This window comes from Corvus cornix, chromosome 3 (genome assembly GCF_000738735.6).
Source record: "Corvus cornix cornix isolate S_Up_H32 chromosome 3, ASM73873v5, whole genome shotgun sequence".
NCBI classification, from domain to species: Eukaryota; Metazoa; Chordata; class Aves; order Passeriformes; family Corvidae; genus Corvus; species Corvus cornix.
Genome location: NC_047056.1, coordinates 105,507,988 through 105,796,345, shown reverse-complemented (window position 1 = coordinate 105,796,345; position 288,358 = coordinate 105,507,988). Strand labels below are relative to the sequence as shown.

The following is a 288,358-nucleotide window of genomic DNA, read 5'->3' as shown; positions in this document are numbered from 1 at the left end:
TTTGTTATGTCTACCTAGCATGAGAGAGCAGAAGTTAACAGGCTACAAGAAACTTCAGAGTTACACACTAGGCAGTATGGGATTTGAAAAATATGAAAGTTAAAACCTAAGGCATCAGGGACAATGGTCTATTCCAGCTGGAGGGCCCAAGCAGAAGGCCCAGGAAAGTTTATGTTGCCTTAGCTACAGCAGCAACTAGATGTCAAAGGCCACTGGAGTAAATGATCTTCTGATCTTTCCCTTACTGTGGGTTGGGTTATTTCTTCCTCTCCTTTTCTTCCTTGATTGCTTCACTGTGTATTGCTGAGCAACATTCAGAGTCTTATGCTTGGACATTGCACAACAACATACACGTGGCACAGGGTTGTCATTGACCTGTTGGGATTCTATATTCAGGCAAAGGGATTTCTGGGGAGTAGCAATACATATCACATCAGTAGTTATATATTCATCAAACTTCACAAGCTAGCCTGGGGTGTTTCTGGGACAGAAATGAGCATTTCCGATTTCAATGGGTGTATGTTTGCTTCGGTCTTTTTTCACTGAGAGCACTGGAATAACTTTCGTAGTCTATCTTACTTTTTTTAGTTTGGCCTAAGGTAAAACATTGAATTTCTGGCCTTTTGTTGTTCATTACTATCCAAAATTCAGATGAAAACGTTAAAATCTTGCAATTTAGAATCCAAGATATCTAAAAACATTTCTATGGTTTCAGAGCATTTCATTTAATCACTGAGCGCTGAATTCATCTCTCAGAGCATTAGATGCCTACAGCAAGATATCAATATCTGAGCCAAATTCCCTGCTCTCATTTTGCAATACACAAATAGGTGTTTTCATGTCATGGTTCATCAAGTTTATTCCAGAACCCCATTTTTGAGCAGTCTACCTAAAGTTCTCCACTGTCTGTAAGAGGATTCTGGGCAACTGGGGCTAGACTCAGCCACCTCCTCGCCATAGTGCAGCATCCTTGCAGATTCCTTAATGTATCCTTCATAGTTTCTAGCTTCTTCTCCAAAAGGGTCTTCTGTAGGTCTTGTGTCATGTCTGGCCAGTCCTGTCTGGGTATCTCAGACTGCCCAGAACTCCTCAAAAGGCATGAGGATCCCAGGTCTCGACTGTGGTTGCTCAGATCACACATTGGCCAGTTGAGTCTGATCACAGCATCCTGATAATCCCTTAAATAAATGCCTAAGAATTTATTGCAGATGGTGGCACAGCTGTCACCTCCCAGCAATGATCTGCTTTGAGTCAGATCATCATTAAACTTCATTTCCCCTTGGTTGCACAGTGCTTTATGGGTGTTACTGTTTATGAGACTGCACTTGAATTTGTCTGGCTTCAGTTTCCAGCCACTGTTTCTTGTCATGTCCTTCTCCATTAGATTTAAAAATCTGTTTAACATTGTAACCTTTTTATTGACTGTAACTTGAGTTGTCACTAAATCTTGTCCATTATAAATCAAACTGATCACTTTAAATCTTTTAACATATTTTTCCAGGTCTACAAAGTTCTTTTTTTATTTCTTCTGAATAGTAGCTCCATTTTGTTAACTCTCTCTAGAAATGCATGTGCTAGGATGCAGATTTCTTTCTACCAGCCACCTCAGAGGTAAGTGTGAGTGCATCATTCCAAGCAGTTTTCAGACAGTGGGGTGAGACTGTCCTCTCTGGAGGGCAACACTTCTGGTTTGAACCTTTGGTTTTGAATTAAGTGAACCACCATCTGTACGAGGCTGCATCAGTCACAAAGCACAGCGAGCCTGAGAGCACAGGGACGCAGATGGGAAAAACACGGCAAGAAAAGTCTGCCAGGAAAGTGCCTCTGCATGCAGATCCCTCCATCAGTCAGACCCCCACCAGGGAAATAACAGGAAACTCCAGTGGAGGTTGGACCCCAATTTTCAGACATGGACAGGGTAAACTGAGAGAGCTTTGACTGAGATGTGAGTCAGTGTCTCTAAGACTGACAAAGGACAGTAAACCTGGTTTGGGGAGTGTTAGTATGGACCAAAACGTGTGATGGAGACATGTTCTTTGCAAATTTTTGCAAAAAAAAAAAAAAAATTTGCACAATATTTACAAGAATGTAAAATGCCAACAAGGCCCAAATGCATTTTGGCAGCATTTCCTCACCCAAAGTTTGTTAATGTTTAACTTCAGCTGCCCATCTAAATCTGCTTTGGGCCCTCTGGTTAACGAGATCCTGTGCTCAGAGGTACATCAGCTGTGCACTTGCTGATGCTGCCAGTCAGGAAACCAACCCAATATTTCAGGAGGACAGGAGTGAATGGTGGGGGAGTCAGGCAGTGAGCAGGAGGAGTCTGACCAACAGGTAATTTGTAGTGCTTTGAGCCCAAGTTCCATGAACAGAAGCAAACAGGAGCTGTGCCACTGCAGGCAGCACGTGTGGTGCAGAATAACAAGAGATCCTAGGGAGTGGTTGGAGAGGCCCACCTCCCTTCTCTTCCCCAGCTCTTCCTTTGTGGGACCAGTACCAGCAAGGAGAGCGATGCCAGCCCTCGGGGGCCATCCTGCTGACAGTGCCTGTGTTCAGAGCCCAGACCCCACGGTGACAAGGTGCACACAGCATTAGCACTTTAGGGACTGAACATTAAAATATGTGGCTGATGCTGGTGTACAATGAGAGGATGATATTTTTGTTTTATGCCTGTTTTAGGTACAGACTCTCTGTTTGCTATCACGGAGGCAAACACCAATTACCCCCTGCAGGGAGGATAAATTACTCGATGCTGCATCAGCCACTACCACTGCTAGCAGGATAACACAAACTCATTTCCCAGAGGTCTCCAAACAGCTGTCAGAGAATAATGACTTTCAGTCTTACTAGCCCACACCAACTCTGAAGTGGTGACCTAGAGGCAAAAAGACTGAGTCACATTACAAATCCCTTCAGCTTTCAGATGTGCCTCAATTTGTTCTCTAACACCAAAAGATTTAATTAATATGGATTATCATTTTTCATGGCACTTCTCATTTGTGCAAAAATTGGTCTGAAGACCAATTTTCAAGAACTCCCTGTCTTTAGGAATTTTGCCTCTGATACATATGAGCACTCTTCCTATCAATATTTTTTATTGTTTTAAAGATTCAGGAATAAAATCTAACCACTCAAAACAAGCTTCCTTAATTGAAAAACAGTATTTTTACATAGAAGAGAAATAGATAAAATTACTTAATAATGTATTATCAAAGAACAAGACTTCATACTAAAAAGCAGGAGTTGTAATGACATGCCAGGATTTCTAGATTCCCCTCAGATTCTCACATCCCATTTCTCCTAGTTTTATGAGGCAGTTGAACTGAGACATCAATCCTTTGGGTTTGAGATTTCTTTTTCATTTCTGTCTGTCCTCAGTGTCTGGGGTCAGACTTGTTTCTCATTTATGCTGCTGTATGTAGAAGTCTCTCTGAAACTGCTGAGACAAAGCAAAAAAATGTGAAGAATCAGGTGTCCCAGCTGCATGAAATTAACTCAGGTATTATGTCCCCAGCAGACAGATTCTGATCCTGGCCATGCTATACTTAGACCACTAAAACTGTGGTCAGAGTCTGATAGATTTAGCATACATAGTACATACTCACAGCAATATATCATAGTGACAGTGATATTTCTGTCTTGCAGACACAAGAGAGGGCTACTGAAAGATGAAAAATGAGAAATTTTGTATCAAAATAATGAAACAGTTTACAAACAAGCAGTTTTTACTGGCCAAAAAGTAAACACAAAACAGTGTACTTCACTATGAAATCTAGATGAAAAAAAGGATTAGATTTTTCCGTTATATTGACAATTAATATTCCAACCAGACTGAGAATTTACGAAAGGATGCCGGTGCTTTGGTGGGTGCAGCTGGCAACTGGCTCTGGTATGGATGAGAAGAGTCATGTGCTGACATCAAAGGAGCAGCAAAAGTTCATTCAGGAAGCCCTCTGGGTTTAGCATTGCTTGATCTTGCAATTCTGTCCCCAATGATTTTCATAATCACCAAATAGCAAGTGAACAGCTTAATCCTTCCAGCAGCACAAATCCACTAGAGGGAAATCAATTTAGAGAAATCTCTATGGAGGTAAATGAGCCATCCTCTTCCTGCATGGTTTGTGAAAAGAGCTGGAGGCACTGACAAAAAATACCTTTATGCTTCAGGAAGGATAAGAGGAAAGGTCAGAGTGGCCAAATATTAACCAGAAACTGTAGTACTGTTGCAGAAGAAACACCAACAGCATCCAAGCAGTGACCAAATCATTCACAATTACAGGCAGTGAAGGCAGCAGAGGAGGATCTGAACCCCCACAAGACATTTGGTAGAATTCACTTCTACTCTTCAGCATGTCTACAACATAAAATTCTCTTCCTGGGCCAGCTACTACAGCTTCCTCCTGTGGCCATCCACAGTGCTTCTACACTCGGCCAGCTGCTTGCCCTCAGCATTATTTCAACCTGGACCACCCAGTGCTCTCCCGAAGGCCTGGTGGGCTCGGGGCAGGGCAGTAGCAGCCACTTGGGGGCTACCTCACTACTTCTGAGGGCAAGAGCTTTTTGTGCCATTCTTTGCCCCTCATCTTCAGTGCCAAGGAATGATCCCTGGCATTTTAGTTTTCTAGTGCAGACATAGCCTGGACACCTGCATCAGTGCCAGTCATTTCAAGTTCCCTTTACAGCCAGGAGAAAGAATCAGGCACTTTTGGGGCGTGATATCAGAGGTGTTGCAGACATTAGGATTGGGGAAAATGCATCCTGAAGTGCCTGTATTTCTCCATTGACTATAAAAACACTCCAGACTCTTAGCTCATAGGCAGAAATTTACAGTGTGAACATCTGGAGTTGGTTGGGCAAATCCCACCTTTCCTGTCAAACATTCAAAAACATTTCCATAAAGACACCAGGACTGAGGACTGCACCTCTAGCACACTTGCAGACACTTTCCCTTATCTGTTTACCAAATATTTCAAGTAGAAATTTATTTCTCTACTCTAATGAATAAAATAAGGACTTATGAAAGTGCATAGTTAAATACAATGCTTAATTTAGAGCTAATGCAAAGCTAGTCAAATAAATGGAAATGGTTTTTTGGTTAGCATAATGTGCTACAGAAAATGGTTGTTAATGTTACTTGCTATGAAATAGAGCAAGTTCAAAAACTGTATTTGTAGGGCAGTCTGTCTGACAGACAGGTGACCTACTGCATCTTTTCCATCTGACATGAAGCTGGCATGACACAATAAAAACTGTCTGATCCAATATGAAACCTTCCTGTAAAAAGGTAACTTATTAAAATGATATGAGCATGATTGAATCAGTCCACTGACATTTTAGCAGATCAGCATTTTGCATGTCTGACTGCAGCGATTCTGGAGACACATACATACTGTTTTTCTGTGTTCCCTTGGATGCTCCCATTGAAACTCTCAATGGTTCAATGAGGGGGAAATTAGACCCAAAAAATTTTCAAAGTGCCTTCCTTAATCCCATTTAAAATATAAAAAATGACATGAAATTTAGCCTGAAGTACAAATGTAAAACTTGAGTGCTGTAGATAACTGGGTTTAAATAGGTGTAGCTAAGCTAATGCTGCCCTACATTTTATCACCTTCACACCTTTCTTCATCACAGTCAGCAGTTTAAGCATTCCTGTGACTAAAGCCTGCTTTATGTGCTGAGTATGGACATGATTCAGTGTTGATTCAGTGAATTACAGTGTTTTGTAATGAGTCCTTTAGTGAGGTGAGCAGAGAGTACCACTCTATGCAGCTCGTGAACCAGTGTGGGGATAAACTTGATTGCCTTGACAACAGTCTGCCTCTGTGAGGAATGGATCTGCCAAAGGAGGCTCCCCTCACTTCCAGCGGCCAGGAAGAGCAGGATGTTGGTGACCCTGAACCTCCTCCTCCACTGGCACAACCTGGCCGCAGCCGGGCTTTGTGCTGGGACAACCTGCCCTGTTTTGTGGGCCTACTCCAGCATAGCAGATCCATCAGCGAGAGAGCCCTCAGCTCATGTTTTCCTGAGCATGAGGCATCAGTGGTGGAAGGAAAAATGTCTGGGCTCCCGGATGGCCTCATCGAGGTCCCCATTAGATGGTGTTGGGTTCCCCTCTGGCACCAGCAGCAACTGTGTGTCTTGTTTTCTTTCCAGAGGCAGGAAATCTCCCACCTCGGGATTCTCTTGGACAGGATGGGTGATTCACTTTGTGCTCTGCTGCCTCTTCCTCAGGCTACAGCTGGGGAGTTTAAATAGAAAATTGTCTCAGACAGATTGAACACTGGAGAAACCCTTTTATGACCCAGAATATGCTCTCCACACAGTATTTGTTTCATTGCCAGGGGCCCAGACTTCCTGAGCTCCATCCCCTTTTCCCGGCTGGCCTCTGGCTGCCTGACATCAACAGTGTTTCCTTGCATGCCTGGGATGCTTGAAATCGTTGGGGCTTAACCGGGAAACAGACAGGATTCAGGGAAACAAGGGTGAGATTCAGTTTTCTTTCTGATAGGAGGAATTTGCTGCGGACACCACTTTGTTAGGCACGAGCTGTGTTTATTCCCCATTTTGCCAGAGCTCACTTGACCACTCTGGCTGCCGCACCCACTGAAGCAGATGTTTCCTGCCCAGATCCTGCTCTGCAAGAGCTGATGAGATAGAAGATATCCAGTTAAAAATGTGATTGCTTAATTTTGAGCTGTGTCTGGTAGCAAGAGACCACAGAGATAGCAGCACAAATGCTGCCCAGTGGGTGTGAACACCACTGGTGTTGGCACAGACCTGGGCAGGGAATGCAGCCTGTTGTGTTCCCTCCAGCCCCAAGAGCCTCCAGGCTTTTTGTCAAGCCTCGGGTAGGATCTGCTACACTCCCAGAGTGAGGGTCTGTCTTCTACAGTGCATTAGACTGATACTTTCCCTACATAGCTTACTGAAGCTAGGTAATTTGGGTCATGTCTGATTTAGCAAATAAATAGGACCAGGGCACAGGCCTGGAGGCTTCCATATCAATAGAATATTAGCTCCATAGCCAGCATGGTTTTTGTCCTCAGACCATCAAACACTCTCACAAGCAACTGCTGCACAGGGTATGAAATATGGACTACTCCCACCAGGCAGTTTTCTCTGTGTCTACCCTACCTGAGGTGGCCTCATGATGTCCCATGTCCCATGTCTCTGCATGATGGAGGGGAGAGCATGATGGAGGGGAGAGCACCCCTGGCTGGAGAGAGGATCAGGGCTCATGAACCTGCATAGGGAGCAGTCACAGCATGAACCTGGGGAGGTGCTGGTGACAACTGACATGTCAAAAATGATCAACAACAGTGCTTTAGAAATGACAGAAGCGGGTTGGAATTGGCACCTAGTTGGCTGCCATGTCCTGGAAGCAACTTGTCTGTCCAGCAGTGGCTAGGCAGAACACAGCCAGACAAGAGGTATCAATTGCTCTTGTATTAGGAATATCTTCCATAAATGCAGATTTCTAACATAATAACACGCAGATGAAAACCAGTGTCTGGGGAGAAACAGCCTGGCCTGGCTCTAACTCTGCATCCTCTGCAGCTTTAATGACTCCTATAACTACAACAATGAAAGCCCAGTTTTGGTGCTGGCAGCAATGCTGCTGGGGAAAGATCGAAGGACAAATACGTATGTAAAAAGCAGGCACTGATCCAAACCAGCAAATGCTGCAATGATACTTCCATAAGAAGGTTTCTCAGAGCTAACGGGGCAGACCGATGACTGGGGAGACTCAGACAGAGGTCTAGCAAAGGCTCTGTCACTGGAGAGGGGTTTCTTGGAGCCTACTGGGCCTCAGTCCCAGAGAAACACACTTAGAGTGTGTAAAATGAGCTGCTATTCTCCTTTTCCAGCCAGGTTTGTAAAGAGAGGTCCAATCTCTTTAGATTAATTGAGCAAAATCCTCTACCTGTCACAGGCACAGCAGTGCTCTTGCTCCCACACCGGTACCATTGACCCCTACCTGCACACCTCAGAGGACAGTGAAACCAGCCTAAACTGCTTCTAGCAGTCTGAGAGACTTCCTCCCCTTACAGTTCCTGCCTTGCTCACAGCACCTGGCAGAAACACAGCAACAACTGCTTGGTCAAACCTGCCCAAACCTACGTGTTTACTGTCTTGCTGGCCTTACTTCACCTCTAGGAAGGATGCCCTGAACCCCCAGTCCCCTGCCTCTATCTTGTCACTCTCCCAAGAAAGGAAGAGCAAGCAGCAGGTTGAGTCTAATAGCGAGGAAGAGAAACTGCCTGGTTCTCTCATACTGTCACCAGTAACAAAAAGAGAGGTGTGGGAAGCCTGCAGCACTTCTGTTAAGTAAGCAGGACAAAGCAGAGCAGATTTCTGTGTGGGAGCCACTTTTCTTTGTTTTGGAAATGTTTTTTTAATGTGTCCTGCCTGATCCATGCCCTGATTTTCCTCCTATTGCCTTTCTCCTTCCTCTATCTCCCTTTTCCACTTTCTTCCTCCACCACTGGTGAAAGTATAGTGGAATAGGCCGATATGTGTGGATCTCTCATGGTTTGTTTTGTCTGAAGTGTCATCCTCCTTTTATCAGTCCATCACAGACATGTCGGCTCTGACTCAGCGCAGGCCCATCAGTCAGCAACAGTGCCTTGGGGACTCACACTCAGGTACTGCCAAGGAAGAATGAGCGTTTGCTTGGTTAATCAGAATTTTGAAACAAACCATTGGGCAAGAGATGATCGAGAAAATATTTTCCATGCAAGCAATGTTTTCCACCATCGTTTTCTCAGATAAAAAGCAGGAATTGCTTTCAAACAGATTGTAGGGCACAGGTCAACAAAAATGAGCTGTTTATAATTTCTGCTGTCAAAACAACAGTGTATCTACGTAGATTTCAAACAGCCTTGAAATCCATGGTTATCTTTTCCGTGTTTGTTTTCCAGCTGAGACCTTAAATAACTTCTTAGATCATACCACTGTGCAGTGCACGTGTTCCGGGTCCTGAGTGCTCCGTTTGGTGACTAAACCTATGTCACTCCATGCCACCAGTCCTCACCAGCCACTGTATTACACACTGGGGTGTTTACAGGCCCAGGGAAGAAAGTCTTGCCCATGGCAATATTCAGTAGCATCTGCCTTCAAAGCATCAGCGGTGATACTGGTACCAAGCCAAAGATACCTGTAGTAGGTCTGATGGGTCCCTTATATCTATTTGTAAAATACATCCATGTTTTGGAAAGGTCATTTTACAGGGATAGTTGGCACAGCTCAAATTTCATTTGTACCAATGAGACCAGGGTGTTGTCCTGGGAGAGGTGGCCATACAAGTAGGACACTAACAGGGATCTTGGGAGACCAGTCTGTAACTGTTCCATCTGCTGCAGACTGCCACAGGCATGTCACTTAATCTCCTTTCCTGAACCTTCCCAGCTCATAAATAAGCATAATAATAATGTTATCTCCCACTTTCTACTTACCTTGTCTGTGTAGACTGCAGGCAGACTAAAGTTATGGATTTCCTCATGGCAAACACAAAAGGAGTGAGGCATTTGTGCCCTAGCAGAGGCTATAATGGAAGCAAATATAAATAACCTTGTGACCTGGGAAACTTGAGATATGCAGGTTTAGGCAGTCAGGGAGGAGATAGCAGTAACCCAGCCTGCAACAGCACTCCCCTTCTTAAAATGAAGCTCTCCTCCACACCCCCAGGTGCCCATGCTGATTCCTGTTTGACCTCATATGGTTAATTTTCCATTCATCATTTCTTTTCTTGATTGAGACTTCATTTTAGAAAGCAAACTTGATACAACTGTGAAATATATGAGGGCAACTTCTTTGATGGAATATACTGACTCTGCTGAATTGAAGCAGACCATACCTACATACACCAGACAAATCAATGGCCCCTAACTAACATCAACATGTATTAATTTCTCTACCAGGAATGCTAACAGCAAGTTTCGATGTGGTGAAAAGCAAATATTGATCTGTTTGCTTGAAAGTCAGATTAGACTATGTCCATAGGCAAATATTCCTGCTCAGAAGTAGAGGAAAGGTTGTTTCCCCTTCCCCCTTCTCAGAGGCAGCCAAATTAAAGAAAAAATCTGTTTGATAAACAGTGAGTTTTTAATTAAGGAGTTACCAAAGCTGAGAGAAATAGACCCCTGGGGAGCTGTCAAATGACTTTGGTAGTTTTTGTTGCAGGGAGCCACAAAGGTTCATAAGGGCAGCCACCCATTAGTGCCTCTGCTCCTTCTGAGTGGGGAGAAAGTGCTCCTGAGGGAAAAAAAGATCAAACCTCTTCATGAGCAGGGGCAAAGGTACTCAAAAAAAATCTGTCTGAGAACAAGCATTTCACATTTTAGTCTTCAGTTTGCACTTCAGCTCTGCTGCTTCAAGGAGAGCACTCCCAGCACCAACATGTCCTCCCCATCTCCCTGTCATGTCTCACGTGGAATCAAGACTCATAGCCAGAGGAGAAGGAGCCCTTCACTCAGCATCACCAGCATTTCTGTCTGTGTGGCAGTCTCCTGCCAGCACCCAGAAACCCACACCAACTCCACACAAAATCTGTCACAAGATGGGTTGCAGGGGCCTCAAGCTGCACCAGAGGAGGCTTAGATTTGTTATTAGGAAAAATTTCTTCACATAAAGGGTAGTCAAGCATTGAAACAGGCAGTCCAGGGAAGTGGTGGAGTCACCATCCCTGAAGGAATTTAAAAACCATGTAGATGTGGCACTGAGGGACATGGTTTAGTGGGGGACTTGTCAGTGCTGGTTAATGGTTGGACTTGGTGGTCCTAGAGGTCTTTTCCAACCTGCATGGTTCCATGATTCTATGGTTGCTGCAGGGTTGAGGGAGAGCCACTGGATGGCACAGGCAGGCCCCCAGCACATCTCTGTGACTAATCCCTCGTGTCTGCACAGGGCAAGATGAGCTCCATAAGAAGCTGACAAGCTCTTGGAGTGTTCCAAGGGTTACTGAAGGGAAAGGTTGCTCAGGAACTTGCCAAACATTAAAACTGACCATTTCTTGTGCTTTGTGCTGATTTTGCACTGCTGCTCGTTTCCAGCCCAGTATAAGGTCTCTTCACTCCTGATGCCTCATACCCTTAATTTTCACCTCCACTGGACTGGGGAGATACAGCCTCTTGCCCTCCTGAGGCGGTGGTTCCCAGTTCCCGTGGCTTCAGGAAACCTCTCCATCATGCTCACAGGCCACAGGGAACACTCTCTCTCCACCTCTGTCCCTCATTGCAGCAGCCACGTGGTGGATGGGCAGGCACACATCAAAACCTGCTCAGGCAGGAGGGGGTTACCCATCAGGGGTGATTTCATCCCACTTGACAGGGATGAAAAGCTGAATTAGGATCTAAAAATGAAGTTCCAGGGAATGCAATTAGTTCAAACAGGCTGCTAAATATCTCAGCAGCCTTCAGCTAGCAACAGCAAGTAGCAGGCCACTCTTTTGAACATCTTCCATGCAATTAAAACAAACCTCTTGCTTTTGTTCTGCTTATTTTCCTTTGCAATATGAAGGAAACCTACCAAAACTGGATGCAAATTCACAGCCTCAGTTTAGTTATGCAGAGAGAAAAAATTCAGCATTAGGTCATCTTCTCACTCTAGAACCAAGACACAAGTGTAGTCAGAGGTTTGCTATTCAGAGCCATCCCAAGGCTGCTCTACAGCCACCTGGGCTGGTTCCAGAGGGACTGGTTCCCAAGATTAAAAGCTAGTTAAAATGCAAGCAATTATATTTCAATTATTGAGAAAGCAGCAGAAGGATGTTTCATCTTCTCATCTCTGAGCAAGGACTGGTGGTACCTATCAGTGTTCTAGTGAGGATCAGGTTTTGCTTTGTGCAGCACCCAGCACACAGATCTCACCTGAGACAGAAACAATTGGGCATAACCTGAATAAGCTCCATCTTTAATCATGTGCTTCCTCTGGTTGCTCCATCTATGCCTGTAGAGAGAGGCACTTGATACAGGGGTAGACTGGACAAGCAAAGGGTTATTTATTTCATCATTACATCAGGAAAAATGACGATTTCTCCTGTGGAGGCTGGCTCAATGAGTACTCTTTTTCTCCTCATCTCCCAGACCACATTTAATTTTACAAGTTCACTTTAAAAAAGGTTAATGGGAGTAGCAAGCACTGACCATCATTTCCACTCCCCTGGAATGATTCACTGCATTGCTGTAATTCAATTCAGTGTAAAGCTCCATATAACAGTAATACCTGCACAAACTAACTGCTTTCAAAATCTTTTATTTTCTTTTTCATTTTGAGCAAAACTTCTTTTTTTGTTGTTTTTGACTCTTCCTTGGTTGAACTTCGACTTGAATAAGCAGTAACATCTGGAATTCAACAAAACACACCATAAAGGGAATAATATGTCCACAGCAGTTTTGCTGGAAAGGACAAATCCATTTATTACTCAAATGAAAAGTTATGATTGCTAAATGCCAGATGAAATTAGGAAAAAAAATTGAATGCTCTGTGTGTGTCCTTTGTGTCCTTGCCAGCTCGGTGTGTGTGGAAAGCTGTCCCTCTGTTATCACTGGTCTGTCTTTCTGCTTTTTTCTGTTGCTGAAAGCCTGTGAGGACTTTCCTTCTGCAGACACACTGGGTCTGTCTTTTACCTTTACACCAGGGCAGAGCTGCAGCTTTTTCCACTCAAATATGGAAAATACATCAGAGTCTCTGTGATCAGACCATGCTCTAATCAAGTTACATTCTCATGACCCCTTAATGAGCCACTCCAGGAAGCCCCCAGGGACGCTGGGTACAGCTGAGGATGTGCAGCCAGTGGGGTTATGGGCACCTCGGGAAGGGAATGGCAAGTGTCATCTCCCTCTCTCTCTCCCCTCCCAGCTGAGCAGCCACAGCTGCTCTGTGATGGTGACGGCACGGGGCACCTGAGCCCCAGGCACAATGCACTGTTACTGACCGGATCCTTCTCTCTTTGCTTTGTTTTCCAGTGGGTAGCTCCTTGCTTCTGGTGCAAGCTCACTTTCTTCAGAGCACATGTTGAGGTCATGAAGTCACAGCTCCCATAAATCAGCAGAAGACAAACACATTAATCCAGGAACAGAAGGAGGTATTCAGCTAGTTGGGCAATTTTTAGCTTAGAAGACTGGTCCAAGGGTTGAAACACTGCCAGCCTTGAGAATAAACATCACTCTCTGTTCCTTTTCATTTTGTACCAGGAGGTGTTTAGGGCCTTTGCAGCACAAAATCAAAATTAGGAAGATGAGAGAGAGCTTGGATTTATTTGCAAAAGTTTGGAGTGGGCCCTGCTTCCACCCCTGCTTCTTCCAAACATCTCATATGTGATCTCAGATGTATTTCTGATAGACCCAACAAGAGGCAAGACCCCTTAGCCTTAGTGACACTGTTGTGCCTGGGGTCAGACAGGTAACTTTTAAGCATGTGACTTATGCCACTTAGTTCAAAGCTGGGTATCCCTGTCTCCATTTCAGCCAGATTTTGCATGCCATTTAACCAGGGGGGACATGGTTTTTGGCCCAGACTACACTGCAAGTAGTTCTGCCCTACTTGAAAGCACCATGTCTGCACCTATAGCGCAGGTCTGAGCTATTGTGGCTTCTGCTGCCTTTTGCATGTCCTTTCACAGCAGTGGTGATGTGCAGAGTCTCTTATCGCTTGTGAAATCAAAAGCTAAACAGATTACAGCCAAGGTGATGTGTTAGTAGGCAGGATTTGGGGTAAGCAGCATAATAGTTTATGTAAATAAGTGAGAGGTTTTTCCTGTTTATTCTCCTTCCCCATAAAGAAAATCCATACTAGCAAACTCATCCTGAAGGTCCAGGTTTGCAGGTTTAGGGCCTGAAACTTAATCACAGGTGCTGCTAAATTGGCAGCACTGACACAGCTCAATTTAGGCCTGGGCCACCAGCATGGCCCTTGCAATCCTTGGGAACAGTTTAGGATTTAACCAGAGGCTGTTCCCAGATGGCTGTTTGGATGTGGGCAGCCTGACTGGAGATGTGGAGATGGCATTAATGGGCACAGCCCCTGAGTAAGGCTGGGGAACATCTCCTGGCTGTTTAAATTCCCCCGTGAGGATATACCCTAAAAGTGTGTGTGTCTGTTGGGATAACTGTGACTTAAGAGCAGCTCTGCAGGGCAGAAGTGACAAATTCACATAGGCCTGGATTAGACTAGAAAAAAAGCAACACCTTAGACTGTAGGTAAGTAAAATGACATTAAGTATAATGTAACCCTCACTGTGAGCAGGAACTGCTTAATAGGGTGAGTTACACATCGGTTAACCACAACAATCCCGTCTCCATGGAGCATGGAATATTGTTTTAGCTACCACAATTACCCACGGCTGTACTTGTTTAAGATATCACTTCCTGCTACTGGCACGTGTTCAGTCTCAGCAGAGGGTGCGAGGGACCCTCCCTTCCCTGGCAGGGGGGGCCGATCCCGGGGCCATCCCCACCTGCCACCGGCTCCTGGGAATGAGTGCCTGGGAAAACAACTTGGTTTCCTATGGCATATTATGGCTCTCATCCCTCCAGCTGCACAGGACAAGTAGCCAAAACGGCAGCATGTGCTGTCTGTCGGCTGCCTGCCTGCTCAGGGGAGGGCTCTGAGCAGGGCAGTGCCTCCGTCCTGGGCGGCTCTCACTGAGCCACTCTTGCCCCTCATGTCCCAGAGCACATTAGGACTTTCTCCTGCCCATTCCCCTTCCCATGTGTGTCCTTCTCACCAGCAGCACTCACTCACAGTTCCACCACCCATGTGTGACTTCTCTGTCAGCAGCAGCTCTCCCCCATCACTGCATCCCTGCCACCAATGGGGAAAACCAGGGCACTGGGACCTGAGCTTCAGCCTGGGCTCCCTGGCTGCTGGGGAAGCACACCCAACCAGCCTCCATTTCTCACTTCTGCTTTGACAGATTTCCAGGACTATTCCTGTTGCAGACCGGGGATGCTCCTGGATTTTTGGCAGCTTTTCAGTCGGGGGAGTTGTTTCGCACCCGGCTTGAATGATGGGATAAATGTGCAGTACCAGGAAAATGTAAATTTTTTATAAAATCCCTACATATGAAGACAAGGTTTTACAACAAGAAGCATGGAAATGAGGTGGCTGGCTGCTGCTTGCTCCCATTCTCTAATTTCAGGAATCCTCTTCCTTCCTAAGGAGAAGGAACACATATTTTAGATCTTACTTTAAACTAAAATAGACCCAGGATATAAGTGGGAGCATGGATTGCTCTCAGTGTCCTTCAGAAAACAAATCCATGAGATTCCAGTAAGAAGTGATGAGGCAGTCCTTCAATTTCTAATAATAAATGTACAGTCCATGTAAACATATGGTGCTATTGAGACAGAGATGCAGCACATATAAATCTTGAGTGACTGCTCCACTTCATGTTTGGTATGTGCCTTACATCCACTGACACATCACATCCGGCCGAGGGCACCATAAATTTCATGAGTTTCACATTCTCTTAATCCTTTTTCTTACAAGAACCTGGAGGAATGCAGCATTTTCCCTAGTACATAGAGTGTTGATATTTATAACTCTGGAGCTATCATGATGAGTTTTGATTTTTTTTTTCCCCTTGGAATCTTAGAATAGTTCAGCTGAATGAAAAACAAATCATCTTTCATTTCTTTATTTACTGTGTTTAAGTACCAGTGCTGAGAATGTGGAAACTATCCTAATAATGTAGTCTCAGATCATCCTGGATTCTCATAGATGATTTATCTATGACCAGAAGGACAGCAATTCAGTATCCACTGTATGATCCACAGGGAGCCATAAAGAGTCTTGCCTTACAGAAATGAATGCCTGTGTTCGATCACTCTGCATAAATAACAGACCAGACCTGTCAATGCCCTAAATTTGCAGAAATTCACCCATCTGCAGTCACTAATCTAATCTGCAGAAAGGCACGTGTGCTCTGAGACCAGCAGTGCCTCTGTGCCCACAGTGATGCTGGGCAAAGGCAAGTGTCTATAATTACCCTGTCCTTCCACACCCCCACATTTCCATATCATTCACCTGTTACCACTGTCACTAAACCAGAGAGTGGGCTCTTTGCAGAAGGAACCTTTGCTTTATTCCTGGCTTGTGGAGAGCTTGGCACTGGAGGAGCCCATCTCTCCAAGGACGGGCATTGCAATGAGAATAACAGCTGTGGTTTGAGTCCTGGCCTCCCTTCTGCTTGCTTACGTATCCATGCACGTACACACACATACCCAGACTCCCCAGGGCCCATTAGCAGCCCCTCAGGAGGCTGGATTCTGACCTAACTTACAACAATTTTATAATGACTAACAAAATTTACCTTGGTAGAAATTACTGCTGATTTATACATGTGCCAGAAACAGGCTCTGCACAGACATTTCTGGACTTAGTTGTGTGTGTTTATCCTTTCCAGGAGATGAACAGAAACAGGAACCTCAAATGCAGGCGTGAGAGGCACCAGAGGCAGGCACTTCCAGTGGCACATTGGGGGAGATCCCTGTGCCAGCCTGCCTAGCTTTTCCCATACAGTGTTGGATCCTGGTCACACTCCTGCTTCTGCTGGTCCTGCGAGGAGGCCAGGGTGTGCACAGACCTGCCACCCTCCATTGCCATTTATTTCACTTCCAAGGCAGAAGGTTTTTTCCACATCAGGGTTATTTTTGCAGCCATAGGGATATTTTTTACCCCACACTGTGATTTGCTCATGCCCAGAGGAAGTAAGGACCGGGTTTGCCACTGGTTTCCCTGGGGCAGAAGGGTGTAAACCAGCTGAGAAATGACTTAAGGAAAATAAGGGAAAAGACTACATCTCAGCAGCACATACCAGGCCAGCAAGATGAGACCCTCAGGCTCTGTCTGCCTGGTTTTCAGAAAAGGTGAAGGCCCTGGAAATTTAAATTGGGCTAGCTGAATGCAGGAGATAGAGCCTCTGGCCATAGCCTTGAGGTATCCTGTGGAGGAAGAGCAAAGATTTCCTACAGCCTGATCCTTTACCCCAGGCTCTTCCCAGCAAGGAGATCACACACCTTGCTCCATTAGGGCAGAGGGAAAGGCTCCAGTCATGCCAAGATGCCATGGGTGGTTTCACTTGCTGTGAAGCGTCACAAGGTCTCATGGAGAGTTTCACACCGCAACTACTCCCCCCTTCCCCCCCACCAGACACAGACTCCACTGCAGCCATACACTTAAGAGAGCAAGGTGAGGAGCACCAGTGAGCCCAGGCTCCCCCAGCACCTCTCCAGCTCCTCACCCCAGAGGAGAACACTGCTAGAAAACTCCCAGCTCAATGCATGAAAACCAAGCAGCCACAGCCTGAGGGTCTCCTCTTGCTGGCCTTGTTATGTGACACCAAGGAGCAGCTCCCCATTCACCCCAGCACATCTCCGGAGAAATTCTACCATTACTGACTAATTAGGAGCAGATGGGATTTACTCCAACTACACTGAGGAATCCCAGCAGACAAGTTCCCAGTATTGTAAGAGTAGGTCAGCTATACAGTGGGATATGCAAAATTTCTGGTTGGGAAAGGAAGGTTGTGCAGAAATAAGATCACTTACTGCTGCATCAGAGCATAAGATGGGATCTTTCTTCTTCCTTTCTCTTGTGTGTGAACAGTTTTAGATGGTGCATTTATCTGTAGGGATATAATTCTGCTTGAACGCCTTCTGCTTTGTCTATTTCCCAATCTAGGTGGAACAGATTAATTTTAGAATTCCACAAAGAACCTTTATCAGCTATAATACCCTTGGCGTTCTGAGATAAGGATTTATTCCAGCAGTTTCAAAACTGTATTGCTGCCTCTCCCCAGCATGGGGGTTTCTGGACTCTAAGATTTGGTCATAAATTGTGCAAATGTTCCCAGCATTTTTAATTAATGTAAAATTTGCATTTTAATGAAGGGGGTGATGGAGCCTTCCAGCAACAGAAACAATTATATATCGACCTGATGAAATAGCAGCAGGATTGCTGCAGTGAGCACGCTTAGCTTGATGGATTCAGCTGTGGTGTCCCAGCCCTGCCCACACTGAATGAGCAGAGGTGCAATACCCTGGAGCGAATACGAGGAGAAAGCCCCTGGGAGTCCTGCTGATCTGGGCAGGTGACACCAGGTGTCAGCAGATTCACCCACCTCTTGGTGGGGTTTGCTCAAGGAGCAGAGAGTGAAATGAGAAAGGAACAGAGGTGTCTTTCCTTCTTTGTTCCCAGCACTGGGTCCTGGATGCTCTCAGGGAGGATCCAGGGGTGACCCTTCCCTAACACTGGGAGTATGAGAGAAGATATTCTGCATTATTTTGTGCTTTTCCAGATTTTCTGCCCCAAGCAGAGTCAAATGGCAATTTGGCTGAGTTTCTTGGTTCAAATCAGCATGAGATACAGAAAGTTATTTTCACCACTTTTGCAAACCCTCCATCCTGTAAAGCAATTTTCCCTTTTTCCAAGTGATTATGATCTGCCTAGCTGCATTTCAATATGCAGGTCCTGCTTGAAAATCTCCATTGCTTGGCAGTGCATCAAGAGAACAATTGTTGGAGTGTTTTGTGTCTCAGGGAGCTTGTCTCAGCATGCATTCCTCAGTGCAGGGCCAAGGCACTAGAAAATGTTTTGCATCCAGGAATTATTTATAAAGCAAAGAGGAAGTTTAAGATGACAGGAAACATTAAGACTTTCCAGCCTGTTGAACGCAGGGGAACATAATACGGTTTCCTAGCAGGTCTTGCTGGTTCACAAGGTATTTTATACATTTCCTCTCTCCGGATGCTATACAGTAAGTAACAAATGAATGGCCTGGAAGTGTCTTATTTTGCTGGATTTTTTTCATTTAGACAGGGACAAATAAAATCTCAGTTGAGCTGAGAATTCATTTCAGATCATCTCAATGCAAATTCAGCTTATTTGTCTGACCACTGTTCTCCCCAACACATTGACCCCAGTAAGAGCATAAGCTCTTCTTATGCCCAAGCCCTGAGGAACAACAGAGCAGATGTGGTGTCACAAGTGGTTCCGTATCAATATACCTGACTGCCTCTATCTTGTTATGAAGTTAAACACTAGGAATTGGATCTCCTCAAGTACTGATTCATCTCCAGACCATTGACTACCAGAAAAAAAAGGGGACAGAACCAGCAAGGGCAGCAAGAAGCAGGACATTTTATCTGCACATCACAACAGAAAAGCTTTTTTGTATATTTCCTAAAATGATACCAGAGTGAGGTTTATACTGTAACATCTGGAAGTGAGTGAGTCAGGCAGATTTAGCCAACCACAGTAATGGAGTTTTCCTAGAACAACCTTTGAGAAGACCTTTAACTCCTGGCTGTACTGCATTTGCTAAAAACTCAGCACCTCTTAGCCTAAATAGCAGCTCTCCTCTTCCCACCCTCATTTCTGTGGTCTTGACCTTGTGTGCAGCCTGTGTGGTTATGCTGGTATTATCTGATTCATTCCTCTGTGCTTTCAGTGCCTTGTCTGCTCACTCACCCCGTGTTTTTCCACTGCAGGGATAGAGGTGCATTACTTTTTGTTGTTACTGTGCTGTCAAATGCCATCTTCAGCAAACCTGCCTGCCACATATAATCTGTACCTCGCAAATCCTTCCTAAATGGGGATTTGCACAGCCACTTGTGAGTAAGAGTATGCAAGGAAGGCAGCATGGGCACATGCACAAAGAAGAGCACCCCTGAACTCCAGCCAGGTCATTACTGAAAAGTAGGCAGCTCTCTTGGGGGTTTATATTATGCTTAAGTCTTGCATTAGGTGCTCGAGTGTGCATTCTTTATTCTGGGATCTGTATCTAGAGCATCCTTGGTCTATACTTGGTGCTCACTTTTTCCATTCTTCTTGTTCTATTCATATGGGTGAAGAACATTTTGTTACTTTGTATCTGTCAGGTCTAACTCATCTCTCCACTCAGCAGTTCTCATTTTATATCTCCTGTTCCCTACCTCTGACACAGCTATATCTATTTGTCATCTTTTATTCTCTTTTTTTCTATTAAACCTCATTAGTTGCCTGCTTACCCTAGCATTGCCATTCCCTGTGTATTTTCTTCTTTGGAATACCATTTCTGGATAGCTTTATTAGCTGTGCCTTCAAGAAATCTTTTCCACTCTTCAGGCTCTGGGCTCCTCAGGCCAGGTGACTTTGTTAGTTCCCTTAATTCTTCAAAATCCACCCCTTTGAATACTGACAGCCCTAGCAAAGGATATACTTCTGTTTATTCTTCATGTAGCATAAATTAGACCCACTCACAGTCACGCAAGCTGAGGCCATTTCCTAAAGCCAGTTTTTTCTCAGCCACAGCATGACCAACATTAGATACTGAAAATCATAAGAGTCAGTGTCTTCAGTCTGGTCATTAGTCAGTTAAATCCAAAACAGACACCAAGAAATAGTGCAGCTTCTTAAGTCCTAACATAGTCCCAGTAATAGAAATTTAAAAAACAAAAAAAAACAAAGGAGAAGGAAGAAGGGAAAAATTCATGCCTGCCTTCCTGAGAAGCAGCAGATGCTCTGAAGCATGAAAGCAAATTCTTCAGTCTAACTTGCAGATTTCTAAATTTCAGTGAGTTTATTATATTATTCACTACTTGACCCTGTTACCCTACATTGGCCTCAAATGCCAGGTGCCTCTAAAGTGGAGGAATTCTAATATCAAAGCTAGTTATGCAATGGGCCCCTTGAACTTCTTCTGTCCTTATGGGCTACAGAAAAAAACACAAGACAATTTATTACTGCACATTTCTTGGTATTAGGGGGTTCTTTGAAACCTTGTAGAGATTTTTCAGTTTGGCATCTCAATGTGTAGGGGTACTTATTTCTTACAATAGACAGTAAATGAATGTGAAAATAACTGATTTCTGCAAAGATCTGGTCATTGTTTTTGAGCTTTGTGCTTGAGGATTTGAAGAAACATTTAAGGTGATGGACATTCACAAAATGATAATTACAGACTCTCTAAGAAAAACATTTATAAAGTATAATTTTAAAATTATCTGCTTTCCTGGAAAGTCAAGGGACAGCAGTTTTTGTGAAATGTTATGAATATGTGTGCCTCTCATATATAAAATCCAACCTTGAAAGAGACAGCTCATAATTGCCTCTACTGTGAAAGATAATATGATCCACTTATCATGAACATAACATGTTTGTTTGGCTTACAAAAAAATGTGCTGCATTTAGAGGACCGACTCTCCTTGGGGGCTAAAAGTTGTCTTTCAATCTGTGAACTCCCACCTGCAATAAGGCTTCTTAGGGATAAACTCTTCTCTAATTTAATGTTGTATCACTCTAGACACACAGACTTAGAATTCACCATTAACCCTTATGAGAAGAATGGCTATTTTTAATCCAAAGTAAGGGAAAGTCATCATCCAGTCTTGATACCTGATGAAAAGGGGAAGACATTTTGTGAAACAGTAGATTTGCCCCTTAATATGAAGTTTCAGTCATTTCAGTGCATTCATCATAAGATACATAACATTGATCTGCTTGAATTTTATCCCTTTTTTTCAGTTGTACTTTTATTTATCTTGCTGTCATATGTACAAATCCTTTTCCTTCCTGGTGGGACATAATGCTACAGAGAAATGCCCAGGTGCAAAACTGATGACATTTCTGTGGGACTCTTACTACTTCCTCCCAAAAACTCATTAATGCAGAGCATACAGCTCAGCTTCTTCTCAGTAAATAACCCCTGGCTGGAAAGGACTGTCTTTCCCACTTACATACAGGACAGCCCAGCACTCCGTGCAACCTCTCTGGACAACCTGCTCCCAGACTCCACTGTCCTTAGGGTGGAAACCTCTTCTCCGTGTGTTTGAACCTCTCAGGAACATTTTGTGACCACTGTCTCTCTTCTTGCTGCTGCACACGCCCAAAAAGAGGATAGCTCTGCCTCCTCCAGCAGACACTGGCAGGTTGCCATCAGGCTTCCCAAAAGTTTTTTTTACAGACTAAAAAACCCCACACCCCTTAGTGTCTCACAGGACAAGTTCTCTGGCCACGGTCCCTCACTGATGGCACTGAGGACACTTAGATGCACAATGCTCCATGGCCATACTCCTAAAGAATCTTCCAGAAAGCTCCAAATCCCAAATTTTCTAAAATGAAGAATTGTTTAAATGCAGGACCCTGAAATATTTATTTCTTGTGACTAAATCATACAATATTCAGGTTATGTGGCAGCGTATGTGAGCTATTTTTGTGGGTAGGTGTCAATAATGGTTAAGAAGAGAAGCTGACGTATCTCACTGCAAAATATATTCAAGTAGGAAAAATTAGGTTTTCCAGGCTTATATGTATTTCTGAAAAACAAAAATTGTTTGCTTTAAAATTAAAAACTGGAATTAAAAAGAATTTCAAACAAATATTGTAACTCAAATTTGCAACTGCAGAAAGCAAGTCAGTTTTTGGTTATCATTAATGTAGGAGCTTTTTCCCTCCACCCATAGGCAAACAACTTCCTTTGAGAAAAAAAAAAATTCTAATGCACTTTTGTGAATAATATTCATGGCAAAAAGGTGGGGGTTTTCTCTAGCTAGCTTGTACAGAAGACATGATCACTCCCACTGCATGTCATAAATTTGCACAGTGGAGCGCTCTTGGCAGTCTTCTGATGGGACCATTTTTTAAACTATAATAAGTAGATCTCCTCAGCCTCTCCTCCAGTCCTATCATAAATCTATCACACCAGCCCCTGGCTTTCCATTTCAGCCCACACACACCTGCCTCATCCCCTTGTACTTTCTCTAAAATACTTTATTTGTGCATAGCAGCTTCTCTCTTGAGGATCTCACAGCTTGGGTGTGCAGCACCATCCCTGCCTGCCTCTCAGTATTGCCTTTCAGCTCAGCTTCCCATGCAGCAGGGTAAGCGCCAGTGAGGTTGTACTGGCCAGAAGTTGTGAGAAACAACAGAGATTGTATGAAAAGCTCTTCTTCAGGTGAGGTCCCCATGGCAAGGATGTTGTCCGGAAAGAAGGAGCAGAAGCTGTTAAAGCAGCTGGTGTTCCTCAACCTTGCCCAAGACAGGAATGCAAGACCAAGATTACAACCTTGTACAGATCTGGCAAGAGTTTCAGCACTTTTTTTCCACATTTGAACTGGAGTAAAGGCTGGAGCCCTTTCACTGCTGTGCTCCCTTTGGATCGAAGTAGACCCCAGCCCCCAGTCCCAAATTCATCTTCCAAACTTCTTACCACACTTATCTGATCTTTCTGAGTCTGGACACACCGTGCTATAGGTACAATAAATCATGTAGCTCTCACCCTGAGATGCCCAAACTGAGCTGACAACCCTCAGAGTAGAATCATAGCCTTGCACCTAATTTTAATCACCATGCCTTCTCTGGGGCATGGCCAAAACTCCCGCCATCAGAAGTCACATTCAGAAATGTTTCACTTTCTGAGAGTCCCTCTCACACCTCCAGCACAGCTGACACCACAGCCCATGTAAACTCCTGCCTCCCCAGCCCCTCCTTGTCACATCCCAGCCTTCCTGGGTCCCACAGCCACAGCCTTTGTGCTGCTCTATTGCAGAGCCCAGCCATGCCACAACTGCACCCCCAGCTCCCACAAGTTTTCTGCAGTAGATTCAAGATGTGGAGAGCTGTAGTACCTACTGCCTCACCTTCCCATGCCCCAGCTTAGCCATTTCTCTGCAGTGCCACATCTGCTGGGCCCCAGGAGCTGCAGCAGTGCAGAGTCTCCAAACCATGTCCCAGGCAAGGCCAAGCCCCACAGGAAGAGCCTTGAGGGCAGTTCTGTGGGGCTGTGATCTCTCTGTGCTCACAATCCACGTGCCAAGTCCAGCCCTTTGGTACAACCGAGCATCCACCATTCACCTGGCCCTAGAAACCAAAGGAACTTTGCAGGAAACTCATCCTCTCCCTGGGAACCATGCAGTGGAGGCTTCAGGGCTTCAGGGTCAGAGTGAACAGTGTGCAGCAGGCTCCTGCCTCTTGCTATTGCCTTTGCCCAGGCACATCATCCAGCATCCTCAAGACTCTTCGTGAAGGATACCAGAGAGGGCACCTCAGCTGGTCATGAACCCAGTGTACTGACCCTGTGGCAGAAAATGAACAGGAAACTAAATTCTTGACAAGCCCATGAGTTCTGAGCCCTTTGTGGTGGTCATGCCTCTAGACTGCAGCAGTAGCATCTCCTCTGCCCTGACTCAGGCTCCCACAGCATCACAGATGAATCACATCCGCAAACAGCTTCTCTCTGTTCACGGTACTGGGAGTCCCAGACAGCTGGCTCCAACACAGGCAACAACTGCAGATGTCCACGCTCAGACGTTTGGTTTCCCTGCTCTGGGCCAGCTGCTGGTGAGAAGCAGATCCCTATCCCTTCCCACTCCTTCAGCATTTCTAGAGCTGCCTGAAGGAGAACACTGAAGGTTTTCTCCAGAAAAGGGGGATCCAGGACTGGGCTCCAGCTCTGCGCTAAGTCCTCCACAGCTGCTTTTCCCTCACTTCTTCTGCTTCTGCACCACAGTGGGACAAGCAGAAGTCACAATGCTCTGAATGGGAGCCTTCTTTCAGAGGTAGAGTCAACCCTGTTCAGAAAAGTCAAAAGGCCTTCTAAATTACCAAGTGCTTTTTTAGCACTCTGTAGCCTTGGGACTGGGAGAGATGAGGAAGATACTTTTGAGCCACTCTCCTCACATTTTCCAGTTCTCTAGGTTGTTCATGACACCCAGCTGAATCTTAACCTTCAGATTTTCACCAGGAAATATTAGGATATTTTTAGTACAAGCATTTTCCATGCAACTTGTTAAATACTTTACTTTGAAAATCAAGTTCGGGTCACCTGCTGTATCACTTTGATTGCTGTATGGTACCTTGTTGACAGCCATGCTGCTGGTCTCCCCTAATCCCTTCACATGCCACCCTCTTTGAATCCATGTCCTCTAGGAATGTGTTTCTCATATTGCAGTGCCTTGGCCTCTGAGTGTTTATTTGAACAGACAGCTACAGCTGGGGATTTTTGTCTCTGCACAGACTTTGAACAGCTGCTTGTGGTTCCACCCAGCCCAGCTCCCACCCTCTGGTGGGAAGCACGTCAGCCTGGGAGGAACAAAATAGCAGCAATCCTCCGGGTGTCACGGAGCTGCAGTGGGAGTGGGACACGGCCGAGCCAGACGAGGCGAGTTCAGCAGAGAACGAGCTGATGAATTGTACAGGCCAAATGTGGAGCTCCCTGAATGTCATCGGTGAAAAATGGGAGCTTTTCATAACACAAACAGAAGATGACCCTGGCTGGGGAGGGGCTGATGACATGGGAAGCAGTTCTGCACACCATGGCTGCTCCTCTTCTCCGTGTATGTCCGACACAGGGGAGCACCAGTGAGGTGGATGTGCTCTTATTACCCAGATATGTTCATGGCATTTGTAGATGGGCATTGAGCACAGATGATGGCATCAGTATAAGAAATTTTTACCACTTGGAACTAAAGAGTCCCAGGAGACTCTGCAAATATGAACTGTGCTCTTGTTCATGTGGCTTACTCCTGGCTTAACTCCAGTGGTTGAGCTGCCAATAAACAGTCCTGTTCTTCCACTGTCCCATCCCTGCAGTCTTCTTCTTCCTCCTCATCAGTTTGCTGAGTGACACTGGAAGTTTTGGGGAATGGCTTTTCTGATCTGGCTGGAAATTAGGTTTAGTTCAGGTTTTAGGGCTTTTTGTCTGGGCTGATTTTCAAGCCTGATCACTGACCTGACCTGAGCAGGCACAAGGACACTGAGCTGACCCAAGGAATGGAGTTTGGAACACATGAAAAGACAACATGTCTGTGCAAACAAGGTCAAGAAGCAGACAAGATCTCATGGTTACAACCTGGCACAGCTGCATTTTCCATGCAGAGCCTCAGTTTGTCAGTGTGCTGATGGTACTGCTGCAGCAGAGGTTCACGACTGCAGAAGACTTTCTCTCAGAGAACCATCTTGCAGGCAAGCCTGAGCCTGGACTTTGTTCTTTCTCTGGAGAAATGTAAAATCTGAATTGCTCTGAAGGAGGTGCGAAGATCACCTGGATTTCTTGCAAACATGATCCCAGACACACCAAGATTTTTTCCCTCTGTCCAAAAACCAGTAGAAGAAATTCAAAACATCTCTGTGGTAACGCAGAAGGCTGCACTTACACATCTTCAGAGTGAGTTGTTGTTCAGATGTTGTCCTTATCATGGAAAAAAATCAACAATGGTTTTCTCTTCTCTCCCACCTGCCCAACAGGTCTTCAAGGAGACACACACCCAGGACCAAAACTTTGTGTTGCAAAGAGCATGGTGATTTGAATCATCCTGATGTTTCATGTCTTCACAAAAGTAATGTTCTCTCAAAACTACTGTTTTGCTAAGATGTAATTTTTAAATTTTAAACTGTGATATCCAACACTGCAGTGAAAAACAAATCAAAAAACCCACTTCAAAAAAATAATAAAAAGATGTTTTATTCTGAAATTATGTTGAAGCCAGACACATCTACATAATGTGAATCTTCTCTTTTGAAGTAAAATTTCAGGCTAAATCAAGATGGCTTTACAGTGTGTTTTCATAGCAAGTGACTCTTCACTAATGCAAAATAATTTCTCAGCAAATTACACACCAAAATCAGGAATGTGGGAAATCCAGATCAGGAGCAAACAGAGAGTGTGCCTACTTGGGTTCTTTGTTAATTAAGATGGATTAAGTCTTTGCTGTGGACTGGAGATTTCTCAAACGTGGGGCAGCAAGGTGTTGTCTCTGGTGAGATTAGGAAATCTCTATTTTAGTTTCCACTGCTAATACCCCAGACAATATGAATTTGCAGAATGTGATCTAGTAAAAGCTTTCAGTCTCAGCTGAGGCTTTGCATTCCAGCTGTCAGGTTTTCACTTGTTTACCTTGGAGCCTGGCTTCAAGGGATATGATAGAAGAGATAATTGGAGTGGAATGGCTACCAGCAAGAGAAAAAAAAGTTTCAATAAAATGTATTTTATTCTGCTATGGATACTTATATGAACAAATGGCACCCTTGGGTGCAAACCAGAAATAATCCTAAGCATTTCTCTCCCTCTCTTTCTCCCCACACCTCCCCTGCAGCAGGTTTCATACCACACACAGCATCGCTGCACACAGATTTCTATCGCTGTTTCACCGCAAGGGCCCAGGAGCTTTCAGAGCCAGGATTGCTGTGCTGTTCCAAAGGCACTGTGGAACAGGGAGTTCAGGAGGTGAAACTGAGCAGGGACTGGGGGTGTCCCTCTCACGGGCACCTGCCTCCCCTCCTCGTTTTCCCTGGACATTGCCTTTGCATCCTTGACCCAGGGAAAGGCTGAGCCCTAGAGCTGCCCCATCTTGTTGATGTACCTGACACCAGCCCCCAGCTCTTGCCCACCTCCTGGATCTGGAGGGTTTGCTTCTGTGATTTGTCCAGTGCAGAGATAAGAATAGACCCTGAAACTCTAACAGGACCTCACACTGTGCACTCTCCTTCCCCCACTGTAGCAACCCAAATCTGGCTTTCACAAGAGACAAAAGGTTTTCAGGTTGTCCAGGCCCAACCTTTGAAAATATGTTCAAAATCAAGTAACCTTCTTATTTATTAATAGCACCTCTCTAAACAAAACCTTTTGGAGGAAGCACTGTGTTTACGTGCTGAGCCTGTTGTCAGAAAGTCAGGAAACCAAACTCTCACTGCAAGAGCAGTCAGAAACTCACAGGGAAAATATGTCAAAGCTATGTATGGCTCATACTGAATTTTGCTGCTCAGCCCTGCCTCCCTGTGCCCCCTTGGCAGCTAAGTCTGTAAACTGGATAAACTATTTCAACTGGCCCTTCAAATTCACTAACTAGCTCTCTAGCAAGTCATTAAATTAGCATGGCACATGAGAAATCCCTGGCACCAGACAATTTCATTATCACCTCCTGCAGGAACTTGAACTCCAGTGAAGATGTGGCCAGTTAAACCAGCAACTGAAACCCCATGTAAGCATCTCACATATCACAGCCATGATGGGAACTGGGATGCTGAGAGTGGTGAGCAGCACCCCCCAAGCCAGTTTTGTCATCTCTAGCTGGGAGCTGCTGCCTCTGTGCCAGACAAGCTGCTGTGGCTCCATGCCCAGTCCTGGACTACAGGATGAAGGATGTCCCTGGGGCTAAAGCTGTGCACATGGTAGGACCAGCTTCTGACTTGGGAAGTGACACTGCATGAACTTCCCACACCCCTAGAGCATCTTGGAGCTGGTAACGGCTCTCCTGCAGCTGCAGGGGGTGATGGGTCAGTCAACTGTGGCCAAAAAGGTGATTAGTTTTCAGTCTGCTCAGCTCCCTCACCTCATGCTCTGCAGGAGCACCTAGGCCAGCACAGGCAGCCCTGGTTTAGAAGGTTTAAGATGCTGTGGCCTTTGCCATCATGATAGCCATGGTGTAATTTGAACATGTGATCTGTCTTGCATGGGCCAGAAAGTCTGCCCTTGATGGCTTCTTGGGAAGCCAGAACCCACCACTTCTGCCTGAATCCTCATCTTGGTTTGTCTGCTTTCTTGTTCTGAAGCACTGCATTTAACTTTGCAAAGGCAATATTAAACCCTTCAGGTTTATCATTTGAACATGACTCTGCACGTCAGTGTCTTCACTAGTAAATGAATGTATGAATTTCCACTTCTTTTACACATATCCTTCTTACCTTGTCCTAACAGGTGAAGTGATTATTGACACCAATATGTTCATGCCCTTCTTAAGTGATAAATGACTTTTACATCAAGTATGCAAAGATCTTGGGAATGCTCAGGCCAGTGTCCTACTGCACATTGCAAAACAATGACAAAAATGAACTAAGGGTCCTCTTTTTCACCGACTATCCAAGTCAACAAAGTTTCCTTAATTAGACAGTTTGGTTTGATATTTGTTTCTTAGCAGGAGGAAGTTAAAAAAATTAAGCCCCTGAACACCAATGGTGAGTATAAATTTTGTTTTTCTTAATGTTGCTGTTATTTTCCAGCCATATTTTTTACTTCTGAACACTTCCTGTGCAGGATTTCCACCAGACTTCTTACATGTACTTGCCCCAGTGTGCAGCTATGTTCATCCTTCACTGAAGACAGATACTCACAGAGACAATCTGGTTTTTTAAATGCATATGGTACTGTAGCAAAAGTGCATCTAGATGATCTTGAGGGAGCTATTCATCAAAGGCCTAAATATTTCAGAAATATTGTGAATTCCTTTTTATTTTTTATTTTAATATCCAGTAGGCAGGGTCTGCTACCAGTGACTTGTATAAATGCTGAATTGACCTCTCAGTGCTGCTTTGATTTCACTGATTCACTGGAACATGGTCTTTGTGTACACAATGGAAAAGAGTGTCAAAGCACTTTGATTTATGCCAGATTTATACTGCTCTCATTAATTCCATGCTGTGGCTTACCCTCTGAAATGACTGGGAGCTGACGGTGCTATGGGCTCCTTTGGAAGGATCTTAATGTCTCTCCATGGGTTCTCCCAGGCGTGGGAAGGGGCAGTTGGCTTTCTTAGATCCCAGCCCAAACTGTAAGAATTACCACAGAGTCTCCTCTTTGCTCTTTTTTGGCCATATTTTGGGGTATGAAGCTTGGAAACATGCAATGTTGCTCAAAATTCTTTCAAAGTCAAGCCCAGTGTGAGGCACTCCCAGAAAGCATTTCAAATAAGAAAAGCATGAGCTTTAAGTGTGTCAAAATAGCCTTTCTCCAGGAACTGCAACAAAAAAATAACTCCACAGCTGGCAGGCCCCAAGAAGACTCAGCAGGAAAGGCACAAAAATGCAGAGTCTCTGGTGACACCTGAAGGGACTTGCCAGGGTGCTGCCTGCACCAGACTGGTTCCTGAGGTACAAAGAGCCTGTCAGCTCACTGCTACTCAGAAACCCAAAACAGGAAACCCCAAACAAGCATGAAGCAGCAAAGCAGTGAAGAAGAAAGCTCATTCCTGCTGTATCCAAACAGAACCAGTTGTTGGTGGGCCCAAAGGGACAACAGAAATGCCACTGAGGTTGGGATCTCAGTTTGTCAGCTCAGATTATCTGTGTGTAAATCTGATGAAGCAGAGGGCATTCCTGCATGGTGTTGGGGGGCTGCTTGGTCTGCTCAGCTACCAAAGTGCCTGCCAGTGTTTTTAAACACACTTTCCTTCGGCAAAATGTCTTTGCACATCCCAAGGCTGAGCCCCAAGCCTGGCATATGGTGCTGTGCCGGTCAGGCTCCCTGACCCCTCGTGGGGGTGGTAACAAAAGCCACCCCCACTCTTAGAGGAGAAAGATGAAACCACAAGTTCAGAAGGATGTAGGGGCTTGAGTAAGGAGGGTCAAGCCTTTTTACGTGATCAGATTAGACAGAAGCAGTGTTTATGAAAGGCCCGATACTGGTAGATTTAAAGCCACTGTGTAAAGATTTACCGATTTGAATGGGTGCAAGGGAGAACCCTGCAACAGCAGGGTTTGAGGGACACGCCGGGCTTAGACCCTGATGCTTAAGGCTTTCAGTTCTTCTTTAGGCAAGGATGGGAGGCTGGTCCACTTGCTCTCCAATGGTCCTTTCCAATCTGAATTTTTCCCTGAGTCCATGAACATGTTCTAAATGCACCGAACTTCCTAAAGTTTCTAAAGTTTCTTGGGAAACTGATGGGATAAGAAACACATATTTACTGTGTCTTCTGGTGAGTGTCCCCTGCTGAGACTGAAAGTATCTCAGTTCATTTCCTGGCACTGCCTCAGACTTTCTGGGCGATCCTGAAAATAAGAACAGAAATGTCCCAAGAACACAGCATCCTTTCTTTGGAAGGAGCCAAAACAGGTGCTGAGTAAACTGCTGAACCACTAATCCCTGTGCTGCACTTTTAGTGCCCACACATTCAGAGATGAGAGCAACCCTTTCTTCCTTCTGCTCTTTGCCTGTCTCCAGAGCAGAGCCCTGTTTTCTCTCTGTGTTTTTAAGTGATCCAGCACAAGAAGTCACAAGTCTCACCAAGCCCTTCTTGCACTCAGCTGCAAACTCCTCTCTCCTCTGATTGCCCACAGGCATAGCACCATGAAAACATTGCCTTCTGTCATTTAATCTGTCACTGAAGAGCAAACCCTGGGGGATAAATTCAAATAGTGCTTGCTCTTTTTTTTTTTTTTTTTAATGCAATTCAGAAATGCATTTCCACTTCTCTTTGGTTTTGAAGATGGTTTTACAAAGAGAGCTAGCACACAAGTCAGACAGCAATTTCCTCTTTGCAGGTGCATGCCAATCATACCCTCCTGCCTGGCCTACCGATGGTGTAAGATGCACTGAGGATGGGAAAAGGATGGGACATGAGATAATAAACCCTCTGGCACAACTCAACTGCCTTCACTCAGTGCTGAGTGCCTGTGCCAGGCAAAGCGCAAAACTCTTCTTTCACCAGATCCTGCAGAGACAGGGTTTAGTTTGTTGTGATTTAGAGAATCCAGAGGTTTGTGCCAAACCCTAAACCCAACACTTGTGTTATCACTGATACCATTGCAAGAGGGTGCCAGAGGCATCAAGCAGTAGATTCAAGAGAATTAAAACCATCTGCTGCCCAGGACTGCCAGCCCACATCTCCCTGTAGAGTCTTTTGAGGCAAGCAGTTACAATATCCAAGTTAAATTTCCTTGAAAGCCACCTGAACCCAGCCAGCAATGCTGCCCCTTTTGCACACAGCAGGAGGGAAAAGCCAAGCGGAACAACAATTTTACTGGAAAATCTAAATCTTTCTAGGACACTTCTAGAAAGGCTGGAGTTGGAAGGGACTTTAAAGATCATCTAGCTCCAAATCCCTTGCCATGAGCAGGGATACCACCTGCCAGATCAGGGTGCACAGGGCCCCATCCAACCTGGCCCTCTAGATCTTTGTAGAGAGCAGTCAGATGTATGTTCATGATAAGTGAATGCATACAGAGGTATATACACACATCTTTTGGCTGGATCTGGGTTCCCACATCGCTTGAACACCTGTCCTAAGGAGTCTCCCATGTAAACAGGCATCCATGTGAGCCTAATTATCACGGCTCTGTGAATAATGGTCTGGATTCAGCATCTGGGATTCCAAAAATGGACAAATTGTGACCAGAGACAATGATAACACAGTTCCTTACAAAGGGATGGGAAAGAGGTATGATTTATTATTTATAATCTTGAGGAAAACACCATCAAGGGCAATAAGATAATTTTTCACTGTACTGCATAAGGCTGAAAGAAGTGTCCTCTCAGTCTCTTGCGAGCTGAAAGTGCTCCCATCTCAGCAGCAGTCTTCTCCAGAAGCCAGCTAGTGCTCTCAGTGCCTTTTGCCAGGAGCAGCTATAATTACATTAAAAGGATGATTTGCAGAAGCAGAAGGAGGAGAACACGTGCAGAGCAATGTTACACAACATTGTAAGGAGTTTGCACACTTCTGTCATTCCAGCAAACCACTTACAATGACACTCACATACTCCTATTTTCCTCTCTGTATTTTGGAGATAAGGCAATTTTGAATTCTTCTGTGGGATTATCTGATAGATGCAGAACTTTAACTCATTGCAGCCATTAGAGGGGAGCTGGATGACCCCAAAACAATTCTTTGCTATGAATGGCCATTGTGATCCCATAAAAACAATGGCACAGGATGTCACACATCCTTTCCCGAGCTTCAGAGAGGGATGCTCAAATACAAGAACTTAAAAATAAAACAGCATCGTTTCTATGAAGTGGAAGTGACTGCAGTATGTGCCGCCACTTCTCTTGGTGTTCATGTAAGTACCTTTTACCTCCAAATGCCATCCTTTCTCCCCAAGCCTGATCTGTAATTAGAATACTACCTTTAAATCTGAGTGCAATTTGTAGGCTTAATAGGACATCCAGCAGCAATAATGGCAGTAATTACAAATGTGTTCGGTGTTCAGAACTAAAGAAAAATACGCTAAAGATGAAAAATGAGATCACTCAAGAATTGTTTTGAAACAACACAGGCAGAAATGGGCAAGTTTGCATGGCCATAAATATCACCAGCACAGAGGTTACATTCTTTAGGGTACGTGTGTGATGAATGCTCTTCTGAAAGACTCTGGGCAGTGATAAAGCTTGAGAGCACAAGCGACCTGGGGAATATCAAAATATTATAATCTGCTTTGGAGACACTGCTTTTCTTTATGGCTTGCAAAAATATCCCCGAGATTCTGGCTGCACTCCACTGCAAGAGCGCCTGTTTATGGCAGACGGAGAGTGCACGAGGAGTATTGCTAAAGAAGTTGGCAATGGATCAGCAGGAGCAACCTGGTAGCAAGTTACTTTAATGGCATTGTATATCCTGTCCTGAGAGTCATGGTGAAACTTCTCAGGGAACAGTTTGTAACAGCCACCTTCCAGTCATCCCACATGTATCATCAGGATCCAAAACACATGCAGCATGGACATAAGACAAACTGGTAGGGATCTTGGTTGTCCCAAATAGTTCCTTGGGTCCTTAAGAGAAATTCTGCTGAAATTTGGCAATGTCTTGAACACAAACTGTTCGCAATAAGCCATCAGGAGATCTGAAGTACTCTGTTTTGTTCATCCGCCCTCCGAAGAGCAGGAGAACAAACTGAATATGTCTAAACAACAAAGTACTGTAACTCATCTCCTTATTTTATTATTTTTAATTTATCCATGAGCCATTCTCTCAGTAGCTCCTCTCAGACACTACTAAATTTGTCCCATAATAAAACTGGGAGGTTTCCCTTTCTTTCAACCTGGGTAATGAAGTACGACAAGGTAGAACTTCTCTGATGTTTTTATTTAACCCCAAGCTGCTCCTTTCTCCAGTTATCATGCCATGTAAGTCCAAGCTGTGCCGAGAGGTGTCTGACTCCAGGCACTTGGTCTCAGCACATGCAGTACCACAAGGAACAAGCCATGTTGTGGGACTTCTGCAGTTCTTTCCATCTGGGATTTCCCACTTATTCTCCCTCCTTCATTCTCTCAGGAGGAAGAGGTGGTGCACTGTTTCTGGTGTCAGCTGTGCCACCACCACCAAGCTCTCTTGTGTCTGCTGGCTGGGGAAACAAGGTCCTAAGCTGAAAACGTGACAGATGGTGTTGGTGGTTGATGAAATTAAGACACAACCTTATTCTGCAGAACCAGGCAGAAATCTGATGTGTCTCCGTACCTTGGACAAGTCAAAATTAAATGTTTTCAACCTCAAACTGCATGCTGGTGCTTCTCCAATGCTGTTATCAGCTTAGGCATTGAGGTTGGAGGTAAGAGAAGCTTCTTGTGACACACAACCATTTCGCACAGTTGAGAGTGGGAACACAAAGTGCCACTGAAACAGCAGTCATCTTGTGACCCTGCTCTGAGCACTGGTGCTGCAAGAGCTCTGTCCAAGCTAACAGGGCAGCTGCTGCAGAGCCAAGGCTCTAGGTATGGGTTAGATGGAAAAGATGTGGGACCCACCCAAATTATCCTCTGCAGTCCCCTAAAGGCTGCTTGGAAGGTTGGATCAGCTGTCTCCACAGGCAGCACACCTGGAGGAAAGTCCCCTGCTTGAACACACCAGGTGGGTTAGCTCTTCCCAGCCCACAGGAGGGTCTCACACCATCCCTGGGGTCCCTGAGAAGTTTGGATGCCAGTGGGCTGGGAAGCCTGTGTGTGAAGAAGTAGCCCTAGAGCTTGATGGTGTCCCAGCTGCTCTCCTTACAAGTGGCTTTAGGCTCAATTTAGTTGCCTAACCAGCAGTGCCCAGTGCTATTTAAGACACCCTTTGGCCTTTGCTTCCTTACTGCTGCAAGCTCTGTGGTGCCCATCTCGTAACCATGGCAGACATTTTGGCTCATTAAGGGCATGCCACATGGCATGGAGTGTCTGTGTTTCAGCTCGGAAACCAGGCCCACAATCCTCAAATCCTCACTTTTAAAAAAATACTGGCATCCACAACACAAGCTCAGACTTACGAGGTGCCTGGCACTTTGTGTTTCTGTATGCAGGATCCAGTGCATGTGGATGAAGATATAAATATGTGCCCAAACTTACGCAAACTTTCGACCAGGAGAGCAGCAGCTCTCGCCAGAGGTTTCTGAATCTCATTTTCTAAATATACCTTGCCCAATTCACGTGAGGAACACGGTTTGGCACCTCCCGAGGGGAAACACAGATGTTTGGCTCCCAATTCCTGGAATTTCTTGAACTTCTGTGGACAAAAGGGGAAAGGCCAGAGGCTGGGGAGCACTATTTATTTTGACTCATTTTCTACCAATTGTTCAAAACCACACACAGATAGGGCATTTCAAGGCCCACGGGGTCTGCCTGCACGGCATGGCAAATTCCAGTCATTCCTCCAGGATGATGGGGGCTATTCAAGCCCCACTGAAGTAAAGTGGATCCACCAGCCCTCAGCCTGCTGAGGAAGGACCTGATCCAGACAGACCACTCTTTCCGCAGACAGACCATCCCATCCCCAAGGCACCAGTCCTAGGCTCAGTGGGGAAGAGGTCCCAGGCCTCAGGAGGTGTCTCACCTGCTAGGAAGCTGGGTACCCCACAGAGGCAGCCCCAGGGAGGATGTCCAAAAGATTTTTTCTTTTCAAACAGGATCATGAGAGAGGGAAAGAGGAGACACTTGCTGGACTTCAAATATTCTTTTTTTCATGCACCTAGACTTCAATTTACTTAAATTAAAGGGGGTGGTGAGGGCACTGGAAAAGGCTGCCCAGGGAAGCTGTGAATGTGCCATCTCTGGAAGTGTTCAAATTAAGGTTGGATGTGGCCCAGAGCAACCTGATGTGGTGGAAGGCGTCCCTGCCCATGGCAGGGGGATTGGAACTAGATCATCTTAAAAGTCCCTTCCAACCCAAACCGTCCTGTGATTCTGTAAATTTCAGAACAAAAAGTCTGCAGCACATCCACAAAGTAAAAGGGGTTTTAGTTTTTAGAACTAGGCCCTCAGGATTCAGACATTAAAAAATGTGCAACCCTAAAAAAAGAGCTGGGATCAGCACAGTCCCTTCTTGTGTCACTCTCCTAAGAGCAGGTGGCTGCTCCCACAGGGACAGGGACTGTCCCATGGCTATTCTCCCCAGCCCAAGCAGTCACACACATGGCTATCAGAGAGCATCCCAGGCCTGGGTGCTCACTGGGATGGGCACCCAAAAGCTGCTGTGCTCTGAATTGCCCCAACCCACATGGAAGAGCAGCCTCCAGCTACACCAAGTGCTTTCTGTGCCACCAGAGGACCTACACTCACCGTGGGTGGTGAGCATGGGGAGGTTTCATCACAAAAATAAAAAAATTTAAAAAGCCTAGAATGTGCTCCAGCTGCTTTTTCTGTAAATATGTTCTGTACTAAAAACTAAACACTGCAGGAACAACTGCAATGGTTCCCTCAACAGCAGGTCAGGGTGGCATAACTGCTGTCCTGACATTATTGCTGCTCAAATAATGGGAAAACACATCACAAATGCTGGCTCATCTGTCCATCCTGCTCCCATGTCACCTGCAAGGGCCACACTTGACCAGTACTTTTCACGTGAAAATGTCCACAGCTGGGAGGAAGCTCCTGCCACAGAGGTGGCACACATTCTGCACTACTTTCAGGTATTTCTGTGGTGAGAAGAGAGAGAGATCTGAGACACTTCCATCCTCCAATCTGTCCTGCTCACCCAAAGCCTTTTGGGACCAGAGGGGCTCATGCATCAGCTGCAACCTCCCCATATGCTGGCTCTGAATCACCATCTGGCACTGGGTGGTTTCCAGCACCTGGGAAACATGAATATGGATCAGTGCTGTCTTTCCTCCTCTCCTTCCCCCTGTCCCTGCCTTGGGCATGCTCTGTGCTTACATCTGCAGCTTCAAGGGCTGCAAATACCAATAAAGTTCTAAGCAAATGAAAGCTTCAGCTTGCATTCTCATTTAATTCAAACAATATGTTTTTAGAAACAGCCCTATTTCATTCACTTATATGTTCTCTGCTGATTTAGCCTCTCAGAGAAGTTTTTTTTTATTTGAGATAAAGTGGTAACATTCCATTCTGGTATCTCCTCCCTTTCTTTTCTCCCCAGACCCCAAGATGGTCTCAAATGCACTCTCATCCCCCCTCCTACTAAAACAGGTAGAAAATCTGTTTAGAAGTAGCAGCAAGACCGCAAGCACCTCTTTGGTCATTCCTGCCATGCCTGCTCCAGATCAGCACCATTGGGGCTGGTTAATCCACCTAACCTGGGCTCCTACAGCAAGTACTGAAGTGATCTCAGGACACGCTACAATCCAAGCAGGTTTCCATGTGAGAGTTAAAGCAGTGCTGTGTCTTAACCACTGAGTTAACATTTTGAAATTTAGATGGACCCAGGTCTCTATTTTTTTCTGTATTTCTACAGTACCTAGCACAGAAGCACTCTGATTCAGCCTTGATGTTCCCAGGCATGGTCCCAAAACAAGCAAGAAGTTGCACATCAGCAATCTGAATCACCCACTAAAATGAAGAGGAGTGTGGCTTTGTTTCCATTGGAGCAGGAGAACTCTCTATATCATTTCCAGATCAAGAAGCAGACTCCAGGAGGTCCAAATTCTTTGGCCTGGCTACCAGACCTCAACTGGCTGATTTTAGGGGCACAGTACAGCTGGGTTAATACTTCACCATTCCTGTAAAGGAGTTTGGTCACACAGTGCTGTTAGTGACCCCCTCCCACAATAGCAGCAGCCCTGTGAGGGTGTAGCTGGCACAACTTAGTCAGCAGGACCCTGCACCAGACAGTGCCGGTGAGACTCCCTGCAGACAGCAGGGAAAAGCTGTGAATAGTCCTTTGAGGTCATGTTGCCCATGAGACCCCTGTCTGGAAATAAATAACCAACCATTTGCACCTCCAGTTTGTCTTCAGTTAAACTGTACATCCCTCCCTACCTACCACTGTTCAAATTAATTAGGACCCTGACTCAACGAAGCATTCAAACGTGTGCTCCTGTTCAACCAGTGGTCCTGGTGGAGCACAGAGATGGGGTGATGGCAGGACAGATGCCAAGTTCGTCTCTGTGTATTTGCCTGTGGATAGTAACCACTTTTGCAGGAGGATGGTGTCCCCTGCTCTGTTTATCCCCAGAGGAGAAGCTGTGCAGTCTCTGCTCTCCTGTGTCCTCAATGCATCTTCCTTGTCCCTGCTACCTGTCTTGGCAATGCTGGCAGACTTGTGGACTAGGCTAGATCTGCCCCAAAGTGCTGGTGGGGTCTTGCCATGGTTTAACCCCAGCTGGCAGCTCAGCCCCACACAGCCACTTGCTCACTCGCCCTGCCCAGTGTGATGGGGGAGAGAACCAGGAGGGTAAAAGTGGGATAAAGATGGTTTGATAAGGAAAGCAAAAGCTGCACACACAAGCAAAGCAAAACAAAGAATTGTTTTACCCCTTCCCATGGGCAGGCTGCTGTTCAGCCATCACCAGGAGAGCAGGGCCCCATCATACATCCTCCTGTTCACCCCGCTTTACATCCTGAGCATGCTATGGAATACCCCTGGGACAGCTGTCCTGGTTGTGTCCCCTCCCATCTCATTGTGCATCCCTCACTGGTGGGGTGGGGAACAGAAAAATCCTTGATGCTGTGTAAACCCTACTCAGCAGTAACAAAAACATCCCTGAGTTATCAACACTGTTTCCAGCACAAATCCGAAGCACAGACGCATGCCAGCTACTGTAGAAGAAAACCAACTCTACCCCAGCCCAAACCAGCACAGGTCTCTATCCAGAGCTCTTTGCCACTACTCCTTCATGCCCACAGCACTGTGCAAAGGCAGTGGATGGGGGAGGCTGTAGCCCAAATCTGGGGAGGCTGTCTCCTTTGTGAGTCTGGTTAGAGGTAGTGTCACAAATCCAACAGGTCCCCAAATGCCACCAGCAAAAGAGCAATAACAGGTTTTTCTGGCCCGCTCCCAAGTAAAAAGGGAAGGCAGGGGCATGAAACAAAGAGACAAAAGGCCTCAGTAGAAACTGAGGACGCTTCATCCCTTGGAACAGCTTTCCACCTCCAAATAGATGAAGTCCCAGTGCAAATATGGTCCTGCCTGATCAGGGACAGATGATAAGGATTGATGCGATAAGCAAAGCAACAAGATCTTAAATCTCTTGATACAAGTGTGGCAAGCCACTAAGAGGAGCTAGAAATCATAAAAAATGATGAGGGCTATGAACTCAGGAGCTTAGCTCTGGTCTGCTGGGGTTGCTGTCATAACTCCAATCTTAGCACATCATCTGTTTAAGGAGATGGGAAGGGGGAAGAAGTGCAGGGGTGCTGTTATGTATCAAGTGTACATACCACTGCCAGCAACCTGTCACTGGACGATGAAGAGCATGGTGATGGAGCCACAGAGTCAGTGCATGTGGGATGTGGAATGAAAGGGAAAGCAGTGAGGGCTCTCCTCTGGACCACCAGGCCTGGGGAACAGGAGAGCAAAATGTCTGGACCGACTCTCAAACTGCCAGAAAAGATGCAAGGGAGAAGCTGTGATCCCGGACAGGGGCTGAGGGTGGCTGCTGGCAGTCAGACATCTCTGTGTTTATATTTCAGCTGCCTCTGGTGGAAAGTGCACAGAGTCTGGCACTTCAGAGCAAATGTAAAACAGCAGGGACTTTGATACACAACTGGGATTTATCTAGGTACTGCCTGTAGTCTTTGTGGTAAGGCACAGATTTTACAGTTCACTGCCCCAGGTTGTAATTCATGGTGAGAGAGGCCGTTAAAAAGAGATTTACAGAAGATACAAGAGAACTGTCCAAATTATCCACAAAGACTAAGCAGAGTCACTTCTCTCCATCCAGAATTAGACACGTTATCCTGGTCAGTCCATTTTTCTTGCAGAAGAAAGATGCACAGAGGAGCATTGTGTAGCCAGATCATTCCTTTACCAGTAATGTGAGCAGGGAGAGGTCTGGGCCTTGGCCCTGGTGCTTCACACACCCCTGGACCATCCTGCAGGACTCTTAGCACAGACTCCAGAATAGTTTAACCCAGAGAAGAGTCTCCCCAAAGAGCAGTCTCCTCATTTGGAAAGGAAGAAACATCAGCCTCATGGAAGTAAGCTGGGCCATGATGTACACATCACAATAAGCAAACAGGGGGCTTGCTGGTTTATTTACTCATTAGTACAGGTGCAACATCAGACACTGGAGATCTGGTTTAGGTTCTTCTAGATTCACATCCTCCATCACTATGGAGGGTGCAAACGACATGATGTGGAGAAATAGGGCTCACTTTGTCTCTGCTGCTGAAGGAGTTCTAGTCTTACAAAAACAGTACACATTTATTGAAGCAGACACTGGACACCTCATCCACCAACCCTTAGACTCGTAATACCTTGTACATTATAGCTATTCCTGGCTCAAAGAAGAATAAATTGTTTCATATAAAGTGAAAGATCCACAAACCACAGCATTTAGAAAGCCCCACCGCAGCATCAGTCTGATACCTAGGATGCTCTTGAGGGCTGCCTGAGAGACCTGCCTCTATCTCCTTCATCCCCAGACAATGACCCTATCCCTAATCCAATAGGCACGTGTCATCATCAGGCACTGCCTTACTCTGGCAGGATTGGCCTCACACTTCACCCATGCCCAGGAGACCTCGTTCTCCTTAGACCAGCCTCAGTGTCACCCAGGTTGAGGCAGACAGCTATCTTCATGCCATGCATATCCCAAAGAAGTCCAAAAAAGCTGTAGCAGCATTAGTGTCCCATTACATCATTGCACAGGGACACAGGATCGTTTTCATATGATATGCTACTAGCTAAAATAGTAATATGAACTCCTTGCTTCATGTACTGAGGAATTCAGTCCAGACAGAATGAAGCTGTGAGACTGAACTGCATGTCATCTCTGACTGGGCCATGACTGAAGGACTCAAGTATGTGCTCCTGAGGCAGACATATGGCTCTCTTGGTTGGGAGGTTGTTGGGGGTTTTTTGTTTGTTTTTTGTTTGTTTGTTTGTTTTTTTACAGTAATATAACTTTCAGCCCAGATAAAGATGCACAGATTGTGTGGATCACATGAAAATGAGGAGGCTTGAGGAGTCACAAAGAGTAGACAACACTTAGATAATCCTAACTGCTGTAAACACATCAGGAAAGGGAGAGGGAGGGAGAGGCTGTGCCTGTGGAAGGGGGTACAGCTGAAAATACTCCCAGGGCCCGTGTCTTGACCTTTACATGAGCTGAATCTTTAATCTCAACAGAGGACTCTCACAAGCTTTGCAAGCCCAGCCAAACACCAGCTCACGGACGTGCACAAAGCTGTGCCTTCTGCCTCCCTCATTCCCACAGGGGAATAGCCCTGCAAGGTACCTCTTCACAGCTCCTCACCTAAGGGTCAATTCTTAAAGTTTATATGTTGACTTGAGTGCTTTCTAATGTGGCATATATAGATGATTTATTATTAGCAATTTCCATTAATAACACAATAAATGGTCATTCATTTATATTCTTATAAACGTGGGTTCAGCAGCACAAAGACGGCTGACCTCTCAACAGCCAGGGAGGGATGCCAGCCACCCTCCTTAGGTGACAAGGACACACAGTTCCCTTCCCCTCCTATTCAGGCAGAGCTCACTCTGCCCCCAGGCTGTGCTGTTAGACTGGACAAGAACCCCAGTTTTCACATCCCTCAGTTTTCCAAAATAGGATTTTGTTTCAAATCTACCTCCAAATAAGTCTTGTTTTTCAGACAAGAACTGGGACATCTAGAAATTAAGACCTGATTAGGCAATCAGTTTGAGGAGTCTAAATACTCCATCATCCTCTCTTGGCAAGTGTTTCCATCCCAGATTCTTGTCTTACTTTTTAGTTTGTTTTCTCAAGAGTTGCATTTCACTTGGGATTAATATGTGTTGGCATTGTACTTACACCAATCCTACCTAACCTGCAAGCTTTCTCTTCCACATCTTAAAAAGTAACCTATTTGCCTTCACAGAATCACAGAATCACAGAATCTGCTGAGTTGGAAGGGACCCACAAGGATCATCAAGTCCAGCTCCTGGTCCTGCACAGGACAGCTCCAAGAGTCACACCATGCGCCCAAGAGTATTTCCCTCCTGCCTATCCTACCAGATAAGTAACTGCAATGTCTTGCACATATTCCAGGGAAGGGTAAGACTGCACTGGGAAATAACAAATGTCAAAGGGGAAAATGCAAGCTTTGTTTAATTTCTGTGTCATTATAAGCACTGTGTCCTGGGTCTGAGAAACATGAACTAAACCTGAGTCAATTTTATTGTGAGTAATTGATAATCCAGATGACTTGCCAGGAAGCACGGCCCTGAGGCTGTGCAGTACACAGCTTCCAGGAATAAAGGGCCATATTTGTAAACAGAAAGCAACACCACTGATTGTTATGAGAGGCAATTCCCTATCTGAGAAGTGATGGAGCAAAGCCACCAAACCCTCTTTATAAGGAGCAAGTCTACCAAACAGGAAGGTCTAGGGCATGACAATGTCTGGATAAAAGGATAAAAAGCACATATGTACTTCCTGCCATTTTGCTGGAAAAAAAACCTAGTGAATATTTCATGCCTGTGGAAAGTCTGACATTGTGCAAGCACTTTTGCTCTGCAAAATGTGGAACCAGGCCAGCAGGGACCTGCTTAATTCCACTCCACAGGGAGGGTTTGCCCCTCAGCTGCCCTGTGCTTGCTGGCACAGCAGTGAAGGTGTCCACCCAGCATGAAGGGCTTCAAGCCAAGCAGAATCATTGTGTCTCATGGGTATCAGCACTCACTGGTCATCTCGCTTAACAAAAGGGAGCACAGACCCTTCATGTGCCTCAGAAGTCCACAGCAGAGCCAGAGGGGCAGATGTAAAATGGTAAAATGCTGTCTCCTGCCAAATCCAGGGCCAAACTCCCTCTGGGTTCAATGGAATCAGTTATTTATCCTTAGATTTCAAGGCTGAGGCAGACTACTGAACATCTTGTCTAAAACTCCCATGAGCAACCACAGTTCAACTCATCACCCCCAAATCTGCTCATGAACCACAGCAGTGGTCCCCAGCTCCCTGGGTCCCTGGGCCACACAACAGCGAGTGGGAAGAACAAGAGTCCTCACTCCCCATAGCCTCAGGCCTACATTTTTATTTACAAGTACATAAGCAGTGATGTGTTTTGTGTGACAAGACATTGTGCTCATCATGGATGGAAGGTTACTAGTCTCAGAGACATCCCTTAGGAAGCTGTTTAGTCCTGCTTTGAATGTTTCAGGTAGCAAAGAGCCCATACACGCCCTCAGAAGTTCATTCAGCAGTTAATTGTCCTCATCCACGTGCATTCATGGGATCTGTAGCTTTTTCCTTCCCCCGGCTGCTCTTGGGAGCATGTGGTTTGGGTACTAATGCTGCATGCTGGCACCAAGCTGCATTTCACAGGGAAAAATATGCAGCCCTCCATAAGCAGATTAGGAAACACAAACACTGAGAAATGGAGAACAGAGTGGAAAAAGAGCTCTTATCCAACCAGCACCCAGGGCAAGCACCAAGGCCTCCACTTGGTGAGAAAACTAGGGAAAACATTGGATTTAGAAATGAAACTGTTAGGAGACTCTGTTACTTTGCACCATTAAAGTGATAGTGTTCCCTCACTCCTGACAGGCCCATCATGTTTATAGCCAAGCTCAGTTCTGTATGAACATCAAAAGATGTCTCTTGCCCAAGTCTGCAAGCTGCACAGTGCACACAGTAACATCTGGGAATTCAAAGACATCTGGATTGTTCAATGTTTTCATGGTCTTGTGGGTCGTCTTGTACATGAGCAAGGTGCCTGGAGCCCACCAATGTACTGGGCACCACAACAAAAAGAAACCATTGCAGCCTGAGGTGTGGTGGAAGCTGCAGGAGAGCTCATCTTCAACTGCAGCTGGTCCCCACAGCTGCCACACTCTCCAGTGCTCCCCCACATCTGCAGATGTTACAACCTTTGCACAGTGGGCCTGCACAGTGATCTTGCTAAGCTACCTCAGACCCCTGGGTGCACTCTGTCCAAAGCGTCCTCAACTCACACTCTGCATCTGGATCTTTTTCCTGGGTTAGTAAGTGTGAGTGAACCCCACACACTGTTCCTACCTCCTCCAAATCTCCACTTCCTCTCTCTTCCCCTTTCTGCTTTTCTCTCGAGCTTGTCCCTTGGGCGTTATTCCATTTTCATTACTCTGCACTGTTTAAATATCCCTAGCAAAACCTGAGCACTACAAAAAATAAACCCAAAGGCAAAAAGAAGGCAGAAATATTTAATACATAAACAGCTGGTTTGTAGGAATCCTGATGTCATTACTTGATGAGAATAAAGGAGGAGTATAAATTTTAATTCAAGTCTCCCACTCAGTTGTAAAACATGCTGCTGTATTTACACTAAAATAATCATCAGACAAAAAGTTATGTGTTTTTTTCCCAGAAAACTCTATCCTGGATTTGTTCTTAGAGAGGATGTTGTTCATAGCCTCTTACACCCCCCATCTTTGATGCCTGCTATTTTAGGATTGTTCCACTCCTTTTTTGCCTCTCTCCCCATAAAACTGGAATTAGTTTAGCCAACACAGTTACTTCATAAAGTCTCCTTCTCAGCATATGAATCCAATTTTAGATTTTCAGGCTTAAAAATAAATATCTGACAAAAACCCCCAAGCAAACAAAAAAGTTGTTTTAAAGAGGGGGGAGAGAAAGAAAGCTCCAACATCCATTGTTTCATCCTTAGCTATCTCCAGCATATTCAGCAGAGTCACATCCATTTTACTGTGAGGGATGTGTAATCGCTGGATGGATCTGCTTAGTAAAGATTTAGTATTGAATGGGTGATGCCTGAAAGAATAGGAGTGTGACTGTAGTGTGTTGCCCAGGGATGGCTGCTCATTAAGCTGCTCAGAATAAACAGTGTATGCATGCAAATTAGAAAACTCTTGGGGAAAGACGCCACTTACATAGAAATGGCCAAGCTCTCAGAAAATCTGTTCTGTAAAATTAGCTGTTTGTGGAAGACTGCACTTTGCTTTTATACTTTCTATTAAGTGTGTAAAAATATACTAATGATTTTTTGCAAGTTATATTTGAGCAACATTTGCAGTAGATGTGGTCTCTCAGTAGCTGTATTAGATGTACGGACATTGTTTTAACACAGGCAGTTAGCTGGAACAAGGGGCCAGAACAAGCCTTCTGGAGCAAGCAATCTGAAATACATTTGAGGCTGTCTTCCACATGAGAAATTGCTTCAGCCATTCCCTAATACCATCTTCCCTCTCCAGACCAAGATTCTTGAAAGAGGAGGGGGTTTGTATGCAAGATAGGTGTCCAAATTTCAAAAAGAAGAGAAAATACGCCTCAAAGACAGAGCAAATATCCCTTCCAAAACTTTCCCTCCAATGCCCTGTAGGACTTGGCAGCTTTGTTTCTGGTTTTGTGTTTTTCTGCCACTGGGTTACCAGTTCAGCATTTTCTACTTGGTTTGCCTCTGCCTTGGGCAAAGCCTGGAAAACATAAACTGCGTCTTAAAAAGGGACAAACGCAGCCCCAGTATTTACACCTACACTCCTACTCTGCTCTTTCTTTGTCTCACAGATAGGAAAAATGAGACATTTCATAGCAGGCCTAAGTCTGATGGTTTGGCTGAAATCAAACACCAGTTTTCAAAAGGTTTCTGGGTCCAGAGAGAAATGCCCACAGAGCTGCAAAATACATTTGGTTTGACTGACAGCTAATTTTTCTCCTACGTTTCTGTCTGGTTGTGCAATCAAGAAATCAACTATTCCAGACAAATTTTCAATACAGTACCTCTTTACCATCCTTCTGGATATGATGTCACTAGAGTACATCCAGAGGGATTCCAAAAAAACTGGGATTCCTGCCTGATGGAACGATAACAGTGGTAGAAGTTTTAAGACTCACAATAAATACCAGGAGAGCAGGGACAAACTTAAAATGATTGGCATCAAAATCAGAAATCACATCTCCTGGCTTTCTCCTGGCTTACATCCATCACATAGTGTTTTATGTTCCTGGCAAATCATTTATGGCAAGGTTTTTGGAAATGAGTGCTTTTGGAAATGATGTCTTCTAAGTGAAAATGTAAGCACTGCAATAAATGACTTATCTTCAAATGTATTCAACAGCCTATGGCTCTTTCAGAAGTCAGAGCTGTGGAGTGCTCAGTGCTTTAAAAATGAGTCTCATTTTCTCTTGTGCTCAACTTTGGATAAAAGACTTATTTTAATGTTCAGAAAAGGAGGATTTGCTCATACTGCATAAGCAATCTGTAATCCTTAGAGCTTCTAAATGTGAAGTGCTGCTGTTAATTCCCTTATTCTAGTGTGGGATTGAAGGTGTTCAGTGGAATAAATTGGAAATGCAACTTGGAACATTTTTTATATGCTTTGAGGAAACAAGATCCAGATGACAATTGATGTGATATACTTGTCACCTGCAGCGGAAAACCACCACCAAGAGGGAAGCCATAAGGCTTCTTCCCGTGCCCACAGCATCCTACGCAATTTGTGGTACAACAAAAAAGTCTTTGCAGCCATGTATTTATTTGTCTTGCTTGGTGCCCTTTGTGCTACTCCCACACATTGGACTTTAAAGCTTTCTTTGAAAGTTTTATTATCTTTCATATTTCACAGCCCTCAGAGGCATTGATGTTGCAGCCTCTTCTGGGGAACGGGTGGCAAAGAGCTCTTTGTTTCTGTTGAGGGAAGACCCCAAAAGCCACTAAAGCTGCTCAGCAATGTTTCCTTTTAAGGATGAGCCAAGGGAGGCATCCTGCTTTCATCCTTAAATCTTACCAGATGAGAGGGAAGCTGTGCTGAGGACCAGGCAATGATGACCTGTGCTGAGTTCCCACAGTTAGGGGAGATGCAGCCAGTGGACAGGCATTGCCAGGGCACTGAGAGCCGGGGGCTGTGCTCTGCCCTGCAGCTCTCCGTGGCTCTTCCTCATCATCTCCTCTGTAGAGCAGAGCTGATCATCTCACTGGATCTGCTGGCAGGCAGTCCAGCCAGCCCAGCCATCACTGGGGACAAATCAAATACTGCTGACAGTGTCTCAGATCCACATGCATGAGAAAGCAAAGCTTTTCCCAATGCCTCTTGCCATAGCCCTTTCCCTACTGGGCTCACTGCCATGTCTTATTTAGAAATTCCCTCTTTCTAAGCAGGATAGATTTGAAACTGCTTTTGGAAGAGGGTGTATTTAAATGCTTATCCCCTTCTTGCTGGAAAATTTTTTGGTGACTTTGTGTTGTAGGAAAGTTCTTTTCACAGGCATAAATGCTGAGCAAGGAAATACTTCCGAATACAAAAAGATGGACAAACTATCTCAAAAGCACATGGCTTGAGTGCAGGACTATTCAATGCTGAAAATTAATCATGCTGACATGAACCTCCACTGTAAAAGCAAATTGTGTCACATTATCATTTTCAGCCCAAGAAATAAGTATATATGCTGCAACACTGAAAATGAATCAGAATCTAGCAATAAACAGCCATCACATTTCCTGTAGGGGGTGAAAAAAAACAACCAAACAAAACCACAGGGAGCTGTATGGGAGAGAAAAGGGCTAAAGAGAGAGATGGAGAGAGTTTTTATGAGGATATGTGGTGACAAGAGAAAAGGCAACAGTTTTAAGTCGAAAGAGGGTAGATTTAGATTGGATATAGGGAAGAAATTTTTTACTGTGAGGGTGGTGAGGCACAGGAATAGGTTGTGCAGAGAAGCTGTGGATGCCTCATCCCTGGAAGTGTTCAAGACCAGGTTGGATGGAGCCCTGAAAACCTAGTCCAGTGGAAGATGTCCCTGCCCATGGCAGGGGGGTTGGAACTGGATGATCTTCAGAGATCCCTTCTAACCCAAACCATCCTGTGATTCTAGAAGGCTATTATGGCAAGTGGTATCAGTGCAAAATACTGTTCTATGTGGGCCATCATCCCTCAGTCCATGTAGACTCTTGCTCACCAGAGTCTCTAAAACAGCACACCAAATTTATATGAATTTAAGGATGGTCGCTAGAAGCAGCAGCCTGATGATGTCTGGTGGTCTCTCTTCTCCAGAGGGTCATCTGGAGCCTCTCTAGCACTGGCACTCCCCAGATATGTAAGCAGAGCTCAGCTCTCCCCCATGGGCTTCACTCCTTTCACAGCTCCCAAGTTCACACCCAGCTTCTCTGTTTTTGCCTGCCTGGGCCCAAACACTTGCACTCCTATTGATATGAAACCAAGATCCAGCAGGAGAGTGGGACTCTGGGAACATCAGGGTGAGGGTAAAGGTATTTCAGCTCTGCCTCCATGATGAGGTATCTGATTCTCAGCTGCCTCCTTCTTCACCACTCTCCATGCATGGCTGCTCTCTGATGCCTCCTCCTCCCTCTGTTTCTCTTTTCCCTTTTCTAGCTCAGTCAGTACATGCTTCAAGTCTGATTCAGCTGCTTCCCCTGCCTCAATGATCACCAGCTCCTTCTCTGGTAATTTTTCTTCCTGTGGATCAATTGTCTAATTCAACATACACCTCAAAATATTCAGCTGTCTATCATCCCCTCCATAGCCTCCTCAAAGCCTTGTCTTGGCTCCAGGATCTTCTTCAGCTTTGTCTCCCATCTGTGTCTTGTCTCCCACGGGTTCCTCAGATCCCACCTAAAGAGTTTCCATTACAAATATTACCTAGGATTATCTGCCTCCCACAGCCAGGCATCTTTGGTCTCTCTGCCTTTAAATTACTTTCGCTGCACTCAAAATTGCCTTTATCTCCTTCCTCAGGTCTGCTAAAACATCATATCAAGCTTCCGCTACAAACTCTAGACAAAATCACAACCCTCTTCCCCAGTCAAGGCCTCTAGCAATCATTCTGTGTTTGGATTTTTAAGAGTTTTGCCTGCAACAATCTTGTTTTGAAATAGTAAAGATAACAGCTTGCAAAGTACATACATTTACATACCTCACTTCATTCAAATTAAGTGGGAAAGACAAGAATCTCCAGCAAACTAATTCTGCTAATGTTCTAAACTGTGAATTTCAATCAAGGCTGAAAACCAAACCAACTCAGCTAAATGGCTGGCTCTTGTTACACTTCAGGTGATCTAAAAGCATGCATCAATAAGCAAAGCAACTTCACTTTGTACAGCTGAGCTCCAGACTGATTTGCTGCTTTCCAGAATTGTCTGATAAAAAAAGCCACAGTCAGCTCCAGCTAATAAGAGAAAATCAATCCAGAGCCAAAGAGCAATAAAAATGTTGTAGCGAGTTCAGAACATTTTGTCACAGCTAAAATTGGTTTCCTATGAACCATCTGAAATCATATGGACTGCAAAGCCTTGCAGTTCAGAACTGTTAAAATAGCAAATGCTCTAATGGTTCCAGAAGCAAGCAAGAAAATCCACTTTTTGTCCCAGGATGAGGGACAGTGATGAAGTGAAGAGTAAGAGATGTTACACAAAGGGTTTGGAAATTAATTTACTACTCAGTACTCTGGGTCCCTTGAAACCCAGCAGTTTAGCTGGAGAGCCTTTGTAGCGTTCAGACCATCTTGGACAATTTGGATAATTTAAAATTGGACTGCAGCTTTTGAGACAAACCGAGACTTATAGATCAGAGATAAAAGTGATGTGGAAAACTAAGAGAAAATACAAGTGAAAGGTCTGAAAACAACTGGGATGCTTTGTTCCCACTGTTCCCACACTGCCACAGTGGCCGGGTACCCCACAGGCTCTTATTTGGATTTCTAAATATAATTTACCCTGGTGCAACTAAATCCCAGAAGTGCATGGGGAGAGACAAGGGCAGTGTTTACAGACATAGAGATGCAAGATTCCTGTGGGGGTTGTGGATTCACTGTGGATATCCCTACCTTGCCAGCGGCCAGGGCAATTCCCATCGGATGGGTCTTGGAACACAGGGCAGAAGGTAGAGGGGATAACACAAAGGGCTGCAAGCAAATAAACCAGCTACACAAGGAGTAGACCTGCCTGTGACAGTATTTTTTGTGTCCTGGGGGACTGGGGCTGATGATGGCGAGGGATGAAGGGGTGCCCATACATCAGGGCCATCTGACACAGCCACAGCCTGGCTGCTGCTCTCCAGAGAACAAGGCTACCTCCTCAGCCTCCAGTCTGCCCTTGGAACCAACAAGGACTTGATCTTGCTTCTTCAACCGAGAGACTAAAATGTTTCCTACAAAGCAAAGCAGTCCCTGACCTTTTTTTTTTAAGAACCTCTTGTGTTTCCACTGCTGGCGGAAGCCAGAACCCTGTGTTTGGCCACAAACAGGCTTCCCACGAGCAGATGTGCTCAGAGCATCCACCCACACAGCTCCAAGAGGAAGGGCCTTGGGAGGGAGCCTGTTCTCCACCAACTCTTTTCACACAGATCAATGAACAGTCATTGAACAGAGCTGTCTTTTCATCCTCAGCAGTCGAGGCCATGCTCTGGCCTGTGACCCGTCCCCTCCCAGTCAGACTTGAGGAGAACCCAGGATTCATGATAAAAGACTGCTTTCCCCTCTGTGCTTCTCCCTGTGGCACCACACAGCTTGAGCAATATAGCAGTTTCAAATTGTTTTAAAGCAGGTCCCTGCTTCTATTTTTGCAGCAACATCTGAGCCCTGTGAATGTTGGTGTCCGCTGCATATGGTGTGAATCGTCCTCCGCAGGCAGCACGGGGAATTAAGAAAACAATCCCCAGCTCCAGGAAACATGATAAATATCTCCATACGATCGACACGGAAATGGTTTTCAGTGGATAAAGCAGCTCTGGTTCCACGCCATCACACTGATGAGTGCATCTTCCACGCACAGTGTGGTGCAGCTCCGAATGTGCTCTGTGCCACCCTGACAGGGCGTCCATCTGCTGTGGTGCGCCTCATTCCTGTGGGAAGATCGTACACTTTATAGATTGTTCACTTAATTGATTGTACTATGCACATTTCATTCCTTGCTGATCATACAAGCTGATAACTACCTTGATAGGACTATTAATTCAAAGTGTTTTAATCTTTTCCTTGGCATCTGCTAAGGAGAAATCAAGTGCTATCCTCTCTGAATGCTGTAACACTTCCTTCCCCTGAGCTTCAGAAATAACTTCCTAGCACTGTCAGACCTATATGTCACTTATTTTCTCCACAAGATATTTTTTCTCAGTGTGAAATGATCACACTTCCTTTACCCTCTTGTTCATTCAGACAGCTCACCCTTGGTGGAAGAATCTATATTTTGTAATGGTTTTACAAAATGGTTGCTCTGCTTTTGCTTGAGACCCCTCTGTGCTACTGTGATAAAATTCCAGAAGATAAGTAGTGAGAGAGGAAGCTGCAGGGAGCAGTCTGATGACTTTTACACACACAGGCACCACTTTTGTATGAATTATAATGCAATTTAACAGTTGCAAGATCACACAGAATTTTTAAAGTGATATTAAATAGGCAGTGATTTTATACCAAAGCACAGGCAAGAAATTGAGCCCACAGGTAGAGCTAAAAAAATGGCATATCAGAAGAGGCTGGACTTGTGCCTAGGCTATTTGGTCTCTCCATAGCTATTCAGTCAAGCTATTCAGGCAGACCAAGCTTTATCTTCGTGGAAAGTTTCTGAGTAGACACTCAAACAATGACAAAAGGAACAAATATACCATCAGCAGTGAGTTTGTTCTAAGAAGAAAAACAGGCGTGACTGTGGGGAAAGCAGACTGTGAAACACCATAGACACAACCAGGAGGGGCCACTGCAGTAAAAGAACCCAAGAAAATTTAAAATATAATGCTGATTGTGTGCATCATGATAACTACATTCAACCCCACCCCTGCTGTGAAACGACAGGAGGCACAGAGCTGACAGAGAGGAAACAACAGGGAGGCAATAGGGGAAGAGCAACTTCCCGAGACTCACAACTCCCTGCATGACTCAGTCTTTCACGAAGCCCTAAATCCATCATTTCTGGGGAGAAATGAAGATGGTTAACGTTGCTACATCACTCACTCCGAGGCACTGCCTGCTGCCCTGCTCATCATGGCGTGCATGGACATCAGGAGCACAGCCATGGCCAGCTCTGCCCATGGGTGCAGCGTGGGGTCATGCCTGTGTCTGTGCCTGCTATTGCAACATGCAGCTCTTCTGCCAGCCAGCACCCCACAGCATATGCACAACAGGGAGCAGTTATGCTTACTGGTGGCATGGTTTCCTCCCCAAAATTAGATTCTTACTGATTATGATAACTATAGCAGCCTTAGAAGGAAAGTACTTTGGCATTTGGGCTCTTTTGGCACTATTATTTGTCAGAAAATTAATGGCATCCTTGGCTTTGCTTTCCAGATGGACAATGTAAGTGTCTTCAGGCTCCCCCCTGAATTTCCCTTCTGCTGCTGTCTGTTCACAGCTGTGTTGAGCAGAGTCCTGGCAGGCTGGAGCTCAGCAGACAACCGGAACAGGGAGACAAAAGTTTCTGAGTTTCAACTTGTGTCAAAATGTTTACTCACTTCATACAGAGCTGATGCTCTTTCATAATATATAAACATGCTGTTGCTAAAACTTTAATGGGCGTAATTACAGCTCTTTGAAAATTCTAATTATATGGATTATTAGGAAATAACTTAAGAGCTTGGATAAGATCAGGGGATTTGGATGGGCTGTCAGTGAGGCAACTTCTGCACCTATAACTCCCTGTAAATGAATCATTTTCCATGGTTTATGTATACATTCCATTTCTCCACTTAATATGGCACTGCAGGCAATATGTTTCACCAGGCGTGTTTCACATCCTGCCTTGCTCAGTCACTCCAGCTCTGGCTGTGTGCCTGCTCAGGATTGTCACTGTCTCTCAGCAAAGACCCCCTTGTTGCGCCCCTTACAGAGCAGACCATGCCATGGTCCCAGCCAGGCCCCCAGCCCTCAAATACTTGTTCAGGCTGCTAATTTGGGGGGTTTCTGCTTATTCGTCTCATACAAGTAAGGTGTCATTTCTCTTTTAAAATATCCACCTTGAGGACTTTTCTGAGAGATGATTTACAGGTTTGTGTTTTCCTGTGTTCAGATTTTATATATTTTGTAATCAGCTCTGGGTGATAGCAAGAGCCAGAGCTGCAGAGGAGTGAAGCTACAAATCCAGCACAAATCCAGTCTTGCTCATTGACATTTGCCTTGAATGGGTTATTACTCTTCCTCTTGGACATTATGGGATGAAACCAGGAATTGAATTGTTGAATGTTGTGAGAAATCAGCTTGCCAATTTATAGACTTATTATAATACTTGGTCTGAAATGTTAATCTGCTACTAATAAAATTGCTGACTCCTTGTATTAGCAGTCGTTCTCAGGCTGGGGCAGCATAAACCAAATTTCACCTAAGAATTTGGTGGCCTCTTTGCACCATGAATTTGTCTCACAAATAGACCCAGCCCTATGACTGGGAGGTTTTTTTCTTTTGGATTGGTCAAAATGTGTTACAAATGGAGAAGATGCAGCTTTCAGGCACAGTGGTCTGACTGCAGACTGCCTTTTCTTTTTCTCCATGTAAAAATGCAGTTAATGTTTATTCTGTATGGACTCCATGTGGAGCTGAGTGAGAAAGCAGACTCTGAGTGGTGTGCAGAATTGCTGCTGCTGCCAGACCTCACCACCTGTGTCAAGCTGTCCCTACAAACTCACTGACCCTCTCACTCTGCAGATGAGGGTATGGGGAGGTGAGAAACATGCCGTATTGCCTCATGCCTCAGGAGAGGGGAAATAGTTCCATAGGCCCCATTAGGTGCTGCTGGTTTGGCAGCTGACTGCACCCACTGCTCGTGGACATCAAGATCTGCTTGAGCAAAATCTCTCTCCAGCCTCTGGAGATGCTCAGGACAGGTGGCTGGGATGAGAGGTCTGTGCCAGATCACCCTCCATCCCTGCTGTCCCTGCCTGGACAGCCAGCTGAGTGGCAATTCATGTTTGGAAACCCATCTTTGACCTTCCCACTCTGCCGAAGCCCCCTGAGGTTTGTTAGCTCTGACCTACCAACCAGAGCAGTCCCAGCTGATGGGATTCTTTATGCAGACACAAGCTACAGTGTTATGTGACCATTAGAAAGGCTCTCTCTGACTTTTTTGGGAGTTATAAGTTAACTACCAAAGTTTAATTTAATTAAATTTCTGTAAAGACATGGGAAATTTCAGCCCATGAGACATTCTCAGTATAAAAAGCCATCAGCTTTTATTGTGCATGGAAGATTACTTATATAGGTATTTTATTAAGAGGTAAGAAACCTGTGTGTTTAAGAAACCCATTCAGGACAGTCCTGGAAAAGAAGCAAGGAGGAAAGATGTCAGAGGAGCTATTGCAATTTCCCAAGCACAGCACGAGAGGTTCCAGGTGGCCAGGAAGTAAAAGTTGATGTCTGGGCCACTTGCCAGGACCATCACTTTTTTTGCAAAGGAAAAAACCCATGAAAGGTCATCAATGCAGAGGAGAGGCTGAGTGAGGCTGGGAGAGAGCTGTGCACACAACAGAGCATCCACCACGAGAACGTGGGATCAATAACCCTGTCTGTTATGATACCAAATCAGGTCAATGAGGCTGCCTCTCATCCCACACAGAGAGCAGCCCCTGCCACTGCAGCCCTTCCATGGTACGCTTTTAAGTGATTGCAAGCACTGCAAAGATTTTCATTTTCAGAAGTATTACGTAAATAGTCCTGGGATTTGAAATGTTCTTTGAAACTTCAAGGTGAAAAACTGAAAAATCCCTCCCTTTCAGGGATTGTCCATTGTTTGTCAAAATACATCAAGCAAAGAACATTTGGGGCAAAGTCAGGAAGGTTTTTAAACTGACTATTTTTGATTTAAACCTTTGTTAGGAGTATCAGTGATCAAATACATCACATCAGTATGGATAAACCAAAGTAAATGTCCAAGTTCAGCCTTCAAGTAGCCTGAGCCCGCTGTTTCTTTCTACTCATGATGATAAATTTGGTTAGAAGTTTTTTAACATTGAAGTCCTAGTGACAGAACTGGATGAGTAATTCATAGGGAATGATTTACTCATTAATTCGGCCATTTTTCTGCTCTCTTATTTTTCATGAGGAGATTGTAATATTCTCACATTCATTCCCTCCTTGAATGTCTTCATCAAATAAGCTCATCACTTTATTAACTGCTTGTAGCCCTGCCTGGATCCCACTCGAGCAAGACACAGGATGTGTTCAAGGGTACACAGCAATTGCCAGAGAAAAAAAGACTTAAAGATGGGGAGCCCTTATCTCAGCAAAAGCGTGATTAGAAGACAAGTGGTTGAACCAAACAAAATAATGCAAGGTTAAAATGCTGAAAGGGGCAGTTATTTTTCCTCTCATAACACAAGAAAGAGAGTGTATTCAATGAAATTTCAAGCCAGAAACTATGCAATGTAAAAAAAAAACCCCAAAAAAAAACCCTCAAAAAAATTACAGCACTGGAATCTACTTCACGAGACAGTGCCAGTGCCAAGAGCTTAGCACAAGTCAAAGGAGGATTAGACATTTATATGGATAATGGGAATAACGGGTCTGAGAAAACGATTTAAAAAGCAATATAAACGCTTCTGTCTCAAGACATTGCCAAGCCTTGCAAGGTCAATTCCTCACAAGAGTTTGCATTTGAAATTCAAAGTATGAGCATCTTGTTCTCTCGTGGTCTAAGGACACAGCTTGCACGGGGTATTTCTGTTTCTTGCTGGGATAGGTGGAAACTCAAACTGGTTGCACAGTTTATACACACAGCCTTGTCAATTTATTTTTTACAGCACTATCTTCAGCAACATCACTTACCCCAGGGGTGAGGAAGGCAGCCAGGTCAGGATCTGAATCGCAGGCTCTATTTCAACAGGACATTTCTGGAGGCCTGTTTCAGAAGCTAACTGTGCTCTGTGGCATCAGTTGTGGCTGCAGGGGAAGATGCAGCCAATTCCCATTTGCAAAAGACCAGGGAAGGAGGAGGGCTCTCAGCTGGAAATGCTCTGTTACTTTGCTAGGAGTAAGTGGCAGCACTTGGAAAGACATGGAGAGATCAGGGAACACCACCACCTTTCAGCCTTAGTCTTCTCAAAGCATTTAGAGTTTGTATCAGATAATGAAGGAGGGACAACTCAAAAAGGTGCTAAGAGGTCCCCTTCCCATTTCAACACCTAAATGTTCTGGATGTCAATGCATTCAATAACATATTTCCTCATTTTTGATACCCAGGGTTTTGCAGCACCAAGAAAATTGAAGCTTTTTTAAAAGGTGGGGGAGCTGAAGATCTTTTCCAGATCCTGTTTTGTATAGATTTCAAACCTTTAGAACTCAACTATCAGATTTTGTACTTTAGATTCACCACCTTTATGAAATTTCCCCTCTCTTCTTCATAGCGCCCTGAGGCCCTTTATGAGATGTGATTTGTAGGAAGGTAGGCATTTAATCAGCTTAGGCATTAAATAGGCCCTGACACAAAAGCCTGGACAATGCTTGCACAGTTCCAGTTCCTTCCAGACCTGCTGTGAAAAATAATCTTGTGTTCTGTAATGAGAACAGTAAATTACAGGAAAGCATGCAAAGTAAAATGGCCATGAATCTTCCATGCTCCCCAATGAGATTCCCACTAATTAGAAATGTGAGAGAGGCTTTTCCTGGAGCAGAGCCAGAACTGTGCCTGTGTCACCATTTCACAAAGTTACTTAGTGGTTCATGTCACTGGGTTTCCATTTCTCCAGGGTATTTCAGTCCTCCTGTAGAGGCTGGATCTGTTCTGCTGATGCTCATTAAGTGATGTCAGCCAAGGCCATGGCTCAGGATTCCTCAAAGGAATTTTTCCTGTTCTGGGTTCACTATAAATAAGTGAATGACACTGTAGATGCAAGAGTCCTAACCATCTGGACTCCAAGCACAGTTTTGACTATTCTGTTTCTTTCTCAATTATTTTGTCTAATATATCCTGTCCTGTGCCTCTGTGTAACCACACATGCATTTGGAGGCCCAGGTGCATTGTGCCCCATCCTGAGAACAAATGGCATAGCCTGGCCTCCACCATATTATTAAACTCTCCTCACCTCCAAAACCATGTGGCTACTTCCAGGCAAGCCCATGGGAGTGGCCTCTGACCCAAGCCTGAAGTCACTGAGATGCTGCCAAGGAACATTTGCCCAGCACTGGTTACTATGAGGCAGATTCCCGGGAAAAAAAATAAGGACTGTAAGGGCTACTGCCTGGCTCCAACAGGCAACTGAATGCCATATGGGAGGAAAAAGTCTCACTTTAAAAGTTCACATTTTCTCTGGGGCAAGAAGCACAGTTTGTTCTGGTTTGTTACTAAAAAAAAAAAAAGCAGAACTGACAAAATGATTTAGGAGGCTGTGATTTCCCAGTCTGTCCGTCACACCCTGTCCTGGCTGGCCCATCCTGTGTGAGGCTGTCTAACACTTTGTATTGTTGCATCTCAAATGACATCCACCTGTGGGAACTGAAAAGAAACCCCATAATATTAACCCAGCCTTTGACCAACACAGAGCATCAAGTCACTGGCAGGGAGTAAATATCCTTCATGTTAGTCAGAGATAACATTCATTTTCTCCATCAGCCTCTTGATGCACAAACACTGTCTGTCACCAGGAACTGATCTTAGAAATCTCTCACAAAGAACATCCTAGACAGTAATGAAGTTTCAGGAATATCCAAAAAAAATATCACCTCTATAATTTTCAGTCAGCTCAGTTATGTTTAAATAGTACTGTCCACACACAGAATTAAAATCAGAAATTTGCCAGCTATCCCTTTCTTCTTCCTCTTTTTTTTTTTTCTGTTAAAGAGGAGCTGCTACGCCAGGTTTCCTTTTCTTTCCCTTTTTAATGTCTCTGCACTTCGTGGAGCACACCCCCTGGTAGATCACCCAGCTGGGTCTCAGAGCCAAACCACCCAGAGACCAGGGACATTACCAGGAAGATGGCTAAAGCCTCTCACTAAAATAGTCCAACTAGTGATGCCAAAAGCACAGGCTCCACAGCAGGCACAGAGAGCAACATGGCACTCTCATACCGATACTACATCATCAGCTCATGGTCCAGCCTTGCACCAAGAGTAGAAGGGGCCATCACAGTTCCTTCTGTTGACTACCAAGTCCGTAATCTACTTGCAGTGGGGAGAGAGGGGAAAAGGTCATTTTAAGGTATCACTACTGCCTGCATAGAGAGCTGGCAGTCACATCATGGGATTACAGCTCACACCACCACGAAAGCCCATGAAGCTCCTCTGCTCCCTCTCAGTGACTCAGGACAGATACTCACCAGTATCCTACAACAATCCTCATGCCTCCTTGCCCTGTAGCCTGTTATCAAGGTGCCCACAGCAGTGACAAATCTTAAGAGTTCAGGCTGGGACAAATCAATCAGTCTGGTTTGGCACCCTTGGTGTCCTACTGGAAAGTAAGGGCCAAGATAAAAGAAAAGACTTGTGTCTTGTAACAGATATACTGCTCGCAGCCCATGCACTTCATATATGCAAATAAATATACTGTCTTTAGTAATCATGGCTACTTTGGCAGGCACATTCTCTGAAGCTCTTGAAATGTGTGTGCTAGGAGCCAAACGTGCATCCTGATTTATAAAACTCGGGGTGTGCTTTGGAAAGGTTGCTAGTCCCACTCAACACACTTGTTTGATGTACATTCAAAATAGACCACATTCTTTTTAAAGGATGTGATAGACCCAGTGTGAACACGTGGAGATATGAGGTGCATCATTAGAGTAAATTAAAAATGCCAGGGCACCAGACTGAGCATGGGAATTTAATTTTCTGTTGGCAGAATTTTCTTTCAATTTTCTTTTGTCTGAATGTGCTACTGCTCTCCCACACAGTGCTCAGGAGATAGCAACAAGCAGGAATAATTCCCAAAAGCAATCTGATTAGAGCCACACAGCTCTGAAGGTGAGGAGAGGTCCATAGCTTGGATCAGGGCAGCCAAGCCAACCTGACTCAGGGCAGAGGCCAGGCTCTAGTGGGGCTTGATTCACTAGTGTTAATGTGGCCAAAGTCCCCTGGATACCAGGATTTGGTTTCTCTTGGGCTTACTTTTAGAAATATGAGGCTGAGAAGGGAAATGTTTTTCTCTGTCACTTCACTATCCAGCCTCTCTATTCACTGCCAATGCCATCTGCAACAGCCCAATGGTCTGCACTGCTGTAATATTTGAGTTTTCCTGCAGACAAATCATGCCCTCCTTGAACATTCAAAACACCTTGCAGACACCTCCAGTAGGTTATTGACACTGCTGGCACAACCATAATGCAGTGCCTGCAGGGATTAAAGGGAGGGCAGCAGCAAGGGACCTTAGATGCATCTACAGTCACAATCTCTCCCTTTCCCTTTGCTGTGAGCAGAGAAGTGCCGAGATCCTCAAAGGTTTGAAAAACATGCTTACATGCCTTGGAGCAACTGGGTTTCAATTGCTGTCTTCATCTGAATTCCTTCCATTTGCCTGACTAGCTGCTCTCATCAGAGAGAAAAGAGATGCAGTCAGATATCGTCCTGTCCCCTGCGCCTCCCCAGGCGCGGACTTACGGTAGACAATGGGAGCGTCTCTGCTCGTCACAGCTGACACCTGAGCTAGAAAAAAGGATGGTGGGGAGAATGAAAGAGCTGATCACACAAACATGTGTGTGCACAGACACAAGAACAGCAGACCATAAGAAGTGACCTTTGGGGAAAAGCACAGAGGAGCTTTGTTGTTCTTGCATTTGGTATCAGAACTCAACATGTAAAACAAGAGGTTTTTAACTTTCATTTTCATTCATGAGTGTCTGCTATACAGAGCCTAATTAAAGCCCCTCTGTTTCCAGATCAGTGAAAATATGCAACCTGTATATAAATGCTTTCTCTACTAGATGAAAAGCCAAAATTATGTTATTCAATTCTACTTAAGAAACAAGCAAATTTTAAACCTGGAGCAGTCTCAGATGTAACTTCCAACTGTAAAACAAAGCAACATGGAAACACAGCTTTGAGAAAACATGGTCCTGCTTCTCATTTAAACAGACATATTTATTGATGGTAAGACATAATGCATTTCAATCTCAGCTGAATAACTCACCTCAAAGATTTTGAAAGAAAAACAAATCTATTTTGAAAATACATTTCCTTCTGTAAGTATAAAAGATGTCCAATTTACATTTTTCAAGTATGTCACCTTTTCTGAACAGAAAAGCACATTAAAAGGTGAAGGCAGAAGTCTGCAAACTTGCAACATTCTTTCCCAATATGTATTTTGCTTGTACCCCAACAAACATAAATAAAGCAAGGCAGCATCTAATAAAATTAAGAGCTAGGCAGAAATGTAGAGGAAGGTCGGACAGCAACCGAACACAATATTAAGAATTCTTTATGTCTAAAAGTTAGTTTTGGGAGAGTTTAGTGCTTTGCAATGTAATGTCCTTAAGCAATCAGTCCAAAGAGGAGAGAGAAATTTGGGCTTCTGGATTCTTTTACCAGGAAGAGAAATCTTCATGTTTTTTGATATCAGAAAAAATATATAACTGACATCAAGGCATCACCCTGACAGAGGACCCAGCTTATGGATTCTGCTCTAGGCAACTTTAGCCTCCCATGATACCACAGTTTTTACTGCCTTTCCCTGCAGTAATGTGTAGCCCCAAGAAAAACAGAGATACTCTTCACCATCTGATAACAGCTGAGATGCATTTTCACTTCCTTGTGATATTTAGTCATCTTTCCCTGTCTGACTTTCACATATCTTACATGCAGCAAGGACTGAATTTCAAAGCAAGTGGTGGCCTCCCAGGGCAGGGAGGGGGTTTCCTGGGCAGAGGGTTTCCACAGGGCTGGGCAGACCCCAGCCCACGCCAGCAGCTCGCAAGGGTAAGGCTGAAGCAGGTTTCCTCCTGCAGGATTCACCTGCTCACGGATGGCTTTAGGCTAGGATTTTACCATGCACATATGGCATTACAACTTTGTAGCTGATATCTGATGATCAGCTCCTGGGAACAGCACCAGCACCTCCCCAGCCATTTCCTGGGGGAGGATGTGACAAACGTGGCACTGTGGCAGCTTCCACAGCAGTGTGGGCACAGCTCTGTTACACAACACATCCCATCACTTCTGATGGGAATGGGAGGTGGGGTGCCCATGGCATCCTTAGCCTCCTCTGCTAAACCCATCTCTGCATTTACTTATTACTAATGCCCAGCAGTCCCCTGTAATACTAGAGGTGAGATTTTGGAAAGGAACATGTGAGAGGATGAGATGCTGGCACAAAACCTGGGAAATACTTCCTCCTGCATTGCACAGGCAAATCCGAACCCCCCATGCTCCTGTGTCTGCTGATGCAAATGCACCAGGCAGGACAGGCAGGAGCTGTGGCTTACCCATCTCTCAGCTCTCTCAGTGACACCCATGGGCCATTTTATCCCCAAACTAGTTTTGCTGTTTGCTGAGATTTGTGGAGGAGCACAGTAAACAGGAAGCCTAACAACTAGGCCACATTCAATTCCTCACAGCAAATATTCTCAAGTATTTGACACCTTGAATGTGAAGAAAAAATAACTTTTTGAAAGCAAATATGTTGAATAAGAGCCCTGAAACACAGCTATAAGCACTGAGGTGCCCACAGACATGTCCCCATTCCTCCATCCCTCTGTCCTTCCATCCCTCCTTCCTTTTATCCCTCCTCTCACTGTTTCCCTGAGGATGAATTGCACCTCCCATGCACCATGGCCTCTTTTTTCAGCAGATCCCATCCTTTGGCACTTCTTCCATGCAGCCATTCAGGAGCCATGAGTTTGCTGGCTCTGCACTGGCATCCAGCAAGTACAGCATCTGAGAGCAAAGCCTGCACACTTTTTGTAAATTTAGGTTCTAATCATGCTGTGGCTTGATTCCCTGTTTGCAAAATGAGCATACTAATCCTTCCTTTATCCCACTGTTTATCAGCCTTGACTCACAAGATTGTAAATTCTCTCTGGCAGGGTAGTCTATTAGAAATGTGCGCTTGGTTCAACAGAGCCTTGAAACCCCTAGGAGTTTCTAAATGCTGCTGTTCATGTATTATCATATTATTCATCCTGATTAATTTCTGGGTTGTGTCTTTAAGCAAAGACTGCTGTTTCCCAAACCTCAACTTCAGAGTCCACAAGCCAGATTTATCCCTGCTGTCGTGCCATTAAGTTACATTACTGTTAATAATTCCTTGCTCTGAACACACTGGCTTGTACTTCCCCATTTTGTGCTTCTTCTACAAGTGATAAAGGTTAACTTTGAGGAATTTTCATTGCAAAAGAAATCAATTCTCAGCTCACAGAGGAAGATAGCAAGGGCCATATAAGGTGATCTCACACCACCACCACTCCCTTTAACAAGACTGTAATTTTTTTGCAAGCTGTACATCTGGATGCCAGCTTTCCAAGCACTGGGGTTGATATATCAAGCACTGCAAAACAATCTATCTTTAAAATGAATGATGATGCAAATTGTTCTCAGAAAAGAAATCTATCAAAAAAAAGAGGAATATAAATTAAAGACTGGACATGTTGGCAGAGGAGGAACGCTATGTGTTTTACATCGTTAGTCCACTGTCAAAACTTTCTCTGATTTATATGCTAAAATGGCAACCCTAGAATAAAGGTAAAACGGGCACATTGCCAACACAGAGCTTGTTTCTGCAGAGGCTCTGCACATGCCTAACTCCCTGTGTGCTCCTGGGCTGCCTGGGGGAAGAGCTTCTTGCTCCACCACCACCCTGGAGGTGCTGATGTACCTCCCAGCAGCCAGAGAAGCAAAAGCTGCTCAGCTGCATGCCTGGGAGCTATGAGGAGGAGTTTAGTGAGTGATGGCATCTCCTCCACAGCTGGCAGGCCTGGACCCAAGCTCAGCCTTGCTCCCAGCCACTGGTGGCTTTTGCAGGCAGGGAGGGCTGTCCTGGAGGCCCCCTTGGTCCCAGCAGCTCTGCCACAGCATTGGTGAGTCTCAGCTGAGGGGCTCGGCCCCAGCCCCGGTGCAGTGGCTGTGGTCCTGCTCACATCACTGTGGGATCCCAGACTTGATCCAGGGCAGTGTGCTTATTATCAGCAGTGAAATCATTAACAGCTACCAACTTGTCCCTGCTGTGACTCTTTCAGCCAGCCATCAGACTCTCCCCTCTGCAAAGGGGCTCAGAACCAGCCATGCAAGGCCCTGCACCAGAGGCTCCTGCAGTGAGCAGCTCCACCCCAGAGAGGACAAGGAACCCTGTGGATGGCTGTGGAGGGTGGATGTTCAACGGGACCCAGCCAACCTTTGGCCCTTGGGATAGGAACATAGCGAAGACTGTAGTTACTGACAATATGCAGTGCACAGATGAGACCCCTTCCTCTTTCAGAGGTGGAGGGGGCTTGGGGGATATTTCATACTGTCCAATACACACAAATATTCGATTGCATGAACACTGAAACTGCAGCATCAGGCACTCATGAGTTGAGAAGTGCCAGAAATAAGATTGCTAATCTTGTTCTTTATTTAGTCTACTTTTGCATATGTACTTGATAAGGTCTTTAATTACACAATCTCATGTTTGCAGTTGTATTATAAAACAAACACAAGGAAGCCCAAATCAAGCTGTACAATAACTCAAACATGGGTTTTGCTAATTTCCCAGTTCTTAGTGTGAGTGAGAGCAGCATTTTTGGCCATCAAATGCTCATTTGCCAAACCTGTTGTGTTTCTCCTACAGTTCTGCTCTGCAGCCCCTTTGTTGATATAATGCTAACCAAAGCTATTAGGAGTGCTGGGAAGAGCCATCAGAAGCCACATGTGAATTTGTCAGCCCCTATTACAGGCTGAGCAAGGTCCCAGCTAATTGATGAGACAAAGCAATTTCTGTGATTGAAAGTCTATACTAGAGATAAAGCACTGCATTATTATCAGGTGCAGCTTTGATTTTTTGTTAATTACTATACTAACTTTGGAAGAAGGGGGGGAAGTATTCATCCCACATAAGGCAAAGAAAACCAAACAGTATATTGGCAGAGACACACTGTATTTGTCTGGGATGAAAAACAGGACATATCTGCTGGTAGACAGCTATCCAGGGAGGTATTTTTCCCCTGCTGCACTGTTTCTCTTGGCAGCACAATGTGCTAACTTTAGAACTGTCTGAATGCCTTTGCTAAACTATTAGCGCAAAATAAGCTCTTTTGTGTTTCACCCATTCATGCCTCTTAATTTATGTTCTGGCATCACTTTTCCGTGTATTGTGCAAGTCAAGAGTCTGCACATGGGGCCAAAATGTGTTTGTGCACAGGCAGCGACCAGGATAAGTGCTCTTGAAGTCAATACAACTGCACCAGAAAGCCAGACCCCACTGTGCGTCTTATTTACAATCCAATTCAGCCATACCTACCTTGAAATCTTGCTCAGAAAGTAACAGTGTACCTTCCTCTGCCTTGGGGTTGATGGCAGGCTAACCAAAACCAGGAATGAGCAGTGGTGCATGGGGGCCAGAGCTGTGCTCCCCACTGTCTGCAGGTCTGGGCTCCCTGTTTGCCCCATGCTGACAGAGCCAGAGGCCACCATGAAGTCCATTAGCAGAGCCAAAACATGCCTAAAGTGAAGTGATCCTTCTTCTTTTGATTAGTGTCTATGTTACAGCAATGTGTTTTATTGTCTGGGAAAGAGACAATAAAAGAAATCTGCAGCAATAAATAATGTGAAACAGGATATTCAAGAACAATAATCCAAAGCACTGCATGAAGCGACAGCCTTTCCCTTAAAACACTGCACACTGCAAGTTCCCTGGGGCAACAAAAACCCATTCTTTCATGTTCTTTATGGAACTAAGGGAATTGCTGGTGCTTGACCTATCAAGAAAATATATCTTTTATAAAGGGTAATACCAAGCCAAGAAGTCTAATGCTCTGAAGCTTGACTGACTCACACAGTTTGCAGAAACAGCTGCAGCCCAGGAAGTTTAAAACTTCACTTTTCCAAACCTAGAGTAATTCACTGCCTTCCCAGTGAAAAGGACAGGGAAGCAGAAGTGCTTTGGGTGCATTTACTTCTGGAGAAGACTTGTGCTATTCAACTCCCCTGAAGGCAGCTCCTAAAGCTGTCCTGTCCCTAAAGCTGCTGAGCACTGGGATGGGAGCTTGCCTGAAAATCTGGACTGCTGGAAAAAGCATGACCAAACCTCAGGTAAACAGGCTGCTGATGCCTGTCTGAGACCCTTTTTACAGATGGGGAGCAAATTAAATGGAAAAGCCCTTTTAACAGGAGCCTCCAGCCTCCTTTGCTCAACCCACCCTTGCCCAAACTAAGGTGCAGCTCTACCAGATTGAAGGCCAGAGTTGAGCATGGGGGCTTAGAGTTGTGGCTGCCTGATCCTGCTGCCCCCACACCTTCAGGGACAGCAAGGGGGGACTGATGTCTCTGAAGCCACCAGAGTACCTGAGTCTTGACATCCCCAGAGAGCTGAGCTCTGACACTGACTTTTCCTCTAACACATGTGTCCCGAAGCTGCACAGCTGCCAAAAACTGAATGCTGGAAACACACTCCTCCATCCTGACTCCTTGAGGGCTTTTTCTCAGATTTCAAGCCCTAGAAATAGGTACTTTTCATCCTTAACTCTGCCTTTGTTCTACCCTCTTCACATGAGGATGCTCCTGCAACATCTGTGAAAAGCTGCAGCTCCAAAGCAAAGCTCAGCTCACACAGGCAGCTCAGACCACAGATGACTGGGAAAGAGGGAAAGAAGGATGGAAAGGAAGAGGAAAAACAAGCACCAGTGCACCCAGCCTTGTTTCAGTCTTCCAACACAGGCCAACACAAAGACAGGATGACTGCAAAGCTGGCAGGTAAAAGTTAAATAGAGGTACCTGCCAACTGGAGGGTGAACGTGATGCTAAGAAAACACAGCTAAGTGCAGCATATGAAGCCGTCCAATGGAAAACAAAATAAGCATCTACATTATCTCTTTTTGAACTGTTCATAGCTGGGTCTAATCACAGTCCTATTAAGGTCAATGGACAGATTCCGGGTAGCCAGGGCCGAAGTTGGGTTTGGCTCCATAGCTTTGGCTCCATAGCTTTGTTCGGGGATGTTAACAAATATGTTTCATGGTGTATAATGGGTAGAAGCACCACTGCTGCCTCTTGGCTGCACAGTTCAGAACAAGGAACTGGCTCAACAGCCCTGGGGCAGAAAGGCAGCTCTGTCTGCTGCAGGAACACATCACTTGATTCAGATGCAAACTCTGTAATTTATGCAGACAGACATACTTGTACACAGACAAACACCCGGGTTTTCATCCCAGTGTATGGATGAGTGGGCTAATGAAAAGAGATGACATCTTTCTCTTACACACACGCAGTCACCTACACAAAACCATGCTAAAAATATTTTGTAAAGGCAGCAGTCAAATACACTGAATAGGGAATAGCAGAATTAAGACTGCCTATTCATTTTGATACAGTTCTAAGAATTAAAGTTAAGCAATAATAGTATTGTCCTCCGTGTTACATTAACAATTCCTGTTCTATTTGTCCTGAAAGTGCATGCCTTGTTTTAAAAATATCTTTTTCTTTTCCCATCTAAAGTCTTGGGGGAAAAAACAGGAAACAGAATCCAAGTCTTTATTTATAAAAGTTTCTGGAGAGTTTCTCAGGAAAAGCAAAAGCAAAAACAGAGATTAGGAAATGTCAGAGTTAGGGCTGCCCAAACATGGAGACACTTTTGATTTACTCACATGTCCATCCCCAAATAAAGTGAACCAAAACTGCACAGCCAGCCCTGTTTTTTGCGTGACTAACTCTGCAACCTCAGTGGCAGTCTTTTAACGAAATACATCTATGCATTTAAATTCCGGGGGAAGATTTCCCTATTTATTTTTCTAAAAGGAAGATGAACCCTGTGCCAGGGTGGTTCCCCCACCACTGGCACTACCTGAGTCACTGGCAGTGGTTCAGGCTGCCACCCCCATCTAAGAGCAGCCTGAAGGAGGAGACACTTCAGCCACTTGTTCGGTGACGAAGCTCTTACGTCCTCTCCTTCACATCCACTCCACACTTGAGCTGTTCTGTCCTTTCCCCTCCAACTGTCCCAGTTCCAGGCCTGTCACATGATTTCTCCACTCACTGAAGTCCCAGTATCCCCATCCTGCCAGCCATATCCCTATTTCTCCCCTTCCCACTAATCTCATTGCTCAGCCATTTTCACTTCCCCATGTCCAGTTTCTTTGCTATGCATTTCCAGTTCTCCCTTATTTTCCACCCTTTCTATCCCTCATGTCTCACCACCCCATTCATCTCCCTCTTTTTCTCTTTCAATTGAGACCAGCCAGCAACATCCCTCCTGCCTGGGTTCAGCGGGATTCAGGGACACAGTGAGGCCCAGCCCTGTGGTCTCAGACCTGGCAGGCATTGCCATTGCCAGGATAGTCCTGAATCTCCCTGCACTGGATTGTGCTCTGTGCAGGTACACCATTTGGAGTGGAAATTCAAAAGTTCAAGTGAGTCTCTGCTGAGCATATGAAAATCAGAATTTTTCCTAAACTTGCCACCAAGGCAGATTTTAGAATATGAGGGAAGGAGTAAAAACACATGCTGGACATGGGATCAACCTGTCCCCTCTCCATTCAAAAGCAGTGAGCCTCCCATCTTTGGTACACAGACAAACAAATAATTTAGAATATTGGTTGTTTCAGGAATGATTCAATGGTAAGAGTTTTTTACATCTCTGTAGCATATCTTAACCAAGGCTTTTCGACATGGCTTGTAAGCCTCAGACAACTCTATTCTCCCAAAGGGCAGGAGAAGGATGGATAAACAGATGGAAAATTATGAACAAACCGTCTGTGCACCCACAACAACTCACCAGCTCCCCAGGTGTCCTGCAAGGACCCTCTGGGCAGCTCCCCAAGGGTGGGATATTTCTAGATTACATCTTAACAGTCACCACATCTAATAAATGGTGGGAAATAGAAGGTGTGTTCCATGCTTACTACACAATTAATTATTTTACCTAAGGACAACACAAAAGCACATGCAGCTTATTGCAATGCTGAGACACCCATCTCCTCCTTCAGAATAGAATAGCCATTTATTTTTTTGCAGGAATAAACACAAATGTTTGTCTTCCCTGACATAATTCCTTCCTTAGCTAAGCCAGGATCACTCACAGAACTTCTCCCCAGAAAAACCTGGCCCTCACTTTCTGCATTCACGGATTCTGCTCAAAGAGGCTCTCACACAGCTCTATATGAGCTGGCTTCTGGTTAATATCTGTACTGTTCGATGCCTACTTTTCTTGCTGAAAGATGAGGAAAAAAATGGCTTTTTTTTTTAATGGTCTCCTGGACATATACATCATCACTTGAACATATTCATCATCACTAAATATTCAATTGGAACTTGCAGACATGAACCATAATGGCACAATCTCAGTCTTTGTCTGGAAGGGACAGAGTGGGTATTTTATCAGAAAACAGGTGGGAAAAAGGTGCCTTTATGCTTTCCAGTGCCTAGGCAGTATCCAGAATTCCACTTCAAATCATATCTGAAAGGTAAAAGTCATAAGGACTTGAAATACAGCACTAAGTCTTCCCAGACTACATTCCTACGCTAATTTTACCACTTGGACCTGAAGAGCCTGAACAACATGTTTTGGTTATTACAGAGAACTTCACCAAAACAGGCAGGTGCTGGCATGATTTTAGGGCTGCAGGTGAAGTTCTCAGAGGAAAAGTTGTGCTCCATTTTCCAGCCTGTCTCTCCAGTTTATTTGTGCAGCCATAACTAAGGAAGTTTACATAAAGACCACGAAATGCTGCCAGGAAATGCAGTAACCTACATTGGTGCTCAGTGAATGCCAAGACAGAAGGTGGGTGGAAAGGGACTTCTGTTGATGTGTGATGAATTTTGGGTGCTGGTAAACCACAGAATTAGGATCTCAACCAAGGATTTTCTGAATTTTTATAATTGTAAAACTGAATCCCAGAGTCCTACAAAGTGTTTGTACTGTTTTTATTCAGGTCCTCAATGGAGTATAGAGAAACAATTCTTTTTCTATTCACACATCACTTGGCTCATGTTGTGCAGCAACAACTTAAGTTTGTGATTCCTCCTGCCATCCCTTAAGTATGGGTTGAAACATTCACATCCGAGATTTCTCAAGATAAAATATATGTCCACATGTCCAGGAAGTCTGCAGCTACCGTGGTGGGAACGCCAACCTGCTCCCTCCAGCTGGCCTGAACAAAATTCATGATGACTCTACACATCAAAGAGCTACAGGCACATCATCCAGAGCTCCCCAGAACTGCAAGTTTACTGTACCTGCAGTGTACATCCAATTCCCAGATGCGCGGTAAATCCACTAAGCACAGTGGGAGTGAGACCTATGGCTCAGGCCCGCTGGAACAGGGCTGTGCTGGCACAGTAAGTGCAATGCTTTCCAAAACCATCAGACTTGTGCACACGCAGGAAGGTTTCTGGACACATGGCAGCCCAGACAGATCTATTGCCTTTTAACTCCAAGGTGGTCACTTCCATCTGGAAACCCTGGACAAATACAGAAAATACTCAATAACTTCTAGGTAAGACTTTGGTCAAAAAAAGAGATTATGCCAGTGGAAGTGAACAAAACATCATGGCTAAATTGCAATTTGACACCAAGATCCACTGGTATGTTCTGCCTGCATCACAGGCTGATGCATGTAAACCACAGGCAAATGACTGACTGCATAGTTTATTAATACTTTTATTATTCTTTGTGAAAGCAAACATTTGAATGCATATTGTCAGTGAAGCAGAATTACTTGCAGTCAAGTTTTTGAGTGTCACCTATGACAGATTACAGAAAAACATCCTTTTAACTAAACATGTGACTGTTGGGCATATTTGATGACAATATATTTCAAAATGATCAAAGTCAGCTGTCAGAGAAATTAGATTAGTCATTATTAGTCTTCAGTAGTTCCCATGAGAACCTTAAACAGTTGGTGGCTCTTCTTAAAAGATTAGGGTAAGCCTTGTAATGTGTTGTGATGAAAGAGGTAGAGATTTGGAATAAAGGGCAGAGAGCTGTCTATATTTCTGAAAGTAGATGATTTCTAATTGAGACTGTTAATTGTACTGAATTTTATCAGTCTGTTATACAGAAAACATTGGAAAAGGGCCTATATATTCCCATGAACTGCTGGAAATGGCATTTTAAATTCATTCCTCTGACATAATCTGGTTCCTAGCAGCCAGTGTCAATGCCAGCAGATATTCTTATTTCCATACCATTTCTCCTTGTTCTCTTACTAAGGCCAAGATGAGAAATGATGCTGTTATGTGTTCACAGGACTAATTATTACACACTGGATCCTGCAGTCTATCGGTGAAGTTGAAACAAAATTGGCAATATAATATCCATGACCTAAAGGTGAAGTTGGGGAATTTCAAAGCAAAATGAGATGAGGCTTTAGCCATCATGACTGCTGGTGTGCAATACAATAAAAAAAATTATTTATTGACTGTTTTATTCCTCCCACAACTGGAAACTTCTATGATGTGAAACACTGTGTGTCAAAATGGAAATCCTATAAATTCAAATAATAAAGGATATCACTTAAGTAATATTTAATCCAAAGAGATAGTCAGATAATCTAGAATATCTGAGAACATGATTTCTTCAAAGCATTAGAAAAGATTTCTCTTTGAAATGGCTTGTTTGAAGCCTTTTTGCACAACCATAAAACAAAAGACTCTCTGTTTAAAGGATTACATTTAAGGAGTCCTTTTTTCCTGCATTTATTTGTTGAAAAATGCTGATGGGGGAGACCCCTAAACTGCACTGAAGAGTATTATGACTGTCATTTCAAAGGAGACTGATAACTTCTTTAGATCTTTCTCCAACAATGAGGTAATCATGCATCCTTGTCCTTTCATTACGATTTCTTAGCCCAAAATTTATCAAAGAGCAAAATTTTATAATGCTCTTTTTTTAAGAGCATTTTGATGTTCTTTACTGTCAATGCTTTCTTTTCAATTTTTTCTCTTTATCCATCCCTGAAGCACATACCTCAGATAACACAAAAGGACTTAAACCCTTAAAAGTATATAATAGCACGGGGCTTATAAAAAACACGGTACCTGATGACCAAGTTTTCAAACTTCTTACTTGTGTGAGTGTCTACATGTGGTTTAGGCCATTTTTTCATTAGATGTGAAAAATCATAATATTAACACTGCACAGTTCTTTCTGTGCTGAGTGGCTTTGGATTATGTGGGGTCCTCATGAAAGCAGCCTTTTTTCCTCATGAACCCAGCCAATGCAGCCCCTCCAAAATCATCACAGCAACAACAGCAGTAACATGTTAATCCCTATAGCCATGGGGTTTTAAGGAGAGAAGGGATACCTGGGGGAATTTTCCTGGCTCTTGGTGGCACAAAGGTCATGGAAACGTAGCCCAGGGTTCCCATGGCCAGCCCCTGGCTGAACCAAAGTCATGGTTGGAATCTTACCCAGCCTGCAAACAGTTGTTGGTTTTCTCTGTAGTGAATTTAAGTGTCCAGGCTTTTCCCAGTTGCTTTTCCCAGCTGTCCTCCACAAACCCCACTAGAAGCAGCCATAGTGTCCTTGGCTGTACCAGTACCAGTGAGGTAGTGAGAACTGGGATCCCAGCTCCAACGCTGCCCGGAATCACTCACACCACTTGACTTTTAGCACTAAGTTTTGGCCCTGACCAGCCCTTCCAAATAATGCTGAGGTACTGTCTGAGAGACAGTCAGGCCAGAGAACATTCCCAGGTGGTGATTATGGACAAGGCTTTCCTGTTTTGGGAGGGAAAGGGGATGGAGTCCAGCCAGATGCATGCGAATCAGGCCATGTGTTTCTTGCCCTCATGGCCAACAGTCCCTGTGGTTCAGGGATTTCCTGAGTCAGACCTGGAGTCTTTTTGGGAGCTTGACTGTTCTCAATTACTTTATATTCCATTAATTTGTCCAAATGCATGTGAGATCCATGGAAAGCTTTAGCATCCCTCACATCCTTTGGCAAGCAGTTCCACAGCTCATTTCACGGTTATTAATATCATACTTAAATGTAAGTGATAATAAATCTATCATGCCTTGGCAAAATCTTCCAGGGGGTAATAGTTGTAATAACTGTTAAGAAGGTTTCCTGTGCTTTCTGTCTGAGTATGCCTAGCTTCAAATTTCAGCTACTTGGTTCCTGTTAATGCCTTGTCCATTAGCTGGTAAAAAAGAAATATATTACCAGATACTTTCTCTGAGTAAACTGTGATGAAACCACTCCTTAACCTTCTCCTTTATATAATAAATCAGCTGAGATCCCAAAATCTCTCCTAAAGAGGCATGCTTTCAAAACTCAAATGATTGCATTAAATACATTGAGATGTGATTTTCCTTTCAAAAAGGAGCCCTTTTTAGCTGCATAAAACACACCTCGATGGGAATAAATAACATGCACTCTCTGTTTAGTTTTTGACATTATGAAGATGCTACAGAGAAACCTTTGGCCTGTCTCCAGGCCAAATAAACAATTTCACAATTAGCATCCTGGAATATCCCCTTATGAGCAAACTGTGCTCCAAAATAAAAGTGGATTTCAGTCCAAAAATGTTAGTCTGAGTTCAAAGCATGCTAAGGAATATAAACAGCTTATTCAGCACTATATGCTTTGGGAAATTTTTCCATGGAGACAAACTCTTTCTGAACACAAGAATGGCACTAATTTGTTCATATGCATATAATTAATTTCATTCCACTGATTTTCTTGGAGATTTGTTAGAAGATGAGGAGTGTTCTTTATACTTCACACCATAAAATGTGAAACCGCAGATCTTCTTACAAGATATATATTGCCAAAGGAGGAAAAAATGCGTCAATACAGTTCTATTGATTTGGCAGTAGAAATATTTAGTGCTTCATGTTAGATCTGATTTTCAGGTGTATTTTTTCTCACATCCCCATATTGTTCTCTTGTATAAGACTGATGTTGAAACATGATCTTCTGGTTGAATGAAATGATGAAAACTGAAAAATAGGCATGCAATAAATTTGCTTCATAGTGATTATACAGTGATGATTGCTACTGAAAACATTAACCACTCTTTCAATCTTGATTTTCAAGTTCATACCACTCCGTAGACTTCCAGGCATATACTGTAAGAAGGAATACATCTTCCCAAATGCTAATCTTTCATTTTACACATCCACCTTGCCAAATCTTATGACTGAATTTACTCTGCAGGGATTTCATTTTCTGTAGTGCTGACACTCGAAGCACTCCCAGCACAGAGATGTAAATAACATTCCCATACACACTGTATTTCCAGAATCCTCACTGAGGCAGGAATGAGGAACCTTTTCAGCAAAAGCTGGTGAGAGGACTTTTCAAAACAGACAACTTGGAGCAATATTACCACAGAGAATTATTACTCCGTAAGTAATAAGTATGTTTTCAAACTCTCCAGTGTGCTTCCACTGATTCAGACAAGGTGCAAGTAGAATGGGTGGTATCTGAAGCTCAGAGGGAACTGTTCATAGCAGAAGAAGATCCAAATGCACATGAGAAATCTCTGTAGGATTCCCTGTTGAGAACTGAGATCTTCAAAGAAACACAACCCCTACAGTGGTGCACTGCACAAGGTTTCACCAAAGCCCTGCTGGAAACCAGTGCTTTCACCTTGTGAAAATACTGAGTTTCAATCTTTATGGTTGGAACCTGAACCCTGAATATGAGCAAGATGATTGTCTTTCTTCCTCAGAGGCACACCAGATTTCACATATTACACATTTGAGAAGACAATCACTTGATTCAGAGGATTGATTAACTAAATTCCTACCACAGTGGGATGTAACAAATCAGGCTGAAGACTACCATTTTGCTAATTCTCTCTTCCTTTATTAAAATTAAACTATAACATATGATTAAAATCCATTTTGACATTTATAGCAAAAGAAACAAGACCGTGCCTATTGCACTGGTACAATGGCTACAAAAAATATTCAGGTACCTCAGGATTGTGTGAACAGCATTATTGTGGGAATTTTCTAGGTTGCTAACACTTTAATATCACTAATCTTGCTTTGCAACTAACATCCAAACAGACACTTGTGTATTTCAAATCTTCTTTTGAAATTTAATTCATTACCATAAGGTTGACCCTTGCCTTGCAGGCCCTCTCCCTCATGATGACATGCTTTAATCTCAGGGGAAAGGGCTCTAAGCTCTCAAACATGTCAGGCTGGAGTGTGATTCCACTTACCTCTGCTGTATTTTTTTTTCACACCAACTTTTCTCATCATCAGTTTCAGCTTCCATTTAAAATAGATTTTCTATTTAATTTTGCTTCGTGTCTCCAGCACTGCAATTTAATGTCACCCTCTTTAACTTAAAAGAACATTGTTTTACAGAAGAAAGAAAGCAAGAAAGCGAGGAAGAAAGAAAGAAAGCCTTTCAATCTTTCCTACTCTTTTCTCTGGAGGGCAAATTTCTTTTAATCACTTTCTTGAGCATAATTTAGCGCATGTAATTATACCTCAAAACAAAAGGAAATGAATTAATGCATTACTTTGATTTTAGTAAATACTAAATATAGTCAGTCTAAGAATTTCTTACTACCCTTTTGATACAGTTGTCACTGCCAAGGACCAAAGTGCTTCTGAGCAGAGAGTAAATAAGATGATGTAGCACTTGTTACAGAACAGCCTTTCTGAAATGCAGGATTGGTGTCTGGAGGTATTATGGTTCAAGTCTAACCTGTCAGCCTGATGCAAAATAACACACACTTAGATTCTGGCACATTGCTGCAGTCCTGCTTTACAGAAAAATGGTTTTTTTGTCTGCTTTGTTAATTACCACAGTCATCCTAGATCCTACTTGTATCCTAAACACCAGACCATCCTAAACCCATGCAAATGTTATGCAGAACAGAAAGGATGTTCCCTGAAAGACAAGGGATTCTGTCTCCACCGTGTGATCCCCTGAGCAGCAGAGTAGCAGCCTGCAGGTCACCATACCTATCTCTAAGGGCTTCCTCCCTCTCTGGCCGTGGTTTTACAATACCTTGGTGCCCCCTCAATGTCACACATCTTCGCTACACCCTTTGTGGCTGATGAGAAGCTGGTTTGCCGTGCTGTTCCTCACAAGGGTCACTCTCCAGCCGTGCAGGCATTTCCCTCCCACTGGTGACCCATCATGCTGACTTTGAAATGCCCTTATTTATTTACAATGTTTATTAATTTATCAACTCTCACTTCCCAAGGTATTGTGCAGCACACTCTGGTAAAACAAAGGAAAATACTAATCAGAATTAATAGCACTGTTATAACCCAATGAATTCAGTAGAATTGCAATGGCTAAGGGGGGACATTGAATTGCAGATGAAGAACATATGCAGGAAACACAAGAAGCTGGAAACCAGCAACTTTTTTTCAAGAGTTATTCTCAACCAAGCAGCTGCAATAGATCCTCCATGCACCCTTCACTGTACCTGCAAGCAAGGGCAAAATGAACTGAATTTTGTGTTTTGCCATCATTTGAGGATGCCAGAAAGATGAAGGGGTTTTCTACCAGGTTCTCCATTTTCAACATCTTGCATCATATGTGGTGGGAGCTGACACTGCCAGTAGTTCTGGTGAAGAGCCAGGTAGCATTAAGCACTTTTGGTGCCTAAATCCAAGAAGACACAGGCACCTGGGATAGGACCCACAAGAGGTGTAGGCTCCACAGCACTGAGGTGCACAGCAGTCGGTTCCCAGGCACTCGCTGTTTCCAACAGCAGGGCTGAGCGAGGCATTTGGGTGCTCTAAACAGAGTTTCCTGAAAACAGGAGCCACAAACCAGCCTAGCAGGCAAGGAGCCACGTAAGCCAGTCACAAAGAAATCTTGAGGTGGTGTCAAGCCTTACCCCACCCAAGGGTGCTGTACTTGGACGGTGTTCACAGCCCCGTGGGGTGGAGAGCCCCATTCCCACCCCCCCATTCGAGTGCCTTTTTCCCATAATACACAACCCCAGGATGCAGGAAACACAAGTTCACATCATTCCCTGGCCTAAGGAAATGACTGCACATCAGAGAGCTGGTTTCACGGTTGTATTTTTTCCTTCAGGCTGAAAGAGCATCTACACTGCAAAACCTACCACTGGGAAAAGCTTTTCCAGTTCTGGTTTTGCTTTTTTTTTTTTTTTTTCAACAAAGAAGACAACAAAAGGGAAAAAGAACATCAAGTTTTGGCCTGAATAAAAATCTATTCTGAGTGAAAAGGAACTTTTCCCTTCCTCTGTCCCACGAAAACTACACACTGACCCTTGCTGTTCAAGTTTACACACTTCTAAAGCCACTCTGCCTCGGGTAAAATGCTAGGGATGTATTAGAAACAACCAGCAATACCTTACCAACCCTCTGCTAAAAGCAGTGGTGATGAAACAACCACCAAAACTGGTCTGTGGTGAAAACAGGAGCTATTGAAGGGCCTGGCCCAGCACTGCTGTGTGCTGCAGCCCTGTGCCAAGGAGCACAGCAGAGAGGCTGAGGAATTTCCCACTGGGAAAGGTGCTTTGGCAGCCTGTGGTCATGCAGGTGAAGCCTGGTCCTCCCACCAGTCTCCCCTGGACCCACCATCTTGATGCTCACTCCCAGCAATGTTCTATGACAAGAAAAAGGACAATAAAGGCAATTCTGAGTGACAACCTTCCATGAATGTATCCACACACCGGTGTCTCCACTGCCTGCAGCTGGGAACACCGGCCCCCAGACACAGCCTGAGTCCTTGGCTGCCTGAAGCACGGAGGAAAAGCTTTGCAGGTGGGCTCTCCCTCTTGTCCCACTTTGACTTCTTTCTTTGAACTGTGCTGGAAGTTTTCTTTTCCTGATCTGTAGTTAATCTGCTCACAAAGTCGCACAGAGTATGAAATTAAAAATGTGACAGGCATTTTTTTTTTGTTGTCTGCTTTTTGACAGCTTTTGGAAGAGAAACCCAAACTCTGGTGTTTTGCCAGGAGGATTATGTTGTTTCACTTATGAAGAATGCATTTTTCATAAGTAACTACTTTACATTGCAAACTCTGGGCTCTTATTCCAGACAGATAGACTATTTTTAATAACGTTTCCTCCAAGATCTCAGCTGGCTTTCAAGTCCATGAGTGTTAACGTAGAAATACTGTACTTACAGAACTGCACACAAAGGTATATTCATCAGGTCTGCGGCTGCTCTCACACTGAAATAACCCTTTAGAAGTTAAAAAAATTACAATACATTCATAAAAGTGAACTCATTTGAGTATAACGTACAATTATAGAGGGCCTGTACTTGATTTCAGAAGGCTGTGATTGTGACCTGTGGCTGTGGTTGGGCAGGAAACACTTCTCCTGCCTTGCAAATATTCCTGGGATTTCAGAAATTTCTCCCATTTCGATATGTAGAAAAAGAGAGTTATTTTACATCTTTCATTTAAATGAAAGAGCAGAGAGACAGGCAGACAGCCCACAGGGCTGTGGTTAGGGCTCTCACCTGTGGTGAAAGGGATTTAGGATCAGATTAGCTGTGCTTGCTGTGGTTTGCAGGTGGGATGGGGGTGCTGGGCTCTCAGAGGCACCAAGTGCTCATTAGGCTTTCGGCTTTTACAGCCCTCTCAGTTGAAGATGTTCAATTTTGCACAGATCATTAACTGTTCACCAGATCAGGGACTTGAACCTAATTAATCTCCATGGGAGACTGATGCCAAAACCATCTGCTTTAGGCACCCAAACAGGTTAGGCACGACAAGTCCCAGTTAGATGGGTAAGGCCTGGCAGGAGTGATTCAGCTCCCCCAGCTGCCAGGGCAGACTCGTGGCAGGGCTCCTGGCACACCTGCAGTTCTGGGCCTGTCTGCCATGCCCACGCCAGGAGCTACCTCTGTCTGCCCACCAAGGGCAGCGCTGAAGGGGCACTTTGTGAGTGGGGATGCACCGAGAGCCAGCCCAGGAACGGGTGCTGCCTGGGCCACTTGTCCCTGAGGTGCAGGCAGCAGGTCCTCCTCCACCAAGCCCTCAGGAACCTGAACATCAGTGAGTCCTTCTGCACAGTGTCTTAACCCTGCACCCTCACCCACATCAGCCCTCAGAGGGACAGGATCTAGCCTCCAGGCTAGAAACTGGGCTGAAACGGAGATGGTTTCTGTCCTTCATAAACAAACAATTCCATTGCTGTGGCAGAACTCACGGGAGTGGAAGAAAAGGTGACCCAATTTGGGTTCAATGTAGTGTCCTGAGAAAGGACCCTATGACTCTCTCCCTATACCCAGCACCATCTACACCCCTTGCCAATGGTCACAAATAAAATACTCCTTGCTCCTTTGTCACCTGCTCCTTGCACACCTGTATCATGCTCACTGACCTGCATTATGCTCACTGGACCAAAGGAAGGCTTTCAGGTTTCTTCAGCTCCAGAAACTGCCCTTATTTAAAAGATTTCCTAAGTTTTACATAGATTGCCAGTGTCATGGGAAGCCAGGCCAAGAGGGAATCTCACCCAGTCCCCTGCATATCGTAAGAAATTAATTCTCTAACAAATTCCCTAGTATGAGCCCAGTTCAGAGGACAAAATGCTACATTTCAGCATTTGTTTTTTTATCCCTCTTTGTTCTTTTCTGCTTATTCTTTTCTCTACTAAAAAAAAAAAAAAAAGGCAAAATGAGGGTATAGGAGAGGTAAAATATGAATGGAAAACTCCTACTTAAAAGTACTTCAACTTAGGTTGTTACTCTGGGGAGGAGAGAAAGGCACTGAGAAAAAAAATGTGAAAGAAAATATTTTCTACATTTATATTTTCACTTTCTTTGTCAAAGTTATTTTCATGTCAGGAAATTCACTTGTACACAACCCTCCTACTGGGACCAGCCCTGCTGTGGGAGCTCAGCTCCCATAACATAGCACATTCTGTCAGCCAGACACCTCAAAAGGGGTACTCAAATCAGGGCTTAAAATATTCCTCATCTTTTCCTGGAGCTGCTCTAGAGTAGGGCTGATGACAGACTGGCCAGGGATACACTTGCAAATGAGTGCTCTTGAGGTGACAATCTAATGAATGAAATTTAACAGTACATGATTTTTGATGTCTCTCACTAAAAAAGTCAGCGTTTTGTGTCGAGTTTTCCAGGAATATCTTTAGGATGAGTTACAAATATACAGCAAGACGGCAAGGTACAACACACAGCCTGCACAGATCATCCCTTGACTCCATGGTGGCCCCAGGTGCTTATTGTGAAACAATTTGCAGTGTCCTATTTATCATATTTTCTCTTTAAAGTCACCATTGCCTGGTTTCAAACTCATTATTGCCTTGTCAGATTTGATATTCTGCTTAAAGCAAAAGCAAATTATATCTCAGAGAATTCAGAGAAGATGGCTAGAAAGAAAGATACCCTGGGTGTACAGGGAGTGTGAGACTTCCCCTTTCTGGGGCCAAAAGGACCTGTTCATGAGGGCAGGTACCCTGTTCTGGGTACCTCTGGCCTGGCCAGCTGCATCTTTGACCTTCACCTCCTGCATCTCACATCCAATTAATCTGTGAATGCATTTATTTACGAGCTTGACTTTGGTTTTGGAGCTTTCAGAAGTAGTTTACATCAGTGGCTGACATGCTGGGGTGAACAGACACAAAATGAAATGGAAGAACCAGAATTTAGCCCAATTATGACAACCCCAAGAAACTCCGTATTAATGGAAACTGCTGAGAATGCTGTTTTGGTTGGGTTTAGTTCTGAAATCTTCAAGCATAGGTTGGTCTTGGACTTTCATCTTTTTCAGAAAATCCTGGCTGAGACACTTGGTAGAGATGCATAAAGTTAGATGGGTAGACAACATCCAAAAAACATTAAAAATAAATCAAATGAATTCCCCTCTTATGCCTCCCCTCCATTTTAGCTGAGCTGCCCAAAGGCAGCAGGGCTCCTGCAAGGAGGATCATGTAATGCCACACGAGTCACTGCAGACCAAAATGCAGTGGGGAAAAATTCATGTCTTTAGGGGATGAAGTGAGCCTCACTGCCTCACTCTTTAATTCCATTAACTGCTCTGTTTCTCCCAGGCATTCTGCAGGCAGCAAGAGAATAAAAAAGATCCATTTCACATGGTGAAAAGGACATCTTTGAACAGAAACTCCTGAAAATGGGTGGCTTAAGGTACAGCAGGTACAGCAGCTGTAAAATTATTCTGCTATTTAAGTTGGAATTCTAATATTTTATTGTATGCCTTGACACAGAATTTTCCTAAATGTTTTCAGAGAAGATCTTGTAGCTAGAGTATAATGAGCAAAAAGTAGAATGAATGGTTTATGTTTTGGGATTTTTTTTTTAACCCTTGCTCTTAGTCCCATTGTTGGCTTTAGCAAAGTCACTAGATGGAGGACAGACTGTGCACGCACACACAAAGAAACAAGCAGTTGTTTTCATAATATCTGGCATCCATCCAAATCCACTCTGCCTTTCTTTCAAATAGACAATATTATTAGCTTACCCTTTACCCTTCAATTACCAAGTACATCACAGTCTTGCAGCACTCCCTCAACTTCAGAGCAGCATGGAGCTCAAACAAACAAAAAAAACCAGACAAACAAACAAAATACTTCCCTGGATTTCCATACATACTGGCGATACAGAGCATAGGAGACTGCAAAGTGGGAAATACAACTCTTAAGAGTTCAATATGGATTTTAGTTCTCCCTCATTTTGGGTTCTTGCATGATTTCGAGAATTTTTTTGTAATGTAAAGGTGTTAAATTCTGATTATGTGATTCCTTCCTGTTCAGCAAGTCTTACTTTACACATCTATCCTGTAGAGTTTTACTAAGATGGATATCACTGACCGGAACAGGGATGGTGCAAAGGGTCTTAGAAACGTGACATGTTTGAAACCTACCACCAAAATCACCCACATAGGTAATATTCAGGTGTAGTTTCATGACAGTTCCTACCCACCCTTATGAACTCTGATGTCTGTGAAGTGCAGTGAACACCCTTCCTCACCAGCAGCAGCCCCATAACTCTTCAGGAACCGCTGCATGGATGTGCAGTGTGAGACCATGCTTCTCTCTCAGGTCACATCTGTGACCATCTCTTCCTCCAACATCTCTGGAGGAACATTCAGTGCCCTTGGAGCTCCAGTGATTTACATGTCTGAGTACTCAGCTTTGAGCTGAGCATGCCCTCCAGGGTCTCCCTGCAAGTAGGGGACAGACACTTCCCTACCAGAGCTTCACAGTATGAAACTGCTCCCTTTTGGGGGTTGACAAGGAACATCTTCACTGTATCCAACAGCATTTATTTCATCTTTGAAACCTCTTCAGATCCCTGAGCTCCTTCAAAGCACAGAGTGAGCAGAACCTGTGCAGTGGCATATTCTCAGCTCTGCTAGGACCCTGGAGCGTTCATTTGAGAAGACACAAACACCCTTATTCACATCATGATGCTCACCTGAAGATCAGTCAGGCTGTTCAAATGCCATCCCAGTAAACCACTTTACTAATCCAAGGAGATGAAGCATGTGCTATGCAGAGTGAAAATACCATTGCCCAAATGGCACACTTAATGACAGTGCAGAAAGTTATAGGAAATGTGTAATAATATGACAATAATAATAAAATTAAAAGAACATGTAAGAATTGGGCCAGGGAGGGAAGCAGTTGACCAAGATCTGAAAAATTACAGCAGATTTCTCTGGGATGTGTTCTCCAGTACTTTATTAAATCACCTAAAAGCAAAGGACTTCTTCTGACTAAGGGTGTTTCTTCACCCAGAACACACTCCCACAAAGAGCAACAGCTTTTGCTCAACTTCAACTGAATTCTCTTGCATCAGAAACGTCCCTGGGCTCTTACATCACCCTGCCTGTGGACACAGCTGTAAAATCACTCCCTTCCCTAGTGAATGTAAGGCAAAATATTTATTTTAATAGTGCCGGTTAGGCCAATTTCATTCATAATTGAATCAGTGGTTTATTTCTAGGTCATTTCACTGACCACCCATTCATCACTTCCAACCACAGGGTTCAAAGAGCTGCTGGAAGGCATAATCTTTTCAAAACCCAGCACAAGAAGTGTCACACCCCAAGGGCCAGGCTGTCAACCATGCTCTGCCATCACAGCCTGTCAGCCTCAACCAGGACCCTGCAGCAGAAAGGCCAAGATGTCCAGAAAAGATCTCTACAGCCACTGGCACCTTTGGGCATACTTTCAGTGACAATGGAAAATGCACTGGTTGAGTCAAAGACGGCCCAACCCAAGCTCATCCCACTGTCCTGGTGTCCCCTTAGAGCTGCTGATGATCCATGGGGAGTTGAGCTTTTTGGGTCCTGTGGTCTTCACCAGCGTGTGGCCGCACATCATCCATCACAGATGCACACTGAGCCCATGTTCTCATTTTTTTTTCTGGTGAAGGCGACCAAGGGAGCTGTACCTACTTTCTTGTACTTCTGCACACCTACTTTCTTGTACTATTTCACAGCTCCTGTCCTGCAGACAAGAATTGCCACAGTGCACCAAAGCTCCCCCTTGCACTATAGTGCAGACACGATGGTGCATGGAGTGATTTTCAATACAACACATGTCTTAAGAGAAGAGATTTGCAAAAGATTTGAACCTAAGAGGTTTAGACCAGTGATGTATCTCAAGGGTGTCTTGCAGCAAGGAGTTGCCATGCACAGCAGTACAAAGAGAAACCAGCCCCCTTCCTCAAATAACTGCCTTGTGCAGGTAGTGGAAGCTAAAGCTAAAAGAGTCTGTGATTTGGAGCAAACACCAAAGACACCAGACTCCAGTTCCTGTAAGCCCCAGTCCTAGCAGGCAGTCAGGCTGACACATACCCAGGACAGCTTGGTAACATTTTCCTGTGGACTCCTACCTTTTATGTCTCCATATTCTGTAATTTTTTTATACTTGCCATTCCAAGCAGAATGATTCACTCTGCTGCACTCAATTCAAGAAAATGACTTTTTTCAGCCAGTTCTATAACTTTCTCTCTTGTAACCATGGGTAATTTCTAAAGTGCTTAAAGTGATCAATATGCAGATTGAACAGCCTAAGTCTCAAATTTATCTCCAATATAATATGCATTCTTGGTGCATATGTCCAATATCTGCAAAATGATACTCCTATTAACTGGGCAAACAGCTGACGGGGAAGTTGGATTATCACCACAGTTCAAATCACAACAAGAAAAGAAATACAGGTTTTCACAACAATAAAAATTTCAGAGTGGCCAGACCCCAGTCTCCTTTTTCAGTTTCATATCTTGCAAATATTTTGATCAACTTTCCACTCTTTCCTCCAGCCACTCCTACGGTTCAGATCAGCTGACTGTTTCATGGAGCCAACCTCTTTTGATCCATTAGAAATTTGTCCAGCGTCCATTGCTAAAGCCAGTTGGAACACAATTTGCAAAAGGACAACATAAATCAAGTGGTAAATTTGTGATTTTCCTACAAACCACACAGGAGTCAGTGAGCTACTGACTCAGTTACACCATCCATTCCTCTGAGGAAAAAAGTCTGAGGCCTTTTTCCCTGGAGAACTATACTGGAAAATCTTTAGGTAATCTTGGTCTCAGAAGAGGATCTTAAGCTGGACAATATTTATTTTAGTTTAAAAAGTAATTATTCTATTGTAGATTCTTAGATGGAAAAAAAATCTCATAGGAATGAGCAGAAGGATGGGTATGATTTTCACTTTGATGACATATTGATTGAGATAAAAAATAGTTAACAGTACAACTCCTCTAAAATATTATACAAATGGAGAAAATTATTCTATCTAAAAAGCCAGAAATATGTGTCTTGGAACAAACCCAGACACACCAAATGTCTGCTTTTAAACTCAGTGACTAACGGAAAGAAAACTGCAGTGGTTAGTTACAGCAGTTTTAAATAAATATAAACTAGGAATGGCTCTGGCTGGATCTGGGCAAACTGACCTCCAGAGCCAAGAAGTGACCCTCAGATTTCAGAAGGATGTAGTATGTGGAAGGGGGAGACCTGCTTGGAAGAGAAGAGCCTGAGGAGTGTTCCATTCCATGATTTCTGGAGAACTCTTAGGGAACCTTGCCCCTGTTCCAAGAAAGTGCAAACAGCTTTGGTGTCTTGCTGTGTGAAAATTTCCCATGGGAAAATTTGGGACAATAATCTATGGAGGGGACAGTCCAGCATAGGATAACAAGCTCTGGCAGTGTGGAAACAGGCAATAGTGATGGTGCAGCGCCCTGATTCCTGTCTTGTGTGCGTGGGTTGGCTTGCAAGAGCCATGAAACTCTCACTGTTTTAATAAACCATTTCAAAGTGTCTGTGTGGTCTGTGGTCAGCTCACACCTCACTCACAGAACTCCTCAGACACTGCTGCATTCACCTGCCCAGATGTCTGAAATGCCCATTGCCCCATTCCCACACTGCCCTCAGACCTGACCCCTTTGATACCTGGGCACATTCGCACCCGTGGGTGCTGCTGCCAAGTGCTCAAACTCAAGCTGTGAGACCGATCAAACTAAGCCCTCTCTTTTTCTCCTGGGTAAAAGTATTGTGAATCCAAGCCCCGAACTAAATGTAACAAATCCTCAGGAATGTGCAGATGACACATAAGACTCAAGGCTCGGGCCATGTCTGTGCTAAACATTTTGCACAAGTGTTTTATCAGATCAGAATGGCACATGCTAATGAACGCAGTGGCACAAATGGCATTGAAGTACTGCCTGGGCATTGCACAGTAATTGTCAGACAAAGGATGGCAACAAAGCAGAGACTCACATAAAATTAGATTAAAAACTTTAACTCTTGGGGCATCATGTACAGTGTTTCCTTGGATCTGTAATTGCCAGATTACAGAATTTCCATAGATCTGTAATACTCAGGGAAAGAATTTGCAGTGGGAAGCAGAGGCTTTCTCTGAATTTGCAGCAAGCAGTTCACTGCTGCTCAGGCTGCAAACACAAGCTATGGACAATTGACATCTTCTGAGTGCACATCATCCCCAACTCCGATTCATGTCTAAAGGCTTAAGAAGGATTTATCTTCAGAGCCAGCTCAAGGAGTATTATGTGAAAGGAGGATGAATAAAGCAAGAAAGTCGTAAATTTCTCTTCTAGTACAAAAACCTGGACACTGAGTAACCATGCAGAGCCAAGAACTGAGTGGAGCACATCAGTGTGAATGCTGTGGTCTGTGTTAAAAACCTTCTCTAAATTCCTCATTAGCATTCCTTGCTAATTCCTTGCTGGGGGGAGCAGGTGTTAATATGTCATGAAAGAATATTAAGTTTTAAGTCATCTACTGTTTTAAATCACTTCCTCTCTCAGCCCCCTAACAAACAGAGAAGTTAGCATCTGGGGAGAGAGATGCTCTCCCTTTGACCAGACTCACTGCACAGAATGCCTGGAGCTAATTCTGCTTTCTGCTGGCATAAAGGGGATCCAACTTGGCAAATTGTTTTAAATGTGACTACTGGCAATAGAAAGGTCCTGAAAGAAGCAATTTTTTTTTTTTTTACACTGAATAACACAGACAAACTGGCAAAAAAGGTTGGATAAAAATCTAGGCTACATAATGCTGGTTTAATTATATTTTCTGTTTAGATCTTATCTCACAGTGATAAGTTCTTATTAATTCACTCTTGTCCCAGATTTCTTCCCCCTGTGCTTCAGTAGTGTAATAAAAAGGCATTCTGCTGACAGACCTTTGTAAATTTTAGTAGGAAAAAAGGAAGAATTGTCACTGATAGTAGGCCTATGGCCACATGTAGACGAAAAACTTAACCACTCCCTCTGCAAAGTGTTGTCTACCAGTAGAAAGGAAGCACACAGGAAAGCAACAAGGACATTGAGCCTACAGAAACTGTAAATGAGTAATCTTTAAAATTTCATTCCTTCCCTGCAGGACAGAGAAGGTAGTAAATAAGGAAAACCCAGCTAAGGGGGTAGAACACTCCTGAGCTCCACACATGGGTGATGCAGGAAGTTGAAACTACAACAGAAAAGGCATGAATGCTAACAAGTCAGCAGATTTCCTGGATGTGACCCACTCTCATTACTCACTCAAGTTAAACAGGAGCACATAGGTTTATTTAGGCAGAATAACAGTTCTTGTAAACATAAACAGCAATGAAGAAGAAAAGTAAATTCATCTGGGAGACAACAGAAGTAGAAAAACAAAGAAAGAGGTTATGCTAGAGCCAGGCCTAAGTCCAAAACCTGTTCTGTCTCCAAGCCCATAGATACACAGCTGACCGCTGTAAAATCCTGGTCAGGTACTTTTCAAGCCCTTGTGCTATTGAAGATAACAATTTACAAGCCTTCTGAAACAAAATGTGGAAGAACAGCAACATTGTAAAAGCCGACTGCAAACTATAGCAAAACACACACAAGCCTGATGCAAGTACTCAGTCTCTTCACCTCTTCATTATATTTATTTTAAAACATTTTTTTTTATATTAGTACTGATTAACTAGAACTCAGCAATCCATATCCTATTACCAGTGTGAAGGACCAAGGAAGTGGGAAAAAACAGATTAACAACTTAAAGTTAAAAAACCATAAAGTCACAAATAGATGCCCTTTCTATTGCCCGTGGGCTCATTCTGCAGCAACATTAATGTGTCTCCAGAGAATAAATAGGGCCATATAATGGCAATTATTGTCATGGGCTCATTGCAGACATGACCTCACCCTCAGGACTTGGAATCTGCTCCTGACTGAGCTGGAGCTCTGGAAGAATTTTAATGATGGGGTGTGAGGGTCAGGCTGTGATACCTCTTTTGCAGAATAGAAACCCATCTCGGTGGGGCTGACTGAGGCTGATTGCTATCTGAGGTCCCCTCAGGGTCTCCAAGAAATGGCTGGGTCAACAGGTAGCTGAGCACTCACACCCAGTGCTTTAGTTACCGTAAGTGTCCTGACAGAAATACTAAAAATTTTCAATGGTGCAGCCTCAAATCTGAACACTTGAGAAACCTCTGGTTTGGCGTAATTCTTGCTTTCCTCATGGATCTGGAACAGCCTTTGCCTATTGTACCCCAAATAACAGGACAAGGCTGTCTTGTGCTCTTCAGCTTTTACCTGTCTGTAGTTTTGTGTTACCTGTTAGGGATGCCCTAACCCAGAATCTTAGAAAGGCATTCAGCAACACCCAGGAAACTGGAGGAAAATGTGACCTGGCGGTGACCTGTTAAATTACGGACTGCTCACACCTTCACCTGCTGGGGGCTACCAAGCTTGGGGGGGAAGACATGTCTGCTGTAATGCACAACCATTCTCAGCTAACAGGCATCTCCCAGCTACTCTGCAGAAAGCTAATCCCAGCTCCCACTCAGCACCAAATCTAAGCATCCCCAGGACCCAGTCTAAATGGTGAATGATGCCTCCGTTTTGTCAGTCTCTGCCATAACAGTCCATTAACCTCAGTGAATTACCTTGTAGTCCCCATCCATCAAAGTGTCTGTCTACCTGATGAAATGAAGAGCTATTTCTTGAGTCTGTCACTATGTGCCAGCTCAACAGCTAAAGCATTTATTCAATATGATTAATCCATTGTATCCTAACTGTGGTATCTGCCCTGTCAACCTGAAGACATGGACAGAAAAGTTCCCAGGAACACCAGAGACAACAGCAATGGGACTGACAAATCCCATGTGTATATGGCATGCCAGGGGCATCCAGGAAAGCATAAATTCCCTTCACTCCCACACTGGTGTTGCAGCACTGCTTCATTTGAGGAAAGTGAACTTCAACAGGAGGCAGAAAGGGCAGGAACAACTCAAGGGGCAGCAAGAAGCATTTCACAAATAGCTCCCAGTGCCTAAGAGAACTGAAAAGACGTGTGGTAAGAAAGTGCTTTCCGGTTGAAGATAAGGGTGTTCAGATCCCATGATGAGCATCAATACCCAGAAGTGCCATTCCTCTCACCTGGTGAAATGTCTGGGATCTCCCAGATCTGTACCATCACTTTGGTATTTAGGCTTGCTACACCAGAATTCCACCTCACAGCCTGCAGGGCTGCAGGATCCCCAGTTACAACAACACTGACCAAATGGAGTAGGTCAGTCCTAGCTGACTTGGTACCTGCCACTGAACCTAATCTCCATCCAGCACTGCAGAACAAGGCTAGCTGCTGCCTTTATTCCTTCACTGTCATCTTGTCCTTGAACCTGGTTCCCTTGACTTGAAAGAATCTAAAATACTGCAATATCTGAAATACTGCTAGCAAGGAGCCAGCTGTGGACCAAGACCGACAGCACTGGTGACAGAAGAAAGCACTTAGAGCATAAATACCAGGGTGGTTTACACAGAAGGATAGGCAGGTTCTCTCTATTCATTCCTGAATATTTACTGGGCTTGCTTCAATTACAAGGCTTCGTGACATGAGCTTCAGATGTACAATGCGAAGGATTTTTCTAAGGTCATGGGCGATAATTGAAAGACGACTTTGATACTCACATTAAAAAATACTGCTAATAGGGAACAGCTCTGAAATCAGCCCAGCATGATGCCTTTCAGTCTTGGTAATAATGAATATACAAGCACTCATAACAGTCTACTCGGTGGAAACAAAACATAATTTGGCTGGTCATTTGCTTTTGGTTCATCTTTTGTTGAGGGAAAGGGAGGGGAGACGAGTCCTGTGGCAATGGAATTGAACAGCCCATCTCTGTTTTGAATCTGCTGAGATTAAATATATCCTTTCAACAACAAAGGCTGAACTCTGATCAAAGCCCCACCAGCAGCATGCCCTACAGTGGGATACACCAGATCCTAATTCCTGCAAGTGCCCAAGGGAATATGAGACTCCCATCAGTCAAGTAAGACAAGGACAGGAGAAAGCACCATAATTTTCAGTTCAGCCCAACAAACCCTGCAGCCTCTTGGCTTGCAGTAACCTGGAATGCATCCTGCAAACAATTAGCAAGATGGCTTTTCCAAACCCATCAACACCACATGGCTCTTTGATATTGTTTTGTTCTTCTTCCCCTCCCTCCCAAGAGCTTTTTCAGGAACTCCATACACATGCTGCTGGGAGTACAATTATAGGACAGCGTGTTCAGTCAAAATTCATTCAGCATGTTTCTGGGATCCCTTGTTTTTGTGCAAGGGCCTCTGTGCTTCTTCTGCCTGCACCCAGTGTGCATGCAGTTGTATGAGATGTTTGGACAAGCAATTACCCATCATGTGTGAATAAAGGCTTGTTTTGTCAAGCAGATGTATGTGTGCAAAAATGTACAGTCCTGTGTTGCAATTGTCTAAAATACCATTGTGGCACGACACTGAGTTACAACATACACAGAGATGGCCTGTCGCTAAGTAATTTCTTGCCTTCTGCACAGACCCTCCCAGAAGCTCCTCTCCATCTGTACTGCAGTCATTTATGTAGGACAAACACTGATGTTAACAGACTGAATGAAAAAAAGTCTTTTCTATACTTGCAACTCAGATAGCAGAGCTTCTATCATGGCTCAATTATAGCTTTTTGAAGGATGGAAAGGGGATCTGCACCAGCCACTCACAGGCAGGCAGAGTTTAGCAGTGGGTAAGTGTGCCTTGTCCACTCTCACCTTGCTCACTTGTCCTTTGCTCCTCCTCCTGCACTCAGCAGGAGCAAATCTCTCCCAGCCTTCTCGGTTACCCAAAGGACCATGCTACAGTCAACAGCCTACCAAGAGTTTCTGCTCAGAAATTACCTCCCAAGGGCAAGTCACTCACAGATAATGTGTCTGAAAATGGCAGGTTGTTTGTTCTGTCCTCTGTCGATCAGGAGAGGGGAATCCTGCTGCCAGGCCCTTCTGTTTACGATCACTGCATGGAAAAGGCAGCTACAAACTAGGGATAGCCCCCAGAATCATAAAACATCTCAGCAGCTCCTACTTCTCTGCTGCTGGGGGGGATGGTGCAAGGAACAACAGCACAGTACAAGGACTCTGGGCTGGTGAGGCGGGTTGCCCACTTTCTGCCCCAGAAGGAAATATGGCTTCAAATCTAGGCTGAGCTATCAATGGTCTATGTGTTGATCAAATTACCATCTCCTCTCTTTCTCTCTTAGAAATAGACTAGAATAGAATAGAATAGAATAGAACAGAACAGAATCAGGGCTCTAGGAGTCTGTGCAAGTTACCGTAAGTATGTGGTTTTGGGAAATTGATAACTATTAATCTAAATGTTTCCATGCCAAAATTCTCTGTCATACTTTTAAATACTTCAGGAAGATGGAACCACCCACTCTAAGTCTGTAGTTTTATTCTGTATCTGTGATCTAGAAATAAATTGAGAATTTCCTTTTATATTTTTAGGAGTGCAATTATTTTAAGAAACTTAAAGTTGTTGGAGAGGTGCATTTCTATGCATATTGTATAATCACTTCTGAAAAAGAAAACATTAAAACAAAAATACTATCTCCCATCTGTCCATTAGCACTGAAATATAACCAACCAAGCAATCAATAATATCAAATCAATCATAGAATCATAAAATCATTTAGTTTGGAAAAGACCTCTAAGATCATTGAGCCCAACAGTTAACTCAGCACTGACAAGTTCACCGCAAAACCTTGTCCCCAAGTGCCAAATCTACACATCATTTAAATACCTCTGGGGATGGTGACTCAACAGCTTCCCTGGGCAGCCTGTTCATATCCTGGGCAAGACTTCTAGTGAAGAAATTTTCCCTAACATCCAATGTAAACCTCCCCTGGAGCAACTTGAGGCCATTTCTTCTCATCATTTGTTGCTCCGGAGAAGAGGCTGAGCCCCACCTGACTACCACCTCCTTTCAGATAATTGTAGAGAAATAATGTACCCCTGAGCTTTCCTCACCCTCAGCTCCCCCAGCTGCTCCTCATCAGACTTGTTTTCCAGACCCTTCACCAGCTTCCTTGCCCTTTTCTAGGAATGCAAATCACTTAAATATTATTTATTCAGCAACTGGACTTAGCTGCTCTGTTAAATTCCACTGAAATCCATAATATGTGAAAATCGATATGCTTTATCAAACAGGGATGTAGTTACCTGCAGAGCTACACTGCACTGCAGGGAAGAGGGTGCACGGGCATGGATATGGTCTTTTATTTCCTGTGATTCTGTGTTTATCTGTAGGTCTGTGTATTCCTTTTGTGCCTGATAGCTGCCTGATAAATGGCTGCTGCAAAAAGAGATAAACCCTGCTGCAGCAGTTTGCTGATAACATCACTCTTCAATTTAAGGCAAATGCTAAATCACAGCAATCAACAGTTCATGCAGAGATCAGAGATTACGGGGTTTCAGAAGCTAACAAGCTGTGTGACTTTGCTCTGGAATACAGGAAATCATAGTTCAGCTTTCCATACAAGCATAATAGTGAAAAGATGCGGATTCGGCAAAGCACTTCTGGGAATTTGGGGGCAGAAAGAAAACTTCTTGTGACTTTTTAAATTGGGTTTAGTTGTAGTAGTAGCAATAGTTAAAATAATATTTCACATATTTTCTTCACAAATAGCTCTTTCCTGTAGCTCTTTTAAAGGTGGGGTTTTTTTGTATTCAATAAACACAATCTCAGATTGGGGGCCCACATCAAATGGCATATTTGTGATCTCTGACTCTGTAATAGTCATTCTCGGGTTCATATTTCCTGTGTAGATTCATGACTGTGAGCTAAAAAAATGACTTTATGTGCATGATTTGTAATCATTGGTTAAAAGCAAACAATTCCACAGTTAACTCATTCTGCCAAATACTCTTATAGAGGAAATGTAAGTGGCTGTAATTCAGACAAGGCAAATCCAAGGCTGTATCCAAGGAGAATCCTTGCTGTATTTCTTCTAAATTAACAGCCCCATCTGGGCACATATTTTTAGTTTGCAGTGCAAAAATTGCCAGTAATACCATGAAGGGATGAGATCAATTACTTTTTCAACTAGGTAAAGCTTAGATAATGGCCTAACTGCTCAAATGTTCTTACAGTTTGCTTGTGTACTGGTTGTTGACAGCATAAACTGTAGTCCCAGGCAGAAATCCTAGCCCCACCTGATCTCAAAGAAATTTCATTCTGTTTCAAGAAAAAACAGGATTTCAGCTTCATTGATTTACTTGGATTCATACTGCCTAATTGTCTTGAAAAATGAAAGTTTCATATCATGACTCCTAGTGCAAATCAATAAGGGAAATGTTTTTGTGAATGTTAGTCCTACAGAATTATCTGTCATCCAAAATGTCTTTTTCTCATTCATTTCAGCAGAAAGTTTTTGTATTTTTTCTCATACTCTGACTTTATGGAGATCTTGGGTGTTTCCCAAGATTTCTAAGCATTAATGTTTCCACTTCTGAAAGATACCAGCTGCTTTATGTTTTTTCTTCCCAACTCTTCACACCATCATCAGTCTAAATCCTTGGCTTTATGAGCTCTAGCTGTATCAGATAGTCATATAAATGCAAAGAAGGGCATAATTCTGAAGAGTTCATCCTCACATAAAAGCAATTTTCTTAAGAAAAAGAGAGTCACAGAAATATTAATATCAAGATATTCCCAAACTTGGATTCTTAAGGTGTAACTCTCAGTGTCAGGAATGAGTATCATATGGATCAAAGGACGCATCCCACTTCAGCTGGGGACCATGTTCAACCAGCCCAAACACCAAAGCACCTGAGTTTGCTGTTCCCTACGGCTTAGATATCCTTGATGGCCTGGAACTAAGCAATCAGACACTCTAGACACTGACCTGAAAGCCATCTCCACTTTGCCCAAACCAGGCAGTCAGTGGCTGCAGTAGCAAAAGTTCTTCATCACACTGCATTCTGCCTAATCACTGCTTAGCAATGGGTTTTACTCCAGTCCTGAATAATTTCTGTACCCCAGTGTATGCTCCTCAAGAAGAGAAGCATCTTGGGAGGGTTTGCTGTCCTCCCATTCTGTGCCCTTCCCTTGTGCACTCACAGGGAATGAGAGGAGTACAACTTTAGGGTGAATCCTTCTTCAGGCTGACTATCGGAGGGACGAACGGAGAAGTAGAAGAACCATTTACCCAGAAGAAGGAGTGCACCTACCAAGTGCTGTTAAACTGCTCTTAATCCTTAAAATCTTATGGGAACAGGATCCTGACTGGGCTAAAAAGCTATGGCTCCTAGCTGGGAATTTAGGCACTAGGACAGGCAGTGGGGCTGTCAGGTGGCAGTAAAATTTGTAATGCTCAGGAGGACCACTGTTTTTCTGGGAGCTGTATTTCCTCAGTTAGTGATGCATCCTCACCTGGTGCTCTCCAAGCACTGGTTAGCACTGTACCTATGCTCATGGGTAAGCTGCAAATCCACACAGACCATTCCAGAGCAATTAATCAACTGTGTTTTCAACAGAGGTCTCAATATTGCGCAAAACTCATAGTTTGCTAAGTGAAACCAGAGGGCTGTTCTTTTCCTCCAGCAAGCATTCCCCTTGCAAAATCCAGAACTATTCCATTTAAGTGTTTGCAGTTTGCCGAAGGAAAGAACTCTTCTTTTTTTTTCTTAGTATGTGGCAACCAAAATGAAATCAAGTTTATCCTGAGAGCTGGACAATGTACAACATCTCTCCAAAGTAATAAATATCTGCTTGGTGTCTGACTAAAACCAGCTCAGAAAAATGCATCCAGTTTTCCAAAGCAATCACTGACACATGCCCATGAACACAGGCCTGGAGGCTACAGACAGACCTTAGCTTAGGCAGTGACTTAAGTCTTCTATCAAATGCTGCTTGAGAAATGAGGCTGAAAGAAGAAAAGGACAAATCCTGAAGGATGGATGGATGGATGGATAGATGGATTTACATAATTTACATAACCAGGACCTGTATGCAAAATTTTATCCAGCTATTTGTACCACTCAGTGACAGCCTGAAAATTGCATGAGGACTTCCAAACTCAGCAGGTATCAGCAGTTGCAATCCAGGCTGGCACTTGAACACAGATTATGGCACCATGGCATGAATAGCATGAACTCTGTTATATCCACCTCTTTAAAAACCTTCTTCTACTACACAAGGGCAATTTTCCAAGTGAGTGTTATTATATTGACTGTTTCACTCTTATTGCTATGAAGGTGACACCCACCAAAGATGTGGCTGGTCCAGCCTTTGAATCAATCATAAAATCATAGAATGGCTTGGCTTGGAAGAGATCTGAAAGATAATCTAATTCCAAATCTCTGCTGTGGGCAGGGGCACCTTCCACTAGACCAGGTTGCTCAAAGCCACATCCAATCTGGCCTTGAACACTTCCAGGGATGGCTCAGCTTGCAGCAAGGGACAAAGCCATTGCTTGAACAAGCCCTTGATGATCTCCTCTCAGAAGGAGGATATTTGGTGCAGGTTCTCCACTACACTCAGGAGAATCAGTGAGAAGAGGAAGCTCTGAGTTACAATTTGCAGTAACACAGCTCAAGGTACCTGACTCTGGGCCAAAGCACAGGGTGCCCAGGCACAGCACATGTCCTGCAAGGCACAGGAGCCATTGTCTCTGGATAGGACTGAGCAGCAGGGGTGAGGATGATGGTGGTGACTAACATAGACCAAGAGGCGACAGGAAATGTTCCACTGGCAGCAGAAACAGCAGAAGTGACCTTCCTCCTGCCGAGCCCCGATGGGGTGGTTTTTGGATGGCAACTCACCCAACCTCAGGTTCTCCTGCCCTGACCTCACAGCTCCTCTGTTACTCAATATAGAGGTTGGCTGCAGGTTTTGCTTATCTACCCTGCCCCAGTCCCCATGCTCACACAGCCCTCAGGAAAGGTTTTAGCTCTCTGCTTTGCCATCTTCTGAAGCACACAAACTGTGTCTATGGAACAGGGAGTGCCTGCAGGATAAAAGAGATGGCTGCGGGTCTCACCATGTTCTTCGCTTGTCATAAACAAAGCAAGAGATCCTAGGTACATTTAATGTCCTTATTGCTGTGTCCTCTCAAGTATGGGTAACTTGGCGTTCATGGGAGAACAGGGAAATAACACTATTGCAGAAGGTCATTTGTTTTATCTTGTTTCAGATGCTTGAGGACTTGTTTTGTTTTTCCTGTCCTCTTTATGAAATGAAGATTGCAAAACCCTGGTAATGTGAAATTCACTAATGAAAGTGCCACTGGCACACAATTTACTCAGAGCTCTGCTGCTTCAGAGTTTGGAGATTAACACTGAATAACCAGCACATGTGACTCAGTCTTTCTCAAATACAGTGTATCCTCATTAATGAGGAAGAAAATCATGAAAATCATGAAAAGCATACTCTAAATAAAACATTGACAATCCTGGTTTTTTAAGATACCTTTTGGTTATTTGAATTTTGCCATTTGTTTTTTGAGGCTTATGATTTCTCTCATGCCATTTATGAAGATATATAAAGATTTCAAAAGAAGAAACAAACTATTAAGCTGAGAAAGAGAGACCAAGTCTTCTATTAAAGAAAATTAGTGAGAATTACATTCTTTGATCACCCTTAAGTTATCCTTTTGCAGTATCTGGAAACAGTTTGGGTTTTTTCCTTAGAACAACTGAACTATGGCTCCCAACTCATTGCTTGTCTACAAAAATTGGGACTTTAAGCAAAACACTAAACACATGGGACTGATAACAGAAACAACAAGTGGTAAAAATGGAACTTGATCTGCTGCCTTATCCTACAGTATAGAACTGTGTTTAAACTAACCTCATCTTCAAAATCAACCTGGCTGTAAGCCTCTGAACCTCACAGGTTCAGCTGGGGCAAGCAATGGGGCTTGTCACTCTGTTACTATATTCTGCCTTTTCTAAATGTGTGACAGCACGTAAATGGGGACATTTCCTCAGCAGCTTTAAAACACTTTGAGTGCTGACTGGTTGCCATGGCAAGTCAGCACGTTTAGGTAGCAGGCAGGAAACAGGGATCTGCTTGTCCAACAGCAGTGGCTGGGGAGGGCCCTGTGTGCGCAGCAGTGTCAGGATTTTGTAACTTCAGACTTCAGATATGGTCAAGCTGGCTGGGACTTTGCATCCAACTGCTTCCTTTTAGTAGGTTCATTTTAGACAGAAGAATCAAGGGTAAATGATTCCCTCTTTCCAAACCAGGAGATCAGAAAAGAAGTTTGAATACCATGAGATGTTGGCATTGGTGATAAAATGCCACATTTTGCTTCCCTGTTTCCCTTACACCCATCCCATATATCACAGCTTCCTTGGCTGTGCCACTGAAACTGAGGCTGCACTGTAACAAAATCACTGCAATAATCAGGGTTCAACTTCTTTGGAGGGCTGTTTGAATATGGGAGAGATAACCAATACGGGCATCTGAAAACCCAGCTGTAACAGGGAGCCCAAAACAGGACATCATACACTGGATGCAATCTCACAAGTGCTGAATAGAGAACAGGTTCACAGGGTAATTCAGGTTGGAAAGGACTTGGGGAGGTCATCTAGTCCAGCCACCTGCTCAAAGCTGGGTCAGTAACAATCTCTCTGGCCTTTCTAGCACAGTCCAGGATGCAGCCAGCTGCCTTCACTGTGAGGGTACACTGCTGACTCATGCTCATCTCACCCCTCCTCAGATGTCTCTGAGCTAGGCAACCTCTGAAGATAATGACAGAAATAGGTGTCTGACCCATTTCAGACATCTGCCTCAGCAGGAGATGAATCACACTCCAGCAATGCCTGCTTCCCTCCACTGACTACAAAGGGAGACCAGGGTGATTGGCTCTGACACAAACATCCACACCGGTGGTATTTGCTTTCAGCCAGATTAATCCTGCCTCATAAGTTTTGCTGCACCCCCAGATTTTGCTGCAAGATGTCACACATTTGCGTGCGTGTGTGTGTGAGACATGCACTTGCAGGGTTCCTTTGAATGTGAAGAGAGTACAATTAAGAAGGATATATATACAAAACAGTGCACCAAACTGGAGGTACTTGAAAGAGCTATTCACATTTCAATGGCAGATATTCTAGCAAATATCAACCCTAGTGGTTTTGGAATGTTAGCTTGCTTTAAACATATGCCAGAGATTTTATTTTTAATGCTAAGTGGCATGAAGATATCTTTCTTTTTCTCTTTCTTCTTCTATTTTAGTAATATCAGTTTGATTTTCTAAGGCAAAATATAAAATTTGCTTTGAGGCAGTCAAGAGTATCAAACTCCGCATGCTACCCACACTGAGATCATCCTTAATTCTGGTTTTTCTCTATACGACTTTCAAAAAGGAGCATGTAGTCAGCAAATCTGACTGATTTTAGCTCCTGGTGGAAAGGTCAGGTAAAGTTCAACTCCTTTATAACAGAGGAGCGATTCAGGAGGTCTTTAATCGTTTGTCCTGTAGACTAGCACGGACCTCATCTTTCAGTGAACATAATGGTTAAAAATTACATTAAACCTCTCCTTTTTGAGCAACTGCTCTCCTTTTGACCTCTCTGTAACCCTGAATATTATGGCCTGCTATCCAGTTTGAATCACGGATGAGTGTTGCACTTTTTAGAGGTATGTTAAATAATCTGCCACTTTCTTCTGACTGAAGACAGACACCACGTATGCAGAAAAATCCAGGCAGATAAGGGAGAAAGCATCACATCCCATTCCCAGAAACCAGCCTGGACAAGCAAAGTACGTATTCTTTTAATAAGTATGTTTTGAAATGTTGAGAAATCATTGATCTTAATCTTAAAAGCTGCCTTTAGCCTCCTTTCATGTACTTTGCAGCAGCTTCCTCAGACGTCCACCACAAGCCTTCCCAGTCATGACAATCTCACATCATCTCCAAGCAACTGATCGTGTGCATACAAAATAGAGAAGGGGGCTGTTCATGCTGGTCAGAGCAGATAGGAAAAAAGATACAGAAGACAGGACTCATCCAAAGTCACTTTGAATAATGAGGTTGATCAGCCTCTGCAATTCTTACTCCCTGAAAATTGTAGGTATCTAGCCACTTGACTCCTTATTGCCCTTAGACTACTGTGCCAGCAGAGGATGGTCTAAACATTTAATCCAATGCAAGGGGGTTTTCAAATCACTTGCTTGGGTCTTAGCATAGCATTGCCAAGCATTCCTTCAATAATGAAGTTTTCTATGGAAATACCTCTCATACAGGTCCCCGGAGAAATTCTAGGGGATCCTTGGAGCAAGTGCTTTCATAATGGAGAAGGGAGCACAACCAAAGAGGAGTCCGGCCCGTCATGCTAGGAGGTGTCTGAGGTAGAAACTGGTGTTCTCCAGTTGGCTCCATCTCTTTATTTATGCCTTTCTGAATTCTTATGTTTGCCAAGTTCAGAAGTTGGCAGACAGCTCCTCTCTTATCTTTCTGTTTCTCTGCTAGTTTAAATCTTGGCGTTGCGTGTAACTCTAACCACACTGGAATTTATACCGGGCCTGGGAGGACAAAGATCCTTGTTCCTGGAGAGAGATGCCTGAGTTCAGAAACACTGTGAGATGTGTCCCAACAGCAGTGCAAACCCTGCTCTGTCAGGACAGGAAACAGGCATTACAGATAAACAATGATGGGGAGGTTTAGATTGGATATTAGGAAAAATTTCTTCACAGAAAAGGTAGTCAAGAGGAACATGCTCTGCCCAGGGAAGTGGTAAAATTGCTGTCGGACGTGTTCAAGAAGTGTGTAGATGTGGTGATTAGGGACGTGGTTTAGGTCCAAGGTTTAGGACCTAGCAGTGTTAGGTTAATGGTTAATTAGGTTAAGTCCTTTTTATATTTATTTATAAGACAGCTAAAAGTGAATTCATGTTCAGGATGCATGGCATAGTGATTAACAATAACCTTGGATTTATTAGTAGCAGTTCTTGCTGAGGTAATGTCCACCAGTTTCATAAATGGGTATAACATATCCAGATCTCCAGAGTATTTCAAAGAATGCATAGACCTGAGACAAGCCTTACCTAACCTATACATGGACCATATACTCCAGAAACATGACCAGCACTTTGGATGATGCTTGTTATCTGACTGCTGAGATATTACCAAAATTATAACAGAAGAAAAACCTATTTTGAAGCAAAAATGCTGTCACTGAGACTAGCAACATAGCCCAGACTTCGTTGTTTTAAATAAGTGTCTCATATTTTGGGCAGAATGAGTAAGATACAGCAGACATTCAGTGCAAAAGGATCATTTTCTACTCAGGAAGTTGGAGAGTTAATAATAAATGTGGCCTGAAGATTCAAATTTATAGTCGGATCCTGTGGGAGCTTCTGAGCACTCAGTGCCTTTGAAACAAGCCAGCAGTATCTGTGAGAGATATTAAATGAGTTCCTCTGGGCTGGGCAAAGGCAAGACTGAGAGTGAAGCACTCCTGCCCAGGAGACAGGACAGACACCCTCACAGAAAGCAGCAAGTTCGATCTGAGCAACCCAGCCTCTCTCACCATAGAACAGTTCATGCTGTGCCTCCTCTGGGGCTTCTTGTCCATGACCCACAGCCTCTCCCCTGCAGTTCAGTTGGACAGACACTACACCTGCACTCAATCCATTTTCACGGTCGTTGCACCCACTCCAAACACTGCTTGCAACAGTGACTTCCAAAAAAAATAAGTCATCGAATCATAGAATCACAGGATGGTTTGGTATGGAAGGGACCTTAAAGATCATCAATCCAAGCCCCCTGCCATGGGCAGGGACACCTTACACTAGAAAAGGATGCTCAAAGCCCCATCCAACCTGAAGACTTTCAGGGATAGGGCATCCACAGCTTCTCTGGGTAACATGTTGCAGTGTCTGAGCAGCCTCACAATAAAGATGTCCCTGTACATCAAGTTTTTCTTAGTTCATTGTCTCCCCTTACACCTTTTTATGAAAATTGTAGGAAACATCACATTTGCACAGCAGACAGGGAGTATATGAAAGTTTACCTGTAAGGTAAAGATTGAATAAATATCATATCACAACAAAACCCCTGGCAGTTTCTGGTTAATCTCAATCTGCTCTCTGGTAGTGCTGAATGTCAGTGTAAAGTCCCCATGGAAAGCCTGCTCTTAAAAAAAAGTGTTGCAAATATCACATTTGTTTCTTCAGATCATCCCACTTCTCCAGCCATTAGTGAGTGGGGTCTGTACACCCCTCTATAGATGTGGCTGTAAGTCGGTATCACTTCAGGGCCACTGCAGCAGGAATGGCAGCAGCATTACATCACCTGCTGCTCCACTATCTGGGGTGACCTCATAGCTCAGGAAACACCTGCTGTCAGCACTTACTATCTTCTCTAAGGGCTGATAAGGTGTTGATTTTAAAATCTGCATGTTACCTCACATGCCCCCAACACCAACTACTGGCTGAACACATTGTAGAGGTACTTAAGCAGTTTATTGCAGCTATAAAATTCATGTGCAACTCATAAGCATTTTGGTAAAACATTATGCAGATATTTCTATCAAATACATCTTTCATGTCATTTGTTGAATGAATAAAGCCTCTCGTGAGGTCTCCCAAGTACCTGATTTGTGGTTTTTTGAAATCTCATGTATCACTGCTGAAAGCTATATGAAAAGAAAAAAATGCCTTAATACAGGGAATACAACAAAGGACACACAGGAGGCACACTCTCAGATCGGGGCACAGCGTCCCCAGGGCAGAGCAAAAACAAGCCCAGAGCCTGTCTGGGCAGCCCAGGAGCACCCCTACGGGCAGACAGATTTGTCAAAAGGCAATTTGCTCTTCCCTAGCACAACCCAACCCAGTGAGAAATGAAACTGGGAGGTGCTGGGGATGGATGCCTGGGGGCAGGTCTGAATGGAAAAGGGGGCATGGGGAAGAGGGGAGCTGATTCACATTTCAGTGGCAGATGTTCTAGCAAACATCAACCCTAGTGGTTTCTGAATGTTAGTTTGCTTTAAACATATTTCAGACTTTATTTTTAATACACTAAGTAACATGAAGATCCTTTCATTTTCTTCTTTTATTTTGGTAATAGCAAATTGATTTTCTAAAGAGAAATATAAAATTCCGCTTTGAAGCAGTCAAGAGGACCAAATTGCCTGCACTGAGATCATCCTTAACTCTGGTTTTGGTAACCAAAACCTGAAGGGTGAGGCTGTAAACATTCACGTCAGTGTGGAGACATCCCTGAGGGTCCCATGAGACTGTAGGAGCACCCCTGAGGGACTGCAGCTATAGGGGACCCACACCCACAGACCCTGGGGAGCTGTGGCCATGGGGAAAACAGCAGTGAAGGGACACCCTGAGGGACTGCGGACAGAGGTGACCCTCACTGTATTGGGGACACTAAAAAATCCCATTGAAGACAAGCTAGAAGCAAAGAGCAGCAGAGAAAAACCTAGAGAAAAAAAATGGTAGCAGAGAAAATGAACAAGCAAAAAGCATCAGCAAGATACAGTTCCATGCACAGCCTCAAGAGAAATGATGATGCCGCCAGAGAAATGAGAGCAGGATAACTGCGACATGGGGTGAAAGCCAGGGAAGTTGAGGGTAGGAAAGGGAACATAATAACTGTTCGATTCAGGGAAGGAGGACAAAAGGTGTTTGTTTGTGCCTTTTTTTTTTTTTTCTTTCTTTTGGTCAGTATGAATCAGTCATCAGAAATGTGTGCTGTTTGTAAAGAAATTAAGTAAAAATTCCCAGTGCTGAGTCTGTTTGGCCTGCAGCTTCCCTCTCTACAGGAATTAGTGTGTTTGAGGCTTTCATCAAGGAGCTTCCCTGGTAAATCAGCTGTCTCTCCTCAAAGAAAAAGGCACAGAGTGCTGCCAGGCATACCTGATGCCAGAGACCACACACAGACACCATTTACTCCTGTTTGGAGGATGAGGGGAGCAGTGTGTTTTGCTGTAGTTTGTTTAGAGGCCATGGAAGCCTTCGTGCCATCTGCTTTTGCTTTACACAGTGTTCATGCCACATGTTCTCAAAGGAGACCAGGCACTGAAACAGAATCAGCCAATTCCCAGCATTTCCTCTGTGCACTGAGTAGGTTTGCTGTGCATGTATCCTTTAAACAACCTCAGGCCAGGCTTGAACCACCAATGCTGCTGAGTGAGCTAAGGAGAAAATTCCCTGTGCCCAGGGTGGGAAGATCTAGGTAACAGGCTTCTCTGCTACAGCTCTTCTTTAGTGAAGCCTGATTTCCAGGCTTTTTAAAGATGTGCAGACTTTCATTTACATCCATAAACACATGGAAATTTCTCAGCAAAGTGCGATTTGTGCCCACGTATCTGCATTCCCGTTTGGATGGGAGTAATTAGCAGCTCTAATTTTTTTTTCTCTTTAGAAAGATGAGGCTATAGTCTTCATTAATTCATTTCTTATTTGAGTTGTTGCCTTCGACAGACCACACACAGTCTCTACTTGTGGCCCAGCACCTCGCTCTCCCCCCCTCCAGCTACACAATGTATCTGACTCCATTGAATCACAAAGCTTGGAAAAGTCCTTTAAGGTCATCAAGTCTAATCATTAATCCAGCACTGCCAAGCCCACCATTAAAACATGCCCCCAAGTGCCACATCTACATGTCTTTTAAATACCTCCAGGGATGGTGACTCAGCCACTTCCCTGGGCAGCCTCTTTGAATGCCTGATCCCTGTTTCAGTGAAGAAGTTGTTCCTAATATCCAATCTAAACCTCCTCTGGTGCAATTTGAGGCTGTTTCCTATTGGCTTATCACTTGTTACTTGGGAGAAGAAACTGAGTCCCACCTGTCTACAACTTCCTTTCAGGTAGAGAGTGAGAAAAACTCCCCTCAGCCTCCGTTTCTTTACCAAACCTGACTGCAAGCACATTTCCTGACTATTCTGCAGCACAGAGCTAGAAATCCTTCAGCAAGCCCTCCTGATAATAAACTCTTTGCCAAGATGTTTGTGGGCGACAAGCACGAAGATGAGTGTAAGTCAGGGCAAATGTTTTTAAAATTTCACACATGTGTTTATTTTTATCTTTTCCCAATAATTGTCCAGCTGTCTAATCTTCCTAAGAACTGCATAATTCAGGTTAGCTCTTGCCCAGTGAAAAATTCCAAGCCAAATTCTCCCAGGCAGAACTAGAGTCGGGGTTTTCAGTCATGTCACCCCATCCTTCCCCCACACACATACCAGCAACACAATCCAAAAAAATAATGTCTCTAATTTTCACCTTAAACAATATACCATGGTAAAAGAAATAAATTTCTTTAAAAATCTAAATATAATTTTTATCAAAGAAAATATTCTTCCTTCAAGCCTAACCCTGAGTCATGGTGTCACCCAGATGATGAGATTTATCCATGATTTCAGTTATTACAGTCTTCAGCACAAGTCATTTTACCTTTGGTATGCTGCTTCCATCTCTGCCTTTTCAAAACCAAAATTTTCAGTGTGTGCCAGTATAGAAGCTCTGGACAAAAAAACCCCTCTACTTCCCTGCATGCAAAACTCAAGCTATCCACCTACCACTGGTATCTCAGAAATACACCCCCATGTTTTCCCTTGCTCTTCTCCCACACTGTGCTACCTTACCAGACTCAGTAACTTGGCTCCCAGCCTCAAATTACTCAGAAATATAATTGGCAATAGAAACGTGAAGAAGCCCCACTCCAAACCCCACACCTTACAAACACACACTGGTGGCCTAAGACAAATGGTGACATCCTAGTAAGGTGTTAAAGAGTCCATGTTATGGAGCCAAGAATAGGCCATGAAGGTCTTTAAGGGTTTCAACCAATGCAGCAGAATCACACAATCATAGAATGTCCTGAGTTAGAGGGGACCCACAAGGATCATCGAGTCCAACTCACAGCCATGCACAGCACCATCCCCAAGAACCACACCATGTGCCAAAGAGTGCTGCCCAAATGCTTCTTGATCTCTGGCAGGCTTGGTGCTGTAGCCTGCAATGAGGTCTCCCCTCAGTGTCCTCTTCTCCAGGCTGAACAGACCCAGTGACCTCAGCTGTCCCTCATACAGCTTCCCCTCAAGGCCCTTCACCGTGTTCATAGCCCTCCTTTGGATGCTTTCTAATAGCTCTATATCTTTCTTTTCCATGACAATTTTGGCAAAGGGAAGGCTGGAGGTATTTCTTGTCACCTCCTGCCTCTCTTCCTTCTCCACACAACAGATCAACTTTGCCACACCCAGAGGATCCAGTGCTCCAAGGCAGGACTCTCAAACCCTCCACAGACAGAACTGCAGAGAAGGAGACCTGACTGCATGGAAAGAAAGCCCCCCTGCACCCAGGACTGCATTTGCTCCATGAACTGGCCTGCACATTCACCAATGGCATGTGTCACATTGAACAAGATCATCCCACCCAGTGGCTTAGTGGATGCTCCCAGCCACAGGTCCGGTCATGCTTTCACTCCCTGTTGTGTCTGTGGGTCCTCCCCAGTCAGTGTGCTGGGATGCTGAGTGGGACCCAACATGATCAGCTGTAATTTTGTCCTTTGTCAGGGGCAGAACAGCTAGAATTTCAAGCCCAGCATCATTCAATGTTGGAAGTTTGTAACATCTCCAGTAACACTTCAAAAACAAGGCGCATGCTGATCTCCTCTGCTGAATAAAGCAAGAATAAGTCGCTCAAAATCCCCCTATGGTAAAGTCAAAAAAAGAACCAGGATTATTTCAGGTTCAAGATGGCAATGACCACAAGCTGTACCTCGAAGGGGTCAGATTTGGCCCTCGGAAACTTCTTAAGCAGGAGAATAATATAGTCCTGGAAGAATAAATCTCTGCCGAACAGAGGGATAGTAGAGCCTGCATCCTTAGAGATGAAGTGTAAATCAAACTAGCAATGGCTTTGTGTGATGCTGGCAGTAGTCCTGCCCTCAGCTTGAGGATGCACTAGAGACCTTCAGAGGTCCCTTACAACCAGCACTCCAATGATTCTGTGAAAATGCAACCAGAACTGAGAGCTGTATACAACAACTGCTTTATTATTTGAATAATACCATTTACTCCTATCTGGCTGGAAGTTTATCTCTTGCCTACATGTTGCAATGCCATATCTAAATATTTCTCAGGTTTTCTTTCCGAAAATTCTGTGGTACCTACAAGTAATCTGTTCCTTGAAGGCTCTTTTCTGTTCGCCTGAAGTTCATTTTCCTGTATAGAAGTAAAATAGGGATTAAAAAAAAGGGGATAAGACCTCAGATAAAGTAAAAACTTAAAGCTTAGTGAAATTTGTCATCAGATGCTGAAAATGGATCTGACCTTCTCAAGTATAAGACCTGCATTGCTACACGCTGTTGCACACCTATGTCATTAACCCAGAGCTCATAAATAACGTTAGATAGATTAATTTCTGATTATACACTAAATTTAATGCCATAAAGGACTATCTGAACATTTGTTTTTGTCTCTGGAATATCTATAACTTTTACACTTAACCACTCATACATGAACTACAAGCTTGTGCTTGACAACTTTTATCTTCCAGAAAGACTTTATTCTCACAGAAATCAACATTCTAGTTCATATTAGATGCAGAAGTGGGATGGCATCATGCCTTGTTCTGATCATTAGGAGGTGAATAGGACTGTCACTTTCTGTGGAAAACAGGAAGATAGACTTGTGTTGCACAGCTAACAGGAGGAGAAGGGCTAATGCTACACAAGTAAGCATGTTTCAGTATTACCCTGACCATGCTGATCTTCCCTGAAAAGATCCATGAAATGTTTCACAGCTCTGCTCCCCTCAGTCAGATTTGCCATCCCCCAAATGCTGATGGTGCTGAATTCACATAAAGAGACTGAAGTGTTGTAGGAAGAGTGACACCACCATGTCGGATTTGTTCCTTGTTACTCAGCAGTTTTCAGCATGCTCTGTTATGAGTCTTCACTCCTTCTGCACAGGGACTGAAAAGGTCAGTCCTTTCTGAGCAGTGTTGACAGGACTGGATTGCAGCAGGGTGCTCTTACTAGATCTGCCCAGCTATTCTAAAGATTAAATATGGTTTGGACAGCTGGCAGGCCCTTCAAGCTGATGCTGTTCCCAGGGAAAAACACCAGCAGAGTCCAGGCACCTTCCCCAAGATACGAGAGGGAAGATGCTCTTTCAGACCTGATGGGCCCTTTCCACAGGGAAAAGATTATAGAGGCTGCTCATGAAGATTGATCCTGCTGTCCAGAAGGCATGGCTTCATCTTCCCCTCATCCTGGCAAATCCTTCTGGGACCCCACCAGGAACCTTACAAAACAACCACTTGCTCCTCTGCCTGGATATCAGCTCTCAGAAGAGTAGAGTGCGGGTTGGCAAGAACAGTTTTTCTTCACTTGGTGCTGCTTTATCGCAATTTAGTGAAATGACCCACCCGAAGAGACACAAATGCTGCATTTGGAAGGACAGATCAATACCTGGTGGAGCAAGTCCAGAGAAGGGCCAGCAAGATGATTAGAGGCATGGAGCACCTCTTCTACAAGGAAAGGCTGTGAGAACTGGGTTCATTCAGTCTGGAAAAGAGACGGCTTAGGGGTGACCTAACTACGACCTTTCAGTACCCAAAGGGAGCCTACAAGAAAGATGGAGAGGAGCTTTTTACAAGAGCATGTAGAGACAGGACAAGGGGAAATGGATTTAAACTGAAAGAGGGTAGGTTTAGATTAGATATTAGGAGAAAATTCTTTACTGTGAAGGTGGTAAGGCACTGGCACAGGTTGCCCAGAGAAGCTGTGGATTCCCCATCCCTGGAAGTGTTCAAGGACAGGCTGGATGCTCATGGCAGGGAAGTTGGAACTAGATGATCATTATGGTCCCATCCAACCCAAACCATTCTATGACTCTATGATTTCATCTCCAGATAAAGGAGAGAGAAAAAGCAAAGGAGGATGAGCCATCTGCTGCAAGACTCAAAGTCCATGAGTTGGATGTCCATGCCAAGTTGGATGGACAAGGCAACTTTCAGCTTTCATCCACCCTGTGGCATGGATAAAAAAAAAGTCCTGTTAGAGCTCTTTCATGCTGATCTGAGAGATTTCATGCCATGGTGTGGTAAATATAAGAGGTTCTCCTACAGCTCTGAAAACTTGGCTGTGATTGCTCACAAAAGATGTGACTTATCTCACAAAATCCTCCCCTGCCCCCTAGAAATGTCACTGCATCAGAAAATACAGCTTGCTTCTAGAAGGATGACATGACTGAAGCACTAAGGCAGGCCAGAAATATCCTTGGGCTGGCACACAAAGAACACAATGCCAAATGGGGACAGGATGATGATGGACAAGATGAACGGTGTCATCGTGACCTGGCACCATTCTCACACTCTTGTGGTTCACTAAAAGGCACCACAGAGGCGATGGAACAAAAGCATAACACTTTCCTGGTGATTTAATCTCACTATTGAATGAACAAGGGCATCTTTCAGATGCTCAGGCTTTTAACTATTTGCAAAAATATTAGAAAAGCATTTTGACAATTGTGAGAAGGAGACTGGCTTCAAAGGGTAGTAGGAACAAGCAGGGAGTCCCTCGGGAATGCAAAAAAGGGGCCTCATAAACAAAAAGGGACAAAAGTGAAAGAAAGAATGCGGAACAACATCTACAGATCATATAGGCAAAGTTTGAAAGTAAAAATAATACTTATTCATGTTTTAACAAGGATGCCATGGTTCATCGTGTGGGCATTGTGTGGGATACACACATAGGGCTGAAAAGGAGATTGTCTGAGGGGAAAATGAGTCAAGGAACCTGGTACACTTGAACCAGGGACTAAATTACTTCTATCCCAAGAGTTACAGATACACATATCACGCAGGAAACTGGGTCTGGTAGCAAGTCTGTCCGAACAATTCAGTCAAGGAAGGATGGCTTTCCTGAGTGGCATCCAGAGTTTGGCTTTCTGAGCCTAGGAAACCAGAGGCTAAAAAGGTGTGTTAATTGCTTTCTACAAATACAGCAAGGAGGAAAGGGAAAGCAAACAGAGGAAAGGATCCATTTAACCTAAAGCACAGGGTTGGCAGGAGAACAAATAGGTACACACTGTCCACAAATAGGCTGAAAATTAGAAGCTGCTTCTTGCCTCTAAAGTGACCAGAATCTCTTCCAAAAGGAAAACATAAGATTTCTTTGAAAACAGACTTTCAGGGTGAATTCTTTCAAAAGCTTGTACAAGAGATTTCTGTGATAGCAGGCGAGTTGGCTAATACCTGAAAGATCTCTTGTTTCTAAAAACAGCTGTCTAGATCCAGAATAGTTATAAGAAGGTGGTTTAAAAATATTTATTTTGCATGCTTAACTAGAAATCATTCAGCCTGCAATCATGCAAAACCCCACTGGTGCCTCCATTGACTTCAGTGAAGTCAAGTCCTGTTTGTGAACCTTCAACTCACCTATTGCTACTTCAGCTCCCTAAGAGCAAAGGGAATAGGGGAGAAGAGCCCCTTATAAAGTATTAACAAACACATTTCTTCCCCCAAATCATAAGAAACAAGATAGAAAAAGATGTGGAGCTCATAAGCTCTACTGTGGAGCTACAAAGCTGTTCTGAGAGTGCCACTGGCACCTCAGATTTCACACAAAGAAAAATTTTTTTTAAATGAGGGTGGTAAAACACTGACACACATTGCCCGGAGAGGTAGTGGATGTCCCATAGCTGGGAACATTCAAGGTCAGGGTGGACGGGGCTCTGGGCAACTTGATCTTTAAAGGTCCCTCTCAACCCAAACCATTCTATTTTAGTATGATTCTATGACCTTGGTTCTCTCTAAACCAGTGCCTGTGCAGAGTTACTTCAGTGCAGCTGTGATGCTCCAGGTTTATGCTGCACCTTATTCTGCAGGAGCCTCACTCTGTGCAGAATTTGAGTGGAGCTGGGCAATGCCAGCCAGGAGCCTCTGACTGCTCTCCGAGTGTTGTTGCTGCATCGAAGTTCAGAGAGCAAAAGCAGGGAGGGACGCATGACATATGCAAATCTTTGAAGCTGCAAATGACTTTCAAAAAACCCACTAGTGGTTAATTTGCCAAGTGACAGAGAAGACAAAGTGCCACATTTTCCCTATGTTTCCCATGGAGCCCAAACTCTTTCCCAGGGCAGCAGCTTTGGAGGGAGATATAGTTGAGCATTTGACACATGCACTATTTTGGGCTGTAAGAGTTGTTAGTAACTTTTTGTAAAAAAAGTCCACTAAGTTTGCTCCTGTCCGTTTCCAGCCATTTTCACTGCCTCATTTGCTGGGATTTTTTATTATGATAGGTCATTTCATGTGGCTCATTGTGTTGAGATATTTTAGTATATTGTTCGTGACACAGCACTTTGCACTTGAAATAAATTCTGTAGTCTACTTTTCTGGCTTTTTTTTTTTTTAAACTCTGGCAGGTAACTGACAAGGGACAAGCTGACCTGCATTTTCTCTGAGAATTCATCCTTCTTAGATTTGTATAGGATGAGACATGGTGGTGCGTGGTTTGTACCTCCAGCCATGGACTGATATTCCATTCCTTATTGGAAATTCAGAAACACCTTTTATTTACATGAGTATTTTCCTGAATTCTAAACAATGCTGAAGCAGTGTCAGCATCAGGATCTACTGTGGGCAGCAGAAAAGAGGTCCAAATGAGGCCATAAAGATGGTGAAGGGTCTAGAGGGGAAGCCATATGAGGAGTGTCTGAGATCACTTGGCTTGTTCAGCCTGGGGGAAACTGAGGGAAGACCTCATTGCAGCCTAGAGCTGCCTCAGGAGGGGAAGCAGAAAGGCAGGCACTGACCTCTTCTCTCTGGTGACCAGTGACATGACACTGTGTCAGGGGAGGTTGGATATTATAAAAAGGTTTTTCACCCAGAGGGTGGTTGGGCACTGGAACAGGCTCCCCAGGGCAGTGGTCACAGCACCAGCCTGACAGAGGTCAAGAAGCATTTGGACAACACTCTTGGGCACGTGGTGTGATTCTTAGGATTGTCCTGTGCAGAGCCAGGAGCTGGACTCAATGATCCTTGTGGGACACTTACAGGTCAGGATATTCTACAATCCTATGACTATTTCTGAGGGGAAAAACATTCTAGAATGGAAGTTATTTTTGGTCAGTTCAGCATGTCCTGCATGCAGCCCTTACCTCAGTCCATGCTCTTTTCCATGTCTACCCAAGCTGTACTGAGCCTACACTCTGCTGAAGCCCAGGAAAAAAAGCCCTGGATTTTCTGTGATCTTAGTCAATTCACCCTGTGATTGGCTCCGTTGGTCAGAGCAGCATGCAAATAACATCAAGGTTGTAGCTTCAATCCCCATATAGGCCACTTACTTAAGACTTGGACTCAATGATCCTTGTGGGTCCCTTCCAACTCAAAACATTCTTTGAATGTATGAATAACCCAGTCTCTGCCCCAGGTCTGAGAAGTTTTGAAATAAATGGAGGAGCTGGAGCAGGATGATCCTGTGGGAATGTGAAGGGACCACTAAGGGAAAGGAAGGACAACCAAGAGCTTCTAGTCCCAGACACTTCTCTATGGGACCCCTTGGTGATGGGTGTCTGTTTTGGACCTGTTGCTCTGGTCTGGGTGAGGACTGGGGATAGAGCAAGGACAGAGACCCCATGCTGGCGTCAAGGGGCTTGCCAGGATCTGAAGTCAATTCACTTGAGCCTCTGAGTTCAGTTCACTATAGAGCCTCTTCCTGCTTTTGAAGATGGAAGCGACATCTGTCCTTTCCCAAACTGCAAAGGTTGTGCATGCACTTCAAGAGCTCTATAAATAAAGCTTAATAGTTTAGAAATTCATTTTGTTCACCCTTAGGTACTCCAGAGTATATTTCATCAAACCCTTCCTTATTTGAATCCATCCAACCTGACTGGATTTAAAGCCTCAGATATGATGTCTTAGATCCCTTTCAAAAGCAGAAAGGTTTCAGTTCCTAAGCAGGGCACCACTGACTTCAGGCTAGTTATCCATAAATCTGTATTTCTTATTACCATCAAAGTGAGATAGAGAACTATTTCAGAGTTGTATCAGCATTTGAAAGAGCCTGAAGATCCTGAGCAGAAAGGATGAATTATCACCCTGGGTGAAAATTTTCACTTTTGGAATTTTCAACAGACTTTACTGAATCAGATGCTCCAAATCTGTCCTGTTCTTCACTGGAAACTACTATTTTTTCTCCTGTAGTTTCCTGGTTTATTGTTATTGTCTATTTGCCTTTAGCATGCCAGTCCAAAAGCTATTTATTGTGGGAAGCATGCACACGACTCTTCCCCACTCAAACTGAGTACTTTGGCTTTCATTTAGAAATGCTCTGCATGAGATTTCTACCATTTCAGGTAGTATCATAAACACCTCTGTGTTCCAAGTCAATGAGAATTTGCTGCAACACTTAATTCACTTCTAGAAGGTGCTGAAAACAGAGCAGATGAGCCTGGTATAAAAGACAGCATACAGCAGAATTGGCAGTATAACTCTACCATATGAAATTGCAACTAGTCTCTATTTGAGTAAAAATTCACAGAGACGAAGTTACTTACTCAGCTTTGAACTAACTTTTCAGTCAGTCTGCCTGCCCTCACACGATAGAAATGAATAAAAACAAAGGTAATCCCCTGATGTTTTGTAACACAAGATGTTTTCCATAAATCCAGGAAAAAATTATAAATTGAGTGCAATAACGTTGAAGACCCCTGACCACAGCTCAGCATCTCACCCTGTTACACAAGGCATGAACAAAACAAAACCACTACCCTTCTGCAGCTCACCATTCACTTCAGGACACCAGCTTACACCTCTCCTGTTTTCCTCTGCTTCCCTTCAGGAACATCTCGCTGTGGTGATGTGCCAGGGAAGGAGCTGTACACCAGACTTAGCTGCAACATGGGATGAACGAGGAACTTGACTGTCCTAGGTTACAATGTAAGATGTAACCAAAAGCATGTATTCTATGATCATCTTCACAAGCTGTTGAAGCTGGCGGGGCAGCGTTCATTATCTCCTACCATGACTCATCCCTGATAACTCCCTCCTGGGGCTATCTCTGTTTAATGCACCACCAAGGACTCACCGTATGACTCATAGAATTACATCAGCCCATTGTGAGATGCTCCACCCAGGGGGAGGAGCCAAGCATTCCCTCCTGGATATAATCCGGGGTTTGCAACAGCACAAGCAGTCCTTACCTACAGGATTCTCAGAGGACAGGAGCTATACCACTGGACTTTCAGGTGACGATCAGACCCTTTTCTACAGGATCACTGCTTCAACAGGACCACTTCATCTGGACTGCTACCACCACCCTGACTAACAGGGTGTCAGGTTGTATCCTGACTCTGTCAGTGTTCTTGTACTATTGCATTTATTTTAATTTTCCTATTAAATTATAGTTCTGACTTGTGATCTCCCACTGCTTTGTTTTCAAACTAGTACATTGACTAAGGTACTGGCCAGAAGGATGCACAGCCATGTCTGTCCCTGAGGGTCTCCTTGCTCTAAGACCAGAGTAGAACCCAGGTTTCACAAGAAGGGCTGGACTCCTAGATTTCATTTTCATGCTTATTATTTTTCTTTCAGAGTCCTTTTTAATACGCAATTTATTAAACTAGGGGTGATAGTTACAGTTAAAACCCTACTTAAAAATACAGCTGTTACTACATTGAGGCAAAGGGATAGCCCTAACCCTTGAGACAGAAAGGTGTATCTCCAGACTGTGAGGACTGGTGATGTTGAGCACTGTAGGATCTAAACCACTCTTGCAAATTTGTTTTTCAAGAAGAACTAAGCTGCAAATCAGCGGAACATCAAGTCCTGCTAGGAGCAACCCAGCAGTGACAAGCACTTGAGTTACAAAGGTACATTTAAAAATTTTAACTGAATGCCAGTGCCAGAAAATGGTAGCCAGAGTGATTCATTCTTGCACAAGTACTCCTCCATTGAGGTATGACAAACAGTCCACTGCACCCACACAGGGAAACAGCCCCAGAAGCCCCCTTGGAGACTCCAGCAAGAGCCACATACCACCTGTTCCTAGAGGAATACAGAGTGACCCTGGACAACCATAAATGATGCTCCAGGCTCAGTCCTCTGCCTACCCCACCTCACTCTCCAGGAAGTTCTCCACCCTGAGCATGTTCAGCCACTCACAGTTCAAACTCAATTTGCCTTTGTCACCAATATGTTTCACCTGAGCCAGTGCACAGCATTTAGAGGTGGTTTTCTTCTCAGCTGTCCAGCTTCCATCCATCAACACAACAGCAGGGCAAACATACAGTAAACTTTTTTCATTGTTCACCAGTCTGATTCATTAAGGGTTTCCAAAAATTTACAAGCAAAGGCCAGGAATACCCTTTCTGAGCATTTTCAAGGTAACAGATTGGCTTGTGAGTTCATAGAATGGTTTGGATTGGAAGGGACCTTAAAGGTCATCCATTTCCAGTCCCCCTGCCATAGGCAGGGACACCTTCCACTGGACCAGGTTGCTCAAAGCTCCATCCAACCTGGTCTTGAACACTTCTAGGGATATGGAAAGGACACTTCAAGTAATTTAAAACAAAAAATCATCTCTTTTGCAGGGGGAAGTCTCATCCTTTTCCCTGGTCCTTCCATGCACCTGCTAAGTTTTGGCATTTGACAACCAGCTTGGCTGAGGACAAAAAATGCCAGCCAGGTTTGTCCAGAAGGTGCCACAGACACAATGAGAGGTATTTCAAATTCACAGGAAGAAACCTCTACATGACAAATTTTGTTCCATCATCCAGTGCCATCATTTCTGTGAGTGCCACTAATGCTGACAGCTGAACAGAAAATCCTGGAAGCCCTCACTGACAAAGCATACTTCCACAAAAATGTTTGGGTTTCATTTATAGGGCAGGGTATGTCATGTAACTGTCCTCAAAGGTCTCTTATAATCAGCTGCTATACCAAACTGAGAAGATATTTGAAATGTGTACTGTGGCACTCTGCTTTAGATCCAGTATTACTCCAGTGTTACTGTTCATTTCTATGAACAGTTTGGACAATGAAGAAGATGGACTACTTTAAAATTTTGCTGGCTACAAGAACATCCCAATAGATAAATTCAGAGACTAAAAAGCTTGAAAGAAAATCATAAATGAGCCAAACTCTGCAAGATTTAATTGACTACATACACATGAAAAATACTAAACTTGAGAAGAATGAACCAGAGGCTCAGACACAAACAAGGAACATGTAGGTTGGCAGCAGTGCAGCAAAAAAGGGCCTGGAGTTACAATGGATCAAAAAACAAGGATGCGCCAACAAATATGAGACTCTCTGTGAGACAGGAGATAATTATTCTGTTCTGTCCCACTTTGGAAAATCCTCAACTAGACCACTGTGGCTCAATTAGAGAGAACAGAGACAGACTGGGGAGATTAAAGCACAGCAGCCAGAATGATAAAAGGACTGAAAACTGTGACCTACAGGCAAAGGCTGAAGAACAGGGGTTTGTTTCCTCTAATAAGGGGGAAGTTTGAGGGGTTAAAACTTGCAACTTTCCTTTGTGTATAAAGCTCAGTACTGAGCTATTGCCCAGTGAAGTAGGAGAAAGATCAAATCATCTTTGCAACAAGAGAATCATGGGTGGGTTATTGCATACCTGTACAGACAAAGACCCCTTGACATAAATAGGAGACTTCAGACTAGATCTGCTTAATCCCATGTCACTATTAATTATGCTTGATGCCATTCCCAGGGAGTTGTCCTGCTGGGGCTCTGCCTGTCTAGATCTGTATCTGAGCCCACACAGAGCACAGCATCCTCAGCAGATGGAGTTAGTGCTGGACAGCTGAGAGGGGCCATGACCTGCACTGGATGTTAATGTGATCTGCTCTGCTAAAAGCAAAGCTCACGTGTGGCCTTACCTAAATCCTGTATCTGACAGCAGGGGAAAGGGAGCACGTGCCATGTGGGAGGTGTCTTGGTGACTCACAGAAAGGTTTCTTGCCTATGCTTTAGGGGATGGAGAGCATTTTGTTGTGGGATAGGCAAGTTTAAAAAAGGGGAGGCCCTTTAAACCAAGGAGATTGCTGCACCATGTAGGCAAATCTTGGTTTTATAACACAAGCAACCATTTGGAACAAGGTCATGACTGTTCTTAGCAACACTGGTACTTTTCTACAGCAAATTCTACTTCCAACAGTATCCTCCTGTTCAGTCATAGGCAAAGCATGACAAAGAGCAGTATTTAGTGAATTTCTTATCTAATAACCCCCAAGAGCTTGAAATCTGCCAAAGTAAGGGCTTACTACAGTCCTACTGTTGCTGAAGGGAATTAAAAGGCTTAACTCAAATCCACCCTAACAGGCAGCAGATACAACTTCCATCTCCTTGCTGGAGGTGCATCCAGCTGTGCTGCTCCTTTGTGTGTGAGCTGTCTTTGTCTTGTATGGCTCATCCCATGCAACAGCAAAAGACTCAGACCAAAATCTTTCAACCAACTCAGTGATCAGCTTCTGCAGAGCAGCTCTTTCTGGTGGAGTAGCCTTGGTCTTTGTGAGCTGTTGGTGTAAGAGAGGCTTGACTGTGTGAAAAGGGATAAAGGATCGAGTCCTGAAATATTTTGTCTGAAACAACCTAGGAATGTTCCTCCATGCTGTGAGCAACCCTGCACTCAGTCATCTGAAGTAGCTGCTCTGACAGGATTTAAGTCCCCATAATTAGGTCTTTCACGTATAAAAATCCAAAGCACAGCCTTTCAGTTTTAAATAGTCCTGGACTGTGTTCACCCTTCTGCCTCTGTTCTGAGTGGCTCTGCCTTGTGTCTGTGGAGGCTGTGTCATTATCCACCCACAGCAGCAGCAGGAAATTTTCCTGGGCCCAAACCTAACTTTTGTTTTAGTTCAGTTTCTGACACCTCGCTCCCACTCCTGTCCTCAGGAACAGCTCCCAGAGAGGGTGAGTCACTTCACAGCTTTGGAAAGACAGAAATGAGGAGCTCGTTCTGGCTCCAGCCCCTTCCTAAAACAGCTTGCATGGTCCAGGGGCAAGCACAGGTGCAGCCCCTGGAGGACTGCAGCCAGCACAGAGACCTTTCCCTGTCACTGACTGGGGGTCACAAAGATCTTACAGAAGGTCTAGAGAATTTTCCCCCACTGGCCCAGCACACACACAAACACAGCCCACACCCCCTCTTCCCAGCTAAGGTGCGACTGCAAACAAGGAGGCACAAGCCTGCAGGGATGGGCAGCAGGCAAAGCAGCGGCTGCTGGCTGTGGGAGCTGCTGGTGCCTTCTGCTGTACCTTCCACAGACCTCCTTCCTTCTCCCTCAGCTGAGCTTGCTCAGCAGGGTTCATCCTCTGTCTCTGCTCTAGAGCCTCCTCACTGCCATGCTCTGCACTAATTTCCTGGCAGCATCTCAGCCACAGAGAAGCCCCAAGGCAAAAGGACCTGGGACGGTGGCGATGGTGCTGTTGATCACCTTTACACCCCTGGCACGGTGAGAGGGTAGTGGGGAGGTCTCTGGATGGCAACTGGCAGCTGGGAATGTGCTCTGGACAGAGGAGGCAGAGAGCTGGCAGCTGACAGATAGCTCCACAGGCAGAAGTAAGTTGATTTTAGAGACTTTTTAAAGATTGAAGAGAGTTAGTGATAAGGTCTAAACACAATCTGCCATTCAAAGGAGAGTTCATGTTTGAAGTAGGAGACTTGGGCAACTTCAATAGCAAATAATCACAATTTTCATCCCTGACCCAAAAGCTGATGTGTCTGTATGAGTTTCAGAGTGCTTCAAAGAGAGGTGGGAACTTAGATGTCCTAAACACACATGAAATTGAGGATTATTCACAGAACAGCAACGTAAGGATAACCTCACTGGCTTACTGTGCCTGCAAGAGTATTTGTCTAGTCATGGATAATTGTCAGAATATTTAGAATTATGGTTTGGAAAAGCATAAGAGATCTGCAGATCCATCTGAACCCTCTGAACCATCTCTTTGCAAATGCAGGCTGGCAGCCTCACACAACTGGGCTTTCCTGTTGAGTCCCCTGGCACTGCTGTGTGTGTTCCTGGCTAGACACACGAGTGAAACCTCTCCTGTGTGAACAGGTGGCTCTTTGTGCAGTCTTAGCCAGAAAAGCAAACAAAACTGAAAGGCAAATGTTATCTGACCACTTCTGAACTTCAAAAGCGTTTAAGGTCAAGTTGGGATGTTGGTATATAGATATATGTTAAAAAATAGCAGCACTTGGAAGGGCAGAGAAAAGAAGCTTCCTGTGGTTTGTTTTTTTTTTTTTTTTTCCCAGACTGGACTTCCTGTCAAATACACCCAGAATGAGGAGAAAGGCACAATTGTGTGGATCAGGAGGGAAATCAAAGGTGATCCCTGATGAGGACTGAACAGGTAGGAGTTGCGGGTATGACTGAACTCCAGGGCTCCTTTCCAACCTCAGCCTGGCATGGAAGGTGCTCCAAGCAGTACCTGGCACATATGGTATCTGTCACACAGCCCTCTGACACACAGGCATTTCGTCACAGCCACTTCCACAACATCTGTGCAACATGGACCTGCCCAGTATTTAATGTTATACATAACCAAGTAGGAGAGCCTGAAAAAAGCACAGTGAAATTAGGCACGTGTTCAAATTGCCATGTCAAACTGTAACCTGATGTAGATATTGAAGTTAATTATAGAAGTTTCATTTTTTTCACCCACCTACTTTTTTTCTGCGCAAACTCACAATTCAGCATTCTTTGCCCAATGAAGCATTATGCAACTTGTTAATTAAGGCAGGTAGAGATTTTGCAATCCTAAATTCGGAGAGGCTTTCCTGTGGTACAGGGATCCCTGGGCTTCTCAGGGCAAGCAACCGGCTTTGGCCATGTCAGGAGCAAACATTTCCCATCTTCCATGGGGAAGACCTCTTTTACAGCATTCCCACGTCAACAGGGGTCTAATCTAATACACACACAGCCATTTGACCCACAGAAGCAGGAAACTCCATTTTGTCTGAACTCAAACTTTTCTGTATGAGTGCAAAGTCATTAAGGGGTGTGTTTGGCCAATGTTTGAGACTGGCAATTTCTGTTTGCAGAAAGATTGTGCAGTTTTTTTGAGCCTGTGGTGAGAGAAAGGCAACTGATCTCAGGCATGGGAACACATGCAACTACTTATCGTAAAATCATGGAATCATAGAATTATAGAATTGTAGAATCACAGAATCATAGAATGGTTTGGATTGGAAAGACGCTTAAAGACCATCCTATTCCAACCCCCCCCACCATGGGCAGGGACACCTTCCAGTAGGTCAAATTGCTCAGGGCTTCATCCAACCTGGCCTTGAATACTTCCAAGGATGAAGTATCCATGTCTCTGGGCAACCTGCTCCTCTCAAAGGCACATCTACTCTAGAGCATCTGAGAGCTCAGCTGGGATGCCGGTGGCACTAATCCAGTGGCAACAGCCCAGTCTCCAAACCAGGCAGCACAGACGACCTGCAGCTGGCTGTAATTTGCTTTGGGAAGGCAGGTGTCCTCCCTCATCACTGCACCAAGCAGTCTCCACCCTCAGGACAAGCTCTTGGCAAAGCCATCCTCACGTGTTACCTGTGCTTACAGACAGGGCCCGCAAGCACAAACAGCAGGATAAATCCAGCAGCTCCCAGGGCTGGGTAAGGTGTCTGCTGCTCTGCTCAAGTGGCACATTGCATGCGAGAGCAGAGCAGTGCTCTGGCTGGGAAAAGGCTGCTTCAGCCAGACAGTGGAGGGTCAGTGAGCTAGGGCAGACAGCACTCCTCCAGAGTCTGCAGGGAACCCAGAGATGGGGACGATCTGATATAATTGTGACCACGGGACTGCTGCCTTTCCCTGGAAAGACAGGCCTATCTGCATGCCAGGCCCACCACAGCAGCAGGCAAACTCATCCCTTACAGTGTACAGAGAGCTAGCATCAGACTCGGGGGCTCTGTGGCCACCCAAAGATGAGGATTCAGCCCTCCTGAATGCATAAACCTAGATGTTGCCCTGAAAATGAAGTAACAATCTGCCCCCTTCTCAGGGAAGGTGTGAGTTTTGCTATGGCTAACAGCACTGTCTTGTCAGAGGGCACCTTTGTCTCAGTTTTAGTGCTGAGAGACTCAGCTCTGTCCCACTACCTCAGGTGAGTGCTCCTCCTTGAAGGCTTATGGAGGATTGAGCTGAGAGACCTGGATGGTTTCAGCTCTAGCCTAGAAATGCCAGAACTGAGAGTGCACCAGGTCTGACAGCTCAGCACGGAGCAAAAGCACTGGATATCAGCTCTGTGGCTTTTCAGAAGCAGGCATGAAGGACATGACATGTTTTAGGGTTGCTGTCAGAGGGGGAAAGGCTGCCTTCATGTCAGCTTAATGCTGGAGAAGCCTGACTGGGTTTTATCGTTGCTCTCAGCACAGCACAAAGTCTGCTGCTCTGCCCAGGTGAGAGGTGGTTATTCATTTGCCAAACTTCAAATGCTGCAGGAAGGTCATTTAGCACCTGAGCACATGCATATAAATCATCAGCTGCGTCAAAGAGTCTGAGGAGTCTTAAAAAGCACCTTGCCTCCTCCTTGGTGCACAGCAAAGGCACCACCTGCCTTTGACAAGAGAAGCAAAGAAAGCAATGGCTGCCATAGGCAAAGAGTTAATTCTTGGCTACCAGCTTCAGCCCCGGGACTCCACCTTACAACACAGCTTTCTCTTCAGCCTGTGGAAGAAGAGAGAAAAAAACCCAAAGTGTTATTCCAGTTTTTAATGATCTATTGCTTCAAGCCATACTTGGGGGAAGCCTCAGACTGAAGGTAAAGAGCATGGAAAATGCAAGGTGCACCTTCAGGACAAGGTCCCCAGTGCATGTGTCTTAATGACAGCCTGCTCTTGGCTTATTTGGCATTTAATTGCTAAGGTTACTCCTGCTCTGTCTTCTGCATTGCAGAAAATAAGGTGGTCTGGAGAAATGAAGGTCACAGATGGGTAGCAGATGTCTCTGACACTTAAAGCCTTGGTAGATGTGAGCGGGGATGGCAGAGTTAGGGGGAACTGCAGCACTACGACACTTTCCCACTGTACTAGTTTGAAAACAAACCAGTGGGAGTGGAATACACTGCAACCCAGGACACCCACATCCCACCCAGAACTTATCAGTCTGAGTAGCCTTATAGCTCCCTTTGCCTGCAGGGAAAAGCAGCTCTGCTAAAAGGAATATTTTTCACAAGGGCCAACTGCATTGGTGTTGTTCCCATGTTGGACAGCCTTGAAACAAAGTGCAAAGCCAGTCCCAAGAGAAAATTGTTCTGTCTCTATGCACAATCCCAAAGGCCCACTGCTGAAAGCAGGAAATCCCCAAAAAGCCTTCTGCAGGTTTGAAGTAAGTTATTCAGGAGAGAGGAAAGTGGATATTTCCATGCATCAAGTTTGCTCTGAGACATGAGCAAAAGGTGACAAATAAATCTCCATAATGGCACAACCACCTCCAGGGCACCCCCTCTTTGACTAGAAAACCATCTCTATGAGCTTTGCTTTGCCAGTGGCTGAGAAGAAAATAATAGAGGCACAGTAGGATGTCCCTGCCACCCAGCTGTCTTATGGCAGACCAGGGCTCTTGCAGGAGAGATGAGGGTTTGGGGATGAAATCAAATCCTGCCTCTTCTTACTCAAGGCAACAAGCCATCCTTCTTCTGAGTGATGGAGAGGAAAGCCTCCAGATGTCCAACTCTTCAGCTTCTTGGGAAAATCTTGCCTGTAGGAACTCATTTTCCCACACAATTAAACTTATACCCTTTTTAGTTTATGTGCCATTCCCTCTACAAATTTCAGAGGACTGAAGAGAAGGGAAGATGAAAATAGAATGAATCCCTTAGGCCACGGAAGCAGCCATTAGTTCACTTTCAACCATGGTTGTGTGACAGCAACTTCCTTGGCACTCACTTGGGCATGAGGAAGGTCATCTAGACAGAAGGCAAGAAGTGTTCTAATATTCTTGCCAGTGTTAGGTTAATGGTTGGACTCGATGATCTTAGATACCTTTTCCAACCTAAATAATTCCAACCTAAATAATTCTATGATTCTATGAGTGTAAGGCTTTGGCGTCTCCTGCTGCACCCCACCAAACCCCAGCTTTTCCAGCTGGTAGACTGGCACTCCTCCCCATAGGCAGAGAATATAAAACAGAGCAGCAAAGTACACCCTTTCTGAGGGTAGATAAGACTTTCCACACTTTTCCTTTTCCCTCTGTTATCGAAGAGTCATAGAATATTGTGAGTTGGAAGGGACCCGCAAGGACCATGAGTCCAACTCTGAAATGAATGGCCCATACAGGGATCAAAGCCACAAGCGTGGTGTTATCAGCACCATGCTCTGACCAGCTGAGCCAATCTCAGTCATGATCAATCCAACCCAGCATCTCGTTTCCATGGCTTTCATGTTTGACATTACGCATATATCTACATATCTCAGCTGGAAAGAGGTTTTCCTTCCTGTCAGGCTGCCTATGTACATTAGCAAAGGAAAGCTTAACCGGGCCTTTACAGATCTTCATTTTTCTGTTACACTTGCAATATCACAAGTTTCATCACTAAACCAAAACCCAAGGCATTGCTTGTGGCATCCAAGCTGCAAATTGGAATGTTGAGTAAAATGAAGACTTATAGGGTTGTAATTCCCCAGGACAAAAGAAGGACCGCTTCTATAAAACACATCTGTCAGCTCCATGGAAATCTTTCCAGCAGGCTTAGCCTCTGAAGGAGGAATTTACAAGCTGGCGATGATTAAAAGCCAGAATTGTGAAAATGGCTAGCAGGCCTTGCTTAAAGGGCTAATTTGATCCAAGTCGATAATAGCACAGCCAATGGAAAGGCAGTATGTATTCAATATCTAATTTTATCCTCTCTTATAAATGCAAGGATAAACTCCACAATCCTGGATACTCATCACAAGCTGCAGATCTGTTACTTCACATCAGCACCTAAAACCTCTCAGATTCCCTTCCAAGGTATGGGGCCTGACACAGACCTAGGTAAGAGTGCAAAATGGGGAGAAATACAAAATGAATGTCCAGATTCTGCCTTCCTTATATTCAGGTCTGGTTTCAGCACTGAATAAAGGAGGAGAATCTGGCCTGGGTGGTCTCAAAGGTACCACAAGCCAAGGCAGAAGAATCTGCACTGACTCTACCCACTGCCAGTTTCCTTCTCGTGCGACTCCAGTCATGCAGTGTTCCCCAAATAGAAGTTCATACCTTTTCACCTTCAGAGCTGACCTATTTCTGCTCTCTGGTATTCAAAAATAAGTTTCTCTCCATCCCAGGAAGGAGCCATGCTATAAATATCTCTATGCAAGTTTCCCAAGTCCTAGTGTTTCTCAGAGAAGAGTCCAGCTCCTTGTCTGGAAGTGACAAGCCTGGCTGGGTTCTGCAATGCCTTTACTAATGTCCTTGTGCTGCTGTGGCTGCAGAGCAGGAATGGAGACATGGGCAGGAGCAGCAGTGTTGCTGTAGCCATGCTGGTCTAGACACCAGCGAGACAAAAGTTAGGAAAATCTCTTCAAACTTAATCAGCACTGGTGAGGCTGCACCGAGAGTCTTGGGTTCAGCTCTGGGCCCCTCATGACAACAAAGACACTGAGGTGCTGGAGCATGCCCAGAGAAGGAACACAGAGCTGGGGAAAGGTCTGGAAAACGAGTCTGAGGAGGGAGCTGGGTGGGGCTCAGCCTGGAGAAAAGGAGGCTCAGGGGGGACCTTCTCACTCTTTAGAACTCCCTGAAAGGAGGTTCTAGCAAAGTGGGGCTCCGTTTCTTCTCCCAGGGAACAAGTGACAGGACAAGAGGGAATGGCCTCAAGTTGCACCAGGAGAGGCTTTAATTGTACATTAGGAAAATTGTCTTCCCTGAAAAGGTGGTCAAACATTGGAACAAGCTGCCCAGAAAAGTGGTGGAGTCACCATCCCTGGAAGTGTTCAAAAGACATGTGGATGTTCTGGTTAGGAGCATGGCTTAGTGGTGGACCTGGCAGTGTTAGGTTAATGATAAACTGAATGATAAACTGTTAGGACTTGATAAACTGAAGGGTCCTTTCCAAGCTTAATGATTCTATGCACTTTAATAAATCAGTTCACATAGGAGGAGGGCTTGGTTGTGAAAAGTGTGGTACCTCATCCTGTGCCTTACGCTGGGCCCTTCAAAAAATAAGACACTGGTTTTCTTAAGTACCAGTTGAACCGATGGAAACATTCAGAATCGTGTAAGGGGAGAGGGGGCCTGAAGCAATAATGTGTCTCGCCCAGGGAATCAGCAGCAAGCCCAGAAGCACAGCAGAGGGCTCCTGACACTATACAGCAATGCACTAGTAGACCACACTTTTCTTGCCTGAAAGGAGCTTATTAAAAAATTAAGCCATATAAATGCCACAGAAGAAGTGATGCAGGCATATATGTGATTGTAGCTAGTCCCACTGGGGAGAGAGACAAGCTATCTGCTGCATGGCACCTCCACACTCTGAGACACACTGATAGTGCTATTCCAGGGGATTTCTAAATCACCTCCTTGTTTCAAACACTTTTCACATGAAAGTAATTCCAGGAATGTCCATGAGCCAGGCCTGCCAAGAGGGATGCAGATCAGAGCAGATGTTCAGGGTGGCTGAGGCTATTAGACACAATCAAGCCAATAATGAGAAACTTTTATAAGGAACATGAGCCCTACGTCCTTGAGATGTGAAAAGACTGAGGGGGCATTTCACACCCCACTTATTTCTCCTGAAAGAAATGTTTTCACCAGCAAACCCCTTCAGAAGCATCAAACCCTCCCACCAACATCTCAGCATGTGCTGCAGTGGCAGAGCCTGTGACACAGTGACAGCCCCAGAGACCTTGAAATCAGCTGCTGGATTAAACGGACTCTGTAGAAACACCAGGTTTGGGTAATCCCAAGAAATACAAGCTCTGTGACTAAAAAAAGATGTTCTCAGACTGTTAAATATTTAGCTGCCAGCTGGGGTTACTATGGAGAGAGGTGTCTCTGTTGGTAAGGAACACTGAGGGCAGGATTTAAAGAGCCTGTAAGGTGGAAAACCAGTTGGGACAAAAATACATGTAAGTGTAAAACGGACAGTCACAAGTGCAACACCTTTCAGGCTGCTCATTTGATGAACATGGTGGTATCTCCTTTGCCTTACAGTCTCTGGGTCCTGTAAACAGCAGGCAGTTGGCTTTCAAAAGGAGAAGACGAAATACTGAGAGAGGAAGAAAATTGTTTTGTGAGTCAGCTATAAAGGAACATGAGGAGAAGAGTTAGGTGTCCCTGGGACCTCCTTGGCCTCATTTCCTTCTTATCTGCAAGGGTGAAAACATAGGCAAGGAGAGCCGAGAGTTTCCTCAGCTGTCCAGAAGTAACACAGGTGAAAGGCAAGCACGGTGCAGTGAATGTCTGTGGTCAGATAAGAGCTGTGCAGAGAGTCAGATAAAAGTGACATTTCTTATCCAGTTATCAAGCAGTCTGGGAGCTTGACAGCCAAGCCACATGTTTGATATGAAAGGAGGGGACTTCCCACATCCCCTCCACACTGGCTGCTCACTTCTAGCTGATAATCTGTCCAGCCTGGGAGAAATACTACTGTCTTTGGAGGGGCAGAATATTTTCCTCTGCCAAAAAAATACATACCGTTAAAAAAGAAAAAAGCTTGTACAAACTGCCCCCAGAGCTGATTAAACTGTTGAGCAAGCTTCAAAAGCAAGCGATGCCCTACACACATTTAATCCATGAGCTCACCTAGGAAGCATCCCTTTGTTAGGCCAGTGACTACATACAGCCTGAGCAGGGAGAGGACACACCTCGGCCTTGACAGCGCAGTTTTGTAGGAGTAATTTGTTGATCTCAAAGCATGAAGCTGAGTTACTGAGGGTGTAGGAGGAATAAATGTTCTGCAGGAGCAGCCCAGCTCCATCAGTTCTAATCAGTAATACTTGGTTGCAGGCTCTCACCCCTGTTTTTCCTTCTGCACTGAAAACAGAAAAAAACAAAGATGCTTTCCATGACTGACAGCTGTGGAAAATAAAATCAGTTGTTTTGGCCACAAAAACAGGCCAAGCGTGAGAATCATCAGTGACTCAGCTCCCTGTCACCTTCCCCACTGCTGGTTTGGTGTCGCTGCTGGCAGGAGGCGTTCGACATTGGGCAGGTGGTGAAGGGGGCTCAGGATTGTGGGGCACCCTGAGATGGACACAGAGCTGCTCACAGGAGCCCTGGAGTTGTGCTCCCCGGTGCTGCATCCTCCCCTGCACGTGTCCCTGAGTGCCGGGGGGGGACGTGCTGCGGCTCCCTCAGTTGTCCCCCAAAATCACGTCTGAGCGGAAGGCAGTGGGGGAGTGGAGTGTGCTATATTTGTGCCTGCACTCTTCCCCACAACAAAAGCTTCATCAAGCACAGGCAGGAGGGTTCCACGTGAAGCCAAAAGAAAGGCTGGAGGTAATACTCAAAATTAATGGTTCTTGCTCATGCATACACTGGGAAATGTTGAGCATGTGCTGCTGCATCACGGGAACCATGAATCTCCCCTAGTGATGATCAAGAGAAAAAACAGGGACTGAAACCTCTCCATAGGAGAAGTTCAGATGAAAATTTTCCACCTGTAAAGTTGGGAGCGTTCAGCAGGCTCCAGTTCTTCCAAGAACATTTAGGAAAGGACCAAAACTCTGGTGCTTGCCAGGACAGAGGACATTTACCTTCTTTCTAAAAATGTCAGACTCATTTATGAAGAGTGGAATGAGGAACAACAGTCATGGGCAGACAGGAATGACTGGGAAGTGCACAAGCAACACATGAATCTCAGTGTCAAAGACAACCTTCTCAGCACACAACACATTCCTAAATGCTTCCCATTTAGGAACTGATTTGATCCAACAGCTCCTCACGGTTTGTACAGACAGGAAAGACCTGTATTCAGCAATGTAGCAATATGGTTTTCCTATACCAGGGAAAAGGTCCATTAACCTTGGCATATTAATAAATGAGCATCTATTAGCAACAGATAGGCTGGAAATCAGATTTCAAGTGCAAGGATGTAATGCTCAGAGCAGCTTTCTGATGCCAGAAGTAGAGGTCAGAAGAGAAAACAAAAAACAGAATCTGATGGACTTTCAGAGAGATTTTGATAATAAGGGAAAATCACAGGGAATTGGTATGCCCTGGGTGGAGAGAGCACACAGGCACCTCTGTTGGGGTCCAGATGGGGTCTGCAGCAAGGAGCAGGGCTCTCTCTGCAGCTGCAAATGCCCATGCAAAGGGGCAATGCCTGGGACAGCAGGGTCAGCTGTGGCTGGGGAGGAGCTGCCAGGCTGATGTGTGCACAGTGGCTTGGTGGGTGGGCTGGGGGGAGTCCTGACCTCTGTGTCTCCTGCATGCCTGATATCCCATCTGATCCTGTCCTGCCAAGGGGGCAGTGCTGGAGCAGGAGCCACAGCTGGAGCACATGGATCTCTGTTCAGACACGCATGACAACGGGAATGCTGCCAGCACTGCATATTGTGCAGGGAAAATGCAAGAAAAACAGAATTGTGTGGCAAAGCAGAAATCAAGTGAGGTTTCACTGGGTGTTTGGCTGCCATCTGGGAGACAAAAGCATTGTGAGCACACCTGTTTGAGAGCTGCATAGACCTGCATAGAAATAGGTGCAAGAGCACAAGCCATAGAGTCTCAAACCCTAAGGGTCAGTAAGGAAGTGTCCTCCCAGTGCAGGGCATGGCCACAGCACCGGAAAAGTCCTGTCAGTGGACAGAGCAAGCTTGGAGAAGGTCCTCTCCCCTTTGCACCTTGGCTCACTCGTCTCATGTCCCATGTGGGTGAGGACAGGATACTCTGGTCCTTGTCAGACCTGTGAAACTCACTCATCATCCCTCAATTTAAATAATGCCCTCAGAGTTCAGCAGGATTGAAAGAGGTCACTTTTGATCATGCAGGCTCGGTGACTACCTGTGTAAGCTGCAGCGTGGTGGGCAGGAGAGTCACTGAGACATCCAAGCTGTCCCTCAAAGAAGAGAGACCTCTAAACATAGGTCTACTCAGGAAATAACATGTGAAACGTGAGTTTGACCTCCTCCCAACTTTGTGAGTGACAGCTAAGCTTTGATGTACAGAACTAGTGTAATTTAGGTTGGAAGGACCTTAGGAGGTCCCCTGGTTAGTGCTGGGCTAACACTGACATTAGTCCACGTGAATCACTGGCATGAATTTCTTCTGACTTCACAGGCAGCCTCTGTTTGATCAAACCTTTGCTTGGGGACAAATAACACATCCAACAAAGAAAAAGACCAACAACAATCCTGGCTCTCACCATGGGCTTTGCCATTCAGTGCTCTGCTTCCCTCAGACACTGCCCCACCTGTGAATGAAAGAACTTTGGCTCACAGGGAAAAGAAGGGGTTAACAAACCCCTCAGCAAATGAAGCACCGTTAGAAAAAGCTGGACTGCTACTTTCTACACTACCTGTAGCCAAGGGACTCAGCTTGCTGGGAATAGATCCCAGAGTACCACGGTAGCCTGGACATTGTGACTGAGTGCTGGCATTATGTCTGTCACACTGTGAGAGAACTTCTAACCCTGTTTTTTGGGTTTGGGATTTTTTTGATTGGTTGGTTGTTTTGTTGGGGTTTTTTTCTTTCTTGAGGGCTATTAGTTATTTTTATAGCATTTTTTCAAGCACAACAGGAATTGTCTAATCAGAGTTGTTTTGTTATAAAACGCTGAGGAGCTTTATGACAGACATCAGGAAATTCTGTAGAACAGTTATCAAAGCCACAAATTCTGGAAAACTTAAATCCTGCCAGTATTATGGATTAAATCCCTTGAACATAGCTATATGCATATGGTTTTGCAGATGTACCTTTTGTCCACAAAAATATCCCCCATCTGTGTTATCCACAGTGTTGCTGAGACATCTTGATAACCCTCTCTGCAGCAGTTCCCTCACCCAGAAAGACTCAAAGGAATACACTGTCCAACAAATGTTTCTGGACAGGGAAGCAATCTTCACACAACCTTTATGTGAAGTTGCCTCAGTGTGACAACAGTAGGTATGAGAAGCTGGTGACTGGAGGCTGGATACAGCCCCAGTTCTCTCACAGAGCACACAGTGATGCTCAGTGCCACCAGCAGCAATGCCAAGACGTGAGTCATGGCCAGCCCACCGGCCTCCCCTGTTCATTGCATCCAACAATGCACCAAATTTTGGCATGTGAGCACCTTCTAGATGGCTTTTTTTCCTTTTTTTCAACTTTTAAAGCACAGCCACTGGATTGGCTGGCAAAATTAACGTGTAAGAATGCGTATTTTTCTTGGGTTTTTTAACACCATTCATGCACAGACTTAACATGGTCTGACAGTGGAAAAGCTGCAAGTTCTGAGACCGGTGTGTGACTGCTTCATGAAATAGTCATTTGGAAATGCCTAATAAACAATTGCTTTTAATTTTAAACATCTGTATCTATAACAATAAGAGCAGCTGACGTGGCCCTCCGTCAGTCCTGGGCTCTGGCTTTAGTTGAGTAAGGACCGGCTGCAGCCTGAAAGCGATCTCGTCTGGCCCTGCTACTTCACATGCTGTAATTCTAGTCCTCTGTGGCTTGTCCTGGCTGATTTTCCCCTGAAACTTGATCTTTCAACGGATCAAAGGAGCAAAATGAGAAACAAGAAACTTTTGCAGTGAAATTTCAGCCGCGGCAGCTTGAGCTGCGTCTCCAGTTTAGTCATCACTCCTGGCCACTGCTGCCCGTGGAGTGTGCTGGTGCATCCACCCTCACGTCCTCATCCTGCCGGCACAGTTTGCTGCAGGACAGTCCTATTTGGAGAAGACTAACCTGCAAAAGGGCAGCCTTGCCCCTAATCACACAGGGAGTTTTACCAATGCAACAAAAATTATGCTGACTGGAATGACTCTGCTGATAAACTGACCTTCTGAGATAACTCAGTATAATCCCAACATTTAACAAAGAGTTCAGGAGATTAACATCACCAGCAGAGTGAATCAATACATTATTTACAATCTGTCTGCTATATGGCATTAGGGAGACTGTCTCCCTGCAAGGTGACTATGCACCAGCCCCCCATCCCTTAGTGTCCCAGTGTGTCCCCTGGCAGGAGGGGGCTGGCACCAAACACACCCACCCCGAGCTGCCTGAGGCAGCTACCCTGGGCCCCCCACGGCATTTGCACACCTTCAGCAGCGTTGGTAGCAGTCAGCTAGGGAAGAAACCTTGCTTCCATGGGCATTTCTGCAGAGTGTGTAGAGTAATGGGGTGCCTAAAGCTGCCAGGTACCTGCACCCAGCTCAGGGGCTCAGCATAGACTCCTATAAGTGACTGTGGTCATTAGTTTCTTGTGATCACATGGAAGAAATATGTCTGGCTTATTCCTTTGCCTAATTTGTGAGACATAAAATTACAGAAATTTACGTTTCAAATACATTCTTAGACTAAGGAGAGTAAAAAGTGGCTGAAACCAATGCTTCAGAGTACATGATACCACTACTACAGTAATGTCAGTCTAAGAGTGCAAGTGAAACATCCTGCCATCCTTATCTGTTTCCCTGGCATGATGAAAAATTAAGAGCATTTTTAGATGAAAAATGTGCAGAGGAATGGCTTTTTATTAAACCCAGAGGTACTGTTGGAAAAGACAGAGAATCCTTCAGGCATCAAAGCCCTTCTTCCAGTCTGAAATCTTCCCAGCTGAATACAGGCTGAGAACAGTTGCTCTGAATTTCACAGGACGGTGTTAAATCTGAGCCCACCCAAGAGGAGAGGCCACCGGTGTGTGGGAGCCAGGCAGGCTGTTAGCAAAGAGCTCAGGCATTAGGCACACCTTCGCTAAATTCCTGGCTGCGAGGTAATTACTACAATTTGCTTTCCTTGTCACCACTTTAGTGGTACATGTGTATGTCTGTGTGTCTCGAAGTCTTCTTCTAGCCTCTCATTCCAGTTAATCATTGGGAGTGTTTTGAGTGAAATGCAGCAATCACCACCAATGCAAAGTGTTCTGTCACCATCAAGAAGGAATGAGCACCCTGGCTGAAGGGGGCCTTGCTTGGGAACACTTCCATCAAGAGCAAACATGGGAGCAATACACATCTTCCTGCCCATCGCCTCACCATGGGAAGGTGGGTTGGTACACAGCTGTCTTGACATGAGCTCTCTCCCATCCAGTTCCCTCGGGCATCTAGATGCCAACATTTTACTGTCCCTCCAAGATGAGAGTCAGAGAAAATGGAAATGAATTGTGAGTACTTTTAGAAAGCAGTATTTAGAAATATGGAGTTTCTTTCAGATGCTCATGAGGGTATGGTTGGTTTAAACCCCAAAAAAAGATAAATATCCATCTTGGTCTTTCTGATGTTGTTACATTTGCAGACCAGACAGTGACGTTCCTCAAAATTTTCCAAGCTAATAAGGTTGAAAATACAAAGTGCCCAAATACTCCTATAAGAACCTTGAATACAAAAGCCTGGATTTTCATCTTTTTATACTTTTACACAGGTAGAGTGACTACATCTAGCTTTGCACATACCTTATGAAAAATCCTGGTCTAAAACTCTGTTTTCACAGAAGGAGGAAGTTGTCTGTCAGCAGGAAGGATCAAGCTGCTGCCACCAGACCCCAGAGAATCCAGCAAAGCGGGACCGGATTCTGTAGTCCCGACTTGTGCTGCTGCACTCAGAGGGAAGAGCCCCACAGAGCAAGGACTGTAGGGTCAAACTTTGTTGTATAAAAACCCCACTGCACAAAATCTTAGGAGCAGAGAAAAGGCAGAGCCTTCCTCCCACCTCCCCAGGCCCTGGGGGCTTTCGCACTGCCACCACCCTCTCCTCCCTGCAGCTGGAGGGAAGGGGACATTCGCATGCAAATGAGGATGATTTCCCACCAGGAAACTCACTTTGTTTCCAAATTCCTATCTCCAGCCCTGCCACAGCAAGCTTTGAATGCAGAAGAGGATGAATGACCTAAAAGCAACGGAACTAAGCATTTAGCATAAAATCCCACCCACTGGTCCCCTTTACTGGAAAGCAAGATGTAGCAACACAGACAAAAGCCACACAGACTGGCAAGTGAGGAGGCAAATGTACACACACAGTTAGTTGGTGCTGTAAGCACCGGCCTGATGTTCCTACTCTGCAGCTACAGTTCAGTGTAGGCATCCCATCTGTGCCTCCGGGTTTAACCCCCCTCTCACTCCCCCACCTTTTAGCACCAGTTTGATGATCATGTAAGGCATGCAGATATGCCCGTAGCTGTTATTACATCCAATGGTTATGGATGGATAACACACTGCTGACACATACACCTCTTACAGGTGACTTCAAAGCCTCTCACTTCATGGCCCCTGTGACAGAACTGGAGAGAGATCTGTCCTGTGCAGGGTGTGCGTGGCCACAAAACTGAATTTACCTGTCTGCTACTTTTCACAGACTGTGGCTTACCACTGCCACTGGGAGCAAGTCTGAAGAAAACTTGCTGTCAACAAAAAACTGGACAAATTCAAGGGAACAGGGTGGACGAGGGAAGTGCAACTCATTCGTTTCCTTTAGTAGCATTGAAGAAAATGTCCATCCATTACATCAGGCTAGTCATATCAAACACTTAAAGACATAGAATAATGGAAACGTAGGGTGACTTGTGCTGGAAGGGACCTTAAAAATCATATAGTTCTGCAGCCAAGGAATAAAATCTGTGAGTGAATTGCTGTTAGTGAACTGATTCAAGTAAAACATTTGTGGACTCCCTCAGAGTACTTTTTTTATTTCTCTTACTGCAGAGAGTTTGTGTCAATTCTTTACTGAGCTGCTAAAAACAGACTTGTAACCTGTCCAACACAGTGTAAGGCAAATGGAGCTAAAGTAATTTATTGTTGCAAACCCAGAAAGCCATATAAGAGGACATTGCCTTAAAGTCTGCAGTTGCACTTGTGCAACCCCCCCTGGAGGAGTCTGTGGAGTTACATGAGGGTTAAAAAAACTAGCAAGCATAAGTAGCCTAATCCCAATGCATAACAAGTGCTCCAACAAGCATTTTGCCAAAGGTACCAAGGAGATTTAATTACTTCTTTCTCCTACCAAAGATGACATCTCCTGTGTTTGACATACCCTACGGAGTGTGCTTTCTATACAGAGTCTCTATTTGATTGTGCAAGGGCTACTTAAAGCTGCTGTGGGTAAAAAGGGAAAAGAAGGGCAGAAGGTGGTTCTGACCTTCCCTGGGTGGCTTCATTTTCAGTATGCCCTGACAAGACACCCTCGCAGTGCCAGAGGGCTCAGCCTGGGAACCTTGTGGGAGTGCACAAGTGGTCTCCTCACTTGAATGGAGAATGATGGAGATGATGAGTGGGCCTTTCAGCGAGGTTTTTCTACATTTCCAGAGTTTGCTGCTAAGGAGGTGATAGCACCATCACAGGGCTCTGGCTCCCACTAGAAGAAACGCCTTTAGCAGAAGCTGAACTTGTCCTGAAGAGAATAAGGGAATATGCAACCTTTCCTCAACTGAGGACATCTGTGCAGTGTGTGGACACAGCTGGGAAAACCTCTGCGTGCCCAGCAGTGTGCACAGGGACTGTGAGATGAGTTGGTGGTTGACCTTCCTTTGATGCTCTGACTTGCTCAGTGCCACCGCCTCTCCTGCCAAAAGGTTACAGCAGACAGACTGGGATCAGATGAACTTGAATTAGGGGACCAGATGAAGATAAGCAAGGGAAGGTCCAGATTAAACCAATCCTCTGTCTGAATACAGGGTGTAGGTTGTCAGGCACCTGCCCCAAGCTCAGGTGCCTGCCTGGCCCCGATGGTGGGAGACCCTCTGGGTACACTTGGGCAGATGCAGCTGTGGGGTGGAGTTGGTCAGTGTGACACCCTGATACTCTGGGGCGTCAGCCTGGCCCTGTCTGGGTGTCTGAGTCACGACGGGTGGGATGTGCCACACCTTATGTTTCCCCTCCACCAAAGCAAGCCCAGCAATGTGACACAAAGTAAAGGAGTTATGTTAGAGCTCTGATCCCACCATCTGACCCCGACGGGTGGACTCCCACAGTGATCTCACCCCACCAGCTTACTCAGCTTCACAAGCAGCAGAGAAAGGTCATGCTCAGTTAAAACCAAAATGTGCTTTCTTGCAGCTTTTCCCCCTTGGACCAGAGGCTGTATCCCTGACTTGGGCAAAGATCCAGTTGGAAATAATGGATGTAATTACCTTGTAAGCACCTCAGTGGAAAATATTGGTATAGTTAATTATACAGGGATGCAATGCTAACCCATTTCCCAGTGTTTAAAATACAAATATTAATGCTTTCTCCTTTGGGGTTTTGAGAAGATTAGTTATTGCTGCAGTCTAACTGAATTGTTAAGTTTTTCAGCTATTGCAATCATTTTAATGAGGTTTCCAGTGCAGGTTTTAACATCACTGGCTGGCATCATGTGTAGGAGTGTTACTCTCAACAGAGCTGGGGTTTGAGTGCCCCTGCAAGAATGAGGTCTTTGGCCATGGCCCTTTAAGTATCCAAAACTGAGATCTCTTTCAAAGGATGTTTGATTTTAGTGTTCTCAAATTGAAGATAAGAAACTCACACATTGAGTATCCAGAGAACTGAAATTGAAATTTGAGTATCAGGAGAATTGAGAAGGATACCCAAAACCTGGGACTTAGGTACCTTTCAAGAAATCCTGATTAAATTGTCTACGTGAAAATGCCTCTCTTTCGTTAGGGATCATAGGAAACAGTGTAATAAACTCACAGCATGCACTGAGCATGTACTCTAGTATTTTAACATTATGGCTGATTGACTTTCCAGGTGTTGAACAAGGAACCTGGTATTTCTATATCAGTCTGTCTGAAAATCCCCATCGCTTTCAGTCAGCTGCTGGGAGAGCCCTCTGTGAGCAAATGAGCAAAAGCCACTATATGTGTATTTGGTAACATTTCTGAACTATCTGTATGCTAGCAGAAAAGCTCAACTCTCTTCTTGTATCTCTGCAAAAGGAGTGGAGACAATTTATGAAAATAGAACTGTCCTGAGATTTCCCTTGAAGGTACCTGAGGAAGTTTTTCCAGAAAAAAAAAAAAAAAAATAGGAGACATCAGCACTTTGGGCATAGGCCTTATTGTTCAGCAACAATCACATTTTGCACGAGGCCACCTCTCCTGCCAGGAGCTGCGGTCACAGGCAGCACCACGGGGCCTGGTGCACCTGCCCCAGCACGAAGAGGGAAGGGACAGGCACAATGCCCTGCTGGGGAGCCCTGACACACAAAGGCCCAGACTTCTTAGGTTGCTATGGGAATTAATGAGGCCAGCAATTGGGAAATCCAGCCAGGCAGCTTAGGAGACTCCTGCTCCAACACAGAGCAGCGTTTGCCCTCCTGCCCTGCTGCAGCAACCAGGGCCATGCACTTCAAGCAAAGGGCAGATCGCTACTAAAAACTGCTTTTATCTAAATATTTTCTTGAGAAATAAGCCTTACTGCCTGTGCTATTTTCAGTTTTGTGCCTGTTTTGCTGCTATACCAGCTCAGTGGGAGCCCAAGCACAAGCCACAAGGCTTCCCATGCTCAACAGCAACAAGGATGGATTAGTCACCACCTTGACTTTTGAGTACACTTCCACACACCATGCACAGAAAAACTAAGGAAGCAGCTCCCCCGAAGGGAAATAAAACCACCATCCTCTAAAAGCTGCTAGACAAGTATTTCAGCCTGTGGAAAAAAGCCAAATAAAAGCATGTGCAGGCAACAGGCAAACTCTGGTCTAGTTCAACACCATTCAGGTGTACTGCCACAACCTGAGGACAGTCTCTGTGAATCACAACACTGCTCTCACAAGTGTCAGCATAGAATCTTTTAATACTTTACATAAAAAACTGCATACACTATAGTTTTATGTAAACATCATATACATCTCAGTTTTTGCCATGTCAGTTTATTAAAAACAGTCTCAGTACCACTGTTGAGGGAAGAGGGAGAAAAGTAAACAAACATAAACGGATACATTTGTTCTCTGAACCAGAGAAACACAAAATTATTTTCACCCAGGTTGGCCACCCTGTGAAAATAAGTTTTAAATAAATCTTGATTCTTTCAACTGCCCTTTAGTACTGAAGTTTGATGTACTCACTGAATAAGAAGAGTGCTTTCACCCATTTTTTTCCCAAGGCAAAAGTATTCAGTGGTATTATTTTGTCTTGTGTTGAAATCAATTTTAAACAAGACCCAGATGAGGTTACTGAGTAAGAATGTTTCCAATGCTACAGTGTTGTATGCAGATGACGAGTGCATTGAGTGTTTAATTTAAACATAAAAAAAGAGTCCACGAAGTTGTGCAAAGTAACTTCTTTTGAAAATAAACTTTTAAATAAACCCAAATCAACACACTTGCAGGAAACAACATCAAAAGTAAGGAGCAGGCACCAAGATCATAATATGGCAATGTCATCCCCTTGCTCATCCTGCCTCATCCATCAGGAGGTGGATGTCCAGCAAGCAGGACAGTTCAGCTTTACTTTCTGGCCTGGTGGCTTCTGCAGCTGGAGTCAGTTGAAGGCTCCTGTTATCAGCAGGCATCAGTCACTCAGGTCAAGTTCCTTTGCACAACACAAGTCCCACCTGGGCACCCCCTCCCCAGCTCACTTTAAATAAGCACCCCCTGCACTACCCCAGTTTGCACAAGACAAAAAAAGTAAGATATATACAGGCTTCACTTGGGATGACCCTCCCCTCCCCGTCTCAGTCTTCAGGGCACTAATTTCCACAGCAGATCAGGCTCAGGCTGAAACACGTGAGGGAGAAGCGAGAATGCTGCAGGCAGCCTGGGAGAGGCAGCCCCTTTCCCCAGCTCGCCTGGCTGGAGGCACATGCAGGCAGGAGGCAGAAGTCCCTTCGAGCATCTCAGCTCCACCGCCCTCCTCTTGCAAAAGAGAGGAGGCTGCCCGGGAGCAGCAGGTGTTGGCAAAGGGGCAGAGCCGGGTGCAACGTTTGCTCAGTCCAGTCTCAGCAGCTTTTTGTTGTTGAGTCCGCGACTAACTCACGGGGGCCGGTGGTAGGAGAAGGCTTCTCCCCACTTTATTCCCAAGATTCAGGGCATGCAATCCCCCCCTCCCTCTGTCCCCACGGCTGAGCAAGCACAACCCTTTTCGGCCAAGGCTCAAGGAGCGTGCTCCCTCCCTCAGCCCCCACCCCATCCACGGCCAGCCCCCAGCGGAGGGGGCAGGCAGATGCCGTGTGCGTGCATAACCCAGCTCCTCTCCACCTGCCAACAGGTGACCCAGGCGCTGTGCCCAGCGCCCCGCTCCAGACACGCCCTATAGGACTTTGCAGCAGTTGATGCAGCCGTTCTGGGTGCCGTAGCGCTTCTGCAAGGCTGCCCGGGTGGCCGTCTCGAAGACCTCCCGGACACCCTCCTTGGTCTTGGCCGAGCACTCCAGGTAGTCGTAGGCCTGGATGCGAATGGCCATGGCCCGGCCGTCCTCGGTGCGCACCGGCTCCTGCTTCATGCGGGCCAGCTCGTTCCGCACGTGTTCGTCGTTGCGCAGGTCCTTCTTGTTGGCCACCAGGATGATGGGGACGTTGGGGCAGAAGTGCTTGACTTCGGGCACCCACTTCTCTGGGATGTTCTCCAGCGAGTCCGGGCTGTCCACAGAGAAGCACATGAGGATCACATCGGTGTCCGGATAGGAAAGGGGACGCAGGCGGTCATAGTCCTCCTGGCCAGCCGTATCCCACAGGGCCAGCTCCACCTGCTTGCCGTCCACCTCGATGTCCGCCACGTAGTTCTCGAAAACGGTGGGCACATAGACCTCGGGGAACTCGTCCTTGCTGAAGACGATGAGGAGGCAAGTCTTGCCACAGGCACCGTCCCCCACCACCACGAGCTTCTTGCGGATGGCGGCCATGGCCAGGCTCGCCAAGCTGGCCTTGCCGTGCAGTAGGACGATGGCAGCGCCCTCCTCCCCGCGGCCGCCGCCTCCCGCTCCCTCTCGCTTCTCACAGGGCACCGTGGCGAGCCGGCCCGCGCAGGCAGGCGGGCGCACCTTCCTCTCTGTGCGCACCGGCACCGCGCCTCCGTCCCCTGCCTCGGGGGAGCGCTACGGCCGCAGGGCAGCGCCGCCGGTCCCGGAGCCCCACAGTAGAAGCGCTGCCGCCGGCTCTCACCCTCACCGCAGCCACCGCTCACCACCCGCTCCGCGCAGCCACTGCCGCAAGCTGCGGCCCGGCGCCGCTATTTAAAGGCACTCGCGACTTTCTTAATATAGCCGGCCAATGGGAAGGCAGGGAGTGAGGTCATCCCCGGCGGGGAGCGCTGCGATTGGCGGGCGGCCGCGGGCGAGAGGCGGGGCCGAGGGCGGCCGGGGGAGCGGCCGGGCCGGGGCGGCGGGGCCGGGGTCGCGGGGCCGGGGTCGCGGCGGGCGGGGCCGCGCTGGGAGCTTCGTGTTCCCGGTCTGAGCCCTCCCGGCCCCGGGGGATCCCGGCTTGGAGCCAGGGCAGGGTAGCGCCGGTCCCCGCCGCAGTCTCGCCGCTCGGGATGGCCGCTCTGTAGAGTCTGGGCGGACAACCGCCCAGACAGAAACGGCGATCGCCGCTGCGTCCCAGGTGCTGCTTTAAAGCCCGGGCAAAGTGAGCAGGGAGTAAATTGCAGGCGGTTGAATAAAACAAAAGCTTCCGCTAGGTGCTGCTGGAAAAGCGCTCGACCCCCTTCCTTAAAAAATTCATTATGTTCGACTGTCGCCAGCTCTTGGCCAGAAGGGAACGGAGGAATTGTAAACCGGGAGAAGCAGCATGCTTGAACTGAAACGGCCTTTGGGTTTCAATTTACAGGGATAGAGGAAGTCACAGCAATGAAAACACGAACGTGGAAAATAAAGGGGCGCCAAACACTGTAGTGCGTTTGCACTAGTTTGTAGCTTAGTTGCTGGGAGGGCAGGGTGCGAGTCCCTCCATAGGAGCAGCTGGCTGGGCTGGGCTGGGTGCTCGGGGTCACACGGACACCGCCGGCAGCGTCGCGCTGGGTCCCTCTTGCACCTATCGCTGCTCAGCCGGGTGCTGTCCCAAGCTTCCTGCCTGTGAGCTTTTCCATACAGACGATGTCCTGTGGCTACTGCCTCTCGGTGTTGGATCCAAAGTGTCCCGTTTTCCTACCCAGCCCTGGCGTTAGTGAATAGCACAAAAATGAATGGTTTGTACAATATGGTTGTTATTAAAAATTATATTTTAAAATACCCACTTGGAGAATGAATGCATCACTGAGTACATCAAATTGCCTGACAAGTTAGTTGCAGCAGAGCGTTACAGAGGGGTGTGTGTTAATAGGGCAAAAGGTTCACTTAATCCTAGACATTGAAATAAAATTCATTTTCTGTGATATCCATTTCTCCCTGTCAAAAGAGCATGTCCCTGGATGCTGATGGATGAATTTGTACCTTGATCTTACTGGGGTTTGTACAGCATATTTTATTTTAACATAAAAAAATTCAAACTGATTTTTGAAAGAATCCAGCAATAAAGTGTAGACATTGACATCGGTGTTCTTCAGTACCTGTGGCCTTCGAGCAGGCCAAATTTCTGATTTGCATCACCCCTTTAAATTTGTTGTCACTGCTCGCAGGCTTAAATCCTTCACAAAACTGTGTGGAAATCACCCCCATGCTGCCATGTCCTCCTGGCGATGGAGCACTGGCAGCTTGTAGCTATCTTCTCCACGATCCCAAGCACGTCAGGCCGTTCGGAGCGGCAGACAGGACGAATTTGCGGTGAATTTGCGGTGAATTTGTGCCGTACAACGCAAATCCCCACGCCCCGGCCGCTCCCCCGCGGCCGCGCTGCGCTGACGGCGGGGGCCCGGCGCCCTCTCGCGGCGGCTCCGAGCCCTGCACCGCCCTGTGCCTGTTGGGCAGGAAAAATCCAGCTCTGGGGCGGCGCAGGAGGAGCTGCGAGTGCCTCATCCGGCGCCAGAGGTGCTGCTCAAATATACTTCTGATTCCGTTTGTATTTGACTTTTTTGAATCATGCCTGGGTGTGTGTTTGTTTGTTTATTTTTAGGAGCAAAACGTTTCATCCAAACTGTCTGCTGGTCCCAGCGTCCAAATTGTGTTAAGGAATTGCTCCACAAATGTCCAGCTAACCCAAGTCAAACCCACAGCAGGAAGTTTTCTGGTGTCTGAGCAGTACACATATATTTTCAGCACCCAGTTTTGGTCTGAGCCGTAACTGCCTCATTTTCTAGTGAAGTCTCACATCTCTAGTCTTGCACACAGTTGTATTGAAGGGAAAGGGCCTGATGTTTCATCTCTCACCATGCAAGACAGATTTCATCCAAGGCTATGTAATTCCTTGACCAAGGGTTTCAAATGCTTTGTAAGGTTTTTTTCCAGAGGCATTATATCGTGAGACTCAGCCCTGTGACCAGTTCAGGCTGAGATCACACTCCTTTCACTGTCCTAGGGTAAACTCCAGCAACAGCCTCTATGGGGAACATCTAAGTCACTGTGGTTATCACACATTTGCACTTAGCAAATGTATCCAGCTCACGTATTCTAGGGCTGAATTTGAACTTTATGTTGTAGCTTTTATATTATCTGCATGAATCTGCACGATATGCTGAACTATAGTTCTTTAAGCAAGCTGAATCTTCACTTCTAGTTATCCCTAAACATGCACTCTTTAAGCAGAGCATTAGTTCTGCTGCACCATGTACATCTGTATGATTGATGAAGAAAGCATGAAGTAGAAGATGCAACTTGTTTGCTTTCATTGCTTATGCTGATGGTTTTGAGATTAAAACTCAGATTTTTTTTTTTAATTAATCCAATTGATATTTTTTTGTTGCTGAGAAGACAATTCCTGTCAATTACTGGAGATTGTTTCCAGATTATATTCCCCCCCCCCACCCCCCCCCCCCCGCTCCTCTTGCTAAACAGATTTTCTGAAGGGCATGTCTGTAAATCAGATAATTTGTATGCAAGCATAAATCTGTACCAAAAGCATGAAAGCTCAGTGGGGAAGGCAACCTTTCTCCTTTTTGCCAAGAAGTAGGCAAGTAAGTACATTGCCTGCTGTGGCATAACATGCTGAGGGGACCACGTGTGTTCTAATGGCACACTGAGTCCTGCATGCTGACTTGTAATGCTGGCATCAGGCATCCTGCAGTCCTCATGCAGGCAAAGCTTCCCGGCAAAGTGAGGAAGGCAAGAGGCAGTGAAATATGAGCAGTTCACAGGGTAGTGCTCTGATTAGATGTGAGAGAATGGGCAGAAATGGTGAGTGTCTGTCTCTCTAAGCTGCTAAGAGTTTCTGACACATTTAGGAGCCAGAACACTTGCTATGTGTCACAGCAGGTCTATTGCTTTCCAGCGTACCTGGAGAAAAGCAGAGTTTAACTCTCAGAACCTCTTGGGATCAGTGCCCTCAGCAGACAGGCCAGACTGATCTACCTAGAAACTGGAATGCCAAGGCACAGCAGGAGAAGGTGAAACCTCTGTATTTCCATACAGAGGTTTATGCTAAGTACAGTGCACATGAAAGCACACCATCCCAAAAAGAAATGCCTTCCTGACTAAAGAGCTGCATGGGATGCACTGGCATTGCTCTTCCAGGGAACAAGAAAGGTCAGTCAGAAGCTGTTGATTTAATTGTTTCAAGTTCTTATAGCAAGACTATAAAATCATACTTTAATAGGACTCAGGAAATATGGGCTGGCAGAGTAAAATTATACCACTACAGTAAATTAAAAGTGGCCTTTTGTCTCCAGCTGAGTTCAAATTAAATAAAAACAAGTTCCTCATCCTTAGGCTAGACTTTTTAGACCTTCAACCCCTCATCTCAGTTGAAGAACCCTTCTGTAGCTGTATGAAATAAATGAGCTGACCACATAACTGTTACAGATACTGATCATGTTACATATCTACATCAGCAATAATGCCTTTGGAAACAGTTCTCTCTGCAGAGAGACCAAACTAATCCACCTCTGGTTCCCTTTGTTCTCAGTTTTTAGTGATTGCAGACACCTTGCACTCTTTGTCTACCAGGAAAACTGAGACAGAGTAAGAATTGCTTGTCCAGTGCCAACAAGTTAGCAGGGAATTCAGTCTCTGTATCTGGAGTTCATGACAGAATGCTTAACAGTGGAAAGTTCTTTCTCTTCAGACTCTCCAGTGGATGTACTTCATTCCACTACTTTGAGGATGGTCAGACACTGGAAAAAGCTGCCCACAGTGGCTGCAGAGTCTCCATCCTTGGGCATATTCAAAACCCAACTGGACACAGTCCTGAGCAGCCTGCAGTAGTTGATCCTGCTCTGAGCAGGGCAGGATGGAGTAGATAACCCTTCCTCACCTCATCCATTCTTTGATTCTGCAATTCATTCATTTGTGATGCCTCAGCAGATCTGGAAAGTGATGTTTCGAGGGTCTCTCTGGCAGGTCTCCTCCTGTTTGACACTCCAGCACTGTCAGCCCACGTTCCACCGCGGAGTTTGGCACACTCAGTTCTGAAGTGCTCACACAGGATGAGTCTTTCGCAATAGGAACAAGGAAACTTCTGAAGTAAACATGTTGTGATTTGTTAATGATTTGTGTAATTTCCACTTTACTGCCAGTAAAGTAGACTTCTTTAAAAAACAATGATGTCATATGGTTCTCCATGTAGATTGGTTGGCTATATTAAGATACATTAACCTATTGCTTTAATTACTGTGGTCTTCATTATGGTCTTTGAAGTGTGGTGGTCAGTTCTCTCTGCAGGGGAACCTGTCACCTGAGGAAGCTGAGGCAACAACAATATTAGAAGAAACTGATCTAAGAGAAGGCGGTTGATGGTGGAAATTACTATCCTGTGAGTCTAACAAACTTCTGTTTCTTATAAATTAACCATAACTCTATGAAGACTGAGAACACTTTCTTAATTCCCACATGATAACTGAGCTATGGGCAAAAGCAGCATGGATGCACACAGAAGAGCTGTTGCCATTGTAGAATTCCACTAACAGATCATGGCAGGAAAAATGTCAATAAAACTGATTTGGAAAGTTGTTCACTGCAGTGTTTTACATTCCATGTCACTCACAAAATTAAGTAATTCAACTTAAAAAAATTAAATCTGTTATGGACTGAACACTGACCGTAAACAATATCTGAGATGATAAAACAGAAATATAGGGTGCTGCAGGAGTCTTGGTTACATCCAGATTTGGCTTACACCTTAATTTTTTGATTTATAATATTAGGCAGGAACAAGGTAGTCACAATTTCAGAAGATTCTGATACCAGAGAAACTAAAAGGGGGAAAAAATAGGAAAGAAAGGTAAGACAGGAGTATGGAGAGAAAAAAGGAGATAAGGGAAATTCCAAACTAATGAATTTCTCTCCTCTCCTCCTTCTACCCTTCACAAAAGCTTAAAAAAAATCCCATCTTTGGAATACGTCATTTTGTACTTCATCTTGATTTTCAAGGAATGGCTGCTTTTAGGAGAAAGTTAGCTGTAGTTGGAGATCACCCCGCTGGTAAAATATGCGTCGTCTTTGCTCTGTGTCATGAACACCTTCCCAGGTCCTATGAGCCAATGCTGACACTACTGACACAGACATAGATGGGAAAGAAATTAAACTCATTCTCTTGGATATGTCAGGGAAGAATGCAGTCGGTTACCGAGATCTCCGCTCAGTGTTCCACAAGGATGTAGACATCTACTGGTGTTATTTTAACGTGCTTATTCATGGACAGGACTGGCTTACAGCAAAACATCCTTGATTTTTGGGTTCCAGAAATCAAAGTGTTCTGCCTCAGAGTACCTATTATTCCAGTGGCTGCCAAGATAGAACTAAGGTATTAAGAAGAAACTACTCCAGGCAATGAGATAATTAACACTACAGAAGAAAAAGCTTGGGCTGCTAGCATTGGGGCATATGCTTACCTGGGCTGTTCTGCCAAGACAAAAGAAGGTGATGATAGAGGCCTGGAGATCATTAACCAATGTGCATTACATGAGGAAAGGAGGAGAAAGAAACACTACAGGCACTGCCAAATTTTGTGAGAAGTGAACATTATTTTGTGATTGGATTTCATCCTGTTGAAAGGTAAGCAGATACCTTTGTTGCTGTTGATTTTGTGCTATAAAAGCTGCTTTTATGTTATAGGAGGAAAACATCCCTTATCTGCAAAACATCACACTTGAGTAGTTGGATTTATTTCCTTCTCCATCTCCAATACAGGCTGAAGAGAACAAGTCTAGGTTTGACATGTGGAACCAGTCTTGAGAAATGGAAATGACCAAGCTACCATTCTCCATGGAGGTTTTTCGGTCAAGGGAAATACACACAGACTAGGACAGCAACATAAACCAACAGTAGTGGGACAAGCATGAGAATGTGTTTTAGTGAATCTAATCCCAGGTTCCTGGTAGCAAGACTTAGTGGCAAACAGCTGTGCTGACAAAGTTTCCTGGTACGCACTCCCTTCCATACCCTTCCTTGAAGGGTGTCCTTAGGGAAGGGTGTCACCACACAGGTATCCAATAGTCTGCTGTGCTAATAGCAGTGGGTTTCTGACTGGCAGAGCAGGTCTGGTTTTCTCTAGGATTCATTTGTAGAGCTGGCCTGGTCTTGGTTCAATATATGCATCAGGAATGCAATGTATAGCATAGAGCACAATGGAGGCAGTGCTATCTCCACCTCTTCTTCAGGCACAGGTGAATAAACTGGGGTAAACCAGCCTGGATCTGGAGTAGGATAGTCCAGTTCATGATTGAATTCCTACCTTAAAAGTTGAGAAAAATACTAGACTTCAATTTCTACACTTCTTTGTTCTTGTGATCTAAATGCATGTTAAATTTTTCTGTCTTTCCGTAGCACTTGCAGGCAGAAGACATGAAGAAGAGGGAATGCCAGCAACCATACTGTTGACTTTGCAAGTCATTAACAATCTGGAAAGAGACTGAGACACACTGTCAACTTAAGCAGAATATCTCAGAGAGGCACAGAGGTAGACCAAAATGGAAAGACTTCGGGTGCAACTCTCCACCCCTCTCTTCTGAGAAGCACTGAGTCCTGGCAGCCCAAAGAACTGAGTTATGGACTGAGATTAAAGGCACAAGGCTGGAAGCAGGCAAGTAATGTGACTGAAGGGTTTGAAGGCTCATGCTGAAACACAGAAATGGACAGAGAAATATTTTAAGGTAAACCCCTTCTGATCCTGAAGTCCAGCACTAACTGAGCGTAACTGTCATGAACCAGGAGAACATGGAAGTCTGTTACTTTGTTTTGCTGACTTCCACGGTGCTGGTGTCATCACTCTGGCAGCCTGGTAAAGTTTCTCGGGGGAAACAAAATGAAAATAAAGGCAAATTTCTAAACTGATTATGCACCTGGAGCTGTACACTTTGCAAAGGAGCTTTTCCAGGTGAGACACCTAGCAAAATACACACATAAGATTTTTTTCTTACCCACTCTTCCCACCAGTATTTGTCTATTGATGATATCATGGGTAGAAATATTGGGCCTGGCCAAGTATTCAGTATTGGATGGGTTGCTGCTTTCCTTCTCCATCACTTTTTGGTAGCAGTTTTGAAATCCACAGTCACACTGTGCCATGACTACAAATGCTTCAAGGATGACATTTTCGAGAGCACCTTTCTTCCAAGAATCTCTGGGCACTTTTCAACATGAATTACCAGCCCATCTCTGGTGCTAAGTAGGTGTTATTTCCATTTTCAAACTGAGAAGCTTAAACTGCTGGCTAAAGTAACTGTGAATCATCTACTTCTTGGAGCTTTCTTTTTCTTGTTTTCCATGCTCTTTCCTTTTTGTCACCTAGGCCATTCTTAACCTCAATTTGCTCTCCCCTCTGTCTATAATAATCCCCTCGATGCAACCTGATATTGTACCCAAACTTTAAAACTCTTCCCCCCATGCAACTTGGACATGTGTGCTGTGCATAAGTGCTCTCCTGATTCAGGTAGTAGCATCATTAGCACCTTTCAAAGAGCTGTATTTATGTAAATAGGTTTAAATTGTTATTTCCATTTTGTATGTGGATGTGTGGGTGGGGAGGATTAGTCTGCAGATAAGTTAAAGAGCACAGGTGTCTCGGGTGCCTCTGATGTGGAACACTGAACTGGAGAGAGGCAGTTTTGCAAAGATTGTAAGCACGCACTGCTCCCCTTGCTTGGAAAGTTCAGACCACTTGGGTGAATCAGACCTCACACTACCTGATGCTTAGTAGGACACTGGGCAGCATATTGGCTGGTGTCTGTTTTCAGTCTAAATAAATAAGTGCTTTCCTCCAGAAAGGTGTTTTGTTCAAGATAGGGGTAACTGGTTTCTTTCCCAGTATTCACTGTACATATCTCTGAATTAAACTGTTGTTACACTTACCTTAGTTTCTGTTTCTTAACATTAACTTTTTTGTTGTTTATTTTATGGGAAATAGAAAGTTGGCAATCTGTTTCCACTGTATACTCCTCTGCAACTGGAAAAGAGAAACTCTGGGGAGGTTTTTCATAATCTTTTGCTAAACCTGTATAAAGTCACTTTTTGCCACTTCTATCAAAAAATCAATGATCTCCCTCTGTATCTGGCTCAGAGCACTTTTTCAAAAGCTCTTTACTATGAGGCTAAGAGATCCATTTGGCTGGAGTCTGTATTTTAGGGCATTTGTCTCCCATGAGAAATACAGACTGGATAGTTTCCTGTTCTGTATTTTAGCGTTGTTGTGCGATCTAGAAAGAAGGGGATATATCCCAGCAGTCAGTGTATTATCCTAAGGCATCTGTATCTGGGGTTGCTTCTCTATTCCACCTCAAGCTACATCTGTGTGGCTGTACAGAAGAGGCTGTGCACGTCTGCACTGCGAAGTAGCTGGGAGGAAGCAATACCCCATGGCAGCACGGAGCTCAAGGGGTGCTCGTTCAACTTTCCCACTTAGGAATGTGTCCCCAGGATCCTCTGCAGCCTCCAGCGCAGGTACACCTGCCAGGTGATACTGGGCTCCTACCTGCAGGCCTGCTGGCATGGGTATTGTACTCACTCATGTGAAGAGCTCAGACATTAGCCATGGAAGAGTTAGAAAGTCTGTAGGAGACCAATACTTGGAAAGTGATACATGCCTGTATCTTAAACTTGGAACAAAAATCAATAGTGATGAATCTGTACAGAAGCAAACTGCCAGCACTCAATACCCAGGCGAGGCTTGAGCCAAAGGGCTCTCCTCTAGTGTAAGTCATGCTGCCAGTGTTGGAAGGGAGAGGAGAAGAGGGAAACTGTTTTATTACCTTTTTTTTTTTTTACTTTTGTGTATTTAAATATTAAACATGAGTATTTATTAGGGAAAATAAAAAACAAAGGAAATAAGTACTATGGAACAGAAGATGGAAATTAAATGAAGTTCATACATCATTCAACATGGCCATTTCTAAGATTAAATACACTATTTGCTCCCCATCACCACAGTTGTCTAATTGAAACAGCAGGGGAATTCATACTAAATTAGGTGAATATGACGATGTACAGTACAATTCGGGATTTCAGCAAAGCAAATATGCATATAAATGATATTGATGTATTCAGCAGAAATAAGAATAAATAAATAAAGCCAGTACATAACAATAAGAGGGCAGTACGTGAGAGCAATTTTCCATTTTCATTGCAAAGATAGGTTATGTATTCCATGAAATAGTGCTGTAGTAACCTGCATCCTTAAGACAAGCTCTTGGACACTCATGTCTTGAAACATCTCCTGCAGATCCCACTTGATAAAGGACCTGACTTCCCCCCATAGAGCTCTACAGACCATGATAAGCCACAAAAGCAGTGACAATCTGGAATGTGTTCTGTACAGAGATGTAGGAAGAAGCTGTAAGCTTCAGAGATATCTACAAAGTGATATATCAGCAGTGCTTTAGGAAAAACCTCCCTGCACAGCACCCAGTACAGGGCTTTGGAAGGAGGAGTGATTGGAACTGAGCAAAGCCCCATGTGTTCTTTCCTTTTCATTACCTGTTTTGCAGATGCAGTGGAGAGAGGGTAATATGTCTTGCTTAGCAAGACCATTCTCCATTTTGTATTAGTTTCTTATGTAAATATATCTTCCTAGTGGACAATCTATCAGTCTACCTACTAATTCATCCGTTTACTCAAAATTATCTTCAGACAGGAAGCATGTTACATTTTATGAAAATAGATTCTCCTAGGCTTTTGTCTCAGTTTTCTTCATAATGTCTTGCCACTTAAATTCATTTTGTGAAATGTACTGCATCTGTTTTAAATAATTCATCATTTTGTACCTCTGCAATCAATCAGAGAGTGTCAGAGTGATATAAGAGCCTGTAATTTGTTATTATAGTTTGATGGAGATACAGGGCTGGATCATGGTTTTCCTCCACAGCAACTCTGAGTAGCATGTGAAAAGGAAGAAAGACTGCAAGTTATTTGCCAAAAATAGATTCTATGTGTCCCTAAGGCCTTGAGAACATCTCTGCTAGTGGACTTGCCCATCACTGAAGGTATCTCTGCGCTGTTGATGTGTTCACATTTCAATCTGCTCAATTGCCCAACATGTGCTTTATGCCAGCTACCTCCTGTGTCAGGGTGACACAGCTTTTGGAGAGGACTTGTCTCAGCACACCCCTCAGGCTGTGCCTGTTGAGGGGACAGATTGGTAGAGAAACATCCAGTTCATGAATCACATCCATGACTGGTTTCTGAGCAGTTCAATGCCATTGGGAGCAACTTTGTCAGCTCAGGTGTGGCTGAGCCAAGCAGTGTTGCAAGGTGGATATGCCTGGGTTCTGGGAATGGGGGATTTAGCTGCCTGTCATCATCCTGCTTTGACTGAAAGGGAGTTTGTAAGCTTAAAGGCATTAAAAGGACCATTTTCTGTCTTTCAATCCTTCTGCTCAGGCAGTTGGATAGCTTTGGCAGAGGCTATCCTTGGCTCCAACCCAGCTGCAGGCCCAAGTGCACAGGTCACTATCACAGGCTGACCAATCCAGTGGCCCAGTAGAGGCAAGGCTGCTGCAGGTCCCTGGCTGCAGCTGCAGGTCCACAGGAACACTCAACACACACACACAACACAATCAGCTCCAAGGGCCTCATCCTGTTCTGCTCTCTGGCAGATCATGATGGAAGCCCATTAATAAAATACCTATTTTTTTAAAAATATGTTGATATATATTTTATATATATGTATATATTTATATGGACATCTATACAATGTGTATGCCTCTAGCCACTATCCTGAGACACTCAAGTCTACACAGTAGCTGGTCCCTGAACCCTCTCATCTCCAGTTGGCTCTTGCACAGACACACACAGTCGCGTCTCCCAGCTGACTTCCAGACTCCACAATAACCCCAGTAGCAGGCCAGGACCCCCTGGTCCCTCCAGTAGCCAACATACAGATCTCTGGTGCCTCCAGCATCCAAACCAGGCTTATGGTTGCTTTGATGTCTGTCTCCTAAAGCCTTTTATCCTACTGACCAGTTAGTCCAGCTTGACATTCACCAGTGATTCACCCCCAACACACATGTGTACACAGAGTAGAGAGTCCCTCACCCATGAAAAGCCTCCGAAGTGGAGTTCAATGAGAAGCCAGGCCCTTCTGAGCAGGTGCAGGGCATGGACAGACAGACAAAGCAGCCAGCCAACGCTTGACATGCCACTGGCCCCTTTTATCCCCTTGTCATTGTGTTTTCCCACCCTTATTCCTTCCCAAACCACCAAGATCCCTCCCTTTCCCCGTGGTTTGTTCCTCCTCTAAACATCCCATAGTAAGTCTTATGCAATTCCAAGATGCTCCTCCTCTGTGTCCCAACTGTGTCCTGTACCCCTTACCCCTCTCAGTCCATAGAGCCTTTCCCTTTAGCCCCAGGCTGAGGATCCCCAGGACAGCCCTGGGAGGGGCTGCACCGGGGCTCATGTCCCCTGCTGGGGGTTTCTGGGGTTCTCCCCCCCACCTCTGACCCACCTTTTCCTGTGGCCAGGCTTTAGTCACACTCCCCAGCCACCATGGGAAGGCACTTTTGGGTCTGGCTCAGGCTCTGCCCATCATGGACAGCTGCCTGCCAACACTTACCCTGGAGGGAAGTGAAATGTAGCTGTGCTTAAAGCCTTTGGCAGGTTAAAGCCTAAATAAATATTTATCAATGGCCAAAGGTAGAAGAGAGAGATAATAAAAATGCATCTTTTGGAAGGCTCCCTGTCCACCAATTTTCTGCAGGAAGGTAAATTTAAATTAATGTTGCACTTAAACATTGCTTTGCTTTTAAAAATGATGAATGGGCCCAGGTACATTTCCAGTGACCTGCTGTAAACCTGGTACACACTGCATCAGTAGTAAATTGCCAACAGATGATGATGCTCTGGAAATACGAGGGAGGCAGCTCAGACTTTTTCTAGTCTTCATTCAAGTCTCATCGGAAAGAGCACACTGGCTTCTTTCCCAACAACTGGAGATCAAAATCCACAGGACTTGGTCAGCCTCTGCCATGGTTGTCAGAGCATCAGCGTGGTCCCCCTCACTAAACCAACACTTCAGCCTCATGCAGGAACCACAGAGGGAAGGGCGAGAGAATGGAATGAGCAGGATCCAACATCACAAAAACAAGTTTGTTATTTTCTTCCACTACAACCCAGACAGTTGGATTCCCATTATAATTAGACAGATAAAGAAAAGCATCGTGGTAACACCTATCAGTCTTTTTTGACACACTATTATGATGATTGCCATATGGATCAAGAGAGGAGTTTGCAAACTCAGCACTATCTTTTTGTTATGTGTTCATACGGTGCCAAACATCAGGGGCTGTACCACCCCAGAGGAGAGGGAGGTGCTCCTGCTGGTGACAATGTTTTGTGACATCCCTTGCTTCTGTCTGGCCACAACCCAGTTGCTTGAAGACCATGGCAAATCATCATGTCCAATAAACTCTGTTAACCAGAGATCTCCCCAGATTCTCAATCTGTCAGGAAAAGACATTAATGCACTGCCAGCCCCACAGTGGCTTCCCTACATGGTCATCCAAGACCCCTGGGGAAAGAAAGAGCCCAGGGACAATCCTTACTCACTTTGACTCATTGGGAAACCATCCACCCAGTGCAGGATCTGGTCTTGGCACTCAGTCTGCTGCCTTATCTCAGCTACAAATTAGTGTTAAACATAAATGTTATTTATCTCTAATTATTAAGGCGATGTGTAACAGCACTCAGGAAAGATCATATTGGTGTGTGTCTGGATGCAACCCAGCCCTCCCTAAATCATGCTGAAAGCTGACTTCCCTCCTGCTGTAAGCAGATTACTTCAGTCTCAGTGTTGGTACATGAGGAGAAGATTTGTTACCCTTCTGGAAAATCAATAGGCTCTTGGCAAACTGGCTTTGGTGCTGTTAATTGTCCTGATGGCACCATTTGCCCATCTACCAAACTGCAGCAGGAGAACCGCCCCACCTGAAGGCCCAGCCACAGACCCTCTCAGTGGCTGCAGAGCCCTGGCACAGCTGGGTTTGCACCTCTCACTGCATTTGAACCAAGCCCAGCTGAAGGTATAGGAGGATCTGGGGACTGGGAGTGCAGAGCTCATGGAGGGCTTTGCCATGTTTCCATAGCTATTTCTGCTCCATGTCTGGGGCAGTGCCTCTGCCTGGTGCCCAAAACTGGCTGAATGTTCACAGGAAAAACAGAGGAGTCAAAAATGCTGAAAATTCCAGATGCCTGAGGCAGCACTGCTGGTGTGTGCAGCTCCTCAGAGCCTCATCAACATGCAGAGGATGGAGAAATCCTATGGCAGAGCTCACTGGTTATGGACTGTCACTATGAGGCTCTGGTGTGAGTGCCCCACCTGCCCTGCGAGGAAGGGTCTCTGCTCCTCCTCCTCCTAACCCAGCTCAGTGCTGCTCCAGCAGACAGGAGCAAGAAGCTGTGGGAGAACCTTCTGTGCAGGGCCAGGACAGGCTGGAGAGGCTGGAGTTGAACTCCAGGAAAGGATGGATCTGATGACAATCTGTAGCACGAGCAAAGGAGCGCTGGCCAGGCTCACAGGGGCATTGCAGAAGTCCTGGCTGCTGCCTCTGGAGATGTGCTCAAAGTGCAGCTGCTGCCCGGCTGCTGGGATGGGGAAGGGACGGGGCAGGACCCTCACACCAACGCACGTGGCCCCCCCATCCCATCTGCCCGAGCTCTGCGTTCACCCAGTGCCAGCATCGTGTGGGACCTGCAGAAAGCCAGGCTGGGCCCAGCAGGCTGGGGAAACGGGCAGGGGCAAACGGCAGTGCCCGACTTCCTCTCGCTCCGCATTAATCAGCGCTTTTCTGAATCACAGACGTAGCTTTGTCTGTGGGATATCAGCTATGAGATTCAGAAATTAATTCAGCTTGGGAGCTTTGGATGACTCAGACTGCTATGAAAACACCCCAGGGCAGAAATGAGATGTAGGGAAAATTCACCCTGGGGGTGTCTCTCAATGGACTTTAACTGAGGATAAATTTAATTTGCAGAACTGAAACATATTTTATTTACTTTTTTAAACTAGCATTTTAAATTGAAATATTCAAATACATAATCAAGAGGCTCTTAATGGGTTGCTTTTATTGAAAGAGAGTTTGTTTTAAATTCCTCAACCTCAGAGTCCCAGACATATTTCCTTCCCCAAGTGAATTCTCTGTTGAATTTCTCTACTGCATTAATTATGAAAATCAGAATTCAACAAATAAACAGACAAGATGACACAGCACTGATGTTAGGCTGCCCACAACCTAACCTGTGATCCTGCTGGAAGTTGTCTGTAAGTCTCAATGGAAAAGCAGTATGCAGTAGTCATATGTGCTTTTAGGAGTTTGTAAAGACAGAGCTCTTTCTCATGCGTCACTGGGCTCCCAAAGATGGGTCTAAGTTATAACAGCCCTTAGAGTTCACTTAACTCTGCTGCCAAATGTCTGCCTGCAAGAAAAAAATACATACATTTTTGTAGCCGGAAAAATATCAAGGCAAAGGATTTGAAACACTGAGCCATATGGACTCCTGCCTTAGCTCCCTCAGTGCAGCAATGCTTCATTGCAATCAATAAATGTTTCATCATCATTTCTGGTGCAGGGAGGCTGTAAGGAGCCCAGGCTCAGTTCTTGGCTCCACTATCTGCTCTCTGTGAGCTTTAAGCTTTGTTTCAGGTCAATACAGCAGGACTCAGTGCCCTGTGTTCTTCACAAAATGCAGGCTGTGTGCTGTGGACTCCCACAGAAGAATCAGAATCAGAGTACTTTGGGCTGGAAGGAACCTTCAAAAGCCATCTAGTCCAGCCCCCCTGCCATGAGCAGGGACACCTTCCAACTAGATCAGGTTGCTCAGAACAACAGTTGCTGTTCAACCTAACCTTGAGTGTTTCCAGGGATAGGGCACCTACCACCTCTCTGGGGAACCTATGCCTGTGTTTCTTAACATCCTTATTGTAAAAACTTCCTTCCTTATAGCTGAATTGATCCTCTTTCAGTTTGAAACCATTGCCCCTTGTCCCACTGCAACGAGCCCCTACTAAAAAGTCTGTCCCCATCTTCCAGTACTCTTTAGGTACTGGAGGTTGCTATGAGGTCTCCCAGGAACCTTCTCTTCTCCAGGCTGAACAACCCAAACTCTCTCAGCCAGGAGAAGTGTTTGAGGCCTCTGATTATTTTTGTGACATCTTCTGGCCTCACTGCAACAGGTTGATGTCCTTCCTGTGCTGGAGACCCCAGAGCTGGATGCAGGACTGTGGGTGGGATCTCACCAGAGCGGAGCAGAGGGGCAGAATCCCCTCCTTAGGCCTGCTGTCCATTCAGCTTTCGATGCAGCCCTGGATGTGGTTGGCTTTCTGAAATGGGGTGTTCAGGACAGCTCAGGGTGCTCCACTCCCTGGGTGTAGGGGATGGACAGGCAGCAGACTGTGGCAATGGAAAGGAGTGGGCAAAATTTTGATGATGCCTTCACTGCTGGGACGCCAGTGCTGATGACTGGGAGCTGGAGGGAAGCCAGACAACTGTATGTTATGAAAGAAACCCCGACAGCAAAATCTGGGGAAGGATCTGGGGAAATTCCTTCCAAAAGAAGGGCCTTGTGCTGCAGGACACATCTGGATCCCATTTGTTTTCTGTCTTCTCTGGAGATGCATCAGACTGTTTGAAAGCTCCTTGTGACCCACCCAGCCTGTGAGAGACAGGAGCTGGATCTGGCTGTGTTTTCATAGATTAAAGTCTGGGATGTGACCAGGGGCTGCAATTCACTTGCGGGAAGAAATTCAGAGAGACCTGTGTGTCTTGCACTGGGCTTTGGGAGAACCTCAGCAGGAAGTGAGGGGCAGTTTGGCCACGTCTGCCCCCAATATAGCACTGCTGCAGCAGAGGGGGGCTGATTTTCAGGCTTTGTGATTAATGATGCAGGTTTTATATCAGGTTTGATTTTCTTGCTTTACTGGTGGTTGAGTGTGGTAGCCGATGAACACACATTACAAGGGACAGCGAGTTTTCAGTAAGACAAGTCCCTAGTACCACAAGAACCACTTCATGCTAGGGTGACCAGAAAGGCTTCTCCCAGGACGCTTGTTCTGTTATGTTAATCTGTCCCAGTTTGGATTCCCCGGTTGGCTGTCAGCCTCTACCCCTTGTCACTCCCCCAGAGTTCCCCACTGGCCCCCGTTCCCTGGTCCTGCCTTTTCCCTGCCCAAGGATAAAACTCTGAGCTTTGGGATCATGTTCGTATTTGCCTCTGCACCCTTCGACAGTGCAGCAGCAATAAATGCTCCTGCCAGAACGCACACAAATGCCCTTCTCGACTCTTTGCTCCCGACTGTAGCACTGAACCCACCCGTGCGTCTGTGGGGGCACACGGCACCCCACAGAGCCGGGCAGGGACAGCAATAGTTGAGCCTGTTCCTTCCCTACACCCCCCAGCAAGTCTAAGCCAAAGCCATCCCCACAAAATGCTAAGATAGTGTCCTGGACAGTGTGGATCCTCCCACGGAAAGGATGGTCAATATCTCAGGGGCAACATGGGTCCCAGGACATTGGTTTGAAAAAAGCCAGATAATACAACCTAAAATAACCCTGGAGAATTTGCTGCTCCAAGTTGTAACAAAGAGACAATGGTTGAAGCACCTGCTAATATTCGAAGTGCTTTTAGGGATTAATTAGCTGTTGCTGATGCCCTTTGTGACTGACTACATCTGCCTGGGACATTGTCAGAGCCATCAGTCAAAGTTTTTGCCCTTCTGAACTTTATTTTCTATAACCTCTTACAAACTAGAGCAGGTATAATGCTTTACATGTATTCTTTGCTATGCAAGATTTATGATATGGGATAGATATCTCCATTTCCGCTTAAAGCCATAGAAAACATCTCTGTGGCTGCTGACATGTCATGAGCATGCATCCAAGTATTCCCTACAGAGGATGCAAGGGAAGGAGATGCATCCTTGTGGACAAGCCCAGCTGGTGGACTGATAGCTCTGTTTTTCTTCTGCCCCATGAGGAATGTGCTCCCCTGCTGGAAATGCTGGAAATACCTGAGGAAATGCTGGAAAAGGAAAACTGGATTTGTTTGCCAGTCCCATCTCTTGCGAGAAAACAATCCTGGAAGGAGCACTGTCCCACAAAGCATTTCCATGGGTCACAGTTTGCAAAGCCCTTTGAACTGCACAGTAATTGGGGCTCCAGGGTGTAAACTGCATCTACTGAAAACATGAATGTGTTTCTTCTGCACAGTTCAGGCATTGCATGGCACAGATGTGCTGAGATAGTCTCTGGCAAATGGTTTAATATTTGAGGGGGCTTCTGCATGTGTACAGCAAAATGCGGGTCCTAACCCCCAGCTACAGCCTCTTTGTGTTAGGAACCAACACATCTTCAATAAATGGTAACTTTCTTCCACCAAAACTCCATCTGCAGAAGAAATATATGCAATTAACCCTTCACCATTATCCCCTGTGTTTATCTGTTTGCACTCACCTTGCATAATGAAAGAGTCAGATTCACTTTGTGCTCAGTTACGTAACTTGAGCCTTGAGTTTTACTCTGTGGGTTTCCAGCAAACCCTGAGCTCAGCTGGGCAAGGTCCTGCCTGCTCCGGGAGGCAGCTCCTGCTTCCCAACCAGCTTTGATCTCAAGACAAGACAAAGAGCCAGGTTTTTAAAATGCACTACAAAAGTACCTCTGGGGGTATCCAACTCCAGCACAAAAGCATTTCATCTGGATTTCCAAAATGACAGGGGGATGGATATGTTTTGAATACAGCGATGAATAATTTAGTTTTCATGAATTTGCCTGACTTCACAAGGACTCATCCCGATTTCAGCCTGAAATCTGCCTTCCTTTCTACTGCTTCAAGCAAAAAAAGCCATGGCCCTTGAGAGAATCCCCTGTCCCAGGGCCGTTGCTGCAGCCCAAGAGAAGTGTCCCCGATGCTGTTCAGCAGGTGGCTCTGGTGGTGCTGTATCGTGTGAGCCTGGGGTACAGACACAGGGACAGATGGACACAGCAACCAGGAGGCCACTACTGCAGAAGGCAGGACTTGTTCCCTTTTATCCTTTCACTTCCAGCCACAGGACTGCCCTCTCCCTTGCTCCAGAGCTGGCATCTGTCTGACTATGACCAGAGCTGTTTGATCTCACTCTCCTGCCCCAAAAGATGATTTTCTGTGATGTCAGTGGAGGAAACTGGCTATGGGTGGGCAGGGGCTGCATGCAGCTGTCCATGGCAGCACAGTGAAACAACTCCCTGGGCACGGCAGACCCCATTCATCGGTCCCAGCTCTTTGTCCTGCCCAGCGCAGGGGAGGGAAAGGCTGATGCTGCCGAGCTCTTCATCACCTGACTGCCACTGACACCTGCCAGCCCCGCTGTCCGCTACGATGTCACCTCCCTGCCCCTCGGCTCCCAGGACCCTCTCACCTGCCTTGGGGACAGCAGACATGGGAACTTGTCTGAGCTTAGGGGAGATCTTATTGTTCTCTACAACCACCTGAGAGGAGTTGTAATGAGGTGTGAGTCTCTTCTTTCAAGTAACAAGTGACAGGATGATAGGAGATGGCCTCAAGTTGCTCTAGCAAAGGTTTAGTCAGATATGAGGAAATATTTCTTCACTGAAAGGGTTATCAAGCATTGAAACAGGTTGCGCAGGGATGTGGTGGAATCACCATCCCTGGAGGGATTTTTAGCAAGTGTAGATGGGGTACTTAGGGACATGGTTTAGTGGTGGCTTGGCCATGCTGGGTTAATGGATGGACTCGATCTTTGAGGTCTTTTCCTACCTAAATGATTCTGTGATTTTAAGGAAGCCAATGTTAAGCTGAGGTTTCAGCCCACAGCTGTGCAACGCCCTCCCCATCATCCCCACCTGTGCCAATGGCTATTCCAACTCCCCCAATCCCTGTCCTTTGCCCATATTCAGGACTCCTGAATAAAGTATTTTGGTGCTGTCTGAGGGGTATTTTGCATTGTAAACCTGAGGGATGCTACTTTCAGCACAAAGTAAAGCAAATGAGAGTGCAGGCAGGGGTTCACTGGGCAGGTTGGCAGCACAGCCCTTGGGGCAGGAGGAGCAGGAAAGTTTGATGCTAGGGGACCTTGAGAGAGAGGACCCTTTGGGAAGATGGCGACGACTGCAGGGGATTTTTAAGGACCATTTCTGCTTCCACAGTGGCCTGGAGTCCAGGCAGCTCCAAGGGGATGAAAAGTCACCATATGCTTCTTTGCCCATGCGTACACCTGGTGCATGAGAACCCTGGTAGGAACCCACAGCAGGATCTGGTCCAAGCTTTTCGTCTTGCTCCAAGGGGCATAGCTCTCTGCAGGTTTTGGGGATCCCAGGGTCCCTGGTCCTTGGGATAGTTTGCAGCATCACCTGGGTGTGCTCAAATACGTCCAAGCTCCTCTGCACTTTCTTGCTGTGCATGAGGCATGGCTCCTGCCTGCAGAGTACCCACATGGCCCCAGTGGACTGGGAGCCATCCAAGGACACCAAAAGGGTGGCTCAGCTGGTACAACTTACCAGAGTGGCCCTTCAGCCGGAAGGAAACCCTCCATATTTTCTGCAGATTCTGTACACATAATATAGATTGTAAAAGTATAGGTAAGAGGGACTGCTTGGCCTAGGGAGAAAGAAGACTGTTGGCAACATTTGATTCTCCTGCTTCCTCTTCAGTGAGATGAGATTATTTCCTTTATTTACAAACATGAATGAACTAAGCTTCACAGCAACTCACCCAGGCTGAAGTCTCATTAACCCAATTTTAAACCAGGTGGGATGTGAGTAGAAAACTGAGCACTCAGAGCCCTGAAGTAAGGCCACAGCAAAGGGAGGAGGACAGCAGGACCAATACTCCGAGAAATCCTGAGGGCAGCTCTGGATTCCTGATTCAGGAACTGCTTGGGGCTGTGCTGGTGCTCCTTGCGCCAGGGCTTGTACCTTCTCCTGGAAATCTGTGTGCATTCTGGTGCCATCTCTTCAAAGGAACCATGACCTGCTGATGATGTTTGGCAACCACAGACTGAGCAATTGAAAAAGGCAAAATACCAAACTGTTGCTCTACTTTGTTAATGACACACTTATGCTGTGGGAAAAATAGGTTGTGAACTGAAGAAGAGGCCCAGAAGGTACAAACAGAAAGGAAATCAATTCCTGCTCCACAAAGAATAACTTATTCTGTCATTTCAGAACTTCTGGGCAGACGTCTTTGCTGTTTGGGTGTTGTCCATGTCTGGATTTTACATAGGTAATTCAGACAGAGAAGCCAAGGCTTGTATGTACAGTAATTCTCTTTCAAGTTACTTCTCATTTTCCCTGTTCTCAGCTCCCCTGCTGCCTTTCATGTCAATGCATGGAAACCAGGGTATAGTCCATGAAATTAAGCAGTAAGGACTGATGTCCGGCCTTTAGAAGGAAAAGATGATCATTTATCTGCCAGACACTCAAGCCATAGGGTTCACTGCAAGTTCACAAACCTAAGACCACAAATTTTTTTTTATGATTGTGGGGGTGCATCCTTTTTTAACAAAAATCACTCCTTCATGAGGAATGAGTCACATACACAAAGATCCTGACAGTATTCAACTAACTAATCAATAAATGTTAAAGTGCAAGATGCAGATCCCCCTGCACTGCTAGTCTGAGTCATCCTGATGCTGGATTTATCACAACCTAGACAAAGATTCTAGTAACAGCACCAACTGTACAAAACAAGGGTTTTTCATTCCCTTCAACTAAGTCAGCTGGAGCTCTTAGAAGTGACTGACTGAAAGGGTTACACATAGTGGCCTGCATTAGGAAAGGTAACTAAGCAGTCCAAGGGATGTCAGGGTCTCTGTAGACTTGACACCTGTGAGGGCACACTTGGAATATTTCATTCAATTTTCTGGCCCCTTCCCAGTTCAAAAGGAAAGCAGAGGAACTGGGAAGAGTTCAGCCAAGAGCTCCCAAGACAAGGTCCAGAGTACTTTGCCTACATGAATAAGCTTGTTGAGTCTAGCAAAAAGAAAAAGAGGCAACATAACAGCAACCTACACCTCCATGAAACAGAGTTACAAAAAAGCTGGAGCCAGCCTCTTTGGCAGTAGAAGATGATACAGGGAAGGGCAACAGCCACAAGCTACAGCTCAAGATGTTCAGATTGAACTTCAGCAAAATTTCTTTATTCGGAGAGCAGTGCAGAGAGATGGTGGGCTCTCCATCCTCAGTGTTTGCCAAAACATGAAGAGACAGAGGCACAGGTAACCTACTTAAGCATGATAATAGTCCTGCTTCAAGAAAGAAGTTGGACAAGAGACCTCCAGAGGTCAGTTCCAACCCACACTGGAATGGTCTGTAATTCCCAGAGCTGGCTGTACTTATTTCATCTCTGAAGAGGGAAGATCTACAATCCCCTAAGTGTGATGACCTGGAGAGCAAGTTAACACTGCTGAGAGGGTCCAGTGAGTCCTTGTTTATTCCCTACTTCCCAGGAAAGAGCAGCAGAGACTAAACACCAAATCCTCTGCACTGTCTGAGAACTGTTCAGATAAACCCAGTCAAATCTAAGTGAGTGAACTGTGTTTCTTGAACAGAGGAAAATTAAAGTCCTCATGAATTCTGCTCTGTCCCACCCAAGTGGAAACTTGAACTTGGGCATATGAGCATGTCTGACTAGAAAATCACCAAAGGAGGATTTTCTGTGCTCTCTCACACACTGGACTGTCTTTTACTGTCTCCAGGTGCAGCCCATCTCTGAGGCTTCTGAGGAAGTCAGGAAAAAGCCCGGAATGCATTCAGCTTTGTGTACCAAGGTAAAACACCCAACTGGTTGTCATAGGCTGAAGGATGGGATTCAATTATACTCACAGTCTTGAGGTGAAGTAGAGATCTTATGATTATTTTGAGGTCAATGCTGATAGTCCATTTTTCCTCTGAGCCTGTGAAGAAAGGGTCTAAGCACAGGTCACAGGGATCTGGAGCTTTGGAAACAGACAGGACCAATAAGATCTTGTAGTACAACCTGTACCAGTGGCAGCTACAGAGCTCAATCCACTGTCAGAGTTTCACTGTGCTGCAGGAATGAATGGTAAGGACTTGCTGCCTCTTCCTGGCACTTCTATTGTAAATGTCTCATGAAAGAAAAAGAGTTTCCAATTTACATATGCTGGGGTTGAATAGATAAGCAATCATTCTGAAAAATGAGTGTATGCACATATGAGCACCCACGCATGTTGTTAAACCTTCTGACCAAGGAGAGATAAGCCTGGTGCTGATTGTTTATGATCATGCAGTAAAATTTCTATGGAATTGTCTTTCTTGGATGAAAAACAGAAACAGACACATGAACTCAATTGTAATTAAGCCCATTTTATTGTAATTCACTTGCAATTCTCTAAGCTTTCAGATCTTGTTTTGGCATTATAAACACCTGCAAATCCCAGGCAACATAAATAAAATCTTGTTACAGTAATATCTATAGAAAATGAGATTGGCGCAAAGTATGATAATTGCAGCTTTCCAGCTCCCCTATACCCATACACAAACCAATAACATATAAAGGCTATTTATTCAAAGTGCTAAGTCTTTTCCTGTTCTTTATTAGAGCACAGCCCCATGTGATAGGCTTCATAAATACGTGTAAGAAAAAGAGATTGTTTACAAAAAATTATAATCAGAGAAATTGTATTATCCTAATTTTTAGATAAGTAGCTGAGATGCAGCTCGGTTAAGAAGTTTCCCTGACACCAGGTGAAGAGACTGGGGCAGTGGGGGGAAGGTAACCTAGAGCTCCTAACCTCATCAGTCCTTCTAAGTAAATCTCCTCCTTTAAGAGAGGCATCCCAAGAATTTTACATTGTCAAGGGATTCAGGAGGAAAAACTGTTCCTTCATTGGCCTTTGTTGGCAACTCCAGTGAAAATCAGTGGAAGGAAATCCTCCTAAACACTGTTTAATTGAAGGATTTAGATGAGAGGCAACTGGCCTATCCCATTATCATACCTAACACTTGGAAAAGCAGACTGTTGGCTCATCCTGTAACTGCTGGTATCACCACTCAAGGGAACGGAGGGGGTGGCATTGCAGAATGAGATTGTAATCAGATACACAACTCTGAGATGGGCTGGAAGAGGCCTGGAGGATCAAGTGACCCTCTTCTAGGATCGTAGCACGTTAGGTAAAAGGTAGCAGGGTTGTAGCAGGTTCTGTAGAAGAATGCTGACAGAAAACTTTCTGACCTGAAAAACTTCTAGTGCTTTAAGATCTAACAAAGCATTTTAGGGACTAACTCCTAGACCATTTTAGTCTATGACAGGACAGGTCTCATTCTGGAACAATCTAGAAAAATGGGAAGAAAACAGCATATAATACCTCTCCTTCCCCTGGAACAGGATAAAAACAGTTGTGCCTCAGGATAATGGGAAACAACAGTGACTTCAGTGTGTTAGGTGAGGGTGAAAGCACAGCCCATGACTTTTATGCTGTGCCTTTAGAATCATAGAGATCAGTGGAAATGGCTGTGGTGCAAAATGTAAGAGAACTGAGATCTCACCATCTTCCTGCACACTTCTCCAAGGCTGCACTGCCCTCATGGTGAAGAAATTTTCCTCAAGTTTAGCCTGAACATCTCAAGTCACAGCTTGTGACAGTTGCTCTGAGTTGCCATTACAAAGAAGGGCCCAGGTGCTCTTTATAACTCCACCTTGAACAGCAGGGCCCAACACTGGATGCATGATTTCAGGTGTTGAGTCCAAAGAGACATGGAGTATTTCCTTGATCTGCTGGCCACACTTCTCCCAGAGTAGCCCAGTACGTGGTTTCTTTAATTCCCAACGAGAGTATCTTGCTGGCACAAATGCTCTTGGGATTTTTGGTTGGAGCTGTGTTTTTGTATTTTTTTTCTCACTTTGTCACAAAATAAGTTATTTGTCTCCAGGGGAATTATGGGAAGCATGCTGGGTGACTTTTGGTACCTGAGTGATGTTGCTTGTGTCCTCATCATGAATGGATGGATCCGAGATGAGAAGTGCATTCTCAACTGAGTAAACTGACAGAGCTTTAAAGCATTTCTTGCCTTGTGTCAGAGGTTTCTCTGTGGGAGATGTGGGATGATTTTTGAGACAGAGAAAGAATTGTCGCTACTGTGCAGCTGGGACTGGAAGAAGCAAGGTCTTCCCAGAGTAAACACCAGAGTGGAAAAGGTTTTATTTGTTGTGGGCATGATGAGCCATTGCTTTATTGATTTGAGAAGCTCTGCAGTCACAGTGGGCAAAACTGGGTGTAAATAATTAAAGGCATTGCCAGGAATGGCTTAGGGATCCAGCCTGCTATTGGAATAATATTTCATTGTCTGTCTTTTGCTGCCTTTTACCTTGAAATATAACATCTGGATTCTGAGAAACAGCCCTTCTTGGGACGAAAAGTATAAAAGCACATATTCCTTTGGAATATATATGTTACTTGCCAAGGCAGAGCTGAAAAGGAGAAAGACATGTCCCCAAAATTTTAAGGAAACATGAGGAGTCATAGCTGTAGTCCATCTCACCTAGACACTTAGTGTCACTCTCATTCTACTTATTCCTCTTTACAGAATAATATTTTCTGAGCCTTGAAAACCAAGGTGCTGGGATAAACCATGAGGTGCAGGCAGCCATGTGAAGGGCAGATGTTATCTCAGTTTGCATCCTTGGTAGTTGGAGCAACTTCCAGCAACAACTGGAGGTGTAAAGTGACTCTCTCTAAGAAGCGAGGGTGGTACTTGAAGCGAACCAGTGGGAAATAAAAAATGACACCACTGAAAATGAACAGGACGATGTAGAGGATCTCTATTTGGGGTTGATCAATGATGGGAGCTAACACCAGGTACACAGCTGCCATCAGCACGATTATGGGGATGATAATTGGGACCTGTGAAAGGAAAACATCAGCATAAAGACTCATGTAATTCTGGGCCACTGTGGGTTTGGACAACTCTGGAAACCTTTCTGCAACCTGAGGTATTACCTAGAAATACCAATTAATTCAGCAATCCTGTTTCCCAGCCTACCCCCACTCAAAGGCTGAACACCCCTGCAAGAGCTACACCACCATATCACACCTTAACCCCTGGTCTTTCCTGCCCTCCTAGACCTGAAGATGCAAACTACTGGCTTTTGTACCACGTCTGTTCTGGCTCTCCCTACTATCTTGCATCTAAAAGCCAAGCTGTAGACAAAACACAGAGTAATTGTATACAAATCAGCTTAGCACCATTGCACAGAAAGGTTTATTCATGTGTTGACAGACAGGTGGACAGGCAATCTTGGAGGCAATTTCTGTAAGCCTGGTCAGAAAGCATTTAAACTTCAATTTGAAGCCACCCTTCCTCAAAGGAGGGTGCCTTGTGCATTCACTAATAATCCTCAGTCACTGAGGAAGCACTGCAGATCAGCTCGCTCATAGCATCAGGGGAAGAACACGTGACTCCTGATTTCCTTCCTTTTATCTGTTTTTTGGGGAACAAACCTGTCCCCATGTCATCTCAAAGGACTTGGGGCACCCCACCTGAGTTTTTTTTCCTCTGCAAGGTTCTTATGCCTGGCTTACCCTCCAAGGGGTTTGCCCAGGGTCTGCGAGCATAAACAGGTGATTATATTGTTGATCAGGATCATATTTCATTTACCACTTAAATCTTTTAGAAAAAAAGAGGATATGGTAGATACATTTTCCATAGTGAGGAGGCAGGGCATTATTAGCTTATCAAGACAGAGAATTCAACCTTGACCGATGCCTGTATATTCACACTATCTCACCCCTTGTTGACTTTGCTGAGACAAAACTTGAAATTAAAAAAGGAAGGACAACCACTTTAAATCTATAAGCCACCAGTGCTCACTCTTTTCTCTTAATGTTCTCTTAGTCATTTGAACAAGATATGAAAATATGTGAGTGTTTTATGTTATTACTTTACCTTGTAAGATCTTGGCAGTTCTGGTTTCTTGATTTTTAAATACAGGAGCCCAGAAATAGTCATGCCATAGAAAAGCCATGCCATAAAACTGGAAGAAAAGGAAAAAAATTAGACCGCATTAAACTTGGGGTGAGATCATCCAGGAATGTCAGGCCTGCCTTGCAGATCCCAGATGTTCATATCTTAAATTAAAAAGGTGAATATTGATATAAATTTAGTAGTTCTTCCATTCATTACCTTTCTAGCACAAACAATGAGAACTTTAAAATTATCTGAATATTACAGATACATTTCAATTAGGATGAATCACATTCAGTTAAGTCTATAGTGACAGAAGCATTCATGCATTGCAAAGGTGCTGGTTCCCAAGCTCTTTCTTTTCTTTCTTCCCTCCTCCTCTCCCCAGTATTGGTTAGAAAGCAATAGCCCAGCCTCAAAAAGATATTGCGAGAAAATACTTATAAACAATGTTATATAATGTTATAAATACGTATAAACCCAGGAGCACAGGCGATGTAAACAGAAACCCTACACACACATACCTGAAGAAGTTCACGATACTGGTGAAGGTTCCTGAAATTATCATTATTAAAGACATCGCAGATGTGAACAGTAGAGCAGGGGAGGGTGTGAGGCATCGCACGTGAGCCATGGACAGAATAGCTGGCTGAAAAACAAAGCAAAACACTGTATCATCATATCATGGACCCAGAGGTCCTCAATCATCCCCCTCAGCTGCTGGTGGGAGCTTTGCCTGCAGCCAGAGCCACTCGTAATCAGCAAATAAGCAGCATATAAAACCAGACCAACTCTGAGGAGTGTAAATACAGAAAACTCCTTCAAGGGTATTTTTATTGTGTCTCACTGGTTTCATATCAAATATTCTCAATTTGAGCAGACAAAATGAGGTTTTCAAACTACTGATGTGACAGACTGAGTCAAATTAGAGCTTTCCTGACCACCATGAGGACCTTTTGCCATGGAGCCACTCTTCTGCCCTCTGTCACATCTCTCTGGGACTTGACTTCTCTTGGGATGACTGGAAAATGAGCCAAGGAGTAACCCTGAAACATTTACATAACTACAAATTAAACCAGGATTTGTTTCAGAACATAGAGAGGCTTAGTAGCCTCTTTATGGTTTGTTTCATTGGGAAAGTTTAATGAGAAATGCTACTTTTTTTTTTTTTTTTTTTTTTTTTTTTTTTTTTTTTTAAATTCCCAACCAAAATATTGAGTGTGTGAGAAATGGCATAAACGTTCAGCTCATAGTCTGGTATGGTCAAATTCAGACCATCTGTGCACTTCTCAGCACAGAACTTGCCATGATACAGCAGGCACTGTCCTTAGAGAGAGAAGTTGAGGAACCAGTAACCACTGAAACCAGGAACCACCAAAACCAGCAACCACCAGTCCAGTCATTTCCACCAACCTGGTCATTCATATGCATAAAAGATTCTCTGCTGTGAACCAGGAGTGGAGCTGGGATGGAATCATAGTTTCATAGAATAATTTGGGTTGGAAGGGACCCTAAAGATCATCTAGTTCCAACATCCCTGCTGTAGGCAGGGACACCTTTCACTGGACCAGGCTGCTCAAAGCTCCATCCAACCTGGCCTTGAACTTCCAGGGATGGGGCATCCACAGCCTCTCTGTGCAACCTATTCCAGTGCCTTTGCACCTGAGAACAGGAATGCCAGATGCTATGGGTGGGAAGGACCAAAAAAAGCAGAGAGGTTCAGGAGGAACACAAGAAGCCTGCTCAAAACAGAGGAAGACAAATACAGCTCAGCCTTTTTTCTCTTCTTTGTGGAGCAGTGTGGTTAACTGTGTTTGGGGGCTGTACCTGTGAGTGAGGGGGTCTGTATCAGCAGCTGGGATGGGCAGCAACCTGAGAGGCTTGTATGCCCAGGTACCAGCAAATGGGGAGACTGGGATCCAGGGGCTGAATGTCAGCCCAGCCGCTGGAGGGACCTACAGTGTACATATATTTCTATATGTATTTCCCACGAATAGACCCCTGATCAGCCAGAGAGGGTAACAAACGCCCTTGGTGCTGTTAGTGCTGATGTTTGTGTGAGCCCCAGGTGTGTCTGTATGTGCAGCTTTATGTGCCCTGCTGTCTGTGTATGTACATATACAGCTATACATGTATGTGTGTGTGTATATAAATGTGTTTCATACCTGTGTTTGCGTGTGTGTGGCTACTGGGAATACATGCTGGACTTACTGGTTGGACCAGGGAGGAGGGAGCTGCAGCAGCCTGACCTCCAGTGGGCTACCAGATTTGGCCCACCTAACAAAACCAATGATAAACCCAAGCTAGGAGGGATGTGAGGCTTGGTGTCACCTTGTAATTGCTATGAGGCTTGAAGAGCAGAGATATCCTATGCTGCATCTAAGCTGCACTACCCATGAGAAGGCTGGAACACCCCTGAGACCAACCTGTGTAGTCAGTATAACATGTGAAGGCAGCTGGCTGGTGCTGGGCTACCTTCCCAGTGCAAGCAAAGGTGCCTTACCACACACAAGCATGGCCAGGTTCCCCTTCCCTGGCAGGTGTATTGACTGGGTCACCCCACAACCTGTGCCTGGTGCCCCAGTGCAGCAGTATTTGAGTGGTTCATTTCAAAGGTGTTCTTAAAATTCAGGCCAGATGTGAATATGTAGCTTTTTGAAAGTACCTGACTGAAGAAGAAAGCCCAGAGACAACAGGAAGGAGATGGGGATTAAAGTCTTTGAGCAAGGAACAAAGCCCTTGAAGAGCTATTGCTCTGCCAGTTGAACACACACAGTGTTTTCCTCTCTGCTGTAGTGTCACGAGAAGGTGAAGTTGCTCAAAGCAAACCAGACCCTTTTTTTGTGCTTACCATATGGCCCTCCCTGGCAGCAACGTAGCACACGCGGCCTCCGCTGAAGAACGTGCCATTCGATGAACCAAACGTAGACAGGGCCACCGACAGAGAGATGAGCCATGCCCAGCTGCCCAGGACTTTGTCCCTGAGGTGGCAAAGAGTACACAGCATGAGATGCAGTTCACAGATGTATTGAATACTCACTCTAGAACCAGACAGGTTTCTTCCCTCCATTATTCTTGTATTACACGGGATTTTTTCCCAAAGTCTTTCTAATGATTTAAAGTCTTCTTGCAATTCCCATAATATTTAGCAACTAGTAAGTATGTCTTGTCTGACAGCTTTTCTTCCTCCTTGGTGTATTTAGATCTACTTCTATCCACACTGCAGTGGTGTACAAAGCTGTCACCACAGGCAAAACCACCTTTTTTGTGTACTGATGCTGTGGCAAAAAGCCTGAAGATACTGCTATCACAACCAACAATATTAGCTTGGAAATCACAGAAAAACTGTTCCTGTCACACTGGAAGAAATATTCTGTTATAACCTCTTCTTCACTATGCATAAGATTTTAACCCTTTAATCCCACATGCACCTATTACTGCTATTCTGTGAATCAGGCTTAAGCCAAAGCAATGGTTTGAATTCCAGATGTTTGGTTCTAAAGCATGTTCAGACATTTCTGGTTTGCTTTCTCCTTAACAGAAGAAGTAGCAGAGTTACAAACAGAGTTCAAGGTAAACATTTGGAAGGAATGATAATCTTCTCACCTAAAAGTGAAGATTGTCTTCTGAAATGAAGCAGCATTAAGAGTACTAATTGAGTAATAAGTGCTGGTGTTTGGGGTAATTGTCACATACACAAACACTCTGTTTATCTAATTGGCAAAAATTCAAAACTCAGATGCTTTTTAGATCACTTTATTTACTAGCAAACTGAAACCTGCAGTTGCTGTTAAATCACTGTCATCAAAGAAACACTGCGAAGAGCTTCCTGAGCTCCTTTTGTGGCTGCACCTCTCACCACTGAACAATGTTTCTTTCGGGCAGTTTTCCTCTCATATGGGGAATAAATGCATTTAAATGTGACAAGTCCTCCTCTGGCTTCTTTATACTCCTCCCATTCTTTCTTAATGGCCTGAATAACTGCATCTCTTGCTTGTGAGCCACAGACATCACCCCCTCCTCAGAGTCTGGCTTCCTACCTGTCCTCAGCCTTTGAGTGCCCAGCTTTCCTGTCACTAGTTCAGTATTTCTTCCTGAATTGCACTCTTGGGTGAAAAGGTTAATCAGGCAGGAAAAGGAGATGTGTTACAAAGGAGGAAGCTCAAGAATAACTTGTTAATTAGGAATGATGGGAAAGGAAGTGCAGGGAAAGTTCATGACACTGCAGGCTAGTGAGGCTTTGTGACATGCTCAAACAAAGCACTAGACCTTTAAAAGCTCCTACTCATAATGACGGTGAAAGGCTATTAGGGAACACATCCAGCAAGAGCTCGGTCAGGTCTTCAAATGGGAGATCTTGTGAAATGCACACAGAAGCAAAGCTGCTGCTGACTTTTTAGGAAGAGGATGAGCAGCACATAATCCATGGATACACCATGTCATCATTTCTGCCAGACAACTCATTAAGGGCTATCAGGGATTCTGTGTCTTTGGAAATATTTAGACAAAGGCTGGGTGTTCTGGTGGAAGATCATTGATGGTGTCTACACCTCTCCTGATGGTCTCTTCCTCCTAAATTCCTTGTCTTGCACAGAAACTATTTAATATCACCAAACACTTCAGGTTGATGAGACGTAGAAACTGTTTCTCTGTAGCTCTGGAAAAGCACAAGCCAATTGAAGTTACAGTTACCAAAAGCTACCCAACCTGTGTATAACACCTCTCAAAGGTGTTGTTGAGATCAGTGTCATTTTCCATTTCCCCCCAGATGGAGAAACCGAGCCAAAAGACTCTGGTCTGCTCTAAATTCCAGGTACCAAGTGGACAGGATTCACACAGTTGGCTCTTGTCTCATTCCCAACCCCCCACTTATGCATTAGCAGGGCAGCACATTGCCCTCTCCATTTCATTTAGATATTTGGAAATATCTAAAATGTGGGTCATTTCTCAGTCCCCCGGTCTGGATATGTACCCTTGCTGCATTCCCAGTGCCTGTGGGGAGATGCTCCTGGTGTGACCTTCACCTCTCCTTTATGGACACTTTCCATGAGGTAAAACATGAGGGGGGGGGGAGCTACAGGTTCCCAGTGTAAATGAATGAGAATGGGGAGTAAAGGATGGGCCATCTTGGCAGCCTAGATGCACCTTGGAGACCGTGGCCAGATGAAGCCGGTCAGGCTTGGCCTCACAGAACCACAGAATTATAGAATCATAGAACAGTTTGGGTTGAAACGGACCTTGAAGATTATCCTGTTCCAAGCCCCTGCGATGAGCAGGGACATCTTTCACTAGACCAGGTTGCTCAAGGCCCCCTCCAACCTGACCTTGAATGTTTCCAGGGATGGGGCATCCACAGCTTCTCTGGGAAACCTGTGCCAGTGCCTCACCACCCTCACAGGAAAGAATTTCTTCCTTATGTCTAATCTAAACCCATTCTCTTTCAATTTGAAGCCATTCCAGCTTGTCCTACCTCTACAGGCCCTTGTAAAGACTTCCTTTCCAGCTCTCTTGTAGCCTCTTCAGGCACTGGAACATGCTATAATGTCTCCCTGGAGCTTTCTCTCCTCCAAGCTGAACAGTCCCAGCACTCTCAGACAGTAGTGTGCTTCAGCCCTCTGAGTATCTTTGTCACCCTCTTCTTCTCTGTAACATGGCCTGACAGGTCTTCCTGGCCTGATCAATGCAGTGCTGCCATTCCCTCTGGGAATAACATTTAAATCTCCTGAAACTCAGGAGAGAACCAGTATTTCATGGGGCTGCATTGCCTGTGTTGCCCCACACAGAGCTCACCCCCAAGTGACGGCCACAGCTCCTGAAGACAGCAGCTCAGAGGGAGTCATGGCTGCCAAGTAGCTCACGTTTACCAGCAAATACAGGCATGTAACCAAAGGAATGGCAATCATCAGAGCTCTGGGAAGGGTCACCTGGAAAAGGGATGACAGCAGTGTTAGGTGCAGCACATTTATGCCTGCACTGTGCTTTTTTTGTTTGTTTTGTTTTTGCCACCACCCACGTCTCTCATTCAAATTCCTCCGCTCCCTAAGCTTTTCCTCAGAACAAGACATAGATCCAGATTCACATGGCAGTTTTCACACCAGTCTCCCAAAGATGTCAGGCAAATGGTGAGGTTGTACAGTTCCAAAGTTAGTCTGAAAAACGCCACAACCAACCAAAAAAATAAATCAAACAAAAAGGACCCACCAAACCTTATTAAAAAGATTTTGATTCATAGCTGCCCAAGATGTCTTTTGCATACTTCTTGATTACTTTAACACTGATTTATTCATTACTAGTGTGTTATGTCTCCTGGTGTGCTGCATCTTCCCATAAACATCTCACTTCCATGGACAAAGTTCCAGTGTGTGCTGCATCACATTTAACTTCTCTACAGTTTAAATCAGAACAGGGGTTTGATACCAAAATCTCAAAGGGGATTTGCTCTAGGAAGGAAATATTTCTTTTTTCTTAATGGCAGGATTGTGTCTTAGAACACCACAGGATCATTATAAGACTCAATAAAATCAACAGTGTCTTACGCAACTGAAAATACTGGGAAATGGCAACTGAGAACCTGAAATACCAATCTTTGCATTCCCCATTCTCAACACAGGACAAGATATAGCAATTCCTAATGTTGTTGTCTCCACTCTGGAAGGGCCTGAATATCAGTGCTCACAATCCTGTGGGAGAGAGTGGCCCTGGAATCTTGGCTGCCATTCAGGTTAATATTTAACTCTGTATTTTCCTTTAATCTTCAGGATCTTGTGTGCTGCACTGGTAGAAAGCACACTCTATAAACTCTGCACTCACGCAACTCTTGCAAAGTAAGAGTTGTTCACTGCTGCAGTGTTTGATCTGTGAAAATGGGTAATATGGTGCAGAGAAGGCTGATGTGAGATGCAGGTGAGCTACTTCAGTGCCTATAGCACAATGCTAAAATGTAGATGTTTAAAGATAGGGATCATTCAGAGAGTTTGATTCCTTTTTCAGTGAGGCTTAGCTTGCTCTTAAATTGCCCCTCCATGCAACAGGGAGAGATAAAGTAGTTTTCTGAGTTTTCTGATGCATAGATTATGGATCAAATCTTTAAGGGAACATGTGGTGTTAAGAATCCTTTATGGATTATAGCAGTGAGTGCTTTTCTGAACAAATCTAGGTGTCTACAGCGAGATCCTCTAAACACTGAGATAAAACTTCATCCCCAAAGCATCCAAGTGCTGCCTAATAATTTTTTTCCGATCAATGGAGTATTTTAGGACTTTCATAGGATCACAAATGATTTGGATTGGAAGGGACCTTAAATATTACCTATTTCTAACCCCCATGCCATGAGCAGGGGTTTCTTCCACTACACCAGGTAGGTCAAAGCCCCACACAAACTGGCCTTGAACACTTCTGGGGATGGGGCATCCACAGCTTGTGTCAGTGTCTCACCACCCTCACTGTAAACCCCTTGATCACCTTTTGTAACACAATCACAGATAGAATCAAACATATTAACAGCAGGATTAAGTAAAACCCAGCTCACTCACTCACTCATTCACTCACCTCAGGCTTCTTCAGTTCCTCAGTTACATAATTTAGGTTGTTCCATCCATCATAGGACCAGAGTCCCTGGTAAAATGCCACTCCAACTGTGCCAATACCTGCAGTCGTGCCTTGAAAACCATTCTGAAAACTCTGAGTTTGTCCCTTGGCAAGCAGCACCAACCCACCCACCACGATCACCAACAAAGCCAAGAGCTTGGCAGCTGTAAAAATGTTCATAACAGATGTTGCCAGCCTCACGTTGAGACAGTTGATGATAGTTAAAACCAAGATGCAGGCAGCAGCTGTACATTTGATGGCAACCTGTGGAGATGAGCATCCTGGGTAGAACGGCGCGATGGCATACTCAGCAAAGCTCAGACAGACAGCTGCCAAGCCAGCTGGTCTCACCAGGATGACAGAAGTGTAGGCAAAAAGGAAAGCAGGAAAAGAACCAAAAATCCTCAAAATGTAAATATATTCTCCTCCAGACTCCTTAATTATTGTTCCAAGCTCAGCGTACGACAAGGCTCCAAACGTGGCCAGGAGACCACATGCTGCCCAGATCAGCAGGCTGCTGGCAGGGTTCCCCATGTGATGTAGTACCCACTCAGGGGACATAAAGATCCCCGAGCCTATCATGGTGCCTGCAATAAATGACACGCCACTAATCAGGCCAACCTCTTCTTTCAGTCTTAACTTCTCCTTCCCTTCACTCAGATCTGTGGACGAATGAAGTGGATCTGTCATCTTCCTTTCCCTCATTGTGGAAATGTGAGGAGATGTTGTAAGGAGAGAATGTGAAAAAAGATTAAGGCATTTGAATAAGGACTACCTCAGGCTTTAAGGTTTAGTCAATAATTACAAAAGTCACTGCTGAACACTGCTGAGAAACACAAACTTATCTTCTGCATTTCACATTCTTTCATTACCCATCTTATCTTGGTGATTTATTATGCCAAGTTTGATTATCCCTGAATCTCGCTGCAAGCAATGGTAATGGATAGTATCCAGCACCACCTCAGAATCTCTCAGCATTACTGGACTGTGATCCTGGTTATCTCTCCTTCAAATTACGCTTCAAACAGCATCTGAAATAAGGATCAGGTAAGCAAAGTCCCCATGCAAATCTGTACTTTATTCTTTGTTTAAAAGTCAATGTTCAAGCACTCGCTTCAGTGCTCAATCATATTTTCATTCTTCACTGTAACATGATCCAACAAACAAGTCTGCCAGCCAACATGCTATGGCTTTGCTCAACAAGGAACATTTCCAGTGTCTCAATCAAAGAAACAGATATGTTTTGCTAAAAACAGTCCAGAGATTCTTTTTCTGCACAGTAGTAGGGGACAATAGGGGCTTTTTCCAATTTTAGAAAGTGCAGAAGAGTGAAAAGGCTACAGTTACATTTTTCCAGGGCCTTTTTACCATTGTACATAAGGTGTGCACGCTTTTACCAGACTATGATCTTCAGAGCACTTTGTCACAGCTCGTTGTGCACACATTTCAATGCACACGAGAGAAACGCGGCACAAGCTTTTGAAGATACCTCTGACCCTTACTTAGATATCTAACACATAGAATTCCAGACCTTGAGGCAGGTCCTGCTATGATTATTACATTGCATGAGGGTGTATTTTGTGATCAGTGATGTGTATGAAGTATTGAGTGGAAGGGAATTTCCACATGGATTCCCTTGAACATGAACTAAACTTTACTGGAGAGTTACTGTCCTTGGAGGTCTCTTGCAAACTTCTGTTGTGATAAATACCAGAAGTGAGACCTTTCTCTGCCCTTCATGCCAATGACAGACCTTGAATCTTTAAAACTATCTGTCCTTCTCAAACATTTGAACTTAAAAAAGCATGACTATGAACAGAGCAGTATTTTTATTGTTTGTCTAAAAATTCCTTCTAAATCACTCAGACTTTTTTTCTTTGCCATTCTGTAAAAAAAACCCACCAAAAATCTAACTAGCTTTGCAGTTCTCTGCAAGAAGAATCCAAGATAACTCTTGGACCCTTAACAAAACTCATGGGTCCACAAGAAAAACAACATATACAAGTTGCATAATTTTGCATGCTAAGGCAAATAAAGTTCCTCAAATTTTATAATCGGGTTGAAGCCCTTTAAGTTCTCTAAAGAGGAAAAAAACCTCTCAAATCTCATTAAAAAGTAGGGAGTTTTAGAGTATAAATGTTATTATGAGATTAAGGAAATAATGAGAAAAGTTTGATGGGTTTCATAAAGGATTTCAGAAGCTATTCCTAATATCACCTCTCTAGTATTCACTAGGAAATGGATGCCAGCTGGTTTTCTCCTAATTTCAAAGTCACTGTCACTTACAGAAATTCACAGCTGATCAAGCGGTAGCTGTAACAAAAGCAAAGGTTATACTTTATCTGTCAAGTCGGCCTTTTAAGCCTTCCTAGCAAAGGTGTGAGTTCTGAGAATAAACATACACCTTGTACTGCAAGGGTGCAAATTAATGCATTTCAAGTTAATGGTTTGCAAAGTGGTTGAGAACTGGGAAGGAGGCATGCCAGTAATGCAAAGTACTTTGGTTTGCTTTTACTAAGTGCCAGTGCTCTTCTTGCCTGGTTTAGCTAGTTGAAGTGTACTCTTTTTTAAATTGCAAATGACACTGTAAGGTGATGCTGGAATCCTTCAGAGGTCTAAAGGTCTGGTTTTTTGCTGCACTACAGAGACTCTACTTCTGTGTGCATCAATACATGTATAATGTATACTAATCCTTATTGAAAACAAAGGCACAAAATATGGTTAAATCAATGCTAAAGGAAAACTTAATATGACTACAGGCAGTTAAGTATCCTTCTAGTAAGGTTATAGATATATTTCTCTAACTCTTCTCCTGTTTTAATGAAGGAACTTCTTTTCTGAAGTGTAAATGCAAGGTTCTTTAAGAGTATTTTTTCAAATCTTTACTGTTCTTGCTCCTAGAAATGAATAATTTTTAATCTAAAGTTGTAGGAAAAAAAATTAGAATTTCTTCAAACTTGATCATGTCAAAAAAATTTCTGTGAGGCCACTCATATAACCAGAATTAATTAACTGGTATGTCAATAGCCTCAGTCAATTCCTAGAGGGAAGTCTACTTCCAATCTCAGATTCATTGTTACTCAGTTCTAACTGCTTCCACCTAAAGTAATAAGGAATCTAATTAATAATGGCAAGAACTTGAGGCTATTCCTGTGGAAGCTAAGGCAGTCTGTTTGTATTGGATTTTTTTTTCCATTGTCTTTTTTTTTTTTTTTTGACTGATATGAGCAGTAAGGAGCAACCATAAGATATTTTAGTCAAATGAATTGTCACAATTATAATTTGTCAAAACTGACTATGTAAAAGGGCAACTCACTGCTCCCTTCCAAAAGGGAGAGGTATAAGAAGGAGTGAAAAATACAAGTTCTGCTTTCTCCTCGCGTGGAGTAGCAGAGCTTTGTTGCTCAAGCTGTCACCTAATAAATCCCCTACCTGAATCTCACTTACCTTTGACACTGCAATGGGTGGTTGCCATCTACTGGTCCCGAGCAATAATGCGACATGGCTCAGTCCACATTTGGGATTGGTATTTTGCATTCCTGACTGAGAAGAAAGCCTATCTTAAGTATTACATCTTCAGCCTTAAGGAAGCACAAATAGGCTATATTTGAGGTGTGAGTGAAAACTCTCCTTAATGTCCTTACGGCTGTTTTTATCTCAGGAGTCACTCTGAGGACTAGAGAAAACTAATTTAAAGGCCAACGTCTGGTAAAAACTAGGCAAAACATGTGGGCAAATATTTTGCAATATTTAATTTCAGGTCTGAGGAGTGGTATTTGGAACAGAGTTATGGGCTTGGTTTCCCTGTCCCATGCTTGGAAAAGAGTTACAAATCTCCGGGTGGGACTAAAAATAACCTGTAATCTGAGGGTGGAGTGGCCAAAACCATTACCCATAAGGTTCTTCGGAGGTAGACACCAATGTTATACTTATAAAATTGTGTTATACTTATAAAATGGATCAATATTTTCTTTTTTTTTTTTATTAAAAAGAACCCCAAAAAACAAACACCAAACACCAAGTTGTATGAGAGGTACTAAAGATTAGAGAATTTATCTAGGACATAAGGTGTGGGTTTGATGGCCTTCTCTATTTAAGAACATGGAAACCCACAAATCAAATTTGAAGACTCTCACCTCCAGAATGCAAGATGTGAACTGCAGTTGTAGGCAGATCTTGGTGCCTGTGCTTGCCATATAAGTAGAGATGCCTGACTAAAAACAGAGAGGAAATAAAGGCCAGGAAAGTGGAGCTCTGAAATACATCTTGAGCCCAGAAGAAAAATTGGGGCAGACAGACAACACACCCCAGATGTCCTGTGTGAAAACAAAGGAAAGAGGACTCATTGAGAGGTATCTGCCGGGGAACGGGAGTCAAATATGTTTAACTCTAAGGCTCTACATGCCCAGTGCATCCTGGCTCTTCTCACATCTGAGCCTGGAAAGAGTGCAACTTTGGGCCTCCACCCCACTGGAGATGGACTGGTCCCACCAGCTCCTTTCATGTAGTGCCCAGGGGCCAGCAGTGTGTGGTTGCTCCCAAGGCAAGAGTGCCCCTGGCATGGAAAACAGGGCTCCTTGTGCAGCAAAGCTCTGGCTGGGATTTTAAAAATGCCAATGTGAGCTGCAGCTAGCAAAACAAAAAACCAGCTTGGGCTACTGGGATGGTGGGGTGGAAATGACATTTCTGAGGATGCAGGACAGCCCTAGGCTTCACAATGAGAATCATAACTAAAACTGAGCTAGTTTATATTTAGAGTAACTGGCTTTCCCTGTCATTTTACAGTAGCGGATCTGAAGTCAGGGGGTTAAGAGTGAATCTTAAACCCAATAATTTACCATGAGCTGAGCTAGTGCTCCATGTCTGGGTCTGCAGACAGCCTGCAGCTGAGCTTGAGCCTCAGTGTTCCTGCTCAGCAAGGGCTCAGCACATTCTGGTTCCACAACTATTAAACTTTTGAAGACTTGCTTCTGTTTTACAGACATTCTTTATTAAAGTGTATTTGTTATCCCATGTTCCCAATCAGACACTGAATATTTTGTCTAGTTATCTTACTGTGTTCAAAAGGAAGCTGCTAGTGTCATACTGCACCAGTTAAAAACAAAGGGGTCCAGGTAGAAGGAAATCTCAAAGTCTCAGGAGCAGGCTGTGCCTATATGCCAAAAGATTAGTCAGTGGGAAAGAAAGCCAGCCTGACTGAATAGGGAGGTTTTGCTGGAACTCAGAGAAAAAAAAAAAAAAAAGAAGGGGCAGGCAACTCAGGAAGAATACAAGGATGTCATTAGGTCATGTAGAGAGAAAATTAGAAAGGTGAAAGCTCATCTAGAACTCAATCTAGCTGCTACTGTGAAAGATAATGAAGAGGGTTGAGGATGAGAGGAAATGGCCTCAAGCTGCATTAGAGGAGGTTCAAGTTGGACATCAGGAAGAATTTTTTCACCCTTTTTTTGAAAAGGTGGTTAAGGATTAGAATAGGCTGGAGAGGGAAGTGGCCGAGTCACCGTCCCTGGTGGTGTTTAAGAAACGACTGGTTGTGGCACTTAGTGCTAGGGCTTAGTTGGCATGGTGGTATTTGGTCAAAGGTTGGACTTGATGGTCTTGGAGGTCCAACCTTAATGATTCTATGATACTAGCTGCTCTAGAAGATACTGATGGAATAAGCTGAAACACTGATGAAATGAGAACCACAGCTGAAAAGAAATAATTACAACTTGCAAAAGTACTGATCCCACCACTGAATGCACAGGTCAAGTTACTTTATCAAGTGCTATTGCTACTTTTTCTTTCACCAACTGAGGGAAATTATACTAATTTCTTCCTTCATTCTGTATTTCCTGGATTTATAGCTATATATGTATACAATGTGTGTGTGTGTGTATGTGTGTATATATATATATATGTAATATCTATATATACACACACACACAATCTGTCCTGTTTTCTTTTCCTAGCAATACCTTATATTAGCCTTAATGATTTATTTGCATTTGCTTGTACTCTTAAGAACTCCTTTTAATTGTTGGAATTAAGTTTTCATTTATTTATTAAGTTTAATTCAAGATTATATTATCTTGTCCTGTACAAAGTCTGGTTTTCAGAATCATAATCAAATGAATGCTGTCATTACCAGAATACAAATAAACATTTTCATGAAAACTTTCTACCAAACAAGATTAAAAATAGAATTTAAACATGCCAAAATTCTATCACTAACACAAAATAGTTTTATTATTTTTAAAACAAACTTTTACAACACACACTTAGGGCTTTACCTGTAAATCTATATTCACTCTGTTAAGTAGCATTTTACAATAAAATAGTTTTCTCTGTACAATTCCTGTCAGAAATATAATAACATTGACCCAAATAATTCAAGTTTTTCTTAGGTGAAAAGGGGACATAGTAACTTCAGGTACTAAACTGAATTTCTAAAAAATTCATGAAAACTGTTCCCTATTTTGAATAAAACCCTGTACCAGAAGCGACATTTCAGGCCCACAGAAGGCAGCTCTCTTCCCCAGCCTGCCCCACTGCTGCCCCAATGTCTTCCTCCCAATAACCCCTAGGACTGAAGGGCTGTTTGCCCCCTGCCTCTTTTCTTCTCCTTAATCACAAAAGTGGGGGAAGCACCAGCTTTGGTAGTGTGGCACAGCAGAGGACCTGCCCCACTACTAGGGGACTAGGAAAAGCACATGGTAAACACCACCCAGGAAGGAAAACAGGGTAATGTTGCTTGCAGCAGCTGGTGAAAGTTTTGTGAGCTGCCTCCACCTGTTTGCTTTCCCTGGGCCACAGTCGGGAGCACAGGGTGGGGCCGGGTGTCTTATCCTTGCCTGGCACTGCTGCTGCCAGCACGTGTGAGGCAGATCACCCTTCCACTGCTCTCCCCCCACGCAGGGGTGGGATGTGCTTCAGCTCGCAGTCAGGGCCAGAGTGAGGGCAGGGTTTGCCCCTATGTGCCCAAAACATTTCACTTGTGGAGTGGCTATAAGCTGTACGATGTGCTCTGGGCCATGCTCCCAGCCCTGTGAAGTTGATCTCCTGGAATAAGCCTAGCCAGGGTCAAGGGGGCTCAGCCAGTCTCCATGCCAGTTACTACCTAGCTTCTCAAAGAGCTAAGACAAGGGGTTAATTTTAATGCTGTTTAATTATAACATCACTTAGACTCTGTCAAATATAAAGGAAAAACCGATGTTTGCCTGGAAAAGTTACATAAGTTATGACACTCTTCTACATCTCCGGCTGGTGCTTTACGAAGTTGCAACGAACGTATTTTCCAGCTAATGCTTCATTTTGTGCATTTTTACCAACAGAAAAACTAATGATCTTGGAAAGATAGTGATGTGTTGAGACTGTAATTCCTCCCATCCATATGCTTTGGTTAAAGCTAAAAATAGATATGAATAAAAGGAAGGATGAAATGGATTAAGAATCTTTTCTTGGCCTTCCAGGAGAAGTATGTGTGGGAGATAGGGATCAGGTTTTAATTCCATTTGGTAAATTTGCATTTGAGATTGTATGAAGAAAAGAACTGTGCTTAAAGGTTTGTAGGACTCTTTCTGGTCTCGAGATCATAGGTCCCTAATTGCCCTTGTCAGTGATGCAGTCAGCATGATGTAACATGGATGTACAGGAATCGCTCTTAAGTAGTATTGTTCTCTTGAATGAAAATTGGACGCATCTACAGATATTGTCCTCTAATTCTTAGCCCTCAGCCAAAATGAGTGGAAAGGCACTCTTATTTACACGTATAAACTTCCTGATTTGCAATCCACTAACAGAATGTATTACGAGGGACAAAGTTTTCCAGCCAAACTGGATTTCCATCTGGAGCCAGCTCAAGCCAGTAGGCAAAGCAAGCCACAGGCTGCAGGGTGTGGTCTCGTGCCTACTTTTCCTGTGCCAAGGAAATGGGAATTGATTATTCCCATTTGAAGAGCTAATCTCTACTTCCCACTTGCAAAGCTCTTTGGTCCCTGTGTCACAGAGACAGAAAAGGTATAGCTGGCTGGGTGGTGGCTTCCTCCCCCCAAAAGCTCCCTCAGGAAAACAAAATGCTTCTCTTCCCTCTCACCCTGCCCTTTCCATTTTCTGCTCCAGATGCCGGCTCACCCTTGGGTCCCCACCCCAGCACTGGGGGTGCGGATGCACAAACGGCTGTTGGGGCCTGATAGCAGATTAGCTGAATACAAGGGTTCTGTACTGCAAGAGAGGAAGAGCTGACTCACAAAAAGAGCTTGAATTTTGCCATATTTAAAAAAGCGTTGTTTCAGCTCAATGAATTTCTTGTTTTGTTCTGTGTTTGACTAACTGCCTAGGAAGAGGGATGCATCAGAAACAAGAGAGGTACTTGGAAGTCTGTAAAACCTGCAGATATAATTAAAGGTAAGCCCACTGAGTTATGAATACACTGCTGCTATTATTTACGTAATATGTGCATAACATTGGCACCTACTTTTCAGTATTACAGTGCTCAACCACTTCGTTTATGCTCAGGAAGCAAGATGGAATTTCCCTTCCTCAGTCTGTGTCTGGCATTCTGTATTCACTGTGCTGTGCCTTGCTGCTCTGAAGGCATGTTTGGCACACAATAAGGTTTGGGTTCTCTGCATGGAAATGGGGGCCAGTGGGCAAGTCTTCATGCTATATGATGAGTCAGAACAGAGGTCTGAACTACCTCTGAGCTAATACACCTGTGCTCCATTTTGGTATTTAAATGATGTGTCCGCTCCTCTTGTTGCTTGCGGTTGGGCCCCCTTGACACTCTATAAGAACAGGAAATTCTGGGGAGCTTCAGGTGCAGTTAAGATTACAAAAAAATTATAGCCTAGTGATTACACCAAAAGAGCAGAGATGACTGCAAATGTCCAAATGTTACCCTAAGCAAAGTCCTCTTGGTGTCAGGCTGCTGGTTCAGAGCCCTGTCAGAAGAACCTTTGGGAGTTGGGAGGATCAGTATATGATATGGCAAGAGGTAGAAGGATGTTAATGAACAAAAGACATGAAATTATGCAAGTCAAAGCACTGTTGCAGATCTTTCTTCTAGTGTATCCTTTGCTCTATGGCTTCTCATTTTTGAAGATACAGAGAAGTTCTAGTTCATGCAAGTTAAGTTGGTGAAACTTTATGCAAAAAAATCAAAATTTCTGGATATGCTCTTAGAGTTCTTATAATGTATTTCCCCAGGAGATAAAAAAAAAAGCATTCTTCCCTCTCTTCCTTGTTCTGATATGGCTGAATTATGTCATCCTAGGTGTGCAAAAAAAATGCTCCCCATTATTCAGAACTCTTGTGCTTGCTTCCATTGCCTTGGATATTTCTTTGAACTTTCTTCCCCTTTTTAGAAATTAGAATGTTTAGTCATTACTGCTTAATATATGAAATGAGTGACAATTAATTTGATGCTCAACTCTGAGGTTTCATTCTTTATACTGAATATCATATGTGATCTTCAGCTCTAAAAGCCACAGTCTGCCTCTATCATGAAGAGTTCCTGGAACTTAATTCTCCACTGGAAAGAAAAATATACTTCTATTGAGACACGGAAGCTTTTTTTTTAAGATAAGCATTGATGCCAGTCTGTTGTGAATGAAGTGAATGTGAGTATGAAAACCAGCAGATGTTATCTCTGGCTTTGCCACTCCACAGCTATTCACATTCATTCATGTACGTGAGGTGATGCCATTAGTGACTCTTGTTGTGTTACAATGGCAGTCTCTGGTGGCTGTGACTCTGAGGTATGTATATGAAGTTTGTTCAGACCTCAGCCAATTATGAGGGGGTGAACTACTCGGGGACCAAAGCTGTTCTGCAGGAGAAACGAGTCTTCAGCTGACACCTCCTCAGCCATTATAGCATAGACTTACTTAGCAAAGCATTTCCAAGAGAGATATTTATTTCTTGGGACAAGTTCATGGTGATCTGTGCTGCAGGGCTGCACACTCCGCTCACTGACACCTCCTCTCATGCATCTCCTTTAAACCTCTTTTTCTTGTCCTCACAGACTTATTATCTGGCTGATAATGTCTACAGGAGCAATGACCACATGTGTAACTGAATGGCAAGTCAGCATTTTAGAACAGTATATAGTAATGAGTCATTCAAAAAATGGGATTAGTGACAAAATTTACTATAATACAACTGTGAATTTTCTGTTGGTGCTAAACTGAAGTGTTCTCATGTGCACTAGCTCAGTATGTTTTGCCAGTTACTATCTAGTCCCTAAAAAACTCAGAATACATGGCCTTCCTTGAAGAAACTTACAGTTGCACATACAGGTAGGGGGAAATAAATATAAATAATACCACAAGTTTGAGAAATAGAGCAGACTGGCCTTTTCAGCATACTGTGAGCCTGGCTGTTGTCAAATGGGTTTATGGGAATAATACTAGGAGAAGGCCTTTTTGTACCAGTTTTTGTGTTAAATGGGAAATTTGAAGGATGATAACTAACTCAGAAGAGTTCTTCCCACACATGGGATAAAATGCTTAAAACACGTAGTTTTAAACATTAAAACTGGATGCAGTTGCATAACGTGGGTCAAATGTTTCTGTATCAGAAGAGAGGGTGCAGACAGAAAGAGGATGTGAAGATTGATGGAATTCAGACAGGAATTCAGACAACAGTATCAGTACCACAAGAAGCAGCAGAGGCTGAGTTAATGAACAGGTTAAGTGGTCAAATGCAATAGGACAGAAGATCAGCCCTGACTTAGCACATGAATGGCTGCAGCAGGGAAAGGCTGTGCTTGTGAAGCAATGGTGGGGTAAAAGGATGCATGAATGGGAAAATCCCGCTCTGCAAAGAGTCTTCGACTGCTAAGCCTGTTTCTCTGAGGCTCTGGGAACAGATGACCCAATGGGGAGGCTTGGCTCACTGGGACAGAGTTCTTATCGCAGTAAACCCTCCTCTGTATTATGGTTACTGTTGGTCTAAAACATGAAATAGAAACAAATTCCTACAGCAATGCATCTAGCAGCACGTCTAGTGATTGTAGCATTTCAGACTCATTGATTTTTATTAATTAATTGTATGTCTGCTAACAAAATGGAATGCAGAACCCAATGCTTTGGGTGCCTAGATTTGGTATGCAGTGATGGTATGATGTGGGAAAGTTAACTTCAGAATGGGATCTACTCCTGCAAATGCATGAAATGTGCATCCAGATCAGCATATTTTACCAAGATACAGCTCACAAGGGACATGCTAAGGATATAAACCAGCATTCCATGGCCCTACTCTGAAACATGGACAGATAGGTCCAATGGTTTCCGAGCGGCAGGGCTGTCCTTCAGTGAGGGTGTAGGTAGTTAACTGCAGCTGTTGTTTCAGAGAACTCAGAGGCTCACAGATCCATGACTGCCCCTCTTAAACTGTAGGATGACAGCTAGGCTGGGGATTAGACCGGGGATGGTTAGGCTTGGGGTTTGGACAAGAGGGTCATTAAATCCCTTCCAACCCAAACAACTCTATGCTTCTCTGACTGAAAGGCCAGCAAGGCCATTAAGCAGAAGATTTGAGACAAGGTATTGACTTCTTCCCTGCAGAACAGCCCAGCTGCAGCAGAGGGCAGCCGAAGTAGGCTGCTGATTTTGGGGACTCTCTCCAAGAAAGCCATGCCTGCAAATCTTGAGCAAAGGAATCAAATCTGGGTGCTCCCCAGTCCTGGGAGTGAAGGATGTCGCACACTTTCTTTTAAAAGGATGCAAGCTTTTGTAGGGACCTGCGTTTTTTTGTGGAGATGGTTTGAGAGTGTCTACCACATCTAGTTGTTTCATTTTCATGGAGGAATACCTTACTTTTAAGTAATACAGGTTAATTATTTGCTACCCTGCTAGATCTAACAGGTTGTCAAAACTGCTGGGGGACGTGAAAGTCATGGCACAGCAGGATAAATTCTATTCATGTACAGGGTTTTAGGTCCTGAAGTTTGTGGCTTTAGAAAATGTAGGCCTCTTCATGATTAGGCAGCTGAGTGGGGGTGGTTAGGGCTGCAGCTTTCAGTTTCTGTGGGTGCTCCTCAGTTAAGTGCCTTACCCAAGGTCTCAGAGGAAGACTGTGGAGGAAGGCAAAGGCATCCAAGCTTTCCGTATCCTTGGCTACTTTCTTAAACTGTAGACTGTGTATTTATTTAGTAGTTTTCATTGAGGATACTTATTCACAGAAAAAACAATGCATAACTGTGTTAAAGGAGTTAATCTGAAATGTCTGGAGTGTAAGCAGAGCCCAGCCAGCTGTTAACACATCCTTTAAAAGAGGAATAGCTAGGAAAAGCATTTTATAATGGAGTGATATCAAGTAAAACGATCTAAAGTATTAAGTACTTTTAAAGTTTCCACTTGGAACAAAGGTAAGAGAGAAGGGCATTTAATATTTTAGCATGAGTCAAAAACTTTAGTGCCATTATTAAATTGTGAGGTGCGTGGTGGTGGAATCGTTTTGTTTTATTCTTTTTTTTTTGAAAAATACTTCAGAAAATAACCAAATAATCAGATCAAATCCCAAACTGATTGCACTTAAACATTTTTCTGTTTCATGACCAGGTTGGGTTTTTCAGTAGTGAGAAGCACACTGATGTGGGAATCATTCAGATCATTCAATCATTATGCTTATCGAATGCATGTTGAGCTCTTTGAGAAGATTTGGTGCTTTATACAAACACTGATTAGAATTATTGAGGACAAACAGGGTCCCCAGAAGGGTCAGAGCTGGAGAGCTGGTGTAATGTAGACCAGCTGCTGTAAGTGTTCAGGATGCCAAGAGCATAACAGGGTTTCCTTCAGTCCCAGCTGGTCTGCATGAAGGGAAGAGCTGGCTTGGAGGCTGTGACTTAGAGGCCTCCCCTCCTCAGTAAACACAGGAATTGGTTTTTCAGCCCTGCAGCCCCCCTAGAGACAGCCCCAGGTGGCAGTGGGACAGGACACTGGGGATCACAGAGATTAGCCATGCGAGTGGCAGCAGGCTGCAGACATCTGGGTATTTAGCTGACTAGTATTAGGCGCAAGAAATCATTTTCATTTCTTGCAGGAATGTTTCTATCTTTATCAGGAGCTGGGAACTTTTATGTTCTTATCCATGTCTATAAATACTGAAAACAGTGAGGATTTTCTCCTTTGAGACATCTCTATTTTTAAGAACACAGTTGGTAGTCACAGACATCTCATCCACACAACTGCTGCGCCAGCAGTAGCACCAGTACAGGTGCTATTCCTGCAGCCCAGCTCGCCTGGAGCCACTGCGACAGGCAGGGCCTGACTCCTCCCTGCCTACACAACAAGGGGTCGGCAGCGGCGACTGTGCAGCGCCCACAGGACCGAGAGCCAGGTTTTGTCTGAAGGTTTGATCTGTGGATGGCATCTGTCACTGTTTCCTGCAATGGAGCACTCTCTAACCAGGCTCTTGAAGAATGGGTAAAAAAGCAAAATAGGGGATTTTCTTGTGAAATGCGTATTTTAAAATGTCACTGACATGCAGAGATCCCTCTAATTTTTAGGGGCTGCTGAATATGCAGAATTTATGCTCATACTGAGTAACATTATCAAGACCCATCGCTAGCAGTGTCTACCAGCACAGAACCATATTTACAGACAGCACTGCCCCGCTGTACCAGCAATCCCATCTTTAATTCTCTCATGGGAAAGGAATAATTGGCTCTTTGCCCAAAATCACCACACAGTAACTATCAGCACAGCAGTTAACTAATAAATTAGTAACTGCTGAGATGCGTTTTTGTTTAATGTAACACACACATCCCACAGGTGATGCTGTGTGTGGGGACCTCTGGAGCCACCAGGGACCACTGGGGAACGCTCAAACAAGCCTCGCCTTCCCTTTGTCTCCCCAGCCCTCAGGTGGGCACTGCCTCCCATCACCACACCTGAAAGGCCTAAAATCACAGAATCACAGAATTGTTAGAGTTGGAAGGGACTTCTGCCAATCATCTAGTCCAGCCCCTGCCAAGGAAGGGTCACAGGAACGTATCCAGGTGGGTTTTGAATGTCTCCGGAGAGGAGGATTCTACGACCTCCCTGGGCAGCCTTTTCCAGTGTTCTGCCACCCTCAATGTAAAGCTCTTCCTCGTGCTGAGCTGGAGCTTCTTGTGTTTTAGTTCATGGCCACTGCTCCTGTCACTGGGCACCCCTTAAAAGTCTGGTACCATCCAGGTGCCAGGCACTTCAGGCTGGAGGAGACTGAGGGGACATCTCATTTCAGTCTTCAACATCCTCATGAGGGGAAGTGGAGGGGCAAGTCTCTTCTCTCTGGTGACCAGTGACAGGATCCAAGGGAATGGCTTGAAGCTGAGTTGGGGGATGTTTAGATTACACCTCAGGAAAAGGTTTTTCACCCAGAGGTTGGTTGGGCACTGGAACAGGCTCCCCAGGGCAGTGGTCACAGCACCAAGCCTAAGAGAGTACAAGAAGCATTTGGACAATGTTTTAAGGCACATGGTGTGACTCTTGGGATGTCCTGTACAGCGCCAGGAGTTGGACTTGATAACCCTGATGGGTCTCTCCCAACTCAGCATATTCTATGATTCTGTGATCCTCTTGGCACCTGCCTTTGAGATTCTTATATGCATTAATGAGATCCCCTCTCTGTTTTCCCTTGACTGAACAGGCCCAGCTCCCGCAGTGTCCTCTCATACAGGTGATGCTCCCGACCCCACATCATCTTTGCGGCCTCTGCTGGACCCTCTCCAGTAGCTCCTTGTCTTTCTTGCACTGAGGAGCCCAGAACTGGACACAGCAAATGAAAGTGAGCACAAACACACACAGACAAACGCTAGCCCTGTCTCGTGGCGGGAAGGACATGCACACGGACGAAGACATCGCCTTCCAGCGGTGCCCGCGCTGAGAGGCGGCGGGCGGCGCATGCGCGGCGGAAGGGGCCGGGGGCCGCCGCCTCCTCCCTCCGCCTCCCCGCGGGCCGGGCCGGGGCGCGCAGGCGCGGCGGGGCCGGGGCGGGCAGGGGCGGCGGGGCCGAGCGGCGGCGGCGGCGGCCGGGGGGAGCGGCCGGGGAGGTTCAGCCGCGCTCTCGCTGTCCCTGTCCCTCCGCGCCATGTTGTTGTGAGCCCCGGGCGGGCGGGCGGGAGGGGAGGCAGGAAGGAGCGGCGCCCAGCGGGAGCGGCAGGAGGAGGAAGGGGCCGGCGGGCGAGCAGGCGTGTCCCAGCGGCCGCTCCGGCTCCATCGCCGCCAGCCAGCCCGTGAGTACCCCTGGGGGGCCGGCGCCGCACTGGGAAGGCCGCGGGCGGACGGAGCGGGCGGGCGGGCCCCCCTTCCTCCAGCCCCCTTTTGTCTGCGGGCTCGGCTGCGCGCCGAGGGAGGGGAGAGGGAGGGAGGGAGAGGGAGGGAGGAGGAGGAGGAGGAGGAGGAGGAGGAGGAGGAGGAGGAGGAGGAGGGAGGGAGGGAGGGGGCCATGTTGTGGCAGGTCACCGGGCGGCGCGGGGCCTGCGCGGCGGCCTCGCCGCCTTTGTGTCCGCCCGGGAGCGGCGCCGAGGTGGGGACGGAGCGAGCGCCGTGAGGGGCGGCGGCGCCGGGGGAGCGAGGGAGGGGAGGGAGGGAGGGGCGGCATTGTGCTCTCGGAGGGGCTCGGGGGGAGCCGCCCCCGGCCCGGCGGCGTGTGCGGGGCCGGGTTGGTGCCCGGGAGAGCGCCGGGGGCCCGGGGCAGACGGGGGCGGACGCAGCGCTGGGGCTACAATGGGCTCCGGCTCGCGGGGAGCGGAGACGGGGCGGCGCTCGGACCCCACGGGCCATTGCGTGGCTGGGATCACACGGGCTTTGTTCGAACGTACGAAAAACTTGTGTTATTTTTTTTAGTGCTCTTAAAGATAATAACCGCTTCCTGAGAGTGCAGCGAGAAGGCCAAATGCCTTCGGTAGCTGGTACCACACAATGAAGCGGTAGGGTTTGATTCTGCTTCAAACGTGCCTGTGCAGACCACAATAACAAAAAGTTGAGGAAAATGCCTCCTGTCCTGAGTGGGTCGTGCGTACAGCGAACAGTTTGGGGTTAATCTCCGTGGCAGTTATTGTGCAAAGATTTTTGGGTTTTGTTTTGGCATTGTTTTCTTTCGTGTAATTCCTAAGGTCAGACTCCTATTTCCTTGAGAGAAAATTAATATATTTGGGACGGTTTCTATTCTTCTGGTTTACAGTTTGTAGCAAGATGGCTTAATACCAAAATGTGCAGCGTGTTTGAGATGTGATAAAGAGGTTCTTACCACCTGATTTCGGGATGATTTTTTCTGAGCAATTAGAATCGGTAAAACTTCTTAAATCGCCTAATATTCACTTATACTCCACATGTTAGCAAAGTACTTTGAGGTTCATTTTACTTTCTCTTTGTTGCATCTCCACTGAGAGATCAGGCCTTCGTAGTTGCAGTAAGCTGATGGTGTTGCTCTTCAGGTATGTGGGATACGAATGCATTCGAAATATAATTACTATGCCACGTTACCATTTTTACATGTAAAGCATAGTTTTGCATAGCATTTTGTTACATTTAGTCACGTCTAGGTTTAAAACCAGATGTTAACAACAGTCGCAGTTTTGTTGGGAAGCTGAGGGAAATGTTGCCTACTTTGCTCAACAACTCTGTGTCAATGCGAATATAAATACTCTAGGGAAGTGGGAGAAGGAAACTCGAATAAAAAGGAAAATGCTAATTTAGTGGTGGTGTAGTTTGGGTTATATGTGTGGAAATGACAGCAAATCACCTGACAGTTTTCTGAAGTGTTCAAAGAGTTGAAAATTTGGAATTTGGCCCAGCAGAATGGTTAGTAGGCAAACGCATGTGAGAAACTGCTTGATAATGCACATTCTGCAGTTTATTATGTGATTGCTGCACATAGGAAAGGCCATGTTATTTGAATAGTATTTTCTGTGCATTAGTAAGAATGGTTTGTTTGGGTTTTTTTTCCATGTAGTATCACTCTGTACTGAATCTTTTTCTTCTGTGTTAAGGGTGTTGGCACACTGCTGAGGCAATTGTAATTGTATCTGGTATCGTAACTGAGCTAATAGTGCAAGCAGTTGGCTCTAAGAGCTGGGCTTGCCTGTCTTTTTATGAGAAGATGCCTCTTGTTATGACAGTATATATTAAGTGTTACACTGGATTGTGAAGTACACTGAAGGCTTTATGTAGCTGTTTTCCTTGGGTGTTTCTCTGCAATGTTCTTGGTGGGCCAGATGTTGCAGATGTGTAGGGCAAGTACATGAACAAAACATCAGCTTGCTGAATCCTGTGAACTAGATCTGATTTTTAAACAGCCCTTTCTAGTTCACTTTTAGGTATTGCCCCTCCCCTTGATTTAATATAGTGTGCACTGAATAATCAACATGTGTAGAAGCATTCTCCTTGATAATTTCATCTTTTTCTTTGTACAGTGGTTTCCAAAACCCTAAAATTATTAGACCAAGTTTTTATACACAGAAGCAAGTAAGCCAGTAGAGGGTTTGAATTCCTGCTTGTATGTCTTCCTGCTTTTTTTTTGAATGTGGAATATATAAAAATTAACTGTATATTGCTCTAAAAAGAAACCTAAATTCTCCTGAATGTTAAATTCTGTGTTGAGAATTTCCTGTAAAACAAGCATTAATGCATTGTATTTTCTTTAAAAAAAGTTTGATAGAAACTCTACAGAGGAACCAACATAAGATAGTAGACATGATGTATAAATGCTTCATTGTGTCAAAAGTGTAGGTATGTAAGAGAGTTATCAATCTTCTTTCTCTTCAAATAATTCAGGTGCAGATGTTTGCCTCACTTAATTGGGATTTCCCCACCCATAACATAACTGTTGTCTTGCTTGTTCCTCATAATGCAACAATTCTAGTGTTGCCATAAAGCCAGTGCCCAGGCATTTGTCTTGGAAACAGGGCAAGAAATCTTTTGTTTGAAAGCTCCTATAACAAATAATACCAATTTTGTAGTGTTGCTAGTAGTAAAGTTGGAGGCACTTCACAGTCATATAGTGGAAAAGCATTTTAAATTACATGAAAACCTGTAAAGGATTCGGTTCTAGCTGCTTCAGTGTCATTTCAAACAAGTTGTATAAAATTTATATCTTGCATGCGGAAACTTTAAAGCAAGATTTAGTTTGGATCTCACTCAGAATACCTGCTGTGGCTTTTAGAATAGTAGGCAAGAGCTGGTGTGTGAAATGTTTAGCTTACAAATAAAGACTATTTATCTCTGAAGATTATATTTCATTATTGCTTGACAGATTTTTTTTTTTTCTAAACATGGTTATTTAAGAGCAGTTGTAGGTATGTGAGGAAATACATCTGAGGAGGTTATGACGACCATCTTAGGAGTTGAGAAGGAAATGCAGAACTTTGTAGCAAAAGTATCTCAGTAATAATCTACATTTGACTTCTTTGCCAGCTCTGCATATGCATCTATTTGCACTAAGCTAGAGTGGTGATATGATCCTCTGTCCTCTGCAGGCTGTGCTAAAAACACATCTACAGCCTTTCTAGGCAGGCTTATTTTTTGACAACAAATATTTATGTACATTGGTCTAAGTAATCTGGTGTATGGTTTATAGTTATGATTACTTCAATTTTTCATGCAATGCCAGGATAGGTTACCTCTTGCTTCATTAAGGTATTGGCAAAGGTCTCAGTTACAAGTAATATGTCTGGTTGTCTGTCTCTCCATATAATGCTTTCAGTATGTAAATCCCAGTGGAAATAAGTGGAGTTGTGTCAGACCTATGCTCATAACTTTGCTCTTAGATTTCATCCATGTTTTCTCAGGAAGAATTTTGTGTGATGGATTGATCTAGTCATATACATTTCGCATGGCTGATATGAAGTTTCATGTAGAATTTGGTCATAAATCTCTTCAAAGAGGAAGTGAGTTTTTAAAAGCTGCATTAAGTTCCATAACTCTTCACGTGTGTGTATTGATTAAACACAAAGCTAGACTTGCTGGAAATGACTTTGTGTAGTTGACCTAAAAAAATAAGGCTTGACTCATATTTTTCAAGTATTTTCTGTTTATCTCCATTATGATATATCTTGCTTAAATTTAAGTTCTGACATGGTACAATGATGACTTAATAATGTAGTCTGAAGAAGTTGCAGAACTCATTTTACTACAGTATTTTGACAATAAGCAAATATCTACTGTAAAAGTACTGATAAGACCAAGTAGCTTTAGATCTTGCATTACTCACAAAACCAACATTGTTCAAGATTATAAAAAAATACTGCCACCATGTAACTGTCTATATATTACATATTTCCTTAAAGATGCGACATTTGGTGATCTGTAAGACTCAGTGAATAAGGTAGAATTGTGTAGAGGGATTAAAGGACTGGCTTATTTTGTCTATATTTGAGATCTAACTGTTGTATTCTGATTAAATATCTATCCACATATGTTAGATTTTAATTGGACTTAATGCTTTCCTTTAGCATGAAAAATAAGACATTTCTTGGACTTGAAATTTTTTTCTAAGGTACTTGTTTTAGATTGTAGGTGGTGTTTTGAGTTTTATTTATGTCCATTCACATACTAAAAAGTTGATAATACATCAGTTATGGTGGATTAAGAATGTGTGGAGGTCATTAAGTGTGGGTGTTCAGGCAGGGACAGGTATTTTTTCCTGAGAGGATTTTGTCGATACCAGAGTGTTTTGCTGTTGTCATTTATAGTTGTTTTAAGCCAAGTCTTAAATGTTTCACAAGTGAGCTGACAAATTTAATTTTAATCTGAGCCTGAAATCTTTATTTTGTGAAGACCCCCAAATGTACTGTTGTTTGGGTTAGAGATGTTTAATATCAATTACTGTGTTAGAATGTTATGTGACTCAACACATTTGAAAGAACAACTGAGGCTGGGGTGTAAGAGTGAGATGTAGTTCAGATAGAGAAGTTAGTTTTCTGTGCTATTTTGTTACATTACTAATTATAGAATCAGACATTGCAGTAGAACAGAATTAGTGGTTTTACACATCATGCTGAGTAATAATGTAAAAGAAACTGCTGCCTTTGTGATGAAAAATTATATTTTGATTGTTTTAGCAAGGAAATATGTGGGCAAGCATTTATAATGTATGAAGCATTACCACTTTAATATATTGTTTTGTAAAACACTCTGTGGTACTTTTTTTCTTTTAGAGTCTTAGTTTAGCAGTGGTATTTAAGGTTTAAGTCAGTAAACATACTTACTGGTAAATATTGTTCTTGTATTGCTTAGACTTCTTTTTTTTCCCCAATCCTAATTATAAGAGCTACTTATTTAAAGATATGTAGGAAAACCTTTTATGTTATCAAGAGTTTTTCTTTTTATGAGGAATTCCTCTTTCTATGAGGAATGAGCATTCCTTGTGTCCTCCTAGTCATGAATGAAGTGTCCTGGCAGAAGATCAGAGGAATGATGCATGTGAACCTTGGTCAGGAAGCCAGTGGGGTTGGAATAGGGGTTGCCCCAGCTGGAACAGTAGCTGCAGTAACCTCAGGGCCCAGTTCCGGTGGAAACACTCCTCACACCATCCTTGTAACTGTGGTGTCAGATGCTTCCAGTATCCAGGTACCCCTCAGTGGATGTTCTCCATGCCACAGTTGGAATTTCTTCCAGCAGCAGGCTGGAGGACAGCTGTGTGTCCAGCAAACACTGCTGGCCCACAGGAGTTGGCATTCATGTAGGTCATGCAGTAGGTCGTGGATTTGTTTTTCATTGGAACAGTTGCTGGTGTTGTGTGTCAAATCCACATCTTTAAGAGCAGTATGTGTGAATTAAGCTGCTTTTTCAAGGCTGTAATAATCTAAACTCTAAAACTTGCCGTTAATTTTGTTAAAGCAGTTATAAGTGAAACTGCATAAAATAATTTTGAAATGTTCAGTTGAAACCATTTGTTTAACTTGCATGAGCATTTCGTATTTCTCTCAGTACCTGTTTTTTATCAGAATATGGTAAAATAATTAGTTTTGAATTTATGCAAAGCAGTTGGTTCAGTTTGAAAAGGTACATACACACTCCTCATAGGTTTTATGAGAAGTAATATGTATTTAGTACTGAGTCTTAGTTGTTACACTTAGAGATAAAAATGTTTTATTCAGGTGAAATAGAAGTAGAATTAAGTGTAGATTAAAATGTAACTCTCCAGAAGAAAAAAAAAATGCCATTTTTAAGCCTTTTGCCCTCAAATATTTGATTGATACAGCTTCCTAAGTTTCTTTTAAAAACTTTGTTTGGATTTGAAGGTAGAAATTACTTTCTCCCCCAGGATTCTTGTAGTGTGCCGCAGTTTAAGTCCACAAGGAACTTTTTGCACCTTCCCAAGCCCAAGGACTTATGAATTGTATTCAAAAAAATGTAGTAAGTATAGGAGCAAATGTAAATAAACAAAATTTGCTGACCTTACAAGCAGGAATGCTTGTTGTGGATTAATCTTTTTCTTCATGTGTTCTTTCACTCTTTAATTTCTTTTGTCATTTTGTTTCTGGCTTTAGCCTTTTACTATTTCCTTCCTCTTATACTGACATAGCAAAATAAAAAACCTTTTACCTGACATCCTGCTTCATGCTGTATCACATTCTTTATTACTTGTACAGAAACCATAAAGCAGTTTTGTAAATCTAAAATTCTACAATATTCTATTTGTCCATTTGGATACACTTGCTGAGAATGAAAATGATGAGTTTTTCCTTGCTAGTGGAAGCTGCACAGGTAATGGTGCTGATTTTCACTAGCATTTCTCAAGGCTGATATGTTGGGTAGGTAAAATTATTCACAGATCAGTAAATGCTGAATAACAGTTGCTTCTCCCTTCTGCCACCTGCTTTCCATCCCCAGTGATCAGAGCTGTGCCTTTATCAGCAGCTTTGTTTTGTTCAGTTAGGTCCATCCAAATACTTCTGGATTCCTCTTGCAGGTGAATGTCATGAACCTCGTATGTGTTTTTTGGTCACTTGAATGGGGGATGCAGAGGAACTACTCTTAAATTTTGAAGTGCTTCAGTGGTTCTGTGCAGAATGAAGGTTTGGTGAGGGGGAAACTACTCTTTGCTGTGCATTATCCATGTGGGAATAGTAGTTTCCAGCTTACTGTAATCATCGTCCTTATTGTTGTGCCATTTTTTGACTCATTTGCTCTCATTCTTCCTTAGCAGTATAAACTGGCAGAAATCAAGGACAGGTATGGGGACTTCTCCATTTCAATTCTTTGATTTGAGTTCTGTGTACCAGTGTTGTTTGGGATTTAGTTAAGATAAAAGTTGCTGTTTTGTTGGGGGTGTATTGGATTTTGTTTGGGGATTTTTTGTTTGTTTTTTGAAGAACAGAAAACTGTAAGTTAGAAGTACTAAAGAAGTGTGTTTTCTAAAATCTGTATTTATGCGAACAGTGGAAGGAGTTTAGCTGGGATTATGTTCTGTGTCTGCTACAGACTGTGTAGGTTAAAATATTAAAGGTAGAATTTTTTTATGCATTCAAAAAAAACCCCAAAAACTGAAAGAAAACTAGTAGAAGCAAATATAGTAGATAAACATCTTGTAATGTCTAATGTTCAAAGAATCACTGAATGGTCTGGGTTGGAAGTGACCTTAAAGATCATCCAGTTCCAAGCACCCCCGCCATGGGCAGGGACAGCTTCCCCTGGATCAGGTTGCTCAAAGCCCCGTCCAGCCTGGCCTTGAACACTTCTCAGGATAGGGTATCCACAGCTTCTCTGGGAAGCCTATGCCATGCCTCACCAACCGCATGGTAAAGAATTTCTTCCAAGTACCTGCTGTAAACCTGCCCTTGGTCAGTTTAAAACCATTTACCCCATTTATCCTTGCCCAATCCCTCCATGCTTTGGTTCAGCTTTCCTGTAACCTCTCAGTACTGGAAGGTTCACTAAGGTCTTCTGGGAGCCTTCTCTTCTCCAGGCTGAACAACCCCAGCTCTCCACCAAAACCCCAAGAACTTCTCCCCAGCACTGTGCTTGATCCAGTCTTCTAGGAATAGCCTTCTGTCAAGTAAGTCGCATGAACCTGAGGCCTTAACTTGTGGATTAAAGTAAATACAGAATGTGGAAGAACCTTGTACCCACTTTCATACCAGGATGATACTTTTTGACTGACACTGGGTGATACATAGAAGCAAATTGAAAGAGTGGTTGTTGGGAGCAGTAAGACGAACAGATCAGCTTGGCTGGAGTCACTGATGGATTGTGAAGAATCTTCAAATTAGTTAAAGTGCTAAAGAAGCTCAGTAAGAGAATAAGAAGTTGATAAATGTACTTCATTAATTGCAAGAAATGATTTCTGGGAAGACTAGGGAAACATTATCTTGGTCTTCTGAAAGCCATCTGAAATATCTTCAAAAGAAGTGAATACAAGGCAAGACAATATCTTTTTGTAAAGATAATTATTTGATTAGTGGGATATTTAATTTTTACTGTGTTTGAAAGACTGAGTAATTGCTTGTCAGTGTCCCTTGTAAGGGGTTATTGAGGAGTGAACTATGTGAATTATCACTGAAGTGTCAATAGTTGGAAGGCAGTTTGTGCCATTAATAAGATACTTGAACTTTTGGTCAGTGATCAAGTGATCACGTAGTTGGATTAGAAGATTCCTTCCAGCTGAAATATTCTGTGTTGATGCACAGTAGCATTAGAGGCCTTTGATAGCACAGGGAAAGATCAAGTGGGTTATCGTGGAGATCCATGGCAGTATTGAGGTTTAATGCATGCTGATTTGGAAATTTTCAAGATTAATGGAAGAACTCCAGGTGGCACACACATTTAAGAGAAGAGCGGGAAACTCAAAACACACCTCTGTCGAATGGGATTCAAGACTTGGTTGAAATGGAAGATTCCTTTTGCTAAGTGTACACATTGGTGTCCACATTAACCAACCACTGACTCGGAACTAACATCATTGTCTTAGAAAATATTTCGGTGTAAGAGGCACAGAAACATGCAAATTGTAAACATTTTCAGTCTGTTGCGTTCTTTCATGGCTGCTTCAGCTGTAGCAACAAAAATTGAAGTGGTGGACAAGAGTTACTAATGGCCAACCCTTCAGAGACTTGAACTACTTTGCAGGCAGAGAGGGACGCTCTATGCAATAATTGGCAGCATAGAAGAGGGCAGAGGCTAGAGCAGCATGCATTTGCATGAGAGGTGATAGCCAAAAATTTTTGGACACTCTGCTCAATGGACACATGCACAACCCCTCAGTGCAAGATGTCAAAGCCAGAACTGTTAATTTGAGTCAGGACACCACCACTGTCACCTTCCATATCAAAACAGTAGTGACCATCCAGTCACTGACAAAGTTAAGTATAAACTCCTTAATCTAGAGATAATCATCCCTGACTTCCACTAGTCTTTCTTTAAAATATTTAATAATGAAAAGAGATATAAAGGATAATGAACTAAGTATAAAAACTATTTCACTTGAGGTTTTGACTTTTTTTCTTTCCCTCAAGACCAAGAAAACATTTCAGTCTCTTTACCAGCAGAGTATTTGAGGGAAACCACTGTGTGCTGTGGCATCATCCTTTTGCTCACATCCTCATGGAGCTGCAGATAGGGTAGTGATCTGTTTGTCATTAATTCACATGATTTCAGAAATGAAGAATTGTCTAGGATACAAAGGCTTGGAGATCATCAATCAGTATGTAATATTTGGAGTTACAGAGAGGAAGCTTTTCAGGATATATTTTTTTCTAGGATGTCGGACTACTTGCGGATGTTCTTCCCACATAGTGAAGCAAAGAGCTACAGCAGCGTGGTGCTGCCCAAGCTACTTGTCCTGTCTTTTCCTTGTTCAGCTCCATCTACTTTCCTCCGTGATGTTGAAGGTAGTTAAACACTTCATTAGTTTAATCAAAATACTTAGGGTTGTGAATTTTAACATGACCTGTGTGTGTCTTTTTTTCTTGGTTTTGAACAAGCAAGAGTTGAGAAACAAGACTGACAGAGAAAAGCTTTGGCTGTAGCAGTCTTTTCCAAAAATCCAAAGGGTAGTGGTGCTATAAACAAAAGAACGTAAATTCTGTCTTTACACAAAGTTTCAGTTGAGCTGCAGTTGCAGCTAATCATTTGTGTTAGAATTGACAAACATCTCGAAGTTTTGTGAGTAGCTGCTGTAACAAAGAAAAACCCTTCCTTGGAGGGGAAGAGGAGAGAACAAAGGGAAGAGTCTTACTGAGTTCAAGAGCTTTTCAACACTTTTGTGGTCTGGAGGAGAAGCTGTACGTACCGGTTTTTGCAAGTATCCATCATGACTTCCGTGGGGGTCTACTAGAGCTAATAATAGCCATGAGAAAATGTATAGATGCTATTAAACTAATAAAATGTGCAAATACTTACCAGGATGAAACGGACGACAATTAGCAAAAATTTTGCCTTGGTTTTAATATGATTATTTTGTTTGTTGTTCAAATAAGACTAATATGTTTGTGCAATAGAAATTGGGAAATCATTTTTCCATATGAGACCTCACAGTCATGCAGCCACCCCTTGAAACAATGAACATAATCTCTTCATTCAAATTGAGAACAACATAATCTGTTTCCTGACCTTACAGTGGGAATTGCATTTCCTCAATCATTAGTTCTTCCTTTTATAGATTTTACTTAAAATTGTCCCTAGAAATCTAAATATGCTTGCAGTCCATTTTTTTAATTTCCTACTCTGTTTGCAACTTTTACTTGAGTTTGAGTGAAGTATAATTGTGAAAAATAACTATTTTAAAGTGATATCAAAGTAATTTTCATAAACAGATTGTTTAAAACTTTTCCAAGTGTTAATCAACTGTGCAACATATAAATAATTGCTAGTTTTTCAGTGTAAAAGCTCAAGTTTTATCTTAGCTGATTGATGGGCTGTTGTCCCTGTAAAGTTAACATCCCTCTGAAGCTGTTCTGAAGATCATTAATTTCTGTTTGTGCAAGCAACAGGTTCTCTAACAACTTTTTTGTATTATCTTTCTGTGCTTAGGTTTGCTCTGGTTTAATTTAGAGTTTGCCATTGTCATCATTAGTTCCAGTAGCATTTAGCTCCACCAAACAAGAAACCCAGATTACGGTTCTCAAATTTGCAAATAAGTGAAACTTTTCAAGCCTCACAAACTAGGAAAAGAAATCTTAGACTGAAGGGATTTTCCATCATGGTTAGAGGGGAGCAAAGGGGAGGGGCATTTGATTCCTGTTTGGGAAAATTTATGCCTTGTTAAAGTATCTTGTTTAGTAAGTTCCTGGTGAGATTTTTCTGTCATACTAGTGCTGTATGATATGGGGCAAATATTGAAAGTTTTTTGAGTGAATTATAAGGTTGGGCCTTTCTTTCTGTTAAAAAAAAGTTAAATGTCTTGCAACCTGCATAGTGAGATATTGCCTTGTTGTTCACTTGTGACTCTCAGTTCTGATAGCAGACATAGCTGGAAAGAGGAGGTGTCTGTCTTTCCCCTCTCTTTGATTTGAAGTAGCTAAAAAAGGAGTATTTTGTGATGTATTGCAACGTGGTTTCATGTAATTGAACTGAAAAAAAAGCATGGAGAAATTTTGTGATATACTTTAAAGTACTTCCCTAGCTAGGGGGAAGAAAATTACAACATTGAATTTTGCAGGTACTTGGTTTGTATTTTTAGTATTTTCACAGCTAAATGTGAACTGTCATCAGGGCAGGAAGAGTAATTGCAGTCACCTGACTGTGAAAACAAGTTTGTTCTGTGTGACTTCTATTCTTTAGAGACTTTTTTCTTAATTACTCCTTCCAATCCCATTTGCTATTTCTGTGCCATCTGCACAGTTTCTGACCTTTTCACCGACATTTCAAACTGCAGGTGGTGGTTTCGGCTGGTGAACTTGACCAGTTCGCACCCACTGCATATTGTCTTGTGTAGTGTCACATGGTGAACTGCTACCTCCTGCACATGGACTTAGTCTTACTTGGGTCTTTATTAAGTATCTTCACAAGTGTCCCTGTGCTTTCCAACACACTCTTTTGTATTTACACCACCCTGATGTCTCCAAATATCTGGCATGCATTGTTGAACATCTTCAAGTGAATGACTGCTTTATTCTCACTTTACCAATTTGGTTTCTTGTTGTATCAGTCTTTGTAATACGTCTTACAGTTAGAGTTCTTTAAAGCAGAGTCCTTCATACTTTAGTGCTTATTCAGTAATTAGACTAGGGAGAGCCTGGTTTGATATTACAGCAAACAAATGGCGTGTGGTCAACTGTGCATTGTCTTGGGTTTACATATAGATAAACTATGCTGTGTGCTTGTGCAGCAGTGGCTCTGCACAGAATCGATTCAGGTCTGTGAGGAATTACGGACAGCAGCATAAACTGGAACAGCAGTGCTGCTTCCAGAGGGAATGTGGGCTGGGAGCAGCCTTGGAGCACAAGAGTGGGAACCACAGACCTGAGCTGGTGGCATATGAAGCCAGTTGAAGGTTTTTTGCATTCATTCCTATGTGCTCCAGGTTTTAGGTGAGATTGTGAGTGAGGCCTTGTTCTAAACATGGTTATTGTGTGGTTGTGGAGTTTTGTCCTGAAGTTAAAACTTGTTTTAGGCATTCTAAGAGAGTTCTGCATGACATCCAGGTGGTGGGAGCCAGTAAACTTGGCTAAAAATGACTGCATATAGGCATTCAAGCTTTTTCATTTGCAGCAAATTTCTTGATATGTTCTTATTTATTTCCTTACATTATTCATGGTGTCAAGAAAATAAAAATATGGGTTAGTGTTAGTTCTTTTGCTTAATCTAAGTTCTTATCTGTGGGTTTAGAATGATGTTTTCCCTTTTTTTTATGTGATTCAAGATTGGTGGTTTTGAAAAGATGACACTTCTCTATTGCATGGAGGAGCTGCATTTAGCTTTCTGAACTACCTTGATTTGGTACCAATTACATTAAAGTCAGGGTGAAGAAGACCCTTGTGTGTCTTTCTGAAGAGTTATGTGAAAGCTTTTTTCTCTTCAGTGTAAAGACAAAGGGAGAAGCAAAGTGGATAAATAGAGGAGAGGAGCAGGTGAGAATCATGTAGTTGGGTAAATGATTTCAGGGAATACTTTATTTTGTGTGAGGATGAATAACCTGGAATTTAGACACCTAACCAGAGATTTTGCTTATAAAATCGCCATGTGATATTTTGTTAGATGATCATTCAAATGTGGTTTGTTTTTATCCACAATTACTGCTGTTGCTTGCCCTACATACTGTGCCCTACAGACTGTGCCTGTTTGTGTGCTGATAGCAGGTTTTATAAATAACTGCTCTTAAATTTTTGGCTTCTTAAATTAAAAAGTTGAACTATTTGGCTTTAAATCCATCGAGGCACAGGTGTATCAATACCAATCTTTGAACTAATTTTTGTTACAAAGCTTTTGTCACTTCAATTTGAATTCTAAATAGCCTACCTAATTTTATTTTTTATTTTTGTTTACCGACATTGGTATAAAGTCTTTGGTGTTATTTCAGACTCTTTTACTTCCTTTGAAGGACTGTGCTAGCCAGCATTTAATGAGATATTAATGTCCAAAGGTAGGCTGCAGCTCTTATTGAATTAGAAGTGAGGCTTACTGAATTAGAAGGAGTCTCTAGTTGTTTTTTCTACAGTTGGATCTTTTCAGCTTTTGGGCAATTGTGGAAATCTATGGTAGTTTAAATACATGTTGTCCAAAGAGAACATCCTTAGAAAACAGCTGAAATAATTGATAACAGCAATTTCTTTAAATGTCCGTTCACCTGCTATATACAGATAAGTAGAAAACATACATACTTCCCTATAGCAAGGGAGGCACTAAAAAAATATGCTAAAAGAAACACATTTAACCATTCCTTGGCTCTCCTTGAGGTTATGCAGAGTTCAAAGGCTCAAAAAAATTCAAGGTGGATTTTGAAGCAGACTGACATATATTTGAAACCTTGGGGTTTTTCACTGTTATTTTATGCTGGGGATACAGAGAAGTTATGTCAGTACCTTTCTTTGCAAAAGCTGCTTATTCATAATGAAATGAGGAGTCTAAAAATTCTGGGGTTGTTGGTTGGTTGGTTTTTTTTTGGTTGTGGGTTTTTTGGTTTTTTTTTTTTTATATATATATATACACTAGCTGCTGTTCAATTCATTGCATAAGAACTAGTTAGTTTCATGACATCATCTCTGGTTGTAGCACCCACTTTGAGGAGATCAGACTGTGTTGGTATTCCCTAGTTTCTTCTTGCCTGCTGGGGCTGGGGGGGAAGCAAAACGAAAAGGCCAGTAGAGCTTTCTCAAATGGTACTGGATCATGAGGGAGAATAATTCATGATGCTAGAAACTTCTGAGCAGGAGAATTACTGGGAGAACTTTAGTTTTTCCATGTAGTGTTACTGAAAACTGTATCCTTGAGAAATTAATATTTTGTATGGTGTCTGCTGTATTCAGGAGTGAACAAAATGGAAGTAAATGCTCTGAAGAAGGAGATTGTTATGTATCAGTTGTTGGGGGTTGTTCCAATGGGGATGTTGCAACACGTGTATCAATCAGTGAGGCTCGTGGAAAAGAAATGTAAGGACTGATTCCTGATAGATGTTTCAGAGATGTTTATTTCTCCAGCCGCATGGCTGAGGATCTGCCGAGGAACTGCTCAATCACGGGACCCGAGGGTCCGTCGGCCCGCGCAGGGGAACACAAAACAACCAATGGGGAACGAGGCTGACCAGGGGCAGGGAAACGCCGTGCCTCCCACCAGGGCCCCTCTCCCAGGACCACATGACAGGGGGGAGGGACCCCAACATTTCACCACTTTATTTTTTAAAAAAAGGTATTTAGAACTTAACATTGAAAACAACTGGATAAACATAACAAGAACAGTTTCGAAACAAAACAAGCCACCCTCCTGAGTCTTTAAATGTCCAAACAGATTCTCTGGAACATCTTAAGGCTGACAGAAGGGAGACAGGACTCTCTGAGCATGCTTTGTGGGGAAACTGAGGCAGGAGAGGGTTTCTTCCATTTGTACCTGTTGGAACGCTAAACAAAAATAGTTAATTTCTTCCTTCCCCCTCTTCATCCCCCCCTCGGCATCGGAGAGGAGTTGCAGGGAAAGGGAATTGTATAGGGAAGCCATGGGGTGAAAAATGGATTAGGGGTAATTTTGGGATGGGGTAAACTTAAGAAAAGGTTCATATTGGGTATAGGGTAAAAGGGGAAAGTAGGCTGTGGGCAGGGAAACTGCTGGGATGGATATTGTTTATAATTTTGTGCATAACGGCTGCCTTTGGCTGGAATACCTCCAGGCCCAGTAACATTTGCTGCTTGTAAACCCTTCTTTCCTTGCACTATATCAAATTGTATAACTTCCCCATCTCCTGCACTTTCCAGGTAATTTTTAGGATTATTGCTTTTAATGGTAGTTCTGTGGATGAATCTTCCCCTGTATCATCTCGTGTTATAAATGCATAGTTGTTTTTGACATTGTACCATTTCACAGTTCCTGTGATTTTTGTTGCTACAATTTCTCCTATCACATGCTTGCGTGTTTGTTGTGGCTGCTTGTCCCTCGTGGCTGCTGCCTCACCGATGTCTCCGCTGGGCCCCGCGTTGCGGCTGCTCCGCGCCCTCTGAGCGGCGCTGCTCCGGCGCGTGTCTGGGCTCTGCGCTGCCGCGCGCTGCCATTGCCGCCAGCCCCGCGCCCTGCGAGCAGTTCCCCTCTGCCAGCTCCACGCTGCTTTGAGAGCGGCCTCGTTTCAGCTCGGCGCTGCGTGGCTTCTCGTGTCGCTATGGAAGCCGCTGCTTCTGGCTCTACAGGGCTCTCTGAGCCATGTGCTCAGAGCGGGTTTCCACGCCAACCCCCGGTTCCTGGCTGCTCGTGGGGGCCGCCTCTCTGCTGCACGTGGCCCATGGCACCCGCGGCGTCTGTGGAGTCACTCCCCCACTCGCAGTCGTGCGGCAGGGGACCCCGAGACAGGGATGGGGTCCACGATAAGGCACGCGCTCTTGAGGGGGCCGGGCACTTCCAGCACAGGCACCTCTGCTGGCACGGCTGCAGTCACGCGCTCCTGGGATGGCGGCTGCGCGGCCTCGGCCACGAGATTACAGCCATCCTCTGCTCTAAGGGTAATGGGACCATACAAATGCTCCTCAAGAGCTTCGCTGATTACAAGGGATGCACAGAGAGGTTCTATCACTAGTGCATGCTCTGTTTGATCCTTTATCTCATCCCAGATCTTGTACCAAAAACCCCCGTAAATAGTTCCAGGAGGTTCAATATAAAAAAGTAAGTCTCGAGAAATCTAAAAGAAATTTTTGAAAAACCATTTAAAAAATTGTTCTAGATCTCCTGGAACAAGTACTTTCCTGTTTTATTGTTCAAGGATTCCTTTAACTTCTAGATACATTTCTTTCTGTGGTTCAGAGAGCTACATTTCCCACAATTCTTCCATAGTCCAGAGAGAATATCCAAACCAAGGTGAGAAGAGAGAGATCTGGAGTGGTTTTTACTCACGAATTTTCTGTCCTTAGGGATCGGTGTCTTGCCCGCAATTCTCTACCATTTGTTACAGCGGGGATACTGTAACACGATATATCGGACAACGAGGCCCGTGGAAAGGAAATATATATGGACTGATTCTTGGTAGATGTTTCAGAGATGTTTATTTCTCCAGCCGCGTGGCCGGGGCTCTGCCGAGGAACTGCTCAATCACGAGACCCGAGGGTCCTTGCCCGCGCAGGGGAACACAAAACAACCAATGGGGAATGAGGCTGAGCAGGGGCAGGGAAATGCCGTGTCTCCCCCCAGGGCCCCTCTCCCAGGGCCACATGACAGGGGGGAGGGACCCCAACAGGGGGTGGGAGGAGTGCTTGTGATATCAGCTGTACAATAACAAAATAAAACTGTTTCCTGGAAATGCTGTCAGAGTGACTTCTGGAATTTCCTCAGCCCCACTCTTAATGGGGGTGGGGTCCGTGTGTATATACGTACATACAGAATGTTTTTCTTCATATAAACTATATTGTGTATAAATGTATTATGCTCCATGGGATTCCTTAAGATCACGTTCTTTTTAAGGTGGTGTTAAAGCCCCATCATCAAACAAAAATTAAAGTTTGGGGTTTTTTTTTTTTTTTTTACTTTTCAGACATTTGTGTGGGGGAAATGTTCTGTTTCAGATTCCTTGGTAGTAAACAGAAAAGTGAAGATAGTTGAGATTTCTAAAGAAAGCACATCAGCAGAGAGAGTATTGACTACAATATAGAAAATGAATTTATGGAAATTTTTACTTGATTCAAGGCCTGTGGATTCCAGTCTTCCAGTTCTTGTTAACACTTTCAAGAAAAGCTTGTTGACTCTATTAGAATGAAGGTTATGTTTCATTAATCATTACAAAATACATTGAGATAAACTGTCCCTAGTTCCTGCTTGTGTGTAGATATCTTTAGGGTTTATACAGAGTTTTCATCTTCAGATTTGCCTTCAGAAAAGGCAAAGTTTTAAGCCTTTTTTTGAGCATATTGCTTAGAGAGCACTTGAAGATTTTAAAAAGTTTTTTAATTTGCTAAATAAAGCTTTTGAATGAGAGCAAATGATGAAGTAATGAAGGGTGACGTCTCAAAGCAGCAGCACATCAAATTAATGTCATGCTTCGGTATAGAAGTAGCTGTGCAGTTATTACTCACTGGCAGAGCCTTTCTGTCAGAACAGAATAATAGTGGTTAGAAATTTGGCTCGTAAATGCTTCTAAACTTCTGTTACACCACCTCTAGCACTTTCTACTGCTACCAGAAAGGTGATGCTGACTAACCAGCTTAACAAGAAGTGTAGATTTTAAAAATTTGGAAAAAAAGAGTTTAGTCATGTGCATATAAGTAATCAGCACCAATTAAATTAAGCATGTTTAGACAGAAACTGCAACTCAAATTTCATTTCGCAGCTTTGTTTTCAAACTTCTGGATATATTTAGTGCCTTCTTTTTTTGTTTCTGGTGTATTTATGAAGGAATATTGGAGTGAGAGTCGCAGAATAATGTGTGCAGCAGAGGAAGGTGTGAAGAGTCTCACCAAACTACATGGGATTTATACCTAAACTATTTCATATTGAAGATTAAACCTATACATTTTCTTGTATAAAAATAATTCTTCAGCTTGATTTCCAAGCAGTAAAGGACCAGTCAGCTCCCTTTTTTTAAAGAATTACTTTTTCTTGTAGCTCATTTAAATAATAAGCTAAGCAGTGTATGGGAAATATTATTTTAATCAATTGTTCTAATTAAATTTTGTAAATAATTTCCTGTTTACAGAAGCTTTTACTGGACAAGTTTTTATGGGATTTTTTTCTTCCATTTTGTAAAATTATATACTTTTTACCGTGTTCCTAGATTTTTGTTTTGCAAATGTCTGTTACCTTCCCTCCTATGCTGTACATTTCTTAGAAACTGTTTTGAATGGATAATTTCTTACACAAAAAACTGAGAAACCTGCTAAGGTTATTTAGTATAAACTATATGCCCTATTTATGTAGGAATATATGACTTCAGCTTTTCAAATGGAGCAAACTGTGTAACTGTTATAAATAGTTATGAAATCAGGTTTTGATACAGACACATTATTAATTTATGTGAGCCTGGTAGCTCTGCCAGTATTTGGTTGCACAGATTAAAATCCTGAGCTTGAGGACGTTTGACAGTAGTTTAGGAAAACCTGTACAAACCATTCTGCCGGTCTTAGGGCAAAGATTGAACTCGTTGGGTGGGAAAGAGAATCATGAAAGCCTGTGCAATGAAGAGGCAAGTTTCTTACGTGATAGAAGAGTTCATTTTTAGGGGGAGCAACTTCTTGGAGTCCACAGCTGGCTTTTTAGGCCAATGAACCATTGTGTAGTTCTGAAACAGGGGGCAAGATGTCCATCATTTTCTTGTGCTTTTCTTGGTGGATAGTGATGATATAATAATAATTTCTCTGTATCGTCTGTTGGCAGAAGACTGTGCTAGTAAATCAGTATTTTCCAGACTTGATGGTGACTTTTGAGATACTGTCCAGCATACTTTGACATAGATATAACATATACATATATAAGCATATTTATACATGCTGTTGATAAAAATCTAGGTAATTTATTTCTCCTCTGTGTAGGCTTCGAGATTCTTGATACTCCTATTGAAAACAAGCAAAGAATTTGGTCGGCTCTTTGGATCACCTTGCTGCTTTGTGAGTTGGCTTTTTCAGCAGGCTAGACTGTGCTCTTGCTGAGTATATTCCTTTGCCCCTTTAATGGGCTGCAGAAAACCCCACCTGAAAATTTGCTCTTTTCATTTCTGTCATTGTCAACGTTCTCAGTGCTGCTAGGATTGCTTCTCAAACTACAATACAAAGTTCACAAGGAAATAAAGCACAAGAACATTAAGATCCAGAGTGATTGCTGAGCCAAGCCAACTAAATTGAGAAATTTGGTTTTGTTAGACTATTTGGATGTACTAAGGGTCATAGAGTGCAGAAGTATAGTACAACTCAGTCTTGAGAATGAGTTAAGAAGCCAAAAATACTGCAATTGAAGAATTATTCACTTGCCTGCAAAAGTTGTAGTTGATTTTAGAACACTATTTTAACACAGTGAAAATTAAAATTGTTAAGTGCTTACTGGAGGAAGACGTTATACTTCTGGGCTTGTAACCATAGAAATATTTGTTAGAACTTAAAATTGGTTCCCTAAGTCTTTTGTCAGAAGTACCTAACAGTGCCAAACACCTCTTTTATTTGGACTGCTTAAGGAGCCTGGACATTTTGGAGTATTTAGTGAAGTTTTCAGTTGTGTTACTGTTCCATGTGGCCCTCAGAAAATGTTGCCTCTTATCAAAACATGGCACCTGTTGACTTTGAATTACTTGGGAGCAGCAACTTTCATTAGCCAGTTTGGTAGTAAGTGAACCCTTGGTTCCCTGATGCTTCAAAGAGGTATGAGAAGATATATCTGCTAAAAAGTCATGGTTTTGGACTTTGCTGAATCAAACAAATGTCTTGTTTTTCTTTAATGTTACAGAAAATAGTTGGTGTTTAGTGTACAAAACAGTTCAGTTGTGCTTCTAGTAGTTGCCTGTTCAGCTGCTCAACAGCTCTTGTTATCTGGATGCGTTGTGGGTTGGCCTCTAGGTAATTTTGGCAAAAATATTATGTAGTAGAAATCTCTATATACAGCCCTTTACTGCAGTAACAGGTTAGGAAATGTGCGCTTTAGGCTGGTTGTTTTCCTTTCTTGTCCTTTGTTATGAATCTCTTCCAGATTTCTGTCTAATATTTTTGTTAAAAATATTATTTTTGTTTAGTAATTTCAAGTTGGCCACCTATCTGAAAGGTTTTTGGTGGGTTGTCTTTTTGGGAGTTTTTTAAATGTCTAGTCAAGTGTCTGACATGACTTACAGTGTTTAACTTCATGGAGGACTGGCAGAATTGCTATGTATTGGGTTTTCAAAATAGTTTAAGTGGCTCATAGTATTAAGGCTCTTCCATAAGGATGTATCTTACGTAAGATAAATGCTACAGAAGAGCCATCCCTGTGGAAAGCAGCTGGAAGGGTATTTTGCATTGAAGTAATTCAGTAAAATTAAGAAAAAAGTAGAAGCGTTTGCCATGTAAACAGCAGCTTCTCTTTCTTTCCAGTCCCAGTGCTGTAATTACTGGGTGTTTTGTGTTGAATTTCTGGCCTAGGACACAGGTACAGCTGCTGTGTCTTCATGTCTTTGTCACAGTGATTAGGGTATTCACCTGAGAGGGGAGGGGTGGAATTTGGAATTTCTTGATGCAGAAAAAGTGGTTTTCCTACTTTCTGGTCAGCTGGTTTAACCACTTTTGATATAGAAAATAAAGTCATATCCTTTGATACTGTATTTTTTTGTTACTATTTTCCACAGGCCTTTTTTCCAAGAAGTGGCTGTTCTTCGCTTTTGCAAGAAAATGATTACAAGCTTATTTCTGGCAAGATTCAGGGTTGAGAGAGTAGTTGTCCCAAGATCTGGATGCCTGGATTCCAGAAATGGATGTTTCTGTAAGCAGTGTTTCTTGTGGTAATCCTAGATGACTTCCAGTCAAGAGTCTGATTTCTGAATTTTGCCTTGAGTTACCAAGGTCAGGGCTTCGTGTTACCAGTTGAGTTGCCATGTAGCCAGCACTGAGTGGATACTCCTATCCCACCCTGCTCCGCACCAGGTTCTCCTTCTTGCTCTCCCTAAGTCAAATGTCGTGGGCTTGTCCCTGTGGCATTTCAGCCAGTTCACCTGGGTGATCTGGTGAAATTCTCATGCATGCATGGAAAAGGAACAAAAAAACCCCTTCTGAATCAAATGTTACCTCTATGGTTACGAAGCTCATTCAAGTGGAGTGGTAAAAGCTCTTGGGTGAAGGGTGGCAGGACTGGAGAGTCTCAACAGAGTAAAGGAAGGGTTTTGCGTAGGCCTCGAGATTTTTAATAAATTATTTTTAAATTTCATGGAGAGAGAGAAAGTGTAAACTTTAGGAAGAAAGAGTCTACTAAAACATAATTTTGCTTTTAAATGGAAATTTTGTGTTAAAATCTCATTCCTAATGCTGCGATGAAAAATGGACTAAAACATGCTGGTATGTTGTATCTAGAGACTGTGGAAGGGGAAGAAGATGAGAATTTTCTGTTGGTGTGTTAAGGGGGAAAAAAATCATGAATATGCTTAAGACATTCTGTCTATTTAACAGCATCATGTGAGGAACTGTTTTGCCTACAGACGGCTCTGGTGTGTAATATCTGTTTGTGCATTATTTGGGGCCCCTGTGGAATGATCTGATGTGTATTAGAAGTTTGAAACCATTGTCCAACCCCCTGCCATAGGCAGGGACACCCTCCATTAGACCGGGTTGCTCAGAGCCCCATCCAGCCTGGCCTTGAGCAGTTCCAGGGATGAGGCAGTGATGTAATCAAACAAAACCAGAAAAAACCTTGTGAATGTTGAGCAGTATGTTCCATAGGCCTCTTTTTGACTTATGAATTATTCTGGATGACAGGGTATGAATAAAAATAGCAAAAGGGGATTTTGTTTATGTTCTGAATTTGTGTTTAAAAAAGTGTTAAAATATTTATTTCTGGAACCTATGAATTAGGTTAATGCTGGTATTGAATTAGAGAAAATAAAACTTGTTGGTAATATGGATAATCCCAACCAAAGTTTCTCCTTTGGGGAAAGGGTGTGTCTTTATATTTAGGAGATCCAGCTGGGTATCATTCTGGATGTTTCCTTCTGTTGTTATAATGATAGGACTGGGTTAGTGTTGAAGAAAGGCATGAGATACTGGTACTGCCTGTGTTTTCTCCAATTTGTAAACGATCTGTGAAACACAAATTTATGATATGGGACAGGATCTTGTGGGCTCTTGTTTTTGATGGGTAAAAGGACTATTTTTTCTCTTGCTGCTGGTAGCAATAGATAACACTAACTTAAAGTTTATATTTTTTAAGAAAGAAGCCAGTGAGCAAAATTAATGTTCAGTGTGCTAAAATGTATTTACAGTTTTATAAAACTTCAGTTTCTTATAACGTCTCTGAACTGCTTAGAAGAAGAAAGGAGTTAGCTGTGCTCTTACCCTGATTCTTGGATTGTCATTTCTTAGAGACATGGAAGGGTGTGTGGCCATGGTTTTGGACTTTGCTGAATTGTGAAAAATGAGCATTTAGTATTAGGGTCTTGCAACACCAAAAAACACAAACAAATAAAACCACCACCACCAAAAGTTAAAACAAAACAAAACCAACAAAAAAACAAACAACAAACCCAAACAACCCCCCCAAAAACCATCACAACCAAAAAAAAGTATGTGTCTTTCAAGCTTGGTTGCTTGTTATCTAACAGTGATTTGGGTAGTGTTTATGGTAAATATAGTTTGGCCAGCTCTACCTGCAAATTTTGCTTAGAGATCATTAGATCAAAACCTACATATTGAGACAGAAGTACCTAAATTAATCTTGGTTTGTAACTGAAACTAAACTGCATGACCTCAGCATGAACAGTGGCCAAGGTAAGATAATTGACTCTCTCAGCCATCTGTAGAAGAAATTATGTTTTCAGAAACTGTAATATTCAAATTCAGAAGTCCTCAGGGTTTGAGTTTCTGATTTTTCTTTTTAAGTAATTGCTCTTCTACAGTTTTATTTTCTATGAGCATGCACAAATATTTGATTATCCCTTGGCGCTAATAAAAGTTTTGCATAAAACATGAATCTGTTTTTTGATTCATTGGAAGAAAAATGTCTTTAGTTTTTCTAAGGATGTGTTAAAATCTGCTTTCAGTTTTTGAAAGAATAAAATCAACCTCATTAACTTAAGTGTCAGCATTACTGGAATAAGGCCAGTGTGCTGATGCGCCTACCCCATAGTTCAGTCTGAAACTAAATTTGCCCTTCAGTATCTCACTGAAATTGTTGGGAAGTGGTTTCAGACTCCATCTTAACTAAAATATTGATCTTCTTGAGGGACTATTTCTTTGAGCTGTGAAATTTCTTTGTGAAAAGCACAGAGACACTCAACCTCAGAAGTTAATGGCTTAGAGTGATTGAGGCAATAACAATAGTTCAGGAGTAGAATTTTGAGAATGGAGCATCTGTTGGCCACTTCTGCAATGCTAAGAAAGAGTTGTTTGCGCCAGAATGTTGAAAGCACCAGATTGTTTCTTTGCCTAGTATTTGAGGATCTATTGAAAAGTGTTAGTAATGTGTTATCAGCTGTGTGGAGTAATTTCAGTTTGGTTTATTGGCTGGTGTAAACAGATGGATTTACTGGTGAAAGTAACTCGTCAAGAGAGACTGGTGTTGGGAGGGAAACTAATTTTACTTTGAACTTGAATAATGTTATCTGGTACATGTCGCTGCTGGGAGAGAAGGAAAGGGAAAGAAACAACTCTGAATTTCCTTTTTTTATTTATTTTTTTTTCTAAGCTTATCCTGGCTTTGAAAAGTCTTTATGGAAACCATTTTTTCAGAAAAGAATCAGCCCAGTGCCTTGTCTGTGCAATGGAGAAAGGTGGTGGTTTGTTGCAGCAGCAACTCTTACTTTAGTAAAATACCTTTCATATTTACAGCAAACAGAAAAAAGAACAACCTGCAGAGAAAGAAAAATGCTATTTCCTGGAAGAAAACAGGAGGAGTTGTGATAATGCAGTCAGTTACTAGATGTAAAAAGCAACACTTTTACTAGTAGATTTTGTGACCTGCCTTGTGAGGTTTTCTTTGTTTGCTGCCAGGTGTACTGAGTAACACAGTGTGCAACAGCTCCTCCCCTGTCTAAAGGATTTTATATGCCCAAATATTTAATTTCACTTTTTTTTTCACATTCATTGCAAATGTAATGTTGGCCACCGTTTCTATAGTGAGCAATATCTGTACAGATATGTGGAGATTAAACTGGTAAAGTCTCTTGGAATTTCTTGTATGTTATTATATTAGCAGGGTACATTAAATTGGCTGCTAACTGTATCTGTTCATGAAGTCTAGACTCATGTTCAGACTAAATTGGGAAGCATATTTTGTGTGTGCTTTAAATACTCAGAAATCTTCTGGAGTATTGAAAACTCTTAATTTTGAAATGATATTTGACTAATGGATTTTTCTTTTGGTTTTCCCTCTACAGGTTCGATCTGTGGATGAGATGAATCATGAGTTTCAAGCTCTTGCCCTAGAATCTCGGGGAATGGGAGAGGTAATTATTGCGTGCTGAAAATCCAGTTGGTGGTTTGGAAATACTGATACAGTTTAAGAAGTCTAGATAATACAGCATGAAGCAAAGAGCTTCTCTTAAGAACAAGTTGATTATTTCTCTGTAAGGTGAAGAGAAATGACGTACTCTAAAAGAACTTTGGGATGGTTGTTGACTGGTTCTGCTGTGTCTGTGCCATTCTTGTTAGAGGATGGGTAGTTTTAGGGAAGTGAAAGGGTAGTATTTTGTAAGAGTGTACTGTTCTATGAAAGGAGGCATGTTTTCAGTCTCACTGTATCTAAGCTAGTGGAACAATTTCTTTCTGCTCCAGAGAAGCCAAGGAGACTGGGATTTGAAAAAAAGGTTTGGCTCCAGAAAAAGTAAACTGGCATACCCAGCAGAAGTGTGTGATAATTTACTACTTTTTCACTGGTAATTACTCCTTAAAAGATTTTAACCAGACTGAAGAGTGCTGTTACGTAATTCTTAGCTGGAGGGAAGAAGGACTGTTTCTTTTGACTGATTTGATTTGTTTGGGTTTTTTTAAGTCAGTGTACTTTGGGGTTGGAGGAAGGAATTTAAGAACACGGAGGATTACTTGGCTCCTTCAAAAGCAGTTGCCTGAACTGTTTAGAAAGTAATTGACAAGTGTTAGGGTTATTTGCCCTGACAGGACATGGTAAAGAAATTTTCGTGTTGAACTAAGATTTCAAATACAGATCCTTTTGTCTTGCTGGATATTTACCTAATTCAGTTGATAATTGAACAAGTGACAACATTGCAGCCCAACTTTCTTAAAATGATGATAGAAGTCTTTGTGAAACCATAACTTAATGATGAAAAATAAGTGCTGTGTTCTAGTTGCTGGATGTTTCTGAGCTGACACATGGCCATTCCTACTTGATTTTTTTTATTTTAATGAAGCATTTAAGCAATCACTTGGCTTTTCAGCAATTTTTGCATCATCCAGTGCTGACTTTGAACCATCTCCCATTTGAAAAATCAATGGTAGATGAAGCCCTGTTCTTTAGACACCTGACTAGCCACACTGCTCCCCTCCCAGTTCTTAAAACTGCTTTTGAGAAGTAAAAGTGTTAGTGAAGTATCTTTGATAGTACCAGCAGTGTGGTAAAGTGGATGGGTAAAATTCATGGTGGTGGTTGGTCTTTTGACACCCACAAAGTACCCTAAAAAGATTGAAAGCAGCGAAAGTGCAGGATGGCACAAGTGCCTGGGAATTAAATTACAGTATATATGACTGTTCATGCGAATCTTCGTTTTAGGTTATCTCAGATGGAGGGATGTATTTCTGCATGATTAGGATTCTCTTGGTTTGTTTTCATGACATTCAGTGGATCTGTTAAGATGTTTAAAAAAACCACACATAAAGAGTCAGAGTTTTGATACAGTACTACAGCATCAGAAACTGATACTATATTGTGATCCTGCACTTACCAGGTTGTTCTGTCTTCCATTTCAATGGTGTCTTCCAGGTATCTTAAGGTAATACAGGCTCACGTAGCTAGGTTGACTTACTCAGTAATTTTCTTAAGGTATTGCACAACGATAAAGTAGTTCTGGGATAGATTCCGTGGCTGTTTTAATCTTGTTTTTTGATTATAACCTTGTAAAATATTAAAGGAAATGTCCTTATAAAGTAAACTAGAATTGGTAGTTGTAGGCTTTTACATGCTATCTTCCATATGCTTTGAAACGTATGAAAGGTCATGTCAACTGAACTGTTTCTAGCTATTGGAAAGTTATGTTCCTCCTCATTTTCTCTGTTTGCCAAGATTTTTCTCTGAACTGAAATTAATTTCTTTTTTTATAATTCTAATCCTCACTGATACTTTTTTGCACAACTGGGTATCAATACTTGGCATTAGGAGGCTGTGAAGTCTGTTTTGCAGACATCTTTTCTGAATGTCTCTTAAAATTTTAGCTTGGTTAAAATGTTAGATTGGTTATACACAGATGATGCTTCTGGCTTCAGCTCTCAAAATCTATGGTGACCTGTAAGATCATGTTAGTATTCTGAAGAAATAAGAACACATGGTGCTGTTTCTCTCTAGGCATCTGTTTGCTCTATCAGGGCAAGCAGAGTGGGCTTCAGGACCTTTAGTGTGACCCACTACAGGCACACACAAAACTCACTGCCAAACAGAACAGAAAAATAAATCATCTTTTGATAATGTCTGTTGGTTTAACTTACAGGGTGGAAGCACACACAGTTCATTTTAGGACCAAAGTATTCATTTCTATTGTCAAAACTTCATTCAGAGAAATTCAGCTGAGGTGTTCATTCAGCTCTGTAGGAATAGCTTCTGATCTTAAAAATAAATTTTAAAAAATATTGAAAATCCTTAATGCAAGAGACAGTAATGGAGACTGTGCAGTTTCATATCAGAGAGCTGGTTAAGAGGCAGCTTTAGCATAACTGGTTATTATTACTTGTGTGTGGTAAAGGGCATTGTTCAGCTGGGAGACACCTAACAGGGATCAGTGCTGATTCTGAAAAAGACATATTTACTGTACTTTTGGGAGAGTTTAGAAAGAAATAGAAACAACCTTCTCCATTATTTTTACTTAGAATTTGATATATCTTCATAAAATCTGTGTTTTATTGCACTAAATGCATAAAATGTTGAGGGAAACACATGCTATCAAAGAGTAAAGCACAATGATTTTAACTGCCTGTATTCATTTGTGATAACTTCTAGATTAAGTCTTTTTCAGTAGAACTAATCAAGACATTTTCCTCTTGTCAAAGAGGAATACACTTGTTTTTTTTTTGAAAAGTACTTCTTTTGTTTTAATTCCACAATTAAAATAATTGACAACTGCTAAGGCTGCTTATTTGACAATCCAATAGCTAAAGCATCCATTTAAAAAGAGCGCAGTGTATGTCATATCCATCTGTCAATAAATCTAAATCAGTGGCTCTCAGGGAGTTGCAGTATTGTTAACTTTGTAAGATTGCATTTATTTAAATATTTGAGGGACTTCTTTGTTGTGTAGAAATTTTAATGAAAATCAATTCTGTAAATCTGTTTAATCTTTAGTAGTTTAAATTTAGCCTCTCAGTATGGATGATGTATTATGTTTTGTGGTAAAGATACTTTATATTCTTTGTGTACCAAAGTACATGAAGACTGAAAGCAGTTGAATTTGTCTGTTTGGAATTTGGGAGTAAGTAGTTAAAAAAAGAAGGCAAACCTCAAAAAGAAAAAAAAAAAAAACCAACCCTAAAAAAATCTTCTCAGCAGCAGCAAAATCCCCCCTGAAACAACCTGTACTTTTGCAGTGAAGATTATTGCTTCTTTCTGTGTTTTCCCTCTGATCCAAATCCTATGAATGAGTGCTGATATCAAAACCAGTATTTCAGTATGTTCTGATCTAAATTTGTTTATTGTTCTTACACTGATTGTCTGAACATACCTGTCTGATAGTAGAAATTACTAATTCAAGGGTAAGCATACTTCAGGTAATTCTTATTTTATGGCATCCAAGATAATACTAGATCTGTTTTATTCTGACAAGGTTGTGTTAGGTGGTGATACCTTCTCTTATGTGTTTCAAAGCTCTCAGCTGGACACATACTTGAAATTGGCTTAGACTGCATTTAAAATAAAATGTGGTTCCCAAAACCAAGGTTGCGTAGGTAACATTAAATGCTTGCTTTCTGTTCTACTACTCTCCTACAAAATGAAAATTAAGTAGTATTGCAAACCTGTTACAAATATAAAGCTAAAAACAATGTGTAGATCACACAGGCAGATCTGGATTTTGTAATCATCTGCTTTTAGTTGAAAAGCAGTCATAAGATTCCATTAATCTATTTCTCTTTCATCTGATGGCTAATTTCATCCCTTAAATTTGGGGTAAACTTAGTATCTTGCTGCTCACAAAGTATGTTTGGTTGACATCTGATGGTGATTCTACAATGCATTTGAGAGTGGGCATCTCTGTCAGGGCAGATCACGACAGTATAGCACCTCTAGTAAGTGTAACACTCTCTTGTAGTTTTGTTGAGCTTTAGCAGTTTATCATCGTCCTACCCGAATCCTTCTGTGTCAATGAATTTCTGTAAGGAGTCCAGGGATTTGAGGTTAACTAGTCAAATGCCTTCATTTCTGGTAAGAGCTCTGGACAGCACAGAAAAACATCAATCCTTAAGTTAGTCCAGAGGAGTGCTTGTCACCTCTGTTGCAGTGTTAATACTGGGGCCTGCAAGTGGCAATCTTATCCACCTCTTCCTGAAGCTGTTTTCACAAGTGCTTTCAGTGTTACACTAAGAAATATCTATATTATATCCTAACTCTGTTAATTTCATCAAGACTCATACTAAGCAGCTGTGAAGTTCAGAAGGGTTTTTTTTAGTCACTTAAGTTGCAGGAGAAGCAAATTTCCAGAACGTACTTGTGTGTTGCAAACAGCTTCATCAGATTACATTTGGTTTTTTTCTAATTTCACAAAATTTAAAATTCTAAGTACAGCATTACATTGTACAGAATCTGGTGAATGTGATGGATTGTGCAGCTTTCTTGTTCCCTGTAATTTTTGCAAGTTGCTTTCATTTTTGTCTCTGTTGATGTACCTTGTAAAGTACCTAATATGTAGTCTGAGAATACAGTTTTTTAATTACATGTAGAGAAAATATGACATGTAGAGTTTGGCAGTTGTACTGTTACTGATGGGAAAAGGTAGAGGAATAAAGTAGTAAAATCAAAGCGAAAAGGATGCTAATATTTGAGATATTCTTGTTTGTGTGGTGCTTCTGTCATGTCACGCTAAGTCCTTCTGTCCTTGAAGACAGTACAAGAAATGATCCTGATCTAACATGACACTTTCTGTTTTACAAGTAGGAATGAAAAAACCCATACATCTAAATGACAGTGCTGGTATGTGGAACTTCACATATGAATGTCACAGATTCTTAACAGCCCTGTGGTCTAAAGGAGCTGACTTGGTACCATGTGTATTAGTCACTTTCTAAAATTTGGAACATGATGCATTTCCAAGTGAAGAGAACGTCACAATGAACTGCTGCTCTTTCTGGTTATCACAGTATTAGTTAACAGCCAAGCTTCTGAGTCTTTAGAAAGAAGTCACTGTTAGTTAAAGCTTCTGAGAGGATTGTCTTGATTTAACACAGGGATTAATTTGATTTGCTTTTTTTCACAACTGCTTCTATATTCTCTATTTCTTCCTTGTAACTTCAGAATCTCAATCCTGTTGGGGTCATTTTAGGAATTCCTTTTTTATAGCATTAGCTTCAGTAATGGGAAGTAGATTTCAAGTGTTAGGATTTCCTCAGCAATATGTATTGCTTTAGTGAAAGCTGACTTTTATATCAGTCCTCAGCACAGGAAAGACGTGGACTTGTTAGAGTGGGTCCAGAGGAGGCCACAAAGGTCAGAGGGCTGGAACACCTCTGCTGCTGCTATGGAGGCAGGCTGAGAGAGCTGGGGTGGTTCAGCTTGGAGAAGAGAAGGCTCCCAGGAAAGCTCATTGCAGCCTTACAATACTTGAAGGGAACTTACAAAAAAGGAGGCAGAGCAAATTTTTAAAAGGGCAGATAGTGGTAGAATGAGGGGGAGTGGTTTTAAATTAAAAGAGGAGAGATTTTTGATTAGATGTAAGGAAGAAATTCTTTACTGTATGGGGTGGTGGGGCACTGGAACAGGTTGTACAGAAAAGCTGTGGCTGTCCCATCCGTGGAAGTGTTCAAGACCAGGTTGGATGGGGCCCTGAGGAACCTGCTCAAAAAGTGGCAATCCTGCCCATGGCAGGAGACTTGGAATTAGATGATAAGATCCCTTTCAACCCAAATCATTCTATGATTCCATGATCTAAGGCTAATTACTTGATCATCCTCTTAATAGTATTGCTGGTTTTTCCCATTTACAAGCATATTTAAATAAAACCATCTTCTCTTCTTAACAGCTTTTACCTGCCAAAAAGTTTTGGGAACCTGATGATTCAGCAAAAGATGGACAAAAAGGGATATTCCTTGGTGATGAGTGGAGAGAGACTGCATGGGGAACTCCTCGTAAGTGACTGTTTTATATGTAGTGAAAAATCAGTCGTAATTACTCAATGTTATTTCAAAGCAAATTATTATCCAAAATGTAACTGTGTATTAAATTTTATTTTCCTTTTAGTTGTGAAAATGTATCCTGCATGCTGATTGTGTTTCAATAACACTTTTTGAGACTGTGATTTGGAATTTTTTATTTAATTTAATTTTTTGTCTTCATATTGCTGTTGTAATGAAATGCAAAAACATTACAAGTTGTATTTAATAAAATACAATAGTTTTATTTACTTATTTGTTTTTAACAGACCATTCTATGTCCCAACCTATTATGGTTCAGAGAAAGCCTGGACAGGGTTTTCATGGAAACAGTGAAGTAAATGCTGTATTGTCTCCGCGATCAGAAAGTGGTGGCCTTGGAGTGAGCATGGTAGAATATGTGTTAAGTTCCTCTCCAGCTGATAAATTGGATTCCCGGTTTAGGAAAGGAGCTTTTGTAAGTAATGCAGTGTGTTAAGCTTGTCTAGTTACCTCCTGTGGTCGTGGTAACATGGTTATATTTTCTATTCTCTTTGTCTGTTTTTCTTTTTTAACACTTTTTTTTTAGAAGGAAGTGTCTAGTTTCTATCTGTCTTCCTTGGTTCAAGGGGGTGGAAGAGGGAAGTGGTTTGGGAATCATAACTATATATAGGTGTCTTAAACTGCTTTCCTAAAAACTTTATTTAAAGGTAGGAAAAAGACTGCAAATGGCTTAATTTAAAATGTGTGATGAGATTTATTCTAGATCTTCCTGTTCTATGTTTTCATGCGGGTTTGTTTTGTAAGTGGATGTTTTAACTGTATAAAATAAACTTCTGTCTAACTCAAAGTGTTACTGCTTTAACAGCACCGCTATAGTTAAGGTTGAGTTAGCTCTTCCATTATAAATCTTGGCATTCCTTTTCACATTTTGGCAGTTATTAATTGCATGTGGTTGAAACTTGATGACCAAGTTACCCACCAAATGCAATTTCATTGACAACAAACCGTTTGTATTGTTTATGTGCACTGTAGTGTAGAATTAGGTCACCTTGTGGTGCTCCTATTGTGTTCTGTTCAATATTCAGAATCAAACAGATTCTTTTTCCTCAGGGCACTAGAGATGCTGAAACAGATGGACCTGAGAAAGGAGATCAGAAAGGCAAGGCTTCTCCATTTGAGGAGGACAAAAACAGAGATCTTAAACAAGGAGATGATGAGGATGTTACTAAAATAAATGGCAGAGGTTTGCCAAATGGAATGGATGCCGATTGCAAAGATTTTAAGTAAGCTTTTAACTGTTTCTCAAGAAGACGAGCATGTCTCTTAAGGGCATTATTACAATTCTGGTTTGTGTGTCAGCTTTAAACATTACCCAGCAGCAGACTGATTCTTCCCCCCTCAAGTCCTCCCTTTCCCACCGTGCCACATGTTTCTTAGGATGTCATTATTGTGTGTGTCACTTCTCATGAGACAAATTCATCTGAACATACTAATTATTAAAAGTAAACGGGTGCCTTCTGAATGTTGTGAATTAAAGAGGGATGAAAACTTTAACCCTTTTTATGTCACACTAAATTTCTTTCTCTCTCCGCTTCTTTTTAATACTCTAACTTTTGCATCTGAGTGTTCTTGTAGAGAGTAAGTCCTACAGAATTTTAACTTTTCCTTCGGATTTTGCTAGTGGATGCCACAGCCTAACACAACTAATCATTTCCCCATAAGTCTTTATAGAAACCATATCTTTGACTAAGGTGGAACAATGTATTTTCCTGTTCATATAGTTAAATGTCACCTATGGAATGGTGTTGTGGTTTGGTTGTGTGTCGTAGGGATAAAAAGACTGGACCAAGCTCAAGCTTTTGAACAGTGAACTCTAACATGACAGCACAGCCAATCTGTTTTTTTTTTTTTTTTTAATACTAAACTGCATTTTAAATTGGGTATTTTTTAAGGGCTAATCTTTCTTTTTTGAATAACTGTGATGCATTTGTAAATGTCATATAGAAGAATTAAAAACATAGAGAACTAGAGTGCTGCTCATAAATTTGTATTAATGTGATAAACATGACCAGATAGTTGTGGTTTCCTTAGTTCATTACTGAACAAGTATATTAAAATGCATGTTTGAATCCCATACGCAAGTGTTTCCTACCCTTTAAAAAATGTATTTACCTGAGGGTAAGGAGGGATTCTTCAAGTCTGTTTTTCAAGAGGTATCATTGAAAATAATGTAATACCAAGCATACCAGAGAGCTCACATTGGCTCCTTTCAGATGATTGCTGCAATACACACAATAAACTGAGTTCCCTTCAATGTTACACATCAAAAGTACAGAATAACTTGTGTCCTGCTTTTCTTCACCAGTATCTATTTCAATTTTGAAATAGGTGTTTGTAAAGTACCTTCTGTATTATTTAAAGAGAGAAGTTACTAAAAAATACACAAATGCAAAAAAGCATCCAAAGCCAGTAAACCTCTCAAAAAAAAAAATAAGGCCTTCTAAATGAAATGGGCCATATAAAGTGGTGGTATAGATCCCTCCAAACAGAGGTTTATAATTGAAGTATTGACACAACTTTAACTATAGCAACAGAACAGCACCAATATAAGGAGCAACCTGTATTAGTTAATCATAAGTATTAACAAACAAACTTCATCCTGTCCTCCTCCTTGTATTTTTATTGTACTTGTAGCGTTTTTAAACTAAAGTATGTACTGAAATAACTGCCTTTTTTCCTTTTGTTCTTCACTTTGTTGATGCTGTATTTAACTTGGGAAAAATAGGAAGTATTAACTGGCTTTAAACTCAAGTTTTGGAGCAAGACATGTTTGCTTGCTAGGATGCTTAGATGGTAAGCCAGTATGTTACAGACAATTGTCATGAGGTTGCTTGTTACATTAAAAAAACCGCTAGTCAAAAAACTCCTACTTTCTTTGAAATATTTTGTCCAGAGTAATAAATCATACAGTGTTGCTGCAATAAACTCCCTAAAAGGCTGATTTCTAGGTGTACAGACCTAAGTGTTGGTATCAGCCGTTACGTAAGTACTAGTAGATTTCTTTGCATTAGTCGTGTGCTTCAGTGAGGAACAGATACTTTGGCTTTGGAGCCCCGAAGAGGAAGGAGAACAGGTAGTACTGAGTCTGTGTCTCTGACGTAGAATTACAGTAAACTGGTCTGGCACTGTACTGCTGGAATAAACATAAGGTTCTTCCTTTGGTATTTGAGCCCAGTTTTCACAAGTAAAGCAAACTTAATTAGAAGTTTTACATTTCCTGATAAACAATATATAATCATAAAGTTCTGCCAACACAATAATGTTAGAGGATTGTAGATTTTCTCACACAACTCTTTCCTAGTAATTAACTTACATTTTTGCCAGTAAAACTCAATAGCCTAAACAGTATGGCCTCCCACAGAAGGTGGGGTACCACACCAAATTAAGGTAACCTAAATCTAACCAAATACAGTGTTGGGAATCTCTTTAGGATGTGACACTGTTGGTATCTGACTTCATGTGTTTGCCTGTAGGTGTTTATAGGTGCACAAAAAGTCCCCTGTATTCAGTGGGAATATGGTTAATACTGCCACTCAGATGAGAGAGCAATTCAGCTTTTATATGTAATAATGTCTCTATGATATTGTATATTCTATTCAGGATTATATTAGAAACACTTTTTTCCCCACCAATCATCACTGTAGTATAGTCTATTAAATGAGTTGTGTAGGAAATCAAATGTTTTACTCACGTGCTAAACGAGGCGGTTATTAGTTCATTTTACTCAAGGTAAAAATATATTGTTTGCTTTTCAGATGTGAAAAATGGTTACTATATTGTATGTTTGTCCTTTCCAGTTGAAATTTTGCTGTGTCTTTCTGTTCTTTGGCATGAAATGTCCTTAGCCATTTCTTTTTTTTTTTTTATTTCTCTTCAGTACGTTTCACATCACTCCCAAAATACAATAGACATCCCAGAATTCACAGGTGACCACAATTCACTCCATTTGACTCAAAACAGCCTCACAGATGAGTTTGTTTTTCTCACAAGTGATTTGAAGAGCTGCATAGTCAGTCTTAAACGTTAAAAAAAAAAAAAAAGCTTTAGAGTTAAATGCATCCTTTTCCTTGAGCCATCAATGCATGCTGGTTGAAAATGTTAAAATGAGTCTGTCACTTCCCTTTGTAAAGTCGCTTGAGTTCAGAGCTGCTTTTAAAGTAGAAATGCTGTACTCTGTCCATGGACAGCTTTATTTAAGACTGAAGAGTGTATGTTGAATTTGTTTTCAACAGTCGTACCCCTGGAAGTCGACAAGCCTCTCCAACAGAAGTAGCTGAACGCCTGGGCCCCAATCCCAGCACCACAGAAGGGTTAGGTCCACTTCCCAATCCTACAGCCCACAAGCCTTTGGTAGAAGAATTTTCAAATCCAGAAAATCAGAATCTAGATGCCATGGAACAAGTTGGTCTTGATTCTCTACAGTTTGACTATCCTGGCAATCAGGTACAAATGGACTCTTCAGGAGCTACTGTAGGACTTTTTGACTACAATTCTCAGCAGCAGGTTAGTAATGGACTGTGGCAAACTGATCCTTTAAGTTGTTGATTATCCTTTTGATAATCAGTCATTTCAACATACAGTGCATTGAATATTATTTTGTCTGTGACTTAGTCAAGGGCAAATAACTGTATAATTAATCTAGAAGAATATTGTTGCATAATTTTCTAGTTTAGTAACTTGCTATTACAGAAGCTTGGTTTGAATTTCTTTTTTTTTTTTTTGGTAAACAAATCCAAGTATATTATAGCCCTGACTTTTGAAAACTGAAATGCCTTTGTTTTTGGGTTTTTTTTCCAACAGCTTTTCCAGAGGACTAATGCTCTGACTGTTCAGCAGTTGACAGCAGCCCAGCAGCAGCAATATGCGCTGGCTGCAGCTCAGCAGCCGCACATAGGTGAGGTTTCTGTACAGTACAGCAAGTGTCCCTGGCAAAAGGGGGTGTGTTGCTTTGATAGAATCCTATCCATTTACCCACAGTCTTCTCACTCAAATAGGTACTGATCACTTGGCCCGTTGTAGTGGTTCTCATGAAAACTGCTCAGAAAGGCTGCCTATGACTGTACTGTCCTTAGAGGAGGTTTTCTGTTGTAAATTTTCCCCTTTGAGCAGTTTTATTTCTTTTATACAAAGAAACAAAGCTTATATTTGCTTCTGTAGCATAGTAGTTGAATTTTGATGGGAGTAAAAGTTAAAAATGTTTACTGCTATAAGCAGTAATAGAAACACTAGCTTTATATACTAAAGACCAATATGCAATTCTAAGATTCTATTGCAGTTTAGTATTTTTAGTAATCCAGTTAAAAACCACTGTAGAGTAGAATTTTGAAATCATACTGTTGTGTTGATTAAGTTTTAATTTTTCCTTGTTAATGGCACCATTTAAGCAGCTCTTTCTTCTTGCAGGTACCTTTGTGATAGAGCTAATTCTTTAGCAGGCATTTTTTCAGTCCGTTTAGTTCAATGAGTTAGTTAAATGAATAAAGTTCCTCGTGTGCTGCAACTCAACAAGGAGGCTTTATTTCGTGACAACAAGTTTATCTTCCGCTGTGGGGAAGCTATCAGTGTTTAGGGGAGGGAGGTTGGAACACACATGGAAGCAATTCCTTGTTTAAGGAAGGGAGATAGTCAGGGTTTAAAGATTTCCACCCTCTCCAGTTCCACTGGGCTATTGACATGTGTGCACTAATCTCTTTCCTCTGTGAGAAAAAAAGGGTTCTCAGGATCAGAAGGGCAGGCAGAAGTCGGAAGCATCTCCAGTGGCTTGTGTCCGTGCTCTCCTGCTAATAAGTTTTCCCACCAGCTTGTTTAGGTAGGTCATCAGGGCCACTCAGACAGGGATCAGCAACCCATAGCTGGGACTGAAAAGTGGGAGCTCATCACTGTTACGTAGCTGATGAGTACAGGCTGAGAGCTGTTTGTGTGAGTCCACAGGTCCTGTCTTTGACTTCTAAACTGCAGAGAAGCCCCTACTTCGTGTGAAGTGCTGACTGAGTAGTCAGCTGAATTTTTCCTCTTTAAAATGCAGACTCTTCTGATGTGCATATTAATAGAAATTTATCAAGAAATATTTGGAAGGAGGGATATAGTTTGATGTGCATTGCTTGCTGCAGCAGTTGCTGACTCAGTGTTGGATAAAGTAAGTGAACCTGACTGATGGGGGAAACTCTGGATAGTGATGCTTTGTTTGCCTGAGTTTCTGCAGTTGGCTCTTTCCATTACAATTCCTCTATCAAATTAGGATTCTTGGAAGTAAAATTAGTATCTCATAAGTGGCTTTTTAAAAGCTAGGTATCAGACTTAAACTAGCTGGTTGAATTTTTTCTTAATTGTCAGTGAAGAGAGGCTTTTGTCTCTAGCAGGTGGTTCATTTCATCTGGCTGATTCACTTCAGACACTGGATGACTTATCTGCTGCAGATGTTGTTGCAAGATTAGTGTAACTTTCAGATAGTTAGGAGTTGGGCAAGTTAAATTCCACTTTGAATAATCCCTTCTGTATAAGGGTGGATAGACACATACGAGATAAATCTCCTTGGAGTCTGTAGATCCAACAAAACAAAGCTGTTAGGCCTTGGGATTACTAAGAAAGAACTGGTGAGAAGACATAGAAGTGTTTGTTTCTGTAATTATGCACCTACTGTTAAAAGCTTCCAAAGTACAAGCAGTTCTGATTTTAACAGATAGGCTGTGTGATTTGGGTGGTGTGAATATGATGGTGCTTGCTAAGAATGTTGGCTGTAATGAAACTCTGTTTGTTACTGCAGCAGGCGTATTCTCCGCAGGCTTGGCCCCAGCTGCTTTTGTGCCAAACCCATATATTATCAGCGCTGCTCCTCCAGGGACTGACCCGTACACCGCAGCTGGATTAGCTGCAGCAGCTACCCTAGCAGGTAACTGGACACTAGAAAGTGTCTGTCTTGATAATTCAACTGAATGAAAAGAGAAAAAAAGTTAAATCTGTCCTGTTTATTCTCTGCAAATGTAGTTCTAGTAAGGAGAGACTGGCGGGAAAATGAATATTGCCATTTTGAAAGTTTTTACTAAAATAGAAAGAATTTCAGTTTGTTATATATGGATTCTGAGTTTCTGTTGCTACTGGACTTTCATATACAAAAATTAGAGCTTTTTTTCTGTTCTAAAAGTGTTTATCCTTGAAAAGGTGCACCTGACATTGATAGTATGTATTATTTTCGAAAGATGAGACAGCTAACCTTTCCTTGTATGTTTTTTATTCAGTGCATTAATTTTCTAATTCCAGGTTTTCTCATTCCCAGTGGGCATGAGAATAAAGATGGTCTCCAGCATGCTAAAAGGCCCAGCCAACAGAGAAACTCCAAGCCCAGTAAAAACTCTTTAAAAAGCTCTTAGATATCACTGAAAAAACATGACTGAGTATTCAAGTCCCAGCTAGTGCTCAGACTTGAGCATAACATTTTAAAAAAACCCTTTTGTTTCCACCTCTTGGTTTCACGGGGAAGGCAGTAGAAAAAACTAAGACATGCACCTAATGTGTTAGAGGTGCAATGCCATGATACAGAGAGATTATTCTTCTACAGGTTCTTCATCAATAGACTGGAAGAGCTAAGTGCACCCACTTTGAAGGGCGTCATGTATGTGCAGGGAGGCAAAGGCAATAGTTGTGTTTATTAAGCGAGGGCATCATACAGAAAGGAGGCATCACAGATGATCGAAGTCTCAGTACATCACTATCAGGAGGATAAATTTTGTTCATTCTGTGATGTTCTGAAATTATCTTTTCTTCCAGCCATGAAAACTGATTTTGAGTGTTCTTTGGTACACAGACTCTGAATGCTTGATGGTTTTTCTTTGTCATCTGAGTCTCACAAGGGTACTCATTTTTTCATAGAGGAGATATGACTTGGTGTGAATTTTTAAAATTAACCTGTTTGTATTCATGTTTCATTTTAGCTAGTATGGGAATTCTTTCTTTTTAACTGATTTCTCTTCTGACACTGAGAAGATGGATCAATGAGGGATGCTGCAAACAGTATTTTAAGCAGCTGCACTAGATGGAATAATCATGCTTTCTGGTTTTAGGTCCTGCTGTGGTTCCTCCTCAGTATTATGGTGTTCCGTGGGGAGTGTATCCAGCCAATTTATTCCAGCAGCAAGCTGCAGCAGCAAATACCACAGCAAATCAGCAAGCAGCTTCCCAGGCACAGCAGGGACAGCAACCGGTACGTACAGCATGAAAAGCAGAGGTGCCTTACCTTAACATTTCAGTGTGTAAGGGTCAGCTGCTAGAAAATTTTACGTCATTCAGATGTTGCATTTTATCATATAATAAATGAATATTAAAAACTCTCAATTTTCTTAGTGATTGACACTGTCTTACACCATGTTAAAGTTATTTTACAGTCTCGTTTCTTAAAGCAGTAAGCATTAAAAATGGTTCCTTTCATTCAGGTTGCTGTGCTGTTGTGTGTGTGTGTAGGTAATGCTTCCTGTGTACTAAATTATTGTAAAGTTTAATCTAGAAAACTGACATATGGGAATGAAAAGATAATTGGTAATTTTAGGAGGATACTGTTTCTTTTAAGCTTGGGAAGAAATTGATTGTGTTTTTATAAATTAGCTGGAAAATTGAATGTTACACATTTTTATCTCTTCAAAAATTAGGGAAAAAAGTAAGGAAATAAAGCTATTATCAGTAGTTTTGTTGCTTCATAGGGAGGAAGGATTGCCCAGTTTATTTTTCTGTGACATTAATTGTATTGCCGCATCACCATGTGCGATATGGTATTTTTGCTTTGGTAAAGCAAGAGTGAGCAATTGTTACAAGAACTTGTTGAAATTTCCATTTCTTTAAGTAATTTTAAAAAAATGATAATTTTCTATTGTTACTCTGGATGCATTTTTAAACTATTTTATGATCTTTCAGTATAAGTAAATGGCAATTTTGACAAAGGAAAACACCAAATTTTACAATAACTTTACACTTGAATTAATGTAAATATTTCAAATCTTTTACCAGCAATATGGTTAGTTTCAATGCCATTCTTAGAAATGTAATACAAAAAGTCTGAGTTACCATGTAAGTCCAGAGGTTTCATCACTGTTTTTATACTCAGGTGGATATTTCTTCCTACTGATTGTTTTTATCAGTGACCTGCATTGGTAACTGAATGTATATCGTCTCTGCAGTGTCTTTTTGTTTTCTCTATAAAATTAATATCCGATTTATGCAGATTACATACGCAATTCTATGTGGGAGCATATTGTGAATTGTATTTCTTCCTTATTTTGGACCTGATAAAGTTGATTTTAACCAAGAGAAATAGAGTAGTTGCAAGAATTTAGATTGCTTTTCAATCAGATTCCCAGAGATTCGTTCTCAGAACATAGTAAAATATGCCTCTGTTGCATGGTGATGGAGTGTTATGTGAATGTTTAAAACTTAGTGGGTGCATTATTTACAGCACTGTTGGCAGTGGAGTGTTAGTTATTTAGGCAAGTTACTACAAGTGCTGAAACACTCAGATTTACATAATTCAACTGCCTGGAAGTAATGTAAGCAAATGTGTTTATCAAGGAAGGTCAGGTGTTCAGTTAATAAATAATGCAGGTTGTAAAATGTATCACTCTTACAGATTTTCTTCCTTCCTTTATACTCATTACCATTGATGGAACAAAGGAGTCCTGCTGTCCAGAGCAGGGCAGGTACTTTATGGTCACGTTTGTCAGCAAAGTAGTATATACCTTTTATTCTTTGTATGTGTATATCCTTGAAACCAACAAGGTGTAGTATTCCCGAAATGAAAATTGGGGCTATGAGGCATCAAATACTCAAAGCAACTGTTCTAGACCTTTGTTAGCACATAATAGATTGGCTTCCTTACCTTTTAAGGAAGGGGTGTTGTGTCGGCCTTTTGCAGGTCCTGCGAGCTGGAGCAACTCAGCGCCCGCTCACTCCCAACCAGGGGCAGCAAGGGCAGCAGGCAGAGTCACTTGCAGCAGCTGCAGCAGCAAATCCAGCTTTGGCTTTTGGTCAGGGTCTTGCTACAGGCATGCCAGGTATGTATGTTATGAGTGGATTACAAGACTCACTGAAGGTAACAATATTGTATTTGTACTTGAGCCATCTTTTTCCGAGGCTGGTCATATACGAAGGCCCAGTAGTGCCTGGGATTTGCTTGCCCTTCATGGACCGGGACTGCGTGCAAGCGATAGGGAACCTGTTGGAGGAGAGGGTCACAGTACATTTGTTCGATGGACAGGTTGATTCTGGCAATAGACTCCCTTCAGATCTTGCATGTCTTGTTCAATCTCATTTCTCCATCACTGCAGACACATCTGAACCAGGTTCAGCTCTTCGTCGGAGACCACGTGAGGAGCTGGACGTTCAGACAGTTCTGCTGGTGAAACAGGAGGCTGGACCTCCATACTGGAGTTTTGCTGCTGCGAAGAATTTGCCACAAAGAATGCTTCATCTTCAATCGTAGTATCGGTCCTTTCTTGTATGCCGTTTGGCTGCGAAAGCACGTCCAAAACATGAGGCTTGGCTTGGGAGTGCAGGAGTGTTGTTTGAGAGCTCTGAGCAGAGGAAACAGCCACAGCTGGCTTTGTAGCAATGAACTCGAGCATGTACTGCAGCATGTCAGGCACTGGAAAGCAGGCTGGGCCAGAGCCATATTCCATGTACCTTTCCAGTTCCTGTTGCAGAGTCACCATTTTCTCCTTCAATCTCTTAATTTCCTCTCTTTTCGTCTGAATAAGATCTTTATTGCAGTAGCGGTACCTGTCCATATATATAGTCTGGGGAAACTCTAGCTTGGTGTGAATTTTCTCTGGCTGTCCTAGTGACTGATTGAACTTAAATCGAGAGAGTTCAAAGATCAAAACTGGTGGGAGTTTTGTAAACCAGTGCTTGTGTCCGTATTTCACTGACTGAGAGATTCTGTTGCTTCATCCATCTCTCCCTCCACCATGGCTCCTTCTAAGCACTCATTCAAGTTCTGGTAACCATTTACCTGAAGGGGATACTGAGCAAAGGTCTGTCTTGGTTTGAAAGACAGGTGTCTGCTAAGGAAGGCAGAAGCCTCCTTTGGAATGGAAAATGTAACCCCCTTTCCTCCAAATTATAATTTTGGAATTAAGGGGACTTTCAGGCAAAGATATGAGAAATAGGAATAACAGTTTTTTACATATATATATGTGTGTATATATATAAAACAAGTCAAACAAACAACAATAACTATGGCAGTAACAGCAAACAGAACCACAAACCCAGTCCCAGCCTTCTCGGCTGTCAGGCCCTTTCCCCTCGGGTGCAGTTCCGATCGCAGCCGGCAGGGGCGCTGGCGGCTCCTGGTGAGCAGGGCAGGTGCGATGGTTCCCCCGCGGCTGCAGGGGGCGCTCCGGAGCGAGCTCGGGGAGCACGCGGCACCGGTGCCCTGGGATCCCGGGAAGGGATGGAAGAAAAGCTTCGCGAACCCCCTGGGGAGCTAGTCCGGGTATCTCAGCCAATCTTGGAAGCAGCAAGCTGGAACAGCAGGAAAGTGTAGGAGATACATCAAACTCCACAGCTGCAGCGGGAACCCCGGGAGGTCTTGGTAGGCAGGGGGTGTGGAGCTACAGTGTAGCAAAGGCTCAGAGCAGTGGCAAAGGAACAGCAGGAGCAGGGCAGCTACGCCCTGGCTCCCAGCAGGGCAAAGCGGGCTCAGGGTCCTGGGGTTTTTCCCTTGAGGCACCCCAGAAGATGGTGAAAAGTCCCTCTTTTAGTGAGGTAGGGTGTTAATAAGGTCCCAGTGCAATGACCGCTCCCCCGAGCAGAGCTCCACTCATGGTGGCAGAAAGGCAGCAGGAGGCAGAACCCTGCAGTGGTGATGAATTTTCCCCACAGAGACCGCAGCCTCTCTCCCCTCTGAATGCCAAGTGTGAGGAACGAGACAACTCTTAGAAAAATTAAAATAATTTATTAAAACAGAAAAAAATTGAAAAATTATAAAAATCAGGAAAATGTCAAAATTTGGGATCCTAGTGGCTCAAAAGGGTATTCCCAGGAACGCAGGGATTGGAGATCTTTTGGCTTTTACAGCACTGAACCTCCGGTGGAGAACTTGCAGTGCTGGGCTGACTTTTGGCTAACCCAAAAGTCGGAGAAAAATTATTGAAGGCTCCTAAATAGGAGTAAAGCTCAAGTGCCCAGCACTGGCGCCCACCACAGCTAAGTCTGCAGTGGTCTGCACCTGCTCTGAGGCTGACTCACTATTTTATAGTTCCTTTGCTCCGCCCCAGTCCGCCCACAGACCGCCCATGGCACACCCCTTTGGTTCTAAGTGATTGGTGCTTTTCTTTTGACAGATTATCTCTGTCCACCAATAGCTCGTCGTTGTCAGGGGGGTAGTAGCAGCTGGAGGAAGAGTGGTAACATGTCCTTATTAAGATTCAGGTTGCCATGGAGCTTACCTACAGACCAACGGCTAAAGGTCTAAAACTTGCTGTTGGCTGTTAGGAACTGGGGTTTGGGGCTGGTTCTGAGCAAAGTAGAAACCCTTAAAATAAATATTAAAATACATCCAACACAGCTTAAAACATTAGCAAAGGTATACAGAGAACATAAGAAAAACAACTCTTTTTTTTTTTTTTTTTTTTTTTTTTTTTAAGTTGGAAGGGGAATTTTAACTGGGACACTTTTAACTAGGGGATTTTAACTGGAACTGGTGCAGATAAACTGCTTTGAACAAGTGAACACACTAATAACGGAACTTGATATTTGTACCTGGACTGATGGGTGAACATTAACACTCAAATTTGTGTAACCCAAAATTAACTAATTAAAATACTTAACATGCAAAGACCAAATTAATTAGGGAGTTCATGTATGACACCAAGAGAACAAGAGGGCTGGGGACTTCACCCAACCCCCTTTTCCCAGTCCAAATTTCGAGGCATCTCTGCCCTACATGAGAAAACCCCAGGTAAAAGAGAGTGGCCAGCTGGACCCCTCCCCTGAGCTGTGGCTGTATCTTCTGTCTCCCTTAAGTATCCAGTCATTACTGTCTCATAGCTACACATATAGGGGAAAATTCCTGAAGAGGAAAAAGAAGAAAAAAAACCCAAAAAACAAAAGGAGAACTCCTAAAACCCCAACAGGTCTCAATCTTGGAAAAAGTGTTGCCCTCATGGACACCCTCAGTCAGGAAGGTCCTGTAGAAGAACTGCACCATTGGGTTTTCGAATTAGTCCCCAAGGTTCATGGCATTCACAGTGAACTGGAATGCATCCTCCAGCCAGTCCAGTAGTTTGTGTGGAAATTCACTCACGTCTTGCTGTGGTTGTTTAGCAGTTCTAAACATGTCCCTCAAGAGTTTCAGTGCTGCAGAAGGGTCTACGAACTTACACCCCCTCCCCAGCATTAATGCAAACAGACACTGAAATTCTTGCATGAACACAGTATTTCTTTTTCCAATATGACGACGCCAACTTTCAAGCACATTCTGTGGGAGGGAGTACCCAAGGAACAGCCTTCAGAGTTCTGACAACTGAAAGAGAGACAGTATAACAGCACTAAACCAATACGTATTTCTGATATTTTTCATTCCAACAGGCCAGTCACCTGCTGTTGTGGTTTGACGCTGTCTTAATGCCAGGCACTCACAAAAAAACACCATCTACTTATTTTCCTCTGCTATAGCTGAACAGAGGAGGGGGAATTGAAAACTTCAAGGCAAAACAGGTTCAAAACTTAAGCAGTATGAAGAGCATTTATTATTAACAGAATTAAAAGTAAAAAGGGTAACGACAGCAAACCTTCAGAACACCTTTCTTTCCCAGTCCCTCCCTCTTTCCACCGACTGCGCAAGGAAACAAAACATGAGGTTTTGGTCAGTATTTCACTTCTTAAAAATCTTTCTTCAGTATGCTTAAGGAAAAGAGTTTCTTCTGCTGTACCATGGGATCCTTCCCACGGGAGATAGTTCTCTGCAAACTTTTCTAGCATGGTTTTAACTTCCACAAGCAGCAGTCCTGCCTGAACCTGCTGCAATGTGAGTCCCTCCCATGGGCCAAGCAGTCTTCCCACAACTGCCTAGTGTGGGTCATTTTAGTTCATGGTGTTTAGTCTTTTAAGGATGAGCTGTTCTAGTTTGGAAGTGAAGGCTTTCTTCTTCTATCTCTTAAAAGCAAGGGTCATCTGTGTGTTTGAGTTCCTCACTAGATTACAGCTTTTCAGCATCCACATGCTCCAGCATGAGTACTCTTCTTCACGGGCTGCGTGTGGGTCTCTGCATCCCCCCATGCACCTCATGAATTATAGGGAAACAGTTTGTTGTATTAGAGTCTTCATCACAGCTTGCAGGAGAATCTCAGCTCCGGTGTTTGGAGCACTTCCTCCTTCTCCTTTTTTTCACTGACCTTGGTGCCGCCATGTTGGTTTTTCTCACGTATCCTCACTTTTCCTTTTCCTCTGACTTGGAAGAAAGTTGGTGTCTGTAAGTTGCAGTTGAGAGCTTGATCTCCTCTGGGCCCCACATCGGGGAATTGCTCGCCATGTCTCTCACTGCTGGCCACGTGGTCCCTTCCGGCACCGCACAGCTGGCCCCGACTGCATGGTCTTCACCAGCACCACGTGGGCAGTCCCAGCCTCAGGATGGCCCCGGCTGTATGGCCCCTGGCAGCCCCCGCTGGGATGGGCCCCGGCGGCCCCCACTGGGATAGGTCATGGCAGCTGCCTCACCATCCCTCGGGAGAAGAGAAGAGAGAGCTTCCCACAGTTTTTCCTTTCTTAAATATGTCATCTGTGATGATGGTGTTACATACTTGTCTAATTGGGCTAGTAACCTGCCCATTGTCAGAGCCTACAGTGATTGGCTCTGTGCCAGACGTAGAAGTTTCGAGCAGCTTTTCTCCCACCCCCACCAAAAACCAGGCTGTGTTAAACCAACACACTGCTCTTCTCCAGTCATTCTGCCTCAGATAAGCAGTCAAAGACCTGCTGAGCCGCTTAGGTGCTCAAAAATTTATGGTATCAGAAGGGATCCATCCCAGGGTGATGAGGGAGCTGGCAGATGAGCGTGTGAAGCTGCTCTCCGTCATTATCATCAGTCCTGGCTCACTGGGGAGGTCCCAGATGACTGGAAGCTGGCCAATGTGATGCCCATCCACAAGAAGGGCCAGAAGTAGGATCCAGGAAACTCCAGGCCAGTCAGCCTGACTGCGGTACCTGGCAACGTTATGGAACAGATCATCTTGAGTGCCGTCACATGGCACCTACAGGATGGCTGGGGGATCAGACCCAGCCAGCACGGGTTTAGAAGGGGTAGGTCCTTGCTTGACCAACCTCATCTCCTTTTATAACCAGGTGACCCACCTGGCGAATGCGGGAAAGGCTGTGGATGTTGTCTATTTGGACTTCAGCAAGGCCTTTAATACTGTCCACAGTAAACTCCTGCAAAGGCTGTCAGCCCACAGCTTGGACAGGTGCACTCTTTGCTGGGTTAAGAACTGGCTCGATGGCCGGGCCCAGACAGTGCTGGTGAACGGTGCTGCATCCAGTTGGCGGCCAGTCAGTAGTGGTGTCCCTCAGAGATCTGTGCTGGGGCCAGTCCTGTTTAATACCTTCATTGATGACCTGGATGAGGGGATTGAGTCCACCATCAGTAAATTTGCAGATGGCACTAAGCTGGAAGCGTGTGTTGATCTGTTGGAAGGTAGGAGGGCTCTTCAGAGAGACCTGGAATGGTTGGGTATATGGGCAGAGTCCAATAAGATGAAGTTTAACGAGTTCCAAGTGCCAAGTCCTGCATTTTGGCCACAATAACCCCCCACAGTGCTACAGGCTGGGGACAGAGTGGCTGGACAGTGCCCAGATAGAAAGGGACCTGGGGTACTGGTTGACAGCTGACTGAAAATGAGCCAGCAGTGTGCCCAGGTGGCCAAAAAGGCCAATGGCATCCTGGCCTGTATCAGGAATAGTGTGGCCAGCAGGACCAGGGAAGTCATTCTTCCCCTGTACTCGGCACTGGTGAGGCCGTACTCACCAGCGTGAGTACTGTGTCCAGTTCTGGGCCCCTCAGTTCAGGAAGGAGATTGAGATGCTTGAACATGTCCAGAGAAGGGCAACAAGGCTGGTGAAGGGCTTGGAACACAAGCCTTATGAGGAACAGCTGAGGGAGCTGGGGGTGTTTAGCCTGGAAAAAAGGAGACTCAGGGGTGACCTTATCACTCTCTACAACTTCCTGAAAGGTGATTGTAGTCAGGTGGGGTCCGTCTCTTCTCCCAGGCAACAACTGACAGAACAAGAGGACACAGTCATAAGCTGTACCAAGGTTAGACGTTAGAAAAAAATTCTTCATTGAAAGAGTGATTGTGCGCTGGAATCGTCTGCCCAGGGGAGGTGGTGGAGTCACTGTCCCTGGATGTCTTTAAAAAAAGACTGGACATAGCACTCAGTGCCATGGTTTAGTTGATGAGGAGGTGTTAGGTCATAGGTTGGACTAGATGATCTTAAAGGTCTTTTCCAACCTAGTTCACCCTGTGATTCTGTGATATTGGTGTTACTAGGTAACATATTAACAAAGTCCTGTTATATTTATGAATTGAATTTTACAGTTTTATGGTTTTCAGTTGGTTTAAAATACTGGCACAGTATTTTTAGAGCACAAGAAACTCCTCTAGCATTTGTTATTTGAAGCATTTTCTTTGTGTTTGCTGTTACAAATGTGTGCACAAGGAATATCTTAGATTTTTGCAAGATAATTTCATATATAATGAAGCAACTATATGCTGTCTTAAAAAGTCGTGTTCTCTGGTTCCTCTGCAACAGGAGGTATTAAGTTTTGCTAGAACTTTTATTTGGGACATAATAATAATATCTAAAATTCAAAATTCAAAATTAAGAAATTTAAAAGAAAATTATTGCTTGATCTTATCTAAAGATCACAAAACACTTGGGAACACTCCAAAGAGTGTAGCCTCAGATCCTTTTAGTGTTCATGGCTTCTGACTTCCTAAGGAATGGTTCATGTGTCGGGGAGTGGTTAGCTTGAAGTTCAGCATCAATTCTAAGTGTTTGGTACAGTTACCTGAGCAAGAGCAATTTCAGTGTACTTGGCCATTCTTCAGTATGAAAGCTAAGGTTTTTACATAGTTAAGTTAGATAATGTTGATGCATTCCTTTGACGTGTACCAAGAACCAAGGTTCTCTACTTGGATGGCACCACTCTGAGATGTCCTGTAGCCTGGAGAAGTCAAGAGTGGTTTGCTGCCTGCTCTGGGGCTGCACTGTGCACTTGGCCTCCCATGAGCACATTTTATATTCCAGCTGCAGAACTGAGTGGCTATTGTGTTTTTCTCATCTATTTTCTTCTAGAAGTGCAATTTCTATTTCTTCTCATGTAGTAGTTATCTTCAGCTTTTAGCATCTTTCCCCTAAAATGAGGAATCAGCAAAGTGCTGTCCTAGCACCTGCCAAGTGGTACCTCTGCACTTCACCAAAGCAGTGGATAAGGCCTGCAAACAATGAGGCATGTGAGAGATATTAGAAGCATCTTTGCACAAGCCTCAAAGGCTTAGCTGTAACTCTTTTTTTTTTTTTGAGAGGGGGTAGGGTGTATGTTTGTTTATAATTACTTTTTAGTTTTTACTTTGAATCTGGAGTGGTATCTTAACTCAGGAGTAGCTCTTAGAACCCATAAAAAGGCCCCCACTCCAGGTGGATGATTGAAAGTAATACTGAGTGGTCAAATAGTTAATCGCAGTAGTGCAAGAGCCTGTCCTTTGAAGAAGGTACTTGAAGACCTTTTTTCCTCTTCCACGAGCTCCAAAAGGTTTTCTGTGAGGGTAGGAGCCTTTTTATTCAGTTTCCATTGTAGGTTGCTGCCTTATCCCATCTGATGCTGCAAGCCTGGATGGCCAGATTAGAACTTTATTCTTGTGAATATATTTCGGACTGTTCTATAATAGGAATTGTGTGCAACTGACTTCAGCCTTACCAACCACACTGTTACAGGGAATAGAGCTCAAAATATAAACAAAGACATTTATTTTTTCAGTCATCATCAGATGGGTTCGTAGTGAGTCATAGGCAGTGCTGGTGATTCCTCTTTTTAGGGTAAGAAGGATATAGGATGAGGAAATGAATACAAGCCTTTTTATGTGAGAATCTTGTTACTGGGTTTGGTGTCTGTATTTGAGAGAGGCGCTTGCATTTATAGCAAGCAGAGAGAAATAGGAACTTTTACTCTTGATTTGTCTGCCTCTGTTTTAGTTTCCTGATTTAGGATAAAGTGAGTTTTGCTCCAGAGATACCTTTTTCTATTACCTTACTATAAAATTGAGTCAAGATGAGTGAATAATATCTAGATACCAAAATGTGATTCAGTGAATCCCAGATAGTAACCCCTGAGCAACACATGCAATGTCATAAGCAAGATTAAGAAGTGTTTCAGTGCACTGAGATGTTTTACAAGAAAGTGAAGGTCCAAATTGAGTTTCAAGCTTTTGAATATTCTTTACAGAGAGAACAGTTGTACTTTGGCTTCACTGTGAGCTAGTAAGTGAGAGTATATTGTTAAGCTTGTCCATGCTGCTGTCCTTAAATTATTTGAGCTGCTTTCTCCTTGTCACAGCCTTCGTGTTGGATGAAATTCATGTTATCCAAATTATCTGATTTTTTTTTTCAAATTTGATATTTCAAGTGCTTTTTAGTAATTATTTAGGAAGGTGTGTTCCTGTATCACTTAAGATACTTTTTTCATTCTACGTGCAGAAAGTGTCTGAAATCTAGGTTACTTTTCACATAATGTTGCTGTTAAGTCTCCTTTCAGAAAATCATAGAGTGATAGAATGGTTTGGGTTGGAAGGGGCCGTAAAGATCATCTCATTCCAACCCCTTGCCATGGATGGGGAGCCTTCCACTAGACCAGGTTTCTCAGAGCCTCATCCACCCTGGTCTTGAACACCTCCAGGGGTGAGGTGTCAACAACCTCTCTGGGCAACCTGTTCCCCACCACCCTCACAGTAAAGAATTTGTTCCTCATATCCGATGCAAAGGTACACTCTTTCAGTTGAAAGCTATTCCCCCTTGTTCTATCACTTCATGCTGTTGTAAAAAGTCTCCAGCCTTCCTGTAGGCCCCTCTGGGTACTGGAAGGCTGATAAAAGGTAAAACTTCAGGATCTTTTTTAAAAGCATTAAATGTGAAATCCGTTTTGTATTGGAGTTATGCAATTCCATTTAAAATTGTTCCTGTCCTAATTGAGCAAGTCATTCAATAATAAAGATTCTTTAAAAACAGAGTGTTTCTGCTTGAATATATGTGTAAGAGAGAGTCAGAGGGTATTCCCAATTTCATAGTACAATCAGTATACATTGAGTATTAATAAACTGCTTAAGAGTAAAACCAGTTCTCATCACAGGCAACATCTGGACTTGGCTGAATCATCCAAAGTCAGGAATGTACTTGTGACCTCAGCTGTCTAAGGAGTCACTGTGCTCAGTGGAGATCTCCCTTGTGCAGTTGCTGTACAGAGGCTGCAGAGCTGCTCAGCTTACCCTGAAAGAGATGTCTGTAACAGCTGGTCAGCCAAATCCCTCCAGAGATGCCATTGACTGCACTGACTAGGTCAGATACAATTTAGTTTTATGGAGCTGACACAGTAAAGCTGTCATGGTTCATCTGGCTTGAAGGTGAGCATGTAAAATGAGTAGTCTGGAAAAAAATCCCCATGTATAAAGCATTAAAATCATCAATTTCTATCCACTGGCATAGCGTTTTTTGGTTTTATTACCGACAGGAATTTGAAGTGTGACATTGCAGTGGGTAGTATGAAACAGAAGTCAAAATTTCATTATGGCAGGTATACAGGGAGTTACAGTATAGGCAAAGTTACAGTGGTTATAGAAAGTATAAATATTTTACTGGCTGGATAGTAAGTTCTGTATTTGATTTGTGAGAGTATGTGCAGAGATAAGGCTGTGCATGTCTTCATCAGAACAAGCAAAAGCTTATAGGGGTTCAGGTTTTAGAGAAGGAGAGTTGGGGAGGGGAGAGGATGGCATTTTTAAAAGGGCAGATAATAGTGTTGGCAGTAAGAAGTGTAACATCTGCTAACTTACATTGTGTAGAGAGAAGTGACAAACTGACATACATTTAGATGTCATCACTGAGGGAAGTTGCATTACTGGGTGGACAAGGGCAACACTAAGGATGAGCTGCATAAGCCAAGAGAACAGATTTCCTCTTGTTATTTACGTATATTCAAGGTTTGTGTGATAAGAATCAGAAAGCTTTTCAGAGTCCAGTTTCTGGAGCTATTTAGAAATCATTTCAGCAAAACACCACATTGATAAACTAGATTGTTTGCTTTCACATTCCCTGCTGATACAGAGACAGTAAATGTAGATAGAGCAATTGAACTCTAAAATAAAAGGTGTGATTAGGAACTGATTAGGAAACAGTATGTTTTAGTTTTCTGACTGCATGGGAACACCACAGTGAACTTGAATGTGAAGGCACTGAAGTGAGCTTTGATAATTGTTAATTTGGAGGGGAAATTGCACAGCTACAGGGAGAGAAGATGATGTGAAAAAGGTAATAAAAACTGAAACTGGAGGAGAGGGAATTAGAGAGATCTGCCAAGTCACCACCTTATCTTTGATAAGAGAGAAGGCGGGGGAAGCTTCCAGCTTTGTGTTCACTTTTCTGGGATGAGGCACAGTTTTTGGAATAGTGCAAAGGAAGGGAAAGGAGAAGATCTAAGTTTTGCTGTGAGAGCTGTTTTTCAGTTATTTAATCTGATCTGAGATGGTCTCCCTGAAATTTTATTTTTGACATCAAAGCAAAAAATGTTATACCTTTGAGGCTGTAGATGCGCTTAGCAAGGTTTTAGCAGTTTCACAAATAGTCCTATGTTGCTTTGTTGTAGTAGAATTAAGTAGAAAGCTGAGGCCTATTTTGGTTCCGAATGTGTTCCAGAGACTGGAAACAGAGATGAACCCATCAGTTCTCATACTTTAACCTTCTGTGACAGACAATATCTGGATGCTATTGACCTAGCTTGTCATTACGTATTTTAAATGTACTGTCTGTGGGTGGATTACAGGTTCAGATAATATCAGGGAAGTATCAGGAGGGCTTGGGCATCTTGTAGTGTAAAGAGCATGGGCAGGTTGCTTCCATTTTTTCATTTACCAGTCATACAAGTAAATTATTTTAGAAAATCTAGTATTAATGTATTAAACTGCATTAGTATTAATTTCAGGAACTTTAATTTATGCAAAGTGTAACTGTCCCCGTTCCAAGTATTTTGTATTGGAAAATAAGCTTCTTTATGTCGTGGGTCTGAAGTCATATAAAAAGCTGTATATTAGTTTCAGATGAGCGGAAGGGTGTAAACATAAAAGCAGTGGGTTTTTTATACAGTTATACTTACACAGTTACAGCATTATCCATGGGCTTGTGCATTCGAAGAGGGTAGGTGGGCAGAGTAAATACTGGTAAGTATTAGCCAATTCTGAGTTCTGAAAAAGTGGTTTTATGATACAGCAGAAAGAGCAGAACCAACATGGTATTATCAGTTGAACCTGCTGTGAGTATAGGCAGAGATTATATAGGTACTAGTAATTAAACATTGCTGATGTGTGCAGGAACACGTCTTTATAAAGAGTGTTCCTATTCTGTCACTAATATTTTGTGTTCTCTACAGAACTACGGTAAAACAGACAACAGTTTCTCACCTTTCCCTACCTTGGGAAACCTTTCTTGGTGGTGAAGTGGTAGAGCAGCAGGGCAGATTTTTGTAGGTGGAAGAGGCAACGGCACCTCTAGCAAAGGTTTTTTAACCAGTTCAGATGTAAGAACCTGTTTTGGTTGGCTTTAACTAGCCAAATTTTCAAACAAACAATGTGGAGGACAACTGTCTTCTTGCACTGTTGGTGGGAAAGAGGAGGTAGATGTGCCTGAAATGCAAAGCAGCTAGTGAGCAGTGAGAACAAACAGGTATAGAATGATAGCAATGACAATTTTTCGTAACCAGTATAATGCATTCACCTCCAGAACTGTGAATTGAACCTAAAGATCTGGATTTTCATTGCTCCTCTCCTGTTCAGTACTACCTGAGTCTTCTTCATATCTTCAGATTTTCTTAATGTGTGAGAATTTGGACCTGTGTATCCAGCTTTCCTGCAGAGCACTGTAAGCACCAGGCCAGAAGGCAGATGTTTCCAGCTCCTTTTTTTGGAGCATGTCTAGGCAGAAGAGATTACAGAGATGTTTTAGAAATTGAGGAGGAGAAAATATGACTTAGAAGGCTGGTGACTGTGGTACGTACCTGAAATGAGGTATGTTTAGGTCATTATGTATTTCAGAAAGAGCTCTGCTAGACCTAGTTCTGAGTGTACAAGGCAACTGATGTGAACAGCTTACTTAAAATGGAATGCAGAATCTTTGTTCTTACATGTACAAAACCAGACGCACGACTTTTGCAATCTTGACTTTTTTCTTGATAGTGCTAGTATATATTTGAACATGGGAGGAATATTGAAATTCCGTTGAGTTTTGGTTTATCGCTTTATAAGAATGTCAACCTAACAATTAGAAACTGTTGCATTTTAAATGTCAGCACCCTTTCTTAGATTATTGTAGCTTGTCTTCCAGATTTTCGGGATTCTTACTCCAATTCATCTACTTCACTATTAAGTGTCAAGAGCTTTAAAATTAACTCTCTTGCTCTTGTCCTAAATAAAGGTTTTTTGCTTGGCTTTCTTTTGTCTCTCTTGCTTTTCTTCATTCATATATTGTATCCTGTACTCCTTCCTACTGCTTGCTTTTCTCCTTTTTCAACTCCTCCTCCTTTTCTTCATCAATTCCGATTCTTCAATGTCAACGGAATGAAATGTTATGCTTGGATTACAGTCTTTTATTCCTGTGTAACTGACTGCTCCAAGATATTCCTGCACACACAGCATTCATTTCCTAATGTGTTTTTGCAGATGGTCTTTTAAGTGTGGCTAGGTAATGTATGGAATTGCCAGACTTGTGTTTAGCTCAGCTCTTTAATTGTGCACATTTCAATAGCTTTTCCATGTACAAATGAGTACAAGAGAAATGTAAAGTATTTTAAACTGCTGAAAGAAATTGATTTGTTAATGATCCTAATACAGTCAGTTGGATTGTACCTGTACCTTCTCCTATGGTATTAGAAACTTTAACCTTGACCGTAAGTTCAACTTAAGACAACTAGTTTTAGTAGTTATTTTAGTTGTAAAAAATCTCTTGAAGCTTTTCTACATCTGATTTTGTTCCAGTGTTTTATGATGTTTACTGCTTTTTCTTTGTCGTCCAGTTGATGTTCAAAGACAGTGTGGCAGAAATGCTGGTTTGTAGTTTGTGGTTAAGAGTATTTCAAGGAGAGAGGAAATGCTGACTGTATGAGACTATCTGTACTACTAATCCTTGTCTCCTGTGTTGTGTAGGCTACCAAGTGCTGGCTCCCACTGCCTATTATGATCAGACTGGTGCCTTAGTAGTAGGCCCTGGAGCGAGAACTGGCCTTGGCGCACCAGTCAGATTGGTTGCCTCAACTCCTGTTCTAATCAGTTCTGCAGCAGCACAAGCAGGTAAATATTTTGCCCTGCACAGAGGTTTCTTTCACTTCTCTACTGAGCCTTAACAGTAATGTTGATTAGTATTTGATATTACTGTTTTCTATGCATCTGTGAAGTTTTCTAGTTTTGAAGGATATACTGTGCATGCTTGCTTTATTATTCACTCTCCTCCTGTTCTCTGAGAATGCTGTTTCTCAGAGATGGGTTTTCAATATTTAATTGGAATTTACAGTCCTCTTCCCATACATACACAAGCATGTTTCTGCAAATGTTACTTGTCAGATAGGAACATTTTCTCCTTCCTTTCCCCATGCATTATAACATGCATTTCTCATCAGTCCCCTAAATGGTGTCCTCTAGGAAGCATCATTTCATTGCTTCGGCCTGGCAGAAGATGGATTGCTCTAGAGCCTTGCTATGCTTTTCTCATGAAAGTATTTTCTCCTGAAGAGTGTGACAAGGAAAAAGCTGTGTATAGAATGGAAAGCAAAAGAGGAGAATTAGTTATATCAAAAGTCTCTAGTTTCTTCTTCTTTTTTACCAGTTGTAAGATCTAGTATTACTGAACCATTTATTGCATGTTAAATTAAAATCCAGAATATTAACCCTGGATTAATTAACTTAATTTGTTCAGAAAATTAGATTTTAAGTTAATCTATCAGCTTCTTTCTTTAGTCAGAACTTGTTACTGACAGTAGCTGAAGATGTCTTTGAATGACTCTTAGCTGCAACTCTGCTACTGCAACTTTGGATATAAGAAGTTCAGTAAACAGTAATGTCTTATATGTTTACACTGAAAACTCCCTCAATTACATTAACAGTCCTGGAGCTTTGATTAGCCTAAAACATGTGCTGTCTTCACCTTTTTTCCTTGAGTAATTAAGATTATGTAATACTATTAAGTCTCTTTGTTCTTTAATATGTGAATTTCTGCTTGTTTTAAGAGGGCTTCAAGAAAATACAATTTAGTTCTGAATAATCCATTTTCAGTCAGAAATGTTTGAGAGAGTAATTATGATTGAAAACATGTGTTTTACAGCTGCAGCTGCTTCAGCTGGAGGAACAGCAAACAATCTCGCGGGAGCCACGAACGGTCTTTTTCGGCCACTTGGTGCCCAGCCACAACAACAGCAACAGCAAACAAATAGTAGCCTACAATCCAATTCATTTTATGGCAGTAACTCTTTGACCAATAACTCCCAGAGCAGTTCCCTTTTTTCACATGGTCCTGGCCAACCAGGAAGCACATCTCTTGGCTTTGGAAGTAGCAGCTCTTTAGGAGCAGCTATCGGCTCTGCACTTGGTGGATTTGGCTCATCAGGTAGGTTGTTAATATAGTGAGGACATTCTGTGAGACTTTTGTGTTAAGCAAAAAAATGTATCTGTATCAGGCATCGTATATACACATACATTTCTAAAAGGAATGGAAAAATAGGTTATTGAAGTTTTAAACAAATTTTAGGGGAATAAAAAAGGTTTTTAATATTCACTTGGGTTCTGTGTACAAGATGCATTTTTGAACAATATCCTGTAGTCACAGGTATCTCCAAATTTTCCATACTGATCACTGTACTCTGCCCCAGAAGTTTGTTACTGTTTTTCAGTAAGCTGCTTTTGTTTTCAAGGAAGTCTTCATTCTGTGGTTAAAATAACAGTTGATGATATTGAAGATATGCATTCTTTTGTTGTAATTATCATATCAGAAAAATTCCTAATTTTTTTTCAAACAAATTAAATAGCATATGACTTTCTAAATTTGATCTAATATTGAAGTGCTTGTTTCTGTAACATTTTTAAAGGATTTACAAAACAAAGAGTCTTAATACCCAAGAATAGTCCTTGTTAACTCTAGCATGTTTATTCTTAGATATAGTTAAGCCTAAATAGGTCTGTGCATGTTTGGGGCCTTTAATTATTTCAACAGATGCTCCTAAATATTATTGACTTGTTTATATTTAAAATATTTTTTCATGTTTCTGCTCTAAAGCAGAAATTTCATATTCACATATATATTCATATATTCACATATATAAAAACTATTCACATAGTTTTTAAACATGCAACATAGGTTTTCTTGTATTTCAGATTCAGTTTTAGTAAGGCAAGAGAAATATTCTTTTTGAAGAATTATTTCCATTTACTATTAATCTCTACGTTTACAGCACTGAATTGCATCTTATTACTAATAGTATTTTAATTAAATCAGTGGAGCATGTTTAATCTTGTGTATCTTGCAGATGGGTAGAAATTGGGGGAATTGTATGTACTCTAACAGTATTCTTTTCAAAACTTAGGAAAATTAGCCCTAAGGAAAGTAATTTTTTAAAAAAATTGTTACAAGATGGCTTAATATATTTGGGAGAAAAAACAGAAGGAAAAACACACCCTTCAGTGTTCAGACACGGTAGTTGTTATTTGGTAACTAAGTGTGACTAGTGACATCAAATATACTGCATACCAACACAGAGTTTTTCTCAGTGTTGTTTTTCATAAAATAATCGGAAAAATTGTTTACTTTAACAAAACTAATGCTAGGAAGTCCAAAATCAGGATTTTGCACAGATCCTGTCCAATATTTGATTTTAAAGAGGAGACTCAAAACATCCCATGTTTAATTAAAAAAAAAAATTAAAATTGAGGCTACTCAGTAGTGTAGGTTTTCTTAATTTTCCTTAATGCCACAGCAAGTAAATATTATTTACAAAATGTGCTAAGTGTGTCTTATGTAATATAACTTGTCCTGAGCTACTTGTAGGGTGTCAGTGTATCCTTAGCAGCTGTGTTTCACTCTAGGTACAATTTCGTTACACTGGTAGATAGTGATAATAAAGACATATATTTAATACAGTGGAACTATTTAAGGTCTCTAGATAGAATAGATTTAAGTCATAAAAGTTTTTATCCTGCATTATCTGAAGAACCTCCATAGAACACAAATTTTAGTTGCATATCTGCTTAAGAAAAATCAGCATAGCTTTTTCTGGCACAGGAGATTAAGCCTTTTTCTTGTAGCAAAGGTCAGTTCCAGAGCTTTGTCCAAAGCCCTCAGCACAGAGAGCACATGCTGAAGTCTTGCAGCAGTATCCAGGGTGATTTAATTAGCATGGTGGTTTGCACAGGGAAGCAGGAACCCCTATGCTTTTGCAGTTTGAGAAGTGCTGGTGAAAGGTGCTATCTAAACCTGAACTATTTTTAGTATTATTAGAATAAAAGTATATTGAAAGTGCCCTTCTGCTAAGTATGAATTGTACTTGCCCTAATAGCCACTTAAAAAATTCCTTCTGGTTATTTATTTATTTTTTTAGAGTTCTGACCTCTATGTATATATGAATTGAATTACACAGATAAGCACTTAAACAAATGGTATTCATGCATATCGAGGCAAATTGAAAACAAGTTTAATTTTTTATGTGCCAAGGCTTCAGCTTCTTTGTAACTCCCGTCAGTATGTTGAAAAGGTTGAATTTCAGTTAAAATATAGCCATGAAGACTGATAGATGGCAGGACACATTTTGCCCTTACATTTTCAGTTTTTGCAGGGAACAAAAATAGCTGCAAAAATGCAAAGGTGAGCATGTTCTAGCTTGAATGCCTGAACAAAGTAACAACTGAAAGCAGCGAACATACCATATAAATGACTGTATGTACTTACAGTCTCTGTTCTTTTATAATAAAGTTATTCATACTCCATTTTAAAGGTTTAGGTACATGGTGATAAGTTACTGCAGCTTAACAGGTAGCCAAGAATTAGATCAACTATGGCAGCTTTCCAGATGCCTTCTTTCTGGCTTGTAACAACTGTAAGGGAATTGGATTATCTTAAAGTGGGGGAAAGAGGAGTAAGCTAACACAAATTATCTTCTGGGGTTTGTGAGCTTGGCTTGTGTGTGAAAATGCAGTTCAGTTGGTTCAGGGTAACTTGTTAAGCTGCAGTAATTTAGCTGAGTAAGAAACCCTGAAAGATGGAAAAAACAATCCATCGTGTAGCATTGTATTAACATTTATATAGTTCACTGAGCCAGAGCCTGTAGAGCTGGTCTCAAAGCTTGAGATTTCTTTCAACTGTTGCCTTAATTTGCTCTTCTGGTTTCTTATTCTCAATCTCCTTGCCTAGTTAGTCCAGTGTCTTTTCCTTCTGGCTTCTCCTCTTGTATGTCTTCCTTCCCAGTTTCCAGGCAACATTTATCTCCTGCTTCCCTCCCTCTCCTAAGTATGTTTCTGTTTCTACTTGTACTGTGTGATGTTCCCATCATCAGCTTACTTATTCCAGCCTTTTTGCCCCACAGTCACATACACCTTCTACAGCCTAACTTTTCTTCAGATCTGCTTTCTTCTCATCCTCAGTCCCACTGAAAGTGCTTGCCAGTTTCTCTTGCAGTCTCTTTCTTGGCTCCTTTGTCTGACCTTTCTCTCTACCTCCTGATTTCCTTTCTCTTTCCCCCTTCCCTAGTCTACTACTTGTGTTTGGCTTTTGTCTCCCCTGCACTGGAAATAGAAAACTTCCTTTCCACATTGCCTCGCGGGCCTTTCCAACACAAGGTGGAATCTTGGACAGCAGTTTCAGAGTCTTTTTTGACATAGCACACTGAAGTTCAGTTGCAGGCATAACCTTAATCAGCCATCTCAGATGTGCTGTGTATGGTCAGGAGCTTAAGTTTTCAGCTGTGAGTCTGTAGCAGATCTGTGCTGAACTTGGATGAACTGTGATTTTGCAAAGATTTTTAGTTCAATCCAAAAGTGAAATGAAGGTCTCCTTTTGCTGGCATATTTAGTCTGAGTACGTGAAAGCATTAACTTCTCAAAGAGGTAGCTAGATTGTTTTGGTAAGGATAAAGCACCTTTCTTTGCCAGTATTTCTGAAATGGCAGTGTTTAGACAGAAGTTCTATTAAAAATTTTGTCCAAGCAAGTTCCTGCCATGAAAAATATTAGCCAAGTTGTTAATGAGAAAACAAATTAGTGTCTTAAAATGGGAAGTTCTAGGTGATCTTTATATTGGGCCATGCTGCCAGCTTTCATAGGAAGGTACTTGAAAAGGATAAAGGTTATGGAAGTACAAATTCTGACCTTTCCTTTTTAAGTTGAAGTAGTCAATAGTAATAATCAATTTTTCAAATTCAGCTTAATAAAGATACTTGTTATTAAAATATCCATAATCTTGGTTTGGTTCATGAGTATAATAATGTTCCAGTGTTTAAAACAGGCATTCTAGTTTAATATTTCACTAGTATGCAGCAGATACCAGAATTTAACATTTCTAAAAACTTTTAATTGTTCTCCTAATTTGTCCTAGACCACTCATCGCCTTGCTGAATGATGCTGTGCAGGATAACCAGTCCTTCACTAATACACTGTTATCCAAAGCCTCTAGTCTAATTTGACTTTCAGAAACACTGATAGCAGTAAACTGACGTTTTTAATTTCTCGTCTAATTTTCCTATCTCTGCTCTGCTTGTCATCTTCTTCTTGGCCTATTTCCTCTTTATAATATCTTTTCAAAACACTTCTCACTTCTTTGAGAGCCATAATTCTCATAGGGAATTTTAAGTAGTCATTTTTTTCCTACAGGTGAGGGATTCACAAGCGAGGAAGTTCAGAAACAGCTGAACAGCAATATAAATTATTTTGTGAACCCTTAAACAACAACTAATTGCCTCTAGACTTTTCCTGAAATGAGTGTCACTGTCTGACTAATAATTTTTGGTGGAAAAAAGTTTATCAAATAATTTAGTGGAGATATTTTTAGAATCATATATTCTTTAAAGTGACAGTGTAATCTAATCTTGTAAATTCCATATTTGTCCCAAAGCCTGAAGCCAGGCATTTAAAAGAGTACTGCAATATTACTGTGAGAAGTCTAGTGTGAAATGTTGAAAGACATTGGTGAAATTACTTGCCAGTGGTATGTTTATACCCACTTAGATTTATTTGAAAGCATGTGTGGTTATCACAGTAATTGTCTTTGTCATAACGATTGCTGTAATTATTGTGATCACATCTGTTGTTGCCCAGCTGTAGTTGGGGATAGGTTTTATTCAGTTGACACTGTGTAATTAGGGTCTTTTTATTTCTTCTTCAGTTGGCAGTTCTGCAAGTAGTAGTGCCACAAGGAGAGATTCTCTATCTACTAGCTCTGACTTGTACAAAAGATCTAGTAGCAGCCTAGCACCCATAGGGCAGCCATTTTACAATAGTCTGGGATTTTCCTCCTCTCCAAGTCCAATAGGCATGCCTCTGCCAAGCCAAACGCCAGGACATTCACTTACGCCACCGCCATCACTTTCATCACATGGATCCTCATCCAGTTTGCATTTAGGTAAAAAAAAAACAAAAACAAAAAACCAAAAAAACACTTTTTGTTTGTATGTGTGTATGTATTTCTATGTGTAAAATATATGTTGCATAAGAGATGTCACATTACCTTTGCTGTTAAACAGTTTTGTAATGAAGAGGGACTATTCCTGAAAGGTGAAGAGCATGTTCAGATGCTCATTGATTTGACAGTGGAGGGCACTCACCTTTTGGCAGTATCGGGCCAACAACTGATTTTTCTTCCCTTGCAGAAGCCCAGTAGAGTGCCCAGTAAGAATTATTGGTCCTTTATCTATTACATTTCCACAGTATGACATGCGAAGGTGCATTATTTTTGTTTCTCCTCCACTGTGTTACCACTTTAAGGACATTTTAGGTGATGTGTTCAACAGTGAAGTGACTTTCATTAATGATAAAGTAGAAAAGTGAGCAGTGCTCACAATGCAAAACGTACCGAAAGGTGATTTTTGAATCAGTCAACCTCATGGCCCAGATACTTTGCCAGGAAGGCAGTAGTTTATCACCAGGCTGGTGGAAGGGAAAAACAAAAAAAAAGGCATTTGTCAAAGAAGTAGCAAAGGCATTGTCAGTGGTGGCTCTCTGTTATCAGATGTATTTTTTAAGGAATGCTGAAAATAATTTCTTAAATTTTTTTGGCTAGTTAGATGACATGGGAGCTCAACCTTTCTTTAAATAAAAAAATAAAATAAAATAAAAAATCTAAAGAACCCCCACCACAGTATACAGTGTATTTAGAAGATAATGCCTCTAACCTGAGGTTACCTAATAAAATTTTTCTTTCCTGCTGCAAATATTTGCAGTCACTTAATTTGGATGCTAAAGTCATGCAGTGAAACTGGATGTAATTCAAGATTGAGTTGCCTGTTGCTCCAGTAACTATTCAGTGCACAGTCCCATGCTTGCAATAGGCAGCCTAATCCCCTATACTTCTCTTAGTGCAAATAAAACAGGAAAAAAAAAAATTAAAATGCCTACCAGAATACACCTTAAGTGAGAAATGTGTGAGTGATTTGTATAACAAGGTTAAATAATTAAAATATATTACATTTGCAGTACAGTATCCCCTTCAAGGTTAAGTGCTGAATACCCGAAGTAAAACTGGGCAAGGGGATGTTTCAGCACGTTTTATTTTTTTTACTTACCTTTTTTCCTTTTTCAGGTCTACAAAGTTCACCTTTGGGCTGAGACCAAGCATGGAAAGTTTCAGCCCAAATGGAGGCTTTTGAGAAAGTTCTGAACATCTGACAATGGGGTTATCATGGAAATCTTTTTCTTTCTTTCTTTTCGAAGTACTCTCACCATAGTTTTCATATTGCTGAAAACTATTCTTAAATCAAATTTTGGAAGGCATTATCTAAAATTTAAAACATTCAAAGTTTTGTTTGTTTCATGTTTGATAAATGTTAAAAGATTTTTTTTTTCAGTTACAAGAAAATAGACTGTGATCAGTATAGAGGATTGCCTCTATCAGCAGAAATTGTTAAATACTGACTTTGACCCATTTTGAACTGTTTGGCAGTGTGAACTAAGCCTAATAGCTTGTTAAAATCATGTACTAGATCAGTGTGTAACTGCCAGAATATACAGTTGTACTCTGAAAATTGACACAAGCTTGTTGGCTTCCGTTGTGTCCTCTTTGTCTTCCAAGTGAAGTGGACCTTGATTACTGATAAATGTTTTGCTACATTGCAAAATCAGCCTGAAATTGGGAAAGTGAGATCTTCTGGATATTTGCTTTTACAAAAAATGCAGAAAAATGCAGTGTTTTTTTAGCCTTTCTGCCCTGTGCTTTATTTTTGCACAGTTACATTCAAAGTGCACCATCTCAGAGTTTAAGACCATTTCTGCAGTTGTCAGTCTTGTTATATTTATTCTGGTGTGTTCATCAGCTGCTCTTGGAAGCATGTTTTGTTCTCAGATACAAAAAATAAAAATAAAAAATAAAAGCTTTCTCACCAAATGAGAAGTTATACCTGATATCAACAGGGAGTGTATTTTAAGAAGGGTATGTTTATCATGCAGTCACTTTTCAGAGTAGAACATTGTAAGTTCATGTCTGCATGCAGTTTCCATTGGTATTTTGATAATGCCTGTCAAATGCAGCTCTCCCTCCACCTTCCAAACTTGTCCTGCCTGCTTGTATCAACAGGTTCAGCTAAGTTTAACTCCTGTTTTAAAATGGACATCAAACTCGGTTGCTCCTGTTTCAGCCACCAGAATCTACAGCACAACACTGGGAAAGGGTGCATGGTTTTATAACCCCTTTGTCAGACACTGCTGCAATTTGTAGCTTAAAAGAACAATTTCCCTTTTACAAGAAATTTGTGATATTTTACTGTTTTTATCTCTTCTCACCACCTTTTTTCCAACATCCTAAAATAGCAATGTGCTAATGACTTTGTGCTAGTGTCAGTTTTCCTGTATTTGAAGGGATTTGTCAGTTGTCTGTAACTGCTTCTTTACTGTAATCAGTTGGAGCAGTAAGGTCATGAATTTGAACTACCCTTTCACTCCCAAGTACAAGGAGCTGCAGGAGGAAGTGTTTTTCCATTGTCATAAAAAATCCTTTTAGATTGGTAATCCTTACCCTGTTTGATGGTACACTGCAGCATTTTAAGAGTAGAGTTTTGGTGTAGGGTAGGATTTCTAAAATCTGGGCTTTCGGAGGTAATTATTTTCTGTGTGTTGTGAGCCAAGCTTGTTAGCAGTTCAGATTGATGTTTTACCTTCAGAGATGGTCATTCTGGGTAAGAGTAAAGGAAGGCGCCTTGGCAAGGCAGTATGGGGAGCTTTGCATTGCCTCTGCTGTGTCCCTCCTCTGTAGGGCTTCAGTAAACTAGGTATAATAAACACTTGCAATGATTCCTAAAATATACATAGATATGTATAATTCTATTTTCCATATGAAGATGAAACTTTTATCTGAGGATGAGATGAAGCTCCTTTTTTACAGATGAAAAAATACTCTGTAGAAATTAAGTTCAAAACATTTATATACACGAGTGTTTTACTAGAAAATACTGCTGACACATGTAAATAAGTTACTATGCAGTAGATACATTTTCTGTCTTTATTAAAAGTAATCAAAAAGATGCTTTGATAAATACAGACTAATGCTGTCAAAATAAATATGCCTAGATCTAGTTTTTAATGTTTTTTCATGTTCTCTGTAGCATATAATAATATGCTACCTATGTTAAGGAGTCAGTAATTTAACATGCTTTGTGTCCTTGAAACTTGGGCTTTGTTTTAGATTATCTATATCCCCTTTATATCTCTATGCCTTTTCCTCCCTGTGGATTAGTCACAGGGATTTAGGTTCAATTAAATTGTAGAACAACTTCATACTACTGAGTGCTTTGGAGATCTTTGTTTTATGAGATCAGAAGTGATAGCTAATTGATATTTGAAGAATGAAATGCACACTTCTTTCCCCAAGAGTTTGGAACTATGTGGCTATACTAATGTCTAATAAGTGTTTTAATTTTTCAGTGCCTTATTCAGTAGGGTATGTTCCCCAAATAACTTACAAGACCTAGGCTGTTACTTTCCTAGTTTGGAGTAGAAAATAGGCCATTGTACTCACAATTATGTCTGCATGTAATAAGTACCTAAGACAATATGCTTATATTTTGGGAGTTTTACTATTTTTCAAATCTCAGGGTTGCCACTGAGCCGTAACATTTCTGTAATTAAAGATTAAATGAGAATAAAAGCTAATTACTTATTAAATGACTCTTTTTTATAATAGTGTCCAGTGTTTTACAAGGTTCTGCTTTCTGTGTGCTTCTGAGATCACAGGCACAATGGATGTGCTTTCTTAATACAGCCTTCCTGTGTTACTGTCCTGCTTAACGTGACTGTCTGAAATAGTTTCACAGGCTAGACAGGAGCCTCCCAGTTGCAGCATAGTTGTCTTACAAGTCTTAAAAAGTGATGGTTCCCAAATTAGACTGAAAAAAGGCTTGATAATTCTAAGCAGGAAATGTATATTACACATATATAGTGTTTTTGTTAAAAGCTACCATGTTTCTTAATTTCTATTTTAGTTTCTGGATAAATTGTTGCATTTAATTTATAGAGATGAAGGCTCAGTTAAAAAAAACCAAGCGGAAACAATTCCTGATTCACATGTGCAATTCTGTGACTGTGTATGTTGACTGTGAGCATATGATCAAAACTGCCCTGTTAGTTTCTGGCACAGAATTGAGCATGCGATCAGTGGAGCAATAGAGATGCTGCAACAGGAGAGTAGCCTATAACTTCCTTTCAGATGGGCTCTGGTGCCCTCTCGTGATATTAAATAGTGTTACTGCACAGCTGATACAGGGAAGCCAGGATTGCACTCATATGTTTACATAGTCCAGATGAGAAATGCCATCATTTCAGCTGCATTACTTTTTTTGTTCTTTAGAAGGCCATTCCTAGAGGAGAAACTACAGCAGAGCATCACTCTGCATACTGCTTCACCTGCAGAATGTTGGGGGTTTTTTATTCTTTTGTTTGTTAGTACCATGTTGCTGCCAGTTCTTTTCTGAAAATAGTGTTTGTCAGTGGAAACTAAAACTGATAGTTACAAAAACTTGATTTTCCTGTCTGTAAAGAATTAAGAGGCTTTAATTTAAAAGAAAACCTAGTGGTTTTTAAAAGATATTGTGGGGCATAAAGTATTTATTGATGCTTGTCACCGAATTTTGAAGACTAATTATAAAATAAATATTAATTATTTCTATTTTAGGGCATAATACCATACAGTGCAATCAATGTGATGCTTGATGTGTCTTGCAGAGCATTAACATCTCAGGTTCTGGTACTGGAATTTGACCTTTTGAGAAAGATAACTTTACCATTAATACATTGCCAGTCCACTGTAACAGTGTTGTTGCCTGGCCTTATAAATACTTGGAACCAAGAGAAGGCTTGGCTGGGGCACAGTCACCTTTTTTCTTTTTCTTTTTTTCTTTTTTTTTTCTTCTTTTTTTGCCTTTTTTTTAAATTAAGTTTGTAATAGAGCACCATTCAAACAGCACATACTGCAATTTGTTTTAAATTCAAATGTAGGTATTTATTCTGTTGATTTTGAAAGGGCTTTAATTACAATGTCACTTTCTAGACAGGGAAACAAAATGCTTTCCTTTTCCAATTCATAGTCAATACTTCTAGGGAATGTTTGGTTTTTTCTTTGCTTAGTTTGGTTTTAGTAGTAGAATTGAGGTTTTTGTGTGGGAATTGTCTTCGAATATTTCTGCTTGTAGTATAGTAAGGGTATCCCTCTAAAAAAATACAGCAGTTGGGAAAGATGCTTTGGATGCTTTTTATGATAATTGCTGCCTGTTGTAAAGTGGAGGGGAGAGGCCTGCTGGAGGAGTTCAGAGTGACACAAACTGATCAGAGTGCCGGGTGTGAGGAGAAGTGCATAGGATTGGGGGGTGACAAGAGCTGTAGGTGGAATCACTAGTGAAAAGGAGTAGGCCCTTGACATAGGAAGGCAATTTAGTTCTTAAAAAGTAAGGAAGGATGAAGTGTTAGTGAGAGTGATGAGTGTTTGTGCAGTGAGGAAAGGACTTCATGTTTCTGAAAGGAGCTTCAATTTTATATATCTGTGGTTGTTTGAGAATTAAGTAGAGTATTTTTGTTACCTGGTTTGAAATTTGACGTATTTAGTGCTTAGAAGAGGTACCAGATTGAAAGCTCGGGATGCTGAAGTCATCAAATAACCTGCAGGACAGGTACAGCATGACAAGAGGCACCACACGTGCCTCCCCAAAAATGCCCTTAACACGCTGTAAGTTGGAAAGGTATCTCAGTAGGGACTGAAGGGTAGTTCAGATTTCATGGTCTATTTTGACACAATTGGCTAACTTCAAGACTACTAACAAGGGTATAAGCCAGTATGACTCATGAAGTGGAAATCTGCCCACTAAGCTTAAGGCCCACTCAATTCTAAAGTTTCTGTAAGGCTGAGTGGGTGCTCACTTTACCTGCCTTGATATATTCTTCTAATGACATTTCTTTTCCTGGTGCCCTCACGTAAAATAAAAATGAGGAGGAGAATGGTTTTATTTATTGCAAGATAAAGCTATCTAACTCCTGCAACCATAATGAGGTAAAATGTAAATAGCAAGACAACACTGTTGTTTTCTTTGGCTCCAGGGTGTATCCGTAGTTTTAGTGCACTTGCTGTTTTGCTGTTGCTCGTTTTCCTCACGGCCGTTGCTGACAGAGCTGCTTCCTTGTAGGAGGACTGACAAATGGTAGTGGTCGCTATATTTCTGCAGCCCCCGGAGCCGAAGCCAAGTATCGCAGTGCGGCGAGCACCTCCAGCCTCTTTAGCTCCACCAGCCAGCTCTTCCCTCCTTCGCGCCTCCGCTACAGTAGGTCTGACATTATGCCTTCTGGACGCAGCCGATTGCTAGAGGATTTCAGAAACAATCGTTTCCCTAATCTTCAGCTAAGGGACCTTCTTGGACATATTGTTGAATTTTCCCAAGACCAGCATGGTTCTAGGTAATTCTTATAAGACTAGTTAATAATACTTCACTGCTTTGATATTGCTTTATTAACATCAAACATTTGAATGAGGTGCTTGTCATCTTAATTCAAAGCACGCCATTAATTGGAGCACACACTGACCTTCTCTAGAAAATTTCATTGTAAAAGTAGTACTAATTTAGCTGCCTGTAGAAGTTCTCAGTGTAGAAATAGCCTCATAATTAGACTTTTAAACTCTAGTATTTAGGTATCAAAAAAAGGCGTTGATTAAGAAAACAAAATATGTGACATCTGGAATGTAAAACTTTTTTGTCAGTACATCATCAGGTACTTAGTTACTGTTATTCTTTTCATCTTTAATGCTTTTCAAATGAAAGTTTTTAAGTCAATTTTACAAAAATGTATCCTTTTATATGCAAAGGCACTACTTTCATTTTAATAAATTTTATAAATGCTTTCTTTAGAGTGTTGAGGTGTCTCATTGAAACTGTTTGAGAGGTTTTCCTGTTGTTGATGCAAAGCATAATGTACCTTTTTTTGCCCTTAGATTTATACAGCAGAAGCTGGAGCGAGCTACTCCAGCTGAGCGCCAGATGGTATTTAATGAGATCCTGCAAGCAGCCTATCAATTGATGACTGATGTGTTTGGAAACTATGTAATACAGAAGTTCTTTGAGGTAAGCATAGCACTAAGTCTATGGATGGACATGCAAATGAAGTGCTGTAAATCTGATTAAATTTAACTGGTCTTTTTCTTAACACCATAGCAGAATTCTACATGACTTCCACAGAGCCCAAGTGTGTAATTCTGCATACATGTTTTCTGTTCTGTATCCAGTGCTTTTTGTCATAATGGACACAGTTTCTCCTTACACTGGTGGTGCATGTATTGGTGAACACTGGTGAATGCACAGGCTGCACGTTGAGGCTTCACAAGCCTTTTAGCAGAACTTAGAGAGACTTTCAGGAGATGACAGGGGACTTAAATATTTGAAAGATGCTTTTTATTGGTTACTGGATCATGGTACAGAATGGGTCTGGAAAACACCCTTGCACTTAAACAGCTGTGTGAACTTTATCCAGTGCTCTCTATGAGGAAACTCCCATAAAATATATTGAGGCAGAAGAATTTTGAGTAAGGGGTATCTATCATAACATACAGCCAATATTGCTACAACTAGTATTTAAAACAGATTTGTTTTCTGTTAAAAAATATGTGGTAAAAAAAGGCTTTATCAAAAAATTACAAGATTTGGCTTGCAGAGAGAAGAAAAAAGTAATACCTGTGTCCTGGGAAAAGTTATATGTAGAAAGGGTATCTAGTATAGTGTACTTTAAATCAAGGGCCACATCAAAGAGTGGCGGAGAGAAGGTGAAGCTGGAAAATGTCCAGTAAGGAATAAGATACTTGCTGTAAACAAGAATGTCATTTTTAGTGAGTAATCTGTGAAACAATGTGCTCACTTTTTTACTTTTTTTTGTTAACCAATCAAAATATCTTCTGAAAAGTGTCACTGACATATGATGATATGGAAGATCTTGATTTTGCTCAAGGGTCATTATTTGCTGTTTTTTCCATAATGTTGAGTTGGATGAATACTCAGTTAATCATTGTCAGTTGAGTGTTTTCATCTTAATTCTGCAGAACAGTTGTCCAGAAAAAAGCGTGCATGGCCTTACCTGTAGAAGGGGACCTCGGTTCAATGTTTAAGTAGGCAGGTGATGTTGGTCGCGCTTTCTTCAGAGCTGACTACAGGTGTTAAGTTTGACAGTTCTCAGCAGTGCTGCAGGAGTATTGCTGTGCCTGCAGCTGATTGTCCCAGTGGTCACTTCAGTGTCCTCTCTTACAAGATGTGAGATACACTGACAGTACAAGTTTTGAGATAGCAGGAAAAGTCTGATTTGGACTCATACCTAATAATGACCTGTGATCCATGTGCCTGGTATAATTTATTTTAAGAAGTGGCTCATTGCACTTAAATATTCCTACAGACAGACAAATGAAAACTACATAGATTTCTTCTGTTGTCTTTCAAGGTCATGCATTTGACAGCAGGTATGTGACTGGATATGGAATATTACAAAATGTTGCATTTAGAAAAGAAAAGCTTCTGCTAATTATACCCACCAAAAAAACGAAGTGAAAAATGATTCAAATATTACAATCACGTACATCTTGAAAATACTTACTCTGACATGTAAATTCCAGCATGCTGCAATATGTCTTCATTTGTTAACAGCATATTTATTTTCTTTTAGTTTGGAAGTCTGGATCAAAAGTTAGCCCTGGCAACACGCATCCGAGGTCATGTTCTGCCATTGGCCCTCCAGATGTATGGCTGTCGTGTTATCCAGAAAGCACTCGAGTCAATCTCACCTGACCAGCAGGTAATTGTAAGTTAGAGCAATGATTTGATTTTATTTTATTTATTTTTATTGTATCTATCTTTTTACTTGATTAAATTGTTGATTATTCCCTTCATCATGAAATATCCTATGGGCTAAAATAGTTGTTTAAATGAAAATACTGAGGTTCACAGTTAACACCAGTGAATATGAAGATTGGAGTCAGGATGAAATTAACTTTTTCCTTGTTTAAGTGGGGGGAAATATCATCGTAAAGACAAGGATAATCTTTGTTTTTCCAGAATGAAATGGTGAAAGAGCTGGATGGCCATGTTCTGAAATGCGTGAAAGATCAAAACGGAAACCATGTTGTACAAAAATGCATTGAGTGTGTTCAGCCCCAGTCACTCCAGTTCATCATTGATGCATTCAAAGGACAGGTAGTGTCAATGGTTCATTTCCTCTTTGCAGGATGCTTAGATTTCACAGAAAAAGATTTGCAAGTCTTTGTCCATCATTTGCATGTACAAGATAGTGTTTGGCACTTTGTTATTTTAAGTAGAATGAAAAAGGGGATGATGACATGGAAAAGCTGTTGGAGAGACAGTTAACATGCTGTGAAAAGATTAATTTGTTGGGAGAGGAGGCTCTAGAAAGACTTGTTTGGATGTATTATAAATACACACAGTGGGTGTCATATAAATACATACAAAGGACCTCGTGTGCCCAGGCTTTGTGTTTCTGTTTTGTAATAACACCATTTCACATTTCCTTCACAACTCTTGACAGGGCCATTTTTCATATAGTAATAAAGTATGTGCTCTCTAGCATATATTTTTTGTTAAAAATGACATTTTCCTCTCCTGTTGCTTGTGTTACACGTGTGTCTTTCAGTGTTTCCCAATGAATGTCAGTCCTTAAGGAACTGCAGTGATGAAATACACTAATCTGTTCCCTGCATATGGGCTAGTGTGGAGTGAAGGGGGTGTCATATTTGTTTACTTCAGATTGGGGTTTTTGTTTTGTTTCCAAAAAAAGTTATTACTATAAGATTGATATTGTGCTGCAGGCTAGTGAATATGCTGCAGCTAAATAACATTTTAATCCTCTGAGACAAGCGTGTACTTTTATAGTCTTGAGAAGAATTGTAAAAATCTTACTAACTTGGCTATATAACTAAATTTTACTTTAATGGATGGCCAAGTGTATTTTTCTCATAAAATCTACAGTATCTTTCTCATTTTACACAACAGCAATACCAGAATTATAGTTGTACATAGTACTAAATTGCATACCAAGGTTTCTACGGTTGTGTCTTTTTACACCAAAAAGTGTGTATGAGGTACATGAGATGCATTTTTTAAACTGTAAATAGAGCTCCTTGACTAAAGTGTGAGTGTGTTTATTTACTGAACATCCATCCTGAGCGCCAAGTAATTATATATAGAAAATATTAGCTAATATGAAATGGCAAATGAAAAATGATACACTTATGTGATATTACTTACCATTTTCTCCTGCCTGCATCATTTGAATTGATGCCTAATCATACAAGATTCTGTGTTCAGTCCTGACCAACACTGAAATTCTTGGAATTAATCCCCAAACCACAAACCTAGCTTCTAGAGAAGCAAGCAGAAGGAATAAGCAAGATTTGGCTGTACGTTTTGAGTAGTTATTTGCAAACTTTGTAACTGGGAGCCTGTTGTGTATGCTGGAACATGAAATTGGTGAAAATCAGCCACCATAATCAAATTCCTTTTTATAAGTGTCAAAGTCTTAAAATTTGAAAATTAAGTAAAAAGGAAAGCCTGAAAGTTGAACAGCACTTAACTAAGGGTCGTGCTTCCAGGCTTTCCTTTGCAGCTGTGTAGGCTAGAAACATTGTAATGAACAGTTGGGTTCTTAGTTACATGGTTTCTGGAGTCCTTGACACACAAAAACCTGCTTTTTCATCTTTTCCTGACTTTTGCTGGAAACGGAATTCTGGTCTTGGCAGACAAAACTTTTTTAATAGTAGTTGGTATGTTCAGTTCCAGTTTGAACACAGTAATTGCAATAGATGTGAGCTTTGGTTGGTTTAACTTCAGTTTGCAATCCTATTTTCAAGGTATTTGTACTTTCAACTCATCCATATGGTTGTAGAGTAATTCAGCGTATTCTGGAGCACTGCACTGCTGAGCAGACTTTGCCAATCTTAGAAGAACTGCATCAACACACAGAGCAGCTAGTGCAGGTTAGTGCGCGTACACTCGTTTGTAATGCACTGTAGAGTTTTTTGTTGTTATCATAATTTACTCCTGTATCCTAGTTTAAATGCGTTTGCCTCTCTTTTTGGTTTTGTAGACATTGATTTTTTGTTTTTCTTTCCTTCCATAGTTTTAATGAAAATGAATTTGGAAGTTGGGAGGCAAAGAAGATATAAAAAGCCTTTTTCTTACACTTTTGACTGTAGCTTGGTGTTCAGGGGAATGTTACAGCTGTTAAAAAAGTATGATCTTAAATTTAAGGACTTCTTTCTTTAAGAGTGTAAAAGATACTCTAGCAAAACACTGGTTTTACAGATTATTTACATTTTTCATGTAAAATTTGTGGCCCATTAAGTAATTCTTGATGAAGTATGTTTTGCATCACTTTGCTACTGTAATGTTGACATTATTGTATTTTCCTTTTATTCATGCAGTTAGTAATTTCATACTTAATGCTCATGTACAAAAGCTGTCTGTATTTATTACTTGGTATGAACACAAAAAAAAATTGAAGTCATCTTATTTTCAGGATCAGTATGGAAATTACGTTATTCAACATGTACTGGAGCATGGTCGTCCTGAAGACAAAAGCAAAATTGTTTCAGAAATAAGAGGAAAAGTTCTAGCTCTGAGTCAGCACAAATTTGCCAGGTACTGGACAATTTTCATATGTTAAAGATTCATTAACCTTGTAAATATATTGGATTTATTTCATGTGTTACAAAAGGGATGCAATATTTTTTTTTTTCTATTGTGTATCTTTCATCCTGAAATTTCGTATTTTTATAGAGATGAATGGTAGTGATATTTTTATACTAGGTTTGGGGAAGGGAAGAGGCAAATGTTCTGTAACAAAACAAAGGAGGTTCTGTGGCTTTATGGGATATGGCTTTTGTTCACTTCGTGCAAGCGCAGGGAACAGGTTCCAAGCTTTCATGTGAGGATGCCCAGAGCCAGGTGAAAAGCTCTGCTGGAACTTGGGTGATGTGCTGATGATGATAAGTTGGGACTTGCTGACTCTCAATCCAGTCTAGCAGTTTGCAAGTATAACAAGGCTCGCTTTAAAAAGTGATGGTTCAGTCTAACAAGGATTTTCTGCCTTAGTCTGAAAGTCTGCTGTAGGAGGCCTGAACTATGCTGAATTTAGAACCCAAAACTTATTCTTCCGTGCTTTTTGCTGAAATATTTTTGCTGAGAGGATTATGTGCCTTTTGCTAAGGAAAAATAGACCTCAGAATTCATTCTGGGTGATTTAGTGAGACTAGCCTTGTCACCGAAATGAAGTAGAAATCCCTTGTGACATTATGGGGGCATTTGTTTTAAAAATTGCTAGCAAACTAGTTTATCTGGACTTTATTTTTCTTTTCCTGAATAGAACTCTTCATAATCCTCTAATTTGTTTAATTTCTAAAGCACAAATTTAGGACCAGGATCATTTTGCTGATGGCCTTTCCAGCTTCTGGAAGGTTAGGGACTTGCTCTACAAAAGAATATTTGATGGAATCTCTGATGTCGGCATGCTCCTGGAAAGTGCATTTATTCAAAAAGCAGGAATCTTCATATTTGGCTTTCTCTGTTGTGTTTTCAAAGGGCCCACAACCAAAATAGATGTGCTAGAACACATCTGCAGCCTTAAGTCCAGTATACCTATGTAGGTCCAGTGGAAAAGGTCTCTCCTACAAAATAATAAGTATCAGAAAATAACCTTTTCACATGGGTGAAATAATAGGGATATATAATGTTGTAACTTCCTCAGTCATCGGACTGGAGATTTGGAAATGAGGAATTGATGCATTTGCAATACAGTTTTTACTGGCGTTAAGAGCCCTGAAGAACTGATAAACTTCCAGATAGGTTTAAAATGGTTACCTGAAAGAATGTTACACCTCCAGTCCCATCATGGACTTGCCTTATTTTTCAGCAACGTGGTAGAAAAATGCGTGACCCACGCGTCCCGTGCCGAGCGCGCCCTGCTGATCGACGAGGTGTGCTGCCAGAACGACGGCCCTCACAGTGCCTTATACACCATGATGAAGGACCAGTACGCCAACTACGTCGTGCAGAAGATGATCGACATGGCCGAGCCCGCCCAGAGGAAGATCATAATGCACAAGGTATGTGTGTGCATGCTGTGGTGGTGCAAAAATACCATCTGTGCGAGCTTTTCTGCCAGAGCACCTTTCCCTGCAAGTGTAAGACTCACTGCTTCTGTAATCTAGAACTTGATGTATAACCGTGGCATTCAGTGGAGCTTGGCAAAGCAGAAAACGTTCAGATCTCTGAGCACTGAGCTAAAAAAGGAAAGTTTCAAAAGTTGGATTTCATCTCCTGTCTTTGTGCCAGCTTTTATGTGAAAACACTTTCAACAGAAAAATGTATCTGTCATCACTGTTAATATAACAGAAGAAACACAGGTTTCTCTTTTTATTTTCTGGTTGTGGGTATAAATCCATTCTGCAGTTCCCCCTAAAGAGGTTCCTACGCTTCCTAGCATAGAAGCACATTTCTACTTAAGAATATCCAGACATGGAGAAAAGTGTTGTTGCCATAATGGCCCAAGGCTATTTAACACAGGGCCCAGGATATTCCTGCAGGAGCTCTGCTTCCCCCAGTCACCAACAGGGCTCTCCCACAAAAGTACTACCTCCCTTTTCCTGCAGCAGGAACATCAGTTATTTGATGAGCCAAAATCACCAGTTTTGCATATTTCCAGAAACTTCCAAACTTCGAAATACTTGTGTCTTCTGGCATCTTTTTGCATAATTCTTTCAAAGTGTAGTTACTTCTACTTGAAAGTGTTGTGGATGTTTACAAAACCAAACGTTTCTTATTACAGATTCGACCCCACATCACGACTCTGCGTAAATACACCTATGGCAAACACATTCTGGCCAAGCTGGAAAAGTATTACCTGAAGAACAGTGCTGATCTGGGGCCAATTGGTGGACCACCAAATGGGATGCTGTAAAAGACAAAGAGAAATGGAAGAAAAATTAAATTGTGAATTATCAAAACCTACAACTTAACTCTAAATGTTCTGATTTTTTTAAATCTATTTATTGACTTTGTTCATCCATTTGTAAAATTTTTATTCTTGTGTATATTTTTGGGGAGTGAATTGTTAGAAAACAAAGAAAAAATATCTCCAGCCCTGATCCGGAGACCTATCAGATTGGATGGCTGGCAAAGCACAGAATGCCTGTATATGATGTAATTGTATCAAAATAGCTGTCACATATTTTGTAAATTTTTACCTTGTAAAGTCACTGAAATAGTTTTTAAAGGGAAAAAGTACAGTATTCTTTTAATACACTGGCTTGCAATCTGGTAGGTCTACCCAGCATCATAGCACAACAGGTTTATAGAGTTGTATATAGAATTAATCCTTATTTTTCCCCTTTGTGTGAAGTCTTTTATACCAGATTAAAATTGATCAGCTGCATAAACATTATTTAACATGTTGAAAAGTTAAGTTGTATTTTGGTGGTTCACAACATCCTATCCAAATAACAAAAAGGGCACAGCAAATTAACGTAGGGAAGAACAAAACAATGGAAACTTTAAAATACTAGGTTTTGGCACTTGCTGTGGATACAGGTTTTTTTAAATCATGCCCTAAGGTTTTCTCTAGCAATGTATTAAAAATAAAGTGCTGTATATACTTATATATGTAATTGTTGTACAAGGTAGAGGGATTAAAATGATGGTGGTACTTCCATTCAGCAAAGTACTCTGTTGGAAAAGGAGTAAAGCCTGTATTAACTTTACAGTCAGTTTTACAACGCAGGAAGAGTAGAGATTTGTATTTTTTTATTTTGCATATAGAATTGTAAGGATTTGAAAGTGTTGAGCATTTATTTTGCTTTCTCACTGTAGATGCGAAAAATAGGTAATGATAAAGAGAAGGGGCCACTGAAAAGTAAACTTGATAGCTCAACATTTAAGCATGGTTGATTAACTATTCAGATAGCTTTTTGCTTCCTATAAATATATGCATTGTATACGTGTAGTTAATAGGTGTAAGTTTACAGTTTGAAAACAAATCTCTCGTTTCGATGTTTATTACAAAGCCTTGCTAATTTAGTAGTGATGCTTACCTTGGTTGTACAGATGTACATTTGTAAACCTTCATGCTGTAAATGTAATTTGTTTTACTCCTTTTTGGGACAAAAATTTGCATTTTAGTGTATATTCATATCCCCATTCCCTTCTTTCCCCCTGGCATATAGTGTTGTATAATGTAAATTTATTTCAGCAAATCAAGAGTGATTTTTTTAAAATTCTATCTTTATATGGTTTCAAAAATATGAACCGGCTTTCTTTTTATCTATTGTGAGAAACATTATGTTTTGTTTATAACATAGCTGTTGATTCTGTTCATATGGACACTTTGGGAAATCAATCTGTTCAAATTTTAAATCAGGATAAATAAGCATAGTAAGAAGTGGACTGAAATATTTGGTTATCACAGAAACCAATGCTTCTTCCATCTTAATAAATGTGGCATGATTTTTTTGTACAGAAGAGTACTGTATTTTTGAATAGCCTTCTCCCAGCGTAAAGCAAATATGTATGATAACTGTCGATTTTTTTCTCTGGACATATGACATTGTAACAGTAACATAAAGATGATGTACATATACAAGCGGCCTTATGTACATTTCCCAATGATCTTTTTAAGGTAGAATTGTGACCATATGTGTATAATTAAAATCCTTTTTAATCCTTTGCCTATGGAAATATTTTGGAAAAAGCTTACTTTGTATATTCAGTTTCTGAAAGATAAAGAAAGTGCTTTGTATGTTGTTGAAGTAAGTATTTTGTGTAAAATGTTCATTTGGATGGCTTAACCTAAAGTTTTGATCAACATGATAGTTTGGAAACAACGTCTTGAGCATTGATCAAATAAAAGGCTGTTTTGGTAGGGGTGTGATCATGAGAAAGAAAATAGTAGTGGTATAAACTTGTGTGAGGAATTCTGTCATGTTACTGTTGATACCAGGGTTACATAACTGTTACTAAAGCAGACATCTGAGGTGCTGCGTTTCTAATGGTAGTGATAACTCATTAATAGGCAAATGGGAAAGTTTCTTCTGGCCTACTTCCAGTGCCTGCATGAAGTGAGGTAGTAGGCCTTGTTATTTTGAGTAAGCACAATTCTAATTGCCAAGTAGTTTTTGCATGGCAGTTCACAAAATTCCTCTGCAGAGGTACCAACCCTGTCATTGGAGCCAGAGCTTTCCCATAGTCGCCCAAAGGATGACTTCTGAGCCACTTCCTTGGACACATCAATTCTCCTCAGTGACTATCTTTACCCTGTGTACCTGTGCCGTGTGTTATAATCCACAGAGCCGACATTCCTTCAACACGTAAGACAGTACGTCAGGCTTTCGGGGATGTCCAGGCAGAATCTGATAATGTCCCAGTACTTTGTCCCTGCAGCACTCATGCCATGGTTGAATTTAAGCAGTCCTGTAACTGTCATCTTTGGTGCTTTCAATATCTTGAGTATAATCTTCCACTTGCTCTCCTGAGATCATTTGTGCACAAATTCTATCCAGGAACATGAAAATCACTGGATTTCCTTTCAACTATTTTAGGGTTTGGGTAGAACCACTAGACTTTTTGCTCAAGTATTGCTTTTTGATATAGATTGTTTACGGACCAGTTTGTTTAGGTTTGACTCCAGGTGGCTCGTATTGAATAATGTAATGTTCACATGTATATACTGTAAAAATCAAAATGAAAATGTGTGAATAACACTGTGTGAAATATATCTGGTCTTGCGTTTTTCCTGTAGGAAACCAGCCATATTCTCAGTTATCTGACTTACCTGTATCTGTGAAGCTCAGCTTTGGGAAGGTGCTCACTCATATGATCTGATGGGAATTGGGCAATTACTGAAGAACCCTGGATTAGATCATTAAATTTCCAGAGGGTGGCTCTGAGCAGCTAAACCTTCCTGTTTTATAAAAAGGTTTTACTGATGTCTAGTTAAGGCTACAGCCTTGTGACAGTTTCTTCATACATCCCTGGATCCAGGATGAGTTCTGGAGCATTTGAGAGGGTTAGCTTTCAAATGAGACAAGAAATTGTTAGCTCTGTGTCATCCCTGGATCCACACTCATTTCTGTTACTGCCCAGTTTTTTCAAAAGACCATTTTTAGCTGAAGGTGTGGAGTGGACTTCCGGCACAGGAAGCAAGCCTGGTGGGAAATACCTAAGGGGTCACCTGTGGACAGAACAGTCATAATGCCCATCCCTCCATCCCTGACTTTTCCATCAGAACATGGAGAAAATTGAGGTTCTGGGGTCATGATGCCTAGATGTTTGAAAGTGCTGATGGAAATTCAGAAACCGATTTAGCACTGTTCCCTCTGCTGTAAGGAACAGGCATTTGAAGAGATGCTCATGGCTCATGTGTAGTAACACAGCAGTGGGGCTGGCCTCCATGAGAATGATGCTCAGCATTCCAGTAACTCGGAAAACGGCTTAACATTGGGGTGACAACTTCCACTATGTCATTTGGGGAAGTAAAGCTGAGACAATGATTGCAAAAGCATTTTAAGATCTAGTGACTGGTCATTAAAAGTGCAGATTAAATGTAAGTCATGCGCCTGGGGGGAAACCCAGGGTAAACTACAGAGCAGCACTTTGCCCCTGCAGTCAGGGCAGCCGCAGCGCTCTGGTGCGAAATTCTGTGTGGAGCGGTGGCTGGGCACCGCGTGTCCTGAGAGCAGCAGATCCTGCCCTCGTGGTGACACAGTTCTCTGTTGAGTAAGGAAAGGGGAACACATGAGCTGGCTGATCTGAGCTGTCGCAGCCCACGGCAGGGCAGCAGTGGCTGTTGGTTTGCTAACGTGGTGGCTCACATTGTACCAAGCTGCTGGTACCACCTGAAGTCTCAATAGTCTGTGGGCAGCACTGATGTTGTGATGAGCTACAGGCAGTGCTTTACTCTGCCCAAAGAGTTTCAGATACACAAGCACTATCTGTGCCCAAAGGATGCTGATTCAAGCACCTTGTGGCTTGGGAATGAGGAAGCTTGGTTCCTGTTAGGGATGTATCCCTCTTGGGGCTGTGCTTGGTTCCTGGTGTTGGAGGTGTGGGAGAACTTGGCAAGTGTAGATCCTGCCACCCAGGAAGAGACAATCTGTGAGATGCTGCGGAGTGAGCCTGGGGTGTTGGCTCTCCTGTGCAGCAGAGCAGCCCAGGCCTCCCCAGCTCTGTCATCAGAAGGGGTTAAAAACCAGCACTTGCCACAGAAAGAGTCGCATGTTGAAAGGAGGGAAGGATGTCCGTCCAGTGTTGACAGCCCTCCAGAGCCGGTACAGGACATGGGCTTTCCCAAGCTGGTGCAGGAAAGGAGGTGACTGCTTTAGTCAGGAGAATGAACCAGATCCCAACATCACACATTAGGTGGCAGAACACAGAGGCTGTGGTGTGGGGGAGTGACCACCCTGCATCCAGGCGGGTAGTGGTAGGGAAGACCAAGCTTAGGGATTTAACAGAACTGTTGGTGCTCCTCAGTGAGGTGGTGCAGGAGCGTTTTCTCTGTAGACAGAGCCTGCTCCCTCTGCAGGCTCGCTATGTGGTTAGGGAGCTTGCCCAGCAAACGAGATGCTTGAATTAGTTTCCTTTACCAGCCTCAGGGTTTTGAACCTACCTCCCTCACTTCACAGGCATTTTCCTAACCACAAGGAGCTGGGCGGGTTCACTTTCTACTCCTGAATTTGGGCTGGGCTTTTAGCACAGCTTGAACCATTCATTGCGTCACAAAGAGCACAAGATGGAGCATGACTCCTAAAGCACGCAGGTGGGAGTGGGTAGGTTCTGTGCCTGAGATCCTTGTCTCCACTTCTATTCTCCCAGACTCAATGCAAAATGTATCTTGGGAGCAGCATTCCCCCATCATTATCAGACTGGAAACTTTCCAGAGGCTTTATAAAAATGCAGGAAGACCTATTCTAGAGACCCTCTTCCTTTTATTAGTAAGAACAAATGCTGGAATAAAACGTTCACCCTCTCACCAGCATCAGTACTCAGGGCACACTCTGTTTCTTCCTCCTCTGCTTGCTACCCAACCCTAAACTCCCTAGATCTGCAAACAAGAGCTGGGGCACATTGTAAGTGACCCAGGTGGTGTACGAGACCATCGGACGGGGAGAAACCCCTTACATAGCTGAGCCCTAACGAGCTTCGTTCGAGCTTCAGACCTGCCTGGAGGGTTCAGATTTCCTGGCAGCCGCACAGCACCACAGCCCTTCCTCAGCCTGGCTGCTGGATCTCTTCCCAGCCCAGCCTCGGGGAGGGAGGCAGCCCTTCCCTAGCACAGCAGTGCTCAGGCAGGGGAGGCGGCGGGGAAGGCAGCCTGCTTGTCTGCTGATCACAGGGCAGGTTCACACGCTTCGGTTTCACAAACACTCGCTCCAGGTACTGCCTGCAGATCGTGCCCACAGCAGCACAGAGCTGCCCCAGTGCCTGACTGCTGCAGAGGAATGTCACTGGTGGGGACTGGTGAGGAATTGGCCAAGCCTGCTGAGGTCCCTCTCCTTGCAGGTGACGTTGGCTGTGCCTTCTCAGGCTGCAAGGCCACTGTCTGCTCCTGTCAAAGAGCTTTCCTCAGTGTCAGGGAAGCAGAACAGTTGCAGGTGTCAGGTCCCAAAGTAAAGTAAGATCCCCAAAGACATACAACTGCTTACTGAGGGCTAATGGAAACTGTAAGAAGGGAAGTGTTATGGCAAGGAAACACACACAGGTAGTGGCAGAAAGCACTAGCCAGCCTGGCAAGCAAGGGAGAGGATGACAGCACATTTCGCAGCTATATTCATAGCTATATTCTCTTCTCCCAAATATAGGGACCCTATTCCTTGTCTAAACTGAAGGATCAAAAATTAGAGGTTCCCTGGTGGGAATGAAGATCTCTCTTTCCTCCCCAGTATAATCCTTATCTCCCTTTCTCTAAGACATCTGAAATGCAGCATCAGAAAGTATTTCCATTTCTCCCCCCTCAGCATCAGTTCAGGAGGAGAGATTTTGGGAGGCCATCTGTTCATACAGGCTGGGATCTTGGAGAAGGATTCAGCCCAGTTGCCTGGGCTCGGGTCTGGAGGGTCTGCCTAGATGCTTTCCTTGCTCCACATCTGTGTGTGAACTGGATCCAGAGGCTGGTACAACAATCAGAGCACTTGCTCAATAAGCAAGAATTACAGAGGGCTGAAGCTGGGCTGAGGAGCTGAGGATGGGAAAACTCAATGCAAATCACAGAGTCAATTCCAACCCCCTGCATGGAGGGATGGGATGAATGGAGCAGAGTTCACCCCTATCAGAGGTCCAAGCTATACACTGATCTCTTTCAACTGGGCCGTTTGGCTCTTGAAAAGCCTTTTTGTATAAAATCTCACCATTTTAAGTACTCCAAAATTCACATGATGTCTCCTGTTTCCTTGAAACATCATGTGTCTCATGAGAACTAAGAGTTTGATTATTCATCCCAGTTTGGGAGTCATACAAGTTCACATTCTGCTGGAAAAGGGTCTGTCGTGCAGCCCTACCCCATGTGCCACCCCTGCCACATGCAGGGAACCAAAAGTCCAGAGGTCTGATGAGGGTGTTCAAGGTGACCCACCCCACATTTCTGTGAAGTGTTGCATGGCCCCCACTGGCCCCTTGGAGAAGGGATACCCCCACAAGGGCCACACAGGTACACCCCACCAGCAAGGCTATGGGGGACACACCACCCCGGTTTAAAACCACCTCTGTTTAGGTGTGGACACTTCATGTAGACTCATATGCTGGGAACAAATCCTGTTGCATACTGAGGCATCTGGTGCCATTGGAGGGATCCTTGAGCATCCAAGACACCTGGGCAGGGCAGGGGAACAATTCCCTAGGAGCTTGCCTCAGCCAAACCTTCTATTCCAGCAGAACATCTTAGATGGCACTGGACACCCTAATATACACAGTGGGTCTCTTCACCTAGCATGTACCAGAAACCAATAACCAACATTTTATAAATCAGTGGTTAAAAGGGGAGGGAGGGAGGGAAGAGAAGGCAGGATTAGGCCCAAAGGGTTTGCTGGGGTGGGAGTGAGAACAACTTTATACTGAAGAATGTAATGGGATGAGAGGTGGACAAACAAAGCCTCTACATCCACACACACGCACAAAGCTACTGTAACCACAGTGTAGTAAACAACCATAAGGACCTTTTGGATTACAAATAATGGGAGAAGGGGAGGGGGAAGGCAGAAGGAGCACCTTGAAAACCAAATGGTGTCTTTAAAAAGTACATAACATAGTAATAATAGTAAAAAGACACTTTATGCTTTGCAAAACCTTCATTCCAGGCCTCCCTATGAAGTATAGCTAATTTCACAGTCACCTAAAAAGAAATCAAACTAAAAAAAAAGGAAACAAAAGAGCATAAAATATGAAGTAATTAAAATATCTGTGTTCACCCTGCCAAAGTCAGTGCTGTCAGAGTGGGGCAGGCACACGTGCCACGCTGAGCTTAAACCCGTGGTAAACCCACAGCTTTCTCTTCCCCACAGACATGTAGGTCAGCACTGCAGGAATCGCCCTACTGCCCAACCAGGGTTACAGCCCTTGCTCCCCTCCTTTCCTCCAGCTCCTCACCCATGTATGTGCCCCATTGTGCCCCTGCCCTCCTCCCTGGCCCTATGCCTGCCTCCCACCCGGGCAGATGCTCCCATGGAGGTGCTTCACCACCAGGAAGGTGCTGACAGGTAGACATTCGAGCACAGCTTGGTCTCTGCTTCAGCCTTGCACCAGCTCCATCCCTGCAGCACACAAGCACCAACCTACCCGGGGTAGGGGCTACCCCAACCCCACTCCCAGGACCCGGGGAAAGGCATTCTCCTCATGAATGCATGAGAAGGGCCAGGGTGAGGGGTGAGACAGGATGGGTGGGATCGGTGAGTGAATCAGCGCTCTGACAGGCAGGGCTGGGAGGCACTGGCACTGCCTGGAGGGTACGGCCAGGAGCGACTGCACTCAGCCCTCAGACAGTCAGTGCCTGCGGAAAGGGGTAAGTGGCCTTGAAATGCTAAATGAAGGATGATAATTGCAGCAAGATGCATCCATTTGGTTAATCAGGAAGAAAACCTGTATGTTACATCGTATCAATTTCACAGCGTAGTCACTATTGGTAGCAGGAGGAAATGGTAAAACCTGTGGCTGGCCCCAGAGCCATCATTCCTCAAAGACCCTCAGCGAGTCTGGGGTCCAGATCACATCAGCTTGACGAATACATAAAAAACCAACAGCATTTTTTACAATGTTCCAAATATCTTTTCTAAGCAGCTGTTACCGAAATGGAACTGAAATCTGTGATGCAGCCTAGCCCTGCTCTCACAACTGCTCTGCTGCAGCATCTGTTTCTCCCAAGACCACAGCTTTTTTGCATACGTAGGAGTATTAAACCTGCTTTGGCAGAATTCCTGGCGTTAGAAGTGCTTACTCAAATTCTCCATGTAGCAGAAACACCTAGCCCAAGACACTTGGCTGTTTAAAAGTGACAGTCTTGAAACTAGTAGTTAACAGGTTTCATGTGGAGTGAATATTTCTGTATTTTGCTTAAAACTCTTTCATTTTCTCCTTCATCTGGAATTTTTTTACCAGCAGTACAGCTCTAGTTTGTGCAAAAACTGATAACTAACTTCAGGAGTACGTTGTATATCGGGTATGGTCAGAGAGGAACAGGGACCACATTCCACAAGGAAAACCTTTATTAAAGTTTTGTGCAAGTTGTTCAAGTATAACCTATCATAAGACAGAACGTAAGCCCATATCACAAATCAGGACAATAATGGAATACAGAGAATATACAGGAGTCCTTTGACAAGAGAATATACCTAATTTGACCGGGAGTCTCCATCTCTCCCAGGCAAATAATGGGTCTCTGTGACACTGCCAGAGGCAGCTGTAGGATTAAAAATACACATTTTATTATCATAGCACTTACTGAGGTATATAAAGGCACTAAGTATCACAGTTCCTATTTTGCAGGGTAGCAGGCAGCTGCGCAGGGTCCAGCTTCTCTTGTGGTCAGAGAGTTTGCAACTCAGACATCCAATGTGCGAAACTTCTTCTCAGCATTTCCCCACTGAATGCACTGAAGAAAGCTCCTGTGCCTAGGGAGACCACAGGGACATCTCCCCTGGAGAAGCTGGGCAGCTGCCAGGGGGAAAGTCAGCAGCCACCAAGCCAGGGGTGATGTGGAAACAGGGTGGCTCTGTCCTCCCTGCACTGCTTGCTTTTTCTCCAAAGCTCCCAGCAGCCGCCTGCCCATATGTTCCTGGGAGTCGTGATACCCTTCTCTCCATGCTCATTTTCATGCCAGGGTAAACCCCATTCTGTGCTCAGATTGTTTAGGGTCATGGAGGTCGAGGGATCACGAACTGCAAGCCAGCATGAGTCACCGTGAGTGAGCTGCCCTGAGCTGACCACAGGGGTAAGTGCATCACAGAAAGGCAGCAGAGCGTCTCCCTGGGCAAGAGAAAGAACAACAAAAAAGTGGTTGTTCAGGTGAGTGCTTTCAGGAGTACCTGCCCAGCCCACAAGCTCTGAAAGTGGTGGGCCAAAATTGTTGAACAGTGAAAGCAGCAGCCAGTATTACAGGAAAAGGCCTCGTTAAGAGAGAGCAAGTCAGTCTTTTCTTGTGGGCAGCACCCGTGTAACTTCAGGCAAATGGGAAACCTCTCCGTAGATTTTCATGCACCAGCCCCTGAAATCCAGCTCTGAGGCTCTCTGTAATGAGCATGCAGGATTCTACCAGGCCCTCACACAGAGCATCAAAGCAATGCAGCTGCTTTTATTACAGCTGTTTATGAAAACTATCCCAAAAGTGGCATGCCACTGCCAGTTGGGCTTTTGCCAAAGGAAGCTCTGCTTAATTAGGTCAAGAATTATTTGGTTAGTGGCACAGACACATTTAGATATAGTTTTCAGTGTCCACACAGAAGTTCTCATTAGCAGGGAAAGGGGATAGAGGAGAAAGAAAAAGGTCACCAAACTCTTGGGGGAGGCAGCCAAGTGGATTCAGTTGGTAACTATAAAGCCAACACTGCAGCTACCCTGACACTTGGACCGTTACACTTTGCATTGTTTAAACTGAAAAAAATCCAACCTCAGACTTTTAGCAAGAAAGGCTCATTCCTGTCCAAATAAGCAAGGTCATCCTTTCCATCCGAGCATTACACTGGGGAGAAGAAAGGAGATGAGAGCAGACATCGCCTCGGGCTAACTTCACACTCCACACCTTAGGGTGGGCCACAGGGGAGTCTCCTTAGGTCTCCACTTCCTGGGAGTGAAAGCCAGGAGGCAGATGGAGTTGCTCAGAGATGTCTGACTCACTGCAAAGGCAGCTGGACAGAACAAGCAAAATCAGATATCACTGTGCAAGCAAACTGGGTGTGTTCAGGTGATCCTGCTGCAAGTCACAGCTGCATGTGAAAGGGTCAGAATCAATTATTTCTACATCAGTGGGAAAGGATATCCAAACCAAACTGCACAGGATTTGCCAAGGCATGCAAGGAGTTGGGAAGAGTTAAGTGTATTTGGTGCCACCAGCCGGAAAAAAGAGAAGTGGCCTTGTGAATAGGGGAGCCCTGTGCCTGGGGACCCAGAAGATGGGTAGCACAATGACTGGATGACAAATGTTGCTTGCTGGCAGACAAGCTCTTGGTAATCCGAGGCTGAAGGTCCAGCCTGCTTCCTCTGCAGACTTGTTCTTAATGCTCAAATTGGTTTAATGAGTGGGCAGATTGCTCCTTTGTTACTGCATGGAGTTAGAAAGAGAAGGATGTGGTGTGAGCCATGGATAATAGAGGCACTGGCCTGAGGAACTTGAAAGGGGAAGAAGAAGAAAAGATTCAGGCTAGGAGCAAATGAAACTTTGCAAATCTTCCTGGTCTACACAGTCTCCAAACAGGCCACCAGACACACTGTCCTAACCTCCTCCTGTCAGGACAATCCTTCCTCTTCCATCTCCAGGTTTTAGCCCACTGATCAAAGCTTCTTGTTGCCAGCTCATCATTCTGAGGCACCATCCATGGGAAAAACCCTGACGTCAAAGGGACTGTCAGTGACAGTACTTCAAGCCCCTCCCAGATACAATCCCTTGTTGTGGGTGCATCTCCTACCTCACTCCAAGAAGTTTCTAGGGCAGACTGAATCTGAATGCATTTAACTAGATATGTTTAACATCCTGTAACTGCTCCATGTGTCCAGAGGCACCCTCTTTCCTCTCTGTCCTGTTCAGCAATCACCACACAAATTCAGGGTTTCACCCAAAGCCTTGCCTACACATTGTACCTGAGAAGTGAAGCACATGAAAGCTATGGGTTTCCTGTTCTTACAAATTCCCTTTAGTCAACTGAGGTACCACACAGGGGGAAAACCAGACTTTTTTCTCCGTCACAAAAGCAACAATGGAGAAAATGGCAATCATTAGCAGGGAAGTCAACTACCTGAAGCAAAACACCAATAGCACATGTGAGCAGTGAGTGTCAACCCCACTAGGCAGGCAGCCTGGACACTTAGAGAAATCACAATATTTGCACATACTCTAACCTCCCACTGTGTGTTAGGAAATACACTTCTGTTCTCCATCCCAGGATGTCAGACTGTAACATACTTTAAAAAGTTTGTCAGCTGATTAAGACATTGAGATGTGATGTGTGAGTCTGTCCAGCTTGATGCCACAGGTACAATCCAGCCCTTGTTAAGGAACTCCAAGCAGAATCAGTTTTTTCTAACCCTACCCCACCTGGTCACAGTCCATTAATAAACCATTTAAGGACACATGGCACCAGGCTTCAGGAGTCATCGGTCATCTGCTCTGCAGGCTGCACTGCTGCTGGTGGGCAGCTGCAAGGGGAGGACACGCAGTGATGGTGGCACATCCTCACACGCTCCTGTGGGCAGGTCTGACACCTGGAAAGCCAGGCAGGCAGCTCCTGCTGCTGCGTGATGCTCACATTCATCAGGTGTAGAGGACAATGGCTTCTGGTCCAGAACCCGGTGCAGAAGACTGGTGGTTGCCCAAAAGCAACTGTTGCCATCCCTCTCCCCCACTCGCCTCTGGTGGTGGCGGAAGCAGTGGGCTGGATTCCTCCTGCAGCTCTGTTTCCCCTCTTCCCATGGCAGCACACAGTTCAAACCAGCTCCTTTTCCCCAGGGAGACTGAGTTCAATTGGGCTACACTGCTGGAAGCCCTTGATCCAATTCTGGGAAATCCCCACTGCTCCACAGTACTGGGCAGAGGCAACCAGCTCCTATGATCCCCTGAGCTCCAGGCTGCCAAGAAACTCCTCTCCATACAAGTCTCATCTGGCTTTTCAGCATGGAGCTCTTTTGACTGAAACCACAATACTTAACATGCTTCAATGATCAAGCGGAGGGCACGGGAATGTCACTGAAAATACTTGGCTTCCAAACGCAGCATTGTTCTTCCCTTACCCCATTCACAGATCCCAACCAGAACATCCCAATCCAGCTCTAAACGTTTTCTGGCCAATCCAACAAGAAGCACCACAGTGCTATTTGATCGAACATGCACACACGCCCGTGTTGGCATGAAACCCATGCGCCACTCAACCCCAGCAGCACCCCAGCACTGCTCCCAGGAGCAGCTTTGTGGAAGGATTCCCTCTCTCCTCTATGCTGCCAGGGTCCGCCAGATGTAGCCTTGGCCAAGCAGACTCCTGCTCCTCCAAATTCTGCTGAGAAGACTGACCGTGCCCAGCATACATTTCCTGATTCCCAGTGATGACCATGCAGCTGGATGTCGCCACCTGCCCACCAATTCTGGGTGATGTTTTCAGCCTCGTGCTCTGCAGGCCCAGCACCAAGCACCTCTGCAGGCCCAGCACCAAGTCTCATCTCCAATGTTCTGGTTGCATGAGGTTCAAGACATGGCAGGGAGAAGAACATGGTGGCCATGGCTCATCTGAGGGAAAGGCGGGGTGGTAGGAGCTGCATGAGTAATTTAAGAGAGAGGGAAAGAAAGCAAGCTAATTAAAGACGTGATAAAATCTCAACAGTTTTAGCCACATTGAATATCCAATTAGGTCTATAAAGCCTTTGGGCCACAGCTGTGGGAAGGGATCCTGGCTCTGGCAGATTGACCAACACCCACCAAGAGCCTCCAGAGCAGCCAAGAAACACCAGTTATGGCTCTTTTTTGGTTACCCCTCCCCCAAGCAGCCCCAGGGCAGCAGGGCCCAATGGCTGCAGCCTAAACCACATCCCTCATCCATCCAGCTGCCCCATGGCCATGCTGCACAGCTACAGTTCCCAGCAGCTGTAAAAATTCCTAAAAACTCCCTCCTTTTGTTTTTTAAATAATATTTGCACGCACATTCAGCTGCATTGTTTATAGCAAACATTTCAACATGGGCTGGCACAGACAGAGAAAATAAACCAAGGCGAATGAATGGACTGGAACAGGAACTCCAGCCCTGACCCTGTGGCAGTGATACAATTCGTCCCGCGGTGTGTTTTTGCGGGATGGTTGTTGCCTCATTTTTGCCATCCTCGGTGGGACGTGCGAAGACCAAGCCGCAGCAGTACTGAAGTCGCTTTTAACTCCAGAAAAAAGGGGCGAGTTGCAGGAGGGCGCTTCTTTCAAAACAGCATTTTTTGCCGCAAACCTCTCGCAGCGTTTTACACGGCCAGAAATCCTGTTCCGCGCGGCAGAAAAAACGTGTGCGCTGAGGCACGGGCAGAGGCTGTGGGGCCGGCCCCGGGGACCCGCGGGCAGGAGGAAGACCCCTCACTTCCCTAAACACGTATTTTCTGGGGGAGAAGCCTCCGCTGGAGGTGACCGGGAGCTGGGAGGGCTGCCCCGGGTGCGGGGCCACCGGAGAGCGCTCCCGCTCCTCTCTCCGGAGCAGCGCCGGGGGGAGACGGCCGAATGCCCCCGGGCTTTTCCCACAGTGGAACGGGAAGGGAGGGCTTTTAACAGCATCATTATTATTAGTAGTATTATTATTATGAATTATTATTTTTAGCGAGAGGGAAGGAAGCCCGGCGGAGCAATGCCTCTGCCAGAGAGGAAATCTGGGAATGCAGTGGAAGGGAAGCGGCGGGTGCCGGAGGAACCGGCCGGGGAGGGGGAGAGCGGCCGGGAGGGGGCACCAGCGCAGGTACCGCGGCGGCAGGAAGCGGGGGCGGGCGGCGGGACAGGGCGTGCCGGTCGGGCCGGGCTGGGGCCGGGAGCCGGGCTGAGGAGAGCCGAGCCGAGCCGAGGGGAGGGGAGCGGAGCGGAGGCGGGGCCGGCCGGGGGGTGGCCGTAAGGTGAAGGTTGTTGCAGTGGGTTCATTAAAAGACAGAGTTCAACTCCTCGCCATCGCAGATCGCTGCTGGGAGGCTGGTTCGGCTGCGTGCGAAGGGAAAAAAAAAAAGAAAAAAAAAAAGAAAAAAGAAACCAGAAAAGGGGACAAACCCGCAGCTACTTAAAACAATTCTAAGAGGAGAGGAGCAAGAGCGGCGGCGGGAAGCAGGGGCAAGCTGCGCGCTCCCGAGGCCCGGCGAGGAGTAAGGATGATAAACGTGGTGGCCGTGTGGCTGGTGGCCCTTTGCTTCCAGGCTGCTGTCCCGGTGAGCCGAGCGGAGCGGGGGCGGGCGCGGCGCACGTGGGGTGGCGGGGCCCGGGCGCGGTGCGGGGCCGGGGCCGGGGCCGGCGGGGCAGGGTGGGCCGGGCCGGGCTGGGGAGACCGCCCGGCTCTCCGCTTCGACGGGTTCCCGCAGGGGAGCGCAGCGGTGCCCAGCCCTGCCCCGGGTGGAGGGCTGCGGTGGCCTTTGTGCTGGCGGCGGGCTCCAGCCCGGCTGCCCCGGCAGCCTTAATTCAAACCAGACCCGCCGCGGCGGCTCCCGACCTGCCGGCGGCTCCGCCCCGGGGCGCCGCGGGCGGCTCTCCCCGCACCCCCCGCCGGCCGCGGGACCCCTCGGTGCGCCCGGGGAGGGCCGGGGGGTAGGATGCTCCCGCCGTCCCTCCGGCGTGTCGCGCCCCGGAGGCGGTGAGCGGCGGGTCCGGGTGAGCGCAGGCATGTGGGTGGCCCTTTGTGGTTCGGCTGTGGCCGAAGTCACGGGTGACTCCTGAAGCGGGGGCGCTCCTGCCGTGGGCCGGAACAGCCCCGGGGAGGGCGGACCGGCGGCTCCCCGCCGCCTTTGTGCCTGAGAGCCCAAGGCCAGTGCAGGCTACGCTCGGACTCTGCTTTCTGCCCACTGAAACAAAGGTCCCGGTGCCCGGCTGGGCTCACGGCCGCCCCGGTGCCGGTGCTCGGATCTGGCTACGCTCCTCGGAGCGTGGTGACCCCGCGGAAGCGAGGCCTGCCGCGTCCCGGGAGCAGCTCTCGGGGCAGCCGAGCTCTGGGGAGCGCTGGTCCCCCAGCAGCAGCCGCCAGGTGTCATCCCTGGACAGGGGATGACTCTGCTCCTGCTCCCGCCCCGCCTGCGAGCGCCTTTCCGCGGAAACCTGGCTGTGCAGCCCCGTGAAGTGCTGTGCTTGCTGCTCCAGGTCTGTGCTGGCAGCCTGGGCGCCGTCGAGCCCCGTCTGCGGTCGGAGGGTGCGGGGCAGGAAGGCACAAAGCCCCTCGGGGGGCTTAAAGCCGCAATCCCATCCCTTTCTTCTGACATAAGGGACACGCACCCCCCTGCTTCCCATGTGCCCTCCACCAGACCTGAGCGTGCACCAGTTATGGAGTCTTCCCCTTGAGATGAGTTAGGAGGAAAAAGTGAAGCATGCTGTAGTGTGTGAGCAGGCAGGCCCATCAAAGTAAAAACTGGAGGGTTTTTTTTCTTTTTGAAATGGAGCAATTGATTTAAAACTTGCCTAGGGATGAACTGCAGCACAAGTCAGATAAGGAGTGGCAGAACAAAGTGCATAGTGGGATCTGAGCTGCTCAAAATACCTCTGGTTTTGCTGTACCTTTCTGGCTGTGAACTTTGCCTGTAGCTCTGGACACGGACCCTCCTAGCCCACATGGCAGTGAGTCGTTATGAAATGGCTAAAAATTACAAACATGTGAGTGTGGGCAGTGCTGTTCCATGGGAGGAGGGCTCTGCTCTCAACTTCTGAGTAAGCTTCTGCTTAATGAAGTGGGAAAACTGCAGTTAATTTGCAGCCTTTGTACTGTATTTGGATAAAATTCCCCTGTGATAAATATTCCTTCCTAGAAATGATAAGAACATAAAGTAAATGCTTTTGTGAAGTTCTCCTGTGCCTAAGAGACACTCAGGCCTGGGTGACACTGCAGATGGAGGGGTTTCCAGGGTGAGCACATGGAGGAGCAGAAGTCCTCGGGGCTCTCCAGGGTGCTTCAGCACTGAGGCTGTTTCCCTTCTGGTGGTCACGTAGCTTTTTTCCGCCGTGTCAAAACGTCAGTGACAGGGACTACTCTGCCTTTCCCACCCATCTGGAATAATTATGATTTTGCATCAAGTGGCTGAAAACCTCTTGTTGGGCACAGAAGCACAGTGACCTTGCACAGTACTTTGAATGTGCCAGACTACAGTACTGTGGGCATTGCCACGGTTGTGTTGAGTTCTTGGTGGTCTGATTGTTGGGATGGCTGCCACTGCTGCTGGCACGTGGCTTGGCCCTTGGCTCTTGCTGTGTAATGTGACTCATCTATGCATATTGTCATTGGAATAATAAACAGGAGCAAGAAAGTGGCCAAACAATAGTTGTTTTCTTCCCGAGTACTCTTACCTTCAGGAATGACTGGGGAGGTTCTTGGTCTCCTTCAAGGTGACACTTCATTGCTTAAAACACACTTTATCAGATTAATTGCCCTCTGTTGTTATGAGGGGGGCATGGACTTCCTTGAAATAAGAAGGCTGATACATCTTAACATTTTAACAGTTTAACCTTGTTATTCTCTCAAATGGCAACTTTTACACAGTGTAACACTGCCATTAAGCCAACTGAGCCAAGGAGCACATCCTGCTGCAGCAGGGCAGTGGGCAATCCAGCCCCTATGGTGAGGGGAAGGAGGGTTCTGATTGTTTTGTCTCGTGTAGGTGCATGCTGGTGGCTGACACAAGCTTAGCAGAGCAGGCCAAACCTTTTTCCAAGGGTGATGTCATTCCTATCTGAACGTAAACTAATTAGAAGAAATTAGGTAGTCCATCTTGCTCGTTAAACATGCAGGCAGTGGATAAGGAGGAAACACTTTCTTCTATGGTATGTACAGAGCAGTGTCACAATATTCATCAAGCACTATAAACAGAGCTTCTCCATCTGAACACTCACTTGCTGGGGCCACCTCCCGGTGAAGTGGTGACTGCTCTGAGTAGAGCAGTGACAGATGAGCTGGAGTTTGTATGGTGTAGGGGGGCTCTGGTGCAGTTTTGTAGTCTTTGTTCCAGGTTTCTCTCAGTTTCAAGTGATGAGAAGAACTAACATTTTTAATGGCAGCACTCTGAAACTTCTGGAAACCAAACAATCCTCTCTAACAACCCAAGACAAGTTACAGCAAGTGCAAGAAACCTGTAAGCCTTCTAAAATTAAGTTAGTGCACGAACCTGAAATGTAGGCTGCTGTTTTAGCAGCAAAATCAGTCCATTTTAAGTAATGTGTTTTGCATTGCCTGTACTCAGATGTCTCCAGGTGGCCTGTATACTAGCACTTTGTCCTAACCTTGTTTGAAATGATTCCTATGTCCAAGAACCTTACTAATACCCCTGAGAGGGACATTCCACACTTGTTTCTGGCATCTGAGGAACTGGGATTTTAGGGCCTCCTTACAGGGAGGAGGAAGCTTCTTGGGAGAGAGAAGATCGGGCATTTTCCTGAGTGGGTGCTGCCAATTATAAAATTGCAGTGCTTCAGCATTGCAGCGTTAGTGTTTTCATCCTAATAGCTTTGAGATAATAAAGAGTAGAAGACATCTAAGACAGCACTCCATGACAGCTGAAGATTGATGGGCTTGCTGTGTTCAAATGGCACTAGTCCCTCAGGACAGCATTCAGCTGATGCTAAGGCACCTAAATGTAGGTGTCTGTGTGTGCTGAGTGCTTAAGCCCTCATTAGAGTCAAGGCGATGTAATCAGTGGAGCCAAGGAGAGTGATTATCTGACCAGCCCCTGCACGACTTCTCCAAGGTGAGTTGCTTTGTCAGGGCTGTGTTGGCTAGATCTCAAGTTGCCTATAAGAGGAGCACAGACACCTTTACTTTGGTGCCTTTATCTGAGAGCTATTTAGCTCGAAGTGATGGACTTTTTATCATGGAACTTTTATGGTAACTCCATAAACAAACAGACTGGACAGGTGGTGTTTGTGCTAAGAGAACTAGCAAAGTAGTGGGAAACATCAGCTGTTGGCTAGAACAGCAGCTCTTCCTGTTCTAGTGCAACTGTAGTCTTGCTCTGCTAAAGGTTGTGGAAGAAATTGGGGATTATAGTTGGGTCCTGTCTCAGCGTTGTGAGCAGAATATATATGAGCAGAAACATAAGTGCATGTATTTGGGGGGGATGGCTGTGAGCTGTTGAGTAGGCATCAGAGCATTGTAATGTTTAAAGACACTGTTTATTTGTGGATTGGATGTGAGGAGCTTTTGTTAATCCCTAGACTTTGATATAGGCACTGAATTTACAGTGAGGAGGTTGTTTTAGCTGACAGTACAAGGATTTCTGGTGTTTCTTATAGGGTCACTTCTGAGCTGAGAAGATACTCTTAAATGCAGAAAGCATGTGGTGCCTCCTTTGGAGTGCTGAGTGTCAGCTTTGTTAACAGGTCTCTAAGTTAGGGCTGACAAGTGTACTTCTCTTGAACTGCTGCTCTGCTGGCTACTGGTATACCGCAGCAACGAGCCTTATCTGGCCTGGCTAGAAACCCAGGACAGTGCACTTTCTGCTGTGGTGATGCTAATGGAAAAGTTACAGTTCTGTGAAGCCTCACCTCAAGGTGAGATAACATTTGGACCTCCTACAAGCAACTCTTGTGGGGCAACATCTGCTAATGTGGTGGTTTCCCAAGCTGTTTCTCAGGCAGTGCTTGGCTGCAGTCGGCGTTCTGGGTCTTGTGGAACCGGCACAGGTCCAATGGAGTCTGTTAGCTTGGGCTCCTTGCCATGCTCAGCTGTAATGCTTGTATCTTGCTGCTGAGACCAGTCTCACCAGTGAGGCTTGCTTTGCTGGATGGGAACCAGTGTGTTAGTGGGATTTGGATGGAGTTAGCAATAGAACTTCCCGTTGAGTCACTGGAGCTGCAGTTACCACTGAGTCATGGAGGTGTTCTAAGTCATGGCTTACTCTGCTGGACTTCTAGGTAGAAGCTCCTTGGGGTATTGAAGAACTCTTGCTGCTTTACCTCCGTGTCTTGCTGCTGTGCTCTCTAGCAGAACTATCTTCTCCATAGCCTGTGTTTTTGCAGCATGGTTTCTCTTTAATGCCCACTCATTTTGTGTCTTAGTGTTCAGATTTTTCTAATAACTGAAGGGTCATCTGGATTGCTCTTGCAGAATGCATCCTAATGAACTCAAGGATGCTGATATAACAGATAGGAAACTGCCTGCCAACCAGCTTAAAATACTCATGGGTATCCTGCCTCGGATGAGAGCATGGAGGCTCTGTGTTGTACTCCACTGTATAACTTTACATTACTGCCTGTGCAATTATGTCAATGTCTTGCTTGTCATGGAAACAAATGCTGACAGTCTTGATTTTTGGCTGTGGGCAGTCCCAGGCACACACTCCTGTCAGCCAACCTTCTGCAAAGTGCAGCCAGTTCACACAATAACTCCTCCGAGTGCTCTGGCTCCATCACCTGAGCACACACAAGCCATAGCTGGAGACTGGGGGTTGCTCTTTGTCTGCCTCTGCCACGTGATAAGGAGCTTATTGCCTCTTTTAAATGTGAGGAAACTTGAACTCCATTCCACTTGGAAGGACACGTGCTGAATGCTTTCTGGGCAGCACTGCAGACCATGACTGTCCTGCGCTGTACACAGGAAAGCTCTTGCTAATTAGTTTCTAATGCTGGTGGCTGTACACATCCTGGTCAGAGCCAGGCAGCAGCTCCGGTCCAGCCCCTTGCATATAGGGATTACTGGAGGAGCAGACTGTAGATTGAAGCCAGAGGTGGGCAGGGGTGAGTGGAGCCAGTCTGCCTTCTAGAGAGCAAGCAGTGATTAATGTAACGAGTTCCAGATGAGAGCTCTTGTGAAGCTCCATGTCATAGCAGTGGTACTGCTGTGGCTGTGCTGGTAGGAAGCCTTTGTATGTTCTCTGGGGATCAGAGCTGGCAGCTACAGTGCTATAGGAAGAGACTACCTGGCTCTTTCCTGTCCCAGAACAGGATCCCATGCAGCCTTTTTCTATGCTTTGAGACCAATAGAGTGGAGAAATACAAATATAGATATGTATATATTTATAGAGAGAGACATCTAGACATCTATGCCTGTCATGTGCTACTTGTTATCCAGCTGACAGCAGAGTTTGGAGGCTGTGTGCCCTGGCCCCAGGATTGTGATCTGGGAGATTTGATGCCTGTGCTCTGCACAACCACAGGAGCTCAGAGCAGCCTCTTGATCTGCCAAAACATCAGTCTCTGGTAAAAGCGTCTGCAGAGGAGAGAACCTGTTATCCCATTGACCAGCTAATGGGGATCTGATTCTTTAGGGACAGAGTCCAGGCTCGTTTCAGTCAAGAAGCTGATGGATAAAAGCCCAAACTGGAGGAACTACAAAGCTTGCTTGAATTTGTATCTAGCACAGATGCTAATATGCCAATGTATGTGATATTCTTCACTTGCTTGCTGTGCTCTGTTGCTTATGAAACTGTGATAGAGACTCTCACACCAGCAGATTTGATGGACAAATGAGATTTGTCCACCTCACTGGCTCTAGTAGCATGCAGTGGAAAAGTGGCGGTGAGGCTTGCATCGAAACTTGCTGAACAGCCTGCAGCTAGACAGCTTTGACTTCTAAATCTCTTTCTGTCCTAACAGAGGAATCATCTAGATCGTGACTACTTTCCCATCAGTGAACAAAGCATGGAACAAAAGAGGCTGACTCTGGCATGTCTGGGCAGTGGCAAGGAGTGCTCTGCTATCATGCGCTCACATCGACTGACTCATGGCCTGCAGAGGAGAGCTGCTGGCTTAATCCTCCAGCAGCACCGGCTCCCTCTGAAGTGTGTTTAACCTGCAGAAAGTTCCCCAGTCTGCATCTGTAGTTGCACTGAGCTGTGAAACACTGGTGAGCTTCTTTTTACACAAGCTGGAAGATACGATTATGAATAATTAGAAGTTATTACTCTAGTAGCTCAAAAGTGCTAAATGCTCAGTGTGCCCTCCCCCCACCCAGCATGCAGCCTTGTAGCATGCAAGGGGTTAAAAAGATTCACCAAACCTTCCTACACTGGTGCCTGTAAGTAAATGTGGTGAGTTGACCCTGGGAGGGCACCAGGTGCCCACCGAAGTTGCTCTGTCACTGCCCTCCTCAGCTGCGCAGGGATAGAAAACGCAAAAAAAGGCTCGTGGGTCGAGATGAGGACGGGGACAGATACCTCACCAGTGACTGTCACGGGCAAAACAGACTCAGCTTGGGAAAATGAATTGAATTTATTACCCATCAACTCAGAGTAGGATAATGAGAAGTGAACCCAAATCTTATAAATACCTTGTCCCCATTTTCCCCTCAATTTTTCACTTTAATCCAAATTTTCCAACTTTTCCCCCCAGGAGTTCAAGGGTATGGGGAACAGGGGCTGTGGTCGGTTCATCACATGTCATCTCTGCTGCTCCTTCTCCTCAGGGGGACGACTCCTCACAGTCTTCCCCTGCTTCAGCATGGGGTCCTTGCCACAGGAGACAGTCTCCACAAACTTCCCCAGCTTAGTCTTTCCCATTGGCTGCAGATCTAAACAAACTACTCCAGTCTGAATCCCTCCATGGGATGCAGTCCTCTAGGGACAGGCTGCTCCAGCATGGGTCCCCCACAGTCACGGGTCCTGTCAGCAAACTTGGTCTGGTGTGGGCTCCTCTCTCCACGGGGGCACAGGTCCTGCCAGGGGCCTGCTCCAGCACGGGCTTCCCATGGGATCAGACCCTCCTTTGGGCATCCTCCTGCTGTATTGTGGGATCCTCCACAGGCTGAAGGTGGATCTCTGCTCCACTGTGGGCCTCCATGGGCTGCAGGGGCACAGCTGCCCCACCAGGGGCTGCAGGGGGATCTCTGCTCTGGGGCCTGGAGCCCTTCCTTCCCCTCCTTCTTCACTGACCTGGGTGTCTGTAGGGTTGCTGCTCTCACGTGTTCTCCCTTCCTCTTCCCTTCCTCTTCCCTTCCTCTTCCCTTCCTCTTCCCTTCCTCTTCCCTTCCTCTTCCCTTCCTCTTCCCTTCCTCTTCCCTTCCTCTTCCCTTCCTCTTCCCTTCCTCTTCCCTTCCTCTTCCCTTCCTCTTCCCTTCCTCTTCCCTTCCTCTTCCCTTCCTCTTCCCTTCCTCTTCCCTTCCTCTTCCCTTCCTCTTCCCTTCCTCTTCCCTTCCTCTTCCCTTCCTCTTCCTTCCTCTTCCCTTCCTCTTCCCTTCCTCTTCCCTTCCTCTTCCCTTCCTCTTCCCTTCCTCTTCCCTTCCTCTTCCCTTCCTCTTCCCTTCCTCTTCCCTTCCTCTTCCCTTCCTCTTCCCTTCCTGCAATAACTTCTTTCCCCTTCTTAACTGCATTATCCCAGAGGCACTGTCACTGATGGGCTCAGCCTTGGCCAGCAATGGGTCTGTCCTGGCCAGCTGGCACTGGGTCTGTCGGGCATGGGGGGAGTTGTGTTTTGTTAGAGAAGCCACCCTTGTAAGTCCCCCTGCTATCAAAATCTTGCCACACAAGCCCAGTACAGCAAAGCACATTAGACACAAGGTATCCTGTGGCCAACTTAAATGCTAGAGTCACAATTGTGTGGGAAATCTCATTTTCTGACCTATTCTGTAATGCACCCTCCTCACCAGACTGCCTGCTGAGAACCTTTCTGTGCTTATTTGGGGGCATACTGGTTGGCAAGGCTCAAAACTATGCCATAAATCATTCCAATAATATTATGGTATTGGTTGTGTTCTAGTGCCTGGGGATGTTCTCTGATATTATTTAATTTACTAGTATGATGTAGCTGGTGGGTCTCTGGCTGCAGGCCCAGAATACTATGAAATTGAGAAAACTGCAGTATCCAGTAAAAGAAAGTGAAAGTTCACAATAGAAGATCACAACTCTTCTGTTGCAAACTGAACCTGTTTTGGATACTTCAGAGAGATGAGCAAGTATAGTTGTGTGAGAAATCCTGTGCAATCAATCATGAGGTGAATGTGAGGTGAATACGACACACCTGGGACAGCATTCAGTGTTGTTGTGATGGTGCTGGTACATGCCAGTGGTTCTGCCTGTGCTTTTAGACTTGGCCCATAAAGTGGGCCTTCAGCATTTTGTGCTCTGCTGTATTTAGTGGGATAATGTGCTGGCTAGAGTCGGTAGTCAGTGAGTAGACCCAGAAGTTTATTCATATATATGAAATATCTTCAACTTAGTGATGTTTGAACAGGTGTCTTACAGGTTTGATCTGTTGATCTATGTAGCATCTTGGCTATCCTGCTGGTAATTCTTGACAGAAACTGCTCTGACCTAAGTGACATGCTGTGCTAGGAGTAACTTGGCAGTAAAGCACTCACCTTGCCTTGCAATTTTAGCACTGTTTTATTGACTTGACTTTGTGCCTGTCAATCTATCAGTGGTGGCATTAGTGGTGTCTCTTGTCTCTTCACAGTATAGATGTGTAAAACACAAGGGTGTCCAAATCACAACTTAAAATATTACAGTTGCCCATATGTGGCAGGAGAGCATCTAGAGTGCACAAACATCATAGCATCTCCCACTAAACTCAGCCCCCCTGCACCTGACTGGTGACTGCTCTGAAAGAAGGCCATGGGGAAGACAGATGAGCAAGTTGTATGCCCAAAAATGAAGGCATGAAGTGAGACTTGGATAACAGCTGAGATCAAAGGGAAGCTCTGATTTATCTTTCCTTTGTAACAGTCCCTTATTCAGGGCTCTGCTGTACAGATGTGGTACGAAACAGTGTAACTGGGTGACTAGGTCAGAGTTAGTTTAAGCCAGTAGATGTTTGGCCAAGAAATGCCTAATGTCCATTAATTAAATGAGTGGAACAATAGGTGACTGGAGCACAATTGCAGCAGCAGGTTTTTTTAAGACTGTTTCTGATGGGAGGATTTCACTTGGTGCTTCATCACTTAAGTGATACTTCAACACCCTCGTGACTCAGCATGGAAGTACACCGGTCAGCTCCCATAATCTCACTGAGGTGTTGCATAATTTAACTGTGAATGGGGCAACTGCTGTTAGAACTTTGTAGTATGTGCAGGATTAGCAGTGCTTTTGCAAACCTGAACACAGAGACCAGTAGTGTCCTAGGAGGAAGCACTGAGCTTGATCTGTGCCATTTTATATGGGTAGATCACTGGCTGTGTGCTCCAGTGGTTGTGAGCACACAGATTTCTCAAAGGGAATTCATGCAGTCTGAACTGTTCTACCTTAGAATAACTCAGTGAAATGTGGTCCAGCCTGTGCCCACAGACCATCTGAGCTACTGCTGCTTATTCCAAGGAGACCAGTAGCACCCAAAACACTTGTCTGCTGCTTTCCTTCAGCAGCTGCTAGGACTGTTGTAGAAGGAGGGGGTGATGCTGAAAGATGCCTCTTTGAGAAGGCTCTTGGAATAGGAGAACAGGGTATTCCTGATCTGAGACGTGCCTCCTGCATGTGGTGATGTTTCAGCCCTTTTGTGAATGGCTTAGTTGTGGTGGTCTGTTAGCAGGGATGACTTCTGCACTATAAACAACCTCGGTTTAGTCAACACTGAGATCCTGTGGGTAAAACAGATGTGATAGCATACCTCATAATGTAGGGAGAGACTTGATTTCATCACATGCAAGTTGGCTATGGTGATCCGTAGAAACAAACATAAAAAGAATACCAAGAATCGTAGAATATAGAGTTGAACCTCCACAAGGATCACTGAGTCCAATGTGTGCTGGTGTAAGACCTGCCAAGATGCAGGAACTGCCTTGCATTGGGTCAAACCCCAAGTGTAAAGCTGCCTGCATGGTCTGTGTGAGTCCAGTCACTAGCTGTTGATTAAGACTCCTGAGTTCCTTCTTAACAGACTGGTGCTGACTGCTGTGAGCCCTGCTGTGCAAGAACAGAGTCCCTGAGAACTGGTTGGAGCTTAGCTATAACTGAATCAGACGGGTGCTGTGGAATGCCAACTCTTGGTTCATTTTGCTGCCTGAGTTTCACTTCTGTAGCTCCCTTGCAAGTAGTCAAGGTCTTCTGTAGCAGACTGACAAGTAACAGCACCAAGGGATCAGGTTGTGGGATATCCCTGGTCCTGCCATCTGATGTGCACATGTGAGAGAGACATTGGGCTGATGCCTGTTCAAGACAGGCAGCTCCTTCTGAGTGCTTGCAGTTCCCTGATCCATCAGCTCTTCATTGAGGACTGTGGTTGAGAGGGCTGGTGGCAATGCTGCGACTGAGAAGTTGAGTGTGAGATTTGTAGTGAAATACAGTATTCCAAGGGAACACGTCTGGGATGTGTGTATGGAAAATACAGATTGTTAGCAAAAAATAATTTCACAAGCATTGGAGACTTCATTGTGCATCCCTCTGACGAAAATGTGGAATTTACAAAAGCAATCAAGAAAGCCTTGTCTTGGGTTTTTGAGGCTTGGGCTGTTGTCATGATATGAAGGAGCTGATGTAAGTTCTGTAAGGTAGACTGTGAGCAGATCAGCTGGGAAGATAGAGCAGAGTTTGATAGCAACAGGCCTTGCAGCTGGCAGGTGTTTCTGTCACTGAACTGTAAGCAAATAGAAGGTAACTTCTGTAGTCTTGTGCATATCCGGTTGCCATAGGATATATCCTCTTATAAAACATTGTCTGGGCACTTCCCCTGTAACTCTGTGTAACTAACTGAACACCTGGTCAGCTTTTTTGTTGTTGTAAGGCCAAGTATTTGTAAGTTTAAGTAGTCTCACTTCAGCTTACCAATGGCTTTCGCTGAGGCCTTTGGTGCTCCAGGGTTGCAAGTTCATCTTTCTGCTGAGGTTTAAACAACATCCTAGCTGCTAGGAACCACAAGTCCTGCCCTAAGTACAAGCTCTTAGTTTGGTACAGTAGGGATTTTCATCTGAAACTTGGATTTCACTAATTCAGTAGAGCGCTGCAAGCAATTTGCTAAAATTAGAAACATCTATGTATCAATAATAGACTGAAAATATTTCTATGATCCATCAAGAAATCTTAGAGCTTTGTATCCTGGCTCCTTGGCATATCTCATGTTAGGTAATTGCCAGAGTTCAGGGTGGAGAAGAGAGAAACTCTTGAGATAAGAACCTGAGTCTTTTCCTGTCCATGTGTCTGGACACTGAAGGCTGTTGCATTTACTCATCTGACAATTGTTCTTGGCTGCATGTTGGCTTCCCTTCCTCAGGTGAAGCAGGACAGCTTCTTTCTTCCTCACAATACTGTGCAGCATCGTGATGAGGTAGTTTTTGACTTCTGGGACCATGTGTGCTCAGGTCAGAGCACTTGTGCTGCTGCAGCATTGCTTGTGGTAGTTCGCTGATCACATAAAAGCTGGCATAGAGCTCATTTGAAATGGGTAGTAGTTCCACTAGCCAAATTGCACAGCATTTTCTCCAGGAAACAGGCTTCCCTAGGCCAGGGGCACATGTGTTCTCCTGGTGCTGCTGAGAGGCATCAGCAATGCACAGGGTCACCAGCCTAATTTGAAGACTTGAGATGCCACAGACCACATCTTGTTTTCCTATAGCCCCACCTCTGCTTGCTGAGCTGGGACTTCCCGAGCTGAGTGGCTGAAGATGACGAGAGCAAGTTGTGCTCCTGTGGGACCCAAGTCCCTGAGCTGCCTCTGCTGTGTCCTGACACTGATGTGCTGCAGGCTCATGCTCTGTCCTGCAGCCATGGCCTCGGCAGGAGGAGTGTGCAGGGCCAAGCCCCACGCTGACTGTTCTGAGCTCACAGGGCTGCTGGGAGAAGCCAGTCCCAAAGGCAACAAATGGGGCACTCGCTGCTTGCGGCTCTTCCCTCAAACCCAGCCTTGGACTCCATTCAGCAGCCTCAGGGCTGTAATGCCATCTGGTCTGCTTCACTGGGAGTTGGGTGGTTTCTCAGGTGTATGGAGAGAGGAGACTGGCTTCTCCAGCCCACACATGCTGTTAAGGAGCAATCAGACAATCTCAAGCCCACTGTTGTACTTGTCAGAAACTCTGTTTCTGTAGCAAGTTTAACTCCAATGGCAGTCCTCAGTGCTGATCCCTGAACAGGGTGAGTGGGTGTCAAGAGATGGGGCAAGGAAAGGAATTTGCCTCCACCACAGGTCAGCTGGTTGGCAATAGTTGGCAAAGGATGCTGAAGACATAAGCTCAGTGTGTCTATATGTGCTGGAGGCAACACTGCAAAGTCCGGTCTCTTATTTAAAGTGGCTGTGGCTGCTGAGGCAAGTTGCTCTTCCTCACCTGCCTGAACTTCACAGCAGGGGCTATGTGTGCAGGAGGAAGAGGCAGCGGGGATTTAGGTACCGTCACTTCTAATTTTTTCTGTCGGCAAAAGGGTCACATTTATCTGTGCTGTAGTTACCAGTGTGTGTGGATAATGGGGTTTGGGCTGCTGGAGTCCTCTGCTGGATAGGTTTCCATTTCATGAAGATTTTCTGCCTGCCAGTGTGCTCCTCTCTTTAGCCTTACTTCGTCAGGTTCCAGGGATGGGTGGCCCACCTCTAGCCTTCGATGAAACCAAGCAATTCTTGGTCTGTTCCTTTCTAAACAAGTGCATGAAGTGGCCGTTGCTGTAAGAATGAATCTTCTCTGCTGGTTTTGCTACACTAGGAAGTA

General features: G+C 43.5%; 4 protein-coding genes across 13 annotated transcripts in view; 2 read left to right on the top strand and 2 right to left on the bottom strand.

The window, feature by feature from the left end:
* Positions 1-134,512: 134,512 nt before the first annotated feature.
* On the bottom strand, positions 134,513-136,890 carry RHOB (ras homolog family member B). The gene has a single exon (XM_010393269.3). The coding sequence runs from the start codon at positions 136,575-136,577 to the stop codon at positions 135,987-135,989; it is 591 nt and encodes a 196-aa protein (XP_010391571.1). The 5' UTR covers positions 136,578-136,890; the 3' UTR covers positions 134,513-135,986.
* Positions 136,891-159,559: 22,669 nt separating this feature from the next.
* On the bottom strand, positions 159,560-171,394 carry LOC104685496 (b(0,+)-type amino acid transporter 1-like). The gene is made up of 6 exons (XM_019282141.3): positions 170,645-171,394; positions 168,887-169,020; positions 165,948-166,077; positions 163,621-163,745; positions 163,079-163,166; positions 159,560-162,036 (listed from the first exon to the last, which is right to left on the bottom strand). Exons 1-6 carry the CDS (start codon positions 171,386-171,388, stop codon positions 161,803-161,805), a joined length of 1,455 nt encoding a protein of 484 aa, XP_019137686.3. The 5' UTR covers positions 171,389-171,394; the 3' UTR covers positions 159,560-161,802.
* A 14,390-nt stretch (positions 171,395-185,784) lies between these two features.
* PUM2 (pumilio RNA binding family member 2) lies at positions 185,785-263,196 on the top strand. Of its 10 annotated transcripts, none has more exons than XM_039569682.1 (22): positions 185,785-185,885; positions 206,516-206,649; positions 210,251-210,319; positions 216,263-216,368; positions 216,662-216,849; positions 217,485-217,657; positions 220,667-220,937; positions 221,235-221,328; positions 223,216-223,323; positions 224,492-224,631; positions 226,330-226,468; positions 239,870-240,013; positions 241,041-241,322; positions 246,080-246,316; positions 252,573-252,840; positions 253,373-253,502; positions 255,085-255,219; positions 255,474-255,611; positions 257,282-257,407; positions 257,950-258,071; positions 259,342-259,534; positions 260,257-260,540. In XM_039569682.1, exons 2-22 carry the CDS (start codon positions 206,638-206,640, stop codon positions 260,386-260,388), a joined length of 3,207 nt encoding a protein of 1,068 aa, XP_039425616.1. In that variant the 5' UTR covers positions 185,785-185,885; positions 206,516-206,637; the 3' UTR covers positions 260,389-260,540. The 10 variants fall into 10 exon arrangements, with proteins under 10 accessions (XP_039425616.1, XP_039425613.1, XP_039425618.1 ...); XM_039569679.1 differs by having other exon boundaries at positions 223,201-223,323; XM_039569678.1 differs by having other exon boundaries at positions 185,786-185,885; positions 223,198-223,323; positions 260,257-263,196.
* Positions 263,197-274,771: 11,575 nt separating this feature from the next.
* SDC1 (syndecan 1) overlaps positions 274,772-288,358 on the top strand; it is a 26,235-nt gene continuing 12,648 nt past the window's right edge. Inside the window, exon 1 of the mRNA XM_039569396.1 lies at positions 274,772-275,045. Within this exon, the coding sequence (XP_039425330.1) occupies positions 274,989-275,045 (57 nt within the window). The 5' untranslated portion in view covers positions 274,772-274,988. The remainder of the gene's footprint in view (positions 275,046-288,358) is intronic.

Excerpts from the sequence above, each read along its gene's own strand:
- RHOB (XM_010393269.3), bottom strand. The coding sequence starts at position 136,577 with ATGGCCGCCATCCGCAAGAAGCTCGTGGTGGTGGGGGACGGTGCCTGT.
- LOC104685496 (XM_019282141.3), bottom strand. The coding sequence starts at position 171,388 with ATGAGGGAAAGGAAGATGACAGATCCACTTCATTCGTCCACAGATCTG. Across the intron at positions 169,021-170,644 it reads AGGAACTGAAGAAGCCTGAG|GTGACCCTTCCCAGAGCTCT; the intron begins GTGAGTGAATGA and ends TCCCTTTTCCAG. Across the intron at positions 163,746-165,947 it reads CTGCCAGGGAGGGCCATATG|CCAGCTATTCTGTCCATGGC; the intron begins GTAAGCACAAAA and ends TTTGTTTTTCAG.
- PUM2 (XM_039569678.1), top strand. Across the intron at positions 253,503-255,084 it reads TAATACAGAAGTTCTTTGAG|TTTGGAAGTCTGGATCAAAA; the intron begins GTAAGCATAGCA and ends ATTTTCTTTTAG. Across the intron at positions 259,535-260,256 it reads GGAAGATCATAATGCACAAG|ATTCGACCCCACATCACGAC; the intron begins GTATGTGTGTGC and ends TTCTTATTACAG.